Raw genomic sequence first — 207,683 nt, 5'->3', positions numbered from 1 at the left:
GTAATTAGGTCTTTGTGTTTCATTCTTCCAGATTCACTGCTTCACAAATATTTTTTCTCAAAGGGAATCAATCTACCCTGTGTGTGTGTGTGTGTGTGTGTGTGTGTGTGTGTGTGTGTGTGTGTGTGTGTGTGTGTGTGTGTGTGTGTGTGTGTGTGTGTGTGTGTGTGTGTCGTGTGAGACGTGTGTGAGCGCTACGCTGCTATTCAGGACCTTTTGTTGGTACGGCAATCCTTTTATCTGTTAATGACAAGTTTCCAGATTCATCAAAGACTGCAGGGTGTCTGCGATTTTACACACATTCTTTGGCGTTGTATTCTCCTCACATGACAGATATTATTCAGAGTTGCTTTTATGCTACCTTTTCAGTATCTGTACTGATGTTTAAATATAAACATCAATGTTTCCCTCCAACAGCTGTGTAAAGTACCACAAATCATCTGTTTAAAATTTTTAGAAAGAGAGCAGGAATAATGATTTGTTTTGGTGTACATGACAAAGTGGATGTGTATTTTTTTTGAAAAATGAACACATACACTGTGGCTGACAAAGTAATTTCCACCTTGCTTGCTTCATGGATAAATAATAGCTTCCCTTCCTGATGATGGAGGGTGCACCATTCCCTGGAGAACTGACTATGACTGTGTATCCTGTGTAGACCCATATTTTTCATTATTTTCATCATTAAATAATAAAAGCTGGATATAAAAAAAGGTGCGCGACTAAACAGTGTTTCCTTTTATTTAATGTAATGAAGCCGTTCATAACAGAGGAGCAGCCGTCTGGTTAATGCAGAATGAATGTCGCTGCATGTTGTGTTCTTATAATAAGACCACATATTGTTTTGGTTTGAAATTTTTTGTAAAAGCCTCTTTTATACTATATGGGGGGGAAAAAAACAAACAAAAAAACTAAACAGTAGGGCAGGGGTGGGGGTTGGTAGCTAGCTACAAGTCTCAGCACATATTGACATAGCCTAGCTGACTGTGTTCAGCCATGTTCCCTTTTAACCATTTTAAACATTTCTTCATTTAGTTCACAGTGTTTAGTTAAGTTATGTTTATAAATATCATAATTACATGCTTAATACATCTATGGCGTTTCTTTCTCAAATACCAAACTCTTCAGGTCCAAAAGGCTCCAAAATGCACTGACATGACAGTCAGTCAGTCATTTTTTAAGTTTATCTAATAGAAAAAAAAGAACCTTGAACTAATTCATGTACATCAATTAGTGTGTAATTATGCTTTCCTTGAAATTAATGCATTCTCATTAAAGCAGGTGCCAGTTTGTGGATACCGCCATGTTGCTCACCCATCTTGAATACAAGGACCGAAATTGACCTTCCCATTCTGCCTTTTATGTATGTGGCTGGAGACCAGCAATATACAGAGCACACATGATAAGTTGCCTTCAATCTAAAGATCAGAAATAGCTTTTTAAAACTATATATGACATTTGAATATTTATATTTTCATCATCTCTCCTCCCTCTTTTCCACCTCATCAACTTCCTCCTCACCTCTTATCTCGTGACCTGAAGTCAGAGATCAAGTACTTGCATAAAACATGCATAAACATGCTTATTTATTCCCATATTATCATAATGACTTACTGTCCATAGATTTGACATGTGATTCCCCCTCACCCCTCACCCCGCGCCTCAGGGCAGCTGACAATGAGCCAGCTTAACAACAACAACTAGCATTATAGCAGCTAATGGCTTGCATGTGATAAACAGTTTGATTACATTCTCACATTGTAGAAAAGTTTATTTGATAAGTGCCCAAGTTGAGAAAGTTAGCCAACTGTTAGCAGTTAGCTGACTGACAGGAAAGCTATTATCAACAATACACCTCAGTAACGCTGTCATCAAGCTTCACTAAATAACCAACTCGCACTGGACTCCTTTCACAGTGTTTTACAGCCTCCTCCGGAGTAAATAGACATGATTAACTGCCATATTCAAAGCTGAGGTAAACAGCAGACTGACACTCACTACAGATGGCCAGAATGTTAGGATGACTTGGGTGTAGAAACATAAAATAATGCAAAACATTTAATTAACATATATCAGGGTTTTTTTTTTCGAATCCACTGAACGGCTGCCCCGAGGTACCCCTGAGCAAGGTACCGTCCCTACAAACTGCTGCCCGGGCGCTAGATTGGTGGATGCCCACTGCCTCACTGAGTGAATGGGTTAAATGCAGAGAGAAATTTTCCCACGGGGATCAATAAAGTATACATTATTGCAGTATTGTTATTATTCAAATATGATGAAATATAGCGTATTCAAAAATGTTGTTCTTTTTACACAAAGTAGAAACACACTGACCAGCCATGGACATTGTCAGGTATATAAAATCAATGTTTCTGAGGCCGTGTAAGAAAACAGAATTGAGCTGACTGTAATCTACTGACATCTAGTAGTGAGATTTTCCCACACAATACTTTTAAGCACCTTTAAGCAACTCAACAAGCTCTTTAAATCAGTGTGTGTGGTGGATGGGTGTGTCTGTGTTGGTTCACTCACCGGATCTGACAATGCCACGCTCACACAGCGTGGATACTTTTAATAGCCTGCTCATCAAACGCATCCGCATTCCGTTTGTTTCCAACCTCCCTCTACAATCACTTCCGCTGCCTTTCCTACAGTTTTATGTGCCTTTGATTGTTAACTTACAGATCGGTCACTGGATCACACAGACATCCACTGTGCATCCTGATTGTGTAAAACACGGCAGGGTGGTGCGTCTGATAACTCTGCACAGCTCCAGTTTGGCACAATCCCAGTTGTCCTCTGATGTAATATTAAAGCGGAGGTGGCAGCAGCACTCAAAGAGTAGATATGACCAAAATGGGTGTGGGCTGCAAGTTCAATTCCCTGCTGGTAAAATCAGGCTAGAGGAAGTGAATGAATCCCACAGCAGATGCATCAGTGATTACTTAGAGTTGTTGGAAAGCTGTCAGTGTGAAGGCTTGTAGCTGAATTAGGCTGCACTGGAAAAGTATGCTCAGCAAGTCTTCCATGAACAAAACCGATCAAATACAGTATGCAACCCAGCAAATGAGTCACCAGTGCAGCTCATCATCCTTTGTTAACCCTTACATAAAATGCTTTTTAGGGTGTGTGTCGTCACAGTAGACGTAGGAAAATGACTGTTTACTTGCAATGAGGGAGGGAGCTCCTGAATATAAAGGAGTGACTCATGTGGTCTTTTTCTGTAACACGGTAGCTACTGTATTGTCTTCAGCTCTTCCTGGGAGCAGGGCAGGGATTTTGTCCTACACACACACACACACAACATATAAGCAGACAGCAATAATTGGTTGGGTCAAATCTGAGTGCACAGCTGCAAAATCATATGTTGAACTAGACGGCACATCCTCCAGCAAAGCCAGCACCCTGTATTGCAATTTTATTGAATGTCAGTGAATCTACAGTGAAACGTTACGGGGTTGTGCCATTGCTTATGCTCCATGGCTCCACCGAGTTCCTGAAATTCAGCTTATTTCTTCTTTCTTATTGATAACATTAATGATCCACTGCTCAAGGAAAAAGGAGCAAAATCAATGAAAAAAGAAAAGATAAGATTCCTTTTTTGTCTTAAATAAGACAACCCAGAATGCTAAGTGTGAACTGGCATTGCATTGAGAGTTCCTCCTCAAAAATATAGAGTGTAAAAATTGATAACCAAATACTAAGTTTAACGTAATAGTTATTTAGTTCCAGTTCACAACCGTTTTCTTAAGGCATTTGAGGTAATATTGCAGAAGAAAAAAAACAAAACTATGATCTGTTAGCAAGAACATGGCAACAGTGGGCAGGAAGAAATCTTCAGCACAACCTATGAGGGCTCTGAAATCAACGTCAAACATGGCAAACATGCACCATCTTGCATTGATTTATTTGTTCAAAAACAACAGGTCCTCAACATCCATTGATAAAAAATTACCATTTTTTTCTGCTTCTGCCAATATTATGGTGCCAACTGAGATTATGGCTACTTTTACTTGAAACCAGGTTAACATGCTGATATTTTCACACGAGAACGGATGGAGAATGGTATCAGTGCATTTTTCACATTTTTACTTCAAGAATCAAGCAATTAATAATTTATATATAACACAAGAAGTGCTGCCAATTACCTCCTGGTTAGCTTTTGAATCATTGCAGTTGAAGAGCACTTTGTATCTTGGAAAACACAGTAAGTGACATGTAGGGGTGTCAAAAATAAGGCCCGGGGGCCAGAATCAGTCTGGCAAAGACTGAAATCTGGCCCACTGGTTTTGAAATATAAAAATAATTAAATAAAAGATAAACAATAACAACTAAAGAAGAAAAAAAGTCTAGATATTTCAGGTTTGTTTATTTATTTATTTTGTTTTAGTTTTTTTTACAATAAGTACACAGCGGGGCGAAAGAATGGGATGTTTTTTTGTGAATTAGCCTGGGCGGTGAGCTGCCGGAACCTTTTCTGTAATTTTATACATTTATTTATTTGTGTTGACAGATTTTTCTAACTTGCTAGAGCAGTATTTCTTTGTCATGAGTAAAAACTGAGACGCACCGTTGAAGTTGCACGTCTTTTTCTTATATCAAATAGGATTGAATGTGTAACGTCTAAAGTGGGCGGCATGTGGCCCACGATGTAAGTTCGACATTCCTGCCTTGCAGTTTGTAGAGGATGACATGACTGCACTCTTAAATCCTGTACTGAGACACTATAAGAGATGTAAGAACCATAGATCTACTCTTTATTGACTTCGCCCTTGGTTTTAATTGTATTCAGCCACATCTTCTTGCACACAGCCTTTAATTTAATTTGAATATAGATTTTAGCACAGTGTTGGCTCACTGGCCTCTTAACAACCAGATCCTGTGGGTCTAGGCTATTGGAACCCTGTCCAGCCATCCTCAATTGGATCCCCTCAGGGCTGTGTGTTTTTTTTTTTTACCACTTCTATCTGGGTCTAATACTAATAAGTATTAGAACAACCCTAGATCGAGATGCATGTCGACAGCACTCTAATTGTAAGTCTTCTGCAAGATGTGGAGCAAGAATATGTCCCAGTCCTTGATGAGTCTGTTAGCCTGTGCGTTTTCCTAAGAAACGTGGCTTCAACCAGAAGTGTTTGATTTCAAAGAAATTTGGGACATTTAACTGTATTTTCTTAAGTTTTAAAGCTTTTCCCTACTGACAAAGACCTCCCCTATGACCATTCATATACACGAAAATAATTAGGTTATAGATTTCTGTAATTTTACACATTTACTCCTTACAATTTAATCTGAAAGAGTCATGCTCACAGATTCCTTTAATTTACTACAGCAGCATTTCTTTATCATGTAGAAAAAATGAAACATATGGTTGAAATTGTGCTTCTTTATCTTATATTAAAATGATTCAGAGATTAAATGTGCAGTTTAGTGCTGTGCAATACTGTAAATTTTGTTATGCTCCAATGCCAAGTAAATAAAGGGCCAGTGTTTCAGACACCAGTACAAATTCTGATACTTTTAAGGCAGAATATTTCGGGGAAATCACAATTCAGTTGGCTACATACTGAACTTAGGGGATAGAAACAAAGTATCAGTCTAATACCAATACCAACATCAATGTTTGGATCAATCCGCCTCCCTCTAGTGCAGACATAAGATAAAAATGGGGTGTATGTGACCTGTGATGTAAAGGAGGTTAAGATTTCTGCATTAGGATGAAGGTTTGGACTCCCCAGATGTAGCACATTTATATTCATGGTGACAGTTTGGGACACTGGACTTTTCTATAGTGTTTTGTGTATTGTATTGTATGCATGTATAAGACTACTTATGGGCCCATGAAAAACCATTGCCCAAGGACCCACAGGGCTATTTGTGTTTGGAAACTGTTGCTTAATTTTAATATGTCTAACACACACCTTTTTTTCTCTCTCCTAGACTGCATGGTTTTGTCAACAATTCACCTTTTTGCTGCTTGGCACCTGAGATAAAAAATGTGTGTGGCCGTGCCAAGCTCTAGTTAAATATTGACCATCCCAAAAAACTGATGACTCATTTGGCTAATGGGGTTTAGCATAACCATTTCATTTTTTTCCTGCTGTAATGCCACTCTAAATCCCAAACGTCCATCAGTGAAAGAACAAGCTAATCCCTCTAGCAGATCATTACATGACCCTCTAGCAGATCATTACATGACCCTCTAGCAGATCATTACATGAAGGAACCTTTTAAAAAACAAAAAACAAGCGCGTCCATGCTCACAGGTGTACACACGGGTGATCACACCCACAAACTACACCCTTTTTGGCTCCTACCTCAAAGCACACTGTGTTGTGTTGATCTTATGTGCTGCACAATAATGTGTAATATTTAGTATCTACTGTCATATTCCCATATATCATTGTGATGTTGTTTATTCTATTACTCTTGTTCTCTTCTGCTTGTTTTCTTTTTTCTTTCTCAGCAGGTGACCCAGGTGATTGATATATGCATTTTTATTTTATTTTTTCTCTTCTTTTTTTTTTTTCTTTTTCTGCTCACTCTGTTGGTTTTTGGTTTTTGCCCTTCTCCCCCGTCCCTCTTCTCAGCTGTTTCTCTTTCCCTCTTTCTTTCTCCCCTTCTTTCCCCCAGTAAAGTCTGTCCCATATTCAGTAAGTGAAAATAAAATAAACAATAAAAGGTGAATCAAATGGACCATTATGGCAAGGCTGGGATGGTCAATTTGGTAAAGTAAATCCGTTGGGCATCTTTCTTTGCCTTTAGACAACAATTCTGATGGCAAAAGAGCCAAACGGGACAGGCAAAAAAAAAAAAAAAAAAAAAAAAAAGAACAAGCTAATTGTTTTACAACCAGAGATGGGCAGTAACGCGTTACTGTAATCCGATTACTTTTTTCAAGTAACGAGTAAAGTAAGGGATTACTATTGCAAAAACGGTAATTAGGTTACCGTTACTTTCCCGTAGGAACGCTGCGTTACTGCGTTACTAAAACCATGATTTTTTGAGAGAATGTCTCATGACAATGACGTAAGCGAGTGCGACGTTTGTGACAACAGCTGTGTGCAGATCAACAATAGATCATATATCAGTGTGGGAGAGAGTATGAGCATGCAGCATTTAAAGCGTGGAAGTACTGACCTTACTTTGAGTTTGATTCCATAAAAAGTGACAAAAACATTAGCGTCCGTTGTCCGTGGGAAGACAACTTCTTTTTACAGCGAAAAAACCCCCCTAAACTTCCAAGCAAGCACCGAGTGCGCTACGATGTAATGGGAAATTCACAGAGAAACTCGCGGATTCTTCCACTGACCGCTGCGGCACACCTGCACCAGGATAAACCTCCGTCTGCCCTACTCCTGCTTTACAGGTGAAAATAGAGCAACAGGACTGCTAGTCTTTGATTTTATTTATTTTCTGCTGTGTTTTACTTGCATCTATTTGAAAGACTGAGTGTAAACACAAAAAAAATTATTTTATGTGCTGGAATGTGCAGAAAATAAGTTTAAATATTACACAAATTTCTTCCAGTCAGAGAATGTTGCATATAATTAAATTTTTGCTTGATGCATAAAGTTAAAAGATTAAAACTGATAAAACAAGTTTTAAAAAGAGACTTTTCCATTTGATTACATTTTGTATGATGGATTATGTAGAAAAAGTAGAATTGGGCTGAAAGATCTATCGCTTTATCACCTATTCAGGTTGTAAATCATGTTTTTAAAAAGTAACTAAGTAATTAATTACTTTTGAAAATAAGTAATCAGTAAAGTAACGGGATTACTTTTTTGGGGAAGTAATCAGTAATTAGTTACTGATTACTTTTTTCAAGTAACTTGACCAACACTGTTTACAACACAGGCAACCTGAAGTCCCACATATATGCCTGCTTAACAGCTGTTGGACTTGTGCACTATACCCAAGAGGAGCTGCCTCAGTAGTATTGGACACAGGAGATACGAAGCCATGAATCTGAAAGTGTCTGCACAGAACAGCAAGTAGAGGAGGTTTGATCCAAATATTGATAGCATCGATACCAACGGTGGTGTTGGTATCGGATTGATAAAACCAGAATAGGATCGATACTTATCCTCTAAGTTGAGCAAGTAGCCCACTGAATTGCGTTGATTTTTTTTTTCATTCTTGGCAAATTAATATATATACCTCAAACTATGGAAAATGTCAGAACCGTTTTGTGTTGACTGTCTATTTTCTTTATAGCCTGTAGCACATTTAAAAAACAGAAGTTAACCCAGACAGACTAATTTACATTCCAGGTCTCCAATAAACCCAGGCTCAAAATACATGAAAAGCTGAAAGATGTGTTTTGATGTGTAAACTAATTATTGGAAAAGTGAAAATCACAGTGAGTTAGTAGTCACTGGAAATTGCAAATTGATGATGATTCAGCTCATAAGTCATGACACACTGCTCTCATCTGCCTTTAAAAGTTAAACGTATCAATATCGGTAATTGGTATCGGTATACTTGCCTCGCATCATACCAAAATTTGCAGTATGGCACAGCACTAACAGCTAACTGAAAGTCTGAATCGGTGCCAGAAGCAAGCTGGACCTTTAAGACAGGAAATACACCCAAAACATTAGTGCAGTCTGATTTTGCATTAAAAACTTGGAGCCACAGCCTAAATAAGATGTGGAAGCCAAGTGATGTGCATAATAATGTAAAGCTTCCAGAATTACCCCGTAAAAAGACTGATTCCAGTCTCTCGTCCTTCCTTAAAATAATGACCAATCATTCATCAAGTATCTTTCATGTGCCGCATTATCAGCTATAAGAAATCTGTTTTCTAGCTTAACGAGACTGCTTTTGTGCTGCATAATTTGAAAGTGTGTGGATTTATTTTCTCTTTATTTTTTGTTTTAGTGTGGATTTTCCACAGAACCATGCCTTCTCCCGCTCCCAACATCACGTTACGAGAGAACGGGAGAGAGAGGCGGGAGGGAGAGCGAGAGAGGGTGCTGTTTACATTGTGAGCAGACCTCAGATTTACAGTCATCCAGCTGCACCGCGGAGACAACAGCTGCCTCTATTTAAAGGACAGTTTTTCCGTTTTGTTGTCACTTGCCAATTTAGGCTTTACGCACAGTCATGATTTTGACGCACAGGTGAACTTACCTCACCTCAACGCACCCCGATCAGAACTCAAAAAAGGAGAAAAGAAAAGTGTCCAGTTCACACTCTCCTCCTCCTCGTTTTTCCATTTTTAATTGCTCGAAGTGGAGCAGGTCGTCAGAGTCATGTCCAGGAAGAAGACAGCGAAAGGCAAAGGCAGCTCCAAGAGCCCCAAGGCATCTCCGAGCAGCGGGAGGACGGGGAAAGGTTTGACCGCAGCTGCTGCTCCGTCCTCCGGGCTGGTCTATCCCAGCAGACCATCCATCAGCAACAGCGGAGAGTTTTATGACATCGCCTTCAAGGTGAGCACAAGCTTAGCGTAGGGTATTCGTCTTATAGAGACTTTACCTGAGAAGTGAAGCGAATTAGCATCAGCCAATTTTAAAAAGTCCCTCTTTAAAGGAAAAAAGTGTCTTATGTTCTTAGTTAAAAGTGTGCTTGTGTCCAGTAGAATGCATGACTCTACAGACAAATCACAGTGAATGTCTGCAGACATGAATCTAAAGATGATTAAAGATGATTAATTTGCCCTGAAAAGCAGGCTTTTTCTTAAAATAGTGGGCTTTCTACTTTGTTTCTACTTTTGTAGTTTTCAGGCATGGCTGTGTATGGAAGTTAGTTTCGGCCAAGAAATATAATTTCCTATTGTGTTCATTTTTATTTCAGAATTTTCTTTTAGTTTAGTTTCTCTGAGTTATCATCTCATCTCGTTTGACTGCTGGATAGTAGCTCTATATACATCATACACCTTGTCATCTATGTTTCAACAGGCTTCTTAAGCCACTCAAGGTGCTTTAAAGCAGAAAAACATACGTAACATATGCAAAAACTGTGTGCTGTGTGGTTATGCAAGAAAACAAATGTTGTTTTCAGTGTCGTGTTTTTGACAGTTTTTCCTTCTGTGCTTGAGATTTCCTCATGTTTACCTTCCAAACTGCTCGCACATGCATGAAATGCTGCTTAGTGCATCCGGTGTCTCCTTTCAAGCGCTGAACTTTAGAAACATTAAGTGTTGCTGCACACATGTTGTCCGGTGCAATAACATGGAAGAGCTGATGATGATGGAGAGAGGTTTCTATTATTAATGAGATAAATTAACTGCAGTGAAGGAGAGCAGCGGCGCTTTTTGTTTAACAGGAGTGGAGCTGACAGAATAAGTGCTACTGCCATCTCATGGTAAAGCTCAGGTTTGATATGTCCTGATAGCTGTGTCAGGAGGCAGATGCCATCAGGGATGAAGGACTGTTTTAGTTTCCCTTACAAAAAATGTAACCCCCCCCCCCCCCCCAAAAAAAAAACACCATCTTGGTGTTTTGAAACCAGATGTGAGGAGTGAAAAGGTGGATGTGATTGACTGGTGCTCATAGGAGGTGATTGTCAGTCACATGATACGGCATACTTTGCTTTAATGTCGTTCATGGACACTTATGGGCACACAAATTGACAAAACTAACATTAAGTTTCACTTGTTATAAGTAGAAACAAGCAGATGAGCTTATAAGCTTATCAGGAAACTCTTTACTGACGTCAGGAAACTCTTTTGCCATACACACTTCCGTGCACCCAGATGTTTTTTTGCAGGGTGTCGCCCACTGCTGGCTGTTAAAAAAATGCAGCTTTTGCATCCCTTCCTCCTTCCCTTTTCGCAAGCTACATCTACGCTGTGTGTGTGTGTGTGTGTGTAGCCCACTTTATGTGTCTAAAAGAATATTTTTGAGTTATAGCTTATAAATGAAAGACATTTTTTCATCATTTAAAAATCTAAATATCTTTTCTGTTTTTCTATACTATATGCAATTCTAAATACACGGTTGTGCAAAAGTCTTGAGCCACTCGTCATTTGTTTATATTTTGGTAGGAAAATGGGAAATAGGTGCAGTAGTTTATTGAAATGTGCAAACTTAACACTTAAATAAATAAATGTAAATAAATGTAAGCCTGAAAGTCAATATTTCCATGACTGTTAGTGTTCCATTGTGTTTTTCTACTTTTAGTGTATTGACAGTGTACTTGGCATTACTGCTATGCTGAAAAATGAAGCATTTTCCAATTAGTAGGTCTTGCATGGTGGATCAGTATCAGACAGTACTTTTATCTGCATTTGTAATTCCATCAGTTTTGACAAGATTTCCAACACCACTGGCTGAGCCTCCATCATGTTTTAGTGGCTGTAGAGACTCACTTTTTTACCTCTCCTCTGACCTCCTCCATGCACTTTGATGACTTATTTTGTCAAACTGTCCTCAGAATGCATGGGGATGGTCAGAGGAGATCCTTCCATCTCTCTATAAGACTTACTGTAACCGATTTTCAGTCCAATTTTGTGTGTAATTTCACATAACCCAGCCTTTTCTTCCTGTTTCCCAGATACTGTTCAGCTACTGTAGGGTTTTAGGTGTTTTGGTTCTTCTTTTGTCCTCCACCCATTCAGCCAAGATATACTAAGATACACTTTCAGTTCTTTGGCAATCCTCTTGTTGGAATCAATTATGTGTTTTTTTGACAATTGGTTCTTTGCTTAATTATGTCTGTTATGTGTACACATAACACTGGTTCATCCCTTGAGTTAGGTACCTTTTTATGCATGAATGATTCATAGGTATATGTCAAGTGGCTTAACTTAAAAAAATATTAATCATATGGTATAAGACTGGAGTGAAGGTGAGTGAAAAAACAGCAAATGTCTAAAGAAAAGCTTGAAAAGCCATCAGAAAACTAGAGAACTATTACTAAAAACCTATTTTGCAAATCACAAGAACGTCTGGAGTCTTGGAAGCAAGTACTACGTGTGACAATCTGGAAGAGCCAGATCTGGATACTCACAAACATTTAATGTTTTTTACTTTTGTCAAAGCTCTAGATCTCCATCGCAAAATTTGACTTGGTGGTTTTTACATACTTTAGCTAACCGAAAGACAAAAAAAGACAAACTGCAATGATTCATAAATATGTATCTTGATGCTATACTTGTCGTTAAACCCCTTGAATTAGTCTGTAGTACAATCATATCTTGACTGTTTGAAGTAAATCTCTCTGTACCTCTGTCTTGGCTCTCGACTTGGCTGAGGAATAATCAATAATGACACAGCATTGACACAGAACATACATAATTGAAAGTATGAAATGGAGATGAAAAAGACTAATGATATTCTACATTGGGCATATGCAAATCTAAATTCTCATTATGTGGGTGGCAGCTGGTATTAATAATGCACCCTGATTAGCAACTGTTCCCATGGTAGACTGACCAAAATCACAGCTCCACTTTGACTTTATGTGGTACTCCCACTTGTAACAGTTCAGTGTACCAAATGTCACCTCTGAACACGACAAATCAAACTTAAATGAACACCAATATCAGAGTAGACCACTGAATTAGAGAAAAAATTTATATATATTTATATATAATGTGATATGTAAAACATAATAAAATAAGCAGTTTTATGTCCATTGGTCTGTACATGCCGCTTTTTCCCAGTGTAGTGTATTTGTTTATGTATTTTTTTATATACCTTAAACATCTTCACACACACGCACACACACGCGCGCAAGGTTTAAAATTTTATGAACCAATACATTGTCACCTTCTGTCTCAGGTGATGCTCGTGGGGGACTCAGGCGTGGGAAAGACTTGTCTGCTGGTTCGCTTCAAAGATGGAGCCTTTCTGGCTGGGAGCTTCATCTCCACCGTGGGCATTGATTTCAGGGTAAGCATTAGCATATAGGCTACATTGTGTCTGCCTGTTGACGTCATTGCTTCTTCAGCCAAATGTACGCTTTGTCAAGTTACTGAGAAATTTTAAATTCTATCCTTATAGTCCCTATGTGAATATCATAAGCTGTGGCTGATGCTTCCATCCAAAGGAAATCTCTTCCCACTATTTTTCAAACTTAGTCTGTCTCTGAGAATTGTAGCTGTTTGCAGTGTGAGTTGTGCCAGAGATTTTTTTTTATGGAGGACATATGGTTCCGAATCTTTGGGACATTTTTGAAATGCTAGAGATGTTCGCTGCCTCCAAAAAGTCGATCAGCAGTCGAAACAGGAAACATATTAGTGGAATTGTTTTGCACTAACACATGTACGGTAAAGGTTTACAGCTGTATCAGAAGTATAAAATATGCATGAAGCCTCCAAGTCTGAAAAGCCAATGCCCAAGTACCTTAAACCTGAATTTTTTTTAAGAGCCACCAGGAGGTGCTATCTGTGGTTGCTAAACAGCAGCTGTGGCTATTTTGAATAAATTAACATAATAATAATAAGTTAAAAATTTGACAGAACAATATACTTGGGGCAAGCAGCTGACATTTTCTTTAACATGAATCATCTTAAGTGTCAACATTTGGGAAATAGCTAATGTAGCCAAAGGCAAATAGCCTAGCAGCTAGCAATCTATTTGCAGCCAAGTGACAACAGTGTATTATAATGCGAGGAGAAACAGCAGGTCTACGTTGTAATTTTAGTTTGTTTGAACAGATAAATATTTAAAATCAAGTCAATGTGAAAATGTTGAAAATTCAGGGTACTGTAAACGGTGTGGGTGTCGGGGATACTACAGAAATGTCTTAAAAATCCTGAAATGAATGTTCTGCCCACAACCACCACAAAAGCCAGGCTAGCATAGCAATTGCTCATAACAGGACCTCCTAAAGTTGTGTGTAGCTGTGTAGCATATTGGGTTTTTTGAGGGGTTTTTTGTGTGGTATTGTGACATTCCTAAATAATATATTTATAAATAAAATATCATAACACAGATGTGGTGAGCTAGAGTTTATCATGATCCATAGAATGGAGATTCTTAGACCTATGTTTACTAGATTTTTCCTTTATACAAGCACTACTGAGATTTTACATTGAATATTAATAAAGAGGGAGGCTTACACAAAGCATGATAACAATGAGAAAGGCTACATTTCCTCATAATGTTAATTAAAGTTATTAAAGTTTTCAATATCTGGCAAATAATATTTTGACAGCTTTAACACCAAGTTTACACTTGGTGTTAAAGTCTTTATTAAATCTTTATCAAATATAAATATTTAAATATTTAATAAAGATTTTCTGTCAAAAATTGTAGGTTTAAATCAGGACTGGGACTATTTTGCAGTGCCAGAGAGGAAACTTTATAGCTGCTTTCACACTTTCAGTAGTGCTCTCCTTGACGATTGAACCGGCCTTCATGTGCAAAATCAGTACCTCTTAAATTCTTCGCTTGGGAAGTGCACTGATTTTCAAGGACAGCAGCAGCAAGTGGGAGAGATTGAGAGCATATTATTGTCTGACTGCGAGTGAGTAGCAGCCGCTAGAAAAAAGGGTTCAGCTATAATGACTAGCCTTTAAAAGTTTAAACCCTCTCTGTCCCCTAGGCGACACAATCCATTTAAACTGAATGGAACAAGATGAAAAAGTTTTAGTTAAACTAAGTTAATTTATTGATGGGTTATTTGCCCAATTTTTGCCCGTCGTGCCCTGGGGGAAATTACATAGGAGGCTTACATATAAAAAAGGAAAGAAAGAAAAAATGGTCACACTTGAAGTGCCACAACTTGGGACTAGAAACAGTTATAGTAGAGGGTGTTTAATGGTAGAAAGTAGGAAAGCAGTGTTAATGCAGCATACCAGGGTATCTTTTGTTGTATATTCTTGGATACCACACAGGGGAAGCATTCTGTGTTGTAATTTTAGAGAACCATGCTGCTTATTGAGCATTTAACATATCAGTTGCTGTTTTACCAAGCCAGGGTCTCATGATACATATAAAAGAAGTAAAGGTATGATGTCGCAAGCAAAGGCTGCAAACTGTGAACTGTGCTGAACACAACATTAGACAGCACAACGCTGTTTCAGACTCAAGAAAAACAGAACAGCAAAAGAGGTAAAAATAGATAAAAGTGCTTTGTCTCCAGTCATTGGCCACAAAGACTGTGTAACAGAAAAAAGTGGTCATTATTACTTTGCAAGCAGACTATAGAGCTAAAAAAAAACCCTAAACTTTTACAGATTCTGGATCAAAAAACTCCTGTTATCCCAACCGAGCTTTGGCTGTTAGCGTGCTCTGTGTGTTTGTCCCCTCATTATCACTTCTATGACACGAAACCATCTTTCCTGGCAATTACAGTACAGGGGACAGTGTGAGCTGATTATTATGAAAAATACTATTTGTTATTTCAAAGATTCATATTTAAGAGTTTATATATATACTTTACCTAAGTCTTTTTAGCATTTATAGAGATCCAGATGGATCTCATTAGCATTTATTTACTCATATACTGTAGGCAAAACAAGAACCATGAGCCTGGAACATAGACAACATAACAGTAGCCAGTGTGATGTCACTTGTTTTGGACTATATTTTGAAGCTTCAACATTTTTCTTGGGCTTTTTTGGAGCCAGAAGTGAAAACATTTATGCTAAGTTGATGTGTTAAGGGATCAGTTAATGCTAACTAGCTTGGCTAGCAAGCTAATAAAACACTAGTATCTCGTTCATAAACCAAACATCTTGTGCGGTCTGTACCATGTAGCAAGCTTTAGCATCAGTCAGATTATCAATCTAAATGGTTTTAGAGCAGGTAAAAGGCGCACGCATACAGAATAGGTCCAATATAATGAGTCCAGTTAGCAGAGGTGAGGCATAGCAGGCCTAGCCTCCACTGTCTGTATCGTAAATCTGTTAATCAAAGTGAAGTCCAGTATCCAGGTGGATGAGTTCACCCAACTCAGAGTTGTTCTGAAGGGGGAAGTATCCTGTGAAGCTAAATGCAATTCATACGATGGGCTTTGAAAGTCTACGGGTATTTAATCACTTTTAGAGCCAGCTTCAAGTGGTACTTAGACGTGATGTAGTTTTTGGTACTTGTGCTTAAGACCTTTACACACTGAGCGTGATTCTGATGCAGATGCAGTTTTGTCAGGTAACATAGATGGCCTGTATTTGTATAGCACTTTACTAGTCCCTAAGGACCCCAAAGCGCTTTACACAACCAGTCATCCACCCGTTCACACACACATTCACACACTATAGACACAACAATAACATTGAAAAATTCATCCTAAAAAACACATGGAAAAGTCAACTTCAAGCAAAGACGAGCTGGACCTGATGGAAGAAATGGAGATTTTGAGTTCATCCAGTTCTTACAAGAAGGCAGCAGGACAGCAAATTTCATGATATGATCTGAGCATTCAAGCTGTATCACAATAACTCATACACGTTGGTGGCCAGCCATTAAGGGGCAAACTGATTATCGGTTTCTAGCCCAACAGCACTTTGGCATACGGAGGGGATCAAACACCCACACCTCCTTTTAGTGTACAATCACCTGATATGAGTCAGATTTCTCCCCTGACACAACAGAAAGAACCACACTTTCAAAAAAAAATAAAAAATTAGAGCGATTTCTTTAACCTTTTTAAAATGCCTGTTTTACTTTTTGACAAAGGTGATAACTAAAAACCTTGCTCTAATGTTCAAGGTCTATAACTCACAAGCACTCCCACACATGCTGACATTACCGTTTACTCCTCATTAGTGCGTCTGCTCAGACGCTCATCTCTTCAGTCTCTGCCTCTGTATATATGTTTTTGAAGTCTTGAGCACTTTGTGACAGATTTCAGTTATTATTAGGAGCCTGAATATCTGGGCTAGACACTGAAAGAAGCACTCCTTTGACGGTCTTTTGAAATGCGCTCGTTTCGTCAGGCTACTTATATGGGATCATACGCTCGTTAGACCTTAAAATAATCCATGTGTGATTAACACTTTAGTGTGACTGCTTTTGTAAATGTACGGTTTTATCATCAGGATGAACGTTTTAAACAGCAGAACCTACATTAAGTCTCTCTTTAGTAAGAAAATTTACTTTAAATTGATCAGAAACGTGGTCTGATTCCCTGTATGTTAGCTAGCCCTAGCTAAAAATGACCTTCGGAAGGTGTGTGTTGCTTCTCATTGAGTGTGTTGCTTCTTCTAAGAATATATCTACCTACATTAGTAGAGTTCATTTCCCTTTCAAAAGAAAATTGCAGGCACTTGCCATTAACATTTTGTCTTTACTTAACCCCTCTGCTGTAGATAATGTTATCAGCTTGCGCTGAACAGTAAATGATGGGCGCCGGAGCTTATCTGCAAGGACGCCTGGGTAATTTGGGTGTCTTTGTTCTCATAACTTCCCTGGTACCAGAGGGTAGTATCCTTAGAGCTCAGTGAAAATCTTTAATTGGCACTGTCAGTGATATTTGAGGATAAGTAATTAATATTTAGCAGCTTGCAGCCGACACAGTGCCGCACAGGTCACCTCGACTCTCACCCCACGCTTAATTAAAATGAATATTTTAAGTTAAATTGCTCATACTGGTAAGTTACTTGGGTGAGTTTTTAAAGATCTGTTAGATGTGAGGCAATAACAGATTTTATGAGCAGGTTAACAAAAACTTATCTCCTGTTTTTTTTTTTTTAAATTTGTTGAAGTGTAAATATGATGTCAGAGTTGCCAGTAGTGCAGCCTGTGTGTTCATGCACCCATTAGGGCAGAAGCACTGAAACTGAAGTGCTGTAAATGTGCTGTCGTAAAGTTTAAAATGTGATATATTCCAGCACTGAGTGCGGCTGTGAGTGTTAGAAACCGGCACTATCGGCTCTGTCAGGAATGTGCAGCAATGTGACCTTTTTACATTTAAGATAATGAGGAATATGTCTCAGCACTGAGCAGGGGAAAAAAGTTTTTGGTACTTCTGCCTGCTTTTTTCTCTCCATCTATTTATATTTCACTTGACAGGAAGAAGTGATGAGTCAGAAATCAAACTTCAAACGCTGCTCGACCTCTCTCCTGTTCTATTTTTATTTGTTGTCTTTTCCTGGGAGAGGTTTGTTAGAATTTCTGACGAGATTTACCTGTTCCATGGTGGAGGAATGGCAGATCGTATTCCCGTTTCTCTTCCCTGCTGTCGATGATACATGTGTGTGTGTGTGTGTGTGTGTCTGCATTTAATTATTTGTGTTTTCTCTTATTACCATAATGTGGTTTTCTGTCCCTTTCTCCACCCATTCACACAGCTTTAAATGCTGCACAGCACCAGGCTGGCTAATCATTAAACACAATGCTGCACAGTTCACATCGACACATGTGGTTTGTGTGTGTTTGTTGCTCCTTCCAGGCCACACACACACACACACACACACACACTAACAGTCAGAGCATGAAACGCTGTTGACCACCTCACTGTATTTTCTTTTTGAACTAACTGCCATGTGACATGTTTTGCTTATGTCATTGTATGTGGGAATACAAATGTCTAGACAGGAGGGACAGCTGATCCAGAATCAGTTGCAAGGCTCTTATCTTAAAGACTCGTAGTCCTGTGTCACTCAGATGGAGCACTGCTCTCAGACTTTTAAGATTATGCTTCAAACTTTCCTTTTCTTTTTTTTTTAAAGGCATATCTTTAACCCTATCTTAGTTATTTTGCAATAGGCCTAGACTACTGGGGGCTTCCCATGATGCACTGGTTCTTCTTAACTCACCTTTTTTCACTCTCTTTGTGCTTATACACCACTCTACATATAATCATCTTGCTCTCTACCTGTTTGTTTTTTGTCCCGTCTCCTTTCCCTCAACCCCAATCAGTCGAGGCAGACGGCCGCCCCTCCCTGAGCCTGCGTCTGCTGGCTGCTTCTTCCTGTTAAAAGGTTTTTTTTCCTGCCCACTGTCGCCAACTGCTTACTCGTAGGATGCCGTGTGATTGTTGGGGTTTTCTCTGTGTTATTGTTCGATCTTTACCTTTCAATATTAAGTGCCTTGAGGTGACTGGTGGTGTAAAGCAGCGGTCCCCAACCTTTTTGGCACCACGGACCGTTTTATGTCCAACAATATTTTCACGGACTGGCCTGTAAGGTGCCACGGATAGATACAACAAAAAAAAAAAACAGTACTGGTACCTAAAAAAAGAAGATTTATTCAAAACACACGGGAAAAAGAGTTAATGATAAAAACGATAAAAAAAAAAAAAATGCTAAAAACCCCGAAAACTATAAATTTCACACCCGAGCCTCTACTCTCGTGGCCCGGTACCAAACGACTCACATAGCGGTACCGGTCCGTGGCCCGGGGGTTGGGGACTGCTGGTATAAAGTGCTGATGTAACTAAATCGAGTGTTAATCTAACTCACAGTTGGTGCCATATTGCAACCCACCACTACCCTTGTCCCTCCTTTCATCCTCTATCTGACTAAATAAGTGCTATATCTGTAGTCACTGATGCGTGTTCCATGGTGTGCTGGTGTCTTGCATGGTAGAGCAGCGAGGTGTACTCGCCCCAATTTATGCACTCCACGTATTCACATGGAAGAGCAGGGAGGTCCCAGAACAAAGCTATGCTGCAAAATATAAATGAATGCAGATGGAAATAACAATCATCCTTTGACTATTATGGTCTTGACTGAGCTTCAGAGTTTGACTTTTGCATAATCATCACGTCTTAAATATCTGAACTTTACATTTTAAAATATTTCTCTGTAAGCTGATGGGCTGGATTTGATGAAAATTGCTTTGTCACTTTTTGGCACAAAATCAGAAGAGATCACAGATCCTTTCAGTGCACACGGAGCTCAGGATTTTAACATGTATGTTGATGCCCAAAGGTGGAAGAACTGAAAACACACAGGAGAAATAATAGCCACAGTGTTTATCCCCCTTGGTAATGACTAACTAGAAAATAAATTACTGTGTAAGATGGAAGCAATAAGGGTGCAGCAAATACTGAAAGTGGCTTTTGAGAAGTCTCAGACCTGCAAGTCAGACTCTATTCTGCACATTCTAAACATGATTGCATGCTCCAGAAATGTACCTCTTCTCTGGTAAATTACTCACTGAAAGAGAAGTCACTTCCTATTGTGTTTTACTTTGTGAGCTCCAAGGTTAGATTTGGAGAAAAAAAGCTGCAGGACTGATTTATGGTGCAGAACTGGAACACACTGTTTCTCTTCTAGGGCAAATTAAACTAGCTCCTTAGAAATGTGTCGTGATCGATACAAAATCACATCAAAATCCGTTATCCTCTTGACCAAAGACAGAGAGAAGTCGTACTTTGCATCAGAGAAAACACCTCAGTTAATTTTTTTTCACGTTTCGGCTAAATTCGTCACCTAAAATGTTTTTAAGGGAGGAAAAGTGAGGCATTAAAATCCATCTATTTTGGAGACTTATAGCTTTCTGGGCCACATGTTTTGATCTGGACCCATGTTGAAGTTCACTTGGTAGAACATCTTTGGGATTGGGATTGGACACCAGTTAATGTGGATCATCAAAGTAAAAATATCATGTCACTTATATTTAAAATAACAGTGTCCCCAAACTGCTCTTTGGAAAGGTTTTCTTAAAGAAATTTGACAGAGTTCAGGTTGTATGCTTTTATTTGTTGACTGTATTAAAATTAGCTTGTTCATTCTGATCAAACTCCCAGGGCTAAAATTTGATGAGGTTGCTGGTGGTGGAAGATGAAGAGGGGAAGAAAACACTTCAGCAGCAGTATATGCCTGACTGAATGACTGGATTTGACTGGATTTGTGAATGGATGCTACTGTATGGGCTCGTCAAACTGCAGGCGGAGCAAAAATATGTGGCACTGAAGTCAGCCTGTACTCTGCATTTTACTACGTGGCTAAAAAAGCAATCTCGGTTTGTTTAAATCACAAATGTGAATGAAAGTGCTCAAACAAACAAAAGCTTACATCCTATGAATCTGTGGCGAAGGCAGATGGTGGATTTTTGAGAAGAACTAACACAAAATTGTTTACTCTTTAGTAAAGACGAAGCTCTTGATAGGCAGCTCTGGTAATAATCAGAAAATGTCACATTTCTTCATAACATTCCCGCTAAACTTTTTCGGAAAATGCTGAAGATCAAAAAGGTCACAGTTTCAGCAGCGTTCAAGAGTTCTTGTGACGTTTGAGAGGCGCTGTTTTTATCTTCATCATAGCTTTCAGGATGGGTTGTCTGCTAGTTTCAGGAGATTCTCAGCAAATGTTGTTAAGCCTAAATTGTTGCCGTGAATATTAAGCTTGTGAGATTAAGCCTGCTTTACAAGGCTGGGGAGCAACAGTGTTCATGGAAAATGTGTTAATTTTAGACACTGGCAGTAGTACTGCAGTGAGATAGAAGCTCCTGGCTGTGATCTCAGTAATTCAATATTTCAGTGATCTCAGTTCTTACTAATCAGTATTAGTATTTTTGTCCCTTTCCACAAGTAACTCTGTGTATGTGTATACTTTCTGTACACACATATCTATAGGGTGTTACTATACATAGCACTCCCTGAGCCAGACGTCCATCGAGCCTGGGAGGCTTTTTTGGGGGCGGCTAATCTTAACGGTACCAGTGAACACTGGGAAACTCAACAGATTTCACAGTCGTACGTTTTAATAAACATGTGATATTTCTGCTTCATTTTCTGCTTCGTAATTTCCCGCTGACCGCGCTGGACAATGTTGGTTGTCATGGTAACAATGCACAGGTACACCAAAGGCAATTTTCGTTGCAAAAAGCTAGAAGGCAGTCTTCAATATGCATGAAGCAGCAAAGACATCCACAAATTAGGACACACGCTTCTGTCATTTGCTTGGTGTCGTTTTATTGTTTTCTTTCAAGTTGTAGAATGAATCACAGACTTGATCCTTGCAGCCTACCAGTGTATCTATATTACATGTGGTGGGATTTGCCAGTGACCTGATGCACCCAGGATATGCATTATTTATGCTGACGTAAAGGCACTTATAATTTTCAGTTGCGTAACACTGTGTAAGCTGTGGGCTCAGCTGTGGACAGTGAGATGGCTCTGTGAGACAGCGTGGCTGCTATAAAGTGGAGCCTGTATGTATGTGTCCTTTGCAGACTGTAGCTCCTCTTTTTTGCTTTTCAAGCATATAATAAGTAATTATTAATAAAGATGATTAATTTTAAGAAACCAACACAACCAACTACAAACAAACACAAAACCAACAGAGGTAAAAAAGCCCCCCCCCCCCCCCTCCTTAATTGGAGAAAGGGAAAATGAAATATTATCTAACTATAGTATCTTAAAACATGTTAATAAATATCTATTCATTTTTATAAATTGTGTTTTTCTGGATAAAACCAAGCAGAACTTTCTTTTGAATGAGTTTTCGCATCACCTTTTCACTGAACCATCTTTCTGCACTGTCGAAGGCAGTGTTCCTTTAGCCCTCATAACCACCATTTGTAATTATTAACAACAATTTAACACAAACTAACAGATAAAACTGTGCACTGCAAACTAGTCTGCATTCAAAGGCATAACAGGAAGCCATGCGTATGAGGTGTAGGGTATGGTAGATTTAAAATCCACAGGTAAAATTAGACTTTAGTAGCACATTAGAATATTTTCACTTTGGTGTGTTTTGGCTAACTTTAAAATCAAACCAAAAATCAAATCAAATTACTTTTATTGTCACATCACATGCAGGTACACTGGTACAGTACATGCGAGTGAAATTCTTGTGTGCGAGCTTCACAAGCAACAGAGGTGTGCAAAAATACAATAACATAAGAACAAGCAAATATAAGAATGGGTAAATCTGAGAGTTATATGAATCAATATATGTACAATATAAAAGTGTATGCGCATTACTGAATGTGTATAGTAAATATGTATATCTGCGTGTGTGTGTGTGTGTGTGTGTGTGTGTATGTATATATATATACATATTTTAAAAATTAAATAGAATAGACAATAAAATAAAATACAGAGAGTTTGGCAGTTGGAAATGCGCAAAACAAGTGGCATTTATATACAGTATAGAGTGCATAATGTTGAAGTTCTGGTAAGTGAAGGTGAGGTGTCTATGAAGTGTTCAGCAGTCTGATGGCCTGATGGAAGAAGCTGTCTCTCAGTCTGCTGGTTCGGGACTGGATGCTGCAGAACCTCCTTCCTGATGGAAGTAGTCTGAACAGTTTATGGCTGGGGTGACTGGAGTCCTTGATGATCCGCTTTCCTCAGGCACCGCTTCCTGTAGATGTCCTGGAGGGAGGGAAGCTCACCTCCAATTATTCGTTCAGAGCACTGCACTACTCTCTGGAGAGCTTTGCAGTTGTAAGCGGTGCTGTTGCCGTACCAGGTGGTGATGCATCCAGGGAGGATGCTCTCAATGGCACAGCGATAGAAGGCCCTGAGGATGCGGGGGCTCAAGCCGAATCTTTTTAGTCTCCTGAGAAAGAAGAGCCGCTGCTGCGCCTTCTTGACTGTTTTGTTTATGTGTGCTGACCACGTAAGATCCTCAACCAGATGTACACCAAGGAACCGGAAGCTGCTCCCCCTCTCCACAGCAGAGAGAGGGAGCAGCTTCTCCTAAAGTTTATTTCATGACTTTAGGAGAAATCATGAAATAAAAAGAACTACACTAAGGTGATTTGTACTGCTTTCAAATGTAAAAATGGATCAAAATTGACCTAAGCTGTGTGTAAGGGTTAAAAAATGGAAAGGTACAAATTTGGAGGTTCAGATAGTTGCTGATGGAGCGAATCATTTCACCGTCATCGGGTAAAACCATTAAAAATGAGCAGATACGGATGATGGTGTTGGTTAAATTGTAATGGTTACAATTTCTTTTCCAGCTTCTTTCTTGGTTAGCATAGTGGCTTGATTTCACTTTGTCTGAACAACACATGTGCTACAGACACATGATAAACATTGAAAATTGCTGTCACCAAAAAGGTTGTCATTCGTAGCCATGAACACAGAAAAAGAAGCTTTTTTGTGACTATTTCATGTTTTAGTAGGCTTTACAGCTGCATATGGCATTAATCAGCTGTACCCATTTTATTTTTAGCACTTAAAGCTTTTGAATATTATTTATTTAAGTTTTGTGTTCGAATTATGTACTTAGTACATGTGATGCATTATAGCTCTTAAGGCTATGGCACCAGGCTGTGGGGTGGAAAGTGAAAAGCACAATCATAACATAATCAGAATCATAGCACACCTATGATATCAAAACGTGTCATCATGTGACTCGAAGCATTGATCCACAGTTATCGCCCGCATTGCAATGATCATTGTCAGAAATCTCCTTTCAGTCTGCAGCACATGGTCTCCTCCTCTCCTGCAGTATCTGCTGAAAATAAGCCATATGTAGATGCACTTCAGTATTCATGAATAAGCAAAATGATGAAACACACTCATGCTAATAAGCTGCCACAGGATAACAACATCAGGAACAGTACAAAGCCACATTTTCTCCACTCTTGCATAACCTCAATCATTCCTGCTGTTTTTTTCTTTATTTAAATTCTTTCTGTAGGTTTTCATTTACATTTATGTGGCAGTGTTTTTTTTTTAAACCTTGGTAAATAATAAGCTGTAGTGTGAGAATATTTATGTTATTATTACTAGTAAATTGACAAAGGGGACCTGGACACCTTGGGGACAGATATACAATAAAATGAGATGCTTACAGAATCAAATGTATTGGTCTGCTTGTACCTCTTTATTTATTTATTTGCTTTTGCATCAGACAACTCTTCATGTGCTTGTTGAGTTCCCAGGAGACCGTTGTTATGGACCAGTAACCGTGACAACGATGCAATGCGATGAATATGTTGGCACTGCTTCCACCAGATTCAGCTCGTTCGGCTGGCAGATGGCTTTCAGGCTCTTTTTGAGCTTCAGGTTTATCCGAGGTCCTTCTCTGGTGACGGGGGCATGTTGATGTTGTCGCTGTTGATGTTGCAGCCGCTACAACCATAATCTCCATGTGGTGACAAATATACAGATGGGGGCATTAGCATAGTATTCCATCAGGACAGGTTTGCTCAAAAGAAAAACCTCACTTCCCATTCTGACAGTTGACTAATCTCAGACTGGAAGCATTCCAATTCAATCACAGTGCTGCAGTGAAGGCTGCCGAACATTGGAGCAAGTCTGGGTTCAAGTGTCAATCTGTGTGGCACAGGACTGCCCATAGAGAACTGATTTCTTACACTGGAAGCAAATTATTATCTGCACACATCATGATGGAATTGTTAGCAATTTCAGAGCCACAAGGGACCTATCCTTAGTATTACTGGGAGGTTATATTTTACAACTAAACACAAGTTAAACAAGGTGACTTTGAATCACATGACAAATTTTTAAACAATGTGAGTTTTTTCTTTTTAATAAAACAAAAGTTAGCGAGTAGATTACATTTCCAAAATACTGCCAATGGCCCTGTAATATCAAAAAATGTAAATGACCAAAAACCCTTTGAGGCAGCATGGAAATGAATCACATCCTGATATTCAGCGAGGACATGTTTTATTAGGGATGTAATGATTCTCTACATCTACCTTTTGGCTCTTTACTCAGGGGAATGACTGATCACGTGGTCGTAATTGGATCACAAACAGTAAATGAAGTATAATATTCAAATTTACTCTTTATGGGATCTTCTTTTTCTTTTTTTTATAGAAATGAAAGCTTTCATCAGTCCAGCTTCTACCAGGAATTAACAATAATCATTACCAAAGACATTTCTCTGGCTATATTTACACACAGACACACATGCTGTTTCCACCAACACAAAATCTGCTCTTAATTTAAAACGGTTAAACAGACCGCTCAGCTAAGCTGTGCGTTTTACCACAAAGCTTGCAGTCAAGGTTTGAGCCATGGCTAGAGACTGTGGAAATCCCTTCTGTGTTTCAGACGCATTACAGCCTTTTATTGCCGTGTAACAGTGGCAGCTTTATCATAGTAAATAGGTTTTCCTGTCACTTACCATACCACTTTTTTTTTTAAAGAAAGGACTTTTAAAAACAACAACAGAGCTGACCACACAATAACACCAAACCAAACACAAAAGAGTTGTAGAAGAATTAAAAATGCCACATGGGGATAATCACAGATGACCAATCATGGACCTTTACAATGATTGTATGACTAGCTAAAGTTGCCTCTTGATGCTTTCATGCAAACATGGAGTGTAATGGAGCAGATTTGTAATCAGTTGTAATTTCAGTTGTAAATGATTATTATTGATTATGATTATTTTGCTCTGTTTTTGTCCAAATGATCTCATATCTCCTGCTCCACCTGACTGAAATAAAGGTTTCTCTTTGTGAAAACCTAAAGCCGCTCATCGATCGTCCCAGGCACAGTGCAGCGGGAGAGAACTCATTATTTACAAAGGAATACGGCTAACCTGCAGTTTGATTTAAGGGACTTTCTCAAGCCTGTCGGTCTTCTTGCTGGAGGCCCGGGAAAACCAGAATACTGCTCCAACAATTGTGGCATATTTGATGAGGTATGGTACTCCCATCTGTCCCTCAGTGCAGTCTGACAGGGCCAGATTGAGGCAATGTGCACAGTGCACGGTTGTAAGGCCAGGAAATGAGTTCTAGTGTCTCTGCTTTTTGTCTCACTTAAGCTTCTCGGCATGATCACTCTGACACTCTCATACCTCACACCAGCTCATACCGAAGGATAAGGAAAAGAGACTCACCAGCTGCCACTCGGGATCTGTCACTCACGAAGGAGCTCTTTGCTTTTTTTAATCAAACGCTTTCCACTTTGTCAGGTCTCCAGAAAACTATGTCATCTTCATCTATATTCAGTGAGTAGCCTCATCAACGCTAATCCCCACTCTGGGAATTTTAACCGCTCTGCCACCAGCTGGTCATCCAGAACCTTGAATAATTGGCGATGAAACAGACTTCGGGCAGAAAAGCTATTTTGTTGTCCTGCTTGACAGTAAATATGTAAAGATGTCCCATGTACAGTGATTTAATTGAATGGCTGCAGGATTTACTTTGAAACTGTGACAATAAGCACAGTTCAGTCAGTTGCAGTAAGCAAATAAAGAGTTCACAGCTGCTGTGGTGAGGCCACTTTGACTTGAGACATTGATTCATTATTCTCAAGCCTTTGAGAGTCCACTGCAGCTTTCCTCCTAAAGACATACAAGATTACTTCGAAAGCAGCTGCTTTATATTTATTTTTCTCAACTTTTATAAGGCAAGGTATTTGCAAAAGTGTGTTCTTCTCTGAGGTGTTTTTGCTCTTCTTCTGCTGACTGTCATCCAACTCATATGCATCTGGTAGTTTGTGCTCAGCTCTCATAATCCAGCAGCTTTTTACAGCGTTTAGGCACAATGCTTTTGGCATAGGTAACATATCATGCCCTCCTCATTATATCTAAGCCAGGTACATTTTTTCAGACCTCGTGGGTCATAACTGACTCTGTGTCTGGGACTATTTTTAATAATATAAAGTTAAAATTATGTAAACATAAGCTTTGTATTAATACACACTTAATGACTTGGCAACTTAACTCTCTTGCTCCCAGGCCAACTCTGATCCACTCCTTCATGTTAGAACCTGATAAATTTAAAGCACCTGATCAGTAACACGACTGCCTGTAATAAAAACATCTGCAGAATTTCTCAGCATCACGAGCAACACCACCAACTTCCATCTACATCGATAATTTTCAGTGGTTTATGTTCTGTTTATAATGTTGTTTTTCCTTTGGCAGTGCGACGGCACTGTACCGCTATGTTGGTTTACCAATGAAATGCTGTCGTAGATGCAAACGACAGGCACTGACTAAGCACAACCACAGACTGTGTGTTAAAAATGCAGTTGGTGGAAGCCCAGTTGTGAAGCTTGAAGCTGAGTGTTTTGTGCATTTTGATATTTTGAGACTCTACGCCACAAACTAGTTGTTGAACTGACTGGGAGGCCATTTTCCTGTAGACTTCTATGATATCTAACTTCTTGGTGAAGCTAAGCACGTGGGCCTGAAAAATTAAGCTAACATGAAAGAGCCAAAAATTGCACTTACTCTAGGTGCCACTTGAGGATGCCTCTGAAAGCAGATCAGTCATCACAGACTTTTAAAGGTAAGCCTGGTTAAAAAAAACGTTTTTGTCTCTATGATTAGTCTCTCCCTCCATCCAGCTGAACTGTTTTGTTATTTTGGAGCATTTTTAAATGTAACTATCTGACAACTATTATGGCCCATCCGAGATGTTTGCCTCTCAGTACACTGACAGCACACAGTTTATGTTTGCAACCTGCTAACGAAGCATGCTACTGTTAGCTGATATACTTCTAACACAGTAGTCACCAAAATACTAACGTCACACTTACCATGTCCGTCTTTTGAAGCGATCTGTGTTTGAACTCAATCAAATGGACCTCTTCTGGCAATTAGAAAGAATGCAGATTTAAAGCACTTGTGTTCTGGCTTTAATTTTGAGACCTTGAAGTTATGTCCAAATTTCTTTTAATTTGTTTATTTTTTGTTTCCAATAAATGTTTGCCGCCTTTGGGAAAATGTTAAGTAGAGTTAGGGGAGTTGGGATCAACAAGTTTAACATTATATTGCTCTTATAAAAAATTAATAAATACAACAATTATACGTATTTTATAGATTTTTTTAATAAAATATATACACTTATAACTTTTTTAACAATAAATAAATTATATTTTATGGCAAAATGATATTTATAATATCTCTACTTAGTTGAGCACTTGAAGCACTCTATTACAAGTCTCATTCACCAAATCACACTCTCATAGCATAATCATACTGAAGGAGGCGGACTGGAGGAGTCGGAGATAGAGCTGCCGACCTTCCAGCCGATAGACGCAATGTTTCATTTGCTCGCTGGCTTAGTGGAGGGGCAGCTTCAAAGAGCCTTTAGTTCTTCTGATCATGAAGTCAGAGGAACCACTGGACACTTTGTGTACAAACTTATAAATTAAGATTTTTGGGGGGAATGCTTTAACCTTCAAAACTTTATGTTTTTAGAACCATTTCTTACTTAAAAAGCACTTAAACATATTTTAAAACTACATCCTCTTCCTCACATACAAGGTCTTGAAAAATCAGGTCTATCTTAAAGACCTTATAGTACTGTATCATTAGAGCACTTTGCTCTCAGACTGTGAGCTTACATGAAAGTAAAATGGGAGGGAGAGCCTTCAGTTTTCATGGCCCCGCCCCTCCCTGAGCCTGATTCTGTTGGAGCTTTCTTCCTGTTAAAAGGGAGTTTTTCTTTCCCACTGTCACCAAAGTGCTTGCTCATACGTGGTCATATGATTGTTGGAATTTTCCCTGTTGTATTATTGTAGGGTCTACCTTACAGTACAAAGCACCTTGAGGTGACTGTTCCTGTGATTTTGTGCCATATAAATAAAATTGAACTGAACTGAATACATTCATTCATTTTTATATATATTCATTTTTAAAATGAAACTAATTATTTATTGATATTTAATTTGTATTAAAATAAATTTCCAATATGGAAAAATTAAACGCTGTTTTAATTTTGCTAAAATGCTGATTAGTGCAATTTCTAAAAACAAAGATGATCATAGTTTTAATTTTATTCCGCAAAAACATCCACCACACAGCTTTCTGACTCTTGTACAGCTCTATTAAAACATCACATTTCTGTAAGTTGCCACAGAAATTAAAAAGAAAGAAAGAAAGAAAGAAAGAAATTATCCTTCCTTCCATAAACAAAACTGCCCGCTTCAATTAAACAGACTCACAGAATTGTACTGAGGAGTTTGGCTGCGAGGCTGGAGGCACTCATAATTGCTGAAGCGCTGAAACACACTGCTCATTCAATTTTCCCCATCCTCCTATTCTCTGCCACTTCAGGGATCCAAACTGGCAACTTTGATGCCCCTGCGAGTCTTTGTTTTTATTGGCTTTGCACAGCCTTGGCGCATGGATGTTCAAACGTGTTTTTATAAATAAATCTGAGAATAACTTTGCGAGGCCTAAGGCTGACCCTCGGGTTATTATTGTCACTGGTGGGAATGAGATTTATAATTAGAATTTTTTTTCTTATATTGTAAGGAGGTGGGAGTGGAAAATAAATCATAACAGTGGCGTTGCCATTTAATAAAAGCACTGAGTGGAATAGGATTACCTGGCACTTTCTGCGCTCTGAGATGACAGAGTGATTCTGAGTGAGGAATTGGTTTTGCTTGTGTGTGTGTGTGTGTGTGTGTGTGTGTTAGTGAATGAGTGCTAGGCGGCTAGACTCAAATTGCTAACGAGCTCCATTTCAAACTCTGAGGAAAAATGTGTGTGTAATTTGTCATGAGAAGTAACAACACAGCTGTATTCACTTCTGTTCCCTCCATATGGATATTTATCTCATCTGAAGGCATCGCTACATGTCCACAGAGCACAATTTCACACTGCACTGCTTTCATTGGGTTTACACAGACACTACTCTTGCGGCTTATTTATGAAAACGGATACCAAGGCACTTAGAGACGAATGGCATTCAGTCAAATTAAATTTTTTTTGCATTGTTACGGAGATTAGCACACCTCAGAGTAACATAATTACATGCAAGTTCAATTTTTAAAAAATCAAGTGGTGTAAAAACTGCCAAAATCATCCCTCGGGGTGAGCGGTTTTAGTGCTGTTATCTTGGTGTGTTAAAACATGATGTGACAGGCGAGTGGTTCATCTAATTCTAAAACCAGAAACAGTTTGGTATTAACTAGGTGTTAGCCAATGAGCATATCCTGGATAATCCTCCTATCTCTAATCATAATTGCAATTTATACTTTTAATTTATCCTATATTTGTGGACAGAAACTTTGCATTGCCTTGAGGCAACTTTTGTTGTAATTTGACACTATATAAATAAAATTAAATTGAACTGAAAACTAGCGACTGAGGCCATAAATTCTTTAGGAGGGTCTAACATGGTCACAAATGGGCGTCATCCCGTAGATTTCTACAGAACTTTAAGTCTTTTTTTAGTCGCCCCCTGCTGGCAAATAAAATAATGCAGGTTTAAGACACTTCGATGTGCCTTCAGTTTTCACTTTTAGTGAGTTAAATGTACAATGGGGTACTAGGGCAACTTTAAGAAAGAAAAATGTTATTAATCATTTTAAGAACAATGTTGAAATTTCAAGATTAAGGTTGAAATTGTAGTTTGAGCAAAGCTTTGGTGCAGAAAGCTGTTTCTGGTCAAAAGGAAAAAACACAAACTTGGAAGAGTTGGCTGGCTTTGTACAAAATGAAATGGGTGCCAATGATGTTGATGGTTACGCCCTTGCGCAACACAGAGGATACATGATGTTGATACATGATCACAAAACACTTGAAGAGACAGCTGATCAGGTTGTTTCACTCACTCATCTAGACAGGGCAGTTTTTCAGAGGGTAGCAGCCATGGCAGTTTGCATTGAAAGAACTGTAATCCCCACATTTCCACTTTTTTCTTGAAATTTCAACTTTATTCTCAAAATGATCAAATAATACATTTTTTTAAAAAATTAATGTGGTAGTCAGTTTTTAGAAGGTTGAAACAACTTCTGAGGCAGCTGCTCATGTAAACTCTGTCCCAAGTGTTAACTGAGCTGTTACGTTGTATTCCATTTTAAACATTTTGCGTGTTACATCAGTATTCTTACCTGGTATTATTGTATTTTTAACAATAAATAAATTATATTTTATGGCAAAATGATATATATAATATAGCGCCTCTCTACTTAGTTGAGCACTTGAAGCACTCTATTACAAGTCTCATTCACCAAATCACACTCTCATAGCATAATCATACTGAAGGAGGCGGACTGGAGGAGTCGGAGATAGAGCTGCCGACCTTCCAGCCGATAGACGGCCTGCTGTACACAGCTACCCCTGCAAAAATAAAACTACTGTTACTCACAAATTAAGCGCAGCACAATATTCTCCTTCAGAGAAGCACTGACTAAAAATGTTCTCAGATGCACAGCGGTGGGAAATCTTGTCAGTATCTCTAGAAAGTCCTCAAAGTTGAAAGAAGACCCTACTGGCCACGAGAGAGAGATCATCTTAGAAATTCATCCCAGTGCAGGAATAACTACGAGAGTCACGCAACGTTTCATTTGCTCGCTGGCTTAGTGGAGCGGCAGCTTCAAAGAGCCTTTAGTTCTTCTGATCATGAAGTCAGAGGAACCACTTTGTGTACAAACTCATAAATGAAGATTTTTGGGGGGAATGCTTTAACCTTCAAAACTTTATGTTTTTAGAACCATTTCTTACCTAAAAAGCATTTAAAAAGCTGGAATCTGCATTTTCATACATATTCATAGACTCTCGAAGCAAAATTTCTGGTTTTAAACTTGAGAAAAGCGAGTAAGCAGTATCATCAGATAGCAAAGTCCTATTGAAGTGCTTTTTTGCAGCTGGTGGTATTTGTAAAAACTCACATCCACTGAATAACAACACATAAAATATACCGTGGTTGGATTTAGAGTTACTGCTATGGGATGTTAAATAAAACCAGTGTATAATAACACATATTTAAATGTGATGAGTGAAGGTGAAGTGTCATTTTTTTTTCATGTCTGCTCTTTTCATGTCATAGCTCAGCAGCCTCATATTAAATTCTTATTAACGTGTTGGAAGGGGAAGACTGTACCCAGGTGATCAATTAATGTTTCTGCAAGACGTCTTCTCTGGAAATATTACAGCCACAGCTCCGCCTGTGTGTCCCATCTGCAGTGAATCAACCCTAATCCCATATGGTGACGTTTACAAATCATTGCTGTGCTGAAAGACGGCACCGGGGTTGTATTTCTTTTTTAAACGTAAAGGTGATTCTCAAGTTCCCGCGCCACACCATAAACAATCGCACAACAGCACGAGCGGTTACTGCCTCAGCGATGGTCCTCTAAACACACTTTATACATCCACATCCACGGCTATATGTTTTTGCCTTAGTATTCATACATGATGTGTATTGAGAAGCTAAAACATTAGCCAACACTGAGTTTATAGACCATTAGCAGAGAAAATAGAGTATTGGTGGAAGCTAGAAAACTCTAATTGACATCCATATCTTCAGTACATGGTGACTATTTCACAATGTAAACATATGACATTATATAAAGCTTTTTCAAGACCACTGTAGTCAAAAGAAGATTGATTCCATTCATCTGGAGTTATGTACACTACTTACAAGGCAGTTTTTCTGGGACTGCTCTCAAAATACCTTGATGGAAACTGTGAGGCAGACAGAGGACACCTCCCTGCCCCTCCATGTGCATACATGGAAACCTGAAGGGACTGGACAAAAACAAGACCTAGCTCAAAAAGTTGACTGGAGGCTAACTTATGTCCAATGACAGTGATGTTGAGGTAAGTTGATTAGGATTCCTAAACTTGTCACTAAGACACTTGACTTTAACATTAGCTAGCACAATGTTTGCTTATAACCAGCTTGTTTGATCATTGTTAGCTATCCGGAGACGTGAGGGTTGCATCGTAATTGCGATGACATCGTAATAAAAAAGACATGTGCGTGCACGTTTTGGATTGTTAGAGCTGACTTCAGTTCAGTAGATGATGCTTGAAGGTGAGGAGGAAGAGGATAAGGTGGAACTGAGGAAGGAGAGACAGCAGTGGTGAAGGAGAAGGAAGACATAATGAGAAACAGAGGCAAATACAAATATTATAATATATTATTATAATATTAAATGGTCATATATAGTTTGAAAGATAGATTTTGAGCTTAAATTAACAGTAACTTATAAGTTGTACTGTGTATGTGGCCTGTCACTAGCCACATACATAAAATACGATTAGCTGGAACAGCAATGTGTCATGGTCCCTGCCAGTGTTGGTCAAGTTACTTGAAAAAAGTAATCAGTAACTAATTACTGATTACTTCCCCCCAAAAGTAATCCCGTTACTTTACCGATTACTTATTTTCAAAAGTAATTAGTTACTTAGTTACTTAGTTACTTTTTAAAACACGATTTACAACCTGAATAGGTAATACAGCAATAGATCTTTCAGCACAATTTTATTTTTTCTGCATAATCCATCATATAAAATGTAATCAAATGAAAAAGTCTCTTTTTGAAACTAGTTTTATTAGTTTTAATCTTTTAACTTTACGCATTAAGCATCTTTAAATTATATGCAACATTCTCTGACTGCAAGAAATTTGTTTAACATTTAAACCTATTTTCTGCATATTCCAGCACATAAAATAAAATAGGTTTTTGTCTTTATACTCACTCAGAAAATACAGCAGAAAATACATAAAATCAAAGACTAGCGGTCCTGTTGCTCTATTTTTACCTGTATAGCAGGAGTGGGGCAGGCGGAGGTTTGCCCTGGTGCAGGTGTGTTGTAGCGGTCAGTGGAAGGATCTGGGAGTTTCACATTCCTGTGGCAGTGTACTGTCTGTGCTTGCTCGGAAGTTTAGGGTTTGTTTTTAGTTCAAACTCAAAGTAAGGTCAGTACTTCCATGCTTTAAAGCTGCACGGTCATACTCTCTGCCGCACTCGTTATATTATCCATTGTTGATCTGCACACAGCTGTTGCCACGAATGTCGCATTCGCTTAACATCATTTTCATGAGACACTCTCGCAAAAAAAGTTTTAGTAACGCAGTAACGCAGCGTGCTTATGGGAAAGTAACAGTAATCTAATTACCTTTTTTGCAATAGTAATCCCTTACTTTACTCGTTACTTGAAAAAAGTAATCGGATTAACGCATTACTGCCCATCTCTGGTCCCTGCCCTCCCAGCATGTTGTCCGGTCTCTCTCCTTCTCTCTCTGTGTTGGACTCCGGGTCCCCACCCTGCTCACCTGTGGATCATCACCCACCTGGGCCTGATAAACAGTCACCATCTCCCTCTTCGGGCGGAGGCTGGCAGTCATTCGTTGCAGGATCATTGACCTACCTCGTTAGTGAAGCTTTCCGTGTTCTCCATGACTAGCTGATAATTGTGTGTTTCCCCGTGCACAGGTCGACCCTGGTGCTTCATCTGTGGTGAGAGAGAGTTGTGTGGATTTCTCCCCTTCACCTTCTCTCCCTCTATATTAACCTCGTTAATAACATGTGAGTCTTGCTGAGTCCTGCTTGCCTGCTTAAGACATGACACAATGTCCACCTCGGCAATTGTATTCAAGATAGCCGGACAACATGACGGCTTCCACAAACTAGTGTTGAGTTTATGAGAACTCATCAGTTTGTTGGAAGACATCATTTCACACTAATCAGTGTATATTTATACAAGATTACTTTTTTCTTTTCAATTAAATAACCTCAAAACAATACTTGTACCTTTTAAGTGCACTGATGAAAAATACCATAGCTTTGAGAGCTAAAGAAGCTTGTTTATGTGACCTATGTGACTTCGTGATGAAGTCCATGATTCTGTGTAGCTTTTTTCTAGCTAAAATAAATCACTAAAACTTGAGCAGAAAAAAACTAGGCAATGTTTTTACAGTGTTTAAGGTTTCATAAACTGCACAAGTAGCAGGCTGAACCGTTGTTGTTGTAACAATCTGAGCCTTTTTGATTATCATATAATTTCATTCTATAATTAAATTTTAAGCCTTTTCTTTCTGAATAATTCGTTCAGTATTGCTTTTAAAATCTCCAGAATATGACGTTTTTCAGGGTTATGACCCTAAAATAACAGTATCAAGTAGTAGGATATTGGCTACTTGTGTGATGTTTGAATAGCAGCAGACACTGATTATAAGGAAGCGAACATCAAGCTTGAAGGATGACAAGAAAATGAAATATCAGTGCCTCTTTCTCTGTCAGATAATAAGATGTCTTCTTTTTCCCCTTTTTTCCAATTATATGGTCATGATTTAGCCATGAAGGAGAAAACAATGTTATTTCTGATATATCCGTGAATATACAACATCTTAAATTTTATGATTACACCCTGACATTCTGGTAAATAGTGGTTACAAACCTGTAAACATTCTCTGACAGACAGGAACAGCATGTCTGTATTCATAGCTTCTATTGGTGAGTCCAATTCAAGGACACGGGAAAAAGAACTAAAGGTATTTGATCAGCACAATAAGGACTGAAGCTGAAAGCTCTGACAAGTGCATCAGCCTACTGGCTGAAAATAGTTTGCTCTGTGTTGTAGCTATTTCCAGACACTCCACCAATCACTGCTTCTGTGTTCTGTGGCAGCATCCTATGTAGCCTTCCATTTATATTTTCTTGATGAACAACAGGGCACTTGCACCATCCTCAGCCATACGGCAAATTGAGTTTCAGTGGATCTGAGCAGTAACTGTAGTATCAAAAATACTCTGTCCAAGAAGAACTAAGCAATACAAATCATCTGTTGGTCCAGGCAGAAAAACTGCAGATAAAATAAAATATTATACATTAAAAAAAAAATCAATAATAGTTGTTTAATAATTAAATCTGTCAGGAAAATAAAAACTTCTACTGGTTCCAAAAATATAAATATGAAATTTGCAGCATTTTAATAAATGGTACATTCAATGTTGAATTTTTGACTGACAAAAGAAGCACTTTGGAGAGCAATATTCTAAGTTAAGGTTGTAAAACCTTCAAAGTATCAGTAAACTATTCTTATAAGGAGACTGTTTTTTAAATCTCGAGAGTTTTTACCTGGTTATATATAAAATACTAATGATTAACTGCACCCCAAGTTATCATTTACACCTAATGTAGAACGTTTATTCAGTCATTCGTGTTCAGCTTTATTTAAATAAATAATAGAACAGATCATGTACAATTAATGCAAACTGCACCGTGTGTGTCATACTGTAAAATGTTTTCTTAATGTTTGGATGATACTGTTATTTGCTATTACTTTTATAATATTGCAGAATTAAATAGATGCTAAATCTATTTTCTATGAAATCATGGTCACCTACAGCTGTAAAGTGAACTACAGTAACTTTCTGGTGCTCACAATTAAACACAAGATCTCCACCTGCTTACATTCTGTGGACAAGCGAGCAACAGCCTAAGCGGTTGTGATCAGGAAATTTATGGCTGGCTAAGGCAGAAGACCAGCCCCAGTTGGGCTATCCACTCAAAATACTATGGACAGTTTTCTATGTACGATAATTTGCAGTAGTAGGCTAGTGTTAGCTAACAGTAGCTTATAGAAAAACATCTAAGATGTTCTCAAAAGGTTGATTCTGTTCATCTGGACGAAGCGTTTTTAGTAGGAGAAACGTTTCGACGCTCATCCAAGTGACTTCTTCAGTCTCAGCTGACTGCAGGTTTCCCCAATCTTATTAACAGTACATTTGTACGATGACTGAAACCAGCCTACTGAATGACAAATGGGCTGGGAGGTCAGTTCATTGATCATTAATATGCAAATTGTCATGACCATTGATCAACAACCACTGATCAAAGCCCACTGATCAATGGCCATCATTACCATTCACAGAGAGTTTGGGAATGGCTGCAATTACAGCATTGTAAGATGGTGAAAGATGTACCCTTAGTCCCGCCCTCTTTTCCTTCTCATGTATATGGCCTCCTTGACTCAATCTCAGGACGTACCTTGGCTGTAATTTTATGACCTTATGTTGGTGCTGTTCTGGTTTGATGACGTAGTTTTAACTAATAAAATTCATCTTTTTATGGCTAAAGTCAGATAACGTTAGTTTACCTACTAATGTGGGGAAATTGCCTGACGCCAGCAGCTACTTTACAAATGCTTTCTGAAGCCACATTCAGTTTTGTTTGTATATATATATATATATATAAAGAGAGAGAGAGAGAGAGAACACATTTACACAGTGCTATACACACGAGAGCAGAAAATAAAAAGGTCTCAGTGTTAGAGGAGAACTTTCTGAACTAATTTGGAAACAATTCATTTAATCATTTCAACTCACAGTTAAGTCCACATTGAAAAAAAACTATCATAATTTTCAGTTCATTTTGTTGACTAGTGCTGTTGTACTTCTTTATCACAGTGTAACAGTGCTACTAATCCCAGAGAGTGAGGGATGACACCAGAACAGGATGAGTAGCAATGCATTATCCGCACATGCACACACTAATTTTACACACATTTTCATGTATGCAGCGAAACACACACACACACACAGATGGAAGAAAGAAAGCACCGACACACACGTGCACACGTTTGCTTTTTAAATCCGTCGTTTTTTCCTCTCTTCTCCACCCTTTGTGCCATTCTCTGACAAATGCACTACTCAGTAATCACAATAATCAAACTCCAGTTCCCGACAAAACAAAGGCGGAGTGGATGAAGTAAGGCGACAGCTACCAAGATGAGAATCTAATTTACTCCCCAGCTTTTGATTATGAGACGCACACTTTCTCCTCCTGAACATACGAGCTGAGGTGGGCTGCATCTAAAAAACAGCAGCCTTTAGAAAACTCCCTCATCATGGCCAAACCGCAGAGATACACAGTGACTATTCATCAAGCTGTCAGCCTCTACTTTCTTAACAATTTCAGAGCCTCAACAAAATGCTGCTGCATTATCACACAGTGCTCAGAAAAAACTTTAAAAGAGCTTGCACAGTGTCCTATGAATATGGAAAGATAACACTTTGGCTTAAGCAGAAGTTTTAGAGCCTAGTGGGACTTATTGGAAGAACACGACATGCTCTAATAGGATTTCAGTCCTATTGTTTGATAAAGCTATCATGTTTGGCTGAGGATTGAATGGTTTATTAGGGCATTACATGCTGCACACTTTCAAATTAGAATTTCTTTCGAGGCTGTTCTAATATTCAGACAGACAGGATTGGAACAGCACGTACGGATACCCTGGAGGAAAGGATTTCACGTAAGTTGTTTGAGGATGAATTCATGTTTAAAGTCTATTGAACAACACGACTGAGTGCATGTTAAACCACTAGACTGCATCAGTATCTTTACATTTGCAACAACTATAATGGCAATGTGGAATGTAGAAGATTTCAGTGGCAGCTCTGCATTAAACCCTCTGAGGTCTAAATTTTCTACGTCCAGAACCAACCAACCCTTATTCTTATTCCCAAGGATCAAGGCGATCTAATTGTTTTTGTATACTTTATTAATCCCCTGTAGGGGGAGGATTGTTTTTCATGTCTGTTATCCTGTCTTCCTTCTCTCACCCCAACTTGTCATGGCAGATGGCCGCCCCTCCCTGTGCCTGATTCTGCCGGAGGTTTCTTCCTGTTAAAAGGGAGTTTTTCCTTCCCACTGTTGCCAAAGTGATTGCTCATAGGGGGTCATTTGACTGTTGGGTTTTTCCTCTGTATGAATTATTGTAGGGTCTGCCTTACAATATAAAGCGCCTTGAGGCGACTGTTGTTGTGATTTTGTGCTATATAAATAAAATTGAACTGAAATTACTCTCTGCATTTAATCCATTCACTCAGTGAAGTAGTGGACAGCCAATCCAGTGCCCGGGAGCAGTGTGAAATAATCACTCTAACTAATGTCAAAAACTATTCATATTTTTTCCCTAACAAAGGTCATGTTTTCTTTTGTCCCCAAAAGATTTAAGGTTGGGGTTAGGGTTGCTACCACCACCATATTATCTTTCTGAAATCAGATGTCATGAGCACTGGGCGAATCTGACTTTGAAACTGAGGGACACTGCTCTATATTATTGGATAACTACTTGCCAATCAGGAGGCATACTGGGGTCTAACCTCCTTTTTGACTCTAATAAGGAGCGTAATTTACAAAATGAACTTGATATTGCAGCCACAGTTACTTAAAATCACTTTTTCTTTTTTTTTTACCCAAAAGGCTTTTTTAAATCATGGTGGCGATGAAAAACAATACAGGTTTAAGGAACTGACCTGGAAGGTATTCATCTTGGAGTCTATGGTTAGATCCAAGTCTTTAGTCAAGCTGTAAACTACATAAATGCAAACGTAGTGACTAGCTGTTGAAATTAACCATGAATATTGGTAGGCCATGTTTCTTTATGACTGTGTTATATAGCATATCACATTGTCATAGGTAATTTATATACCATACTGTCTTTGTAAATATATAAATAAAAATCTCATTACTGAATGCACAATATTTATATTTGTAATTACAAAGGTTCACATTGAACAAGTTTAATTGAGTTAATTAAGGAAGTTCACATTAAAGTTTTAATGCAGTTCACTAAGTTTCATCATCATATTAGCTCAAGTGCATCTACAATATTATGTTTGTAGATGCATTTCAGTCAAGTCAACAACATGTGTGTTCTGGCCAGTCTAAACCAGCGATTCCTAAAGGCCAGGGGTGCCCAACTGGTGAAGGGCCGGTGTCCTGCAGGTTTTACATGTGCCCTTGATCCAGCACAGCTGATTTAAATACTTGACTTAAATGGCTAAATTACCTCCTCAACATGTCTTAAGTTCTCCAGAGGCCTGGTAATGAACTAATCATTTGATTTCAGGTGTGCTGATCCAGGGTGATATCAAAAACCTGCAGCACAGCGGCCCTTGAGGCCTGGAGTTGGACACCCCTGCTATAGTCATGACATATAGAATGAAAATCGTAGGGCACTGCTTGATAACAATTTAAAAAGTGTAACAGCTAACTGTAAAGCCGTAAAGGTCCTTGATTATAAGAAAAACTTCATTATGAATTCCTAATGCATCTATGAGAACTGATTTATGTGAGAACAAAGACATGGAAAAAATGTTTTTGCCACTTTGTGTTTATCATAATCAATGCAATGGAGGCCTTTAAGACACACCTGTAGTATCAGTTTAGATGTTTTTACTGCAGCGATGAGGGAGTCCTTTTTTAAAAGTTTTGGAGAAACAGAGTTAGGACAATGTTTAAGATTTCTCCTGGGAATGAAAGAGAAGACCGGCACAGGCCTCGCCTTAAAGTGGACGAGTCAGACTTGCTGTGCTTGGCTGCCCACTAATCTAAATCTTTTCTGAGATTTGTGACAAGAAGGAAAGGAGAACGAGATAGAGCTCCCATGGACCCGAAGCTATCCAAACCTAAGCCAGACTTCTCAGAAGCAGAGAAATATATTTCATATTAGCTGTGGCTAGCCTACACAGGGAAGATCCTGAATGGATTACAGTAAGAGAAGGATAAAGAAAAAAGGAAAGTCTCATCTTGAGACATAGCTGTTTCAAAAATGAGCACAAGGTTCAACAGTAATTGTCAGGTGAAGCTGCACAGAAATCACATAGGTCATGACAGAGCAGTACCTGGGGGAGCAGGAATCTAAACGAAGTGGGAAGAAGGAAGAAAGGAACCTGAGCACGGACATTTGCTATTAAGGAAAGGGAAAGTGTGGGTTGGGAGGCTTTACGAAAAGATGTATTAAAAATTTCACTTGGGGAAAGAAGGAGATGGATAGAGAAGAAAAGAGGAAGTTGAGAGACAGAGAGCCGCAGAGGATGACAAATCCAGGATAAGCTGGTTTTGCAAGGTGCTGGGTGGAAGCCATCCTGTGCCAAACTGCTGCAACATAAGTGAAAAGGAAGAGGGAAAGTGGAGAATATGTCTTCTAAAGCAAGCTAACGAATTTAGCTCCACTTACTGTGATCTACTGTTACAAGTCTTGATGTGCATTTACCTGAGATTAGTGCATCATTACTGCAAGCAGACCAAAGTTAGTGCAGTAAATCAATCTTTATCCAGTTCTTACATGGTATGTTGTACATCAGTCTGCACTAGAAAACAGCTATTTGTTTATATGAGTATAAACCAATTTGACTTGTTTGACTTATATTGACTTATGATATTTGTAATTATTGTCATGGCGTAGCAGCGCCAAATCACAACATCAGCGGCCTCAGGGCGCTTTATATTGTAAGGTAAGGATCCTACAATAATACAGAGAAAACAAGAGAAACCCCAACAATCAGATTATCATGAGCAAGCACTTGGTGACAGTGGGAAGGAAAAAAACCCTTTTAACAGGAAGAAACCTCCAGCAGACGTAGGCTCGGGCAGGGACAAAAAACACATTGTGAAGAAAAGAGTTATAGATGAATAATAGCTGATTCTAAAATGCAATATGTGTGTATAAACACACAGAGAACGAAAAGAGGTGAGTAAAAAAGAATCACTCATGGAAGCCCCCAGCAGCCTAGGCCAACGGTCCCCAACCCCCGTGTGAAATTTATGGTTTTCAGGATTTTTATCCATTTTTATCGTTATTTTTTTATCATTAACTCGGTTTCCCTGAGTCTTTTCCCGTGTGTTATGAATAAATCTTCTCTTTGTTTTGGTAGTAGTGCTGGTTTTATTTTGTATTTATCCGCGACACCTTAAAATATTGTCGGACATAAACCGGTCCATGGCGCACAAAAGGTTGGGACCGCTGGGTTAGGCTATTGCAGTGAAACCAAGGGGGGATTCGTGGTCACCAGCTCTAACTATATCTTTACTTTTAAGGTTAGGCTGAAAACTTTACTTTTTAAAAAGCATCAGCAGCAAGGAGTTAAATATATAAGCCAGCGGTCTAAGAGCAAAGTGCTCTACGGGTGTGGAGAAACGTGGTCTTAAATCTCTGCCTGTCAAAGGTGGCAAAATGTCACTGCAACCCACCCAACAGGGGTTTAATTTCTCTGTAAACTAACAACCAAATGGCACAAAGCCAATATAGAGACATCTCATTTCTGCATTGTAGCTGACATAAGTAAAGAAGCTGAACTGCAACATTAGTTACCAACACTTATCCCGTCCAGTTTTAGGACTCACACTCTAACAGTCCTTTTAAATAGGGTGACACTGTTTGGAGAGTCTTTTGGTTGTCATGAGCTGCAGAGGTTTTTGATTCAGACTTAGTCTAGATAATGCCCCAGGCACAAACATCCCAGCAACCCAAAAATATCTCAGCGGCACAGAAGCAAAGTGTAAAAGGCTTGTCGGCTGTTACACACAGTGATACATAATGTTCTAGTTAATTATAAACCAGAAAACAAATACACACGCATCTGTGTTTGAATGCTCGTGGCAGGGTGCTCCAAGTGTTTTAGGCACTAACTTCGGATGTGCATTTGTCTACATGGTGAGAGTTAGACCGAGTTAGGGAGTGCGATTAGAAACACAGCAGAGCAGCAGGGTATGTTAGACGTTTCTGAAGTCGACTGGAAGAAAGTGAGAGAAATGTATGACTTTCTTCTCCTAATCAATTATCAGGCTGATTTTATGTCGTATTTGCAACATTAACCGAGTCCAGAGTGAATGTGTGAGCATTTCAAATCATTTTGAAGCTGGAAAAGAAGCGGTGGGAGAAAAAAAGGTAAAGGGAAGATAGATTTCTTTATGAATTCCGGTATAACAAAGAGGCATCCAGTCTAAGAGAACAGTTTCCTCTATGGGAGTCTCTTCCCAATCAAAATCAGCCGAGCATATTATGATGATTAAGGTGTGCGAGACGAGTGATTTCATTTTGCTCTCATCACTGTTAAAGGTCCTTCATTAGGCATATTTTCTTTGCAGACTTTGTCAGGACCAATTTCTCTGACAGCAGAGCAAAGTGGGTGTTCATGCTACAGTGCTTTATTTGAACCCAAGGCCAGTGAAAGGAAATGACTTTCTTTTATTTCTGAACTTTTGATTTCAGTAACTGCTACAGACTACATCTGTCTTTGTCAAATAACTGCCTACAGTAGTTTCTGTATTCATCTCTCGCAGAGGCACTTTGGATTTTATTTTTCCCTAATTTTTCATACCTTTCGCTTGTTTCCTACCTGAAAACTTGAAGAGCCTAATTAAGTCTCATTATGTCTGCGCTAATTAGGCAGCGGGCTGCTGAGACACGTGTGTTTGTTTTAGGAGCTCGTGGGAGCTTACCTGCTTTTTCGCAGTTTACCTCCTGACAGCGAGGCAGAAGCTGAGAAAATGAACAGCAGCTGAAAGCCAAATGCTGACGGTTTTGTTTACGTCTGTCAAGTTTGTCTGATCTGCTGCTTTTTGCCAGATAAGCACCTGCTTTTCTACTCTAAATATCAATTTGGCAGGTCAATGTTCAAGCCTTTCAAAAAAGTGCTATAAAGTGAGTTGAGTCAATACAGCTGTCTGTTAGCTGTGTCATACCTTGCTGACACTTTCTGCCATTATGAGTGAGGATTTGTATGCTTCAGGAATTCAATCTGTGCTGAACATGTTTACAGATTCTAAAGGTCAGGATTCATTTTGATAATCACTTTGCTGCTAACTGAATTCATCTTACAGAAATGTTCATTATATTTTTATTAAATAATAAATTAATGAATGATTATAATTTGAAATAACTGTTGCAACTGTAATTTGTTTTATATTGGATAGTGAGTGATATTTTTATAGTCCACGTTGCATGGAGGCATTAGTATTCCTCCTCACAGCTTTTGAGGAAAGCTTCATCTACTACCACAAAATATCTTTCCATTTACGCTGTGATAACAAAACTGCTGGGTGGCACTCTGAGATGAATGCTTTTTAAAAGAATGAAAAGAAACATTAATGAATTGCCTTACAGCTGGTGGGAGGTACTTGGGGTTGATGGTGGGCGAAGAAAGCTGAAGCACTGTCTCACAGCAGAAACTGGAATTTGCATTCCAAATTCAGTTTGTCGTTAACTCCAGGCAACAATAACAATTTGACCCCCTCCAATTCTCTACTTATAGCCCCCCAGAATATCCAGCTTGCTCAGAATGATCCTGAAAACAGACATCCTGTGGTAAAACAGTTTTGACTGTCTCGCATGCTTTTATTTTAAAAATGCTTTACATGAAGACTGCAGTACTCAGTCTCAGTCTTATAAAGTTACTCTCAGTGTCGCAGTGCTATAGATGACATATGCTAACACATGTAGCAATCATGTTGCTTCATTTTGAGGGTAAACCTAGTAAGGAATGTTAGGGAAAAGTGTTGAGAAAGTCATGGAAACATGCTAGCTTGTGTTGGTGCAATGTTTATACTGTATTCAGTGATGTTTCCAGGGAGTAAAGATTTGCTATATTGAAGCAAATATCTCTTTATACTAGAAACCCATTTATGTACTTTTTACAATCTTCTGGATTTGCATGAAGAAAATGTTCAATAAATCAAGTTGTGTGAATAATGTGGTTCACTGTAAAATTGTAGCACTACGTCTTAGCAGGAGACGTCACTGCTGTTATTTTTGCAGCATTTATTTTTTTGGATCAAGCTTGAGTTTGTGATTTTTTTCCCCCCCCCATGCAAATAAACATCAGTCCAATCAGATCACTGAATTTGGCAACAAGTGCGCGTAGGCTCATTGTGCAGCGCTACCGTCACAGCGGCCGCAAGCCGATAGCAAAACTGGACTCAAACGCAGAGAACCACAACAGAGACGGCAAGTATGTTTTACAGTGTTTATTTAAGAAAACAGAATAATTCGTAGCACAGCGTTACTAGAGCAGGGCATGGGTGGCGTGGAAACTTTGAGCTAATACCGACGTGAGCTCATTGACAAACTGGCAGCATGGATCTTAAATCCTCAACCTGATTACCCAGAATCAGCTTCAGGTTTGCAGGACTGCACGTGTTAACCTCTTCGACATGTCAATGGCTGTGAACAAAGAGAAACTTGTAAATAACTCATGAAAGAATAAAGTTACGTTGAAACCAAGCACACGATTGTTTTTCTTGTGACATTACCAATAAGTTTGATGTGTCACATGGCCCTCTTCCTATTGAAAAAAACAAAAGTTGTATCCAAGATGGCCGACTTCTAAATGGCCACCATGCTCACCACCTATCTTGAGGAGTTTGCCCCCTCACATATACTAATGTATATGTACATGTGTAACGTGTGTATATATATATATATATATATATATATATATATATATATATATATATATATATATATATATATATATATATATATATATATATATATATATACACACGTTACACATCAAATTCGCATAAGAAAAATTTGGAATCTTGCACCTGTGCCATATTGTCTTTAGAAAGCACCGGATAGAAAAGAGTTTGGATAAAACTGTTAAGTATGAGTAACACAGACTATAGTCAATGTGGGCTAACATTGTTGTACATTTATTTTGGTGTGAACGCTATTCATGGGGCTAAATGATTTCATCAGGGTATACACGCATCACATATTTTTAACCTGCAGCTTTTGTTATTGTTTTTCTCTAATCTTAAACTCAAATCTCACTACTGTTTTTTTTTTTTTTTTTTTTTTTTGGAAACCAAAGGAGTACACTGTTGAAATAAATAAAAGGAACCACTGAGCTGTTTTATTTAGTTCGTCATTTTACGCACAAAAGAACACAGTTTGCACCACTGGGCATGAATTGTATTTTTTATTATAGCTTTGATTTGGTTTTACATGAAGGTACAGACTGAATGTGCTGTAACTCTTTGCTGGTAGCCGGAGTGTTTTTGGCGTGGAATAAGTGTTTGTGTTGATTAGTCCATGAGTGGTTTGAGCTTTTCTTTTCTTCAAGTGGGAGACTTCATGGGAGTTCTAATTACTCAAATATATTCAAAACAGGGACTGGTCAGGCAGACAGGTTGATTGACAGGTAGCTCAGGGGTGCTGTTGAATATTAATGCTTATTTGTCAGTAGCTCAGGATTGTGTGTAGGTGTTTGATTCCTAGTCTGCGTATGCATGTGTGAAATGTCGTTTCGTGTTTGTGTCTGTCAACTGCTTTTTGTCTTTGTATGTTTATATCTGTTCCGTATAGGTAGCTGCTGTTTAACATACATGCCAGTCTTTCAGACTTGCTGTTGTTTAATATGCATATATTCTTTGTGCATGAGTTTGTGTGGCACCATGTGGGTGTCTACACTGCAGAGTACTCTGAAAATGTGTCAGCCTGTCAAAGCTCATTCCAAAATGTGTCACTTTCTTTCTGCCATACATATCAGTTACACCTTAGAAAGTATTACCTCAGACCCTTTTTTGGTGTCAGCTTCTAACAAATCACGTATCTGTGGCCGTCTACATGGAGAGAAATTTGCAATCAACTTACATGTGCAATCTGCCTGTTCTATAGGGTAATAACCCCAAATACCACCAGCTAGCAGCCAGTTGTGCTGATTGATAAAGACTTATTCAGACTGATTGCAAGAGTCTGTATTTAGACAGCAAATTAGACAGCAATTATTTGAAAACCTTCAACAATCTGTGATTGTAGTCTGTCCAAGTCAAACTGCAACTGTTTGCAGAAAGGTTGCCTCATATCAGGTGACTTGTGCAACTGTGCAACACCCTCAAACGCTGAGCAACAATTTACTCAACACAAGTTTCAAAAGGTTGCAGAATATAGAAGAAAATGCAATGCAGTCACCAAACAGTCACCAATTTATTTGTTTATTTTATTTTATTTTTTTAGATTTTTTGTAAAATGGTACATTTGCAAATTCAACAAATACAAATACAACAACAATAATTGTATTTACCATTACACGCTGCACCCAAGATGGCACAAAAGACAAAATCTCCAATGCTTTCTAAAGAGAGAAATGAAGTTTCTTAAAATCTTTACTCTAAAGGGAATTTTTCAATTTTTTTTTATTACACTTCATTTTTTCTTCGCAAGATGTCATAAAGATAAATTGCCTTTAGTTTTTAATGGTCAATTCTGTGATTTATCGGTGATATAATCGTATTATATATTATATATTGTGTCTTATATTGTTGAATAGTTTTATATTAAGTAAAACTACATACAGTTGCACAAGTATTCGGCCCCCTTGAACTTTTCCACATTTTGTCACATTACAGCCACAAACATGAATCAATTTTATTGGAATTCCACGTGAAAGACCAACACAAAGTGGTGTACACGTGAGAAGTGGAACGAAAATCATACATGATTCCAAACATTTTTTACAAATAAATAACTGAAAAGTGGGGTGTGCGTAATTATTCAGCCCCCTGAGTCAATACCTTGTAGAACCACCTTTTGCTGCAATTACAGCTGCCAGTCTTTTAGGGTCTGTCTCTACCAGCTTTGCACATCTAGAGACTGAAATCTTTGCCCATTCTTCTTTGCAAAACAGCTCCAGCTCAGTCAGATTAGATGGACAGCGTTTGTGAACAGCAGTTTTCAGATCTTTTTATGTTTAGGGTCGTTGTCCTGCTGGAAGGTGAACCTCCGCCCCAGTCTCAAGTCTTTTGCAGACTCCAAGAGGTTTTCTTCCAAGATTGCCCTGTATTTGGCTCCATCCATCTTCCCATCAACTCTGACCAGCTTCCCTGCTGAAGAGAAGCAGCCCCAGAGCACGATGCTGCCACCACCATATTTGACAGTGGGGATGGTGTGTTCAGACTGATGTGCAGTGTTAGTTTTCTGCCACACAGTGTTTTGCATTTTGGCCAAAAAGTTCCATTTTGGTCTCATCTGACCAGAGCAGCTTCTTCCACATGTTTGCTGTGTCCCCCACATGGCTTGTGGCAAACTGCAAACAGGACTTCTTATGGTTTTTTGTTAACAATGGCTTTCTTCTTGCCACATAAAGGCCAACTTTGTGCAGTTCATCACTAATAGTTGTCCTATGGACAGATTCCCCCACCTGAGCTGTAGATCTCTGCAGCTCGTCCAGAGTCACCGTGGGCCTCTTGGCTGCATTTCTGATCAGCGCTCTCCTTGTTCGGCCTGTGAGTTTAGGTGGACGGCCTTGTCTTGGTAGGTTTACAGTTGTGCCATACTCCTTCCATTTCTGAATGATCGCTTGAACAGTGCTCTGTGGGATGTTCAAGGCTTGGGAAATCTTTTTGTAGCCTAAGCCTGCTTTAAATTTCTCAATAACTTTATCCCTGACCTGTCTGGTGTGTTCTTTGGACTTCATGGTGTTGTTGCTCCCAATATTGTCTTAGACAACCTCTGAGGCAGTCACAGAGCAGCTGTTTTTGTACTGACATTAGATTACACACAGGTGCACTCTTTGCAGTTATTTATTTGTAAAAAATGTTTGGGATCATGTATGATTTTCGTTCCACTTCTCACGTGTACACCACTTTGTGTTGGTCTTTCATGTGGAATTCCAATAAAACTGATTCATGTTTGTGGCTGTAATGTGACAAAATGTGGGAAAGTTCAAGGGGGCTGAATACTTTTGCAAGCCACTGTACATACATGAGTTGAAAGACAACCTTATATTGAAATTCTCTCTGTTAACACGGTGTAGCAAGGTCTGGCTGGAGGACCGATTAAGTTCCCCAATGGCAAGGTGTCTGTCCTCTTTCACAATTCACAATCCATGGTAATTGCTGCTTCGCTTAGAATACATGTTGATTACTTAATTCACCCAAACTGCACTTGACAGAAAAACTCCCTTTTAACATGAAGAAACCTGCAGCAGAACCAGGCTCAGGGAGGGGCAGCTATCTGCTGCGACTGATTGGAGTGATATTTCCTAGAACAAATTAATAATTAATTTTTAATTAAAATACTAAGCTCTTGTAACCAGAATTGGCTGAGCATTATGTTTTACAATGTGGATACTCTGAACAAATTTGATGAAAATGGATAGCTTAGTACAGTGGTGTCGAACTTTAGGCCTCAAGAGCCGCTGTCCTACAGGTTTTAGATCTCACTGTGGGTCAACACAACTGAATCAAATGATTAGTTCATTACAACACAGCCATTTAAATCAGCTGTGTTGGATCATGGACACATCTAAAACCTGCAGGACACCGGCCCTCAAGGACTGGAGTTGGACACCCCTGGCTTAGTAGAACCAGCAGTGGAAGGCTGGTTGACTGGAATGTTGACTTCCTCATTGCTGTGCTTTATTGCAGTACTTAGGTATACATCTGGGTTTTGGATACTGCGTAATGCTGTGCGCCTTTTTTAATGGTAACAGGAAGGCTGCTGAGAGACCAGTTCTTTTATGTCATTGCAAGCGTTACGTATCTGGTTTGCTGCGGTTGGAATCCTGTTTCAAACTCAAATTCTTCTTCTGTCTTAAATATCCAATGCTGTTTGCTGATCTTTTCTTGTATGAAACAGTGTTTGGTATCGGTCATTTCCATATTTCCAGGATAGAGTGCCTCATAACGTGCTCCATAGCTACCCGGCCCAGAGATCAATTATCAGTTACTTCATTAAATGAAATGTCTTTGAATTTAGCATTGTAAGGGGTGATAATTTTCATTTCCATCAAACAATATGGCATCCTTTTAATTTTGTGTTATGAGAACTAAAGTATGTAGTGAAAAGCCTACATTTACAAGTTACTTCTAAATGGCGGATGTCCTGGATTTCAGATTTTGTATCAGAAGCACTCTGCAGGTTTGCTCTGCGGACTGGTTCACAGTTATATAAACACCCAGCCTACACACAGTGCTGCTAACATCTTTACTCCTTTAAAGTAAAAAAAAAAAATCATTAGTAACACTGTGAGTCACATTCCTACTTCAGTCCCTGCGATCAGAGAGTAACACAGACATTTCATTCGTGGCTTTTTGTATAAAATAAAAACAAACAAACAACTCTACATAGCGCTTACTGGTTACTCATAATTGTTGAAAACGCTGTAACATCTGCACCTGGACGGGTGAATAATGAACTTTCCCTTGGCGTTGCAGAAGCAGCAAATGAACTTGTCTTTGCTATCTGTCATTTTTACTGAAGTACTGTTTGGCAATGCAATGTGGCAATGTTATTGATTATTACTACTAGTAATGGATTAAAAATTAAACACTGAAAATTCTGAAACCCATTGAACCGCACCATAACTCTTGAATTTAAAGGTGTTTTTGCATTTATTTATATGTTTTATTGGTCCGTGCCACTGGGTCTAATTTTTTTCTTTTCAGTTCCCCTCTCTTATTTACCAAGAGACCCTCGCGTTGGGTATTTCCTCCTTTCTGTACTCAGGAAGCACATGTGTGCATTTACAGACATCGACTATTGCAAATAGATTTAAAGTTTAAAGCAGTGTTGCTCCTTCAGCTTGTAGAAGCCATAGGTGCTCAGCTATAAAGTCACCCTTTAACTACTGCTTCTCTTAAGTTGTTGATTAGTTATATTTTAAAATTGTACCCATTACTTTTGAAGAACTCCTTGGTTTAGGTCCATGGTGCACATCATGCGCTCAGATCCAGGTTGGATCCAGTTCAGGTCCCAATTCAAAGCTGTTAATATGCTTTCAGAATCAGGCTCCTTAAAGATCTGGATCTATAACTGGCAGACTAGCTTACAAACACTGAGGCAGCACTGAGAATTAAGACCTTAATTTTTAAAAATCTAATAGTTATCAGGGTGGATATCTGTTCACCTAGGTGGTGGAATTAAGTGTAAAAGTAGTTCAGCAAACATAATGTTTATAGCAAACTTACGCAGAGCTGTTAAGTTAGATTTGTTAGTTTATTGAAAATGAAACCAGGGTGTAGAGAAATTTATGGGAAAACAACTTGTTGTCTTCTTTAATCTGAGAATAAAACAATTTCATATTAAAAATAGGAACTAAGAAACCGAAATAGTACAGTGACGAAGATAAGGTGGGTTGTATGTACCAGTCATGGTGGGCAGTCTTAGAGTTTTCTTAGCTTTGAATTGGGTCAAATTGTTCTTTAAAGTTAAAGTCGGTTTTTCTACATTTGCATTATTTGTTATCAAATTGAGCCTCTGGTTTACTCATCATAATCCATACTTGATAATGTTCTGTCTCTGGAGGTCAGTGTCTATTTTGGCAGATAGAGTGAAAAACCTCTGTTCTGTAAATACGTGACAGGTGATGTCTATTCTGGATTGAATTTGAGCTGAAAATATATTAATGGAGATGTTGCCACTTGACATCTTGGTAAACTTAATGACTTTATTATTATTGTCAGCCCCAAGTTTTATATTTTCTTTGGCTAAAGCATAATGTTCATTTTATTATGATCGACATTAGAGTCTAAAGGTATGATAAAGTTTGGTAAACGACTCTTGGCCCGTCAGCTTTTCAAAAAAAACGATAGCAGAGGTGAAACGTTGCCTGGTGACACTGCAGTCGCTATGAACTCGTCCTTTATCTGGAGTCTGTGGGCTAGGATAAACACAGAAGGACTCGTAAAGTCTTTGATACGTGCTAAGGTGAGTGTTACACTTTTAATTGTCGGCCAGACTCGACATTGAATGTCAGTCAGTGATGGACAGCACCAGATTGTTATCATTGGTGATTGATAGCTGTTCTCAACAGTGGACATATTGAGCCTGTCAGATAGTGACATGGACATATTGAGTTGTTTTTTGAGCCAGTCAGATGTGCGGTGTTGCGTGGATCTGTTTGTATTGCAGTGTGAGTTCCTGTATCCCAGCCCTGTTGCTAAAAAGTATTCATGTTCTAGTTTTTGACCTTTGGTCATGACCATATAGTGTTTTGGTGGTGGGGAATCTAAGCATCTGCCTTTGCACCACTAAGTCAGTGGTGGGATCTAAAACAGATTTGCAATAAGTTGTGGTAAGTTCAGTAAAAATGAACTGAACTGTAAGAAGTGTTTTAAAGCAAAACACCGCACAGATGGGTGTGAGTTTATCTAACTGGAAAGTTAATGTAGCAATTCTTTCTTTTTTTTTTTTTAAATCTCGTGCAGTCCTTTTCTTTGGGTTCTTCTATAGCTCAGCTGGCCATCTGCTAATTGGAATGTTGGTGGTTCAATCCCTTGATTCTCCATTCTGCATGCCAGAATATACTTGGGCAAGATACTAAACCCCAAGTTGGTGTTGGGGTGTGAATGCGTGTGAATATTCGATAGAAAGCACTTAGGTGAAAAAGTGCTTATGTGAATGTGTATGAAAGCACCTTGAGTGCTCAAGTAAAGTAGAAGAGCACTATATGAGAACCAGTCCGTTTACAATTTACCATGACAATGTAACCAGTAGTAATACAGCTTTCATGTCCCAAAATAATCCACCAGGAATATGCACGAACATGTGATTCCTGCTAGATGCTAGCTCTATTTCGGCTTATAGAAAAACTGAACAGGTTATGCCCCATATGTCAATACTACTCTGATGGCTTTGGTTTTAGTTTTGAGTGATCTAAAAACCTCTACACACATTTCGGACAGGAAGTGATGGTATCTTTGTAACAAAACACTCAAATATCATTGTGCTTATTTGCAGCCACTGACAATGAATTAGATCAGTTATTAGTTACAAGCTGCTATATTTTGCTAGAACAACTCAGCACTGGAAGAAGCTTCTGTGTGCATAAACAGTTCTGCATTCCATAACCTCACTGTTTGCTTCCAGAGGCTGCCCTTGAGCAACTATTCTTTCCAGGCATAAATGCCCTTTAATGCAGTCAAAATGAGGCGTAGGAGCTAGTAAGTGGTTTCCATTTGTAAAGTAAACTAACTCCAACTCACAATATCCCATGTAATATGGATGAAATGCATTAAGAATGAGGGGAAGAATACTGTTAGTGAATGGGTCAATTGCTCAAGGCTTCAAACCCCAAAACACAGTTTCTGTGTCTACAGTTTAACTGCAAAGCAGAGATCAGTATGCAAATTAAAGTTAGTTATGCAACATTAAGTAGAGTGACCAAATATTTATGCATTATTTGCTCTTGTAATTAGCTTATATTCATTTATGCCCCGTGGATGCGACTGCCTACACACATGCCAGCCTGTGATTTGTGGCTCTCAGACGAATTCACTAATCAGCTTTGACCTACTCAGAAAATATTAGGTTCTATTAGGAGCCTTGATTTTGTGTGTGTTACTTAGGTATATGCTTTAACTTATGAAACCACTGGCCCTCTTGTATTTTGCAGCTTTCTTTCCTTAAAAATCAGTTTCCTTGCTGTCTGATGTGGCAGTCTGCCCACAGTTGTTAGTTGTGATTGAGAGTCAGGAGATGCCACCTCAGTGAAAAGGGCTTTTTCATCCGCAGGTGGAAAGCAATCATAACTTCAATTTTTCAGCAGCTAAAAGTGGAGCAGCAGATCACACAATTCAGCAGTTCCTTTCTTGTTTCACTTGTGACTCAAAAGATTCCCCTTTAGGTCTCTGACTGTGATTCTGATGTTGTTTTTTTCACTTTTGGTCAAACTAACCTGTTCAATTTTTTCATTTTTCTTAGAGTGGTCCTGGCTGCTGAAAGCAAAAAGCTAGGTTGTCCTTTGTGCCTCCTGCTCATGTGTTGGCTCTTAAACATTCACACACATCCATCCATCAAAATGGAAATGGAAAGGTCAACAGATTTACAGTACATGCTACAACCTGTGGGTTTGCAGAACCCTTAGAAAAAGTTTCTATTTCTATGCTGAAGGGCAGGCTTGCAGAAATATTCAGTTAAATTTTTGCATCATACTCATATTTTTTGACATAGTTCTTTGTGTGGTTGTTGTTGTTTTTGTTAATGTCCTTTTGCAAATATCGATTATACAGTAAAAAAGTGAGACATTTCCTTTTAAAAAGTCTTAATTATTTTTGACAAGTCTTTGATTTCAGACTGGGGTTAATCAGGCTTCTTATTTTTTTCTGCTATCAACATTTGTTTGAAATAAGATCCGCTGTTTATCAGCTGTAGATAGCTAACTAGTTAACAACCTACAGTTTAGCTACCCACAAGTACATAACTAGGCAACACGAGGTGGTTAGAAATTCAGTTTATGATAAGCGAGCTATTCAGTTAGCTGCTAGTGGCTGGCTAGCTAGCTTACTACATAGGCTAGCTAGTTTGGAATTGGACAAAGACTTATAAAACATGTATAGGTTCACCTCTTCGTGTTTTAAAACTTTAATAGAAAAATTATCTGTGCAATGATAAACATGAACAGCTGTGGTTAAGAACTGTATATCATGTACTATATCTTTACATTGTGTATCCTTTTTTTTATAATACTGCATTGTTTTCCTTCTGTTGACTGTTTAATGTTGAGTTTTTGGAAACTGAACTTGAGGGGCTCTGACTATTAAAGAGAAGACACTTATTTATCATTCATAACTCAGCAAAACCCTAATTCACACACTAATCTATCATCTATATTAATCTAAATTGAAATTGAATACAAATGATCATACCATATTTCGTAAGACTTTAAACTAAATAGATATATGGTTATTTTTAAAAATGCAGGTTTCACCATGGACTCACTGCTGGAGACTACTACATACAATACATACTATAAAATCATTGAACATATTTTTGTAGAAGGTCTAGAAGGTCTGTAGAAATTTTTATCTGTTTACAGCCACTGGTATACAGCTTCCAGCTGATTCTTTTAAGTGTTAGTAAGCCTGCTTTCTGCAGTAAATTGGCATCTTTCTGTGGGTAACCATGACTTGACCTGCAACTTACAACAGTTTCTGAGAAGGTGCTATTTTTATTATGAAATGTGATAAGGTACAAATGAATCAATCAAAAACAAATATGCAAAATATGAAAGCTTAATGTTGTTGCACTTTTGCAGGGACACATTTGCTCTAAGAATAGGCACCTTTGTACACTGAAATATAGAATGACTAAGTTATGGAAGAGACAGAGAAGAGTTTGTGAAAGACCTCACACAACAATGTATTGACTAAGCTTTTTCAAGAAATGTACAACTGCACTGTTTTGTAGATTGTTTTTAAAGGTCCAGACGTTGCTTCTTCCAGTGTTTCAGCAGTGTACATTAAGCTGTCGCAAGAGCCAAAATAATTCTTTTCTCAAGAAGACAGTTAGAATCCCAGAGTTCGGCATTGAGCCAAAAATAGGTCGTTTGCAAAGATTTGAAACTTCTTGTTCAGACATATTGATTGTCTTATATCAGTCCATAAGTGCCAGACCTAAGGAATATAAAATTAGACCGGAGGCTTTGGTTTTATTCACATCTCCAGCAAGGTTTTAGATTGGATGTATTTAGAAATCTGGAGTATCTGAAGCATCTTCGTCATATTTTCATTTGAGCAAAACTGCCACTTATTTCCTGGTACATATTAGTAGTGTTATTTAAAGACAAACTTTAGTAGGCAGGATATGTTTCTACAGGCATGTCTGGTTTCCAATATTGACCTTGAGCAAGCCAATAAACATCATTAATTCAGCCCATTTTTGCTCCTGAGTTTATTTCCCTTGTGACAACTCTACGAACTAGAAAGAACTCAAAGTTTTTATACCCATCATCTTTCCTTTCAGAAAGCACTTGTTTTTGTTGGATTTTTGTTTTTGCTACAAAGCAACTGATACTGCTTATCCAGCTGCAGAACTCTTGGTGGTTTCACCCCACAGAGAGCACAAAGCATGCCACAGAATACCAAATTATTTGGGCTCATCAACAAAGGAATAGTTTATGGAGTCCCTGTACCCTCAGCGTTTGGGTGTAGGGCAAGCAACTGCCAAGACTAGAGCGAAGGAGAACAACATCAAAGCTCATGTGTTGCAGCGACATCCCATCAAGTACAAAGTGGACGGTGATGTGTCAAAGATCATATTTGCACTGGGGTGGCAAGACATTATAAAAATGCAGAGCAAAACAGGTTTTTAAGGGGTTTGAACCAAGTGGAAATTGGCTTCCCTGATGTTTTTTTTTTTTTTTTACCTGTATCTGCTTGAAAGAGTGGAAACGGTTGCTGAGATTCCTGTTGTGTCCCAACCAAAGAGGTGTGTGCATTGCCAGTATTATCGCACTCCCTGCATTGATGGAAAAGTTCCCTGTTTACACTAAAAGAACTGCAGAACATAATGCAGGAGTGGCTGCCATCACTGACCATTAACACTTTCCGCATAACGTGACATGGCAGAAGTACTGAGACGCCTTCGAATGTGTGTTTGCGTATGTGCTTTGAAAGTCGTCATGCAGGTAAATGATGCAACTCCCTGAAACAAAAGGCTTCATCATAACAAAAGGTGTACACGCATAGAGCTATAGATAGTGTGCTGGCAATATCACAGTGATAAAAGAGAGCCTTACGGCAGAGGCCAAGCCCTTATTACAACAACTGTGGTCACAATAAGCCGACTGTAATACATCAGCCTCTGCATGCATAGCTTGTCTTACTTTCTAAGCTCTTCTTCTGGGAATCAAACAAATTCCTTCAGCAGTACCTGAAAGCATCATTTAGTCTCACTTTGATGCCTCTGTATTCTTTTTCTATGCGCTTGTAGCAAAAGTTCTTATCACTGTTTGACTTTTTTCCCCTTTCTCTTGTTACCTGGCTTTCTGGCTTTCTGTCTACAGCTGTGTTTTAGCATTTATCATTTTTCTCTTTTGTCTTTCAGAATAAAGTTATGACCATTGATGCTGTGAAGGTCAAACTGCAGGTAAGAACCCAAATCCACAATATCTGTCTTTAAAACGATAAAATCTTCTTTTTCTTCCCCCATTCCTGTCCAAACGTACATGTGGGTCATTTTTTTAATAATAAATCTCCAGCAACTATTATCCATGGTGTAAAATACGTCTCCCATACATCTTCATTTCCTGCTGTGGGAGGGGCAAAAAGTGCAAATGATGACTTAATGGGGCCTTAGTTAATCTCTATCAGTCAATTAGCCTGCCGTTCTGCCTGACTGAAGACACAAGAGGGAATTGCAGACTTTCCATCAGATTATCAAGCCTGGAAGTTATCAACAAAAGACACAGACAGGCAGAGAGACCAATGACTCTTGGCCGTTCCAAAACCGCATTAGCTACTGTCTGATGGTTTTTTGCACCTCAATTACACAATGCTAACGCTCTCTCTCTTTATCTTTCTCATCTTTAATCCATCCATGTTCATCCATCTGTCTGTCTGTCAGATGGCATATTTCAGGTGATACTTCATGAATTAGTTTAATGAAACTTGACGTATCTTTAGACTAATTACATTAATTGGAAATGTGACTGCTGAGTTTAAGCTGCACTATTACCAAAATGTTTATGGCAGTAAAAAAAAATCAAGTCATTCAGTCAAATCTTTAAAACTTTTCAAAAATCCTGTAATATTGTTTTATGGTTGAGTCACACACGGGTAAAAACAGGATGATAGCCTCCATGAAACTAAGAAAAGTTGCTGGTTATCCATTAACTGCTCTGAATGTTTTTGCATTGGTAGCTTGGTAGTTGCACCAACTGGTCGCCCACAGGTTTAACGTGTAAGACCACAAACCTCGGGAAAAGTGATTTTGATTGTAAGATGATTGCACAGGTTGCCTGACTGGGACTGACTGCAATCGCTCTCAGACAGACTTACAAAGATTTGCAACTAATGTTTGATTTATAAATGCAGACAGATTGCCAGCATGTTGCAATTAGTCTGAGTCAGTCTGTGCTGATAAGCAACAACTGTACAACTTTCAAGCTCATTTAATATTAACATTGGGTCTTGTAGGTACAAGAACTCAATACTATACACGTGTATAGCAGAAAGCAGTAAAACATCCACTTCTGACTCGCTGTAGACTACTTTCATTATAACGCACTCACCTATGATAAAACATCCTTATCTGCACTAGGATGTTTTATCATAGGAGTCATTTTAGCATATTTGGTTCTACTTTGGCTCATGTTCTTGATTTGACATGTCTCCGATGATGACTGGATCACCTGTAGAGACATATCTAAAATGTTTGATCTATTTTAGTTGGTTTTTCTCATTAGTTAAAATTGACTGAATGGAGTAAATGGAATTGAAAAGATTAAAATGAAGGGAGAGGAAAATTAAAGAAGTATAAATGTGAGAGCAAAACCAATTAATCACATGCTGGAGATTCATTCAAGAAAGTCCATGCTGTTTTGGTGAGTGATAACACAAGTTACAACAGCAGGTACCAGAAAAGGAGAAATATGGGATAACATTAAAGAGTGAAGGCCGTTAATGATATCTTCAGTACAAGGCAAGAATGGTAATGTTCAGAGGAGTTAAATTTGATAAACAGCATCCTCTATAAAACTTGAGTCAGTGGACTGTGACTATGTTACGTTCAGTAGAAACCTGAATATACAGGGCATCTGCATCTTTACTTGTTCCACATTCTATTTTGTTACAGCCTTATTCCAAAATAGATTACATTCATTTTAAATTCTTACAAATGTATTAAAAGTAAAAACAAAAATCTAATGTGTATATAAGATCCTGTTTCCACTGATCGTGTGTCGGATGTCTCTTCAACTCAAAAATTAAATATGCAAGAAGTTCAACCAAACGTTTTTCACTTCGTCATTATGAGGTGTGTGTAGAATTTTTCTAGTGCAAAATGAATTTAATACATTAACAAAAGGCTGGAGCTGGAGCTTAGAAAGGACTGGATTTCCTGTGAAACTTAGATTAGGCTACTCTAAAACCTTCATTTTATTTGTCTGAGCCATTTAGACTTGCTGGTGTGTTTTGGGTAATTGTTCTAATGTGTTTGAGCTTAAGGACACAAATGAATGGCCAGACATTCTCATGGAAGATATTCTGCAAACTTTCCAAAACTTTTGTCTCATCAGTTCACAGAATATTTTCACATCTTGGGAATCATGAAGATTTTTTTTGTTAAATGCGAGAAGAGAATTTGTTCTTTTTGGTCATTCGTAATTGTGTCCTTCTCTTCCACATCTCTTCCACAGATGCTATTTTTTCCTAGTCTGTTTTTTATTGTTTTACGACAGCGAGACCTGGAGGGGCGTGATTGGGAGGAACCCCTGATCTGAACCTGAGCGGTGTTTTTTTTATTGGACTTCTGTGCAAATCACAATTTGGCCATAATGAACACCTTGTTCGAACATAAGAGTGTCCATAAGTGCACGTGGCACCAGGATACTCTAGGCCGCAGGTCGATGATCAATTTTGTAATCATATCACCAGACCTGCGACCATATGTTCTGGACACTCGGGTAAAGAGAGGGGCTGAGCTGTCAACTGATCACCACCTGGTAGTGAGTTGGATCAGGTGGCGGGGGAGGACGCTGGACAGACCTGGTGCACCTAAATGCGTAGTGAGGGTGTGCTGGGAATGCCTAGCGGAGGCCCCAGTCTGTGAGATCTTCAACACACACCTCCGGCAGAGTTTCAACAGCATTCCGAGGGAGACTGGGGACATTGAGTCTGAATGGACCATGTTCAGAATCTCCATTGCCGAAGCTGCTGCATTGAGCTGCAGGCGCAAGCCGGTTGGTGACTGTCGTGGTGGTAATCCCCGAACCAAATAGTGGACATCAGAGGTGAAGGGAGCCACCAGGCTGAAGAGGGAGTCCTATCAGGCTTGGTTAGCCTGTGGGACTTCGGACCGACAGGCCAAGCGGAATGCGGCTCAGGCAGTGGCTGAAGCAAAAACTCGGGTGTGGGAGTAGTTCGGAGAGGCCATGGAAAAAGACTTTCAGACTGCCCCGAAGAGATTCTGGCAAACCGTCAGGCGTCTCAGGAGGGGAAAGCGGTGCTCTACCTGCACTGTGTATAGTGCTGGAGGAGTGCTGCTGACTTCGACTGAGAAAATTGTCAGGCGGTAGAAGGAATACTTCGAGGACCTCCTTAATCCCACTGACACGTCTTCTGAGGAGGACGCAGAGTCTGGGGATGAGGGTGATGACCCGACCTCTGGGGCGAGGTCACTGAGGCAGTGTGAAATGAACTTCACACACGCACAGTTGTTTGTCGCCAGATGCCACGTTTATTTCTAGTTTTCATTTATTATGATAGTCCACAGTCTGATAGCTCCGGTCTCAGCTGATTTCCAGCCTCTCCTCCGCTCCTCTCCCGTCTCACTATAAAAGGGGAAGGAAACCATCATCAGTCCAAACGCCATCAGCTGTTCTCACCTGCGTCTCCAGCACCACCCCGTTGAGCTCACTGCACCACTCCCCCCCTGCAGCCGCGCCCGGGACCACACCTCCGCCACAGGCAGTTAAACAACTCCTTGGTGGCAGAGCCCCTGGTGTGGATGAGGTCTGCCCCGAGTTCCTGAAGGCTCTGGACGTTGTAGGGCTGTCCTGGTTGACATGCCTCTACAATGTTGCGTGGAGATCAGGGGCAGTATCCCTGGACTGGCAGGCCAGGGTGGTGGTCCCCATCTTTAAGAAGGGGGACCGGAGGGTGTGTTCCAACTACAGGGGGATCACTCTCCTCAGCCTCCCTGGAAAAGTCTATGCCAGGGTGCTGGAAAGGAGAGTTCGTCCGCTAGTCGAACCTCAGATACAGGAAGAACAATGCGGTTTTTGTCCTGGTCGCTGAACACTGGACGAGCTCTTTATCCTCTCAAGGATACTTGAGGGTGCATGGGAGTTTAGTCCAACCAGTCTACATGTGTTTTGTGGACTTGGAGAAGGCATTCGACCGTGTCCCTCGGGGTATCCTGTAGAGGTGGGAATCACCATACATCCCATGATACGATATTATCACAATACTTAACGCACGATACGATATTATTGCAATTTTTTAAATATTTTGCGATATTCAGATTCTGTACATGAAGGTAAACTTTATCAATATTCATTTTATCTAATATCAAAGTCTCGCACTCAGTCTTTCTCTCATTTCAGTCAGTTTTATTGTTGACAAACTGAACGGTTTGTATTACAGTCTAGTCCAACTTAACTGAATGCAACCATATGGTACAATTATAGCTATTCTGAACTATGCAATTTATGAAAACTATGCAGCCCATTCAGCAGCTGAAGAATTTGAAAGTAAATTAAAACAAAATATAATTTTACATTAAATAAAAAAGTTTTAAACTTAATTAAAATAAAACATGTCTTAATTAAAATAAGTAAACTGTCATGTTTATTGCTGCCAAAAAAAAGTTAAACACATTTGGACAGTGAAGGAATGTCAGGATTCTTGCTCAGAAAAAGGATCAACATGCTCTGAAGTCAGAGCACAAAAACCTTTTTTGTAACAAAATATCGATTTCTGCTGTCCCTGTATCGATACATTATTAGCAAACAAAATATCACGATACTACACAGTATCGATTTTTTCCCCCACCCCTAGTATTCTGTGGGAGGTGCTACGAGGGTATTGGGTGTCTGGCCCATTGCTACGGGCCATTCGATCCCTATACAACCATTGCAAGAGCTTGGTTCGCATTGCCGGCAATAAGTCGGACTCGTTCCTGGTGGGTGATGGGCTCCGCCAGGGCTGCCCTTTGTCACCGATTCTGTTCATAATTTTAATGGACAGGATTTCTAGGCGCAGCCAAGTGGCGGAGGGCTTTCACTTCGGTAGCCTCAGAATCTCATCTCTGCTTTTCACGGATGATGTGGTTCTGTTGGCTTCATCGGGTGAAGGCCTCCAGCTCGCACTGGAATGGTTCGCGGCCGAGTGTGAAGCAGCGGGAATGAGGATCAGCACCTCCAAATCTGAGGCCATGGTTCTCAGCCAGAAAAGGGTGGAGTGCCCACTCCGGGTCGGGGATGAGTTCCTGCCCCAAGACTTAATTAGCCTTTTGACTTTGTGTTCTACAAATTCCAACCTCTACACTCAATGCAGAATTTGTCTTAACATAAAGATGCTGTTTTAAATTTAGTTGCTAAACTGCTAAGCTATTAATCTATCTATTTAGTTGTTCACTATGCCAATCGATGTTCTGTTCATCCTACTCTTCCTTCCTCCCTTCTCTCTCAGATATGGGACACTGCTGGTCAGGAGCGTTTTCGGAGTGTCACTCACGCTTACTATCGTGATGCTCACGGTAGGATTCCTCCATTTGTGTTTGTGAGAACCTCTTCGGTTGTGACTGACATGCCTTCTCTCCACTCTCTATTTTCTCCTGACACAGCCAGACTGTTCTGACAGACATTTCATTGCCTTTGTTTTCTTCAAATGTGTGACTGGCACCAGCAGGCACGCTGCTCCCTGTTGTTCCCTCATACCTGTTGGGATTGCAAAAACATGCATGTTGCTTTGATAGACCGTGGTGTGTGTAGGCGTGCATGCGTGTGTGTGTGTGTGGGTATGTGCATTTCCACCTGTATTTATCACGTTGCCGGGACATGAACTTCCTTACTTCTTGGTACAAAAAGCAAGCCATTTTAACACAATTAATACACTTTGCCACAGAGTCTTGGTTCTGTAAGTATTGGCTGAGTATTGGTAAGTGATGGAATCACAATACTCTGTGTTTGTGCATGTGTGTGTGTGTGGGCACAAGCATTTGCCAGAGGCTCAATGCTGTGTGCAGGTTCTTTTAAGCGAGAGGCTAACCACTGGGTGGGAAAATGAGCCTGCCTCTCACACAGTGGGGAATCGGAGGGGGGGAGATTGGGGAGCTCTGAGCTATTCCCACGTGTGCTTGTGAGGGTGTATGTGTGTGTAGTAGTTATATCTCGAACAGCCCCGCTGAGTACTGATAACAGTTTGCCTCAGGCCAACCTGAATGAGCAGGTGTAGTCGAACACACACACACTTGCTGGCATTATCTGAAACGCGAAATCTGCTCAGCAGCATATAAAATCGCATCATTATGGGACGTGGCTGAAAACATGTACCCGATTGTGTCCGTTATGTATGGGTGTGCGCTTGGCTTTGATGAGGTTTGCATGTGTTATACATAAATATGTGTGTGTGTATGATGGCCAGTTGCCCAGCATCATTCTGATCTGTCAGTCCAACAGTTTAGCCTCACTGATCTTTAACAAGGCACCAAGGGAACCTCAAACCAGCTCCTCTGAGTTGTCCGTCTGTTGCTGACTTTTAAATAAAGCTCATTCGCTCTGACAGACAGGACCAGGGGAGGGAATCCAGCCCAAATGCAGCCGTCACGAAAGCTGTCTACTACTGTGAACTAATGGACAGTTTTTCGTGACTCAGACTTTGAAATGTAGAGATCCCACAGTCAGGGGTCTCGTTTCCATTTCTGAGCACCGCCAGGTAAAAGTGAGGAAGTCCAAAGTGTGGAAATAGTAAACAGATTTAAGTCAGTAGTTTAAAATCTGCAATTTTAATTATAGTTAAAGTCTCACAGTCCTGTCAAGGAAGATAAAGTTTCACTGCTTATACTTCTTTATTATTTTCTTTTATCTCTACATGGATGATTAGCTGAGTGCATATGCTCTCTGTCAAACTCATTACTGGTTACTGATTCGATGTCTTTGGAGCTCTTCACTATAGCCCGTGCTCTCTGTCACTGATCTGCTCCACCGCCATCTGCTGTATTGTGCACATAAGGTACTATGCTGAAAAGCGTCTACATGAAAATGTCACGGCTTGCCAGATCAGACAACAGACTTCACACTGCTGGTTGTGTCGCTACACAACACACAATGAGTCATAACTCATCTCCCCTCCTGCTTGTATTTGTTGGTGACTGACACATAACCAACCTTGTGATACTTTACAAGGCATACTTGGTATAATAAGATAACAATGAAAACTTGACTGCAAAGATGGAAACCAGTCATACAAAGCAGGCAGTTGCACTTTATATTTGTATTTAATAGTGCTGTCAATAAATAAAAAACAAAACAAAACAAATTAAATTCACAGTTGTCTGTAATTAATCGCGATTAATCACAATTACTTGATCCTGATTACTTGATTTTAACTGCATGCGCTAACTGCGTTAACTGCATTAAAAGTTTTAATTTCAATGCGGATTAATTTGCGTTAACTCGTTTTTGGTTTAATTTAAGCAATAACTCACAGTTGGGAGAAGTCGCCCCTTTGCTAATGACTTTGCCTAAATGCTATTTGGACTCAGTGTTTGTGAGGACCTTTAGAAGAAGCAGCGAAAAGTTTTGTACATTTTTTTGAGAGACAGTTTAAAGTTTTTTAGTTTTTAAATGTGACCAATGACTTGCCCAAGACAGCTCAGTAGTTGTTGGAGGGGAATGAAGCATGTCTCAGAGTACTACTATGCCCTCTAGACAACTATTGATGTTTGTCTTATTTAATTCTGGCCCCACTCTCACTTTTTATTGTGTCCATGAACAGAGACCAAAGAAATTCAGACAATCAGTACAAATGAGCTGGTGGTTGGAGTGAGCCCAGTGCAATCTGCCAGGCCCATCTGGTGTAGAGGGTGACGTGAAGGTCCAGCTGGGTCCAGAAACCAGCCGCAGACTCTTTTTTTCCACCCCCTTCTCCCCCAGTGGAACTGACAGTTTGTCATTTCCGCAGCATGGAGCGAAACCACAGGGTACTAAAAAAGAAAAAAAAAAAGAAGAAAAGCAGACTTGGTGGTTGAGACAAGAAACAAGAGGAGGAAGGCAAGGAAAGGGAGGTATTGAGACATAAAATACTACCAGGGTGGTGTGGGGGGGGGGGGCTGATGCAAGCATGACAGGGTGATATAAAGATGCTTGGAAAGACAAATTAATTTCTCAAATCAAGAATGGAAACCAAGATGTCTAGAGGAGCAAAGCGGTCAGAACCATTTAACATAGCAAACAACCAGCTTTCATCACAAAAGGCAGCTGACAAAAATCAATTAACGTCAAAGCAGAAAGCAGTGTGAATAAAAGACTATAATGAAACACTGTAGCACTTTCCCCAGAAGATTTCCTGCATGGCAAAACGCCTCATTGCATCTGAACACAGGCGCAAAAAAAATTAATACAGTAGAATAAAAGAAGAGTGGAGCTCACGATTTTGAAGTGACTGGTTTCATTTTAGCCACTTAGCATGCTGTTACTGAATGCAACTGCCATCTTTAGCGAACACAACTAAAACACAACACCATCACTACCTTTAACTGGGTGTACTCAGTCACTTTGTAACAAAATGCCACGTCAGCAAATGGGAGACCTTTCAGCCCGAAATGAAACTCTTCCAAAGTCTTTCCCATTTTTATATCTCACATATAGAAGTAACACGATGAACTCAGTGAAACAGAATAATTGAGTTAATAGATTTAGAGGAACAGGTAATGGCTGCATTAGAGATGATGCCTCCAATGGGTGCTTTATGATTGAAAGGGTTGTTCAGGCGGTATTGTACTGAATGAGGTGCTTTGGCTGCTTCATTTCCTTATAATGGCCTTCATTGCTTTTGCTACCCATGGTGTAAGGAAGCGGGGTTATGGCATATCTCAGTGAAATGCTCCACTCCATCATTAATGCTGCTATTTAAATAGGTTTCTGTCTAAAATGCAATAATCTTTTCAGTCTTTCAGTGTCATCCAAGGTCTTAAATCCAATGTCACAAGTCTTGAAAATGATTAAATCATTACCATTAACATTACTATTGTCCTCTAAGTTGTATAAACGTCAGTCTTGTGTGTTTTTGGAGACAATGTGAATAGATTTTTGTGTTAACAGAGGTATAAAACAAAACCAACATGCATTGCAATATGACATAAAAAAGATAACACTATGGAAGTAAATGTAGATGGTGTTAACGTTGGGGTCCGTTGATGTTACTACTTATAATACGAAGAAGTGGAGGTACAACCAGTTTTTTTTTAAACTGAAAAAGTAAGGCATTCAAAGTCAGTTGCACTTTGTAGAAGTTTGAGTACGCGTAATAACCCAAGTATTTAAGTTGGACAGGAAGTCAACAAACATAAAACAACTGAAACCAGTGACCAGCAAAGACCTGCTATCACTCAGTATTGCTGTGTGGAACATCACCCAGCACAATCCACTGAACAAAATCATTCAAAAAGCTCATAGGCGTTTCACTTATATTGAAAAAGAGAAAATCAATGCTAGAACATTCTAAGTGGCACAAAACCTTATGGGCCACTGTCACCCCTCATCATTACAGTTGCTCAAATTGTTTTTATTAAAGTCTCTGTTGACTGAGCTCAATCAATAAGTAAATTGCTTTTATTATATTTATCAACCCAATGTGCATATCACGTGTGCCAGTTTTGTTTTGTTTTTCCCCCGATATGACTGTAAATACTAATGTTTGGGAACTCAAATTCCCCTCTCCCTTTTCTATATATTTTCAGCTATTTAACAGATTATTCTCGAATTCTGATGCCCCAAAAGGCTGTTGGTATTTCTAGCAGAGGTCTTATTTGAGATGAACTAATTATTCTTTAAAGGGATGCTGTGATAATTAATTGAATGGAGTCATAAAAGTGACAGGCAAATCGCTGTTTAATGCATAAGTGTCTCAGTTAATTGGTCTACTTTAGAGGGTTTTGAGACTTAACTCCCAAGTGGGATGCAAAAAGGAGAGGCGTGATGTGCACATACTGCAGGAGGTGGAAAAACCAATGTCTGGCTTGCTTGTCAACATCATGACTGGTACTCATGGAGAAAATTAAGCTCCTAATATCCACTAGGTCATTGGCAAGACATTTTGTGTTCGGGGTTTAATATTCACCCCTTTTAAAGTAAATTTTCTCTATTTATGACCCACGAAATGAAAATATTTGAACAGAAAAAATGTAATGTCAAAATGTATTTGCCTTTGAAATGTAATATCTTTCGGTTTTTTTTGAAAATCAGCCTTTTTTTTTTTAGCACGTGGCTATAACACAACCCAATCCTAAGCGTAGATGGGTCACTAGATCACAGCAGCAAATCTACAGCAGAATGACTGAGAAGAAAAGAATGAAGGTGCTGCAATTAGAGACCTGAATCCCAGTAGTTCAATTCCTTGAACTGTTAGTCTGCTAGCTTAATGATTCTGCTTATCAGTACCACTTCCACTAGCAGTACAATCAGCTGATTTCAGTTCATGTGCAGGAGGAGGTAAATAGTGGTGCAGTCTGCAGCTTGGCTATGGACATTTTTATAGTGTGATGGTAGAGTACAAACTCCATCCAGGATAGAAACAACTGCATTATACTGCTAACACAACTTTGGTTCTTTGCAAGCTCCTGCACAGATAGCATGCTAGCGCTAGCCAAGAAGCCAGAGTGATGTTAGCTAAGTGAATGCTGACTACAACCCAGTAGGCAGATCCTGAACTTCAACCAATAACAAATGACTGAGCAGTTAGGCCGCAATCTGCATTTCTGCCTGTCCATGTTTCTAAAGTAGAATCACTGTGGGGATAGCTTTAAAGTCTCTTTGTGCTGGTTTTTATATCTGTGCTGTGTGCTGTGCTTTATGTTCATACCTAAATACTAAGAGAAAAATCATATGTGTGTCCTCATTAGCATAGGGCAGAGCATTTGGCTCTTCAGCTGCTAAATAGCTGCATGTGGCTCCTGAGTTACTTGTTAGAATTAGGGTTAACCGTAGCCCTATTTAATTCTGTTAATATGAATACAATAATTATTAGTCTGTTCTCTCACAATTACATCAGCCCGTCTGTCTTTTTCTCTTTTTGCTTGAAGGAAGTAAAATGACTCTTGATGTTAAAGGTTGCCGACGTCCGAGTTAGGGATTTGTGTTGGTGTGTGGGATTGTAGCCTCAGATTTATATTTTTAAATGGTAATTATGAGACAATGTGTTTCAGATTATTTTATGGAGATATGTGAAAGTAATGCAACAAGTAGTATAATTGATTACTTTCTCCTAGGAGTAATTAAGTGACATAATGCATTACTGTTAAGAAAAGTCTTCTGTGTAGTATGTGCAATACATTACTTTTTTTGCATGAATGCAACGCCATTGGTATGCTGTTTAGCGATGGTGGTGACTCCCCAAGCAGAGCCAATGAGAATCGATTAGGAATCTAATCGATGGTGGAATCGGAATTGCTAAATTTGTACCAGTTCCAATCTGGAGCTGCAATGGTCTAGTCAAAGTCCAGGCGTCGATGTGATATGAGTTTGTGACAATTGGGGTGGTATCCTAAGAGCTGTGCACAAACGAATGTGTACAAACCAATTATGTAAAGAAGAGTTGGCCAGTATTCTTTCCTGGTGATGAATAAAAAAACATTAGTTACTGCTGCTAAATGTGGTTCTAACATTAGAATCATGGAGTACCTACAGGGAGTGCAGAATTATTAGGCAAGTTGTATTTTTGAGGAATAATTTTATTATTGAACAACAACCATGTTCTCAATGAACCCAAAAAACTCTTTAATATCAAAGCTGAATGTTTTTGGAAGTAGTTTTTAGTTTGTTTTTAGTTTTAGCTATTTTAGGGGGATATCTGTGTGTGCAGGTGACTATTACTGTGCATAATTATTAGGCAACTTAACAAAAAACAAATATATACAAATATATATCAAATATATAAATCTCACATTTGATGATGGACCACAGGTTCTCAATGGGGTTCAGATCAGGTGAACAAGGTGGCCATGTCATTAGTTTTCCTTCTTTTATACCCTTTCTTGCCAGCCACGCTGTGGAGTACTTGGATGCGTGTGATGGAGCATTGTCCTGCATGAAAATCACGTTTTTCTTGAAGGATGCAGACTTCTTCCTGTACCACTGCTTGAAGAAGGTGTCTTCCAGAAACTGGCAGTAGGACTGGGAGTTGAGCTTGACTCGATCCTCAACCCGAAAAGGCCCCACGAGCTCATCTTTGATGATACCAGCCCAAATCAGTACTCCACCTCCACCTTGCTGGCGTCTGAGTCGGACTGGAGCTCTCTGCCCTTTACCAATCCAGCCACGGGCCCATCCATCTGGCCCATCAAGACTCACTCTCATTTCATCAGTCCATAAAACCTTAGAAAAATCAGTCTTGAGATATTTCTTGGCCCAGTCTTGACGTTTCAGCTTGTGTGTCTTGTTCAGTGGTGGTCGTCTTTCAGCCTTTCTTACCTTGGCCATGTCTCTGAGTATTGCACACCTTGTGCTTTTGGGCACTCCAGTGATGTTGCAGCTCTGAAATATGGCCAAACTGGTGGCAAGTGGCATCTTGGCAGCTGCACGCTTGACTTTTCTCAGTTCATGGGCAGTTATTTTGCGCCTTGGTTTTTCCACACGCTTCTTGTGACCCTGTTGACTATTTTGAATGAAATGCTTGATTGTTCGATGATCACACTTCAGAAGCTTTGCAATTTTGAGACTGCTGCATCCCCCTGCAAGATATCTCACTATTTTTGACTTTTCTGAGCCTGTCAAGTCCTTCTTTTGACCCATTTTGCCAAAGGGAAGGACGTTGCCTAATAATTATGCACACCTGATATAGGGTGTTGATGTCATTAGACCACACCCCTTCTCATAACAGAGATGCACATCACCTAATATGCTTAATTGGTAGTAGGCTTTCGAGCCTATACAGCTTGGAGTAAGACAACATGCATGAAGAGGATGATGTGGACAAAATACTCATTTGCCTAATAATTCTGCACTCCCTGTAGTTTTTTTATGCAGACTTGTGAAAACTTTCTTCTTCACACTAACAGGTACCTGTTTCCAAAAAGCCGCACTCCATAGCCAAACTGATTAGCTAGTTTCTCAAAAGGTACTACTTTACTGCTATGCGGAAAGCATTAATAAGAAGAATAACAATAGATAATGTTTGGCTGTTTGTTTCACCTGCCTCTTCATCAGAATGTCATCAACTTTGCTACAAGCATCTGCAAGATAATATTAGTGACAAAGAACAGCTGTAGAACCTATAGAGGCTACATCTATTTCAGATTAAATCAGTCTCATTACCCAATAATGTTGCTGCTCTGCTCGGCCTCATCCGGTCTTGCCCGCATCATTTTTTATTCCTTCTATTCCATCTTACTGGGCCACTATTCTTGTCACTAATGAGCAACCGTAGACCTCAGTCTGCTGCAGCAGCTTGTGGGGGCGACACATAACCCAACTAAGATCGGAAGGAGGGACAGCAGCAGGGAGAACGCTGATCAAGACAACATCTGTGGCAATGAGGAGAAAGGTAGAAAAGAAAAGATGGAGTGAGAAAGATGGGCAGGAACAAAGAAAGGGGATGAAAAGGGTTTGCATGAAAAAGCAGGAAAGGGTGATTGGAAGCAAAACATTAATGACATTGCTCTGTTCTGGGAAAGCAGCAAGCTGTGCAATTCATCATCAAAATCTATATATTTCTTTCTCATATGCACATATCTTATATCTACTTGTGTATTTTAAATATTATAATTTATATGCAAGGTCACCATAAAATTTATTTTTTTTGGCTTTTTTGGGGGGGTTTGTAGAGAGTTATGATGAAGCTCAAAATCTGCTTGTACTCTCCACTGAATTCATTATTGAGCCAGTGTCATTACTTCTTACTCTACCTGCTTATATTTTTACAGTCTCCTGAAAAGACAGGTGTCAGCTATTTGTGGGTGCTTCCTAGAGAGGAATCATTAATCGCTCTTCATGGTGATAGAGCCACTTCTTTTTATAATGGATGCCATAGAATGAGGACTATTCTGTGCTTAGGCAGGCAAAGAGGTAGAGATGGTAAGTGGTGCTATAGCTGTCGGAGGAATAGTGAAAGTCATGGAAGGAGGGGACTTTGTAGCAATGTCACATTCTCCCTTTCATTTTGACATACCGTAACATCAATGGCAGGACAAAAACTTGCCTGAAGGGATGAAATGAAAATATTTCTCATCAGTGAGAAATGTCATATAGACAAAGGCTTTTTATTAGCAGGGGTCCTTTGCATGGTGTAGAGGTTCCGATGGATTGTGACTCTAGTTTGTAAGCTCATGAAAATGTTATGGCACATAAATTAGTGCAATCTGTTAAGTCACCTTTGAAACTTTTCTTTTAAGGCCTGATGTGAGTTGTAATTCTCATGCCTGTATATACTGTATGTTTACCAGATCCACAGATTTGTACACTAAATATAAAAACAAACATGCTTCAGTATGTAGTCTTCCAAGATGGCGACCAGAACTACATTCCACACTTTTTGATTTTTTTGAGTATTGTTCAGGTACTCATACAGGGAGTGCAGAATTATTAGGCAAGTTGTATTTTTGAGGAATAATGTTATTATTGAACAACAACCATGTTCTCAATGAACCCAAAAAACTCATTAATATCAAAGCTGAATGTTTTTGGAAGTAGTTTTTAGTTTGTTTTTAGTTTTAGCTATTTTAGGGGGATATCTGTGTGTGCAGGTGACTATTACTGTGCATAATTATTAGGCAACTTAACAAAAAACAAATATATACCCATTTCAATTATTTATTTTTACCAGTGAAACCAATATAACATCTCCACATTCACAAATATACATTTCTGACATTCAAAAACAAAACAAAAACAAATCAGCGACCAATATAGCCACCTTTCTTTGCAAGGACACTCAAAAGCCTGCCATCCATGGATTCTGTCAGTGTTTTGATCTGTTCACCATCAACATTGCGTGCAGCAGCAACCACAGCCTCCCAGACACTGTTCAGAGAGGTGTACTGTTTTCCCTCCTTGTAAATCTCACATTTGATGATGGACCACAGGTTCTCAATGGGGTTCAGATCAGGTGAACAAGGTGGCCATGTCATTAGTTTTTCTTCTTTTATACCCTTTCTTGCCAGCCACGCTGTGGAGTACTTGGACGCGTGTGATGGAGCATTGTCCTGCATGAAAATCATGTTTTTCTTGAAGGATGCAGACTTCTTCCTGTACCACTGCTTGAAGAAGGTGTCTTCCAGAAACTGGCAGTAGGACTGGGAGTTGAGCTTGACTCCATCCTCAACCCGAAAAGGCCCCACGAGCTCATCTTTGATGATACCAGCCCAAACCAGTACTCCACCTCCACCTTGCTGGCGTCTGAGTCGGACTGGAGCTCTCTGCCCTTTACCAATCCAGCCACGGGCCCATCCATCTGGCCCATCAAGACTCACTCTCATTTCATCAGTCCATAAAACCTTAGAAAAACCAGTCTTGAGATATTTCTTGGCCCAGTCTTGACGTTTCAGCTTGTGTGTCTTGTTCAGTGGTGGTCGTCTTTCAGCCTTTCTTACCTTGGCCATGTCTCTGAGTATTGCACACCTTGTGCTTTTGGGCACTCCAGTGATGTTGCAGCTCTGAAATATGGCCAAACTGGTGGCAAGTGGCATCTTGGCAGCTGCACGCTTGACTTTTCTCAGTTCATGGGCAGTTATTTTGCGCCTTGGTTTTTCCACACGCTTCTTGCGACCCTGTTGACTATTTTGAATGAAACGCTTGATTGTTCGATGATCACGCTTCAGAAGCTTTGCAATTTTGAGACTGCTGCATCCCTCTGCAAGATATCTCACTATTTTTGACTTTTCTGTGCCTGTCAAGTCCTTCTTTTGACCCATTTTGCCAAAGGAAAGGACGTTGCCTAATAATTATGCACACCTGATATAGGGTGTTGATGTCATTAGACCACACCCCTTCTCATTACAGAGATGCACATCACCTAATATGCTTAATTGGTAGTAGGCTTTCGAGCCTATACAGCTTGGAGTAAGACAACATGCATGAAGAGGATGATGTGGACAAAATACTCATTTGCCTAATAATTCTGCACTCCCTGTATACATCAAATGTAGGGATACTTATTAGTAGAAGTGGGCGACCCAGTGGGTGGACCCATTATAGCACCATTGAAAAAGAGGCTCTTGCCTTACTCCTTGCTTTACAGCACTTTGAGGTCTATGTTGGGTCTAGTGTGCTGCCTGTGCAGGTGTTTACCAATCACAACCCACAAGTGTTTCTTTCCCAGATGCGCAACGCCAACCAAAGACTTACGCGCTGGTCCTTGTTATTGCAAGATTTTAACTTGGAGATCAATTACAAGAAAGGGAAAGAGTATGTGTTGGCTGATACTTTGTCTAGAGCACTTTCTCCTTGAATTAAACATTTTGGGGGTAATGTTAATTCTTGGAAAGGGAGTGTTACGACTGTTGTCGTAATTATCATATGTAAATTTGAGTGTGCAGGTGCTCCTCCGTGATTGGTGCATCCAGGGTGGCTGGATTGCACCGATTGGCTAAGGACCGGGAGGCAGCGGATAAGAAGACACCGCCAGGGACTGCCAGGTCATTCATCCTCGGCCCAACCCAACCGGCAGACCGTTCACTGTGTCACTATGTTGGCTACTGTAAGAGCATTTAGGGCTGGACCGCCTTTTTGTTTGATCAGTTTTCTCCTGTTTTTGTTAGGCAGGGAGGAAAGTGATTGTCGTTTGAGTTAGTTCTTTTGAGTAGGTAAGTTGTATTTATTCCCGAGATAGGCTACCTTTTGTTTGTTGTTTTGGCCTTCCTTTGTTTAACTGCACTCGTTGTAAATAAATCACTGTCACAAAGTATTAAGTGTGTGACGTGCTGCTTGGGGTTGGACGGGGATGGATCACCCTTTATGTTGTGGTCTGGCCACGCCTAGACGGGCCATAACAATAACCTCAAAAAATCTTACGATTTTGCGATAACGATATTTTGGACAAAACAACGTCATAGTTCAATAGTATTGATGCAGATGGCCGCCCCTCTCTGAGCCTGGTTCTAGAAAGGTTTCTTCCTGTTAAAAGGGAGTTTATCATTCCCTCTGTTGCTAAGGGCTCGGTCACAGGGAATGTTTTTATTGTTGGGGTTTCGTCTCTATTATTATAGAGTCTTGACCATAAACTATAAACCACCTTGAGACAACTGTTGTTGTGATTTGGCACTATATAAACACAATTGAACTGACACAGCATACTATTCAGTGACACAGCACAACTTAAAAGCCAAGGCAGTTTTTTCCCTGCAAAAAGCTAAGCAATAGCTTAACAATATTTAACAACAGCTAAAGTAACTGTAAAACTGTCACTGCCCAGACAGTTTTTTACTGCAAACAGCAAGCCAAGACAGATCGATCCCAGATAGTAGACTGACACAGTGTCGACAGTGTCCGGGCAATCAGGTATCCCAGAATACATTTCTAACTGTGGTAATGACAGAGAAAAGTGCCCTGAGCTATGAGCAGAGTTTTGAAATAATACAGTTTCTGTGTCACCAAATGCACAATATTTTAGGGAAGAATGTAGGGGGTTACTCTTCACATGTCTGGTCGATGTCTTAAGATAGCGCTGATCTGCACAAGTGCTCTGATGTTTCATTAACTGTCAGCTGACTGGTTGTCGCCATTCGTGATACCTGCTGAGAACATCCTCACCACAGAACACTGAGCGTGGGCCGCTTGAAGTAAATCATTCACAGGGTTTTTTTTTTTTCCTGATCAGACATGCTAAACTTAACAGTTTAAATAAATAAATTAAAACCAACAATAAACAATATAAGTATTTTAATACAGCAAGGAAAGTGAGTGCTTTTTCACTGGGTACATAAACATATGGACCAGCATTTTAATGCTGTTTGTAGATATTATTGATTCAACTGTACTCTAAACACCAGCTGTCTGTTATGCGTTTTAGAAGTCTACTATAAAAAAAGAAGCTGTGTATGAATTCCTAATGTTTTTGAAAACAGACAGTCTGATGATTAATCAGTTACCTTTAATTTAATATACAGGTGTAGAGTTCTTTACCACCTCCTTCCACATCAGTCTAGTGTTTTTGACCTTTCAGAATAATTTCACATTAATGGGCCTTTTACTGGATAACTGAGCGTATAGGCACAGCAGATAATTTGGTGTACTATGTGTTTTTTTTTTCATTGCAAATATAAACCATAACAGTAAAAAGGCAGTAAAGCACATAGTGAAGCCAATTTAATGTCATTTGTTGTGGTGCTGTGTTATCCTGTTCTCAGAAGTATGGACAGGAACTGAAATATTCAGTTAAATATTTCCATTTCAGTCCTTGGAAGACACACAAATCCCTTTGGAGTTTCTTCAGGAAGGGCATCTGGTGCACAAATCTAACGAATCAAAAATTGGAGTAACCTGCTCTTGTGAACCCTCGTGAATAAGGGAATAGCTTGTTAGTTATTCATAACTTAACTTTCATTATGGTTGCATATTTACTTGTGTTATGTTTTGCTCAATACCTTACAAAATGTATTTGATGATTTTGTACACTGGGCTAATTTACACAGTGCATTTATACATTTAAACTTTTTATATATTCACTTGATTTAAAAGTTAATGTGGCAAATGACATAATGCAATATTGATGCTGCAAACATCACAGTATGAAGTGCTCAAAAATGACTCCCGTATTTTTTAGACCATAAGGCGCACCGGATTATAAGGTGCATTAAGCGAAACAGAACAGTCAGATAAGTCAAACTTTAATCAACTCATTCTTCTTGCTTCCTCCAGTTCCGTACCATTGATTCATTAATGTTGAATTCTGTCGCAGCTGCTCTATTCCCGTGTTGTTGCACTATATTAATGACTAACCTCGTATTGTGGATGGATTATCTCAGTTGTTCTCCTGACTCAAGTTTGGTCCGTTTACAGCATCCTGCCATGCGATTGCATTTGTCCCTAACCATCAGGAACCCTCACGTTAACTTTTATCGAGTGGAAAAAAGTTATCGTTCATCCTCCAGCTTCACTGTGTTTATGTTATGCTAACATAGCTGTGTCACTAGCGATCACATAGCACATCATTATATACCAGCTAGCTCAACTTCAGTAACCCTACAAACGTCACTGTGGTGTAGCTTCCTGTCTTCATTTATGTTGGAAGTGATAGCCGAGCTGTACGTTTGAATTTTTCCGAAATCTCTCAGTCAGAACATGCTATGTCATGTTTAGGTGGAAACTAGCGAGCTAACTTCCTCCTAATTTCCGTTAAATTTAATAAATTCTGTTTTCATGGGTGCCTGGATGTTAACCCTAATTGTTATAACTGGTAAAGCATCAACGCTGATCATTTTATTAAAGATGAAAGAGTTTAGACAGTTTTTAACTGTCAGTGATCCCGCACTGTTCGTTTGACTTTGGGACCAGCAGCGGACGGAGTTTTGGACCCAGATTACTCCGCGAGGCTCCTGACTATGGTAGCCGTAATGCTCCGACAATCCATCAAACGGTGCAGCTTTGTAGCTTACCAAAGTCGTACTAAAGCATTTTTTGACAGATTTTTGAGCGCCGTGTACTACATAAAATCGGTTCGAAGTCAGTAAGCACAACCAGAATTCATACATAAGGTGCACCGGATTATAAAGCGCACTGTCAATTTATGAGAAAATTAAAGGATTTTAAGTGCGCCTTATAATGCGGAAAATACTGTATGTTTAAAATTGGCTAAATTACTGTGGTGGTTACTATAGGTGCATAAAAGCTACAAATGGGTCATTTTAGCACATTCGTATGTAGTTGCTTGACAGCATGATGATATCATACGCTTTCAAGGGCCAAGAATGGGCAAGTTTGGTTACGTCTGATCATACTGAAGATGTTAGTGGGAAAAACACACGAAAAAAGACAATATCATAATAATATGATATGTATTATAGCTTAGCTAAAAAAAAAAAACGTCACATGCACATGTTAATTATCCTTTATTATAATCTCATTGTTTAACTGTAAAAAAATACCAAAGTTTAATTAAATAATCATGATTATAAAATGTTACAGTTTCAGGTAAAGTAAGATATTAAGGTGTATTTTGCAAATTTAACATTCAGCAGTCACAATGCTCAACAGCACATTTCTGACCTGCTCCTATTTGCATTTATATGCATACGATCTGTATATTCAAAGGAAGGAGAGCAGGCACAGATTATCATCTGAGAGATGATGGATGGCAGTACTCTTTATGGATCACTTCACTCTCCATCTCTTCATGCTCAAACTTTCATGCATGCACTTGGATTGTCAAGGTGGTAGTGGCTCACAAAGTCATTCATGTTGTGTGTAATACTGATAATAGTTTGTGCTGGGGTCATATGCAAAGATGAAAGGTGTCTTGGTGGATTGGCTGTCTGAAACTGATATGATATGAGTGAGGATCCTTGTTTTCACTGAGCTGTGGAATGAGTGATGCCACGGTGTGTTGCCTGCATATAAAACACACTTTTACCTTCAGCTTTCTGCTCTCAGCTTTCTGCCCAAACAAATGTCACAGCAATTAAGGGGAAGTCTCAAACTCCCTCATTTGTGACAAAAGGCCTTTTTCTGCTTTCAGTACAAAGTCTGAACATGAGGGCTTTTTTTTCACATTTTAGTGCCACACATCAGAGAGCTCAAAAGACATTTCATGTGCTTTAACTACTGGACACACACACAGACTGGTGAGAGGTTATAAATGACAGTCGCTAATGTATTTTTCTAAACCATGAAAAACATGCACATTTACACCATTACAAGAAAAAGTAGTTGAAATGGAGATAGAAAATAAATGTATGCTACACATTTAAACAGGGGAAGAGCAATTTTACGTCTTCTTTCAGAGCAAAGAGATGTGGACACTTCTCACCCAGCATTGACAGCTGAGGTAAACAGTCAACAGTGGACTTCGACACATAGGGAAAAACTGCTGTCCAGACAGTAGCAGAAACACAACAGCAATTATGGGTACATTTGATGGTTTTGATCTTCCTTGACTGACTTAAATATTTTGTCCTACAGCAGCCAACATATGCTCTTGAACTGGGAGGGGTAAGAAAGCAGAACTCAGTTGACTGTAATCTATTGTCATGTAATGGCCAATATTTTACACACTAACTTTAAAACGGATTATTTTCTCAAAGAGAAACAGGCAACACTTCACCCTAATCTATACCACCCCACAACATCTTCTTACTTGTACCAGTAGTTGTACGTTAGCAATCCTGACTTGCAGCTATTCAGTGAATAGTGTAATCCAGCGGTCCCCAACTCCCGGGCCTCGGACCGGTACCGGTCAGTGAGTCGTTTGGTACCAGGGCCGCAAGAGTTGAGGGTCAGGTGTGAAATGTGTGGTTTTCAGGGTTTTTATCAGTTTTCATTTTGTTATCGTTTTTATTATTTACTCTGTTTTCCTGGGTCTTTTCACGTGTGTTATGAATAACTCTTCTATTTTTCAGTAGCGGTACTAGTTTTATTTTGTTGTATTTATCCGCGACGCCTTAAAGGCCGGTCCGTGAAAATATTGTCGGGCATAAACCGGTCCGTGGCGCAAAAAAGGTTGGGGACCGCTGGTGTATTCCACTGCTTATGCATTGTCAGACCCAAAGACAGCCGACTGAAGGGCTGCCTGAGAGCACTGAGGCTATTCACAATCATTTTTCTGACTGATTATATTTGCATATTCTGTCACACATGTGCAAATTGTACTTGCGTTTTTGACCCTGTGCAAACCTCAGTACACTTGAGCATTTGAATCTGTGATTCACTCTGTGATTGCAGATAAATCTGAGTGCCCACATAGAGACTGAGGCACACTTCCAAACGTTTTGCACACATTAATATGCCATAATCATACACCAACACCTAAAACCAGCAGTATTTCTCTTTTTTTTTTTTTGCAGAGTTCATTCTTCTGCCTATTATTTTGCAACCTGTGATAACTAAACTCTGCTTCTCAGCTTCTGTGAGAAAGTTCTCCAACTTCATCTGTCTTGCTTTTGGCAAGATGTAATTGGATTAGGGAGGGTGAAGGAAAGCAACTCCTTGTGGTTTACTCTCGTCTTCTTCTAGGTGTATTTCCAGAATCACTAAAAACTGCTGTAATCAAACCTATACTGAAAAAGGACAATCTTGACAAGACACAAATGAACAACTACAGGCCGATCTCAAATCTCCCGTTTTTAAGTAAGATCATTGAAAAAGCAGTTTCTCAACAGCTCAATTACTTCTTAAAACAGAATAATTGCTACGATGCCTTCCAGTCAGGTTTTAGACAGAACCACAGCACTGAAACCGCTCTGACCAAAGTGTTTAATGACATATGTCTGAATACAGACAGTGGAAAAATGTCAGTCCTAGTTTTACTGGATCTCAGTGCAGCATTTGATACAGTTGACCACAACATATTACTCAAACGACTGGAGAACTGGACAGGTCTTTCAGGAACTGTACTAAACTGGTTCAAAACATACTTAGAAAACAGGAAATACTTTGTATCAATAGGTAACTTCACATCTGAGCAGACAAGTATCACATGTGGAGTTCCCCAAGGTTCCATCTTGGGACCCCTTCTGTTTAACATCTACATGCTCCCACTGGCACAGATTATAAACAACAACAAAATAAACTATCACAGCTATGCAGATGACACACAAATATATATCACAATGTCACCAGGAGACCGAGGCCCTGTACAGGCTCTTGGTAAATGCATTGAGGAAATCAATGACTGGTTGTGCCACAATTTTCTCCAGCTAAACAAAAACAAAACTGAGGTAATAGTCTTTGGCGCCAAAGAAAAACGATTACAGGTCACCAGAGAACTTCAATCTATACATCTAAAAACCACAAACCAGGCGAGAAATTTGGGTGTAGTGATGGATGCAGACCTAAACTTAGAAAAACACATTAAGACAATAACAAAGTCAGCTTACTATCACCTCAAGAATATATCAAGGATAAAAGATCTGATGTCTCAACAGGACCTGGAAAAACTAGTCCATGCATTCATCTTTAGTAGGCTTGATTACTGTAACAGCATCTTTACAGGTCTACCTAAAAAATCAGTCAGACAACTACAGCTCATTCAGAACTCTGCTGCTCGAGTCCTCACTAAGACCAAAAAAGTGGACCACATCAGTCCAGCTCTGAGGTCCTTACACTGGCTGCCTGTCCGTCAGAGGATAGACTTTAAAGTTCTGATGCTGGCCTATAAAGCTCTGAATGGTTTAGGACCAAAATACATCAATGACCTCCTGACCCAGTATGAACCATCCAGATCCCTCAGGTCATCTGGATCCGGTCTTTTATCAGTCCCCAGAGTCAGAACCAGACACGGAGAAGCTGCATTCAGCTTTTATGCTCCTTATATCTGGAACAAACTCCCAGAAAGCCTCAGATCAGCTGAAACACTCAGTTTATTTAAATCCAGGTTGAAGACTCACCTGTTCTCAGCTGCATTTGAATAAAGCACCAAATCCACACTTTAAGCTTAAATTTCAAAACTTACATTTAACTACTGATTTTATCTACTGTTCTGATTTTATCTGTTTTGATTTTATATACTGTTGTTTGTTTGTTTGTTTGTTTGTTTGTTTGTTTGTTTGTTAATTAGTTAGTTAGTTTATTTGCTTGTTTTAATCAATTTTAAATCATGCTTTTTATTTGTTCTTGTTTCTAATGTCTCTGTAAAGCACTTTGAATCACCTTGTTGTTGAATTGTGCTATACAAATAAACTTGCCTTGCCTTGCCTTGCCTAGTATCTTATAAACAACAGGAGCAACGGGAGAGGAAATTAACTTGTGGTGGCAGATCATCTCTCGCTCTCTCACTCTGTCCTTCCTATCTTTTTTCTTCATGCTTCCCTCTCCCCCTCACTGTGCTTTTTCAGTTTGGCTGGAGCTGACGGTGATTACAACTCATTAAACACCCTTCACGCACTTGTCTGGCTGAAATGAACAAACAAAGGATTTAATCCAAAATAGGCAAAAATGCAGCCTTGACTCTGGAGTGCCGGGATCGGGGGATGAGTAAGGAGAGTAAACAGGAGACATACTTTAGGGTGTGCATGGAATAAAGTGGCAGAATGAGGATGGAGTGAGATGTAAGTAGTGGAGAAGATGGCTGGAGGGATTACATGCAGTAGGAGGAGAGGAGGTGCTGGGGAGGTAAATAGCTTACACTAATTCTTAAAAGAGAGAAGGTTGTTCAAGCTGTGGAAATGAGTTAGAATTGCCCTCGCAGGTGTAATGAGTTTTTCTTTCTGTCTCGAGCTTTATAATGCACACCCTCCAGTAACACCTGAGGTGATATTATGCTCCACAGCCGAACAATGCAGTTGGAGGTAATTAGAAATCACGCGCGCAATTATGTTGTCAGATATAATGCTAATACCGTGGTAAATGAAAGAGATCAGCACTTTGCTCACGTAACAGTGGGGGGCATTTTATTTTACGTTTTTCATCCAGCGAAATCCAGAGTTTTTTGGAGCATTAAAATACCAGAAAAATCACTTTTTAGTTAGATGGAAAAATACTTCACTGAACACCACAAGTTCACGTGTCTTGTAATACAGTTAGGTTCAATTTGTTGGGAGATATGAGATGTCTAATATTTATGGTGTATTCTCCTATGTAATTATGGTGCAAAATTTCCCACATGCATCTACAGTGGGGCAAAAAAGTATTTAGTCAGCCACCGATTGTGCAAGTTCCCCCACTTAAACTGATGACAGAGGTCAGTAATTTGCACCAGAGGTACACTTCAACTGTGAGAGACAGAATGTGAAAAAAAAATCCATGAATCCACATGGTAGGATTTGTAAAGAATTTATTCGTAAATTAGGGTGGAAAATAAGTATTTGGTCACCTCAAACAAGGAAAATCTCTGGCTCTCACAGACCTGTAACGTCTTCTGCAAGAAGCTTTTCTGTCCCCCACTCGTTACCTGTATGAATGGCACCTGTTTGAACTCATCATCTGTATAAAAGACACCTGTCCACAGCCTCAAACAGTCAGACTCCAAACTCCGCCATGGCCAAGACCAAAGAGCTTTTGAAGGACACCAGGAAAAGTATTGTAGACCTGCACCAGACTGGGAAGAGTGAATCTACAATAGGCAAGCAGCTTGGTGTGAAAAAATCAACTGTGGGAGCAATCATCAGAAAATGGAAGACATACAAGACCACTGATAATCTCCCTCGATCTGGGGCTCCACGCAAGATCTCATCCCGTGGGGTCAAAATGATCATGAGAACGGTGAGCAAAGATCCCAGAACCATACTGGGGGGACCTGGTGAATGACCTGCAGAGAGCTGGGACCAAAGTAACAAAGGTCACCATCAGTAACACACTACAACGGCAGGGAATCAAATCCCGCAGTGCCAGACGTGTTCCGCTGCTGAAGCCAGTGCATGTCCAGGCCCGTCTGAAGTTTGCCAGAGAGCACATGGATGATACAGCAGAGGATTGGGAGAATGTCATGTGGTCAGATGAAACCAAAGTAGAACTTTTTGGTATAAACTCAACTCGTCGTGTTTGGAGGAAGAAGAATACTGAGTTGCATCCCAAGAACACCATACCTACTGTGAAGCATGGGGGTGGAAACATCATGCTATGGGGCTGTTTTTCTGCCAAGGGGACAGGACGACTGATCCGTGTTAAGGACAGAATGAATGGGGCCATGTATCGTGAGATTTTGAGCCAAAACCTCCTTCCATCAGTGAGAACTTTGAAGATGAAACGAGGCTGGGTCTTCCAACATGACAATGATCCAAAACACACCGCCCGGGCAACAAAGGAGTGGCTCCGTAAGAAGCATTTGAAAGTCCTGGAGTGGCCTAGCCAGTCTCCAGACCTCAACCCCATAGAAAATCTGTGGCAGGAGTTGAAAGTCCGTGTTGCTCGGCGACAGCCCCAAAACATCACTGCTCTCGAGAAGATCTGCATGGAGGAATGGGCCAAAATACCAGCTACTGTGTGTGCAAACCTGGTAAAGACCTATAGTAAACGTTTGACCTCTGTTATTGCCAACAAAGGTTATGTTACAAAGTATTGAGTTGTATTTTTGTTATTGACCAAATACTTATTTTCCACCCTGATTTACGAATAAATTCTTTACAAATCCTACCATGTGGATTCATGGATTTTTTTTTTTTCACATTCTGTCTCTCACAGTTGAAGTGTACCTCTGGTGCAAATTACTGACCTCTGTCATCATTTTAGGTGGGGGAACTTGCACAATCGGTGGCTGACTAAATACTTTTTTGCCCCACTGTACGTTGACCTTTTGTGAGTAAAATCTAATTAGACTTTGCAAAGTTCTGGAAAGCATGCATGGCTAAAGCAATGCTCATTTTCTGTACAGCCATCTGTAATCTGTAGTCTGCCTTGACATTTAGAAGAGGATATATTAAAAAAATAATAAAAAAAAAACAGCTGCGTGTTGGTGAAACCTCGTCATCATTGCCATCAAGTAGATGCATGACTAAATAAGTTTTCAAGATTTAATGTCTCATAGAAGCCGATTCTGCTCCAATCACATAGGCAACGATGATAAAATACACAATTTTCTGACATCAGCATAAATGATCTATAAAAAAGTATAAGTCAGCATGTTTTATAAAAACTTCATAAAAACCTCTGAATTGTAGTGTAACCCTTGCCCTTCAGAGGGTGTTCTGAGTGTCATGTTTAGGCTGTGTGCAGGCAGAAATGGTAAAATGGAAGATCCAAAGTACAGATAAAACGTGAACTCCAAAAACAGCTTTAATGCTAAACTCAAAATAACAACCTTCCGAAATACAAAGAATAAACTTGGGCAGTCAGGCAGACAGAACACACAGCATGAATGAGGGTAGATCGCGACAGTGACACAGAGAAACTTAAATACACAGAGGGAGCAATCGGGGAATGGGCAACAGGACGGAAACACAGCTGGGACAAATCAGTGCTAAAGAGACAAAGGAAGCAAAACCTGATACAATAACATGAGACACAGACTTTCAAAGTAAAACAGGAAACATAACACAGAGACGCAGACTTGACACAGGGATACAGCAGACAGGGGAGACAGCAACTATGGATCACAGACAGAAAACCAGAACACTAAAACTCAAACAAAACCCACACAGAGAACCTAAACTAAGAATAATCCTATAACCCATAAGACAAAGCTAGAATATAATGAAATAAACAAAATCAAAGAACCAAAAACACAACACAGGGCTGACGACACAGGCACCCTAACACTGAGTGCTCTTGTTGATCATGAAATACCTCATCACTGTGAGCCACAGTTAATATGAAAATGCTCAGTGATCACTCCAAGCAGCACTAATGGTGATTACAGTGTCTGTATTGATTATTGTGGTGAATCAATAACTTTGTGAAAGCAGACAAAAATTGGCACCACTGCCAGTAAACTGTCCCGATCACCTCTTTTTCACCCGCACTGTGGCAGCACTTAATCTAGAAACTGCATTTATGTCCATGAAAAACAAGGCCTGCATCATGCTGAGTTCTCAAAGTGTGAGTTAGATCATGAAAGTGTCAATGAATTGGCGCCACAGTGGTGGGAAAGAGGTGTAAGAAAATACTTTCTGGATGTCGTGAACTGTTTGTTGCCACCAAACACGCTAAATAATCTGATCACTTGTAATTTTGTGACATGAAGTTCGATCCAATTTCAAATGTGACGTTTTTATTTTCTCTCCTCAGCTCTGCTGCTTCTGTACGACGTCACCAACAAAGCATCCTTCGATAACATCAGGGTAAGATCAGACTCGCCTGTTTGTCAGTTGCACCTCATTTCTATTCAGGTTCTGAAAGAATGTTGTTTCATTTATGCTACGCAAAGTGGTCTGTGTATCATCTCATTCACAAGCAAGGATGATATGGGCAATGTCTCTCGCCCTATTGTACCTGGGATAGCCCCCCCCCCCCCATGAGGCAATGACAAGGATAAGTGGAAGAGAATGGAGGGATGGATATATGGATGATACAGTGGCTAGGCTTGCTGTCAAATTACCCTAACCCTCAGGTGGAGGGAAGCTCCTCACCAGGAGTCAGAGCAGTCAGAGGGACTTTTACTCCAAGAGTGACGGCCAAACATCTGCAAGGAGCTTGGAGAAATGGAGATGTTAGAGCTAAGTTATTAACAATGTGGGTCGCATATAGCCCACTTTGAGCTCAAGTGGGCCAGACCAGTGAAACTCCCCTTTATGTTAGTGTAACAAAGTTTAACTACACATTTAATGAGAGCTGTCTGGATAAAAGAAAAAGACGTATAGTTTCAGCAGTAGGTCTCAGTTTTTTCTACATGATAAAGTAATGCTGCTGGAAGAAGTCTGTCAGCATAATTAATATCTGGCTTAAATTGTAAGAAATAAATGTGTAAAATTAAAGAAATCATTCTGTTAGCTCGTTGCCCAGACTCCCAAAAATAGAAAGTTTTTGGTAATTCATGAAAAATGTCCTTGTTTTTTTGCAGGAAAGGTTGTTTCTTTTTTCTTTTTTCATTTCTTTTTTATTTCTATGTATATTTCTAGATATTTCTACAGTAAGTGCAACAATGCAAAGATTTCTGTTTAATTGCTTATTTATTAATTAGTAAAATTGGTGTGATTGACTGTGGGCAATGTCTAAAACATTAAGAAAGGTTGTAAAACACAGTTAAAGGTCCAAAAATTGATGCCTTCTTTCACATTTTTCAAAGCATCAAGTGGGCCGGACTGGACTCTTTGGTTGTCCTAATTCTGCTCCCCAGGCCTTATATTTGGCACCCCTGTGTTACATTTGAGTTGGTCTAGCACTCAGATGTATGTGTAAGCATGTGCTCTCACACATACAAAAACAGAATTCCACAGAATGCTTAGCTGGATTATCTCTGCCTTGCAAACGTAAGCTCCTCCTGAGGTAGGGACATCTGCTCATTTTTAATGACATGCTGCCTTCGTGACCAGCCGGCGGGTACGAGACATGATAAATAGCTTTATTATATGTTACTGAGACTTAGGAGGTCGTTTCATTATTCATTGACTTTCCTCCCACGTACTGGCAGTCGGCTGTATCTCTGAACATCAGCTCCTGTCTACTTCTAAATTGTTTCTTTTCATGTAAACAAAGCAGAAAAGCACAAAGATATCATTTGTGTCTGGTAAAAAAATTGCATTTGATTACATTAGTTTTCAAAGCCGTCTTCAAAGTTACGCCATAAAATCTCCGATACTTGCTCATGCTCAGACCGGGGATCAGATGAAGGCGACGGTGATGATGATAGGAGAGCTGAGGATGACCAATGTAACACCAAATGAAGGGAGGGGACAAAGTTGAAGAGCATAGGGGTGCAGATTACAAAACCTTTATCTCTCCCTTTGAAGTGGCAGCCTGTCTGTCACCCAAACTCAGTTCCCACTGTGATTTTCCAGCCATTTCTTGCCCCATTTGGTGCCACTCCCCACCGTGCCTTGTAGGTGCATGATTTTCCTTTGATTAACACGGGGTAGAGTTAAAAGCAGGAGATGGCCATTTAAAAAAGCGAGTGTCTTTCACATCAGGCAGAGGAATTGTTCCACAGCCATCTGGCAGGTCTGATCCACTTACACCTGATGTGTGTGTGTGTGTGTGTGTGTGTGGATGGATGTGCGGGGCTACCGGTGTGACCTCAGCATGCACTCGCACTCATACAGGTGTGTGTCTGTGTAGGTGTGCAAATGGCTTCATTAGCAGCGGAAGGAAGAGGAGTCCCTAGAGAGAAAGAGACACAGAGCTTAGCTTCTGTCCAAACAGCCGCTCACCGTCATTATGCCTGCATTTAAATAGCTCTCGGTTGGGGATATGAAACCTTGGATACTAACAACAAATGCCCAAACCAACCATGGATAACCCTAACTTTCAGGGGTCCCCTGTCTCGTCTGTCACATTCACTTTTAGCCAGCTGGTTGTTACTGGTCTCAGCCATCAGCTTCTATTTGCTGCATCAGGTTTTCGAGCTAAATTTTGGGGCTACATCACCCTGATGTCACCCTGACACGTACTGTTAGGAAAGCGGTCAGCCTGTTCTTTTGAGGTTTATCAGCCTCTAGAATCAATTGATGATTAGATTACAGTAACAAGTGGGAGCTCTAAATGCAGCAGAAAAATTGGTTTGGAAGTAATGTTCCTGTGTTATCAGTAATAGACGAATTAACTCCAAATTATACCAGTATATTCTAAAAGAAAATGTCAGGACATCTGTGGTACAGGAGATGTCCTGACATCTAGGCCCCATCGTACCATTTATCTGTGAAATGAATCTCAAGGGGAAGTGGGTGTTGTATCTATGCAAAGTTCACAAGACGCTCTGTTGAAGAAGAACAAAGGTTTGGACTGTCAAATGTCAAAATGTCAAAGATTCTTCCAACAGAAATCTTGTCGATTGTCCATGAACGATACAGAATTTAATGTTCTGAGCACTAGATTAGGATAAGATTCACAGGCTATACAGGCCTGAGTTAGCATAAAAATGTTCAATGTTACAGTTCATGACAGTAAAAAGACAAAAAGACGAGTATGGCTTTTTAAAAAAGGTTCCCAGGGGAAAGGCTCTTCTCTCTGAAAAGAAGATGACATCATGGGTTAGACTTGCAAAGATGCATCTGAACAAACCACAAGACTTCTCGAACAATGTCGTTTAAGAAGATGAGACCAAAGTGATGTTTGATCATAATGCGTACACGTTTGCTGTAAACCAATCACAGCATATCGATACAAACACCTCATATCAACTATCAAGCATGGCGGTGGAGGGATGATGATTTGGGCTTTTTTTGCAACCACAGCACCTGCCTGGGTACATTGCTGTCATTAAGTTGACCATGTATGTTTTATTTATTGTACGCAACAACACAATCTACAGCAAATCTACAACAGAAGGGCTTAAAAAGAAAAGATTAAAGGTGTTTCAATTGCCTGGCCAAAGATCTTACATTGATTGAAATACTGTGGTTGAAACCTTCAGAGAGCTGCTCATAAACAAATAACCCCAAACATCAGTGAACCAAAGTTATGCTGTAAAGGAGAGTGCGCCAAAATCTCTCCCAAACGATGTGCAAAGCTGATAAAGTTATAAAGAAAGTATCACTCCAAGTTGTTGCTGCTAAAGGTTTTTCTCGTTTGTTTAGTGTTTCACAGGTCTGCACATCCAGTGAGGAATTTAAGGGGCTCACAGAATTTGGTGAAGGGAGCTAGTGGATGTTTTTTCTCTTTAGTGGTCTCTGTGTTAATTTTTGCTGTGGATATATTTTCATCATGCCGTATATGTCTTCTTTTAAAATGCAAGTTTATATGTGTGATGCCTTGGTCAGGTCTCTCTTGAAAAAAAAAATATATATATATATATATTTTATCTCAGTGAGACTTTATGGTAAATAAAGGGGAAGAAGGCTCAATAGGAAAATCATAATGAATACCCAAGGCACTAACCCTTTCTTTTCTTTCTACTTGAGTGCCACGAGTTTACTGTCAGTCAGAGAGCTGAGTGCAGCATACACACAAAACATTGCTCCAACAGCCTGCAGGCTTGTTCATGTGAAGGGCAGCTCCTTGCACCACACATACACAGCATGATTGTTAAATTCACTAAACATTCACATTAGCCATTAGGAGAGAGGAGCTTAGTTGCTTTGCTGTAGTCCATGTTTTTTTGTGATCCCTCAGACTATTCGTCACTCTGTTAGGAGTCTGGAGATGGTTTCCTTCATGTGTTCACAGTGTGTTGGTCGGTACAGCTCAAACCTGATGAACATCCACAATTGTATCTCTTTCTTTTTTTCTCTCTTTTTGGAGTCCTCAGAAATTTAATTTGTTCCTGTCATGATTAATTTGCCCCAGCATGTGTTTGTGAACATTATCCTCACTTAGATCCTTGTTCTTCAAATTAAAGCCAGATTGTCATCGAGGTAAACATCTAGCTGTAATTTTACACTTAAACCAATGGAGTTAAATTCATTTAATCTGTAATATTGCATTGTTTTCCTTATATCTTTTTGTCAATATTATTCATTTTATTTAATAGATTTCTCTCTTTTAACGTTTAGAACTTGAAAATCTGTTGAGTTGTTTGGTTATACAGTATTCTGCAAAATTCTTGAGCTACATATGGCGAAAATAGAGTTTTTACAATTCTAATGCACTTGAAAGAAAATATTTGGAATGATTGCCTTTATTCTTCTGGACTCTCTTAGGCAAACTTTCTTGTAATTTCTCGAAGCAGTCTTCAGGAATAGTTTTCCAGTCTGCTTGATTGAGATTCAAAGCTTTTGTTTGGATGTTTGCTGACTTTTGTTCTGTTCTTCTTCCAGCCTGTTACAAAGTATTGAAGTCTAGGCTCTGAGGAGGTCAGTGTTGGAAAGGTTACTTTTAAAATGTATTCCACTACAGATTACAGAATACATGGTGCTAAATGTATTTTGTAACGTATTCCGTTAAGCTATTCAATGAGAGTAACGTATTCTGAATACTTTGGATTACTTAATATATTGTCATGTTTTTAACAACTACATGAATGTACTATTGCTGTGTGATTTATTACTATTACTGAAGGCTTTGGCCTTGGCGAACAGTAGATGGATGAACTGAAAAATACATCTCTCAGGTCCTGTGTGTGGTCTTTACTCAATTTGTTTGCTATTTCTTAAGGACTTGCTAAGTTGTCTGCTATATATAGATACAACACTGAGTCATACCTTGAATTAGATACCTTTTTTATGCTTGAACAGTCCATAGTTTAGTTTTAAGAGACTTAACAGACAAAAATCCTCTGAAATGATCAAGTATAAGGACAAGACTGAAAATGAGATGTTTTCTGTGTCTGTACCAGAGCAGACACAAATAATGTTTCCCACAGCAAAATCACATATTATAGCTAACTATGACATTATCCTCTCAGAAGCTACAAGAGGGTACGTAATTTATTTTTAATGAGTGAAAAGTGACATTATTTGTGTGCCTCTTTATCATAGAGTCAGCAGCAGGTACATTAGAAAGTCTGTTTTGTTATCAGTTTGTGCTGTCTTCTTCAGAAAGGCCCACAGCTACATGAAATGCTCGTGGGTCTTGTTTCACTTCCCAGTTGTGCAGAGAGCCATGGGAGCAACTCAGATCGGTCTGCCGGGTTGTTGTTATGTTATGTTGTTATGTTATGTTGCTATCAAAGCCAGAGAAACGGGGAAGAGCCACCAGAAAACTTTAAAAATTAGAACTGGAGATTGAACTATAAGAGGAGAAATACAAACAGTATTAAGCTATACGCTGAAGCATCAGGCATGACTGGCCTGATTTGTTGAATTATTGCTTGCTTAATTTAACTTTATGAAGCCGTAGCACTGTTATTGTTTCACATCAGAAGATAAATCCTCATTATCCTGACATGATTTTACTCCAGATTATACAGAGCAATTTGTCATGTGCGGTGTTACTTGTATAACGCATCCAGCCTCCTCTAAATGGAGCGTCGTTGTTTCTGAGTGTTTGAGTGTTTTTGTAGTTATCAGCATCAGTTCAAAAAGACAAAAACAAAAAAACAGCTTTAATGCTTCAGAGCAGATGCAGACACAGTAGGATGCTAGTGGACAGTTGGAGTGTGTGTATATGTGTGTGTCACGAATATACTGCGAGCCCTAATCCCTTTAGAGAGAGCACACCTGCTCAGCACAGTGAGCCACGACAATCTGAGAAACAGGCACCCACGCAAAGGTAATTTGGGTTCATTAGTGTTCATTAGTTCTAATTACAATAATCGAGGTGCAGACACCCACACTCCCTTGTTTTTATTTGTACTATGTATTGTATAAGGTTCATGGGGCACTGTATGCTTCGCTCTTACCTGCAGGATTTGTAGTATTTGGCTGTTGTGGGAGCAAGAAATCTCCCTGGGAGTTGTGCCATCATTAGCAAGCAATGTCAGCTAATAGTAGCTACCCTGGTAAGCAAGGTGCAAATGGCCTGTATTTGTACAGCCCCCTAGGGACCCCAAAGCACTTTACACACCCAGTCATCCACCCATTCACACACAGGTGGAGGCAAGCTACAGTTGTAGCCACTGGGGCAGACTGACAGAAGCGAGGCTGCCATATCGCGCCATCGGCCCTTCTGGCCAACACCAGTAGGCGGTAGGTGAAGTGTCTTGCCCAAGGACACAACGACCGAGACTGTCCGAGCCGGGGCTCGAACCGGCAACCTTCCGATTACAAGGCGAACTCCCAACTCTTGAGCCACAATCACCCCACAGGTTCTCCTAAACAGTGCACATCTGTTTGTGTAAATAAGAGCAATTTTTACTTGTCACATTTGCATTTCAGTGAGGAGCAATATAGCGAAAAGAGGATTTATTTCTATTTGCAGTCATTTGTATTTTCCACACCTTTCATATGTGTGTGGAACACCTGCTTGCCATTACACTGTTTAAGGAGGAGTTGTAAAGTGGCTTATAGCAGCTGGACTATCAACTGATGTAGGCTGTCATTACCTTCATCTGCTATCAGCTGATATAATGGGATTGCTAACCAAGCTTGATTCACACAACTCAAGTTACCTGTGGTCCCTCCACGACCACCACTACCCCATATTTGTCATAAATAAGAACATTATGTAGTTAAAATGAGAAATGTTTTTGTAACAGGCTGTAGACTTATGTATTTCTACTCTAAAGTTGGCCTTTTTTAATGAGGGACTTTATCGGCATAAGCCAGACCAAATCGTCAAGATGCTATTTAACTGCCATAGTGACACGTTAAAGCACGTAAGTTATTATAACTGCAGTCTATGCAACAGTGTGTACAAATATAGGACTTAAACAGCTCTGTACTAAATATAATGTTCCAATTAACACTGTATGCATTTTGAGAATTTTACATTTAGTTGTCTAAAAATGTAGTTGCAGTGAACGGTGAATTTTTTTTATACTAGCAGTACTTCTGTTAGTGAAGCAAAAGAGTTTTCCATGGGTTCTTCAAACAAGCCGTTTAAAGCTACATATTTAATAACTGGTTAAAACCATTTATTGTTGGGATGGAATTACAAGTGAGACAAGAAGTTTGAAGATCATCTATTCAAGCTTTAACTGAGATAAATGTAGTCATGTGGCGCACGCTGCTCTGCAAAGCTACTTCACTGCCCTGTATGCCACCCATGGTGTGAATCTATTAGCAGCAGTGCTTCAGAGTGAAGGCTGGAGAGCAACTTTAAGATAAGCACTGGAGACACAGTCCCCAGTGCTGTCCATCTATCATTCTCTCTCCTTTTGAGACTCTTTTCAATCTGTAATCGCAACTACAACTATTGTTATTGCTGTTTGACCGGTCTCTTTTTCCTCTATTCTGCCATTTTTATGTCTCTGTTTTACTGCCAGTACAATGTGCCTGCTGTAGAGAATTTAAAACCCGCAATTTAGATTGTTTATTTATTTATTTTTTTTCCAGTATTTGGAAGAAAGGGTGGCGTCATAAGCTAATGCTTGCTAGCTTGGATGCCAAGGTGCATCCCCAGACTGTCCAGCCCACAGATGCATGAGTTGAAGAGATTCTCACATCAGATTAGTAGTGATGACTGCACCTTTGCTTTGTTAAGCATGTTGCACTGTGGCCCCAAAGCAAGAAGGTTCCGGCCTTCTGATTGGCCCTCATCGGCTGTGGTCTTTCTATGTGGGATTTGCACATTCTCCCAGAGCACTTCACAGAGACAGCTTTTACATTTCAATCCAATTCAGTTCCATTTTATTCATATCACAAGACAAGGTAATGACCGTACAATATCAGAGAGAAAACCCTGTGAGCAGAATATCATCAGCAAACACTTGGCAACAGTGGGGAGGAAAAAACTCCCATTTAACAGGAAGAACTCGAGTGTTGTTCCCGTGCTGTGCTGAATTCTGAATCCCGACTGAAACTCTTCAAATTAATAATTCTTCTGCAAACGATAAATTAGCTGTTTTACAACTACTCTGCTCTCCAGTGATTGGCCTATAATTAGCTAACACAGCTGTGTAAAGTGATAGCTTTTAAAGTAATGGTTTAATTGCTGCCACCTTAAAATCCCATGGTATGTAGCCTGATAATAGAGATTACTCCAGCTTCCTCCCAAAGCCATTCGTGTCAGGTTAATTGGTAATTCTTAAAGGGCTGTAGGTGTAGATTAGAGGGGGTGTAGCTTTTCCTTTGTGATCGACCGATGACCTGAACTTGTGTTCAAATTGTTGTGTCCCTACTGCAATCTACACAATGGGTAACCATAAGCCGAATGATCAAGGACATGTTGATGATCATGTGTTTTGGTGGTTGTCATGCCAACAGGTGCATAACTGCTCTATTTTCTTTTCCACCACCATTGCAAATATATTTCCCTGGACTTTGATTATGTCTCTTTGTACCCATCTTAGGCGCATTATTATAGTGCAGGTGCTGTTTGTGTGGTGATTTTTATTATAAAACTCAAATGTCTCTTGAATAATCAAAAAAGAATTACCAGAATCGTAGAAGGACAGGAGTACTGTTTGGAGTAGCCAGATAAAAGCTTTTCAGGCTGCATTATTCATACTAGCTCCATTATAACATGTCCTGTAAATATAGTTGTAATTTTTCCTTGAAGCCTTGAATGCTTTACAACCTCATATCGGGGCTATACAGCTGCTATTGCGGAACCATACACTCTGCTGGCTAAAGATTTACGCTGACATGCAAGTAGCACACTTGAGTGCATGCATACAAAGGCCGCAGCATGCAAGCACGCATGCACAAGCAAATTTTATTGGTATCGACCAACACGCTTGGACACAGAGGTCACAGAAAGAAAATCTTTAAATCATTAAATCACTGAAGGCCTTTGTGTGGAGGGGAGGCTCTGTTGTTTAAAAGATTACCTCGACAGTAGAGTAAAAATCGATGCGATGTACACTCAGTGTCAGCGGGCATGCTGCCAGCTAAACGTTTAGAGAGAAAGAAGAGGGCAAGACTATAGACAGCAGAAAAACTCTGTGCAAATAGAAGAAGTGGAGGTTTATTGCAATCTTTTTGCATATGCCGTATGGTACAACCTTAATACAATATCTGTTAATTTACTGAATGCTTAATGATTCCGCCCATGTATGCTGGCCCTGAAGCGTCCTTTCTCAGTGTGATGACTCCAAAGAAGTTTAGTCTAAGTTCTCATCTTTTTCTCATCTTTTCCTTCATTTTTGTCACATATCAATATGCTGTTATTTTGGTCATTGCTAATATTAAACAACGCGTCAAAGTTTTAAATGACCTTGTTGTTTGTACAATCGTACAAATGTATTTGCACTTATTCTAATTTATTTATTGTTTTATTCTTGGCTCTGCATGATCTCAGCACAAAATATCATACTTAACACCATCATCTCAGCTACAAAGTTCTGGCTGTGAGCACAGGAGCCACACCCACACACAGTTCAAAACTTCTGTTTGCAAAGGACATCCAATCAGAGAAAAGTTAGCTTTTACCTTTGGCAGTAACTACAGCCCCAAGGCTTTTTGAGTGTGATGCTACACGCTAAGCACACCTTTTTTGGGCAGTTTCTCCCATTCTTCTTTGCAGAACCTCTTAAGCTCCATCAGGTTGGATGGGGAGCGTCAGTGAGCAAACATTTTCAGATCTCTCCACATATGTTCAGTCAGGCTCTTTGCCACTGAAGGACATTCATAGACTGGTCCTGGAGCCACTCCTTTGTTATCTTGGCAGTGTGTTCATGGTCGTTGTCCTGTTGGAAGATGAACTTTTTGCCTAATTCTGTGCTCCACAGCGCGTTGGAGTGGGCTGTCATCAATGATGCTTGTACTTTGCTGCATTCCTTTTTCCTTCATCCCTGTCTAGTCTCCCGGTTTCTGCTACCAATAACATCTCTCTCCACAGAGCAATGCTGGAACTCTGTCAGAGTGATGTTCAGGTTCTTGCTCACCTCCCTGACCCTTCCACCCAGACACCAACAGGAAGTGTCCTGAAGGTGCCAAACTTATTTAATGATGATGGAGGCCACTGTGCTCGTTGGACCTTCAGTGCTGAAGATTTTTTTTTTTTTTTTTGCACAATCCTGTCTCGGAAGTCTTTAGACAATCCCATTGATTTCATGGCTTGTTTTGTGCTCTAACATTTTTATAAATTTGGAAGAACTTTTTTTCCCTTTGTCAGTCACAGATGTTCTGTGCAGAATTTTAAGGTCAAAAATTAACGCAATTCGTTTTAAAATAAGGCTGTAACATGACAAAATGTGGAACAGCAGCTTTGTGAATACTTTACAGAGGCACTGTTTTTATCTACCTCAGTCTGCAGAAACCTCACATTAGTTTCAGATCTTTATACAGAGGGCAGATTGTTTTTAGTCTGAAGTTACCTTGTAGCAAATAATCGGTTCATTACCAGTTTGGACATCTGCAATAAAAAAAATACTATGTAGGGATATTGTAGGGAATATGTATGGAATCTGAAGCAATACTATAAAATAACCATAATGACAATGATTGAAGGGCCCTGTGTGTTTATGAGTATCGGTGTAAAGGAGAGTCTAGTAAGTAAAATAAAAATACACCAGATAATTGTTTTCTTTTCCATCACAACCTCAACTTATAAAGGTTAGAATAGAATAGAATAGAATTCAACTTTATTGTCATTGCACATGCACAGGTACAGGGCAACGAAATGCAGTTTGCATCCATCCAGAAGTGCTTTAGTGATATAGCTATATTACAATATATATTAGCAATAATATAGATATGTGAGTATATTACAGAAATGGGTCTATTATGGTATGTTATAATGTACACGGTATGAAGTATGTTGTGAATATTCTATAACTATAAGTATGTACAGGCTGTAGTGCGTACAAGCTATGTACAGGCTATGAACAGGATATAAATATGAAAAACTATACAGAATATGAAATAAATAACTTTACAGAATCTGAGATATACAGCTATACAGAAATGGGAACTATGCAAGTTGTAAACAGTTGTAAAGGTTGATAATCTGCCCAATTTGCCTAATTGAGCTGCAAATCTGCCTCAAATGTCCCGAATGCTGCTGAAATAGAGGAAAAAAATCATTTTGACTGGCAGACTGGGGTGGCAGTGCTTTGCTGTTCAAGGTCCTCTCCTTTGCCAAGTAGAACATTAACAATGCAGGCACACTCTCCAGCACTCTGCCAGTTTACAGCACCAAATCAAATAAATGTTTGTCCCTCTTCCTTTCCTTCTCTCTCTTTGACACACAAGCAAATTTGTTGATTTCCTCCATCTCCCCTCTCGAGCGTCGACACGTTCTCTTCTCTGTTTCTCCTCTGTTTATTTGCTCGCTCCCTTCTGTCGAAGCTGCATCTTCCTCAAACCAAGTTATCTTTTCGCAATCTTCTCCCACGATAGCAGTGGCATTTCTTTTCTTCTCTTTTCTGTCTTTGGCTGAAAACATTCCCGCCGTCAGCACAGTTTATCAGAAAGCAGTTAGAAAACAGCTTGAAATAGGCCAGTGTGTGTCCTATAAATATGTAAAAGACAAGAAATGGGCGATTAAGATGTGACATCCTTGTGGTAGTTGGCCACTAATTGGTTACTCCGCTTTTAGGGGGAATTTGACAGAAACTTTAATGGCTCCATCTGTATTTGGCTCATTGCAGCGTGTGATGGAGCTGGAAGAGGAGCACACACATTCACACTAATGCCCTTGCATGTGCTGTTGCCTCGCAGCCATACACAGTGGCATTTACACATACACATGCTGTATTAAAAAACACACACGCAGAATCTGTACAAACCCAACAACAATCCTGTTTGCATATGTAGAGCAACCCAACTGTGCAAAGGGTGTTTTCTGTTTATTAAGATTAAATTAATTTTCAAGATGCAGCACCATGCTAACAAGACATACGATTAAATGAAATGTGAAGCAACACTCAGGAGGACCATTTGGCACCATAGTAGGTGGCAAAATATTCACCCAACCAGTTTTCTGGCGGCCAACTTTAAATGACATGTTGTGCTTCAGAAGCTTGAATTTACACCACAGTTTAAAGCAGCAGGTTCAGATGCTGCTGAGCAGGTGTACGGCTTTTCCTGGCTTTGTGTGCTTTGTACATAGATGATATCAAAGTGAGCATTAGGGTGGTCACAATACTAGAATTTAAACTCGATACCAATACCCAGAAAAATAAATACATTTCAACCCCATGCTGCAACACAACAGAAGCAATTGTGCAGACGTCATATCTTGAAAATGTAACTTTAACTAATTTTCCCAGTTATGAGTTAATCTGACACACTTTCTTTTTAAACCTAAGTTTAGATGTTTTCTTTGTTTTACAATGAAATAAATGTAATAACAGAACATGAGTGTAAAATGTATTTTAGGACCTACTAATAAACAAAGGATATGACAAATATCTGACATCAAAATAATTTAATTACTGTAGAAGAAAAGCATTCTGGTTAAAAGTTAAGATAAAGCTCGGTGTTAGTTATGCTAAAATATATAAGATATAAAAAGCAATATCTTTCACTATGAAGGATTAAACCAGTCACTGCCTGCATTTTAAATCTGACCTGAGCAGCTGGAAACAACAAACACATATAAAAAAGTTGAAAAGTTTATCATCTCTCTCATCTACCGTTCATACTGCTCTGCCTCAGTCTGCAGCTCTTTAGAGCCTCAGCTTTGCTCTTCAGGCCTGACATTCATCCATCTGATTTTGCTGTTCTGCTTCCCTTTATTTTCTCCAATTAGTTCTCCACACTTTTGACTCTTCCCAGTTCTATTACGGTTCCCCTGCTGCTCTGCACAGCCAGCAACCCACGCAGTCCATGTAGGCCTAACCTGCTCTGCCACAGTTCAATATTTTAATTGTGAGGCCAGTTGCTGGACTTCTGGGAGAGAAATGTTCCCCAGTTCTTCGTGATACTTGGTTCAATGATGTGCCACATGTTTGCATGAAATATCTGGACCGGCTCGGTGCCCACTTCTACTACAAAACCATCTTGCTGTGGCTGCAGTATATGGTTGAGAATTGTCTTGTTCCCGTTTTTTTCCATCGTCGTCTGGATGGAAAAAAAACCTATATATACTGTTCAGCACTGACTTTGTCTTTACGCATGCTTTCAATTGACTGCCTATGACAACTTGTATGGCTCTGCTCCTCTTTAGTGAATACACTGCAATCCATGTTTCCTAATATAGATAAAGAAATTAAAATCAGAATTTAAATAACAGTTTTCTACTTTGCCTCAGTAATGTTATGGATTCATTGGCCTGTTCAGGGTTAATTGCTCATTAACTGAAGGTGTCATAACTTCCAATTGTTCTGGGACACTTTAACCCCAGTTTTCCTTCTACCCTGTGTCCATCACTGGATTTTCTGGGAGAAACTGCTCTCTCTGTATCCTTAGACAATTAGTACATAGAATAAACATTCCCATTAACAGCGTTTAAGAAAGAGTGTATGTGTCTCTTCTTATGGTTATTTTTTTTCAGGTGATCTTGTTACTTAAAACCTGTCCCTCCTCATCTGCCTTTCCATCAGCATGTTATTTTATTTTATTTGGACAGTTCTCCTGTGAATGCCCCGGCACTATTTTATATTCTACATCTTATTTAATATTTAATTATTTAATAACAAAACAATACATAAATAATTTGGAAACAACATACTGGTTGTTTGCTTGCATACTGTTAATAGCAGGAGTTAGTTTTGAAAGGGTTTAAACCACCAAGTATAGCAACCGAGTACGGTTGCCAGGAGAACCGTCTTTCTCTTGGCAACCTTGTTTGTTCAGTCTTTTTTTCAAATTTTCTAGTTTTTCATTTTTCACTTTCATGAACTGTAAACTTTAACATACTGATGCCTGTAACAGCTGTTTATATAATTTTTGACAGCAGGCTGTAAACAGGATTTTTTCTGCTGTGAAACTCGGCATTTTAATTTGGGGGATACACGGGAATATTGCCACTCCAGGGACTACACTTCAGTGTGGGTTTAATTTTTCAGCCCTGATGTTGCTTCTTTGTTTTGGCATACCTGTCCATCAAGATGGGCAACTTTTACAATAGATAATGTAGATTTCTGCCACCACAACATTGTATAAATGATATAAAATTGCATACATAATTATGCCCACACATTTAATAGTAAAAAGAAAAATTATGTGAAATGTTGTCACAATAAAATGGATTAGCAGCGATAAATTTGACTTGAATGATGTTTGAAGGAGAAATCTCTGATTTGGCAAGTATGTCTGTATCCTGTGAAACAGCTGGGCTTAATGGACATTTAATGCAGTGACGTTTCATAATGGGCTTTAATAGACATCGATTTACGCAAAAATCTTGTGTTGAGTGCTTAATTTAAATTCCATAAAAAGATGCAACCTGGACGAGATACTGAACAGCTGTTTTTATTACTTCTAACATTGTAGTTTTCATGATTTCATTCGTACTGCTTTGGAACCAACAATAGGTTTTGTACCACTCACACATGAGCTGAATCCAAGCAAACATGTACACTTTAACACACGGATGCCCCAAACACACACACACACACACACACACACACACACACACACACACACACACACACACAGTGCCAGCAGGCTAATAAGTGTCAGTGTGCTATGCTTCTACAGCTCTCTTTACTCTGAGGGGATGAAAAGATTGCTTCCTCTCTGCCTAGTCCCTTTTTTTTCAGTTTCTCCTTGCCATCTCATTTAGGCTCCTGGGACTTTTGTTATTTGTTACTCTTAAAGTTTCAGTTATTTTTCACTCAGTTTAAGTGAAACCTTAAGTCAGAGGTTCATTCCACCTCAAGACTTTCAGTTCACTTTATTTAGCAGGGTAAGAACACTGAGCCTCATTCACAAACAGAAATGTGTAAAAAACCTTTTCCATTAAATATGTCAGTGGCAGACTTTGTTCTTACGGCTGTGCCCGTGTAAGGCTACAGTCACACTATGGAAAACTGCTTAACAAATTTATTAGACCACCACCTAGTGTGAAATTTATCCCAAAGCTGCCCTAAGTTATTGGTAATTATCAAAATTGTTTTATTTATTTAATTTACTGTATTATAAAAAAGCAGGCTGCCCTTCTATTATTACTCTGCTGTAACTGAGACTTTAGTAAATGGAATTGGAATCACTGTGAGTCAATTCAAGTGATCATGGTCTGCATAGTGCCGTGGACCATTTTCTCAGAAACAGGTTTACTTTGAACTGTATCCAGGAGAAAAATGTGGAGTTTCTGAAAAACTACAAACTCCTGAGAAAAAACTTGCAGCAGGTTCAGATTTGCATGCATATGCTGTGTGTTTTTCTGTGCACGTGGTATTCTGCAGTCTCATTGCTCACCTGCCTGCAGCGTTGCTTCCAGCCTGCACTGGAGTTTTCTCTCCTCTTTGCTCCATACCCAGCAGCTCATCTCAGTGGACCAAACCCAGATTCACGCAATTCTATTAGACTCCATCTAAACTCTGTCTGCGTTTTTTAAAAAATATTTCGCTTACAAAAGTAAACTTAAAGATTTCTTTGAGGTGGATTTTGCTGAAGTAGTAACAGATATTTCATGTGAAAAGCAGTTTCTGTGTTATCATTAATAGCATCAGTCTGTTTTAAAGCTTGCTACTGGTGTCTTCATTTTTTAGCATTTTTAAAAAGAGCTTAATTTTAATAAAGTTTCAGAAAAGTGTTGATTCTGGCTAAGATCACCAACTTTCACATTAAAAAAACCATACCAACATGTTTGAGCAGTTCTTGTAAATGACCACTTCCAAAGTGAGTTAATTAGAGCCCAACAGATATAAGGGTTTTAAGATTGATGCCGATACTGATCCTTATACAACCGTTGTAGGAGCTTGGTCCGCAATAAGTCAGACTCGTTCCCGGTGGTTGACGCCGATTCTCTTCATAATTGTTATGGAGAGAATTTCTAGGCATAGCCAAGTGCTTTCCAAGCTTTCACTTGGATGGTCTCAGAATCTCATCTCTGCTTTTCACAGATGATGTAGTTATGTTGGCTTCATCGGGTGATGGCCTCCTCCCAAATGAAGGAGTTTAAGTATCTCGGGTACTTGTTCACAAGTGACGGGAGAAGGGAGCAGATCGACAGACACTGTGGCTGCAGTGATACAGACGCTGTACCAGTCCGTCGTGGTGAAGAGAGAGCTAAGTGTAAAAGCAAAGCTCTCAGTTTACCGGTTGATCTACGCCCCTACCCTCACCTATGGTCACGAGCAGTGGTGGCTGGCCTCTCCCGTAGAGATAGGCTGAGAAGTTCAGCCATCCAGCGGGGGCTCAGAGTAGAGTCGCTGCTCCTCCACATCAAAAAGAGCCAGTTGAGGTGGTTCTCATAAGGATGCTTCCTGGGCGCCTCCTGTGTGAGGTGTTCCGGGCATGTCCCACCAGGAGGAGGTCCTGGGTTTATGGCCTGGGAACACCTTGGTGTTCCCCCGGATAAGCTGGGGGAGGTAGAAGATAAATGGATAGATGGAGCCATGCTGGGGGTGTGTGATTAAAAAATCCAATATATCAGCCAATATTTTTTCAGGCACACAAAACATAAACAACATTTGCTATATGTAGTTTAATATATATAAGTGGAATTTTAAAATTACTGACATTTTTACTGTCACAACAGGCCAACTCTGCCTGGTTCAGCTGGTTTTTGTATTTGTGGTGTTCCAAGCAGAAGTTGCCTACACAGAAATTGCAGTGTGCCCTCATAGTAAACAAACTATGCAACATCAACACTTACAACACAGTTGAAGGGTGGCTCCTCTGTCTCTTCTTTACTTCTTAAATATTCATTTATGTGCAATTATACAGATACAACCACTTAGATTTCCTACTCCCAACTGGTTGTCAGCCAGTTCCCAGCCACTACAAGTACACCCTCGTTCTCCTGGGGTGTATCTGCTTTTCACTATTTAGTCATTCCATTACTATTATGTTGCTAATATGTTGGTTGGGCTATAGAGTTAATCCCAGTGTGTGAATGTGTGTGTGAATGTGTGTGTGAATGGGTGGATGACTGAATGTAGTGTAAAGCGCTTTGGGGGTCCTTAGGGACTAAGTAAAGCGCTATACAAATACAGGCCACTTACCATTTGACTGCACCTGCATCCATCTATTATATACAGTCTGTCATGATTTGATGACGTGAATACTGTAAACACTAATTAGGTTTCAAACAAGCCGTGGTAACAAAAGGTGAGCAGGTTCAGGCGTTCAGTTGTCATTTTACGTAGTCAGCTGTTTCAAATGCCATAGACGCTATTTGCTACCAGTCTTATTCTTAGTCTGTACCCTCCTCCACCTACAACAATGCACCTCATTTAGTGACTCAACAGTGAGTCATATTTTGTAATTTTGCCTCTGTACACCACCACAGTGGATTTTAAATCAATCAAGATGTGGTCAAAATGCAGTCTTTCAGCTGTATTTCAAGGAGTTTAGGAGAAATGTCAATAATGAATTTTCTTTTAGATACTCTCATTTAAACAAAGTGCATTTATCGCTACTTTTCACTTCTACTTTCCTGAAACTTCTCAGTAAGCTGCTGCATGCTGGACTTGCATTAAATACACATCAGCCAGCTAAAGCACAGTGAAAAGGAAGACCGATTCTTAGCTGCATCACATTCACATTGTGAGTGTTTCTGCTGGTAAACAGACTGAGGTTTGTGTGCTTTATATTATTAAAGATATGCTGAGGCTGAAGGGGAGGATAGCAGGTGAAATTCATGTTTAGTGTCAAAAACATCAGACCATATGATCAGCCAATAATTTCAATCATATTTGATTTTTTTAATTTATAAAGATATTGCATGTAGGATACAGGTATACTTAAAAGCTCAATTAATAAGTCATCACTTGAGAAGCTAAAATGAGCAATACAATTGTATGTGCATCTCCAGCTGGAACAGCTCATTTCCTGTTTACCTAGCCCTATCCTTTGTCATTGCACCTTGCCTACATAGATATATTCAGATTTTACCACAGAGTATTACACCGTAAGCAATGCTTATGTAATTATAAGCTGCAGTAATTTCATCATCTGCACACCTTGTTTTTTCCAATACAGCTATTACTTCATCCCCATAAATTGATAAAAAGAACAAATTAAAAGTCTCCTCAACAGAGAAGAAGAATTATTCTACTCTATTCAGAATAGATGGGACGTGGAGTCAATGATTAGAGGTCTTTTCAGTTCCTATCTCTTAGATCTCTCAGCCCGGGAAGCGTGGGGTGGACCTCTCACTGTCGCAGCTGATGTGAAGTTGCTGCATGCCTGAAAAACAGGGGATGATGTTACTATCGATTTCCACTTAAATGCTTGCATGTCATCTCAGCACCTCATAAAGGAAATCAATCAAAAGGAAATCAAGATACTCAGACATCTGCACTTAGAACTTCTGCAAGGGCAATGCCATGTGTCGTGTTCAGAGGTAACAAATTCACTTTCATGAAGGTGCATACGTTTTTGGCTCTAGACCTTAATCAGACAAAAAGCCAAACAAATCCCAAAACTATTCAGTAAACAAAAGTGAAACTTTAAATGGGGGTAGGGATAGGATTAACCCCACTGTAAAACAAAGCTACTGCGTCAAGGCTCCAACACCAAAGGTAACTTTGTTGCTATCTCTGCGTATCTATACTTTTCATTAGTTTCTCTAAAACATATGCTTTTGCAATGTTGGATCAAAGTTTCTAGATTTTGATATAATGTTATTGCACAAGTAATCACTGTATTTCCACTACACTAATACCATTTTTTTTAATTATTAGCTGGAATTAAACGTTCCAGTGAAGAAAAGCAAACTGCTACCAACACTGTTCCAGTCGTCATTACGACCCATAGCACCAAATTACTTCCCACTGGTTCATACAATTAATATGTAAACTCTATATTGATGAAGTTACTATTCATGCATATGACATGCAGAAGGAATAAGTTTAGTCTGGATGTAAAGTTATGCCTGTACCAGAATATTAGAATTGTTGCTCTGTCACTGTCACAAGTCAGTCTACTATAAAGTTAATGAGTTGTCCCTTTGACACATAATAAGCATGATTATTGTGAGATTTTCTTTGAGCACTTACCATTTTTTGTTGCATGTATTCTGTTGTGGTCCACACTCTGATGTGAATGTTTAAGTTTTGGCTTTATGATCCTGGTATAAATGTTTTCATCTTTGTCGCTTTTACAGCCCAGGCGTGAGTAAGCAATAAGTTGTGCTATTTGTTTAGTCATGGCTGTTTTTTCCAGAACGGGTGGCGGTATTTTGCGAGGGGTCGCCCTGGGGTCTTTTTCATTCCCCTCACTGAACACATCGTCAGACTCATCTGAAAGGGCAAGCGGGCGAAGATGCACAGCGCAGAGTTCATCCAGCGTCACCGCGGGCATTTGGATCCTCTGAGATTGGAGGAAAGCTTCTGAGTCAGAGTGGCGTCGTCGGGAGGGTTTGGGTTTAAGGGCGGGTTTGGTTTTAGGTAATGGCTCTGGTTTCAGAGGGTTAACATCAGGGATTGTGGGGAGGGGAATCTGCAGGGAGAGCCTGTTAGCACGAGCTCGGGGGTTGAGCGAGCTGGACTTGGGATGCAACTTCCAGCCTAGGGGGTCGTGGCCAATGATAAACGATGTCTTAACTGGAGGAGGGGAGGAGCAGGATGAGGTGGTGGAAGAGGTGGAGGGAGATGAGTGACTTGGTGATGGTGAGATCCCCATGGGGGGGCAGGAGTAGCGTTTCACTGGATCACAGGATGCTACAGGGGTTTGCGGGAGCGATGCGCTACGCTCAGAAGGCTGTGGTTCCTTCTTGATCTTGTTTGTTGTCACGTTAGAGGTGGACACTGCTGACAAAGGACGCGCTCTGCTGGGCTCCAGGCTGTGTGGTGACCTCTCTTTGAGCCCTCTGTTTTTCTTTCTGAGGATCACCTGATTCCCTATAACCACATTTTGACTCATCTGGCCCCACTCATCAATACCATTGGCAAGTGCTGGAGTAGCAGTGCCGTTACAAGCATTGGGGTATTTTGTCTTGTTCATCTTGGGACATTAGTGTGCAGATAAGCCTGTGAAGAAAAACACATATATATAGAGAGAGAGAGGGTGGAGGCACTTAGGATGTTTCAAGGTTAAAAAGAGGAAGAGCAGATGCCCGTCTTGACTTCTCAAATTTGTGTTTCACAACAGCTTTCTTTTCACAACAGACACTGTGGCTACTATGTCAACACTCATATGCTGTGTGAATCTTCCTGTTGACAGTTAATTGCTGAAACACTTCTGTTTTATTGGCCTCAACACTGCAATCACATAGAAAATGAAATGTCTCAGATGTGTTCCTTCAGTTCACCAACTGGCTTCAGTTAAACCCAAACCTTATTACTTATGAGTTTCACCATTAGTTTCTTTAGCCTCTACTTTGAAAAACAAAACAAAACAACTACTTCTTTCCACATCAGTATGCAATTAAATTACTAAACATCACATTCACTGATAAAAGCTGATTGCTTAAGTTAGTAAATGAAGTTAAGTTTAACGTAGTGCAGCTCTTGGGAAATGAATGACAACGGTATGTTTACAATGTACTTACAGCTTAAGTAAAAGAGATCCAATGCAAAGCATGAAATGTAAGATGTTGTTTACCTCCGGTGTTGCTTAGATCGCTGTTGTCTTTCAGCCTGGGCTAATCTATTTCACTCTCCTATCTTTATAAAGCTCAATGGGTGTTTCCTCCCCTAAATCTGACCACAGCTTCCCCAAACTAACGCCCAGAAACCCACATTTCACACACAGGTCCTCATTTCACACACAATAGCACATGTGCACTCAAACACACACTCCAGTCAGGCTTGATGAGCAGCTGCTTTCATAATAGCATGGAGTAAGAGCAACATCTCTCAGTGTCTAGTTGTTTACATGAAAGGTATTTAAGCTAAGAAGCTAACCATGGTAGTATACTAGAGACTAGACTAGAAATCGTAATTATACGACTTACTGTTATTTTCATAATTACAGCATCTTTAGCCAAAGAGTTTTTCCACTGTGTGTGTGTGGAATATATATAAGATGTGTAAAAAGAATACACAGTCTTTGGCGAACACTGATGCTTTTCCATTTTGAAAGCCTCCCTCATAGTGCCCCATATAGAGTACCATATTCAAAAATAAGCACTCTCAATGATTTTTGGTGTTTGTTTTCAAGAGTTTAAATCATCTCTGCTTCATAAACCCTGGAGCTGCTGCCAAGGACATTTTTAACCACTCAAGCAGTGGATGCTCAAATCCTGGTAATATTACTCAGTTAGCTCGTCTCTCTCTTTGTTCCAGACCACAAAATACCAAAGAGGAAACACTGTTACTTTTTGACATTTGTGACATTTATGAGTATCCTGACAATTGCCATTAGTTTTACTATGCCTCATTAAAGATGCATTGAATCACATCTTAACTTTAGTTAATGCACGTCTGTCTTATATAAGTATACAGTTGATAACATTAGGTAATGTTACTTACTTATATTAATGTTACTTTTAATGTTGCTTACTAATCTTTCCAATATCATTTCATGAATATGCAGAATTTATTTTATTACATGACTAATTATTTTAATAAAAAATAATGAATTAAGAAAAAAGTTTTTTTTTTTAATATTAAATATTTTATATATTCTTCTGCCTACACAGTGCTGGAGAAAGCTACCAAACAAGTCAGCAGAGTTATAGTTTTTGGCATGCAAACACAAAAAAACAATAGTTAACAAATGGTTAACTAGGCTTCAGATAGCATAAGGTGCACCAGAGGCCACGAGAAGGTGGAGCAATCTTCACCACCCTCACTATCTCCTGTTGCTGCCACAGCAACAGGAGATAGTGAGGGTGGTGAAGTGAAGATGGCTCTGTGATTGGTTTGGAAATATTCTTATTACAACAAAGCAGGGACTTCCAAGTTACACCTGATCATTATATTAATGTAAATCATCTGTAAGATGGCACATGGCACATTTATCCCTTATGGGGTGGATCAGTACGTCACTGATATGTCGATGTGTTCAAATAAGCTGATGTTGACATATAATCTGCGTAGCATCTGATCATTACACACTGACAAATTTCATTGCCTGCTTTTTATGAGCAGCACAGGAGTGGAGAAGAAGTAAAGAAGTGAGAATGAGGAGTGTGACACATAGATGAAACACTAAAAGAGCTGCAGTAGAGGTGAAGGATGGGAGTGCATTAGATCGACAGATTTGTCACAGTTAAAAATGAATTCTTGTCAGACATTAGAAGCAGCAGGTCCAAGATCAGATTTGAGTGTTTAGAATTGAACACAGGAATAGCAAAATATCATCTACTGGGATTACATCAGTATAGCTTTACTAAGTAACACCTTAGTCCAGGGGTGGGCAACTCCAGGCCTCGAGGGCCGGTGTCCCTGCAGGTTTTAGATGTGTCCTTGAACCAACACAGCTGATTTAAATGGCTAAATTAGCTCCTCAACATGTCCTGAAGTTCTCCAGAGGCCTGGTAACGAACTAATCATGTGATTCAGGTGTGATTGACCCAAGATCTAAAACCTGCAGGACACCAGCCCTCGAGGCCTGGAATTGCCCACCCCTGCCTTAGTCTAGAAAGGAAACAGCTGAAAATAACATAATGAAGTCCCATGAGAATTCAGATGGCATTTTTTGTTTGCCATGGAAGAGCCACATTTTTGACCGTTTACCAGTCACAATAGTGAAGAGAGAGCACATGACAACACTCTACTTGCTAAAAGTGCTAAATAACAAAGGAAGATGCGTTATTTTTGCATGTCCCAAATCAAATGTTCAGACTACCAAAATAAAATTGAAAAGTCATGCGTGGAGGAATATATTGTGTGCTGGGTCCTTAAGTTGTCAGTAAGGTATCTGTAGTAGGCAGGCCATCTGCCCAGATGGCTACTCCTCCCTGAGCCTGGTTTTGTCAGGGCTTACTTCCTGTCAAAAGTAGGGATGGGTACCGGTATCCGGTACCATTATGGCAGTAACCAGACCGAAAAGCAGCGCACATTTCGGTTTCGGTGCTTTTTTTTCCCTGAGATGTCATACACTTTGGATTCTAGCCAATCATTTTACCTTTGCAAGCGTAGTAGGCGGGCCCAGGTACGTACGTTCTTTTAGAGCAGAGCTACAGATTAAAAATGCCCAAGGCGAAGGGTCAAAGGTCTGGCTGTACTTCACAGCAAAAGATGCAAACCCAGCAGCCTTCAACAAGTGCTTTAAGGTGATACTGTGCAAAGGAGGTAACACCTCGAATCTGATGAAACACCTGGCGACGCATAGCATTTTGTTAAAAGCCGAGAAATGCACCGTATTTGATAGCTTGCTGCAAGACCTCACACCGAGCACATCTACTGCGGGTGGGTTGCCTGTTATCGGACCCGGAGTTAGCAACATCCCCCAAAAACCCGAAGAGGAGAGTCCTGGCCCCTAGCCCTGCCAGTGTAGCAGAAATGATGACTGGTGATGATGGCCGCAGCAGCCGTTCTTCTCTGCGTGAGTAGCTTAATGTTGTTCGTGTGTAATTTACGCTGAGTAGGCTAACCACGTTATTACATTAATGCATTTAAGGTGAACTAGCAAACACCGTCGTAGTTACATGCGGCTGTCTTCTTGTTTGATGGCAGATGCTCCCTTCACCCTGGCCAAAAAGGCTAAAATGACCAAAGAAAAAGTGGAAAACAGCTAAACATGAGAGGTTTTTGGACAAAGTTTGTGTTCTCCATTCTTTAAGCACTGTTTTGAGCACCGTTTAAGCACCGGCACCGTTTCAAAAGTACCGGTTTGGTACTGGTATCGGATAAAACCTAAACGATACCCATCCCTAGTCAAAAGGAAGTTTTTCCTTCCCAGTGTCACCAAGTGCTTCCTCGTAAGTTTCACTGCCTAACCCTAACCAAAAACAAATGTAAAGAAAAAGCAAAGAAAATAAATTAAAATGCAAGTAAAACTCAAACTATATACATAATGGTAAATATATAATGACAATAAAGGCCTTTTCTATTCTAACACACTGTGTAGTTGTTGCTTTGAGGGGTGAAATGACCAAAGCCTTCATAAATCTCTCACAACCCCCAGATTCAGACTCTCTTGTCCTGTCGAAACTTTTTTGTCTGACATCAGAAGCAAACCATATTAAACCGCCCAGTAAGAGAAAATGAAAACAATGGAAATTTGTGTCCAAGACCACAAATCTATAGATAGCAGTTCATAAGTATTTCACATACCGCTGAGACTGTACTGTTTATAGGGCATGTTTGTGGAGAATTATCTATACCTGCTTTTCTGTGAATATCAGAATTGCTAATCACAGTGACATCGTATTTTGATGAGTCTGTCATGAGCGAGGTGAATTTTGGAAACACCAGATGACAGTTTTGTATTTGGAAGAGATTTACAAGGTTCAAGGAAGCTGTAGCAATATTCAAATTACACCCTGGCATGATCCGCTGACTTCTAGCGACTGCTGCCCTTTTTTCTTAGCATGGTGTGCAGTAACATTTTGAAGTTGTTTACCTCTTTCTTTTTTTTTGAACACCAATGCTAAGCAGCCCACAAAGTGAAAACCACAGTCAGGACATTCAGTATAACCCTCAAACAGAGCGTCCAGGGAGTGCCAGTCTCCCATGACTCTTTGTACAGACTCTGCAGTTGTACACAAAGTGTCAAACTGAAATCTTTATCAAGGCTGTAAATCTTGCCCACGTGTTACAAGCCGTCACATGTACACTACATGTGTTTTCACACATGTTCGCACGTACTGCAGGAACTCTTAACGCTCAGCATCGACAGCGATTCCTTTGAAGTTTGATCCCTTCACTTCAGAAGCAGCGTTCCTTCCCTCACTTCCCCATAATCCACCCACAGACTGCCGGGATCATTCAAGGCTGTGTGAGTAATTGGCAGGTTCGCGTGTTGTTGGGAGCTGGGTCTGCTAGGTCAGAGCTCAGTACATTAATCTTGGCGTAATGAAGCGATGTAAACCTCACAGGACACTGTAAATCTACAGACGAGAACGAGGATTACTGCTGCTCGGAGTAGTCGTTTCTTGATGATACACACAAGGGGGGGGGAAGGAAATGCATGTGCGAGACACCTAACCTTTTTTTCCTTCCTGTTTCATCCAGTAGCAATGAAAAATATTTGCCTCGCTTCCTGCTCAGTCAATGTGTGCTTATTGATGCTTGAAATGTTAACGGTATTTCTGTGCCCAGCTGGCTCTTTCTATTTGTGTTATGTTTGGGGTTATATCACTTTCTGTGTCACACATCACTGGTAACACTCTTGTGGAGAATTTTTCAAAACAATAAGAAAACTGCCAAACAATGTAAGGTCCAGTACTGTAAAATACAGCATTCATAAATAATGTGGGAAAACTGAAGATGTTTGTCTTGAAGTTGACAAGAGAGGTTTGTTCACAACAGCTGAGCACAGAAACAGGATCAACAGAGGTGTGCACAGCATTGCGCTGCAGAAAATTGAGAGATTTGGCAGTTTGATCCCCTCAGGTTTGCTGGCAAAATGATTAAAGGAACTCCTCGGATTTTTTGAGGAAACCGTAATGTGAGCATGACAGCCAGGGACACGTCGGCAGGGTTTTTGGAGGAGTTCTTGGAAGTGTATTTGAGATATTATTGCTAACATTAAAAAATGCCGTGGGATACATCATTTCCTGATTTTAATGTCAGCAAGAAGAAATTGTTTTACGTCACTCCAGAAAATATGCAGATAGCTTTTTTTTAATGTAAATGTGTTGGGACATACATTTCTAAAAGTGGCAGCTTCAAAGCTGAAGAGCGGATTTGTTTGTTTTAAAGGCAAACTCCTAAAGCACACCTATTATACTCAGCTCAAGCTCCATATTTATTAATAAGTGACTTTTATGTATATATTGTGCTATTCTTAGTTAGTGTGTTGTCTGTCTCTGTTAATGTTTGTTTATAATGGAGCACTGTAACGAAAAATAATTTTCCCTAGGGATCAATAAAGTATTCTTATTCTGATATTTGTTTACAGTTTAAAATTACTCTTATACTGGGCCTTGGTACGGCCTCTCATTTCAGCCTCTGTCACTAATATCACTCTTTTGCCCCTTTGTACAGTGACTGACTGTACCTGAATGTACTCATAAATATACATTGATTACTTTGTAATTATGTAGCCACCATACATGGGCCGAGACGGACATCGCTGCTCCATAATCTAATTATGTTCTATATATGTGGCTAGAGATCGCCCACATATATAGTATACTAGAGGTGGAGGAGGAAAGAACTGATAGGCGTTCGTGTGCTTTGTAGGCAACTTTTAATTTGTGTCTGCACCTTCAGGTTAAAGATATGAGGGACCATACCTGTGTTTTATCATCTAAGAAAGCGAGAGACAGCATGACTGGCATCTGGATAAAATGTCATCCTCTTCCTCCTCGCCTCAAGCCTCACCTCCTGAACAGTAGTCAGGGCTCTAACAGACAGAAATGTGCATAAAATGCTCATTTATTCTCAATATTGCAATTTCTAATTGCCAGCAGATGAGTTATGTGACCCTGCTGTCTACAGACAGCTGACAAAGAGCTAACTAAACAACATGAGGTAGTTATAAGCTAATGCTATGCCAGCTAATACAGATTAAATTGCCACTTTCAGCCAGAGGTCAGCCCATACAGGGAGTGCAGAATTATTAGGCAAATGAGTATTTTGTCCACATCATCCTCTTCATGCATGTTGTCTTACTCCAAGCTGTATAGGCTCGAAAGCCTACTACCAATTAAGCATATTAGGTGATGTGCATCTCTGTAATGAGAAGGGGTGTGGTCTAATGACATCAACACCCTATATCAGGTGTGCATAATTATTAGGCAACGTCCTTTCCTTTGGCAAAATGGGTCAAAAGAAGGACTTGACAGGCACAGAAAAGTCAAAAATAGTGAGATATCTTGCAGAGGGATGCAGCAGTCTCAAAATTGCAAAGCTTCTGAAGCGTGATCATCGAACAATCAAGCGTTTCATTCAAAATAGTCAACAAGGTCGCAAGAAGCGTGTGGAAAAACCAAGGCGCAAAATAACTGCCCATGAACTGAGAAAAGTCAAGCGTGCAGCTGCCAAGATGCCACTTGCCACCAGTTTGGCCATATTTCAGAGCTGCAACATCACTGGAGTGCCCAAAAGCACAAGGTGTGCAATACTCAGAGACATGGCCAAGGTAAGAAAGGCTGAAAGACGACCACCACTGAACAAGACACACAAGCTGAAACGTCAAGACTGGGCCAAGAAATATCTCAAGACTGGTTTTACTAAGGTTTTATGGACTGATGAAATGAGAGTGAATCTTGATGGGCCAGATGGATGGGCCCGTGGCTGCATTGGTAAAGGGCAGAGAGCTCCAGTCCGACTCAGACGCCAGCAAGGTGGAGGTGGAGTACTGGTTTGGGCTGGTATCATCAAAGATGAGCTTGTGGGGCCTTTTCGGGTTGAGGATGGAGTCAAGCTCAACTCCCAGTCCCACTGCCAGTTTCTGGAAGACACCTTCTTCAAGCAGTGGTACAGGAAGAAGTCTGCATCCTTCAAGAAAAACATGATTTTCATGCAGGACAATGCTCCATCACACGCGTCCAAGTACTCCACAGCGTGGCTGGCAAGAAAGGGTATAAAAGAAGAAAAACTAATGACATGGCCTCCTTGTTCACCTGATCTGAACCCCATTGAGAACCTGTGGTCCATCATCAAATGTGAGATTTACAAGGAGGGAAAACAGTACACCTCTCTGAACAGTGTCTGGGAGGCTGTGGTTGCTGCTGCACGCAATGTTGATGGTGAACAGATCAAAACACTGACAGAATCCATGGATGGCAGGCTTTTGAGTGTCCTTGCAAAGAAAGGTGGCTATATTGGTCGCTGATTTGTTTTTGTTTTGTTTTTGAATGTCAGAAATGTATATTTGTGAATGTGGAGATGTTATATTGGTTTCACTGGTAAAAGTAAATAATTGAAATGGGTATATATTTGTTTTTTGTTAAGTTGCCTAATAATTATGCACAGTAATAGTCACCTGCACACACAGATATCCCCCTAAAATAGCTAAAACTAAAAACAAACTAAAAACTACTTCCAAAAACATTCAGCTTTGATATTAATGAGTTTTTTGGGTTCATTGAGAACATGGTTGTTGTTCAATAATAAAATTATTCCTCAAAAATACAACTTGCCTAATAATTCTGCACTCCCTGTATGTGTCCCCCTTCTTACCTTGGGGTGTATCTACCTTCCATTATAAACATGTCACATCATTTTTTCTGCTTGGATGCAACTTACAAATATTTTCATTTATTCTTTAGATTTCTTTAAAGTCTCATATTGTGCAAATGTCTTGAGCAACCCATCATTTCTCTATATTTCTCATAAGAGAGGCCAGACTTCCACCTAGTTTTTCATTTGTTAAGTTCTCTCCAGGTTTATGAAGGTGTTTCAAAGCTGTTCTTTGGACATTGGCTGCTTTTTAAATCATTTCCAGTTTTGCCCTTTTACCTGGGAGGGGAATGTTTTTCAAGCTAAGTGTATTAGACCAGTGTTAACTTGATAGATGAGCGTGGGTGTGTAACTCTTATCAGCTATTTGGGGTTTTTATGAGGGTTGGGCCCTGTCTTTGGAAATCTGCGCAAATAAACAAAGCAACCTCATGGTGCTTTCACAAACACCGGGCATTAGAAGACTACCAACAAAATGCAGTCTGTACTACTATGTGAATTGTTTCAAGGAGGAGAGTACATACTCTCACAGTTACCACAAGATAAAAAAAGACTGATGTTCAGATGTCGGAGTTTTCATGAAGGCAGCTCTGCACCGAAAACTGTTTCCGTTGTGACTTGATCTTTCCACCAAGTACAAACTACTCCTACATATTTTTAAGTTACACTATGTTATAAATTTTGCAGATGTATTAGCAGCAGTTTTAGTAAAATACTCTGCATACTTTTAAAAACGGGATCTTAAAATTAATGTAGTTAATGTAAAAGTAATGCATTTCATATAAGAACATTAGCAGTGCAATGAAATAATCGCTGTTATTTCATGTTCAGAAACGCAGTTCAGCAATAATCATAATCAATGCAAGCATCACTTTCTGTCCAACTTGTTCGGTGTGCACAACCTGCATTTTATTTGCTGCAAACATATATCTGTATTAATATTTTATGGAAAGGCTGATTCTGTCATAAAAAAGGAATCCCTGAACAAATTAAAAGAGTATAAATACATAGTGTAGCAAGCCTGTAAATGAATGCACCACACTGCTCCCCCTGGTGGATACACAAGACATTACTGCCAGTTTTCCTAATGGTCACTTAGTGGTGTTACTACTCATGGTTGCATCATCCACGTCACAGGCGGGAGATCTCATTACGGTCATCCATCAGTCGCAGCCTGTTCTTATGGGTGAAATCCAGTACAATGACGGTCCCGCGGTAATACATGTTTCAGCCATGTATTCCAGCTCTAACCACCTTATCCCTAACCTTAACCAGCACTTTAATGACGTTAAATAGTGTTTTCCAAAGCGATTTAAGTAAAATGAACGAACATGTGTAGATTGATTCCAGACAGTTCTCATGTTTCCTTGTTTGTCCGATCTCGTCATTTAAGGACGTGTTGGGTGCCGGACGCGTAATATGTTGACGATTTGTCACCTAGTGTAAAATATTACGCTTTGGGAGTGAGAAGTTGTTGTCAGTCGGCAATCGGTCAGGATTCCACCAGGATCCTTTGTGGTCCTATCAATGATTTTAAGTGACTGTATCTGTATGACCAAAAATGTTTTACCAGCCACAGAAAAGAGTTGCTAATAGAGGCTAAGAGCAGCAAACAGTGGCAAAAAATAGCAGCGCTTACCAACAGAGAGGTTCAGGTTATCCTCAATAACTTAGTTTTGGTGTTAGTGGACAAAAGTGAGCTTTACTGACTTATCAACTCACATTGGACTGTTTCACAAGTTTCACATCCACCCCTTGGTAAATAGACATGGACACATTTCTATAGTTTTCAGTCATGTGACTGACTCTATCGTGGAAGGCAAAAAATGATTCCATCGTGATGGATAGTATAGACAGTCTGTAGTATTTTAGGACAAAAGTGTTTTAGGACAGTAGGTATTTTAAGACTACATAAAATATCTATCAATGGAGAAAAAATGAAGATATGAAAAGAAACTACAAATTTTAGGTTGGGTGTTCCATATTCTGCCCCAGCAGCTTTGTTTAAATCCATGAAAATGGTGACGTCTCTGCCAGAGCTCCAGTTTGACGACACTAGGTGTATGTTACAGAGAATTGCTCACCTTACGATGCTGTCAGGATGAAAGCTTTCAAAGTATGGGCCACTACTGAATGCAGTGGAGAAGCAGGGATTGGTATGATTTGGCCTGTAAGGCCGGGTTAGGAGAGGTTAAGGTTCAAAGGGTGGCTGGAGGGCAAAGGACTGCAGTACTGACGTCATGTGAAAACTATGGATTGACACATGAGGTCAACAGTGGACTGACATCCTGCACTCACTACAGCTGAATGGTGGGAGGGGTAAGAAAACAGAATTAATTTGACTGCAATCTGATATCTACTGACCTCTGGTAGAGAGATTTTACACACTGTACCTTTAAAGCTACCCTTCTTTATGCCAAATTTATTGTGATTTGCTGACTCTCATAAACGTCTGTATTAACCCTTTTCTCTTTGATGGCATACATTGTATGTATGCTAATAAATCAAGAGGAACACATTAATGACAACTAGTGCACTCAGCAGATGATAGATATCCATCTTCTGGGTGTTGATTAATGCTGTGCCAAAGCAGAAGACAAATGCATGACATATTCATCACTTTTATGCCAGGTCACACTGCTCCAATTAAAGGCGCCAGTTGATTTGAAAACCTTTTAATCTGAATAGGGAAACATGTGCATGTAACCAAAGACCTTTTTGATTGCTTTTTATTTGCATCACCGGCACAGTTCTCTTCTTTGTTTTTGCAAATTAGTTTCTCAGGTTTTTTAAGGTAACACTGTCCTTCATGAAGAATGTTCTCTTCATAGTGTGTTGAGAAAAGACAGCATGCATCTTTTTTGTGGATGCTGCCATGAAGGACGTACCGCATGTCACCATTGTGCTGATGAAATTAATTCCCTTTTTATTTGACAACAGTGTAACCTTCATGTTCTCCTCTTTCAGACAGCACAGATACTTTTAAATGTTGCACAAGCTCTCAGATTCTGCTCATAGTTATCCTTAGGCTTAATAGAAGACTCTCACAGTATCTTGCAGTCCTTTAGGATTGTCTGTGAACAGAAAATAAGAAAAGCTAATACAAATCTTGTTATCCTCTGTGGCTCATTATTAAGTATCTACACCCTCTTAAAAATTCACAACCTAAGAAAATCTGTAAGTTGGAAAAAACAGACTGGATTTAGATTTAATCACACAAAAGCCCGTAGACTAGGGGTTAGTAATTACCACGGCTGAAATGGTTTTCATAATCACCTGGGCTAATTGGAAACATGAAAGTAGGCCAGCTAACCGCATTACTGTAAATCATTATCGCCTGTGTTAATAATCCTGTTTTCCTATCTCCAAAAGGTATTCATAAACTTTTGAAGTGGATGGGACTTTAGATAAAATCAAATAAAAGTAATAAATAAAATATGCATCCTGTTTCTGGCAGAGACCACCTGCTAACAAACCTGCTGCTTTTTTATCTTTGGCTGATGAAAGGTTTATATTCATATGGATCCCAATAAAGAGCTTTGATTGCATTGCTCCTTCGGTTTCAAAATCACCCACAATACTTTAATGTGTCTTATCTTTATATAGTTGTATGTAGGTACTTCATGAGTTGCTAATTATTGCATCAATGTTATTGGTGGAAGGTTTCATGTCTCCTAATGCAAACATGGCAGAAGATTAGAAAGATTTAAAGAAAGAACATTTAAAGAAATCACTGACTTGAATTTTCAATTGATTTTCCAGCTCTTTGGCTTGTTACAAAGTTCAGATGTGTTAATTAGATGTTTCCTTTAGTTAAGATGCAGAATATAGCTAGTTATTGTTGTCATCAAGGCTCCAAAATCATCAATCCCTGCAAATAAGTTACACCACAGCAGTTTTTCTATGTTTAAGGGTGATGGACAGACTGAAAGAGCAGGCAAAATTGCAGCAGCAGCATTGGCATTTTAAAGGGGGAGATGGGAAAGTTCAAATCTTAAATAGACCAACAAATAGGGAGAGTGTTTGCTATATGATGTGAGGCTCACTGCCATCAGATTGCCGTCATAAATCATGGACAGAAGATATTCCAACAAGGAAATATCATTATCATTATAAAAATTCAACAAGTGCACCTTGAAAGATAAGGGACAGTAGACGTATGGGAGAAGAGTGGAACTCTTTCCGAATTTGTCAGTATTTAAAATGAAAATTAAAGTGTACATTTTAACAAAATTGCAGTATTTGTACTGAACAAATGACCAGTTCATGCACATTATAATAGACACATCACATCTTTGATATATGAGAGACACCGAATGCCATATTCACCTATCAAATTAGTTACATTTGATAATGGTGTGAACTAACTTGTAGGTGTCACAACATACACAGCATATCTATGAGGTTGCAGTGATTGCTTTAAAAAGGATGTGCACCAGGAGTTATATATTCATAACACCTGTCCACTGAAGCGCACATCAGTTTCACATAAAGGCCCAGTGGTTGTCCAGTGTACTGGATAATCATTACAATGTACTGTTACTGTCAGTATTTCCAATTATATCGGACAGGATTTGTAGCCAGAGGCAAGCATCAGAGGCGATCTAGTTTGGTGGTCTCGAACAAAGTCTCTGCTTTTTAAGAATAATGTGGTCTTGTTGGCTTTCTTGAAGTGGCTGGCTGAGAATTGGCTCCTCCTAGTCCTAGATTGTGGTTCTCAGTCAGAAAAGGTTTGCCCGTTCCTGGTTGAGGATAAACTGCTACTTCAAGCTGTTTATCTGTGTGGTCACAAGTTTGGGAGAGGAAGCAGGAAATTGGCAGATGAATTTGATGAATCACCTTCACTAATCAAACGATCTAGTTTTTGTCTTTTTGTCCTTTGTGATGTCCTGGTGGATCTACATTCTTATTCTAAGCTATGGGCAGAAACTGCATGCAGAAAAAATAAGGCTGCAGATCCAGAAACGGAAAGAAGATTCTTTCAAAGTGAGTCTGGGCTCAGCTGTTGTTCCTCAACCTGGAAAAGAGCTAGTAGTTGGGATGGTTCTGCTGTTTGATTTGGATAGGGGCTAGGTGCCCTTTTTTTCAGGGTGTTTTGGATCATGTGAAACAAGGATGTGTTAGATTATGTCTCTCGGCTGGTTTGGGAATGCCTTGATACGCTCAGCTTACTGAAATGTAAAGTTCTTCTCCTTGGTGGCTCACAATAAAGAAGGATTTGCCTATACTAATCACATCTCTCTCTGTCTTCTAGCTGCAGTCATCTTATTTCAGTCAGTTCTACTTGCTCACTTACATTTTCCATTTGCACAAAAAACCTGAAATAATGTGGGATAGAAACATGCTTTTTCTTTGGTATACAAATGGCAACAGTTAAGTATGTAGGAAGATGTAGGAAATTAGACGCTAGTGTGCAGGAGTGAGAAACATTAAGGGCTTTTTAACCAAGCCAGCAAAAAGGGAAGTGACCACTGACCTGTAATTGGAAGGAGATGGATGGATAGACATAAAAGAAAAGAGAAAAGGGGCAAAGAGGGGACGATCTGGAGGAGGGAGAAGGGGAGAACAAGATGAAGTAAGAGCAGCAACCAACAAATTAATCTTTTCTTTCCCTTTTTCTCCTTCTCAGTGGATTCATTCGTCTCCTCTGTCAGTAGTCTTTATCTCCTATTCCACCCCTCGATCAGTCCTATCTCCTCTGAACGACCCGTTTTTCCTGCTCATCCTCTCCTGTTCTGAATTTCTTCACCACTCTTTGCTCTATTTCCATCTCCAGGCATGGCTGACAGAGATTCATGAATACGCCCAGCAGGATGTGGTCGTCATGCTGCTGGGCAACAAGGTGAGACCTTGTTGCCAACACTGGGAGATAGATGGACAGATGGACTCATAGAGGGTGGGAAGAAGGGATCACAGGAGGTATAGTAGGGCCTTGAGCCAGAGTGTAACGGATATGCACAAAAGCAGGGGAAATTTTTTTTATAGAAATGATTTTCCAATGTCAAAAAGTTTTCAGTAGTTACATCATTATATCAGAACAAAGCAAAACAATGCACATTATTAAAGCTTAACTAATCAATAGTTCACATTAATACTAGCAACTAATCAATTCGCTTTGAGCGTGACATTAAGTGGTTGCTCATATTGATGAATGGAAAGATTTACAGCTTTAATGAGCTTTTTAGCATTGTTTGATTTTAGCCTTCAAATTTATGGTTTTACTATCTGGAGCTGCTGTACACAGTGGAACACTTAACAACTAGCAAAGCTAGACATTTAACATAACCAGCCAGACAAATAAAATGTTTTGCTCAGGAGTTGGTGGCAACAGTGGAAGCTTCAAGAAGAGTTAGTTAATATATTCATATTCTTTCTTCTGCAGTCACACAAGAGAAAACAGTAGTTGCAGACTGTAACATGACCAACTACGTGCAGTTAACTTGTGATCTCACTGGTTTGAAATGGTTGCTCTGAAGAAACAATGCACAATCTGTTGCAGGCTTCAAACTGACTTTGGTGTGTCAAAGCAGCAATAAAATGGCAATAGGATGGAGTCAGTCTGCAATAAGTTTGTCATTGAATGGGGTCATGTTGGCAGTTACCCTCAATCTGTTTAAACCATTAACTTTGATAAACTGACGAGAATTGCAAATCTCTTACCAACTAAATGCACAAAAAATCCCATTAAACAGAAATTCACATTAACTACTTACACTTAGAGTCTAGACAGAACCTCATAGATTTAAAACAAGAATTCATAAATTCTTCCACAAATAGTAATGTAGTTGCTGCAGGGTAGCAATTTAACTGCAATATGCGCACAGCAACCTTGCGATTATAAAGTGATATAACCAGAACACAACCTGTTTAATCAACCTTATTGCAAAGACATGCATTACAGATGGGTTGTGCTTATCAGCGCAGACTGACTCAGATTGCAACGTATAAATGAGATGGCAGTTATTTGCAAACCTTGGCTAATCTGTCTTAGAGGGATTTCAGTCAATCTGAGTTAGACAGGTTGCCTCCCACTCCTGCCTCGTATTTAAAAGTGATCACTCTGAGGTTGATGGTTGCATCATCAACATCTGGGCAACCAGTTATTAGCTGCAAGGACTTGCAGTGAGCCTCCAAAAGCAAAAACACCCAAACAACTACCAATTTTTTGCTAAATTGCAAGCTTATTGTCCTGTTTTTACTGTAGCGTGACTAAGGCTTACATTAGTCACAATCCTAAATTAATGCCAAGTATCTTTTTCTGTTCAGTATTCTAATTGTTCAGTAACATACTTGCTGTAGACTTAGTTTTTAGACTGTAAATTCCACTTTTATCAGCTGTATTTACAGTAATAGCATTTTCTGTAAACCCTAGAACATAGGTGTCAAACTCTGGCCCGTGGGCCAAATTTGGCCCGCAGCCTAATTACATTTGGCCTGCGAAGCCATACCAAATTACTATCAGAGCTGGCCTACTGGTATTATACAGCTAATATATATATTGTTTAGTATTAAGCTTTGCTTGTTCCATATTCAGTTTTTCAGCAAAACGTGTTTGAGTCCATAAGAAAAGATTCATTCTTATATCTGGATGAATAAATATATTTCAATAAATATTAACGTTAGCCCGCGACTTTGTTCCAGTTTTGAATTTTGGCCCACTGTGTGTTTGAGTTTGACACCCCTGCCCTAGAATAATTAAGCTAGCAAAAAGCTAGCTACTAGCCAATACTGAAAGTCGAATATTATATATTAAATAGCCACGAAGTTGCTAAAAATAAAAGAATATAATGTAAATAAAAGCTTTATGTTCAAAGATGTGTATTCACACAAATAATAAACCTAATTTTTCTTCCAGTTAGGTCATTGTGTTCTCATACCGACTTGCTAATATGGTAACTAGATTAGCAGAGCTAACGAAATAGCAACAGTCCTAAAAAAATTGTGCTTGTTATAGAGTTGCTAGCTCAAGCATCTAAAACGAGGAGGGTCACAGTCTCTTTATTTTTTTATGCTTATTAAAGAACATATTTTGTCATTAGGACCAACTACACTAAAGACACTGTGAGAAGAATATAAGTGACAGTTTCTGATTCTGTGCTGTCTGTCCCATATGTTCTAGGCTGACGTGACACATGACAGGGTGGTGAAGCGAGAAGAGGGGGAGAAACTGGCAAAGGTGAGCTTTCTATAACACAAACTTGTGCCTATACACATAGCACACATAACGTTTGACACATGTAACAAGAATAAAAAATACTTACTATACTTAATCCGCTCATGCAGCAAAGTTGACCCTGAAATTCTCTCCCCCTCCTTATGTATTCATACAGGCACATAATGTTGTTATTGTTTGGAATAAATGACGGGGGATTGCTAACTTAATTTTCCAGGCCGTTTCGCTCAGATAAGCTCTGAGAGGCGTGTTAGAGAAGGCTAAATATGAAGTGGTATGGAGTAGTGTGGCAGACGCACAGCAGCTGTCAAGGTAACAAACTCAGCAGGAATATTGAGATATTCACACGTACACGGAATGAGATTGCTTCACCTGGGAGCATCTCTCATCGACCACATTCTGCGTTCTCGCTCTTTTTCCAAATTACAACAAAATGACAAGAAAATTAGTTTTGAAAGCCAGGAACCTCAGTAGCCATCACAAGTATTTTTGAAATATTAGTATTGATCATCAACCCTCTCATCCCTCCCCAGGTGTCATAAACCCCTCGGCACGAATATGCTTCCAATCTTAAATTAATCACAAGTCTAATTTTTCTGCAATTTAGGTCGTTATGTCCTCACAGTAAAAGACAGACAAGTGGCATGGCCACACACACACACACACACACACCTGAAAAGATATTTTTCTGTATGCAGGAATTTGGAGTGCCGTTTATGGAGACAAGTGCAAAATCTGGACTGAATGTCGAGCTGGCGTTCACTGCTGTGGCCAGGTGAGTCTCAGCACAACAGCACAAATCTTAGATCCCAGAGGGAGATTAGATGTGATCATAAAGCAAGCATATGCAACTTAAGGAGTAACGTTTGCTCATTTGACTACACTAAGTGATTTTCCATTATAAGTTTTACCCAAATTCTGGCTGATTTAGAAAGCATTTGCTGTGTAACTGATGTTACTGATGTTACTTTGACTTTTTTCAGACTGCTCTTAATAGCACCAAGTTTAGCTCCAATTCTACCCAAAGCACTTAGACCTTTTAGACCCAGGATTTTTTTTAATGCAAGCGAGTAAGGCCTTTTGTTGTATCACGTTCACCTGATACTAAAGATGGACAAAAATGATTTATTTATGAAAAGGAGACACCTTTTTAACATCACATGTCAGTGTTTGACCATACAAGAAAATACTACAGTCTGCCAAGTGCCATTTATACTTAAAAGCAAACAGCTTTTTCATGTAAAGAAAGGAACATGATTTAAGTCATATGTTAGAAATTGGGCAATTGAGACTATGGTTGAAAAGACGTGAGCAGTATCAGCAAAATTGATTCAAAATGCCTGAAATACTAAACGTAAAGTAAATGCAATACAAGCTGCTAAGATTGATCACAGTATAACTAAATTGGTAAAACGACTGAAATAAAAGGGCACTCCTTCTACTCTTATTGAGCAATCATGATCAGTTTTTCAAACTGACTGATTGAAATTAAACACGATCATGTTTTTTGGCCAATCAGATACAGTGTTACAGTCTTTAGTGTTAAAGGCCGTCCCTACAAATTAGGGTAAGATAAATTTGCACATGTAAAGTATCAAAATGAATTGCTTAAAGTTGGATCGTGGGACTAGTTAGCTAACTAATTTATGATTAGCAGTTGTAATTCAGAGGTTTCCAAATTACAGGTCAGCATAATCTATCGTCATCCCCAGAGTGTAAGCACATATACTGTCCCTGGGGTGGCTGTAGCTCAGGAGATAGAGCAGGTCATCTACTGGTCAGAAGGTTAGTGGTTGGAGTAGAAAAGTGCTATATAAGAATCAGTCCATTTAACAATCCACAGGGCTTTACTTGATCAGTATTTTGTTGGGTTCCAGCTTTGATTCGAGTCCAGCTGTGGTGATATTAGTTGATTGTACATGACTTGGTATCCTGTGTATATAAGATCCCATAGATGGATGTCAGAGCGCAAACCTAAGTCATCAAGTCCGAGGAATTCTCTGTACAAACCTGAGACAGGATTGCATCGAGGCACCGATTTTGGGAATGGTATCAAAACATTTCTGCAACGCTAAAGGTCCCAATGAGCACAGTGGCCTCTATTTTTCGTAAATGGAAGAAGTTTGGAAGTTTCATATAGGGCATTAATGTTAGAAAATATGGAACAAGTGAAACGCTGTTGTTACAGCCTGGCTCCAAATCTGCAACATAAATATGGAGACTAACACATTTTACAAAGATTAGGTTTTATTTTAAATTATATAATATGTTAGCTAACATAGTTGGTTCCACTTAGACAAAGACTGGTGCGCCTCCTCAAAAGCCTGCAAACAGCTGAACGCTCTTGCACTGCCACTGCAAAGAGAATAGGGATGCAGAGGGTGTAAGGCTGATAATGCTTTCTGGATGCACTGCATCCCAAAAAGAACGCAGTTCTTAAGTTAAAGGGGGGTCCAGCCCAGTACTAGGATGATGTAACTAATGAAACAGGCAGGGAATGTATGGTGAGTGAATTTGTATAATTACTACTATTTGGGATAATATCAATGGAAGATTCAAAAAGAATTGCTGTCATGCAGTGTACATCTGGACAGATGTATCCACGAGAAGCACTGCCTGACAAATGTTGCTCATTTGTTTTATGAACACATTTTCATGCTATATTTGGAACTAGAAAGCTAAAAAAAGAAATATCTAAGATAAAGCGTTTAGACACAGATACAAATGACATATTCATCTATAAGATCAGATATAACATGAGTGTCTTTTCTCTTAACATGAACTTTAATAGAAATAATAACGTTGGCAATAGTATTTTGATTGTGTTTCTGACAAATGTGTGGTGTCGGACAGTGTGTGGGAGCTGTTTCACACTTATAGTCTTGTTATGGTAACAGACTGGCAGAGAGGGCTGATGCCAAGAATAGAGTAGCACAGTCTGGCACACAATCACACTGCAAACAGAATATGAAATTAAATATTTTCTCGTTGTTGTCTTCCAGCTCATGTGAACACCTTCTCGGTTTTTTCATCCCTCTGCTTCTCTCGTCTCTCTCCGAACCCCTCCGTCATCGCTGACTCACCTCATCTCTCATCTCTGCCCTATGTTTTTATTTGTTCCACTCCAGTGAGCCTTTACTTGCACAAAACACAAATTCAAAAGGCAATGAAACCAGGTAACCAAACAGTACATGTTTGGCATTGAGACAGAGTGCAGGAGTGACGTCGACAAATGACCCACTGACAGAAGTGATCTATAGGTTTTCATATAACATTTTTTGTTTTTGTTATTTATGGCAAAGGCTCCTTCAGCTCTTTTTATTAGTATTACCTAGAGGGGCTCCTCAAGTCACTAATCTGATCTATATTTTTTTGTTGGTTTTGTTTCTTTGGAAAGTCAAAAAACGGTAGAGAAATGACACTTGGTGGTCATCTGTAATTCAGTGTTTATGGCATGGCATTTAATAAGAAAACAGTTGTATTTATATAGGGTCAAATCACAATAACGGTTGCCTCAGGGAGCTGGACTGCTAATCTGGGCATTTCCCAGTGGGTCAATGTGCTTGTAGGTCGATGGGTCAATATAATTCTTATTTTATGCTTTGCCGATTATACAGGCCCGCTTGAAGTGCCGCTGCGCACTGGGCCTACCAGCACAGACAGCAGCCCATTGGTTCATGTTTTTTTACTGGCGCTGGATTGTCCAATCAAAACTTTTAATGCAATTTGCCTCACTTAACTATGGAAGCCCGTTTCCGCCACAAAAAAAAGTATCCCTAACTCGAAATTTCGACTCATTAACTCAAAATTTTGAGAAAAGTAACTCGAATTTTGAGTTAGCTCTGCCAATCAGTCATCTACATGAATGATGTCATTTCCTTGTTACCCAGAAACTGGAGCCCTCAGCTACAAGTGCTACAGCTAAGCTACCAGTATTACAGCCAGTCATGAATGCACAAATTTTCAGCGTGGCTTCACAAATGATGAAATCCCTGTGTTATTAGCTGAATCACATGGCGTTACTATCAGCAAACGTACTCTCAAAAACCCCAATTTGTTGCGATCCGGTTTTGAGTGTCCATTCCTCTGCGCCGTATCCTTCTGGGTAACAAGAAAATGACATCATTCACATAGATTACTGATTGGCAGAGCTAACTCAAAATTTCAACTTATTAACTCGAAATTTCGAGTTATGGATACTTTATTTTGTGTGTGTGGCAGAAACTCTGCACCTTGTGGAGCAGAGCTTAGTGAGGAAGAAGCGGTTGATAAAGATGGACAAATAAAAGTGAAATGATGGAGCTGAAAAGCTGAGAGAGAATAACAAAGAAACTAGAAATAGATGCAGCCTAATGTCTTCAAATTAACCAGCACAGCCAACAGTAGTACCAGCAACAACTACTAACAAGCCCTTGCAATCACAGGAGGCTCCTGTTGCTAGAACTAGTCGTGAAGAGGTTCACCAGATATTTTTTCTGGATGAGGTGTTGTTGGCCAGATACTTGAACAGAGTGAAACCACCTCTGTGTAATCCCTAAAACATGAGCGCAGTGCTCCAAAGCAGGAACATGGGCTCTGTGGGAGTCAGGGTAGAGCATTATTCAGGGGTGAAGAAGAAAAGAAAAGAGAACAAAATGAATTTATATATATATGAAAATTAGGTTTACTGCACTTTAACCACTTTCAGTGCCTTGTTAGTTCTATATGAGTCTTTATGTCTCTCTGTGTCAGGGAACTGAAGCACAGGACCATGAAGGAACCCGATGAGCCAAAGTTTCAGCTGCAGGAGTACGTCGACAAAGAAATGAGGACCGCTGGCTGCTGCCGCTCATAGACCACATCCTACTTGTGTGTGTGTGTGTGTGCGTGTGTGTGTGTGTGTGTGTGTGTGTGTATTTGTGCAAGAGAGAGAGAAAGACAGCAGGTGCACTCTCTTACACTATGTAATAAGTCTGAGTTGGTGTACCTGGAAATGGCCTGAAATTCTCAATGTTTATATTTCTCTGCGGCCAATACGCTCTCTCTCCCGACCCACCTTCCCTCTGCGACTGTGAATGTAATATAATTCCTGTCTCCAAGCTTGCACATACACATGCATGTCTGCGCACAGACGCTATGTTTGTAATCCCGTTTAATCCATTCTGTGCCAGTTTCCATGAGTGATGTAAATATTTTAAATGTAATTTTAATTTTGTGCTCTGGAAGCTTTGTTGTTTATAGATGCCTGTCTTATTAAAAGAAACTCTACAGACGTAACAAGGCTGAATATTAAATCAGTCTGACTAGAATAACAGAAACCAATTTGTACAAACCACCATTGCACATAATGTAAGCTGTCATTCTGCACTACAGTACATGCTGTTTATGTACAGGATACCATATAATAGTGGTTTTAATAACACTGATGTGTCTGTGACCCATTCGAGCTAGCGACCTTTTGTACACAGTTTAAGTTTGATGTTAGAACTGTGTGATATATTTCTAACATGAATAAATCTCCAGCAGTGATCAATGTATACAACAACACAATCAGCAAAGGACAGCAGACCTACAATGGGAAATATATCTTCCTGAGAAATGATGGAGTTGTTCCAGAAAAATCATTTTCTAGATGTTGCTCTGTTTTCAGGAAATTAAAGAAAAGGACAAACGCTTTTTGCAACAAAAAACAACTGCATTTGTGTGAAGTCTGCTGTTAACCTGCATAGCAAAAAGAAAACATTACAAAAACAGTTGAATATTGGGTGTGAAAAGCGTATTTGTCATCGCATATTTCTTCCCCAAACCTTGAACGGGACCTTACACATATAGTTTTGTGCAAAAGCCTTGATGCACCACTCAATTCTTTACATTTTGTTAGGAAAATGTGAAACAGCTGCAGTGATTTATTGAAATGTGTGCAAAGATACATGGAAATATATCAACACATAAGGCAAAAACAGAGTTTTTGAAATTCCCAGCAGCATATTTGATATGACTCTCTTTCTTGTAATTTCTTTAAATAATCTTCTCTAATAGTTCTTCAGTTTTTTTTGAAGGACAAATGTTGGCTGCCTTTTGTTCCCACATTGATGATCCCATATTGCTTCAGTGATGTTGAGATCCGGGATCTAGGGAGGCCTGTCCATGACTGATAGCATTCAACTGTGTGTTGTTCTGTCCCAGTATGCCTTTACTGCTCAAAAACGAAGCTGTTGCCAATCAGACACTTTCCAGATGAAGTAGCACATGATTGTGGTACTTTTCTTTATTCTTAACTCATAATTCCACCAGTTTTAACAAGGACAGCATCAAGCAATGCAATTGTACCTCTATCCTGACCTCCATAAGTATTGATAATGACGTTTCAATTTTGGATTATGTCTCCTTAAAACCCATTGCCAGTCCTTTAAATTGACTTCTTTACAGCCACCCTGTTTCTACTAGTGAGTATAAGTAAGTGCCTGAAGATACAATTTAAAATCAGTTATTTGCTAAGCAATGTCTGTTATGTGTAGACAAAACACTAATTGATCCCTTGAGTTTTGGTGCCTTTTTGTTTCTTTATCTCTGATTCATAGGTCAGTGTTGGGTGGCTTAACAAACCAAAAAACAGAATTTGTCAGAAAATTGCCAATTACAAGGATGGGACTGAAAATGAGTGAACAAGCAGCCAATGTCCAGAAAAAAATTGGAAATACATTTTGAAACCCGGTTGCCAAAGAACACTTAAAGAAGTGGAAACAAAATATAAAGAAATGAGGAGTGTTTTGTAAAGCTACTGTAAGAACATCTATGAATTAAAATGTAGAGATCTGGAATTGGTCCCGTGTAACTCAGACTCCTCTCATGGAGTTTATCATATGTCCAGGTCTTCATCAAGCAAAGGAAATGATCACAGCGATTGACCCAACTTAAAAACAATATATAGATTTTGATGTTTCATTCTATTTATTTATGAAAAACTTAATGTGTGGTTGAAAGTTTTAAACAGAGATTTTCTTTAGTGAGCCTTTCTGATTAGAAGATACATATCGCTGTTGAGAGAAAAGGTTTTCATTGCGCGTATTTTTTTCCACAAAAACACAACATCATGGGGCCAGATATATAAAACTGAATACTCATGACTAAAGCTGTTTGTATGCACAAAGGAAGGTTAGGGAAAATGTGCGCATTCTTTTTTTTGTCAAATATATAAAACTGTGTTGTTGTTGTTTTTCTTTCTCTTTTTTTGGTTTATTAAAGCTCAATTTTTGCCATTCCTATTCTTACCAATTAGTGGAAGTACACACTCCCTTGTTATGGTATCATTACAACATGAGCAAACAAGAACCACAGCTTCACTCAGTATATAACTGGGAAGGTTATTGGAGAGCGGGAGAAAGGGAAATGTGTAATTGTTGATCTCAGGTTCATGATCAGGAGAAAAACTAGTAAGGAAAGAAGCAGTGGAGGCTACTAACTATATAAATTCAAAGAAAAACACCATGGCAGAAATGCTGTACTACAAGGGCATCAGTTCTTGCAAGAAAAACACATTTATATGCAGAGCCACATCTTTTTATAGCTCTGACAATTACCATAAGTAATAAAAAAAGGCTTGGTAAAATTTAGTGCACATCAAATTATTGTCACTGAAGTCTATGAGTAGTGAACTGTTGTGTTATGTGTTAAGTTTCCCTGACCTTTTTCCCACACTATCACGTGGGGCTCCGCTCTAATACAAACCATACCACTTTATGTGTGGCGAAAACCGTGTACGTGTTTTTTAATGCACACATTCTGTTTATACATCCAGCCCCTGGTTTCATTTTACCACACTGCGCAAAATTTTCAAAGCAAAATGAACTTACAGCAGAGTCGTATAATCTAGAACAGTGAACCGCAGGGGAGCGTTTAAATCTTCGAGGACAGCTTGCTTACGTTTTTTTCTATTTTCTCTGCAGTTATTGGTAGAAAGCCATTATTTTTCCAGGTGTTTTATCAAAGATGGTTTCATACAGATTTCTGCCAATGTTGTAAACTCTATCAACTAGTACTATAAAGCATAAGTAAGGATTTTACAGTGAAGTACACATTTTTAGAATGAATCAGTTCTCATAAATTTATTGTTAACTTGTAATCTGTATACTGTATCTTAACTGAGGTTATTTGTATTGTATCGATCTTTTGTGTTGACTAATAAAGAATCTATCATAAAAATGAATGCATTTTTATGGATCTTTAGCTCCATCATCTGGTACTAACCTGTGATTACATTTGCTGTAACCAACTGTTTTTACCGACACCAAGGAGGTTGTGTTTTTGGTAGCATTTTGTGTATTTGTGCGGGTTTTGTTTTGAATTAATTCTGGTAAAACGTTGTAGGGGTGTAGTGAGGGTGTTAACCATCCATTAAAAATTGGCTTACATCCACCAAAGTCTTTAAGGTAAACTTATTGATTTATTGGTGAAAAAAAATGACAAAAAATAAGGATTACAGTTTACATCCAAATATCATGTCATATTTGACCTCTGACCTCACTGTTACATTTCCCATCTGCCTATCTCATAATTTGCCTGCAAATTTTTCAGGCTAGAATGACGGTCAGTGAAGGTCCTCATTTAAAGAGTTATCTTTTTTATATTGAGGTTAAACAACAGAAGTGATTAAATATTTCACAAACAAGGTTGTGAATACATTTAAGGTAGGGGTGTCCAACTCCAGGCAGGGCTGGACTGGCCATCGGGCATTTGCCCGCTGGGCCGCTCGTGATTTTTTGTTTTTAAGGGCCGATGGGGTTTTATTTCTTTTCTTTTTTTAACGGTATAAATGAATGGTGGTGGATTGGCCAGTTGGTCATGAGCAACTCTGGGCTGGACCAATTACAGCCGAGGTCGAACTTTAAAGTTGAGATGAAAACGCGATTTGTCCTGTTCCTCTTCAGCTAGAAAGTTGCTAATTCAATCATGAAATTGATCAATGATCAGCTGATCGGCTTTTCTCTCTGCACCAGAAAGAGGAAACCAGCGGATGTCGCACGTTTAAGCTTGATCAGCTGTTGTTAAAATTTATTTAATATTAATTTCTAGTATCAGCTGATGTTTGCTGGAGCCACAGCTGTAAAAGCTGCTGGTCATGATGTCGGTTTGGATATGTGGTGAGAGGGAAACATGAAGGTGAAACCAGGAGATGTCCTTACTGAATCATCAGAGCTGAACAGGTGATGGAGAAACAGGTTTACCTTTTAGGTGACATGAATGAGTTGAAGGGAAGTTATGAACTGTTTCTGAGAGACAAATAACACCAGGAACCTTTTCTAAGCAGCTGACAGCTGGTAACTGTGCAGGGGCGGATCTAGCAAAGTTTTGTCAGGGGGCCAGGTAGGGCATTAACAGGAAAGGGGGCACAAAGAAATACTTTTCTTTCTTATTCTTATTTAAAATGTCTCGCTTTTAACAAATAATTATCTGAATCCGACAACCAAAGTTTTTATCTGATGTAAAATGTATAGAAATCCATTATTGTATTCAGTAAATATTAAGTCTAGTGTAACTTATATTATTCTTTCCTTTGGGAAGGTACCATCTGTGCAGTCTGCAATTCTGTTGAATAAAGATGTTGAATCTATTTAATTACTGGAGAAAAATAATAGATTTCTGTGCATTTGTTTTATACGTGTATTAAATTAAAATCGGTTTTGTCAATTAAGTATCTTGAGGCAGAGGGTGGGGGAGTAGTTCCCTATTTTTTTTCTTTTCTTTTTTTGCTGGGAGTTGGCAAGCCTATTAGTTAGGTATATGTAATTATAAATTAGGTTGTTTTATATTTTTGCTAAGTACTGTTTAGAATACCAGAATAGGGAGGATGGTGTAGGTTTAAGTTTATTATAAAGGCCCTATGGCTTTTCCTATAATACCATGGTGGGCCGGTCACTAGTCAAAATGCCCGGGCTGATTTTTTGTCCCAGTCCAGCCCTGACTCCAGGCCTCAAGGGCCAGTGTCCTGCAGGTTTTAGATATCACCCTTGGTCATCTAAACTCAATCAAATGATGAGTTCATTACCAGGCCTCTGGAGAACTTCATGACATGTTGAGGAGGTCATTTAATCATTTAAATCAGCTGTGTTGGATCAAGGACACATCTAAAACCTGCAGTACACCGGCCCTTGAGACCTTGAGTTAGCCGCCCCTGATTTAAGGCAATGTTTTGAGATTCTTTGCAACAGGTGAATTTTTTTTTAGCTGTTCATGATTTATTTCAGTTCAAACAAATGCAGTGGGAAACCAAGAACACGATGAGGAAAAGCAGGAGGATGAGGACCAGCTGAAAAAATCAAAATTAAGAGAAAAGGGGACAGGGGAGATGAAGTACGTGACTTGATTAGAGAAGAGGGATTCGGAGGGAAATGGATGAAAGAAGAGCAGAGGAAGCACGAGAGTGACTGGACAGGCTATTTGGCTGCATTTTATTTGCATTATTTTTTCCAACTACATAAACCAAAAAAATAAAGATTTTACGTAAGAAAGAACACCATTGAAGAAATCTGGATGAAAATATTATTTTATCTCCTTTCCAGTCTGGTTTTAGGATATTGCACAGTGCTGTAACTGCTTCCCTAAAAGTTCTCAATTACGTCTATGAAGCCCAGGACGCAAAGAACTGCTGTGCAGCTCTTGTTATTGACCTATCAAAAGCCTTTGGCACTGTTGACCATGGTATTTTATGTCAGAGATTCATGGAAATAGGCCTTTCAGACCAAGCAGTTGACTGGTTCTATAATTAACTTTCGGACTGTCAGCAGTGCATGCAGCTCAGTGGTCTCTCTTCCAGTTTTTTAAATCTCACTAATGGAGTGCCACAGGGTTCTGTCCTGGGGCCTACTTTATTTATGGCAATGGTGCGGGACAAAATCTTTTCTTTTTTTACTCAAAATTCTACAAACAACACCCCATAATGAAAATATGAAAAGGTTTTCTTGAAATTCTTGCAAATTGATGAAAAATAAAAAACAAAAATAGAACATTTGCCTAAGTATTTACACCCTTTGCTCAATACTTTCTTGAAAAACCTTTGGCAGCAAGTACAGTCAAGTCATTTTGAGTATAATTTTGAGTATAATGTCACAAGCTTAGCACACCCATTTTTCAGCAGTTTCTCTCTTAAGCTATCAAACTGCCATCTCTTCAGTGATGTTCAGTCGGGTTTAAGTCTTAACCCTTGCCTACTGTCTGAATATTTTACAGGAAAGGGGGAAAAAAGGGAGACTTGGATCCATCATTACAAGATCACAAAAACCTCGGTTGATGGAGGCCACTGTGCCCACTGGGACCTTCAATGCTGCAGAAATTTTTCTGTACCCTTCTCCAGACCTGTGCCTCGAAACAATCCTGCTTCGGATGGCTACAGACATTTCCTTGATCTTCATGACTTGGGTTGTGCCAACTATGAGAGCTTGAGACCTGTATTTGTAAAGCGCTTCACTAGTCCCTAAGGACCCCAAAGCACTTTACACATCCAGTCATCCACCCATTCACACACACAAGCTACATTGTAGCCACAGCCACCCTGGGGCGCACTGACAGAGGCGAGGCTGCCGGACACTGGCGCCACCGGGCCCTCTGACCACCACCAGTAGGCAACGGGTGAAGTGTCTTGCCCAAGGACACAACAACCGAGACTGTCGGAGCCGGGGCTCGAACCGGCAACCTTCCGATTACAAGACGAACTGCCAACTCTTGAGCCACAATCGCCCCGCCATGTGTTGGCCTTTCCAAATCATATCCAATCAACTGAATTTACCACAGGTGGACTTCACCTTGTAGAAACATCTGACAGATGATCAATGAAAACAAGATGCACATGAGCTCAATTTGAGTGTAAGGGCAGAGGCTTTGAATACTTCTTTTTGTTTGAATAACTTTGTAGGAATGTCTGGCATGTATTTCAAGCTGTGAATACATAGCTTACCATATGTAGTTCCTCACCCAGTAAAGGGTTAAAGATGCCTTGCACTTCGTTCTGGTTAATCTCTGATGCTGCTGTCGACACTGATGATGGAGACAATATTAATATACATTGTGTTCTGTTTACTTTTGCCTAAATCAAGTGTTCTCTCCTGCTGTTACAGTGTCCTTAGTCGCAGGTGGAAAATAGGTTTCCATGCATACGTGATCGGCACTGTTTGGTCAGACAGGCTGTGACTCACACTCTGGCTAATAGTTATTCCAATTTCTTTAAAGCATCCAAGTCTGGAACACTATGACAAGGACACACAGAAATATTTTCCCCCCTTCGCTCTTCTTTACTAGATGCGGGGGTGCTTGAAGATGAGCCACTTGAAGCGTGTTGCCCTGACAATATGACCTAAAAAAGTTTTGCCTCATACTATGTCAAGTTGAAATGACCTTAACAAGATAATCTGACTGGCAGGCTTATCTCATAATCATAATAATGTGGTTATTATCTAAAATGGAACCTCTATTTAACAAAAGGATAAAACAGAACATCTACACATCTTGACACCCAACAACATGAATAAGTGTTCAATAATTACAAACTGATTACCTCTTGATGCATTCTCATAATTAAGATTAAGGAACTGACCTCCCAGCCCATTGTTCCTTCAGTGGGCTGGTTTCAGTCATTATGCAAACATACTGTTTTTAAGATCGGGGAAACCTGCAGTCAGCTGAGACTGAAGAAGTCACTTGGATGAGTGACTAAACGTTTCTCCCACAAAACGCTACGTCCAGATGAACAGAATCAACTTATGGATACAAACTGATTACTTCACGTATACAACATTTCATGTAATAAACAAGTAGAACTCAAAGGACATTAGGAATTAAAGCGTTAAGGTGTTTTCTTGGTCAAAACCTTCAAAACTCTAAAAAAAAAAAAAAAAAGGAAATATCTTTTAACAAGGTGGAGCACGTTGCAATGCATTTTTTGGTCAGAAGGGGTCGCACTTTTACCACAGATTTGCTCAGTAGACACAATCATCTTGTATATTACATCTCACAGCCTGTATGTGCATGTTTTTTAGCTGGCAGTAACTCTGACCAACCCTGCACCAAATCACTCTGTTTCTGTCATTTGATAATCGTAATGAAGACCAGCATTTTAGAACAACAACAACTAAAATGTGACCTGCATTATTTTCTGATGCAATCACCTTTTTCTGTTTTTTTTGACTGGAATTTAAGACCAGTGCCACTTCTGTAGTAATTTGAGCAAATCTACAGTTACAGCCAGAAGCTTTTTTAGTGATAGAGTTCTGCATTAGTCTTTTTATCTAAGGCTAACAAGCTTGGTAAGCAGGGGGGAAGCAAAAAACTGTGGTTGCATAACATGGATATAGGTATTTGCTAATTAGTCCTATATAAGTGCTAAGTAATTCAGTTCAATTCAGTTTTATTTATACAGCACCATATCACAACAATAGTTGCCTCAAGGTGCTTTATATTATAAGGAAGGCCCTACAATAATGCATACATGAGCAAGCACTTCGGCGACAGCGGGAAGGAAAAACTCCCTTTTAACAGGAAGAAACCTCCAGCAGAACCAGGCTCAGGGAGAGGCGGGGCCATCTGCTGCGACCGGCTGGGGTGAGAGATGGTATATAAGTTATATATACTATAAGTAGTATAAGTAAGTATAGTGTAAGTAAGCTATAGTAGTACATTATTTATTTGTGCTGACATATTTCTTTCATTCACTACAACACGTACTTTATCTTGTAGAAAAACAGAGACGTACTGTTAAAAAAATGCATTTCTTTTTCTTATATTAGGCCCACAATATAAAATGAGTTCAGCATACCTGCTTTAAACCTTTGAAAAAAATGTTAAAATGGTCACTTAAACTATAATATATGTACAACTGCAATAAGTTGTACTGGCAAACTGTTACAGGCTGTAAATGTTCATTTCTGCTGTAAAGTGTTAAATTTAAAAACAGCTCCAGTAATGGCCGTGCAAACGTGAAACTAATACCTGAAGTGTTTTTGTTTATTCATTTTTAGCTTAAAAGTAGATAAGAATATGAATAGTTGTTGATTTCTCAGGTTATCGGCTTCTAAGATGCTCACGTGTGTCACATCAAAGTCTCTTACAGTCTACCACTCTAACAATGCTTTACGTTTCTAAAGATTTTTTCCATTTCTGCCAGCTTAAATTGATTCACCATTTTTATTTCCATACATGGAAAAAAAAAGAGTAGCAATCACAAGACAAAGGATGTTTCCAGAGGAGGTCATGCTGTCTGAATGTGTGTAAATATGTGCAATGGTGTGAATAAGTAAACAATAGAGAGTCATAGTCTACCCACTTGCTAACAGAGCGCCTCATATGATTTAGTGAAGGCCATCTGTTACACCGGTTGCTCCCTGTATCATTAGCCTTAGCTGAGGGCATCATAACCCCGATGGCTCTTCTGTAGTGGTCAGTGCCTCAGTGTGTGCGCTCTCATCCTCCACTAGTTGCCAAGCAGTTCATTCTACTGTGCTAAAGTGACCAGGATCCCCAAACAAAGCCATGTGGCGTGTGTATATATGTGTAGAAATGCTGGAAAAAAAGAGAGGAAGAAAGAAAGACTACTGAGTACACTACGGTGTGCTTTTCTGAATTATACCTTCTCAGAGAGGCCGTGATAGTTTGGAGCAATAACGCTGCATCTGTTAAACCACCAGACAAAGTCTGAGATACATTTAGGATGAGACAGTGTGCGGGGGAGGGGTTTTTGTTCTTATTGTCTGGATTTTGATGCTTCGGTCTGTCTCCTTGGAATAAACTCTCTGAACTCACCAGAGTTACAGAAATTTTAATAATACTAATAATGAAAGTGACTTTGAAGATTAAATGCACTCAAACCCGGGTTCGTCTCCATTTTTATCCTCCTTCTGCTGACATTTTTTTTTGTGAACCTTAACTTACACTGTTATTTGTTGAGTCACTAGGTTGATCTAAACCTTAAAAGTAACAAAAATCTTTAGATATTTAAAGGTGCACTTTTAATTAGCTTATGGCTGTAATCACTGTACCGTGAGTGAATTATTTTTAACATCTGTTACAGTCCTGTTAACCTTGGATCAGGTATATATCAGTTTAACTGGAGTGGACTGAATTTGAATGGGATTTACTGATTGGAGTGGAGCAATCAAACAGTGCTGTACGGAGTACAGAGTGTCAACATATTAACACTTCCTAGGTGCCCGTAGCACACTGGGCATCCTTACATGTCATTTTTTCAGTTGGCTTGTTTATTTGAACCCCAATCGCAATGTTCACAAAAAGGCAGAAATCAAAAGAATTCACAAGCGGGAAACAAATCATGATCTCCTGAGTGTTGTAATTTTCACATTAACCAACCCCATCTGCATACTGGACTTTGTAGTTCTGGTACTAGAATCAGATCGACTTGGATTAGATTATTCTGAAATAGTCTGAGTTTAGATTAGTTTAAATTTACTTTTCAGGAACATTGTCTTTGAATTTTTTGCTTCTTTTTTGTACAATCAAACAAAAAATACTCATCTCCTCAGAGAAAGGATGCATTGCACCAGATTTAGCTGATAGCCAGTTTCCGTCTGCTAGTCCTTCGAATAACAAAGAGCATGCAAAATAAGCAATAATCAAAATTATAATAATACAAATGCAGTTAGCTATTGGAATAAGATAAAAACACCAGTAAAAAAAATTATTGCAGAACACTTAGACAAGGTCCAAATCCCATTTATCCAAACTTTTAAGTTAGAAACTGTTGGATGGTTAATGTTGGCAAATCTCAGATTTCAATATCCACCTTATAACACCTAATGAAAAAGAGTGGAAATATATGGTTTTCAACTATATTCACAATATGATGTAAAATGAGAATGTCCAGTCATTATCAGCCATTTCCACTTGTGTCTGTTCATAACCCACAATGTATCTTTTAGAGATAGAAATCACCAGACACCCCACAATACGATATTATTGCAATTTTTTGCTGATTGTGTCCTCAAAATTAAACTTTGTCAGTACCTGTTTTATACCATAAGATTTTGTTTTTGTGCAAAATGAGATTTTCAAGCACACTAACACTGTCATTAAAACCTGCCATAAATGTCAGCATAAGATGAAGTCAGTCTGATGCCAGTCTGCAACTGAATGGGGTCAAGTTGGCAATTACATGCAATCTGTTTCTGATAGTACAGCAATTAACTGATAATGAAAATCGCATGTCCTTTGCTGTCTAAAAATTCTAAAAATTCTAATTTAACAGAAATTCAAATGTGGCTTTTAAATTTGCACTCAGCGACCTTCCTGTGCTATAAGTATATAACCATTACTACCAACTGGCAGCCAGTTGAGTCAAGTCCCTGTTAAGTTGTGCTCATTGACAAAGATCATTTAGACTGATGGCAACATGCTGGTGATCTGTCTGCGTTTATGAATCAGACAACATTTTTGCAAATCTTCAGCAACCTCTCTGAGAGTGACTGCAGTCGGTCTTAAGTCAGACTGTGACTCAAGCTCAAGCTCCTGACAACTATTTAGTCACCAGGAGTTACAATCATTCAACAGTGTGTGTGTGTGTGTGTGTGTGTGTGTGTGTGTGTGTGTGTGTGTGTGTGTGTGTGAAGGGTTGATGTCTGATTTTCACTTGACTACTGACCCATTACCTTCCTCTGAATTAGGAGGTAGCTTTGAAAAGCTGACTGTGTCCAGTGTTGGATCATTTGTCAGTTGAGCCGATTTAATTAAAGTTTGCTCAAATAATGTTATCTGTATCAATAATGTAATCCATGTAAAATATCACAATACAATGCTGTATTGATCCCCCCCCCCCACACACACACACACACACACAGCGCGTGGTTTTCACTTTCGCTTTTAGGTGCTATAAAAAGTCTGTTTGGTTGCAGCCATTTAATAAAGGCACTTGTTTATGTTTAAGCAATAACTACATGTTAACATTAGGAAATGATGGTGGCTTAGGTTAAATTATTCCCCTTCATAGCTGCAAGCTTTGTCCAACTCATGCTGCCAAAGGTAACTTTGTACGTAACTAAAACGTGCTAGCAGCTCTGAGAATAGCCTGAAATGTCAGTGATGGAGAGGATGGAGATACCAAATTCTTTTGTCATTACTTCAGTGCAGGATTTTTCTGGCCCTTCTGTTGTGACAGTGACTCTGACCTTCTGAAAAAAAAAAATTCATAATGTTGCTGATGTGATAAGTGTCTCACAGTATTGAACGCACTTTCTCCTTCTAGGAAACTACCAGGGTCATTGAAACAATTTACATTCGATATATCAATACTGGAAATACACACTTCCTTAATCGTTACCAGCATGTGACAGTAATGTGGGTGATTAAGCTATCATTCATTACAGCAAATGGAGCACTGCTAGCTCTCTGTGTGTGTGCACATGTATGTGCACGTGCTTGTGCGTGACTGTTATGGAGACAACCAGCTTTCCACCCAGGCAGTCCCATTAAGATAAGGCTCCTGTCCACTCAGCCGGAAGAACATCAACAAACAGCAAGGAAAACCTTTTGCTGTGACACACACACACACACACACACACACACACACACACACACACACACACACACACACACACACACACACACACAGACTCTGCTTTGGTTTGTTTACTTTTTTTTACTATATAAAAAGGATTTGTTTTATCTTTTTATTTCAAAGATGTTACACATTCCGCAGGATAACCTATGACCTCTGGAGCTATTTCGAAAACACTTTACAGGCTTCAGAATTAAAGATGTGCCATATATCATTAGCAGAATTGACTTTTTATGATGATTTATGAATAAATCATGTCAATCCCAAAATTATTATTATTATTGTTATTATCATTATTTTCTCTGTCGTGTCCAGCAGTGTAGCCATCAGAATTGTTGTCTGAAGGCCAAATAAACCCAAACACATTTACTTTTACAAGAGAAGCATTACAGCATTCACTATAATTCAATAGTTATGTTTTATTAGAGCTTTATTTTTTATTTTAGATTATTGTTTACTTTTCTGTCGAGTACTCAGGATGGGCCACGTGTATCTACTGTACTGTGTGTTTTCAGCCACAGAATCCCCCCTCGCTGACATAATGAATGCAATGAAGCAATAAGAGAGGGATGCTTGCAATGACTCACAAACATAATGATATGAATAGGTATGGCGGTTGTATTATCCTGTATTTATGTAGTGAATTATTTGTTATTTGCTAATACATTTCACAACCCAGATAGGGACAAAGGCACACATGGATAGCAAATGGAACGGCAGGAGAGACGAGAGACACGTGGCAAACGAAAAACACGAGATAAACAAAACAGTCCTCGCAACCTCGCTCTCGAGCCATGTGACATTGAATTACACAAACCATTCAAGAGGAAAAACTTCAAAAGAAAAGAATTAAAAGAACATATTTTGTATAATAGGAATTCCATAAAAGATGATGGTAACAGTGGACAATATTTAGCAGTATGCACACTCACAGTCATCTCAAGGCTTCATACTTTATAATAAACTGAAAGTATCAGAAATGTAATCGGGTCTATATCAGGTAATCCAACTACAGAAGGAAAAAACTGTTTGTTTGATGGATTTTTTCTTTTCAAGAACTGTTGTAATGCATGCAATGACATAACTGTATCTGTAATATAATTACTGAATTTAATGCAGTAATGCAGTAAAATGTTACTTTGGAACACGTTACACCCAACAGTGCCAAAAACACGCCGTGTCATTTATTTATTTAACAAAACCTAAGTTGTGGGTGAAAAACTCAGGATTCAACGGCTTATTAAAGGAAGCAACTTTAGCAGCAACAACTTAAAGTCATACAGAAAATGTTTACTTCATTCATTTTTACATTGGTCTGGAGGAACTTGTGGTTGCATAACAAGCCCAAATCCCAACCCCTCCACCACCACCCCATGCTTATAGAAGCATGGGTATAGAGTGTTTGTGCTAATATCCTGATAACCCTTCCAAACAAACCATGTTTGTTCAGTTTTTTTTCATACTTTAACATTTAATATGCTTATTAAGGCCTGTAGATTCTGAGATGTAGCTCTTGGGTTTTGTCCAATTTCTCTGTACATTGCATCGTTTGATCCTGGGGGAAATTTGCTGGGACATCCACTCGGGAGCAGACTGTGTTCCAATGTTCCAGAATGTTCCAGCCCAGCAAACTACCAAAGCATCGAGGCTTTTTTATAGAGATGCTCAGACTTGCTGATGATCAGTTAATCAAGTGCATTTGATTACCAGCACCTGCCTGCTACTTAGATGATGCTTCTTAATTCATATGGAAGCAGTAAGGCTGTTCTGCATTTTGTCTTAATTTTTGTTAAATAAATAATGACATGGCACGCGTGTGTTGTTGTTTTCCTGAGGTTGTATTTACCTAATTTTAAGATCAGCTAAGGATCAGATTATTATTTGTTTGATTATGACTTAATTAGATGTATATAGAGAATATTTAAATCTTATTTTGCTTGTGTTAGCATTTCCCAAGCCATTGACTCTTGCAGGAATGAAATGATCACTTAGGAATTGTGAGTTCATGAGTTTATGCTGTGCATCTTTACTATGTGGTTTCATTTCTATATTACTCTTATAAATGTTTTCTGATACTAGAGGAATGACCCTTTTGACTTTGGCTGCACTTCCCTCCTGTAGTTGAGAAATATTTAGCTGGCCTGTTGTATCCAGATCAACTTGGTCCAGTCAGGTTTATTTTTATCAAGTCCAGAAGACCTGCTGCTCTAAAATGATGGCAGCATGACTGTGGGGCCGTGGAGTGTCTCTGTCACCATGGGGCCTCAATCATATTGATTCCAAAGAGAAAAGCACATTCTCTCAGTGCCATGCCACAGGGTCATGATTTCACCGACAGTATTTTAGCCCTGTGTTTGATAAGGACCTTAAAACTCTACGTGCATTTGTACACTGATTTGGTCCATTGATGGTTGTGAAGTCATGTAGTATGTGGGTGATGAATGGGCAGGTATATGAGTAAATGATGGGGTTAATAAAGCTATTGAAATAAAAGTAACTCAGGAAATTCTCCATTCATACATCATTGTTGTCTTTTTCTGTTGCTTCACATTATACTCACAGTTACGTTAACAATACTTCTTCTCAATATCACTGGTGGAGACTGAAATAACTCAACAGATACAGGACAGGAGAGGCACGGAAATCTCATTTTAAAACATTAAAAAACCATGAGATTGACATTTTGTGTTATTTGGTCATATGGCTGTGCCATGACATTTTACAGAGGATTAGGATCAGACCCTACAATAATAAATACAGAGGAAAACCCAACAATCATATGACCCCCTATGAGCAAGCTCTTTGGCAACAGTGGGAAGGAAAAACTCCCTTTTAACAGGAAGAAACCTCCAGCAGAACCAGGCTCAGGGAGGGGCGGGGCCATCTGCTGTGACCAGTTGGGGTGAGAGAAGAAAGACAGGATAAGAACAGCATGTCTTCCACAACAAAACATGTAATATAAACACGGTCCACCGTGTCCATTTCACGTTTTACCTATCCGAAATGTGAAATGCAGAATTTGCAGTAAGTTGTAGTATGCTGCAGTAACAACAGAGGGAGATATTTTATTTCAAGCCAACGTGAAAATAATCACGGGAAAGCGTTTAAACACACATTATTAACATATTTACATGTATATACACATTAGCCACCTAGGTTAGTTGATTCTGATGATAAAAGACCCTGGAATGTACTTTGTGACTTTAAATATATTACCTCCCCTGATGGTAATACAATTTATGCATGCATGTCCATTTCACATTTTAGAGAGGCAAAGCGTGAAATGGACACAGTGGGCTGGCGTGTCTATTACACATTTTGCCTTGATCCTGGGTTGCACTTTGGTTAGTGACTGAATATAACATTAACCTCAATAATAGATTATCTTTTATAAAACATACTCTCTTCATCTAAATATATCATATGAGCTTGTTAATTAGAGCTTTATTTGAAGAGTTTTTACCCACAGTTACCAGCGTTAGTGTCTGTTCAATGTATGAATGAATTTTGTTACTTACACAACAACAACACAAAAAAGGACTAAATTCCTGATTTTAACTACTTTAACTGTTTTTAAACTCTCCATGCAAAATGTTAGTCAGTGGAATATAGTCAAATTAATATTACTTGATTGGTTTACATTTAGTTTATACCAAGCACATTTTTCTCAATGGTTAATTATATGACTAAATTAACCTTATATTGTATAAATTATTGTTTCATGTTTATTGGGGAAGGAGAATATTTTTTTTGAGTGCAGAAACCAAAAATCTGTTTTCATTTTAACTCCTTAAACGTGCCAGATATTAGTAATTATTATTAGTACGGGGGCACAGGGACCTTAGCACCTCAAAGCACTACTAAATATAGCCTCAATGAGCTGATACTGTGGTTAAAGACTCTCACTGTCAGTTTCACAACTCAGCAGCTAATATTAAACCCAAATACTCAAGTGGTCCAGAAGCCTTCAAGTCATGCACAGATAAGTTAGTGGCATCAGTCACAATGCTTCTCAAGATAGTTTCAGACACTGCCTGGGGACTGTGTTGGAAAATGAGTCACAGACTGGAATGAGCTGTAGGTTCCAGACATGCACCACATGAAGACTCTCATCAGCCTGGATTATACAACCTCCCCCGGGGTCAGTAATAAACTCTGGGTGAAATCCTAAGGGAGCATTTGGGAACTTGTTTTCCATCAGTATAAACAGTATTCACAAGTTTTAAAAATCCTGAATTATTTAGTTGATAAAGAGTGTTTGGTAAATGGAAGGGTGCCAGAATATTCGTGTTTTCAACAACTTTGATACCAAAAATAAACAGATTTCAAACACTGTCATATTAGCGCTCCTGAGTTAAAGAGTACAGTGGTTTGCTTGTTATTGTTGTCACTACTATTTTAAGTGCACTTTGGAATGTTAACTGGTGTTATGAGGTTTATTTAATCTTTTGATGTGTCACACGGATTGGTGGGGAAAGCCATGACTCACCTCCCCCAAGCACTACTAGTCATTCCAACCCAACAACATCTGGAATTATTACTGTAGCCTGGCTAGCTAGCATGTGGCTTTTTAGATCCCACTACTGCTGTACGCTTGGCTTGTTAACTAACATTCCACAGCCAAGAAATAAAACTTGGAGAAAGGCAGAGTTATAATTGTGCTATAAAAACAATATGTCACATTTCCTTAAGGAAAAACACTACTCGTGTTGTGTGCTTGATTCTTCTTCTTTGTAATAATATTAAATGGTAACAAGTAACAAGTATCCTTATTCTGAGTCCCATCAGGCAGATGTACCCAACAGTCTGCTTACTTTGGATTTGTTTTTGTAGACTTGATTCATGGTGTGTTTCCTCTCACCAGGTCTGGCCATACTGTTCATGACAGGAAGGTGCAGATGACCAAAAATAATCAGTACAACTAAAAACACACTGAGCTGACAGTACTGAAGACTAAAAAAAAGTACTGAAGGCTAAAAAAGTACTGAAGGCTAAAAAAAACAGTCCCCCAAAAATATCTGAAAAAAGCCAGGCATCATCAAAACATCCTTTATAGTAAAAAAAACAAAAACAACCCAGATCAGGCAATGACAATACATCCAGTCACTGGTAATTTTTTTTATTATGTTAATATAAATTTAGCTGAATTCTTTTTGGCATAAACGTGACAAGGTGGTGGAAACATTCCTCTGAGATTTTTCAGCACTGGCATCATAGATGTGCAGCAACAGCTGCACGCCATTGAAGCAGCCCAAACAGATGCCTGTTAAGGCCAAGAGGCCAAACTGGGTGTGTGGACTCAAGTGCAGAAACAGACGGAGGCAAAACTGATGTGAAAATAGAGTTTTATTTACAATAGTGCAGAAAGGCAGCATCAAATTGGGAAACTAGACAATCCTGACAAAGTTTACTATGAACTATGAGCTAAACCTGAGACATGTAACCAAAACTATGAGCTGTGATTCAATTCAAAAGTCCATGAACAGGTCCAGGTGTGAAAGGAGGGGCAGTGGCCTGGGTGGAGAAATACAGAGTCACTATAATGAAGAAGAAACTGGGAGTCAGCGGGGTTCCAGTAAATTATGACAGGTTGATTAGACAGTGTTGCTGAATGGCTTATGCGTTGCAGGTGGAGAACAACGTGAGAGGGATACCGTCCAAGAAGTCCGGTAGCTTGATTGCAGACAGGTGTGCAGGCTGATTGGAGACTCCGCCCAAAGGTGGAGCCCAGCTCTGTGGAAAAACACCACTCTCACCCAGACCATGACATGCCCTATGATTAGGTGCAGTAGGGAAACAGACTTGTCAGGCAGTTTCTTGGATGGGGCTCACCAGGTCATTCAGGGACCTTAAACTTGGAGCACTATGCAAACAAAGCTATTTCGATTGAAAAATCTCACGACTTCTCTTATAAGGTTTCATTTGTCACCTCACCGCATGTCCTCGCATATGTTGAAAACTAAAAAAAAAACGAAAGAATAGGAAAAAAATAAGATGCTACAGCCGAACTAGGTTATAAGAGCATTGCTTTTGTGTACTGTAACACTATTAACAAGCGCAAGAATGCAAGAAATAAGTTAGCATTAAAATTCCCTTTAATAATCCAAGCTGTTGACCTTGAAGTACCCTAAATGCCTTTAATTTTACTGACTTTGTTCTATACTTTCAAACTGACTTTAATAAGCTCTTTTAAATCAGCATTGCATCAGATAGTTCCCTCAGTGCTTTCCTTTGAGGGCAGCCTCCTATAAAAGCTTGAAGTTATGCTCCAGTGTCCATGATCCCTATAACACCAGTACTTAACAAGATTTCCCTCTGGCTAGGCAAGGCAAGGCAAGTTTATTTGTATAGCACAATTCAACAACAAGGTGATTCAAAGTGCTTCAAAGGGCTATCCCAAAGTCCTTTCCCCAGCTTTATTCTAGTCTTTAGTTTTTTGACATTTATTTTTTAAACCAACGTCATCTTAATTTTTATTCAACTGAAGTTGAAACAAACATCTAGTAACATGCAAAAGAGACTATTCACCTTCAGCCTTAGCTACTGAACTCGTTTGATGCAGTTTGCATTGTGAGTTTATAAAATCCTAAACATTATTCGCCTCATCGCAGCACCCCAGAGTATCTGCTGCATTCATGTTTTGTAAAATGTAAGAAATATGCTTTCAGTGTCCAAAATAGAATTTTTTTTAAATAAGACACATAACTCTTTGAAAAGCAGGTGACTTTTTGACATGTCACAGTGGTGTGTGAAAATCTAATTAGTGGCACACTTGAGATTTTCTGCCCTGAGTCAAAATGAAGTGAGTTATTTTTACATTAAGCACATATTTTATAGATTACAACCAATGCATTGTCACAAGAAATTACTTAAACCAATATACACATATGGAAAGTATTTTTAGCCTAGAGACAAGACAAGTAAGTGTCTGTGGTTTTCACAAGCATACAATGAAAGCACTTTGTTCTGGTGACTGGGTTGGTCTGACAGAGGCTGTGAATCACCTCTGACAGATAACATGGCTGCAGGTGTCTGCTACTGATACAGTGTCAATGCTCTTCTCCAAACCTCCTGCCTGGATCCAGCCTCAGGTGTAAATATAGACGGTCGTCATGGCAACATCTGCACAGGTGGCTGGCAATGTCCAGGTCTGTCAATCAATGGCAATCTGACAAATGGGGATGTGGCATTATGAAACTGAAAGTTTATGGTTGGATTTCTTAAGCATCAGAAAGCTTTTCTCATATACTTTGAACTTCACTGTCTCTCCTGATAATATCTGTCTTCTTCCCTAAATCCTTTTCCTCTGCAGCTTCTTTGAGGATCCATGAGCCATGAATGCAGTTACCACGTCAGTGTCTTGAATTGTTACAAACCCAACTGGTCATTCTATGTTATCCGAGGCGTCATCTGCCTCAATGGGGATGATGTTCTAAAGGGTTGATGGATGGTTTCTTTTCCAGAAAAATGTAGTTTCTAGTATTCCTGTCCCAACGCTGTCATGGCAGTCAGAAAAAGAACATAAAGAGTTATTTATTCCTGACATCTCGAGTGAGTTGCATTATGACAGCAGCATCGTGGTTCAAGGGTTTAAAGTGACTTTATTCGCTGGTAACCTGAGTCAGAGAGGGATTACCCTGTGAGAACACAGTAAACCCGCTAACCTAGAACATAACACTGTAGTAATTCAAGTAGCCATTAATCTGCTGACTATTAAGCACATGTTTCCAGCTGTCAGATACTGCATCATGGCAACGTCTCATTCTGAAAGATTAGTAAGTTCAAAGCACTCGATAAAAGAAACTGTACCTTTTCTGTGGCTGTTGTCTCTTTACATAAGCTGCACTTTAAAACGTAATGAATATGAACCCAGCGGGTTCACGGTACCTGACAGTAGACCTGGTTTACTTTTGAAACTCTGTAGACCTCAGTGACCTGGAACAGTAACATTATGTACATTAATGGTTATGTGTTACTTAACCACTGAGCTGCTGGAAGCCTCCACTGCTGTTTATTATTTATGCACCTATTTTATCCTTTGTAAGTTGCAAAAATGTTCCCTCTCAGAAAATAAAGCTCCTACGCCGCATCATTCATGGACAGTCAGGGCCATACGTTTTGGAAATGGCACAAATTTCTGTGTTTCATAAACAATGCAGCTTCACTTTCTTATATATGTGTGCACAGCTGTAGCCAAAGCATTAGGCTGTGACTGTAGTCATTGGCTCACTGGGTGATGGTGTTAATGGGGGTCCTGTCCATAATCCTGTCACTGCTGGGATTCTGTCATGATGGGGCATCGGTGTCTAATCAGCAAATGCAATAATTAATTTCTCTGTCTCAGTAAATTACATTCAATTCTTCCAAATGAGCTCTCCTTAACATCCCCCCCCCAGAGTATCTGAGGAACTAATTCTTTAATTGATCATCGTTTGCTTTGCTCCTGTGCTCAGGATTCACATATACAGCATTTCAATGCACCTAAATTCCTGCTAAACCAGTTCTCATCTACGGTTTTCTGGTTTTTGTTGTAAGACAACAATGTCTGGCTTTAAACTCTGCAGATCTGAAAGGAACACTTCAGATCTCAATAGGAAAAAATGATGCTGGATATCTATACTGTTATGGACGGGATAATGGGTTAGAAACTGCCTGTGTACTCTCACCGTATGAGGCCAGACATTATCATGCACTAGGAGGAACCCAGAACCCAAAGCACCAGTGTTGGGTCTGACAGTGGGTCCAAGAATTTTGTCCAGATACCTAATGGCAGTCACGGTGTGGTTGCCTAGTGGATATGCCTCCCTAAACTATCACTGACCAATCACCAAACCGGTCATGCTGAATAGTGTTACAGAGTTGGTCACATGTCCATATTGGCATGAATATGTTTTTTTTCTGATGTGTTTTCAAAGTGTATATAAACAATAAATATTTTTGCCTTTGTCTTACTGTTGAAGCGCATGCTTTTGGTTAGGTAATTCCTGAAGAAAAACTCCTGTAAAATTTGGATTATATAACCTATTATATAAAGGACATTCATTAATTCTATCCTTTCTTTATTTGACTAGCAGGCCATCTCTCCATCAGTCCAATCATCTGTTTTCTTAACCGTTTGTCCAATTTAAGGTCTTACTCAGCTCGAGCTTATCAAAAGCTTTTATGGCCTTTGTTAAAAGAATTTCTTAATAGCTTTTAGTGACCAAGACAGAACCACCATGATTTAAAGCCTGAAGGGCTCGTACATTTGCAAGGTTAAATACGTTTTTCTGTGTTTGGCTTCCTGCAACAAAACTGGGCAGACTGAGTAGTACTGCAGTGCCTGTGCTCATAGAGTTTGTTTCACTTTTAATTGTCTGTAACCTTGCTCTTTATTTTAAAATGTGCATTTTGTCATCCAGATACTGTCATTGGTTTACAGATTGGGGTTTTTTCCCTTTAAAATTAATTAGGCTGAATTATCTAAAGCCAAGAGTCACTGACCTTTTCAGCCTCAGCTTAACCAGATATGTGATTCCCAGAGTAAGACTACTTAACTGTTCTTTCTCTGTTTAACCAGTGTAGCAGTTTCCTTCTGTCTGTATTATTGTAGTCTGTGACTCTCTGTTTTCACAAGCTGTTCAGCTCAGTTTGAACTACATCTGTTAGACGCTTCCACTAGTAACAAGCAGTATTCTGAATTTCCTTAAACAAAGGCTCCACTATTTCCTGTAAAATACAGATTTTTCTCTTCAGAGGAAATCCTCCAAAAGCTTTGTGCTCAGACTGAACATACTTTAGCTCTGAGTTTTACGTAAAGCTTTTCCAAGGCTGAGATTTTAGGTGCGGCCTTAACAGCGTGGTTCTGCCAACTTTGTCAAAGATGTTTGAAAGCCAGAGATTAATATTAAGTAATGATTAAATGCAGATAACCTGAGTAAATACAAAGTCCCGTGTGAGTTTTACAACACATCTAACGAGACGCAGATTGACAAGAAAGTTTAATTTTTGTCTCTGGACAAGCCTTTGTGTTGCTTTTGGTCAACAGTGGTTTTCTCCTTGGATCTCTCCCATGGATGCCATTTTTTAATTCAATTCAATTCAATTAAATTGTATTTGTACAGCATCAAATCACAACAAAAGTCGCCTCAAGGTGCTTTATATTGTAAGGTAGACCCTACAATAATACATACAGAGACAATCCCAACAATGATATGACTTCCTATGAGCAAGCACTTTGGCGACAGTTGGAAGGAAAAACTCCCTTTTAACAGGAAGAAACCTCTGGCAGAATCAGGCTCAGGGAGGGGCGGAGCCATCTGCTGCGACCGGTTGGGGAGAGGGAAGGAAGACATTTTTGCCTGGTATCTTTCTTACTGTTGAATCATGAACTCTGACCTTACTGAGACAAGTGAGGCCCGCAGTTTTTTAAATGCTGTTCTGCATTCTTTTGTGATCTCCTGGATCCATTGTCTGTGTGGTCTTGGAGTACTTTTTGGTATGTTGACTTTTCCTGGGAAGATTCACCATTGTTCCAGGTTTTTTCAATTTGTGGGTAATTTTAAGACAGATACCTAATACCAATATTTGGTCATTTTTAAATCCTGTATTCCAATATAATATTCCAATCCAGTCAATATTTTTTTCTTTCCAACACATAAAACATGAAGTGATTTCTTTCAAATTTGCTTTGTTCAAATATTTATTTATTAGTGTACTGCACAGTAGGCAAGCATTTGGCATCCTGGTCAGCAGTACAACAAAAAAAAGGACAGGTTTAGCCCCCCCCCCCCCCCAAAAAAAAAACCATAACAATCGTCAAATGTCAAAATAAAAATGACAGAAGAGTGCACATGCTAAAAACAGTCACAGCTCTATCATAATCATGCTGATGCCAAGAGACTGAAATACACACAGATCCTCAGAAGTACTGCTGCATCCCACACACAACACGTGTACGGAAACACAAAAATACACACAGAAAATATGTTCATTCTTCTCTCCTAGGCAAACATCAAAGTAAAAAGTACTTGCGCTGTAATTAAACTCTGGGGTCCACAGTAATGGAGACCTACTGCTGACCAAATGCAGTACTTAATGCATAAAAAATAATTATGCTTGTATAAAAGGTTTCAGTGGCATTTTGCAAAGCTTAATGGGTTGGGCACAGACATGATTGTCATGCTTATGTTTTTAATCATGCTGCCAACATCATCCCCCATGACAATGTCTGTCTGTTTGACTTTTCATTCTGTTCACGTTTGTGAATTCGCATATCTCTCAAGAAATGTGAAAAAAGATACGAGTCACACAGGTCTACGGACCCATCAGTGACTATATACAAACATTAGCATATTCTGGAACTTTTTAAACTGGAGTAGTAGCAGGAAGTTGCTATAACTAGAATGAAATGGATGCTGCACAAAAAATCCTACTTGTGTTTGCTTTGCAGCATGTGCAGCCTGTGCAGACAGCGTTGTTTCTCTTTTTAAATAGAACTGTCCGAACAATCTGCAGTATGAAAATGAAGAAATTAGAGCTTATATTGCGCTCGGTGTACTATACATCTGGACGATTTGCAGCACATCATTTAGTGAAATGGTAAGTTCAAGCATACTTTGCTAACACATTAATACTACAGTCACACCAAAGACTGCAGCATGACAAAAGTTCCTATCAATGAACTTGAGATCTTGTTGCTGTTAAAACAGTTGCTTCAGTGATGGAGATCAGCTCAACTTCAACAACTTATTTAGAGACAGGTTGCCTCCTACGAAGTCACCTGTGGATTCACCTTCAGTCAAAGTGCCTGTCCAGAGGCTGAGAGGATTGTATGCTCAATCTCAATTTCAAAAAGTTGGTTGGCACAATAATTTTTTCATTTCACATTTGCCAAAACAACATCTTGATGTGTCCACGTTTTTGGAAAAATATTCTGTGGACTGATAAGATAAAAGTCAAACTTTCTGAAAGCTCAGCGTCCAGTTGCATTTGTTAGAAAACGACCAAAGCATTTCATAAAACAACACCATACCAACAGTCAAACATGGCGGTGGTAGTGTGATGGTCTGGGGCTGCTTTGCTGCTTCAAGACCTGAATGACCTGTCATAACTGAACCAGTCAAAGTCTGAACGGAAATCTGATTGAAATACTGTAACATGACAGGTTGATTTTGCTTGAAAACCCTCTAGGGTGGTGAAATTAAACCAATTCTGCAAAGAAAAGTGGGCCAGAGTGATGCCACATATTGTAAACACTAGATTCTTGCTACCAAGGGTGGTTGACTTTTGACTTTTTTTCTCTTTGATTAATAAACTTATGAACTACATTTTGCATTTACTTGGGTTTTCGTTGTCTAATATCGATATTTGTCTAATACTCTGAAGCATTTAAGTGTAAGAAGTATGTGAAAATCTACAAAATCAGGAAGGGGGCAATTACTTTTTCATAAAATTGTATTTTTTTACCCAAAGTAAAAATATTGGTCTGATAGTGGTGCATATTTCACTCAAGGTCAGAAAACTGAACAACTAGCTGTCATGTGGAAACCACACCAAAAACCATGGTTCTAGTATTCCAGTTTCAAATGAAATTATGTAATTATGAAAAACAATCAAGATATTTTCACGTCTCGTGATCTACTTCATATCAAATATCCCCAAACATAACCACCTCATTTGAAAAAAAAAAAAAGCAAGTTAGATTCATAATGAACAAAGTCATATTAGTCAGGCTTTCGTTGATTTCTCCTATGATTTGATGTCAGTTACACTAAACTCCATTTAGCAGTTCTAAAAATATGCTTAAATTGATGCAATGCTCTGAAAAAAGAACTAAAAATGCTGCTCCTGAAACGGTAAATGTACGTTCTAATTTGCGTGCTTTATATAAGGGGGGCATAAATTTAGTTTTAGCCTGGCATACAGCATGATGTACAATACTAGATATTATTTCTGAATTCCAATCTGAATGCTGAATTTCACATTTGTCCTGTTTCTTGGAAAGATTCTTAGAACATCCTTTGCCTCTTTTCAAGTTTACTGGAATTCTTCCAGTTAGTGGTCTTTAACTGACATGCTTCAGAGCTTCAAGAGGTTACATTCACACCACACAAGAGGACGTCATTGGCCAGATGTCACCATGTATTCCTCTATGTCACTCATTTGCTTTCAAGAGCCATTCACACTGTCAGGCACCTCAGATAGCGTCATAGCATGTGCTAGCTGACAAAGAATCCATTCTTTCCCCATGGTAAATATGTTGCTTTCAAAGAAAGATAATCGTGATTGTTCTAATGCACACATATTATTGAATATGTTGTGTACATCACCTCCCATCTCTAAGAGTTAAACATTGATGATGGGTGATTGGATGTAAACCACTTTTCTCTGAATAAACTTTGATCAGTTCCTGTTTTGTCAGACAATTTCATCAGGACAAACATATTTCTGAAAAGCACAAATTAAGCATCAAGTTAGTGATCGCCCATTATATAATACCTACTCAACTATACGGAAGTTCTGTCATAATTATATGAGACCTTGGAGGGTCTTGCGAAATGTTTATGAAGGCTGTAAAAGTTGCATCACCATCACTTATGAGCCGCTGAAATGATGATGTGAACATAACCTGTATTTTTCATGGTCCTTTTTCTTCTCCTTTTCTTTTTGGTAATAGAAGGTGACCATGGCCTCCTTCGATTCTAAAGCTGTACTGCAAACTTGCATAACCATTATGCCACTGAGGATAAATGCAGAGTAAAATGCTAAGGTTTTCCTACAATGTTGTTCTGCTTTGTTCTTAATAGTCCACTAACTCATACTCTGTTCATAATCATGTTTAACTATCAGCAAACTGAAGACAACAGGTTAAAAATAAAGCTGATACTTTACTGCCTGGATTTATTCAGAAAAATCGGAAATCAAAAGTATTACCTTGAGCCACAGATCACGAGTTTAGCTGAGCCCATGTGTAACTGTTGTTCTACTTGGAAGAAGTTGTTATAAGGCAATTTGGCCCCTGTGCTGAGAGTGGTGCAGACCACTATTTGCTCTGGGATTTTCTATCTTTGGTATATGCAAACTTCATATCCATCTTTTCAGTGTTCTTAGATGTACAGAAACATACAAATGGGCACAACAAAGAAGCTTTAAAGGCGCTATATCTATATGTGATATGTTTCAAGAGGCTGTTGAGCTCTAGTCAGCATTCATAGAGCTCCAAAGACAGACTTCACACCACCATCTCTTCCAGCTTTACAAAAGTAATGCTGTAATAAAAACACTGCTATTTTGCTGTAGTCTTATTGTCATTTGAACTCAATTTTTAAAGCATGTTTCTAGTCTTATTGATCAAAGCACTTCACAATAAAAGCCACATCTAGACTGGATTGTTATTGTATACATAGTTTGGAACTTCAAGTATCGAAGACTCTCACATATAGACACAAACACCAAGGAGCGTTCAGGACCTCACTAGAGAAGGAGCTAAGATAGACCCAATAATCTTCCGATTAGTGGGATATGGTGGAGCAGAGATTTACTGCTAACAAAACTGCAGCACTTGCATGATTCATGTCAATTCAATTCAATTCAATTTTATTTATATAGCGCCAAATCACAACAAAAGTCGCCTCAAGGCGCTTCATAGATACAGAGAAAAACCCAACAATCATATGACCCCCTATGAGCAAGCACTTTGGCGACAGTGGGAAGGAAAAACTCCCTTTTAACAGGAAGAAACCTCCAGCAGAACCAGGCTCAGGGAGGGGCGGCCATCTGCTGCGACCGGTTGGGGTGAGAGAAGAAAGACAGGATAAAAGACATGCTGTGGAAGAGAGACAGAGGTTAATAACAGATATGATTCGATGCAGAGTCTATTAACACATAGTGAGTGAGAAAGGTGACTGGAAAGGAAAAACTCCTGGCAGCCTACGTCTATTGCAGCATAACTAAGGGAGGATTCAGGGTCACCTGGTCCAGCCCTAACTATATGCTTTAGCAAAAAGGAAAGTTTTAAGCCTAATCTTAAAAGTAGAGATAGTGTCTGTCTCCCGAATCCAAACTGGAAGCTGGTTGCACAGAAGAGGGGCCTGAAAACTGAAGGCTCTGCCTCCCATTCTACTTTTAAAATTCCATTGTTTTCATTCAAACTCTGTTCTGTACATTCTAATTCCGTTGTTTTCATTCAAACTCTGTTCTGTACATTCTAATTCCGTTGTTTTCATTCAAACTCTGTTCTGTACATTCTAATTCCGTTTTTTTCATTCAAACTCTGTCCTGTACATTTCAATTCTGTTGTTTTGATTCAAATTCCATTGTTTTGATTCAAATTCTGTTCTGTACATTCTAATTCCGTTGTTGTCATTCAAACTCTGTTCTGTACATTCTAATTCCGTTGTTTTCATTCAAACTCTGTTCTGTACATTCTAATTCCGTTGTTTGCATTCAAACTCTGTTCTGTACATTCTAATTCTTTTGTTTTCATTCAAATTTCGTTGTTTTCATTCTAATTCTGTTTTTTGTTTTAAATACTCTAGGAACAACAAGTAGGCCTGCAGAGCGAGAGCGAAGTGCTCTAATAGGGTGATATGGTACTACAAGGTCATTACAGTTTTTCTCAGTCGCTTTGGTGCGTTTCTCAGAACACCATTAACATTTGCACAGCAGTTAGTGCATTTCCCAAAACAATTAGTGCAAACTGCAAAACCTAGTGGATAGCCTGCAAAAGCACGTCACATGCACAGAATTGATTATCCATACCTCAAAAGCAAGTATCCATGTCAATGAAACTGTCAGTGCCATCAAAATGAAAAGTCTTGACACCATCTTTATGAACAAGATAGTCAAATGGCATTGTCATGTTTCCACTATGACAGTTTATAATTTCAGTGTTTCCCATTGCAAAAACAATTGGTGACACCTGAAAATGCTAACGACAGCACTATGGCCTACCTGTACAGCCATCTGAAATGTGCAGTAAAGTCACTGTAGATGTTATGGGAGTCTTGGGAGTAACTGAGACACTGAATACGTACGTTTCACATTTCCATTGTGTTTGTAATCCTACAGAATTGTGCAAAAGAAAAATATGCTACAGTCACTTGTTCACTGTAGAATACATGTAAACATAAAATCACCCATTTGGTAGAGCCTCCTCATGAGTGACAACTGTAATTCACCTGAGATCAATTGTTCAATTTCGGAGACATTTCCAGGAAAAATGATACAGAAAGGTATAGGATTTGCTTGACAGATGGCCAATATTTGGCATGTGATAACTAGTTCAACAATTTTGTGTGTGATGACTTAAGCAATGGATGTATGACTATTAGTTTTATTGGGAATGACTATTCAGCATCCATAGGTATGATTACTTTTGACTGACATGACATAAGCAAATGGAAATGTCAGAAAGCAGCAGGGAAATGTATGGAAGCAACTGATTCATGTCCAAAATCATTTGCAGTTTGTTCAGAGAGAGGAGAAATTGCTACTATGATGTGCACAAATGACTGAGTGTTGTGGAGGTTGAACTAATAGTTATGAGAATTTCAATTCTGATCTGAGAAACGCACCAAAGCGACTGAGAAAAACTGTAAGATAAGATGGGGCCTGAATATTTAATACCTTGTATGTGAGGAGCAGGATTTTGAATTCAATTCTGGATTTAACAGGAAGCCAATGAAGGGAAGCCAAAACAGGAGAAATATGCTCTATCTTTCTAGTCCCTGTCAGGACTCTTGCTGCAGCAAGAGTACTGAAGGCTTTTCAGCGAGTTTTTTGGACATCCTGATAATAATGAATTGCAGTAGTCCAGCCTAGAAGTAATAAATGCATGAACAGTTTTTCAGCGTCACTCTGAGACAGGATATTTCTAACTTTCAGTCAATGCCACAAAGAATTAAGATAGTTCTGAAAGGCCAGTGTGTACCTAATAACGGGGCCTTGCAAGTGCTGAGAGATGTAAATACCATCTGCAAATGAATGTGACACAAAAAATTAGAATTTTTATTAAATACAAAAAAATGATAACTTTGAAGTTTGTTTAGTTTAACATAAAGAAGAGTAGAAAAGCGCTATATAAGAACCAGTCCATTTACCATTTACAGTTTTTCTCGATTGCTTAAACACTATAACCAGGCCTCTAAACTAAAATTTCAAAACCGTAACGCTATTGTTCAAAAAGCTCACCCATTTCCCTGAACTATAAACACTATTCCCTGCTTTGACACATGACTCAAATTTGGTGAACTGTTACTGCAAAACTCTACACACAAATCCCTACATTTTACAGTGCTTACACCATGTAGTCATTTAGAAAGCACTAGCATGCAATAATGTTAACTTAAGTCAGCATAGCTTGAGCTCAATTAGCACACAATTAACCAGGTGGAAACACTAGGAGTCAAAATTTAGCACACACCAATCAGAACCTGCGATGGATAGATAAAAGGGCCAAAGTCAGCTCATTCAGGTTTGAAACAATGGATCCAAAGAGATGCAAAGGAAGAGGACGTGGTGGAGAAAGAGGACGTGGTGAAGGAGGAGGACGTGGTGGAGGAAGAGGACATGGTGAAAGAGGAGGACGTGGTGGAAGAGGAGGAGGTGGTGGTCTAGGACAACAGGAAGGTGGTGGAGGAGGAGGGAGAGGTGGAGGAGGAGGAGGACGTGGTGAAGGAGGTGGAGGTGGAGAACGAGAACAAGGAAGGGGAAGAGCAAGGGCAAGAAGACAGTCAGTCTCGGATGAAATTCGAGCCACTTTAGTTGACCATGTCCTTGTCCATGGGATGACTATGAGGGAGGCTGGGCAACGAGTACAACCAAATTTGAGTCACTTCACTGTTGCCTCCATCATCAGAACCTTCAGGGAGGAAAACAGGTAGGTGTACTTGCAGTAAGACTGCTTTGTACAGTAACGTTTAAGTTACTGAACTTATGTGTCTTGAGTTTCAGTATGTTTCCATTATTTGCCTGTAAAATGAATGTGTGACAGTTACAGTAATGAGTGCTTCTATTTTTGTAGGACACAGAGACGACCACCTGGTGGAGGCAGGTTAAGGCTTTTGTCGGAGGAGCAAGAGAGGGAACTTGTAAACATGGTAATTGCAAATAATGTAATCCGCCTGCAAGAGATTCAAAGGAGAGTGATTGAGGATGATCATCTTTTTCGAGGCATAAATGCCATCAGCCTCTCCACAATTGACCGCATCCTCCGAAAGAATCAATTCCGGATGAAACATACCGAGTCCCTTTCGAACGAAACTCTGACAGAGTGAAAAACCAACGTGTGGAATATGTTCAGGTATGAGTTTTGATACTGTATAAAGTATTGTGTACCATCACAGCATGGCAGTTTATGCTGCCATTTCAGCACTCTTGAACTGTGGTTCAGGGTACCGATTGACTCTACTGTATTATGTGTTTTGCAGAGAATCTTTGAGATTGAAGGACGGCCTGTTCCCCATGAAATAATCTTTGTGGATGAGGCAGGTTTTAACCTGACCAAAAGAAGGGAAAGGGGGAGGAACATAATTGGCCATCGGGCTATTGTAAATGTCCCTGGTCAGCGTGGGGGGAATGTCACTATGTGCGCAGCCATCAGCCAACGAGGGGTACTCCACCACCATGCCGTACTAGGACCCTATAACACTATGCTTCTCCTTGCTTTTCTTGATGGTTTAAGACAACATATGTTCCAGCTGGACTACAGGGAACCAGCACAGCCAGAGCAGCCTCACTACGTTGTTGTGTGGGATAACGTCAGCTTCCATCGCGCTGCTCTGGTTCGTGACTGGTTTACCAATAACCCAAGGTTTTCTAATATCTTTCTGCCTGCATACTCTCCCTTTCTAAACCCGATAGAGGAGTTATTTTCGGCATGGCGGTGGAAAGTGTATGACCGAGAACCTTATGTCCGTGTTCACCTCCTTCAGGCCATGGAAGAGGCCTGCCTAGACATATCAGTAGATGCATGCCAGGGGTGGATCAGGCATGCAAGAGGATTTTACCCCCGCTGCCTGGCTGGGGCCAATATAGCCTGTGATGTGGATGAGATTCTCTGGCCTGACCCAGACCAAAGACAAGATGCTGAGGTGGGATAATGTTTCTGGTGTGTGTTGTACTGTATAGTACATGAATGACAATGTGCCACTGTACATACATTGGTTGCGTCTTTTGTGTTTATCATGTGACAAGGGTTTTGAAGGGGAGAACCATAAGCAACCTATTTGTTTTGGAACTATTGTTTTGAATTAATTGTACCAGTGTGCAAAACTCTGTTGTAGTGTGTGTGTTTTTGAGGGCTTGTGTTTGATGTCTGAGGGCAAAGTTTGGTTTTTCAGCAGGAGTGAATAGTTTTGGGTGTGGAGCTTCATTTTGACCTGGAAATAGGATGTTTGGGAAATTGAGTGAGATGTTATGGATTTGTGTTTACTGTTGTGAGGATATGAGGCGTAGTTTCAAGAAATGTGTTTTAGCAATCGAGAAAAACTGTAATATGCTAGATTGTTATGTATTTCTGTTCTGTTGTTCTGCCTGGTAAAAAAAAAAAGTATCATTGTACAGTGTTTACCCTTTTTTCTTAGTCTTACAGATTATAAACAAATGAATTCACTTGTTTTACCCCATCCATGGTACTCACAGCAGGCTGAATGCCAAACTGTCAGCTCAGTTGATTACTGAAGACATCAGTAATTAGTGGCTGTTATCTGAAGTAAAGCTTTATTAAAGAGAAACATGTATTGCCCTCAATAACCGACATACAGCCCAGTTATTTATTTGCAGAACCTACTAATTGCTTGTCTGTTTTTGAGCTGTATAAAAAAAAGAAAAAAAGAAAAGAAAAATACTCTCAACCCACCACAGAAAAATGAGATTCCTGCTGCAGAGGAAATGAGAGATCACAGGGCCTGATTATTAAAAATGTTTTCCCGAATTACTAAAATAATGAAGAGGGAGAAGCTAAATAAATTCAGCATACCAAATATTGCATGCATGAACACCAGCGTTTAAATTACAGCAGAGATTTTCTGCCGTTAGCGGTTATCAAAACATAAAATCTGATTTACTTGCAGTGATGTGTTTCATTAGTAGTAAGCAACAGGAAATGGCCTTGTTACTGCTATGCATCAGAATTTCAATAAGATTTAAATGCGTCATTTCCCGGTTCAATTAACCATAAAATGCAAATACAACACAGTTTAAAAATGTGTAATAATGATACAAAGTCATTCATTTATAGTACTTTGAAAAAGCAATAAGTTAGTACTGTATGTTTGCATTAACCGATATGCTAAAAGATCAACAGATGGAGAGGAAACACTATTTTAGCCCTAATAATTCATGATTAAGAATTAGATACTTTTCTCAGCAACTTCTGGTTTACTATTAATTACAGTATCACCTTTTCACATTTGCAAATGAGCCACAATAAGGGTCCGTTTTGGTCCTAACCTCCTTTAATTAAACATGGATCAGTTAATGAAAAACAAAGGAGTGGTATCAAACAGATGGTAAATGGTTTAGATAGACAGATGGATTTACTTCTCATCTTTACACTGGGTAAAAACAATTCTATTTTAGTTTTCAATATAGGCAAAAAAGGACCAGAACATAAAGCTCGTATGCAGCCCTGTTAGATAACAGCTGATACCTTTTTACACAACCATCTGTCAAATCTTACACTGAACATGGCATTGGCAGAATTGGTAGAGTTAATATAAATTAGTTGGTTTCCTGAACCCGGCATTTATGTGCAGACCCGGCTTTTAAGCATACAGCACAAGTTTGGGGTCAGGGATTTGGGAAGAAGCTTAATGTTAGCCTGCTTTAACATTGCAAAACCAGTTTTAATGTGTGTTTGGGGTCACTGTCCTGTTGGTGGAACACCCAAGTCGTGTCCAGGTTTCCACCATCTAGCTGTTGATCTGAGGTGAAGTTTGAGTTTGGAAGCTGTCCTTTTACATCCACTTTGTGCAGTGTACCAGGATCAATTGCAACAAAACAACTGCAGAACATGACGCTACCACCGCCATGCTTGACAGTTGTTACAGTTTTGCGGGCTTGAAAGCGTCAACTTTAGTCCTCCCAACATACGTCGCCATTGTGGCCAAATTGCTCAATCTTCGTCTTTTAAGTGGTAAATGGACTGGTACTTATGTAGAGCACACAAAGCACTTTAAAGCTCATCTGACTATAAAACTTTTCTCCAGGAGGAATTTGGTTTGTCCATGTGGCCAGCTGCAAATTTTAGTTCAGCTTGAAGGTGTTGATTTTGGGGCTGGCGATTCAGTCCATCACAATCGAAAACTCACTTCACTGTCGACAGTAATACTGTTGTTCCAGCACTTTCAAGTTCATGGCAAGTAAACATCAAACAGTAGACCTTCCCAACTTGTGTAAATATCCTTCTTAGATCTTCACTTACTTACTTGGACTTTCTCATTGTTCTAAGCAGAGTTGACTAAACTACTGGCCCAACAAATCCAGTATAGTAGCATTTGAATTGAAAAAAAAAAAAAACCTTTACTGCACTTTTAAAACTTTGTAACTAATCTTTCTTTCTTTGTTTTCATAACACATTGACCATATGAGAGCACAATTGCTGCCATACACCTGTTCTTGTGCAACAACTTATGCCCCCAATTGTCATGACATGAGCACATCTCTTCAAGGTCTAATGCCGTAAGGTTTTTCTTGCCTTTCAGACAGCTTTTAAGCACTCAACATGATGGATATTGTCTCATGACAGGTTACATAAAAGCACTTTTTCCTCGTTTCTTCTCTTTTCTCTCTCACTGACATCGTATTGATCCACAAACCTAACTTTTGTGGCTTTTGTTCACTCAGACTTGACCACACTGTGGTCCTGATTGCCAATCAAGTTACTCTGTGTCCAATCAAACCTCAAGAGAAAGACTGATAAAGACTATACAAATAGTTGAGTATTCTTGATTGTAATAAAATATATGCATTTCAGATCTCCACTTTTCTGAAATGGCAAACTGCAGTTCCAGCTTTGAGAATAGAGAAAGAATAATCCTAATAATCTTAAATAATTAGAATCTTTACCGTTTTCTCTGTAAAAGCAGCTCACACTGCTAGAAGAAATTTAAAAGGTGTTTAAAAAAAAAAAAAAAAAAAACAGCCGCACATTTTTACTGGATTTTCCAGTTGGTCCATGTATAATTCCCAGATCCAGGATTTTGTGTTAACCACATATTATTTGAAGATAAAAACAGCAGAAACAGTAATATGTTCATTTTAGATGTATCAGGATATTCTAAGGCCTTTTTCATATATATAAAGAGGAAAATTGTTTGGTATTTATTTAAGTGCCAATCCAGCCAAATAATTTCAAAGTTCTTTTGTAGTCCGTTGCCTTCTACAGTATTTACTTTTTCCCTGGGAAAGCTCTGGCAGCAATGATCTGGAACTGGCTTGCTATACTTAAAATCTTATTATCATACATAACATAAAACATTTAAGTGATTTAAGTGAACATTTAAGTATTTATTTGCTACGTTTATATTATAATCTGCAGTTAAAAGTAATATATATATAAATATAAGCTCAGTCCAAAAGCTCCAGTTGTACAAGTTGTGAGACAGATAAAGGTGCTGCAGGGAGTATGCCAAGTACTCAAAAAAATAAAGCAAGTAATGAAAACAAAATAAAACAGAAAATCTATGTGAAAAAACTAAAACTAAAAAACAGAAAACTAAGCACAAAGGCAAGTTGACAAACTGCGTAAACAGACATTCCACAAAGGAGAGACAAGAGTGCATGACATATACTCAGGAGACTGATGGAAACATCGAGCAAGACATACAACTGGGAAAGTAAAGGAAAGAAACAGAAGCAGTGAAATGAAACAGGAAGTTAGCCCTATGATAGACTGGTGGACCCGTCTCCCACCCTATGACAGCCAGGTTAAGCCCCAGTCCTCCAGGATGGAATGGATGGATGCAGTGGGCATTTCAGAGTCTTTTGGGGCACTGGGCAAAAGTTCCCAAGGGACAGTCAACCAACATTCATCAGTCTTAGGTTATTAACCCAAGGCTGATGCAGACATAGGCAATGGATCCAAATGCAATAGGCATTGGCAATGGAGCTCAAGTGGCAACTAAAAAACAACGTCTGAAAATCCAAGCTGAAGAAACGCTTTAGCAGTGAACACTCACAGGGAGGTCCACAGTCAGTATAACAAAAAAACCAAAACAAAAAACTAAAGAGAGGAAAAGGCTATAAAAACACAAGGTAACAGGAGAAATGGAAACACCAGGGAAATCAGCTGAAACTAGTCATTGCAGGCCGAGACAAGGGAAGCAAAACTAAACACAGTACACAAGAGATGATGTGTGTGCCCTTCCAAAATAAAACAGGAAGTAACTAAACATGGGAACATCTAACACATAAATGCAAGCTTAAAATACACACTGAACACAACATGGAGGAATAATGACAACTCAGGGAATTAACTAAAAACAATAACTATGATTACAAATTACAAAGGAAAAGTCAACCAAACGGAGAATAAAATTGTGGAAAAGAAAAGAAAACAGGAACTATACGGTAGACTGAAACTCCAAATAACCTAAAATAGGAACAACCTAAGGAGAATATTACATTATCTAAGTATCTTCCATACAATTAATGCTAGAGTAGCAACATTTAGCTATCTAGCATTACATTGACTAAAGGCTAATTTGCAAAATGGGGCCCTACTCAAAAAAAAACTGTCATAGAGTTAGCACTCTCTTGAAATTGGATTTAAAAATAAGTTGTTAAAGCTAAAGTTCTTAGAGCATGTGTAGCGGATCTTGTGGCAGTTCAGAACATGACAATACTGGGTTATTTGTTGGTTGGCTAACAGACTTACATTAGTTTGCGTTAGTTAAGCGAATTGATGATAATACATTAAATAAAATGAACTAATGATATGTCAAATGGCAAGAGGCTATTGTCTGCAGATGTGAACACAGATGTGAACTAAAACTGACCTTTGGATTATTTATGGGCACAAAACTGATTTGAAAACCACTGGTTTAGATGTTCGTAACAAATGTGTAATTGATCCTTTGAGAGTTTGCGCTTTGGGATGGATTTCAGCTTGTTCCTCTTACCTCCATTCTTGAAAAGATCTTCATACTGAGAAGCTGAAAAAGTCTTCAGAAATGCAAGCCAAATTGTGCCAAAGGCTCCGCCACAGGTTTCAACAGATGCCGATATCAAGTAGCACCCATCAAAGCAGAAAATCAAAAGGGACGAAATGGGCAAAAATGAGTATTATGTGTCTGGTAATTTGTGCCAGTTATTTTATAGTCCATGAAACAAATAAGCTTGTAGATGCAGGAAAATAGACATGATCACACTGACCCCTTTATCACTAGAGAAAGCACTGATTGAATTTTCCAGTTCTGATAGGAAAATAAAATTTTAGGTTTGGGATTTTCTCCATATCAAAGTATTGATCTGATATCACTGGTGTCTTTCTCATTTTGAGAGGGAGACTGTGCGTAATTCCTTTATCTCAACTTAAACTAAGAAATTAATACATCTAAGAAAATTAATTACACAAATTGGCCTTATTTGGTAGATAAATTCACAGAATAAGAGCCTATCCCAGCTATCCCAGCTTGTGAAGGGTGCACACAAGCACGGGCAGGATGCCAGTCTGTCACAAGGCTAACACAAAGAGACAGGCAACCATTGATACTTACAGTCAGCTAAGGCAAATTTGAAATCACCAGTTAACCTAACCCATGCATGTCTTTTGGACTGTGGGGTGAAACCAGAGTAGCCACAGAGAGCTTGTACAAAAACATAGAAACTTCACACAGAATGGCCTCATTCAGGATTTCTTGCTGTGGGGCAAAACCCCTACGATCACCGATGTCTTTAGTGCTGGTCCTCTGTTTGGTCTCTTTTTGGTCTCCCTGTTCTCCCCTTCAGCTCTTCCCTTTTATTCATCTTCTCTTTCTCTCTCTCTCTCTGCATGGGTATATGTGCATTTAGCCTTTTCTCACATTTCTAATTTTTACCCCCTCATCTCCTTAAATCCCCCAAATCAATCTCAGTACACCATGGGTATGAAAAACGCCATGAACACTGTTACATTTGTGATACCCCCTTTGTCCAAAACACATTGTTTGTTTTTTAGAAGGAACTTTGCAAACCTTAGCTCTGCTGCCATGTTCTTTATAGAGAAAAAAGGCTTTATCCTTGCAACCAGTTTAAAGAAGCCATAAGTGTTTTTTATATTTGTATTGTCATAAACTTTAACATTTAACGTACTGACAGAAATCAACACGCTTTCTGCTGGTTAAATGCTGGAGGAGATATCAGCTCACTATGAAATGTGAGTGAATTCACTCACAGGGAAGTGTACAATGCTTTATACACCCTCTGCACATCATTTAAATGCACAACCCCCCAGTCTTGAAGTGTATCAGTTTACTTTTCAAAGTACTGTCACATGCACCTCACACTGCTCAGATGTCAGCATATTACGTAGACATGCCGCTGTCAGTGGTGGAATATTTTTGTCAATAAATCAGTAAATTGGTGAAGAGGTCAGCAACTGAATTAATAAGTGGGGGCTTGACTGACATTGTGAATGAGCACATAAGTTTCCTAGAGAGTGAAAAAGTCAGCCTTAAAGCAAAGAAATTAAAGCATGATGTAGCTTCCACTCTGTGCTCTTATGACTCATTCTCAGACTATATGAGCCAGAATTAAAGTCCACTTTGCAGCCATCTTCTGTCATTGCTACAGAGGCCTCTCGTTGACAGACTCATAAAATTACTATGATCGAATTAGAAAACTGCGTTAATCTGTTTCCCTTGGAGACTGAAGAGCGCTTCCCACAGAGAGGTGACGCATGTTTCCTAGTAAGAATACAGGCGAAAACGTAGGAAGACTACTGCACTGACTTTCTGCTCATATATGATGGAAATGGGCCCTTCAGCCTCAGTCTGTAGGTGACGTATTTGTGCATCAATTAACAGTCCCACGAGCCACATTGTCATTTCCAATCAATCTACTGCTGTAGTCACGCGGCAGCCGTCTCTATCGATCCAGTGACAAGGCGACACTTGTTTACATACATAGTTACATTTCAGCTCGCCTCATTTAAACTCTAATGACATGATAGAAAGTAAGGATGGCGGGAAACTGTAATGTTTATAGAGGGAAGGAAGGGCAGGGAAGGAAGAACCAATACTACAATAATTAACAACTTAAGAATAGTAACCTCTTTAACAATATCGCATGATGTACTATGGGATTATAACTGTCCGTGCATTAATGTCATATTCAGTTCCATTTTATAAATAGCACCAAATCACAACAGTAAATGCTTCAAGGCACTTTATATTGTAAGGTAAAGACCCTACAATTTTACAGAGAAACCCCCAAGAATCAAACAACCCCCTGTGAACAAGCACTTAGCAACAGTGGGAAGGAAAAACTCCCTTTTAACAGGAAGAAACCTCCAGTGGAACGAGGGTGAGGGAGGGGCAGCCATCTGCCACAAACCAGTTGGGGGTGAGAGGAGGAAGACAGGACAAAAGACACACTGTGGAAGAGAGCTAGTGATTAATAATAACTAATAATATAACTTAACCATCCATCAATCCATCTGTGAGGTGTAAACTGGCCTTGGTTCTGCCCTGGAGCCTCCTCCCAGTAGAAAATGATGGAACCACCTCATCTAGGATGTGCCCATAAAACATCCTGGTCAGATGGCAGAACTACCTCTACTCGCTCTTTGAGGCTCATTCCAGTTTCAGTCATTATGCAAATGTGCTGTTTATAAGTTTGTGGAAACCTGCAGTCAGCTGAGACTGAAGAAGTCACTTGGACGAGTGACGAAACGTTTCTCCCACAAAACGCTACGTCCAGATGAACAGAATCAACTTTTGGAGATTTACTTACCTGGATGATTGAGCATACATCAAGACCTCATTCCAGTACATTTAGCTTTTTACTCAGTGTTTGTGAGCATATAAGGTAGCTTAACTGTTGAATAGATGGCTTTGATAAGCCCTTTCATTGTGATGACTGACCAGTACAGGGAGTGCAGAATTATTAGGCAAGTTGTATTTTTGAGGAATAATTTTATTATTGAACAACAACCATGTTCTCAATGAACCCAAAAAACTCATTAATATCAAAGCTGAATGTTTTTGGAAGTAGTTTTTAGTTTGTTTTTAGTTTTAGCTATTTTAGGGGGATATCTGTGTGTGCAGGTGACTATTACTGTGCATAATTATTAGGCAACTTAACAAAAAACAAATATATACCCATTTCAATTATTTACTTTTACCAGTGAAACCAATATAACATCTCCACATTCACAAATATACATTTCTGACATTCAAAAACAAAACAAAACCAAATCAGCGACCAATATAGCCACCTTTCTTTGCAAGGACACTCAAAAGCCTGCCATCTATGGATTCTGTCAGTGTTTTGATCTGTTCACCATCAACATTGCGTGCAGCAGCAACCACAGCCTCCCAGACACTGTTCAGAGAGGTGTACTGTTTTCCCTCCTTGTGAATCTCACATTTGATGATGGACCACAGGTTCTCAATGGGGTCCAGATCAGGTGAACAAGGTGGCCATGTCATTAGTTTTTCTTCTTTTATACCCTTTCTTGCCAGCCACGCTGTGGAGTACTTGGACACGTGTGATGGAGCATTGTCCTGCATGAAAATCATGTTTTTCTTGAAGGATGCAGACTTCTTCCTGTACCACTGCTTGAAGAAGGTGTCTTCCAGAAACTGGCAGTAGGACTGGGAGTTGAGCTCGACTCCAGCCTCAACCCGAAAAGGCCCCACAAGCTCATCTTTGATGATACCAGCCCAAACCATTACTCCACCTCCACCTTGCTGGCGTCTGAGTCGGACTGGAGCTCTCTGCCCTTTACCAATCCAGCCACGGGCCCATCCATCTGGCCCATCAAGACTCACTCTCATTTCATCAGTCCATAAAACCTTAGAAAAACCAGTCTTGAGATATTTCTTGGCCCAGTCTTGACGTTTCAGCTTGTGTGTCTTGTTCAGTGGTGGTCGTCTTTCAGCCTTTCTTACCTTGGCCATGTCTCTGAGTATTGCACACCTTGTGCTTTTGGGCACTCCAGTGATGTTGCAGCTCTGAAATATGGCCAAACTGGTGGCAAGTGGCATCTTGGCAGCTGCACGCTTGACTTTTCTCAGTTCATGGGCAGTTATTTTGCACCTTGGTTTTTCCACACGCTTCTTGCGACCCTGTTGACTATTTTGAATGAAACGCTTGATTGTTCGATGATCACGCTTCAGAAGCTGTGCAATTTTGAGACTGCTGCATCCCTCTGCAAGATATCTCACTATTTTTGACTTTTCTGAGCCTGTCAAGTCCTTCTTTTGACCCATTTTGCCAAAGGAAAGGACGTTGCCTAATAATTATGCACACCTGATATAGGGTGTTGATGTCATTAGACCACACCCCTTCTCATTACAGAGATGCACATCACCTAATATGCTTAATTGGTAGTAGGCTTTCGAGCCTATACAGCTTGGAGTAAGACAACATACATGAAGAGGATGATGTGGACAAAATACTCATTTGCCTAATAATTCTGCACTCCCTGTATAGCGCTGGCATCACTGCAGACACTGCACCAGTCTCCTGCTCCTTTCTCCCCTAACTCATAAACAGTGTTGCAGTACATAAAAACTGTACCCAAAAAAGGGGGATCTACGCATCCTTAATGTTCTAGAACAGGGGTGTCAAACTCAAATACACAGTGGGCCAAAATTCAAAACTGGAACAAAGTCGCGGGCTAACGTTAATATTTATTGAAATATATGTATTCCTCCAGATAAAAGAATGAATCTTTTCTTATGGACTCAAACACGTTTTGCTGAAAAACTGAATATGGAACAAGCAAAGCTTAATACTAAACAATATATATATTAGCTGTATAATACCAGTAGCCCAGCTCTAATAGTAATTAGGTGTGGCTTCGTGGGCCAAATGTAATTAGGCTGCGGGCCAAATTTGGCCCGCGGGCCAGAGTTTGACACCTATGTTCTAGAAGGTCTTAAATTCAAATGTTGTTTTATAAAACTGCTGGCTAATGCAAGCCCTTGATGAAATATTCAGTTTGATTTCCACTAACGAATCTACTAATTAAGTAAATTTGCACAACTGCTTTTCACTTCTGACTGTCAGTGTCACAGATGTCGTACTAGTTTTAGTCTTTGGTTTTTGATGCAAGCCAAGCTATATGTACCTGTTGCGTGTAGCTGCAAAGGGATTCAGTAGCTCTTTTTTCAGTGGTACTGCCATAGCTCTCCCATAGAGCTCTCCAGTGTTGTCCAGCTACATTCAAGCAGCAAGGTTAAGCAGCGAGATACAAAACACAGTTTGCTTAAAAATCGTACATATGTTTTATTCTCATGGGTAGTAAAAAACAAAAATTTTTTTGCATGTCTATCAGTTTTGGTGTTAGAATTACAGCATCTGGACAAATATTTGCTATACAGGAGACAAGTTGTTTATCAGTGCTCTCTTTTTATGCTTGAAGTACATATTGTCCATTTTAACTGCACTTGACAAATTGCTTTGTGCTGCGCAACTTTCTTGTAGAGGCCATTTATTTTGTGCTGATGCACATCTGGCATTTTCTAGGGCTCCCTGCACACCATGTGCAACTGAATGTTCTGACATGTCATTGCCGGATCATTCTGACCGTCTCACCTGACTCAGCTGTAAAACATCATGCTCGCTTCTACCACAGGGACTACTTGAAGTTCCCCAACAAAAGCATACAAGCGTCCTGTCTGTCAGTTCATTATACAGTATCAGACACAACACATTCATTTATCGATTGCTCTTTGATTAAAAACATTAGGAGTACTGAGTTGCTAAGTTTCTGTGTAAATGTGGACTTGCTCAGGGCTAAAGCAAAGGTTTTTCTTAGAATAAACCAAGTATGATGATATTTGCAGAGGAAACATCGAGTACTTCTCGCTTCATAAAGCGATATAGAAGATGGATGGAATGTGACAATCTAAATGAAAGCTTTGCCCTGGAGTATATTATGCTTCTTTCCAATTTCACAGTAACTGTGTCATGGTTTCCAGACCCTACAGGGAGGCGGTTTTAGGGCAGCGGGTCCTGGTGATCTTCTCTGCGGTTGTTATCACTCTCTGCAGGCGTTTGCGGTTCATAGCTGTAGCACTGCCGTACCATGCAGCGATGCAGCTGGTCAGTGTGCTCACCACAATGTACAGTGGGGCAAAAAAGTATTTAGTCAGCCACCGATTGTGCAAGTTCCCCCACCTAAAATGATGACAGAGGTCAGTAATTTGCACCAGAGGTACACTTCAACTGTGAGAGACAGAATGTGAAAAAAAAAATCCATGAATCCACATGGTAGGATTTGTAAAGAATTTATTCGTAAATCAGGGTGGAAAATAAGTATTTGGTCAATAACAAAAATACAACTCAATACTTTGTAACATAACCTTTGTTGGCAATAACAGAGGTCAAATGTTTACTATAGGTCTTTACCAGGTTTGCACACACAGTAGCTGGTATTTTGGCCCATTCCTCCATGCAGATCTTCTCGAGAGCAGTGATGTTTTGGGGCTGTCGCCGAGCAACACGGACTTTCAACTCCCGCCACAGATTTTCTATGGGGTTGAGGTCTGGAGACTGGCTAGGCCACTCCAGGACTTTCAAATGCTTCTTACGGAGCCACTCCTTTGTTGCCCGGGAGGTGTGTTTTGGATCATTGTCATGTTGGAAGACCCAGCCTCATTTCATCTTCAAAGTTCTCACTGATGGAAGGAGGTTTTGGCTCAAAATCTCACGATACATGGCCCCATTCATTCTGTCCTTAACACGGATCAGTCTTCCTGTCCCCTTGGCAGAAAAACAGCCCCATAGCATGATGTTTCCACCCCCATGCTTCACAGTAGGTATGGTGTTCTTGGGATGCAACTCAGTATTCTTCTTCCTCCAAACACGACGAGTTGAGTTTATACCAAAAAGTTCTACTTTGGTTTCATCTGACCACATGACATTCTCCCAATCCTCTGCTGTATCATCCATGTGCTCTCTGGCAAACTTCAGACGGGCCTGGACATGCACTGGCTTCAGCAGTGGAACACGTCTGGCACTGCGGGATTTGATTCCCTGCCGTTGTAGTGTGTTACTGATGGTGACCTTTGTTACTTTGGTCCCAGCTCTCTGCAGGTCATTCACCAGGTCCCCCCGTGTGGTTCTGGGATCTTTGCTCACCGTTCTCATGATCATTTTGACCCCACGGGATGAGATCTTGCGTGGAGCCCCAGATCGAGGGAGATTATCAGTGGTCTTGTATGTCTTCCATTTTCTGATGATTGCTCCCACAGTTGATTTTTCACACCAAGCTGCTTGCCTATTGTAGATTCACTCTTCCCAGTCTGGTGCAGGTCTACAATACTTTTCCTGGTGTCCTTCGAAAGCTCTTTGGTCTTGGCCATGGCGGAGTTTGGAGTCTGACTGTTTGAGGCTGTGGACAGGTGTCTTTTATACAGATGATGAGTTCAACCAGGTGCCATTCATACAGGTAACGAGTGGGGGACAGAAAAGCTTCTTACAGAAGACGTTACAGGTCTGTGAGAGCCAGAGATTTTCCTTGTTTGAGGTGACCAAATACTTATTTTCCACCCTGATTTACGAATAAATTCTTTACAAATCCTACCATGTGAATTCATGGATTTTTTTTTTCAAATTCTGTCTCTCACAGTTGAAGTGTACCTCTGGTGCAAATTACTGACCTCTGTCATCATTTTAAGTGGGGGAACTTGCACAATCGGTGGCTGACTAAATACTTTTTTGCCCCACTGTAGCTGTAGAATCTGCTGTATACCAAATTTCCTCAGCCTCCTCAGGAAATACAGCCGCTGCTGAGCCTTCTTGACCAGCTGTGTGGGGTTCAGTGTGCAGGTGAGGTCTTCAGTGATGTCGCCCAGGTACCTAAAGCTGCTCACCCTCCCCACTTCAAGACCCAGATAAACAGCGGCTGGTGAGGCCTCCTCTTCTTCCTTGTGTCCACTATCATCATGATTCCTACAAAGCAGTAGAAAAAATTCATCATACTTGATCACTGACCATCAGACTTATTATTATCACTCTTACTGCAGGTGCACAGTCAAACCATTTTTGTGGGAGTTGGAGGATTTTCTGTCTTCCACTAAGGGACTTTACTCTTTAAAGACTTTTGCAATGTGTGAAGGACACAGCACAGCCCATCAAATTCCCAATTATCACTTGGCATGTCTACTGAGAGAGAGCAGGGCACTCAGACGTACAGTAGCTCCTTTGTGCTTAGTTGACATAGAGAGAATTTAACTGCAAACATGTACACCACTTTCCTGTGTGTCAGGCAATTTTGCAGGAATTTCAGGTGGTTCTTGTTACTGTACGAGAACTTGTCCAAGCACAAACCCACATTAGATACAGTACATGGCCTATTTATACATGGACAGCATACAGTACACATGGACAGCTTCCCACAGGAAAGCAAATGATTCAGTGCAGGTAAACACTATTTATCAAAACAGCCGCAGGGTGACATCATTTTCTTCCAGCTTTCTCTCGTGTTTACGGTCAAAGGCCGACGGAACGACAACAAGCGGAAGGCTCTGCATTTATTTTCCCACAATTCCCTCACCCAAAATGAAAGCACTGAAACACCAAAGAAAAATAAGTAAATCTGACGTTATTCCAAATCACAAATGGAGGCAACAGAAAGTGGTTACAACACACTCCTTTAGAGCGTTTCCAGACGCACATTTAGCACCGAATGTAATTTTTTACATGCAAATTGTCAGTGACAGTTATATACTTTATTTGGTTTAATGTTGGTGTAATTTCAGTAGAATCTCCTGTTGAATCCTGTTCATTAATGAATAATCTCCTTAATGGTTCTAATGTAATGATTTTTTCCCCCATGGCTATTACAAGCTTTAGCCTGCTGAGCTTTAGCCGGCAGTCCATTGCACAGTGTTAGATCACCAGAATAATAGATGTCAATAGTAAGGGATCAGACAGCACAAGAAAGGAAATTGATAAGAATTACAAATCTGCTAAAGGAAACAGTGGCAGTCCATCCTGCTGTTTATGTTTCGGGCTCTCCTCCTAATGCTTTTAGCAGCTTTACTGAATTAATAGAGTACGTAATGCTGAAACTCATCAGCAGTTCAGTTTAGTACCGAACACCTCATCTCTGATTTGTAACAACCATGAGTTATTACGCTAATTTCGACTTACGCAAAAGAGTTCACTTATGCAAAGAACATATCGATCCCTATGAAATGCAACTTACAGTAACATTCGCAAACAAGATGTACTGATAGCACGAGGGTTCAGCAGTTTCTTGTAATCCAGAAGGAAGCGCATCTTCCATTTAAGGATATCAGACTCATCGTGTATAGTAACGGATGTTGTTGTTTGAGTGCAGGAGGTGTATTCATTCTCTGCACACTTTTCCTCTTTCCTGTTGGCAAGCAAACAAACAGAGAAAGTTTTATTAGACTCAAGTTGCTACCCGCTGCTGTGCGGTGACAATTTATTAATTTATTTATTTATACAGTGATTAATCAGCTCTAAGACGCACCTCTTCCCGTAAAACAAAGAGCAAATACATATGGAAACTAGCGCAGGACATTTCCAGGAGAGTCATGACAACAAAGCAATCATTTACATATACAACATGTTAGTGGGCCAGTGAAAAAACTAACAACAATATCATAAAAAGGAAATAATTAATCAGGTAAAGCATGTCAGCCCATGCAGCCCCTCAGCAATAGTTAAACAAAGATTAAACAGATTAACTGCATGATTTTTACTGCTTTACTGGGAGAGTGTGTGTCAAACATATATATTCTTCAATGAATGAATGAATAGGTAGTAGAAATATGAAAAGGAACAAATAAAGGGAAAGGTGTCGTTATCATCAACTAGTATTCTATTCATGAATATAATGTAGCCAATAAATTGGGTTAATGCCATGACCTAAGGGCCAGAACGGGCTCAAACGGTCCAATCTCTCCATTGGATGACTTTGCAAGTGTCAGATTTGAAAAATAAAATAATATCTTGCTGTGGAAAGCAACAGTATTTTTAGTGCTGGAATCGTAAAATATGAACTGAAAAGTGTAACGTTGTGAAAGTTTTGTACCTTTGTAGATCCACTGTGTAGTCACAGTGCTGATTTTTTATTTTAAAGATATCTAATAGGCTAATATGTTTCATAAATGGATGCTTCACCATTTGTAAACATTTACCAATACATAATGTGGTTGATTAATCTCACGAGTGCCGTAAAATGATTTGTGACTTTCTAAAAATATAATTAAATACAATTACAAAATATAAATAATCATTAATAATATTTTCATTGTGCAAATTGCTCAGACTGTTATTGAATGACCTATGGAAGGTTTAGATTGAATGCTGGAGTTTTATATTGGGCAGTACAAGGAAGAGAAACCAGTGAATGCAAGGAAACTTTAAAATGGAAGCAATTTTATATGGATGGGAGTGAAAAAAATGAGCAAGCTGATGCCAGAAACAGGTGGACAATACATGCATATATATATATATATATATATATATATATATATATATATATATATATATATATATATATATATGTATATGTATTGCTGTAGTGAGAAAGACTGCCCTTTGATACCAAAGTTGTAGCTAGTTTTTATATTTGTGGATATTTAAAGAAAAGACTGAGTGTCTTACCTTTTTTTCTGTAGGTACTCTTTCAAATGTTCACTTGTCTAAATGTATCAAAGGTCCAACAACTTGCCACGGCCCCTTCAGCTATGAAAGGAACAGTTAATATATGCATGGTTTTACCTGCACTTACTCTTGTATAGACTGTATAAATGCACTTGAATACTGATTCACTCACCTACATACATACTTCAGTGAATTTGAATGGTGGTGTATCTCCTTAGCGTAGGATAAAAGCTACGACTGATTAATGCGCACGAACAGTAACACTGCAAGCAGGAAGAACCACATCTCACTGATACAGTTATCCAATGATTTGCAGATCCTTTCATGTGGAAACAAATATATAATACAAACATGTTCCACTGAGTAACTGATATTGACATAGCATTTTGACAGCTTTACTCTGTATGCACCTTCTGCCTGAGGGACCTGGGTCTTGAGCAATGAATGCAGTCAATTAAACCTCATAGCAACATGTGTTAATAGATATATCAGTGAGAGAAGAAGGTGAAGGAAATAAAGAGTTCCTGCAGGCTGTAAGACTGAAGCATGAGATAGAGAAACAGCATAAGAAGGGAAGACCCGCAAAATGTGTTTGTTTTTTTTCTTTTAGTGATATTTCAGTGGTACTTGACCCTCTTGTATGTGTATGTATATTGCATGTGAATTTACAAGAAGTGGTTTTTATGTGAATAGCTGGATTAATGTTTAACTATACATGGAAATAGCTACAATTATTTGTCCTGCAAACCGAACAGGCCTTTCAAAACTTTGACCAGATGTGTCTATGCCATTATTCAGCCAGCTATGTAATCAAAGGTGCACCGTCGTTTTTTGACAGGTGTGTGTAATAAATGCAGCTGAAGTAAAGCCAACAAACTCTCCTCAGCTGTGCAGTGAGGACCTCGTGGTGGATAAATGGGTCAAAAAACACAGGGAGGATGGCGTAACGGCCTGTTACCATAATCATTGAAGTCATCTATTTTTTCTCAAGCTAAACCCCCCAAAATTGTTTTTGTGCATTTACATAAGCAAAAAGTACTGCACAAATTTTATGAGCAATCCCTCATTTCTTTTCATTTTGCTTCCAAGGACCAAGATCTTTTCTTATGGTATTGTTGCTTTTTCACTCATTTTCAGTAGAGTGCTTATATACAACCATTTGCAGGGGAATATGTTAAGCCATTTAACAATGACCTAAGGCTTATTCAAACATATTAAAGTCACCTAAATCTACATGTAACAGACAACTTAGAAAACATTTACATTTTGCATTTCTTTAGATATCACAGTTTGATAATCATAATGTCGTATTTTTGCAGCAATAAGGTGATTGGCATAGAGCTATTAACTGAAAAAAGTGGCCTATCTTGGCAAAATGTAACTGGACAAGAGGAAATAAAAGAAGTTGCAGTCATAAAACTGTCCACAGCAAATAAGAAGTATCTGGAAGTCAGGTCCATAAGAAATAGAAATACAAGACCTGACAGATGCATCTAGCCATTCAGCTGATCGATCTATTGTTTGCCAAACCCTCATCAGAAAGTCTCAGCTGAAAGGTGGCTATCAAGAAGCCATTCTTATGAAAGAGGGAGAAAAGGTATGCCAAATTGAATCCATCTATCCATCCATCCATTCGCTTCCACTTATTATTTTCAGGGTCGAGGGGGGCGCTGGAGCCTATCCCAGCTGTCTTAGGGTGAGAGGCAGGGTACACCTTGGACAGGTTGCCAGTCTGTCGCAGGGCCAAATTGAGTCCAATGAATCCATAGATCAAAATTTGAAATCTTTGGATCAAATTGTTGTCGATGTGTGCTAAGGAGAGAGGTGTTAAAGTGCCAAAGCCAAATGTAAAACAGTAAATATGGTGGAGGAATTGTCCTAATTTTGTTTTGAAGCACACACCGAAATATGGTTCTGAGAAGAACTATATTAAAACATACATCATGTTAGTGAGCAGAGAAATAGAGACATGTGATATTGTTATTTTTTCATGATCATTAGCAATGAAGGAGGAAAGTTAGAATCAAACATTTGCTATGCAAGTCACTCTCTTTGGGGAAAAAACCATCATTTGTACAGTCACAGTGATGCAAGCAGCTACTGCCATTGCTTAAGAACACATGACTTAAATCCCTGCTGGTCCTGCATACTCAATTTCAATAACCACAGCAGCAATTTTGTCCAATAAGGATGAGTAAATAAGGTAACAGATTATATTATTGAAAAAGACAGTTTAGTCGTGTAGGAAATTCAGCTGCAAAATGTAAGATTTGTTATTGGAATGAATAATTATTTATTTTATGAACTGAATGAGTTTATCATCATTTTATCATCTCAATTACTATAAAGTATCTTCAACACATCATGATGTTTATTTTGTAAATGATGTTGCTACTTAGAGCATAAAAGATAAAGCAGGGTATTAAAGTGACTAAGAAAATGTATTATTATCCTACGATTGACAAGTCGCTTAGGAATAGTGTTATCTTTAGTCACTTTAGTGTCTCTCAATCAGTTCCACATATTGCTTATTCACAGATGCTTGCAATAAAATACTATTCATAGAGCCATATTTACGCACTTGAGCATATTTTGCACCAGGTAAAATATTTCAGTTAATATCAGTGTGAATGGCTGATTAATTTGATCATCTCCCACTCTTACTTACAGTGTTACTTCAGTTCATTGAAATTTGCAGGCATACCTTTATGCACAGCTATCTTAAAGTCCCAGCACAGCATCTAAATCCAACTGAGGTCTTGAATGTGACTGGGTCATTGTTGCACCTCAGTTCTTTTCTTCTTCGGCCATTCTGTTGTAGATTTGCTGTTTTACTTGGAATATTTGTCCCACTGGAAAACTCAGTCAACTATAATTACATTGTAATTTCAAATAAAATACACTGATACTTTCTTGTGATTTTTTTCAGATGCACCTTTGCAAACCTAAGCCATGTTGCCATGTTCTTTTAGAGAGAAAAGGCTTTTTTCTGGCAACCCAGGCATACTTTTTCAGTCTTTTACTACTACCTCCTGTCTTTTTGTACTGTCATGAACTTTAACATTTAACTCGCTAATGGAGGGCTGCAGAGTCGAAGATGTAGCACTTTGTTATCAGTTTCTCTAACCACTATATGGTCTGACCTTGGGGTAAATTTGGTGGGATGTCCACTCCTAGGAATATTGTTAACACACACTTTAATGCTCCAGACCTGCATACTGAAAACTTCAGCTTTTATTGAAGTGGCCACACTTGTTGATGATCAAATATTAAGTGCATTTCCTTGGAAGTACCTGTTACTGTACCACTGCTGTTACTAACATCAAGGCTTCAGAATATTAGCCACACAAACACAACAATGGTTGTAATGTTATGATTACACGTGTTTTATGGAGGTTGTAAGCAAGGAAGCAAGGAAGAGAAACAAGCAGAGCTGAATGAGACAGAGGGAAGAGAATCTTAATTATGGCCATAATCTTCACAGATTTCGCGCTCATTTCATTTTATGTGGCAAAGTTGTCGGCTTACATGCAGTGATGAATGGATGGTATGCTCTGTCAGGGAGCTGCAAGGCTTTCAATGCACTTCCTCTATTTCTCCCTCTACATGGGGTGTCTTCTGCTTAATGACTGACTCCAAACAAACACTGGCAGTTGGAGGAGGAGAGGAGGAAGTTCAAAAGGAAAGAACAGAGTAAAGGAAAAGGTGGAGAAAAATAGAGAGGACAGAGTATGGACATAGATTAAATGAGAATGAGGAAGGAAGGGAAATAAGATTGTGATGTTGAACAGGAACAGGAAAAAAGATGTTAAAGGGGTGCAAATGAAGAGGTCATGGGAAGACAATACAACAAGGAAGTATGTAAAATGTAAGGGGACAAAAAGCAGAGAATAGGATGATAAAAGCAAGGTGGAAGGATGAGTAAGAAGAAAGCAGAAAGGAAAGAAGAAGAGCTGTAGGAACTTTTTTAAAAAAGATTAGAAAATGACGAGGTTAAAAGGAATCAGGGGTGGAAGTAGGTCGGGAGGAAGAGGTCAATGAAAAGACAGTGAGTCAGGAAAAGAGAACTGTAAATACACAAAGGAGTTGGAAACAGTGGAAGAGGAAAAAATGATAGAAGGAGAGAAGATGCTTACAGAAATGAGGCAAAAGCAGAACGAAACTCAGTGCAAGAAAGGACATAAAAGTTAAAGAAGAAAAAGACAACAAGAGAAGTGAGGGAAGAAATGAAAGAGGAATTATTAACTTCAGCCAACTGGGAAACAAAGCTGAATAGGTCTGCTTCAGTTGTTAATACCCTTTAATTTAGACTTCAAAAAAAAAAGGAAAAAACACTTACAAAAAAAATCAGTTTCAATCTTCATCTTGCATTTAAAGTGATATGTTTTACAACTGAACGGTTTATAGAGGTTATAGCTGGGAGGGAGTCCTACAGGTTATTTTTATTTCAAGCCAGCAGATGTCACTCTAGAGCGACAGGCGATCCTTTTTACTACAGAAGAGGAAAAAAAAGGACATAAAAAAAAAATCAAATATTAAATGTTCAGGTGTATTTTACAAAACATATTCAAATAAATATTAAAACATTATTTTGTTATTATTTTCTTCATCTGCAAAATTAAAATAAAATTAAATAAATAAATTGAACCGCATTTCCCACAATGCACTGCAAGGTTGGAGGTTATCTGGACATGTGTAGATACCCACAACTGCCGCCTCTTTTTAGTGATAAATTAGAACTTTGCTCTGTTTATTGTGCAACACTTATCTTCCGCGCCGGTGTGTGAGTGCTGCGTGTCCGTTAGCGTCCACTCTGCGTGTATATGAGTGACAGCAACGCAGACGCTGAGCGGAACGACAGTCCTGCTACAGACAACCACCCCGCGCTGCTCGACTGCTGCGGAGGGCTCAACAACGTCGATTATTCCAAGGTAAAAGTGAAGCCGTGTCACAGGAAGTTGTTCCGCGTAACGTAGCTCCGCTTCCCCGAAGCTACATTTGTCTCTTGACAGACCGACTGAACTATTGAGCGCTGACCGCCGGAAAACACAGTCGGTACAGTTGGTAATTTCAAAATAAATGCACGACTTTCTTCATTCGGAGAACACGTGTTTACTATGACCAGTACAATGCAGCTTCAGCATAAAACACAGACGTAACAATTCTTGTCTGTTTAATTGAGCCATAACATGTATATTTTGTGACATGGAGGGTATTGTTAAGCTCTTATTTTGATTAAAACAGAAGAGGTTATGTAACCGGCGCAGGTTGAAAAATGGAGCAGGGAAAGTGCCATGTTTGCTAGCTATTAAATTGTGCATTTCAAAGATAAGTTCATTATTATTGAAGTAATAATACAAATACCAAGCAGAACATTTTAACATTACATTTTCCATATACGTAAACGAAATATGTCTTAGTAAATTAAAAAAAATGATTAAAGGTTAGGTGTTATTTATTTATATATTATATTTATCTAACTCAGCCCATCATATTTTTATTTACATTTTTAAATGTAATTTTTTTAAAATTTATTTTCATATTTTAATTTGTGTATGTATCTGTTGATGGCTGGCAACTTTGTGCAGACGTTTAGCTTCATTTCCACACATGACAAATATAAATATATGTAAAGACGCAAAATGCAAAAATGTAATTGTGTAAGCTGTTAGCCTACAGAATCTTGTGAGCATGTAATATCCTATCTGCTGCATATATCTCAACAAAGTAATGCTAACCTGTTCAATTTCCCTTTTCTCTTTTCTTATCCTTCCAGATAAAAGATTAGCTGTGATTAGCCTTTTTAATTAAAACACACGGTAGTGTGAAGTGTTTTTACCACCCTTTTGTCCTGCTCCATTAAATCTTGGCAGATATTTACTTACCATTTGCCAGTTTTATTCAGTTTTACCCCCGTAATGTAAGAACCCCTCTTCAAGAGAGGGGTTTGCAAACCCCTCCAAGCTCTTGTAATCCAGACCATTCCTTTAGCAAAGCCTTCAGGCTAAAAAAGAAGTAAATTTTATGTAGTCAAGATGCTGTCATGAAGTCTGCAGATTTTTCCTGTTGACTAACTGCAAAATGGCTCACAGTACTTTTGGCTATAATTCCCTTTTGGTGCTGACACTGTGAAGAACACAGAAGACACCCAAAGTAAACAGAGGGCATTAGCCTAAGGACGGATTTTATTGCTTTCCATCACTGGCGCCAATGGATATAAAGTGGAAAACCACACAGAGGAGCCTACTGTTTTTGAAAGAAATCTTATCGCTGTTGCTGCACTTCATAAAAATTAATTAATGAAGTAATCTTTACACCCTTCAGCGTGTTTCACTGTGTGATCTGTGATTATTTTGCTCCTGCTTATTCAATATCAAAGTGCTGTACGAAAGCTTTTGATATAGCATGACTACGCGGTAACTGGCCAGTTCAAACCATAAATCAAGGACACTTTGGTCAGATTAGGGAAGATGGTTGTATAATGTGTAATAGACTGTATATGAAAGATGAGCTGAAAATTGTTTTGTAGACTTTGCTTGGAATTGGCCGGTAGAGCCAGGGCCTTGTCATCTAATGCTAGTTCTGGCTAGTTAGCTTGGTTAACAAGGTGCATCTGCTATTTATTGTCATGTTATATGGAATGGATGTGACCTTAATTGACAAGTCAATTTTTTGTTTCTCTTATTTTCCCGTGGTTATTTCTTTCAGATGGACTTGACGCTGTTGGAAGCCTTCCTAAAACACATTCAAGTTTACGACTCCCGCTTGTGTATTGCTGTGATTGCCATCCTTTTTAACCCTTTATTTTGGAATGTGGTAAGTGCTGCTCTAGATTGTATTAGAGCTTTTTTTTAGCTACTAAATAAGAGTGTGTATTAGTTTTAATGTGTGTACTTCTCATCCTGTGCAATCAAAACCTTATTCTTCCATTGCCAAAAAGAGCAATTCTTTTCCAATAAATTTTTGTTAGACTTTTCGATTTGAAACATGTGACGGTTACCTTCAAACAGCAAAAGTCAATACTTAAAAAATTTTAAAAAAAAATCGAACCAAACAGTTGGATTGGAGGCCTGTTATTGCAAATAGGATTTGTAGCTTCCAAGATGGCTTCAGTGTTAATTCTGCGTTTTTTAGCATAACAAATGTAGGTCATCAGCATATGAGTTATCAGGTTGAGATCTGAACTTTAACAGGGTCATTAACACTGCCTCAAACCATGACACAGCCTCCATTGTTTTACAGATGCCTTTAGACACTCACTGTTGTCTCTCTTTTTTTGTCTTCTTCCAAGTCAAAAGAAGCCACAGATTTTGTTTTGTAATTTGGCGTACTTCAGCCTTTTCTCCATGTTTCCCTTTCTTAAAAATGGTTTCTTAACAGCCACTCTGATGACCATTTCTGATGAGCCTTTAGTGAACAGTAGGTGGATCAACTGAAGGGGCAGATGCAGCCCTCAGGTCTTGTGTCATATCTTTGCTGTTTATTTTCCTATTTGTTAAGGATAGGACTTTTATGTATTATTAATCTGCTGTAAATAGTTTTCTTTTGCCCTCCCTGTTCTTCCTTTGCCCTCCACATGTCCACTTTCTTCACGTTTTTAAGGACTAACTGCACAGCATGCTGAGATATGTCATGTTTTTGGCTAATAGCAATATGGGAGTCAACGTGTTGGAGATTAGTAACTAAGGAAGAGTCTGCATTCATATTTTTAGTCCTTTACATCATCAGAGGGTAAAGACTCATTACATAAACTTTTACGTGACGCTCCACAGATGCTCCAGGTATCAAGTGCAGGCATAAGTGCTCACGTCTTTCCCACTGATGGTAGTTATTGAGACAATTAAGTCAACACTGTGGTCTAATTATATCTACAAGTCTACATAATACTGTAAATACAATATTATGTTACATAAAGCCAACTCAACATATTAATATCTAAAGTACATAAGCATTAGTTAGATTAAAAAACATGCATATATATCTATACATCTTTAATTAAAACTTCACAAGAGGTCAAACAGATATATTGCATTTTCATATGTCTCATTGGCTCCAGCAGCCTTCATTTACTCTATGATGCTGCTGCTTAACTTTCATAATAACAATAACAATAATAAATTACTCTGCAGTGGAATTATTCTCTGAAATTGGCCTAATTTAACTAGAGTTTCACTGCTCCAACTGGTTCATGTGTCGGGTTTCCAAATTCATTTAATTAACCTTTTAATGATGACTCACTTGGCCATTTAATCTATCCACCATAACACCTGCACAGCCCAGCAAGAAGCCCCAGCATGTTTGTCTTATGGAAGGAGAAGCCAATTATCTGCATTTAAGTAAATGTCACTGAGGTACTCATTTCAAATCATCCTGTTTCAGCGTTATGATGCAATAGAAGCTTTAAGTGGCTATAATGTGAGACAAACAGTGTTAGGATTTGCTCATATAGAAAGGTTATCAAACTTTTCACTTTTTTATCATCTTCTCTGTTTGAGCTACAGCGCGGTAATTGTCAAAGTTGTGACTACTCTGGATGGAGGTTTAATTAGATTTTATTGGAATATTATCTTGTTAAAGAGTGACTCAACACATTTGGGATGGATGGTGTTATTCTCTACCCCAACATCAGGCTAAAGGAACTGCCAGTGGGATTTTAAGAAGAAATGACAATCTCTTTGTTGTCACCTAAAGAATAAGGAAGATGATTGTACAGACTGATTTGATAGAAGGTAGTGGAAAAGTAAATGTTACACTTCCAGTTCACTTTTTCTTTTTGTGAATTAATATAATAGATGAGTTATGGAGGTATTTTGCAGCTAATAATGCTAGAGGATGTTTGGATTAGACAAGTTTCCTCTTGCTAACTGATCCAATAGATGCATTTCCAAGAAATATTTGACTGATAAATTGATTGACAATTTTACAGGTTTTTTTTCTTGTTTTGTTTTTGTTACCAACTAGCTGCTAACTTTGAATTTAATTTAGCTGTTAGGAAAACGTTTGCTACAATGAGAACAGCGTGAATAATAATTAAAGAGGTGAAATGTGATGTAACACCAGTTTGAGAATTTCTACTTTGAAGGTAGTTTATTGTATTTTATCCATTATTATCTACGTGCCAGAAGTGGCCATTTCTAGATGGGATGTTTCTGCTTTGGGTTAGCCATCTTGTGAATGTATAAAGACACAAATATGTATAATGATACAGTGAAGTAATATTATACATATAAACATGCCAGAATTTATTTTTTGTGTTGTTTTGGTGGCTGCCATTTTTTTTTAAGTGTATTTGCATCTACACGTTTAATTCAGTTTCTGACAAGTTTTATTAAAGCAGGCTACCTGATGAAAGTGTCAAAAAGTCAAAAACTGCAGTTCCACTAGTGGCAACCTAAGGCTGGTTAACAAAGGCACCAGCCTTGCATCAGCATTGCACCCTAACCCTTGATAAGGAGCGTGGCCACTTTGACTGACATAGCCTAGACAGCATCTATTACTTCAAATTATCAAGCTAGACCTCAATGTTTAGTTTTTGTGCCGTTGGTGCCTTTGGGGGCATTTTAAATAGATTCTCTGACAACATAATTGCGTCTGTGTTGTAAACACCGGCACTACATACAGTCCAATAACTTTAACCAACCTTTAAAGTTGCAATCTGGCACGTGTGATATTATTTATATGCTATTAACATATACTATTTTTAGACTACTTAATTTATTTTAACACAGTCAAAGTAAAAATGTACCCTAGAGATGTTGTAGCCTGAATTATCTCTAAGAAGGATGAGCATTTAATTGGAAAGCTTCCAACACTCTCATACTCGCATACAAAGTTGCCAGTCTACTTTATTATTAGTGAGCAAGGACATGAAGCTTCTTTTGCTTTAACAGCTGCAGTGTGAGGTACACGGTGCCCTGTTAGTTGTTTAACACAACAGGAGATGGTTGAATTGACAGGAGAGTCTGTAAAAGCAAAAGCGTCTGAGCTGAAGATGTTTTGCAGTATAGAACGACCCAGTAATTATCCTGTGGTCTGTCTGCTGTCTGCAGATTTTTTTAGGTGACAGAATTTACAGTAGGTCACAGTCACACTGCATTGTGACAAAAGAACACTTATAAGAACGCAAATTGTTTACTGCTGCACATTCAGAGGGATCCTAAATGTCCGGGTAAGACTAAAGGCAACTGAAGAACAGTTTGGAAGACATTCCCAGCCCTCTTTTGGCTTTGGGACCAAATTCTTTAGATGTGATCTCCTAAGAAGACATTTCTATTCTGTTTGAGTATGTCAGGAAAATAAGGACAGTCCTTCTTTCTGCACACTTACATTTTATTACCAAACTGACTGACAAAAATGCTGATGGTTATTTAAAATTTCATTTTTTATGTGTAGGTTTTTTTAATAAGTCTAGTTTGGACCAGACATTTCAGAACCACAAGTACTCTCTTTTTTTTTTTTTTTTTTTTTTTAAAGGTTACCATAAGTTTTATGTAGGATTGTCAAGGTTAAAGCCTTAAAGATTTATCGGTGGTTGCTATTTGTGGCCAATATTCAGCCAATAATTGTATTAATATTTGTAACTGTTAATAAATGAGAATTTAAAAAATAGGGAAGAGGCATAAGAAACAAGTGCACTCTGCATCTTGTCTGTTGACAGCACACTACAAACACAACAACCAGCTGATCTGAGTGTGAATGCCTAAATAACAAACTACAACCATAATGCCAAAAGTTGGGTTACTAAATGCAAATAAATATAGACAGCAACGATGTGCAAAACTCATAAACCCATATTTTATTTACAAAAGAACATAAAAACAACAACTATTTTAAGTTTTAAGTGAGACATTTTACAATTTCAAGAAAAATATTGGCATACTTTAAAATGTATCGCAGCAACCTTTAAAAATAGACAGGAAAAGTAAGTTACACTAAAAAGAAACTGCAGAAGGTGTCCTAGAGAGTTTGGGCAGAAATTCACCAATCTGCAAAAATCTGTCTACAAATTGTGGAACAATTTTAGAATAATGGTCCTCAACATAACATTGTGAAGACTGTGAATCTATATAATATGTAATATTACCAAAACAAATTCCCAGAGTCTGCAGAAAATTGTGTCAAAAATTATTATTGGCTGCCCATGATCTTTAACAGCTCAGGTAGCACCGCACTGACAAAAGACATGTTTCTTTCATAGGACAGGCTTCAAAATACTTCAGAAATCACTGTCTGTGAACACAGTTCATGCAGATAACATGATCTAGAAACGTGCCATCTTCTCTGGGCTGAAGCTCATTTAAGACGGACTGAGGCAAAGTGGAAAACTGTTCTGTGGTCAGATTAATTAAAATTGTCTTATGGGAAACATGAAAGAGGGGAGCGGCTAGTCCGCTTGTTATCAGCAATTTGTTTACAGACTACATCTCTGATGGTGCATAAATGCTTATAGAATAACCAGATTGCTCATCTAGAAAGGAATCATCAATGCTTAAAGGTATGAAAACCTTTTAGGTGAACCCCAACTATTTACCTGTTTTTCATATTCAAGTGTGAAAATTGTGTAAAGTATTTCCTCCCATTATCTGAGTTTTATTTTCACTTCTGAAAAGCACCAAACACACAAATATCATTCATATCAACCACTTAATTTCACAGGAAAAATTTGCACGGCTAATTTTATTCTTTTTTCTTCACATGTAAATAAACAGATCACTGTGTCTGACAGCAAGTGCTCAAAGTGTGCACCAGTACAGGAAATACAATAGCATTTTACCTCAGACACACAATTAAACGCTGGTCCGACAATGTGGGTGTCCTTCTTTTTCAGCATGTGAAGATATAAACTAATCTGAACTAAGTTATAAATAACTTTATTTAAAAAGTACTTCCATATTTTTAGATTTGTCTTATGGAAAGGTATCATAAATAGTTAAATGAACTGGGAGAAAATCACCTTTCTATATATAAAGCAACATGTAACTGAAATGTTCTATCAGGAGGTGAGAGACATTCTGTAGAAGTTGTTATAGAGTGCTAAAAAAATCCTTATTTCCTGGTCACACAGCTTTTTATTAGAAAACTCCAGGTACCTATTAAAAGTCTCAGCATAGAGGTATAAGTCTGCAGTGAGGTACTCCTGAATACGTGCACCCACACGTGGTTCGACCTGTAAAAAAGCAATCGCAGCTTGGCAGGTACCAGTCAGGAAGCTTTATCCCATTTGCACTCAAACTTTACACAAATAAAGAAAAGCTGTTTTTTATCACCATATGAGGCCACGCTATGCTAGTGTTTCCAAATCGTGTTTCTTATGCAACAAAATATCCCTGAACTGTTCCAACGTTTATACTGAATCGAATGATGTAACTAAAATGAGATGAAGCACAGAGCAGCTGCCCTGTTACAACGTGAAGTCGAGGCGCGCTTCAGTTAATCTTCAAATTAAACATCGTAATGGTGTTTAAAATGCAAGGTTGGTTAACTGCTCTACATCAGGAGGAAAAACACAAACATATCAGGATGTCCAACCTTCTACCTTTCTTCAAACACAAATTGGAGGCTGTTGCTAACACATGCTCAACAAACATGATAAAAACAGACTTGATTTTTGCAGAAACCAGCAAATAATACTAGAGTTGCCATCTTCTAATGGCTAGTATTGATAAAACTTCATATTGGAATGTAGAAGTTGTCCCACGCATGTCAGAGAGATACCCCCCTACCGTATGTCAAACCAGTGATTTATAACCATGATAAATATCATAAAACTATGATATTTTACAACTCTGTAACAATCAATAATCATATGATCAAAAAAAATGATCATCAATCTAAACCAAACCATGAAGATAGCTGTAGAAACTGACTGTTATAATTCCAAAACCAAAACCAATTTGTATTCATCAGTCTATTAGACCCGTTGCCACTGATTGGGTGTAATTTGACATACTTCAGCCTTTTCTCCCAGGTACCTTTGCTGTAACAACCTTTCCCCTGAACCGTCTCTGCTGACGCGTCAGCGAACAGTAGATGGATTTTTTTCTTTCTCATTTCCTAAGACATGACTTTCAGATACTGTTCACCTGATACTTTTTCTTTTTATGCCTCCACTTGTCCAGTTTTCTCACATTTTTAAAATCACACTGCATACCATGCTGACATACGCCAAGTTTTTGGCTAATTGCTCTATAGCATTAACCTTACTAGCTAAAAAAAAAAATAACAACACTATTTTAGGCTTGTTGAATTGTTATCTCATTATCTTTGGCATTTTTCATAGATTCAGATAAAGTGTTTTTGTGATAGGCTGTTACTAACAAAGTACCCAAAGATACAATCTAAAATGGGTTGTCAGTTAGGTGCCTGACTTATAACCTTGAATGATTAATAAGTCAGTGGTAAGTAGCTTGAAAAACTAGAGGATGTCTTTGAAAATGGTCAAGTACAAGAGCTGTACTAAAAATGAATGAAAAAGCAACCAGTATCCAAAGAAAACTTATAAAAGACCCCCGGAAAGCCTGGAGGATTGCTGTTCAAAGCCACTTTAAAAAATTACAAAAATTTTCTGGATCTTTGGAAGCAAAATGCGAACAGATTACTTTTTCACAGTACTATATTATTGTACTGAATGCTAAAACGAAGTACCACATATCTCTTTTCATGGTAAAGGTTGCTATCCTTGCTGTAAACCATAATCAGTAAGTCTGCGACTGCAGGAATGACAGTGTAAAGTTTCACCTTAACAAGTGCATGTGTCAGAGTGCTGTGAGTAATTCTACCAGGATGACTCATACTTGAGGTGAAATCACAAAAGAAGGGGTGCAAACGAAAGGAGAAAAAAAATACTGGTAAAGCAGCAAAAGCAATCCTCCTACTTCTTAAAGTAATTCTTCATAATGTCTATTATATAACCTGTAAAGTAATAGAGCATTAAATCCATAAAAAGGATCATGACGCTCACGTGATAGTTGAACTTGAAATACTCTGCCGATCACAACCGATTCCTCCCTCGAGAATGCTGCAGCCACGGTCAGACATCATCTTTTTAAGACATTTAATGTTTTGATTGAAGAAACCCAATCAAAACAGAGTTTTTCCAGAGTTGAAATTGCTGTAATGAATGTTGCTTCAGCAACCACTTTGAAGCACTGAAATATTCAGGATCATGCCCAAATGTTAACAATTTTATCTGTCTCTAAAACAGACCCCGCTGCAGCCATGTTTTCTCTTTCTTTAGTCCTGTGTGTTTAATTCATGACACATCCAGTGCCAGGAAATTGAATTAAAGAAAGAACTCAGCAGGGCCAGGAGGGCAGTGTGCCAGAGTGAGGCTGTGACACATTGACCTTGTTATGAAAGGAGGATAATCCTGAGCTTTAGGCCCCAGAAATCAGCCTGTGGTTGCATTCTGGGCATGGTACACTTTGTGTGTAGGGAATGAATCTCTGCAGGCATTACTGACCTCAGCAACACCTGCACAGTGTGGGCTTTGAGCCTGTGTGTGTATGTAGGTGGTCTATATACTGACTCAGGTACCCTGTCTGAGAGCCGGAACACGGACTTACAGTTTTTTCTGAATGCTTAAACCCTAACTGTGATTCCTGTAGCACAATCTCTAAAACTATTCACACTTATAGCAAAACCACTCACTGAGTTTGCAAAACTAAAAGCACAAAAACTGCTTTGCACTCAGTTTGCAATTTTGTAACACACACTTTGCAAAACTGTAGGCACAACTCACTGCACAACACTCAATTACCAAATTTCCAACACACTCCTAGCAAAAGTATACACATGTATGGCTATCATTAACACTAATTTGCCAACTGTCTGGCACACTTTCACATGTGAAAACTTTTTTAGATAATTAGTTCACTTTGCAATCAGCCTAAGCACTATAATACAGGTAAGCTGTGTGTGCGGAGTACAACGGAGGGAGCAGAAAGAGTGAGAAGTAGAGGAGGCCGAGGAAGAGGACGTGGAGGTGAAGAAGTAGGATGAAGAGGATGACAAGGACAAGGAGGAGCAAGAGGAAGATGAGGAGGGGGGAGAGGAAGGGTAGGAAGAGTAAGAAATAGAATTGCTGATGACATCAGAGCTACAATAGTGGACCATGTAATCAACCGTGGAATGACCCTGAGGGTAGCTGGCCAACGGGTCCAGCCTAACTCGAGCCGCTACACTGTAGCAAGTACCATAAGGACATCTTGAAATGAGAATCGGTTAGTACAGTCACTTCGCACAAAGATTTGTAGCACTGCCATATGCCAATGAGAAACACACAATACCATTGATGTAAAAATACTGAAATTGTTACTTTACAGAATTGCTAGATGACCAGATGCTGGGGGCAGAGGAAGCATGTTCACTGCAGACCAAGTAACCCATATAGTCATTATGGCGATTGCAAATAATCCTATACTTGGAAATAAACACTTGTGTTTGTTTTGATGTGTTTGAATAAACACCAGTACTTGAAGTTTGGATCCCTCTATGCTTATGGATCTATGACAGAAGTATGAGCTCAAACTGACATAGCCTACCTTGTGCACAGAGAAAGCAAAAGCCAGATGTGTTTTGTATTCATACCATCAGTGTGCAGTTGGCGCATTGTGTGCGTAGTAGATGATGGCTTGTGTGTACTGTTTGATACGGAAACACCATTTTTACGAAGGTGTGAAGAGTTAATCTAGCTGTGTTTGCTTTTGCAAGAGAACTACAATGTTTTGATTATTGGGTGACAGGTTTTCTTATTTGTGTGTAGAGTTTTGCAAAATTAGCCAATAGTTACAAAAAATGTGCTTAAGCAATCAGAAAAAACTGTAAGACGGCAATATATCTCTGCCAGTCCAGATATTGCACCTGCAGTTTGTATAGAAAACTTGACTATGCTCTTAACTGCAGTGCAACACTGACTGTGATGATTGCTAATTAGCATTACATTGGAATTTTTTAATTACTCATGATTTTTACATGTGAATCATCTCTTATAATCAAGTTGTATTGATTGCATAGACATGCATGGTGTAATTTCTGAAAGGCTTGGATGTAGTATTAAATGATGGGTGTGCTTTTTAGGAGCTAGAATGCGCTTAATTGTCCTGTGTGTAAGCTTTATAATCTGTGGCATTTTTACAGTCATGCCACTTCAATCAAACAGTGTTTCAAAAAGTGTTAATTTTGTTGACCAATAATTTTCATCATAGTTTTCGTCAGCAAACTTTTTTTTTTTTTTTGATGAAAACAAGATGAAAACTAAATAAAACCTAATGCACGAGGAGTATGATGAAATGTATTGACACTTTCATCAATCTCTTTGTGCAGTAAAGCCAGACTACTATAATCTGATGATGATTAGCCGACTGAAACTGAAAGAATTCAGATTCTTGAATTATAACTGAAACTAAATGACATTTCAGTCAAAAGACTATGAATAAAACTAAATCAAAATTAACTTTCAAAATTACACTGGTTTGAAGAAATTTGTACAAAAAATAGTAATTTTTTTTGTGTTGGGTAGCACCACTTACTCAAAGTACTAGATTTTTACTTTTTTTTTTTTTTTTTTTTTTTTAAGAGAGATCCAGATCAGATGATTTGTTTTTGTTCTCTTACATCTCTCAGTAGATTCGTCACCAACCACCATTCCACATAGTGTTATATCTCTGCTTTACTGCTCTACTCTTACTTTTTGCTCTCTCATCCACACTGCCCCATCTGCATAACCACTAAGGCATTGATGACGGAAAGACTCAAGTAATTCATATTAGCCTGTCATTCCTGTACCTCAAAGTTTTTAGTTGAAACTAGAGATGGCACGATACCACTTTTTTATGTCCGATACTGATATCATAAATTTGGATATCGGCCAATACCGATATGAATCCAATATAGTGTTTTTTAATCAATAAAACAGTTTTTTAATATCTTGCTGCATTTTGTATAAGTTCATACTCAAGTTCAAGCAAAAAACAACAACACTAAAGCTATTCTGTTATACCTGTATGCAAAAAATACACTACACCCAAATTATTTCATAGTTCAGCAATACTGATCAATCTAATAAACTTAAACCTACTCCATCCTCCCTATTCTGGTATTTTAAAGAGTAAGCAACCTAACTAATAGGGTTGCAAACTCCCAGCAAAAAACATAGGGAACCACCCTCCACCTCATGATGTCTTATCGACGTAATCAACTTTAATTTGATGCAGTGTGAAAAAAATGCACAGAAATCAATTATTTTTCAAGAATAATTAAATAGATTCAACATCTTTCTTCAACAGAATTGCAGACTGCACAGATGGTACCTTCCCAAAGGAAAACGTACTATAGCTTACTAGGGTATATTAGACTTAATAGTTACTATATACAGTAATGGACTTCTATACATTTTACATCAGATTAAAACTTTTGGGTGTAAGATACAGATAATTATTTATTAAAAGCTAGACATTTTAAATGAGAATAGGAAAGAAAAGTATGTCTTTGTGCCCCATTTTCCCTGTTCATGCCCTATCGGCCCCCCTGGCTAAATTTTGCTAGATCCGCCCCTGCACAGTTGCCAGCCGTCAGCTAGAAAAGGATCCTGGTGTAGAAAGTAATAATAAATAAATTCTAACAACAGCTTATCAAGCTTAAACGTGCTGCTGTTGTTCAGCCGCTGGTTTCCTCTTTCTGGTGCAAAGTGGGTGATAAACAAACAAGAGAGACGGACTCGCGACGGAAAAGCCGATCAGCTGATCATTAATCAGTTTCATGATTGAAGTAGCAGCAAGAAGAGGGAGAGAGAGAGAAGAGGCAGTCGCTCCATATATCGGTTGTTAAGCTTAACGCTGGAATGCTTTACAAACATTCAGAGATGAACTTACACACTTGCTTTACTTCTCTCTGGGATAACTTCCTCTGAGATGAAATGCCGGTTTGGTAGCGAGGCTCCGAATGCTCAACCAGACAACAGGTCTTGCACGCTACAGCCGCTCTATCACGTGATGCATACTGCTCCAATGTGCTATGAGCGGTTATGAGCTGAGTTACGCCATGTCGCAAGTTTTGTGAGGTGCTTTTTTTTTTTTTATATTTAATGGATCGGATTACATTTTTTATTTCTCTCCGATATCTGATCCAGTAATTTAGGTCAGTATCGGACCGATACCGATACGTAATATCGGATCGGTCCATCTCTAGTTGAAACCTTATACAATCTTTATTATTTCAAAAGAATCACAGGCAAAGCAGGCAAGTCACGGTTATGCAGTCATGGACAGGTTTGTGTGCCACACTCCTCTTTCTGCTCTCTGCTTACATCCTCTCTTTCTAAAACTAGCACCTAGGTGAAAGAAAAGGGTTGTTGACACGGATATCTTTAAAGCATTATTTTTGTGCCATTTACATTTGCATCTATCATCACTGAAACCCTTGAATGAGTTTCCATGGCAACAGCCATGTATATTATGCCATGTGTTTGTGTAGATGACATTTCTGCTCATATTGTAAAACAAATGCTTCATTCGCATTTTGTTTTCACATAGAAATAATCTTTTTTAGGTGGCGTTACATGCATGTTTTGGAGCTATGTATCTAATTCACTGGTAGGAAAGTGGTCAGCTTGTCTTTTCTTGGTTTATCTACCTTGAGCTCACATTCCAGCTAGAATTCACACTTGACTTCAGGCTCTAGGTAAAGAAGGTTTTTATGCAAAGCATGTTCTGATGACCTTAAAAATGTTTGTCTGCAAAACAGTTTGCTTATATTTAGTGGAAAAGGGCCTGACAAAGTCTACTTGAACCTGGACAGGGCTCATATAAATGATGATAATTTAACACATTGTCTTTGCTGTAAATGACTGATTGCCAGGAGATAGACTGTAAGATTCTGAAGTTTGAAAAAGAAAATATAGATAATGAGGTAACAGAATACAAAAGCTCTTATTATTAAATTACATTATACGGACAAAGGTTTTGGTCAACACCTCACAATCTCTACAGTCAGGTATCGGTCCCATTGCCATGAGACTCCCACAAAACTTAAGTACCTACCTTGACCCACCTTCACAACTGTTTGTGACACCTACCGCAAACAGTTGGGAAAGAATGGGTCACTCCAAAAAGCTCAAAATAGTGCAGTACTGTAATAGGATGCCACCATTGCAACAAGTGAGTGTGTGAAACCTCTTCCCTCCGAGATATTCCAGGATTAACTCTAAGTTTGATTGTTGCAAATGGAAGCATTTAAGAGCAATTCAGTGATGAAACAGCAGACTATGTAAACTTACAGTGTGGAGTCATCAAGTGCCAAGGTAATGCAGTGTAATGTTCTACAGACTCAATGACTACAGAATTCAAAACAGACCACCGCTGGACTCTGGAGCAGGAGAAATGTGTTCTGTAGAGTGATGAATCCTGCTTCCTTACCTGCCTGACTCCACTGTAACATTTGCTGGAGGACAGGTAATGCTATGGGATTGTTTTACTGGGGTGGCCCCGCAGAGCCAATGAAGATAAAGCTTAGTCCTTCACCATTAGAGAATTCTGTGCTTCCGACATTATGGGAGTAATGACCTGTACCAAATGCAGTGAGTGCTCACACTTAGCATTATTATTATTATTATTCGTTTATTGTTATTGTCACCACAAGTACCTGCTGTACTGATTCTACCTACCTACCTACCTACCAGTGTTTTAGCTTCTATTTGTGACTGACCTGCTCTATGACTACCACATATTTTTTAGTCCTCCATCTGTCCTTTTGTTCTCACTTTCCATTTCCTTTGGCACTTGAATGTTAACAAAAGAGGAGCAGATACACGTGCCCTATTGAGAGACCTTAAAAGAAAGTAAATCCTCTTTTAGTTCTAAGGTTTTATAAATCAGGACATAATAAAATAATATCTGGTCCATAGCAGAATGAACAATAACACCAAAAGGTCATACCAATGTTCAGACAATTTGCAAAAAACCCAAGAACTACATACAATACAATTTTCTTTATATAGCACATTTAAAAACCAAAGGTATGCCAAAGAACTAATTAAGAGCAATAACAGATACAAATATAGTGACAGGTGGGAGACATAACTAACCAGTAATACACCAGGTACAGTAGGCACAAGCCAAAAGGCTGAAGGTTAAATCATTATAAACATTAATCAGAGCAAAAAGATCAATTACAGTACACTTACAAATGCAGGCTCTAGGAAGCAGGGAAGGCTAGGCTAAATAAATAAGTTTTTAATCGAGATTTAAAAGATTGAATTGAATCAGATGTGCGAATAGCTTGAGGAAGACTATTCCAGAGTTAGGGTGCAATGAAGGCGAATGCACGGTCACCTCTGGTCTTAAGCCGAGATCTAGGTCGCACCAGGAGCATTTGACCTGCTGATATAAGCACTCTCCTGGGGGTATAAAAGCTGAGATCAGTAAGATAGATGAGCGCGGTATTATTTATGATTTTAAAATAGGGCTGGGACAACGCGTCGACGTAATCGATTACGTTGACGCAAAAAATACGTCGACGTAAAAAAATCTGCGTCGATGCGTCGTCACTTTCAAAAAAAGACATGGCGGCAGCGAGTAGCGGAATCATGAGTGAGGCAGTTGCAGTCAACTTAAATCACTCCACCCGAACACGCAGTTCTACAGTATGGGGATATTTTAACAGAAAAGGAAGTGATTCAGTCGTTTGCCGGCTTTGTGAGGTGGAAATGGCCTATCATAAAAGCACGACGGCTATGCACCAGCACCTCAAACGACTGCATCCAGGAGCAGCTTCTGCAAAGGACAAACCACCGTAAGTTTTCAACTTTTTTACTAACGCAATGAACTCTTGATTTGTCAAATTTAATGTGTTTCATCCTATTTGAACGCTGTTTTTATACATAATGCTTCTCCAGCTTGATCTTATAGGTCAAAGTTATGCCATCTAATGACTAGAAAGCAGTGCACCAGTAAAGGTGCCATCAGCTATGGCTGTTTAAACGTTATCTTTTCCAGCCATCATGATTACTGCATATCATATGTTCAACATTGGGGATTATCATTAACCTCTTACTGTTATGCTATGAAAGCACATGGCATAACAGTATGTGTGTGTGTGTGTATCTATCTATCTCAACCAGATCCTTATCAAATTATTTTGATATTATGCTTTCCATATAATTATTTAGTAATTATTCGAATTCATCTGTGTGCTGTGTGTGATTTATGATTTCAGGAATAAACAGAAAAGTCTGGAGGACTACTGTCAGAGAAGAAGTACACCATGCACTCCCCAGGAGGTGGCTGTACTTACTGAGAGCGTCTTATCTATGATTTTAAAAGACAAGAGACCACTTGCTGTGGGTGAGGGATTCAAAGAAATGCTGACCACTTTCCAACCAGGTTACACTCTGCCGTCTAAGCGTCATTTTACAAGCATGATGGAGAGAAAGTATGAAACTTCAGTGGAGAAACTAAGGAATGAACTAAAAAAAGCCACATCCAAAATCTCCCTTACCACTGATGCTTGGACAAGTCTGGTCACAGAGTCCTACTTAGGGGTAACTTGTCATTTCATTATTTTTTCAAAGACGCCATTGCTGCTGTTTGTATATTATTAATTTTTTGCTATGATTTCCTTTGTGATATATTGTTTTGCAAAACATTTAATTTTTTGTTAAAAACAGCAGATTGTAGTACAATGTTATTGTGGATTTTGTTTTGTGAATGAAGAGCACTTTTTGGCAGAAAGCAAAGTGAATGTTACATTTTGTTTGTTTAAAGACACCATTGTTGCTATTTATTTGAAATGTTTTGTTAACTTTTCCTTAATTTTATATATGTTTGCACATTTCATTTCTTGTTAAATGCTATCTCTATTGTATTGATTGTACGACCTCTACAACTTTATTTTGCAATTTTTTTTTATTAAAAGGTCTTCAAATGAATAAATTTGTGTTTTTCATTTATATACATAAATTAGTAAATGTGAAATTGCTATACAAGTCAAATAATGGGGGAAAAAATCGTGAATCGAATCGAATCGAAATTGAATCGGATTGAAAAATGAATCGTTAGATTAATCGATGCATCGAAAAATTTATCGCTAGATTCATCGATTAGGAAAATAATCGTTTTGCCCAGCCCTATTTTAAAAGTGAGCAATAAGATTTTAAAATCAATGCGATATTTAATGGGGAGCCAGTGCAGGTCGGAAAGAACTTGAGTAATAGACTCAAACCTACCACTCCCAGTTAAGAGACGCGCAGCAGCATTTTGAACTAGCTGCAGTTTGTGAACAAGGGCAGAATGGAGACCAGTATAAAGGGAATTACAGTAATCTAATCTGGATGTAACAAAGGCATGGATACGTTTTTTTAAGATCCATATGTGGTATATAGGGCTTGGCCTTAGAGATTAGACGTAATTGATAGAAACTAGATTTAACTACATATCAGACTCTACAAGCTTCAGTCAATGTGTTAAATACTGAAGTTTGTGACAGTACAATTAGGAAAAGACTGAGTAGGTATGGCATGTTGGAAGAGTTTCTGGACGAACGTCTCAAAAAGAACATGGCATGTCAACACAAACGCCTCATACCAACTGTGAAGCATGGTGGTGGAGGGGTGATAATTTGGGCTTCGAGTCAACCATTAACTGCTCTGTACACCAAAGAGTCAAATGTGAGGCCATCTGGTTGATGGCTAAAGCCTGGCTGACATAACTGAAACCTTCAGACATCCACCTGGTTGAATTTTGTGTCATGACCTTAGGAGAGCTGTGTATAAACAAATGGGCTATAATTTCTATGCAACAATGTGAGAGACTGGTAAGTGATTAATAATTAATCACTTATCAGGCATTAATAATTATATCTCCATTAGTACCCTTTACATTATTGTTGCTAATTTTTCTACGATAAAATGAAATGAACACGTCCGGTACAACTCACCATTTAGTTCAGTGAAACAAGGACAAAGAAAAAGGAATACCCCCCTGTTTGTAATCAATCACCTGACTGCACTGAGTGTTATCAGCGTGAATATCGATATTTTCTTTTTCAGAATCATAATACTTTATTAATCCCTAAAGAAGTTATGTGGGTTACAGTTGCTCCAAGACAGTAACAGTAACAGACTAAACTAATTAAATAATACAATATGTTAGAGTTTACAAATGTAAGAAATAGCACTAATATATAAAAATCACTCAATTATAAATCTCAAGAATATTACAGACTTCACGTGAGTGGGCATTTATCTGAGAGAAAAATTTAGATTACAAATGACATTTGAGACTGACCAAGAATCTGAATCTGAAAGCTGAGATTTGAAGTAATGTGGATGTAGTAGCAAAATCTTGGGACGAATACACCAAGAATAGTACATACAGTTTTGTTTATTTCAAAGCCAGTCACTGAAAGTGATCCTAAGATAGAAGCTATTACATGGTGTTTCAGCCTCCAGTTTTGACTGCCCCACTCTGTGGCTGCCACTTGTTTTTCTGTATTAAGCTACATCTTTGAGCCTTTCCCTCTTTAGTCCTCCTGCACCTGACCTTTTCTTCTTCGTTTCTCAGGTCCTTGAATATTATCAGCAGAGAAACGGATACAGACATGTACGTGTGTTTTAGGAGTTCATACCCATACGTCAGTGCACTGAACTGTGACAAGAGTCTGCTAGGACATGAAGTCCAAAGTGGGACCAAGAGAGTTGCTGTTGTGCGGATTTTGAGAGGTTCTTGCTATTTTATTAACAGTCAAGTTGAGGAGGCCGAAACAAACCTCAGACATTTCCCAGATAAACTCACGCTCACCAACAAAAGTAACAGCATTCATATCAGCTTGTTTAAAGATGACATTGGTAGGATTGACATTTTGTTTAGCTAATCTCAAACTCTTTGCTATCTTTAGTAACTATATACTATCACTAGTATAAAACCCTGAACTGATACCATATCAGTTTTGTCCCGTCATTAGTTATGTCAAAGCCAGTGCACAATTGTTCCATTCTGAAAGGACACCATACTAGTTATAGTAGTAATAAATTCAAAATAGGTTTTAAATATGGGTACTAAGCATTAGTATGGTGTAATATGGTAAAAATATGTTACAAGTAATGCTTTTTTTAAGGTAATTGAAATGGAATGGTAGTTCTTACAACAGTTCAAATGTAATTTATGACTCTTTATGGCAGGACTGTACACCCCATCACAATAAATGGGGAAATCTAAAACTTATTTGGCCGCCTATGGCACTATTTAGCAGATTATTGGATAAGAAATCAGTAAATATAATAAAGTTGTAAAGTAAATAACTTTTGGTTTAGTTTTAGCAAATGTTGATTTTGATTAATAAATATGTATTGTTTTGTATTTTAAAAAAGTAATGGCACAAACATATCGAGTACAGTTCTCCCCTCAAAAATAGAGGTTGGTCTTAGTGGAAAAAATAATTATGCCACTAGCACATGCATTATTAATCCCACCGTATGTGAGGATAAAACTGCTAGAGCAAACAGCATATTAATAGTCATGTGAGCTTCTCTCTACATATTAAGATGGTGTCGGTCATCAGGTCTGTGCTGCCCAGTGACCTACATTTGAGGAAACAAAGGGCTTATCAGCTAATGCTGTCAGCAGAGGTCGGGGGGAAAACAAAAATGATGACAACTAGAGACTCTCTCGAGTTTAGGACCACACCCTTTTCAGCAATATTCTGTGAATTTGCTTAGACCAACTTGGGTTTGGTACTCTCTGATATTATAGCAATGACTTAGTAGAGTGTTACTGCTAAAAGAGATGGCTGGAACCATGAGTGTAACCAGAGATTTGACAATCATCATCTTTGTCTTCTAGTCAGAAAGTTCACATGGGCATTTTGACCTCAAGTGACTGAAGTCAATAAAAGCAGATGCATTTGTTTCAGCGATGCAAGAGATACTCGTGTATTTATCGCTAGAGTGAAGAACTGAAGTTACAGTTCATTGCTTTTACGATTTTATTCACTAGACTTTTTTTTTTTTACTTGCAATCAATTACACTGATTGCAAGGTTGACGTGACCTCAGATGTACCTACACAGCGTAGGCTAATGTCTGCATGTTTTGGTGAGTCACACCAGTGGGCACAATGGAAACAGTTTCGAGATTGTTGATGTTTTCTTCTGGTTGTCACATTAAAAGTCTGATATGCTGTTTGATTTGCTATAGTTAAAAGAAACTGATGCTGGCATTTCAAATAGGCCTAAAAAAATCAGCCCCAAGCATCATAGTTTTTGAACAAAGTCTTTAAGATATAGTCATGTTTTGTTTTCACAGAAATTTGACAACTTTCTTTTTCAAATAAGTACAAACTTGCTGGAATTAAGAGGGTGGGGGGGACAAACAAACAGAAAAAGCATGGCACAGTGTCTGAGTTTGCAAAGTTGCATTTAAACAAATTACACAAATTCTGGAATTTGATGTCCACTGGACAGCAAGTCCAAAGTGGAGATGTTTGACCATAATGCATAGTGCCATGTTTGGCAAAAACCAATCACAGCATATCAGCATAAACATCTCATACCAACTGACAGGGCTTGGACAACTTGTAGTTACTTAGTTGACCATGAATTTCTCTGTATACCAAATTATTTCAGAGTAAAATGCACGGTAATCTGTCCAAAGGCTAAGGCTTGTCACAAATGGTGTTTGTTAAGTTAATGGTGCTAAATGTGGTTCAACAAGTCACTGAATCACGGGCATCCATATACTTTTTACACAGAAGGACTGGAGCGAAGTTTCCTGCTTAGAGTTCAATTTTTGTCATTATGGGATTTTTCTCCCACGGAAGACCAGGAGTATTTAATCTGTACCATTTGTCTGTCTGTCTGTTTATTAGCAGTTTCCTCGAGCTCGAGGTGAAAATCATTTTAGTGAAAATTGGGTCAAAGTCACACCAAATGTGACAATCAGTTAAAACTTTATATTGTCTGCAAGGTCTTCAAACTTCACAAAAATATACTAGGCCTTTAAGACTACCTAGGTTGGCTAATCCTTTGAAGTTGATCTTCATTGTTAGGGCCCAGCGTAAAAGTTGACCTTAACATAAATTTGAAGGAAACCATATCGGGTAATATATCATGTAAAACGGCATGGGCTTAGCTGTATGCCACATTTGTTATTTTTTTTAATTCATCGTCCTATAATGTCACATTAAAGACATAACGTTTCCAAAATCACACACTGCACGAATATATCTTAAAATCTCAAGTTTTTATAGCTTATAGAAGCCAAAGATTTCAGCCAATCCTGCTCCAATCATATGGATAAACATAATAACATTTTAATTATGTAATGCTTCGAGGTCAGGGTCACACAAATTAGGAAAAAAACTTTAGTTTCCATTGGATCATCTCCGAACATTAAAGGAATATATTAGTGATTGGGAGACATGGGCACTTTCTTTCTTTGAACTCTTTAAAACATCAATAGAACAGAACAATGACACAAAATCATTAATATACTACACTAGACTTCTGTGTTAATAATGCTGATGTCAGCACAAATCATCTGTGAAAATAATGCATATGCCATTATTTGGGATTTTCATATTATCAATGCTGATATTACCTTAAAACATCATCAGGTTTTCGAATACCCCTGTTAAACTTCATCCTAACCAGTGTAGTTTTTTTTTCTTTCTTTCTTTGGTGTATACCTTTCCATTTTTAATAGAAAATCCATTTTATTGCCTTGCGATTGGCATTGTGGTATTTAAGTTATAGCTGTAAAAGCGTATAGGACGAACAGTTTAGTAATGGAATGGTTACTAAAAAGTCTACATAAAAATGTAGAAAAATGATGTGTGAATTATATCAGGCAACTATTCTCCAAATGTGTTTTTTTGTTGTTGTTGTTGTTCATTTAATAAGCAAAAATAAAAGTTATATAACAATACATTTACTTTCATCAGATACTACTGATGAAAGGACTGTCAGAAAAGTTCCTGTTCTGATTTCATAGGTCATTAATTGTAAAAAAAAAAAAAGTCTTTGTCGATCACATTGCGTTATTTGTGTGTCCTGAACTTAACAAACACCAACAAAAATGGATAAAGACGGAGTATTAAAGGTCACGGTGTAAAATGTTTTTTGCACCTGGAGGGCAGTGTGATGTAACTGTGACCACAACAAACTGGGTACACCATCAGCTTTGAAGCAGCAAACAGTTTTTACGTCTTTTTGTTCTCTTATTTTAATCTTTATGACCTGGATCAAAGTAATACAAGGAGAGCATTTAGGCCTTTAGTCTTCTCATCTGCGTGCATTCAAGTCTGTGTTTACAAAGCTGAATCCTTTTTGGTGACATTATTGGGGTGATATAATAGTCGTCCTCTTGCGCCTGTGGCGTGATCTCATTAGACTTTAAACTAGTACAAAAAGTATCCTTGTGTGTGCCTGTATTTCTGTGTCTATATGTCAGGTTGGGTGTCAGGCGCCACCTCTCTGGGGACATCTCAGGCCCTCCAAGGTTTGGAGGCCTATCTCCCCCTACCACCACTTCCCCTGCCGGTGGCGGATTCCCTCAGGTGTCGGTGCGTTGGTGGTTCTTTATGTCCGGGGGTGGGCGTCCAGGTACACACCGGCTCACTCCTTGGCGGCCGCTTATCGGGGCCTGGAGCCTGGGGCTCGCTCGGGCCACTTCGGAGGCGGGGTGCCCCCGGCCTCTCGGCCTGGGGCTCGGTCACTCAGGCACGGCTGGCTGCCGGCGGAGCTCACGGGCACGTCACTGCAACTCCCCCTGGCTTCTGCTCCGCGGCTGCTGAGTGAGCCCTCATCTGGGACTCTCCTCAGCTCTTTCTGGGACAGTGGCGCGGCTGCCCCTCTGTTGGTCTTCCTTGGTCTCTTGTGTTCTGGGGGCCTCTGGATGTCTAGAGTTTTGATCTCCTCCATACCTGCTTCATGCCCTGGAGGACGGGGCTGTGGCCCCCCCACACCCTCTAGCAGATCATTACATGAAGGAACCTTTTAAAAAAAAAAAAAAACAAGCGCGTCCATGCTCACAGGTGTACACACGGGTGATCACACCCACAAACTACACCCTTTTTGGCTCCTACCTCAAAGCACACTGTGTTCTGTTGATCTTATGTGCTGCACAATAATGTTTAATATTTAGTATTTACTGTCATATTCCCATATATCATTGTGATGCTGTTTATTCTATTACTCTTGTTCTCTTCTGCTTGTTTTCTTTTTTCTTTCTCAGCAGGTGATCCAGGTGATTGATATATGCATTTTTTATTTCTTTTTTTTTTTTTTCTGCTCATTCTGTTGGTTTTTGTTTTTTGCCCTTCTCCCCCGTCCCTCTTCTCAGCTGTTTCTCTTTCCCCCAGTCAAGTCTGTCCCGTATTCAGTAAGTGAAAATAAAATAAACAATAAAAGGTGAATCAAATGGACCATTACGGCAAGGCTGGGATGGTCAATTTGGTAAAGTAAATCCGTTGGGCATCTTTCTTTGCCTTTAGACAACAATTCTGATGGCAAAAGAGCCAAACGGGACAGGCAAAAAAAAAAAAAAGAAAAAAAAAAAAAAAGTATCCTTCATTGTTACTGTTACTATTTTCTATCCTGTAAAATAAATAGAATAATTAGCCACGAATTAATAGTCTCAACTACTAAAAGATTAGAGCAACATATAATTACTGTAGAGGTGTTTGAACCTACTTAGACAGTGGGGAAAAAGTATTTGACCCCTGGTGAATTTATGATTTTTACCATTTACAAAGCGGTCTGTAATTTTTAATAGACGTTTGTTTTGTTTGTTTGTTACCTAAATTAATGTAGATTCTTGTGACAGAAATAAGTCTTTGATTTACAGCTTGGTGGAATAAGCACATCTGTCAGGCATTTCTTGTAGCTGGTCACCAAGTTTCCATACTTCTCAATGGGAATTTTTACAGATATCTGAAGTTTCAGCTCTCTCAGTAGATTTTCTGTTGACTTAAAGTCCAGAGACCAGCTAGGCCAACTGCATGAACTTAATCTGGATGGACAACCTACCTGTGATTCATTTTTAATGTCCTAACTGAGTGAAGAAGGTTTTCTTTCAAGACTTTTCAATATCTTCCTCAGTGCATTCATACTCAGTGTTGGTCAAGTTACTTGAAAAAAGTAATCAGTAACTAATTACTGATTACGTCCCCAAAAAAGTAATCCCGTTACTTTAATGATTACTTATATAAGTAATTAATTACTTAGTTACTTAGTTACTTTTTAAAAACACGATTTACAACCTGAATAGGTGATAAAGCAATAGATCTGTCAGCCCAATTCTACTTTTTCTGCATAATCCACCATACAAAATGTAATCAAATGGAAAAGTCTCTTTTTAAAACTTGTTTTATTAGTTTTAAGCTTTTAACTTTATGCATCAAGCAAAAATTAAATTATATGCACCATTCTTTGACTGGAAGAAATTAGTTTAACATTTAAACCTATTTTCTGCACATTCCAGCACATGAAATGAAATATTTTTTGTTTTTACACTCAGTCTTTCAAATAGATGCAAGTAAAACACAGCAGAAAATAAATAAAATCAAAGACTAGTGGCCCTGTTGCTCTATTTTCACCTGTATAGCAGTAGTGGCGTAGGCGGAGGTGTGCTCTGGTACAGGTGTGCCGCAGCGGTCAGTTGAAGAATCCGCGAGTTTCTCTGTGAATTTCCCATTACGTCGTTGCGCACTCAGAGCTTGTTTAGGGGGGGTTTCGGTGTAAAAAGAAGTTTTCTTCCCACGCACAACGGACACTTATGTTTTTGTCACTTTTTATGGAATCAAACTCAAAGTAAGGTCAGTACTTCCACGCTTTAAACGCTGCACGCTCATACCCTCTCCAGTACTCGATATATGATCCATTGTTGATCTGCACACAGCTGTTGTCACGAACGTCGCACTCGCTTACGTCACTGTCATGAGACATTCTCGCAAAAATATCACGGTTTTAGTAACGCAGCGTTCCTACGGGAAAGTAACGGTAATCTAATTACCGTTTTTGCAATAGTAATCCCTTACTTTACTCGTTACTGTAATCTGATTACTTTTTCAAGTAACACGTAACGCGTTACTGCCCATCTCTGTTCATACTTAACCAAAGTAGCATTGTATCTAACCACTAATCAGAGACTGGGTTTTTAAAGTGTATCTTTGATCAATTTGTTGCTAGCAGCCTGCAAAAAGGCATCATTTGTTTGCATTGTTTTTTTTGTTATTCATCTGCTGGGGGCAATAAATGATTACACACAATAACATTATAAATGATTCAAACTATGTTCAGTCTTATCTCAATCTTACAGGACTCCAGAAATCTATCCGTATGTGTAAGTTTAGTTTGCTTCATGTATTCTGCCCTGGCAGACAATTAATCAAATATTCACCAGTTTGTGTGTATCCATGTGTCCTGTCCATGTTCTTGTTCTCTTTCTCCTCATTACTCCAGGACGGCACACATCCACGCATTAATGTACTTGGCTGAGTCTGTGTGCAGGTTGTTCTCCATTACATGTCTTTTAATACAGTGTACAACACACACAGACACACAAATGCAAAAACCTTTCAGCTTCTTATGAGGCTAAAGTTCAAGGTGACATTCTGTCATTTTAACCTCCATGCATGCCGTAGATTCTGCTTGGAGTTCTGTTGTTAGTATGTTGCAGAGGGTGTCTTGAGGTAATATTCAGTTGGGGCTACTTTTAACTTTGTTTTCCCATTTCAGCTCCTTAGACATGGTTCCATCTATCTGTTGTCCTGACTTGAAGTCCAATCAAGTGCCTGTATCTCAGATTTAAGTGGGCTGATGGGGATGCAGGTGTAGCCTGTTACCTAAGCCTTGATTGAATTTGTGCTGAAGAGCTGCTAGTTCTCCCAATGTGGCGCCACTGCCTGTACTCTCCTCATCTGTGCCTGCTGTTAGTTTCAGCGCTTGATTGATGATTTGATAGCAACATCAGTAGTCTGCATACAGAACACCTGAATATTTTTAGCATACGCCATCACCCAGTGAATGGTTGCAAATCAGGCTGAATGAGGCTTAGAGGCCCACTGCCTGATCAGAAGAGAGTGTACTAACATAAATGGCCTGCTAATATGGATGATGGAGGTATGTTTGTTGGGTTTGAGATTACTAAGACTAGCTAAGCTAATCTTTTTTTTCATGATAGTTACAGTAGATAGAATAATTTATAGTCCTAACCTAAACCTAATATTTATTAAATTAAATTACTAAAACTTAAATAATACATATGAAGTATATAATCCGTGTGTCTAGCAAAAGGATTTGCTCTACTGTCAATCCCTCTAAGCCACAAATGTAGAAATTTTAGCCCTTTATATAGTGATAGATTTTTATGTACATCGACGTGAATCGTATCAATGAAAACTTGCACAAACTGCCATGAGACTGTGGGTTTTTTGTGGGGTTTTTTTTTGTTTTTTTCTTTATACAAAGTCGTCATTTTATTTTTTTCCAGTGAAAGTCATGATTATTCTCTTTTGGCATGGACATGGACAGCGAGAGAAACCGTGGTCAATTAGTTACTGCTGTTACTTGTTTGAAGTCTGCTCCCTGGGGAGCATGTGTAGTTGGTGCATTGTAACATCCAAACAGCAGTGCATTCAGTGCAATTTCATCTATAGTGTTTTATCGTCCTTGTGCCAGTAGTTACTTTTTCCTTGTTAAAGTTTACTTTGGATTTTTTTAGGTCAATGTAGAGGGAAAGACACAGTAGAACCCAACCCAACCCCAAAAAACCCAACATGTCTTTATAAGATGGTTTAACCTCGACCCGAACTCTTCCACGACATGCATTTTTAATTTCTCTTTGATATTTGGGCATATTGGGGCCCGATGAATGTAAAAATAAAGAATTGCCAGATTTTTTTTTTCTTACCTTATTTTTGTTTTTAAGAAAAATAAGAGCCATATATGAGGATATTCGTTTAAAGTTTTGATAGAACAGCAGCAGTATAATGTCCTCGTAAGTGGATATCAGGCCCATGTAGAGCACTGGTCACTCTTCTGTATAAAGTTGCTTCAGTTCATTGAGGTTCGCAGGCATTTGTTTATGCCACACCATCTGATTTGGGTTTTGCAACACATCGTTCTTTTTGTGAGCTATTTAGACCTTTCTTTGATAATGTGCATGGATCATTGTTGCTTTACCTATTGGACAGATGGCTTCACATTGGACTGCACAGTGTTTTTGGTATACAAAAGAGTTCATGTTACTGTGGCTGCAAAATAAGTCCAAATTATTATACCTCCACCAACGTGCTTGACAGTTGGTTTGAGGTGTTTGTGCTGATATGCTGTATTGTGTATTATGTGTATTATGGGCAGTCATGACCACTTTGGTCTTATCTGTCCAAAAGACATTGTTTGTGAAGTTTCTTGTCCTCCTGACAAACAAGCCATACTTGTTCAGTCTTTTTCTAATTGTATTGTCACCTATTGAATCTTTCCTATTGAATAAGCTTTTGATCATTTTTTTAAAAAAGTGATGCCCTAGTATATAAAACCTCAACATTTAAAGACAGTATCCATTCTTTTTCACATTAATGTATAAAGTATAATAACATGGATTAGCCTGAGTCATCTGGTATATTTAGCAGAAAGTAATAAAACTCTTAATATCAATGGCTAAGAATTTCATTGGTCACAAAATGTCCTCCTCTCTTAGGTGAGTACACTCTCTACCTCTTTTGAACCCATCTCTGTACTTATGCATTTTATTTATATTTAGTTGGAGCTTAAACTGTAGTTTTATCAGGGACACTTGAATGGTTACATAATGTTTCCTCTCTTATTTTTGACATTACCAGGTTGTCATGACTTTTTCCTGTGATTTTCTGTCAACTCTGGAAAAACCTATAATAGAGATAGAATGGACACATGTAGGGAGGCAGATATGCTTACGTAACATTAGATGTACATGGAAACCTGCCTGAATGACTTGCTGAAAGACTAGATTCAGGAGAATGAGTGCTAGCACAGAAGCTAATTTATTATTAATTGACCAAATAGTTATTAGCAATTTTATCAACAGGTGTAATTACTTCTCGTTTATATCTGTATATTCGACTTTTTTGGCATACACACATTGTTAAATGCATTTTCAACATCCAAAGTTGGAGCAACATCATGTTAAGCTTTATTAGTTAGCTACATTTAGCTGGAATCTTTTAGGATCTGCCCATATAGCGCAGCATTTTCTGTTTGTGTTTCCACTGATAGTTTAGCACAGTCTAGCAGGGGCTGTAGTCTGGTGTAGTGGTGTAGGTAGGGTTGCCAACAACTAACAAATAAGAGACCCTCTGGCATGCCAGAAGCACAATGCACAGAAAGCTGGGCATAGTGTAAATAAGTGCTGTATGTTCATGCAGCCCATGAGTGACCCTAGAAAATTTGCAAGTAGGTGTTTTTTGCCAACTGGTCAGGAAATTTTTTCTCTAGTGACCAATTCAGGATGACATTTGAGCAAGTATATGACACGGGCAGTAAAGCAGAAGATGACCTCTTTTATAGGTTATTCATCCCAAAATTGAGGTGCTAGAATGAGTCAGTTTATTATGTGATACAAGGAATTGTGAAGCTGATGGGGAGCTCTCACCAGCATATAAAAGAATGTTTTCTTATTTTTGTATTGAGCACACATCCTGTCTTTATTTATTTTTTTTAGATCAGTGCATCTTACTTTGAGTCTCAAAAAGAACCATTGTGAATTGGTAAAAGAATATGTAGATGTGTTTGTAAAATGCATTGCGTCATCATTTCAACACAAACCTGCTATCTGCAGACCTAATTATTATTTATTCCCTCCACTGTCGCTATGATTGTTCAGTTTCATTCCAGCTCGCTGTGTGCTAATGTCCATGTGGAGCAGACTGCAATGCAAACTGTGGACGTAACCATACATCTTAGTCAAAGTACAT

At 39.0% G+C, this 207,683-nt stretch overlaps 3 protein-coding genes and 3 long non-coding RNA genes across 9 annotated transcripts in view; 4 read left to right on the top strand and 2 right to left on the bottom strand.

Annotated features, from left to right (window-relative positions):
- Positions 1-8,629: 8,629 nt before the first annotated feature.
- Positions 8,630-128,870, top strand: LOC120736505 (ras-related protein Rab-26). 3 transcript variants are annotated; one of them, XR_005696515.1, is made up of 10 exons: positions 8,630-9,437; positions 12,732-12,842; positions 57,041-57,082; positions 62,347-62,413; positions 84,681-84,733; positions 119,041-119,106; positions 121,384-121,440; positions 122,136-122,212; positions 124,440-124,613; positions 126,169-126,269. XR_005696515.1 is itself a non-coding variant. In XM_040036689.1 (9 exons), exons 1-9 carry the CDS (start codon positions 9,261-9,263, stop codon positions 124,513-124,515), a joined length of 726 nt encoding a protein of 241 aa, XP_039892623.1. In that variant the 5' UTR covers positions 8,631-9,260; the 3' UTR covers positions 124,516-124,827. The 3 variants fall into 3 exon arrangements, 2 of the variants coding, with proteins under 2 accessions (XP_039892623.1, XP_039892622.1); XM_040036689.1 differs by lacking the exon at positions 126,169-126,269 and having other exon boundaries at positions 8,631-9,437; positions 124,440-124,827; XM_040036688.1 differs by lacking the exon at positions 124,440-124,613 and having other exon boundaries at positions 8,642-9,437; positions 126,169-128,870.
- Positions 91,123-100,469, top strand: LOC120736506. Its single transcript, XR_005696516.1, has 2 exons — positions 91,123-95,581; positions 95,967-100,469. It is a non-coding gene; the product is annotated as an uncharacterized LOC120736506 (long non-coding RNA).
- On the bottom strand, positions 102,762-105,861 carry LOC120736504. Of its 2 annotated transcripts, none has more exons than XM_040036686.1 (3): positions 105,576-105,861; positions 104,083-105,054; positions 102,762-103,270 (listed from the first exon to the last, which is right to left on the bottom strand). In XM_040036686.1, exons 2-3 carry the CDS (start codon positions 105,026-105,028, stop codon positions 103,209-103,211), a joined length of 1,008 nt encoding a protein of 335 aa, XP_039892620.1. In that variant the 5' UTR covers positions 105,029-105,054; positions 105,576-105,861; the 3' UTR covers positions 102,762-103,208. The 2 variants fall into 2 exon arrangements, with proteins under 2 accessions (XP_039892620.1, XP_039892621.1); XM_040036687.1 differs by having other exon boundaries at positions 105,629-105,861.
- A 20,179-nt stretch (positions 128,871-149,049) lies between the features above and the next one.
- On the bottom strand, positions 149,050-153,667 carry LOC120736614. The gene is made up of 2 exons (XR_005696546.1): positions 153,627-153,667; positions 149,050-149,164 (listed from the first exon to the last, which is right to left on the bottom strand). It is a non-coding gene; the product is annotated as an uncharacterized LOC120736614 (long non-coding RNA).
- Positions 153,668-157,185: 3,518 nt separating this feature from the next.
- On the top strand, positions 157,186-157,456 carry LOC120736615. Its single transcript, XR_005696547.1, has 2 exons — positions 157,186-157,250; positions 157,378-157,456. It is a non-coding gene; the product is annotated as an uncharacterized LOC120736615 (long non-coding RNA).
- A 20,983-nt stretch (positions 157,457-178,439) lies between these two features.
- The window catches only part of pemt (phosphatidylethanolamine N-methyltransferase), a 45,339-nt gene continuing 16,095 nt past the window's right edge, over positions 178,440-207,683 (top strand). Inside the window, exons 1-2 of the mRNA XM_040036785.1 lie at positions 178,440-178,674; positions 180,452-180,559. Coding sequence (XP_039892719.1) covers positions 178,567-178,674; positions 180,452-180,559 — 216 coding nt within the window. The 5' untranslated portion in view covers positions 178,440-178,566. The remainder of the gene's footprint in view (positions 178,675-180,451; positions 180,560-207,683) is intronic.

The sequence above is a fragment of the Simochromis diagramma genome, unplaced genomic scaffold (genome assembly GCF_900408965.1).
Source record: "Simochromis diagramma unplaced genomic scaffold, fSimDia1.1 OVJJ01000371.1, whole genome shotgun sequence".
Lineage (NCBI taxonomy): Eukaryota > Metazoa > Chordata > Actinopteri > Cichliformes > Cichlidae > Simochromis > Simochromis diagramma.
Note: the sequence above shows the minus strand (reverse complement) of the source record. Positions and strands in the feature narration are given on the sequence as shown.

What these genes read in the sequence shown, in the direction of transcription:
- LOC120736505 (XM_040036688.1), top strand. Translation starts at nt 9,261, where the DNA reads ATGTCCAGGAAGAAGACAGCGAAAGGCAAAGGCAGCTCCAAGAGCCCC. An exon ending in TTACTATCGTGATGCTCACG is followed by an intron (nt 62,414 to 84,680) that starts GTAGGATTCCTC and finishes TTCTCTCCTCAG; the next exon opens with CTCTGCTGCTTCTGTACGAC. An exon ending in GCGTTCACTGCTGTGGCCAG is followed by an intron (nt 122,213 to 126,168) that starts GTGAGTCTCAGC and finishes TCTCTGTGTCAG; the next exon opens with GGAACTGAAGCACAGGACCA.
- LOC120736504 (XM_040036686.1), bottom strand. Translation starts at nt 105,028, where the DNA reads ATGAACAAGACAAAATACCCCAATGCTTGTAACGGCACTGCTACTCCA. An exon ending in AATACATGCAACAAAAAATG is followed by an intron (nt 103,271 to 104,082) that starts GTAAGTGCTCAA and finishes CCTGTTTTTCAG; the next exon opens with GCATGCAGCAACTTCACATC.